The sequence below is a fragment of the Strigops habroptila genome, chromosome Z, assembly GCF_004027225.2.
Source record: "Strigops habroptila isolate Jane chromosome Z, bStrHab1.2.pri, whole genome shotgun sequence".
NCBI lineage: Eukaryota > Metazoa > Chordata > Aves > Psittaciformes > Psittacidae > Strigops > Strigops habroptila.
The window spans coordinates 20,035,730-20,293,076 of NC_044302.2; the positions used below are offsets into that span (position 1 = coordinate 20,035,730).

Consider the following 257,347-nt stretch of genomic DNA (forward strand, 5'->3'; position numbering starts at 1 on the left):
ATGAAACCTTACTAAGGAGGCTCCTGAAGAGGCCAAAGTCTGCTTTCTTGAAGTCCAGGGCAGTGAGCTTGCTGCACGCTCTTCTCACCGTCCTGAGGATCTCAAACTCAACCATCTCATGATCACTATAGCCAAGGCTGCCCTGGAGCGTCACATTTCCAACCAGTCCCTCCTGTTGGTGAGCACAAGGTCCAGCATGGCACCTCTCCTCGTCGGCTCCTCTACTGCTTGAAAGAGGAAGTTGTCTTCCACACAATCGAGGAACCTCCTGGATTGCTTGTGCCGGGCTGTACCGTCCCTCCAACAGATGTCAGGATGGTTGAAGTCCTCCATGAGGACCAGGGCCTGCGAGCATGAGGCTGCTCCTATCTGTCTGTAGAGCGCTTCATCCACAGAGTCCTCTTGATCAGGCGGCCTGTAACAGATCCCCACCGTAATGTCCCCCGTTGCTGTTTTCCCTTTGATCCTAACCCACAAACACTCTGTTACCTCATCACCCGTCCCCAGACAGAGTTCCATACTCTCTAGCCTATCACTGACATAGATAGCAACACCCCCTCCCCGTCTGCCTGGCCTGTCTTTTCTAAACAGCCTGTAACCTTCCATTCCAACATTCCAGTCATAGGAGCCATCCCACCATGTTTCTGTGATACCAATGACATCATATTCCCGCAGCCTTGCACACATGTCTAATTCCTCTTGCTTGTTCCCCATACTACGGGCGTATGAGAAAAAGGCATGTTTTATTTGCTTGACAGCACTTTTGGAGCTGACCAGCCAGGGATCCCTCCTGAACCATCCTCCTCTTGCTAGGAGAACAGTGCAGTTGGGATCTGGCCTCTGAGATATATGCTTCCAGTGTTAAGCTCATGCAGGTCAGGGCTGCCCTGGGACAGAGGAGATCCGTGGTTATCACATTAATCTCCAAGCCCTCTACAACCACTGATTATTATCAAGAAGAGTAAGTGGCTGCTAAGATCCTTAGTTGCTGCCTTAGAGAAAACACATTTTAATTCTACCTTGGCATCAACCTGTTGAAGGCAGTGGACTTGCATCCAGCCTGAATTTTTCCTCAGTATCTGCATCCAAACAACATCCAGCTTTGCACACAGAGGTTAAATCCTACAGAATTTATCTTCAGTATTTCAGTACTTAAAAAAGAGCTCTCAGTGACCAGTTTTGTTCCTCATATCAAGCAAAGCAAAGGAGAGAGAGTAGAAAGAAACATTATTCCTGTCTATATGCTAATGGATCATCTACCTTTCCCCAAAGGTGGGCTACTCAAAAATCAAGAAGCTACTAATATCTTACATCTACACAATGCTCTTCATCCCAAATCTGAATTCCAAACTACAGGATTATCTAAGTCTCATGTCACCTCCTGCTGAAAGAGGGCAGGTGTTTAATAATTCAATTTAATTGTCGCCAGTAAGAGGTCCCCTAGTGTAGAAGGTGAAGAAAAGAACACAACATTCCATGAAGAATTCAAGGAGACAGAAGGAGTCATCCAGCTTAATATTCATGTGAATGATAGATGCAGGATGCCAGGTATCTCACCCCAGCATCCAAAACTCCTGGACTCAATCCTGTTGGGAGATCAGGGGATTCATGCAGTATATTTGAAAAACACTGCTTCAGCCACACAATAAGCATTTTCAGCCAAACTTGGGACCTTTGATGCAGGCAGCAGTCAACTATATCTCAGATAAAGTGGACAGCTACAGAAATGTGGATTTCTCATGCTGTGATGATGCATTTTTCATCTTAATCATTAATGCAGAACTCTCTTGAGCTGGCCAGATGCTAAGTTTCTGACACCACTGAAATCAAGAGGAGTTTTGCTGCTGCCCAGAGAAGCCATGAGAAACAGCCAAGAGCATCCCTCTAGGGAAACACACTCCTTTTGGTAGGTTTAATGTATTTCCTGGCTGTGGTCATACTCAGTAGGAAAGTATGGCTACACCGTGCTGGACCAAGGGGCTGCTGAGCCCAACCTCCTCCCTTCTCACTGAGGCCACTGGAGGCTGCCGTAGGAGGGTACCTGAGCAAGGCATGTATGCAGCAGCCCTATGCTCTTGCACTTGCAGCTCCTGACAGCCTGTCACCTGGGGACATCTTTAGCCAGAGGGAGTAATTTTCTGTATTTAATAACCTTGGATGCATCTTTTCTCCGTGACTTTTTTCTTCCTGCTTTTTGAAGCTGGATCAGGTTTAGCATCCAGCCAATATCTGGATATTAACTGAGTGCAGTGGTACTCTGTCTACAGAGTTTGCTTCAGGTACTGTTTCATCCTTGCCTGAGATGTTGTTTCCCCCAGTATGACCTTCTCAGAATAACACTGCCTGTTTTGCATGTGCAGAATTTGTTCTTCCCCTCCCAGGGAAAGCAAGTCCTTGGCTTAGAGCATTGTGTGGGATGCTACCAAAGGTTCACTTCAGCCAAGGACAGCCAGTCTCTACAGACCCTCTTCAAAATCAAAGGTGAGAGATGATTCCCATTATTCATCCTCCGCTGGAGTGTCTCTTTTCCTACACTGATTATAGCCTCTGTCAGCTAACGCTAGCCTTCGTGAATCACATCAGTACTTACAATAAGGAAGCACTGCACAACACTGGAATAACACTTATTTTAAATATTTTAACACATATTTCTAACAAAAGAACAATGTGTAATTCCATACAAAAAAAAAACCCCAACCACCAAAAAACCCAAAAACCAAACAAACAAACAAACAAAAAAATCTAACCAAAAAACAAAAAACAAAACAAAAAGAAAAAAACCACCACCAAAAGGTTTTTATAGAGAAAAAGAGCAAGAGTGGTACGTAACTAGTGGTATATTTGTACTTGGAGTTAGCTTCTGAGAGCTGTGAAGGAAGTATACACTCATACTCACAGGGACTGAATTAGCATTCCTCAATAAGATCACTCATCAGGGCTACTTGTGCGAGCAAGAGCTGCAAGGTTTCTGGATAGCATTTATATAAAACCAGGAATGTGTCTGAAGTGCTGTAAACGGAGCTGCTTAAATTATCTATCCAAATCTTGCATCTGATGACAGTAGCTGAATGAAATAACACTTGTATGCAATCAGTTGCATGTTTGAGCTTGAATGCTTAATTCAGAAGGTTAAGTGTGGTTTCACCAAGACCAAGCAATGACTGATCTTCCTGCACAGAGGAATCAAGACTATGCCTCTAACCAGCATTTGTGGATTGTGGCAGGAATCGTTTCATTCCTACTAAATCATCGCCCTTGATACTGTGGAAACAAGAATGGCAAAGGGCTGATGGTGTCCTTGTCCTCCTAGCCAAGGTCAGCTACCCTGTCTCAGTTTTGGCATCATCCCACCCTCACCTGAAGGACATTGCACAGCTTCAGTTTTGTGGGGTTTCAAGGTTACTAGTGCACCTGCTGAATCATTCATGCTATTCTCTGTTTCTTACTGCAGAAAGTGGATAGAAGTAAGCCTCCTCCCCACTTCTAGTTCTGTTCCGTTTACGTTCTCGCATCACCACTGAAGTACGGATATCCACACTACCATAGAGGCAGAAATTGGATTGGGTGAAGGGACAAAAATAGTGCATCTTTATGCAAACCTGTCCTCAACAATGAAAATACAAGGGAATCTGTACCAGTTTCCTCTCTAAGATCAGCAGCAAAATAGTTAATAATTTAGCTTCTGACTTCTTTGTATCCCTTCAAGCTTCCCTCTTTACCTGCCATGTGTCCCTGAACCACTAGAAAATGGAAAACACTGATACTGAAAAGTCTCCTTAAGAGCTGAAGTCACTGCAGAAAAGGGAGAGAAGTTCACACCTCATTAAGAGTTATTGACAAGTTCTTTCTCACTTTGACAAACCATAACTTGTGTCTCTGCAGACTTAGATAATGTCCTATTTCAGGCCACACAATAAATTTCTTTTCACAATAAGTGTTAGAAATCTTGAATTTTATATATAAAAAAACTTTATTGTGGAGAAACTGATGTGAACCCTTGTAAAATCATTGGTGTGAACCACAGTAGTGAGCAGTGCTCTCCTTCAGCTGGTCTTCTGGGACTGCTAGACAGACCAGCTCCAAGAGGTCCTTGAGCCCTGGTACATGCAGTTCTCCTCGCTTTCCCAGCAGATCTTCTACTGGGCATTTGTTACTTTCCCCTGAAAACATCCCAGTTGCCCTCTGTCCCCCTCTCGGTGGCAGGAGTGACTTGAACAGAAAACTTCCTAAGGTTAGTTCTAAGCACTCTGAAGACAGGCTGTTTTATCTCTGTCATGCACTGCCACTCCAGATGCCCAACATTTCTAGCCCCATATGCCCTAGCCCAAAGTCTTCACCCAATTCTAAGACAGAAGCTCTCAGTGACTCCCAGGTCCTGCAGGTATCTTTGTCCACCCAGACAGGCATGAAAAACTAACAACAAAAGTAGGATTTTCAGCATTTCCCTAAACTTGGTCAGGCTGTCCAACTTCTTGACGCCAAGTATATTGCTGGTCATGTTCTTATCCACAGGTTAAGGTTTTTTGGGGTTTTTTTGTGGGTTTTTGTTGTGGGTTTTTTTTTTTAATATTGATAGCTCATTCTTGTTTTAATGCGAATTTTACATACAATAAACTCACCCCACACCTTCTCCTCCCTTAATACTGCCCTTTACTTCTCCAAGTGAATAGTCAAATTCTAAGGTGCTTCCTTTCTTGATTTGCTGGAGTAGAACATATTTATGGGGTATGTAGTAAGAATGAAGTAAGGATATTTGCAATTTGACCTGGTATCTGTGCATTTCATTAATCCTTCCTCCATCTACCACTTAACCTTTATGAGTGTTCTTACTGCCTCTCATTGTATTGATTTCTGTCCATTTCTTCACTTTAGTGAGATCATGCAGTATTTTAAACCTGTCTTCCACTGTATAACTAGGTTTAGCTGGGGGGTAATTGACATCAATTTAAAGAATGAAAAATTAGGCTGAATATCCAGGGAAAACTTCCTAATGGTGAGATCTGGTAGAAGGCACTGTTGTCTCTCCACGGGATTGGTGGCTCTTCCGTTACCATGTGCATTAAAACTGCACTAGAGGAGTATAAGATTATAGATTGGACAGAACAATCCTGAAGTAGGAGGGGAAAGACAAGCTGCAGAGCACTGCAGCTTGCCTCCTATGGTCATCTCAGCCTGAATAAGAGCAGGCCCCGTGGAGACCTTAGAGCAGTCTTCCAGTACCTAAAGGGACAAAAAGAAATCTGGAGAAGGACTTTTTACAAGGCCTGTAAGGGCAAGAGAGAGGGGAATGGCTTTAAACTAAAGGAAGGTAGATTTGGACTAGATGTAAGGAAGAAATGCTTTTTAATGAGCGTGGTGAAACACTGGACCAGGTTGCCCAGAGAGGCGGTAAATGCCCCATCCCTGGAAAAATTCAAGGTCAGGTTGGACAGGGTTCTGAGCAACCTGGTCTAGCTGAAGGTGTCCCAGCTCATGGTAGGGGGGTTGGAACTGGATGAGCTTTAAAGGTCCCTTCCAAACCCCAAACCATTCTATGATTACAGGAAGAAAGCCAGAGCACTCTACAAAGTCCCAACCTAGGTAGACAGAGCCTGGGACAGTGAGTATATGCTGGAGGGCGCATCTCTCCCCAGTCCCCAGAGATACCCATCACCTGCAAAAAGACAACACATCTGAGATCACAAAGTCATCATCTACTCCACAACATAACTTTGGGACAGTCTGTTTTAAAGGCATTGGTCAGTTCTGTTACCATCCTTCACTTCTTACAGAAATAACTATTTGATCAATTTTTCTAGCAGAATGGTTGAAAACTGATTGCAGAAAGAAGCCTGTTTGTGCTGAGGCACACATCAGAAACAGTAGAATAGGACTTTCGTTTAAAATACACTGCTGACTCTTAGGATTGTAGAGGTAACAGTCCCAACAGAAACAAGCATATTCTTTATGCACCTCGAGTGAAATGGTTTAATTGCAAGAATGGCCAGAAAAAAGTTTCTCCTCCCTACTTTTTATGGAGAGGTTCCATCACATTTAGGGGACAGGGGGAGGAAGAAGCCTATTTTCATCTGAAGTTGGTACTGCCAGCAACCGCTTTTTATTAAATAAGGACTTCTGTCAGCTCCTGGGAAATGGAAGCATCATTTTCAGCAACAAAACCCTACATATTTATCTCAAAAGCCAAGGAGGCTGGTACATATTTTGATCGTTTGGGGCAGGAGGCAGGCTTTTTTCTTTTCAGGTCCTTGAAATTTGTCTGCCATGAATAAGCAGATTTTTCAAAAACCGAAATTTTCCTCTAAGAAAATTTCAAAGGAAACATTTCCATCAGCTCCGCTGAATTAGCAGCAGCACAAAAATGACTCAAAAATGGCTCAACTTCACAGCTGCTCCCCTGAATCTTCCTGAGACCTGAGCAAGCAAGGAGAAGACTTCTCCATTTCTGATTTTCCCTTAAGAAAGAAATCAGCAGATATTCGTGTAGTGACAGGGATGTACACGGGACAAAGGGACGAGTATGAGCTCCGCATTGTTCAAGAAGAGAAATCATTTTCTCCATGGCAGAAGGTGCAGGCTACAAATTTGTCAGATAACGAGTAGCCAGAGGCTGATACAAAAGTCTAATTCTCTTAGTAAAACCCTTGGAGAGTATCCCAGTATGACTCTGAGGCTGGCAAACTGCTGGAGAAGATGGGAAATAAACGCAGCCATCTCACGGGGACACTGCCTCTGGATTTCTTGACTGTGCTTTCCCTATATGGCACTTTTCATAATGCCCTTTGGCTAGAACCATTGAAATGAAACTTATTGATTGAAATTCTGATCCTATTGATTTTACACAAGAGATTTGTGCGAATATGAAAGAGCAGAAACTGCTCTGTGACCGCTCCCATCCCCCTTTATTCTCTGCTGAACACATGCAGTAGGCTTGCATGTCCACCTCAGTCCCTTGAGTTTCCAGAAATAAATTACCCAAAATTCAAATATACAGTACCTATTAGCTCACAAATGTGTGGAAAATATTACTGGTCCCTGAATACAGTAACATTATTTATTAGTTCCTTTTTGCTTTTTTTTGTCTGCTTACTCTCTTTACCTCATTAACTGCACGCCATGTTTTTCCCCTTCATTTCAGAAGTGTGGAGGGAAAATGGGAAAAACATGTTCTGGGAGGAATGCAAGATGGGAAACAGGGCTGGGAGGAGACAATGTTTGCCTGGAAGGAAAATGCCAGGGAAGTCGTTCTTAAAATACTTGCGAAGTGCTATTAGAAATCGTGTATCTACCTCTAAAGGAAGGGTCCTGCATGTGGGAACTGCAGAACTCGGGACAGCAGGCCAGAAGATCTCAGAGGAGGCAATGAACAGAGGTCCTAAGTGAAAAACACATTGTGAACACACAGTCACCCACACTCAACACTACAAACAGCAACCCACTGCCTTCCCCAAGCCACTGCAAAGCAATCCCGGTGCAGCCTAGATCCAGCATTTCCTTCCCACAACACAGGGATGGTCCTGTCAAGCCTCCTGTAGATGTTTGCTTTTTGGCAGGGAGGTGGAGTGGGCTTTAGAGGCAAAATAAACTGTCTCGCCTCTCACAGCTACTTCCTAATAATGAAACCTCCCTTTCCAGACTTCTTGTTTGTTGAAGTGGCGGGTGTCCTTTCTGTACACCAGACAGTGGTCCTTGAATTTGCTCATTTCAGGTTGACGCTTTTTACCTTGCTGCACTCAACACTTCATTCTTTCTTGTCTAGATCTTTTTATAGTCAGACTGTCACATATCAATCAATGTTATGGATTAAGGTTGAATGTATCTTGACTTGTTTGGGCCAGTAGGAAAGCATTTTAAATGAAGTCTTATTTATTTCATTTTCCCTGTTGACATTTGTTTTCTTCTCTGTTTCCAACCTTGTGAAATGGCAAAACCTGCCAGGGAAATTGCAGGATTTTAACTTGCTAGAATCACTAAATAATTGTTGGATGTCATGGAATGGTTATGACAAGAGGGTCATCTGGTGAGATCTGTGATTGCACTGCAACAAAAAAAGCATCAGCCCCACGTTGATTAGACTGATGGAAAACATACTCGAAAATGGTGGTGAAGCACAATGCCCTGGCATCAAGCACATCATTTGCTTGTGTTGATCCAACAAGTGTTGATGGAACTGGTTTCAGCTGCATGAGGAGCAGCCCCGGGCCTCCGGGGAGCCCGAAGCCCGCACAAGCACACCGCGGCAGCCGGACCCTGCCACTCGCCCGGCTCCCCACCCCCAGGCGCTGAGGGGCTTGGCGCCGAGTGACCGCCAGGCAGCCGCCCGAGTCACGGCCTCTCCCGTGCGGGTGACAGCGGCAGCGGCCCGGGGGACGGCAAGGAGCTGGGGTCACGGCCTCCGTCCCCCCTGAGGCGAGGAGCCGGGCACCGAGGCCGCGGCCTCTCCCCGTGCCGGGGGTGCAGCCCGGCCCGCACTCCTCCCTGGGGTGTTCGCTCACACCGGGCCCTGGTGACCACCGACGGGGCCGGGGCTTGGGCCGAGGCCGGGAGCATGCGCGAGCCGCGCGCGTCATAGGAGCGGGCGAGGCCGGCGGGAGCGCGGAGCCGCGGCGCGCCTTCTCCCTCCCTCCTGTCACCGCCTCTCCCGCGCCTCCATTCGGCTCTGCCGAGCGCTGCCCGCGCCGCGCCGCCGCCGCCCGATAGAGCCCCGCCGCCCGTCAAGGAGAGGAGAGCACGGGAGAGGGAAGGACCCTCCCTTCGCCGCGAACTCTCTTCCTTCTCTTCCTCCTCCTCCGCCTCCTTCTCCTCCTCCTCCGCCTCCGCCTCCCGGCCGGGAAGAACTCGCCGTGCCCGCAGCAGCCCCGCTGGATGCACTGAGCGCTCGGGCGCGGGAAGAGGGGCAGCCGAGGGAGCCGGGAGCCCCGCCGCTGAGGCGCTGCGCTGCCCGGAGGCTCACGGCCATCTCCTTGAATTCTTTCCTTCGCCCCCCGCCCGCCGGTAGCTGGCTTCGCCCCTGCCTCCTCCTCCTCCTCTCCGCCCGCGGGAGCCGGCCGAGGCGGCGGCGGGGGCTGCATTCTCTCCCCCTTTTCCCCCCCCCCCTTTTTTTTTTTATTTTTAATTTAATTTTTTAAATTTTTCGCCGCCGCCATGGGATGTACCTTGAGCGCCGAGGAAAGAGCCGCCCTGGAGCGGAGCAAGGCCATCGAGAAGAACCTGAAGGAGGACGGGATCAGCGCCGCCAAAGATGTGAAACTCCTCCTGCTCGGTGAGAGCCCGGTCGCCCCTTCCCCTACCCTGCGTCCCCTCACCCGCCTCCTCCGCGGCGCTTATTCCCCCCTTCATCTCTTTCAACAGGGGCCGGAGAGTCGGGGAAAAGCACCATCGTGAAGCAAATGAAGTAAGTCCCGCGGTAGCGGGGAGGGAGAGGGGCCATAAAGGGGAGAAGTTAAACGGCCGTAATAGGAGGGAGAAGGGAGAGGGGGCTCGCTGAGGTGAGTGAGGGCCGCGGGCGCCATGTTTACCTGAGGGGACCGCGAGGGCGGGAAGGCGTAAGGCGGAGGAAGGCTCCGCACCGCGGCTCCCGCTGCTGTTCGGGGCCGATGTGGTGCTGAAGTATCGCCCGGCGGCCTCGCCCTGCGGCTCGGGGAGGGGAAGGTGCGCTGCAACCGCTCGCGAGGTCGCGCAGATCTCCCCGCGAAGCCAAGCGCTGTCAGTTCAGCTTAATGCCGGGGTGTTATCTGCCGCCTCTGCGGGTTCAAAGCAAGGCATCCCCATCACTTTTCCTGAGATTTCAGCCTCTCCTCTGAATTAGAGCATGGCCGCCCGTCACGCTCAACCCCTGCTCTGGTGCCCGAGGTGGCTTCCAGAGCTGCCCTGCACATGCTCTGCCTGTGTTTAATTAGTGCAATAAACAGCAGTGAAGAGCCCCCACCGCCCCATCTCTTTCAACACTGCATCCCGTAAGAAGGCAAGCGCAGGGGAAGGCTGATGATGAAGGGGTGGAGGTGCTTCCGCGGTACCGTTATGCTCCCCCTCCTTCTTTTTGATTAAAATACAATGAAACACCACGGCCTCGCACCGACACAGACATGACGGGCTGGGCCGAGGCGGGCGCCATCACGGGACAAGCCTCAGTGCTGGTTCAGGGTCTGGGCTTCAGCCGGGGAGAGGCGCGGAGCGGCGGATGCTTTGCGAGGCAGAGGGATCGGGGGCTGGGAGGGGCCCCGCGGGGTTGCTGAGTGAGGCGGGGGGAGGCAGCAGAGCTGGGTGTGGATGGGGTGCAGGGAGCGGGATGCAGGCGGCCCTCTGCAGTCCCGGCGGCCGGTGCCTGTGCGGGGGGCCGAGGCGGTCCCGACGCGGCGCGGCTGCGGCTTTCAGGCGGTTCGCGTGGTGGACAGCGCCCAGCAAGGACTCGAACTGCTGGCGACTCGGCCGCTTCGGCACCGCTCGGCTCCTCCCGGCGGGGGCCGAGCGCCGCGCTCGGCTGCCTTCGGAGTGCACTCGGAGGCGGTCGGGGAGAGGCCGAACGGGCTCGGAAATAGCCGAATGGGCTCGTCGCCGCTCGGCAATCTGTTGCCTTGCACACCCATAGCCGCCCTGGGTGTGCGTGTGTGTGAATGAGTGTGCGTGTGAGTGTGTGAATGAGTGTGCGTGTGAGTGTGTGAATGAGTGTGCGTGTGTGAGTGTGAGAGTATGAGTGTGAGTGTGAGTGTGCGTGCGCATGATGGATGCGGGCCTTCATCCCGGCTGCTCTCCAGCCAGAGTGGCTTAGCAGATGACCCGGATATTTCCGTCTTAATTCTGCGGCCGCCGTGTCTAGCCCTCAGGGGTGGACTGAGAGCTAAACCATCATCCCTGCCTGAGGCAGTGCTTTTCCCAAGGCACTGCGGGGCTGGGAGGTCTGGCAGTGAGGAGGCTCATCTCCAGTGCAGCTTTTCCCACCCACATCTGTGCACCCTACTTGTGTAAAGGCTTCGAGCTTTCCCTTTCACAATTTGAAAGGGGGCTGTCCACCCTGACAGTTTGATCTGGGGCTGGGGCAGGGTGGGTTTGGTTTGCACTTGTTTGTGTGGGAAAGGTGGATCAGAGGAGCTGTTACTGCAGATGAACACCAATAAATTATTTAATCTCTAGGAATTGCTTCTGCAGAAGCATGCTGGAATGGTGGCCGATGTGTTTTGGTGGACAGGAAGGGCTGTGGGTACCACAATAGCAGTGCAGACACACGGAGCCCATAGGTGGGAGGGCAGGTGGTGAGCATACTGGCTTACACAATTAGTGTGCAGTGACTTTTGTCTTCCAAAGAGCAGAGCTGTTGTTTTTTATCTTGATGCAAATTGCATCAAGATAATAACCTGTTTGCTGGACTAGATTGGTATATTGAAGACTGAAATATACCCAGATATATATAAAAAATATATATATGTAATATTTTCATATATATATCTCTATATATAAAAATATATATATGTTTTCCATGAAACAGTCTTTAAGTAACGCATGCTAGGCTTGCAGCTTTGTACCTGACTTGAAAATGCTGAGGAGGCTGCTATGGTGAAGAGGTGTAGTGTTGGCAACTGGGAGGCATCCGTCAGTGTGGAAACTCCAGTGAAGTGTGCGGAGGCTGGGGTGGGGACAGCGGTGTTGCTATGAGCATGGCAGCAGGCACCTGGAGAGAACGGCGCAGCCGCGGGCGCTGGAGAAAGGGATGTGCAGGGAACAACTCGGGGAAATTAACATTTCTGAAAATTAGTTTAAATGTAATGTAGGCATTAGCATTTCACCTGGTTAGGATCCACTAGACAGGCTTGCTGAGAACCTAATGAATTCTTAATAAAGATTAAATCACATGTTCATTAGATTTTGATGAAAGAGACTGCTATTTTATTTTTTAATACTGTGTTATTGGTGTGCTTCTACATAATAAATCTCATCCTCATGAATGGCTAAAGCAACTTCACACTTGGTGTTGCCTTCACAAGAAGCACAGGAATCTGTAGGCAGATGAGAAAATGCTAAGACAAAAGAACAGAGAGCAGACATTGTTAGGACTATGAAAAGGTTACGCACTGTCCGGTTAATCCTTGAAATATTAGGTAGTGGGAGGAGTGATAGGTAGAAATTACAATAACTTGAGAGTATATTTGAGCCAGGATGGGGATTAGGATTTGTAAAATTAATTAAAGATGTTTCAGTGAAATATTTGGATACCTTTCAGCTGGTGAGTGGGGCGTTATCCAGCAAAGAAAGAGGTACTGGTAAATAGCAGAGAGGTGGAACTGGAGGTTAGCGTTTACATCTCAGACAGTGGCAACACAGTACCTGGGCGGCAGGACTGGTTGTGAAAAAACAACAAGCAAACCTAATCAGCCAAGGTGAGTGTAGTCAAGGGCTAAGGATGTCAAAGTGACCTTGATGCTAAGCAAAATGCCATCCTTGGCTGATAAAGTTGCTTGTTGTTTTTTCACAACCAGTCCTGCCGCCCAGGTATTTCACCCATGCCTCAAAATGCAGTGTTAGGGCCAACCTAGTGAACGGAACAGTCCCAAATGGTGCGGTTGTGCCACGCAAGCCAGTGAGACTTCAGACTGTGCCACAGTGTTCACAGTCAGGCGGTGACCATATTCTGTTTTCACTCAGCTTAAACTAAAAAACAGCTTTAATGAAAGAAATGTGGGGCTTCCTTTGAAGAACCAAGCCAGAGGGTGAGAGATACCAGGTGAGAGAAGTTAGTCTTTCATTCCCACCACTGCATCTCAGCAAATTAACTTTGATGTAGGACCACAACGGATGTCAATATTTTTTAGATCTTATATCTTCAAATAAATGTTGAGCACATGCAGAATTTGGAGTATGACCAGAATTTGGAATGTGACCTTCTTTTCTGGAATGCCTGGCTTGTAGCATGGAGTTAAGACTGCTGTTTTTCTAGGATATTTTTGTGGGGATTTCAACTCTAGCGAACTTGTTTGTTCGTCAAAAGGCCCAAGCATATCTCCATCTGTTACTGCTCAGCAGAATACTTAAATACGTCCAGTGGTCCAGTTGTGAGGAGGGATGGACTCCTTGAGTGAGGACACCATCCATTGCCATCAGCATGAAGCTTCTAGGGAATTCAATGTTTAACCAGGTTAACACAGAGAGGCTGAATTAGCTGCCATGGCTTCAAAAACAAGATCCTGCTACCTATGCAGCAACAGCAGTTCGGGAGGGTGAGTCGCGGCAGTACTTCACCTTCCCAAACAAGGGGTTAGTGATGGTGGTGGTATTCAGGAGTAAACATGCCTTCAGTTGCCCACAGGAAAAATCTTGGGGTTTGGGGTTTAGTTTGGGATTTTGCCTCTGCAGAAGCAGCAGCTTCTGTCCCCTGCTGAGCTGAGAGCAGAGAGCTGGTCTGGCTCCCTTTCACAAGATGCCGGAGCTTCCAGCCCTGCATGTCCTCCGAAGTAGCCATGTCTCACTTCACCAGCAATGCAGGCGGTACATCAGTTGATACGCTTCTTTGCTGGGCCATTTTTTGGCAAAATGTTTTTATGTTATGTGTAAGAAAGATGGGAATATTCAATCAGGAGAAAAATACGCCAGTGTACGATGCCTATCTCTAAATATCTACTATCTGCTCCCCAAAAGCCATCAGTCCCATTAGCCATCTGATATATTGTTCTGACCTTTTTCAAACAGCCCCTCAAAACAGCCCCAGGCTCTGCTTGCTCTCTGTGTAACTGAATTACTTATAATCTAATGAACTTCTCCAGAGTGAGAAGCAGTCCCCGCCCACTGGTTTTACAGCCCATCTCAGCAATTTGATGGTAAATGCCATTGAAACCAAACTATGTGTTGTGCACACCCACTCGAGTGCTCTTTGATGCATGTCTTGTGTCTCAAAGCTGTAATGATTTCATATTTAGAGCCCCTTCCCCTGGGAATACCTCACCTCACAGGGGCTTATAGCGTGAGGCTGCTCCACAGTGAGTTCCTGGGAACAGAAATGCCAAATGTGTCTTCACGGCCTGTCCCACTCCTCAGAGTAGCTTTTCGGTGCCATTTGGCTCTTGCTCCTGTCCAAGAACTCTTTGACCACTGGCAGCCCAGAGGCACGAACCTCACTAGAGCATCAGGTCAGGTAAACCATCCCCATCCTTACTTGTCTCCTGCTCTGTTTTCCAGGATTCCTGTGACTTAAAGCCCAACGACAGGCAGATCCTGGCAGTGTTTGAACTGGATTTCAATAAGCAGGGGAAGGAGCTGCAGCCCTGGATGCTGTGGGTGCCATGTTCCACGCCCTGCAGTGTAACAGTGCAGGGTGGTTGCCTCTGAACCAGGAAGAATATGAGCTGTGAGGAGAGAACAGTGAGGCTGTGCGTTTTGGCTTGTAGTTGCAAAGGGAAATCATGTTTTCAGCACTTATTTCCTTCCTTTTGGATTATTAATTGTGCTTATAAGCCAAAACATTAACAACCATAGTTCATTCTTTTATACTTAAAGTTCTTATTACTAGACTGTGAGGGGTTTCAGGGAAAAGCAGTAACAATATTAGCAGGCAAGATGGAATACATTTTGGGTTCAGGTTTTTCTTTTTCCTTGACAGTTCTTAATTTGTTTCTTGTTTTAGGGACTCATAAAAGTAAAAATATCTTTCAGTGACAACAGTGAACTGCATAGCTTTTCTTTCAACCTAGTTTCAAAACCTTGAAAGAAATTTGCCTGTCATATTCTGACATGACACATCTAGTCCTGTTGGAAATGTTTTAGCAGCCTAATGAGATCAAAGCAGTTCTATTAATGAGCTCTGAGGAAAGAGACAAATCTGCTGCACAAATGTAAGTAGGTCTCTGTTTTGGTTTATGGCTTGGCTAACCCAGAAGTTGTAAGAGACATAAGGCTGAGACATAATGAATGATAAAAGGTGGTGGTTTTCTTCTTCCTTTTCCCATCTGTCTGGACTACAACTTCGTATCTGATGTGAGTTCTCCAGTATGCTTACCTGGGGAATATGGGGAAGATAATAAAAATGGGGAAGGGATGAAAAAGAGACAAATAATGGAGGTAGAGGCATTCTGTTGGCTCTGCTGCTTGGTCTGGTCAAGAGAAGGGGTGGAATGAAGAAATGCTTCACTGCTAGCCAAGGCAGGAGCAGGTTGCTGGTCACTTGGAGAGTAAGAGCCAGGCAATCAATAACAATGTCTTACAGACTCATAATTTGCTCTCTGTGGTAGAGTTAGTTTTCTCCAACCACTTTGCAGAGTTACAGCCTACCCCTGTAAGTGTCAAGCTCCATGGGTTTCTCCTGGATTTGCAAGATACAAAACACAAATGAGAGTTGAAGCTGGTGGATTTGCAGCCAGAAAGCCTGATGCAAGTGCAGGGTCTAAGAGCTCAATTTTGCACAGTTCTGGGCTCATTCACCTCCTGCTCAAGCTGGGAGGAAAATAAAAAGCTTTTCATACGAGCCAGCAGCAGTTCGCAGTGCACAGAAGGACCTATACTGTGAAGTCCATGGTCAAACCCTGAGTGCAGAAGACAGAATTTGGTTCTTTAGTCATTATGAGAGTGCGAAGACAAGCTCTGGCAGAAGAGAACTGGCAAAACCTTCTCAAATTCAGGTGGCCAGGCTATTTAGGAGTCTTGTCACTCTTCCTGGTGCAATTGCAAATCTCCTGAGATTTGTGGTTTCCTGCAGAGCCTGAAATTGCTTCTGTGGAGCCTGGACTCGCGTGATGACTGGGCAGGCTCTGTTCTCGGGGCTTCTTTGCTTAGTTCTTGGTTTTGTTTTCAAAAGAAAACTTCCAGCTCTCCTCACTTAAGAGAAAAAATGTCCTTTTTCTAGACTAAGGACTCAAGAATCAGGAGCAAAAAACAGCCCAAATGAAGACAAAGAAACCAAATGCATCTCAATTGCTTGGTTATTTTTGAAGCTTGGTTATTTTTTTCATTAGCAAGATTGAAACCAGCAACCTCACTTATTTCAAATCAATTTGAGTGCTATTGACCCAAAATCCTCTCCTTGTCCTCATCAGACTTTGGGCCAAGTTCTTCTCAAACTGAAGGTGATGACTCTTCAGTGTGTAGTTTTTATGAGATCTGATGAATTTCAAATGTCTGTGTGGTACTTGGTGCAATCCTGGAAATGGATGAGTTTCATTCACAAAAACAAAACCAGGAAACAAATAGGTCTGGAAATCCCATTTGAAAAAGTATTGGCATGTCAAACATAAGGCCATTTTTCTCGCCTCAAAAATTCTTTCATTTTCTTCTTAGAGGGAAATACTAAAGATTTTTTTTTTTTTTTTTTGGCCACGATTTTCCTGATGCTGAAGAAATGCTCTGCCTAATGTAAAAATCCCCCTAAACTATTAATTGAATCATTCTCATTTTATTTTTAAGACCATTTGTGCAAATGGCAGAATCAGGGTGGTTGGGGGATTACTGTCCTGATTGTAAGATGCTGTTAGGATTCTGCCTAAAATCAGAAAATGCAAAAGGCTGAAAAATGCTACTGGATGTCACAAAGCAAAGGAACTAATGGTTTTCTATTGCTCAGCAAAAGGGAGAAAAAAGTCCTTTAATCCAAAGCTTCATCATTGTGTGCTTATTGCGATAATAGAATAAAACTCTTGATGGACTCATTTCTTATCTTACCAATAAAAATGCTTACCCCCCCTAGCTTTCAAGTTAATTGAGAAACAACTGAGGAGTGCTCTCTCAGACGGGAGCCCAGGAAACTGTAGTAAGCTGACTCATGCCTGTTTGCAAATTGCTAATCAATAGTATTTTTGACATGGAAAGAGAAGGCTTGCCAGAGCTGAAATTGCTTTGGTTTTTTTTATTCTTGGGCAAGCCTTGCTCTGCTTGGTCACCAAAAATTATGTAATTTCATCAGAAGACCTTTCACTGGAGTATAAAACCAGAAGTATGTACAGTAGCTTCAGAGAATAAAGAGGTGTGGGTAATGTGGGGTCCCCCCACAACTTAATGAGTTTGGGCTCTGGCTGTTACTAACCTTCCTCTCCCCAACCAGGCCATCCTGTGGGATTTTGTGTCCTCCAGAGCCAAAGGCAATTTAGCATGTGTTCTATTTGATACAGGATAACTTGTGCAATCTTCCAACAGAAACTTTGTATAACAGTCTTCCAATACCTAAAGGGAGCCTACAAGAAATCTGGAGAGGGACTTTTTAAAAAGGCGTGTAGGGACAGGACAAGGGGGAATGGGTTAAAATTGACAGAGGTTAGATTAGACATGAGGAAGAAGTTCTTTCCTGTGGGGGTGTTGAGGCGCTGGCACAAGCTGCCCAGAGAAGCTGTTGGCTGCCCCATCCCTGGCAGTGTTCAAGGCCAGGTTGGACAGGGCTTGGAGCAACCCATCTAGTGGAAGGTGTCCCTGCCTATGGCAGGGGCTTGGAACTAGATAAGGTTTAAGGTCCCTTCCAACTCAAGCCATTCTATGAAATTCTGCTGGTTAATGTTGCAGGAGTTGCTTTGGGGAAAGGCTGTCAGATGCCGATGCTAGTAAGTGAATTGAGGTGCTAGTCTCTGTTCTCTGAGAAAGCCTAAAGGTGCTGGTGGACTCTGTGTAGGATTGTGGAGTTCAGGAAAAACTGGGAGCAGGTTTTGGCAGAGGCAGGATCCAACACTGGTAGGAAATACAGGGTTTAATAACTAGGAAAGGGATTTTCTTCTTTTTGCCTTGTGGCAGCATGCTTTGTGTAGAAATTCAGGGGTATGTGTTTCACGTCGGGAGGCCATGAAGGATGCCTCCAGGGCCTGCTTTAGTGAGCGGAGGGGAGTTCAGCAGGCTTTGACTGGTCCAGAAGAACTCCCTACTCCAGAAATACCCTACTCAGAGAATTCATCACCCCAGTGTTAGCACCTTGGCAGGAGGGCTGGGAATGGATGTTTCACCTCTCTGCACATCCCTCCTCCGAAACATAACCCCCCACTGCTTGAAACGGTGTGAAAGGCAGAGCAGTGACTCAACATACTTTGAGACTCTCCAGCAATTTCAGACTTGCATTAAATGCTCTTGTCTACAAGAGCATCATCAACAGCAACTTGTACACACCGTTAATAGTCTGTTACAAGACTTGGAGCATTTCTAGATCAGCTGGGAATTGCTACAGAAGAGGACAAGAAAAGAACAGGTCTGTATTGAGGAAAAGTATCACTTAAATAATGAAAGCATATGCTACCTCCTAGCAGAAGGTGGTGGTTTATCCTCTTGCTGTTAGAGGTGATTGGCGTTAGTAGCTCCAATTTTAAAGCATTAAACAAAAGTGCATAGGAAAGGCTGAGTGCACAAAATGGATGTTAGGCAGAATAATCGAGGTTACAAATGATAGGTTTTATGGCTAGGTTTCTGGAGCTGGGTATATGGTAGCTGACAGTGATGTAATGATGATTCCTCTCTGCTACTACAGTGCTCCTTATTCATTACAGCCCTATTCCTCACCACCTTGGTAGTGTGGGCATTGCTGTAATCCAGCTTCTGCCTTTACTGCAAAGGTGGTGGAGTTATGTTGTTTTGATAGCTCTCAATGTAATAACACCATGTCTGTATGAGTTTTTTGTGGAACTGGTGCAGGCCAGTTCTGAGTCTCTCCAGAGTTCATGATGAGATTTTCAAATCACTTCCAGGGCACCACAATGTGGATCTGCATGCCCTAATTTGAGACCTCAATAGCTAAGCCTATGTGAATTCGTCATCTTTTCTCGTGCTCCTCCGCGGCTGGCCATGACGGAGCACATGCTCCTCCACTTCATGGAGGTTTCTGCTTGGCTTCAGCTACGTACCATCTTTATAATGAGGAGAGACGTACCATCCTCATAATGAGTTTTAAATATAACAAAGTCAGGTTGGCTACTTCAGTAGTACAGAACTGAGTTTTTGCTTCACCATGTTTTGGGAATCTGTTCTTATTTACTCCCAACCTCTTCACATTTACAAGCAGTGCGAAAGAGTATTACAGGGGTGGTTATAGCTTCTTGCAGCTAAATCAGCTCTTTCCACTGGCCAAATAGAGCTCTTCCCACATAGCCCTTGTAAGGATGAGAAATAAGTCACTTGTTGGCCGGTGGGTGAAGTGCACAAGTTCTAAAATGGGCAGATATTTACCACCATAATGTGCGTATCCCCACTGCAGACATCTCAGAGCCTTGTCCATCACATTCTCAGTAACACAAGCACAAATCACTGGGAGGAAAGAAAACTGCTGTGATGAACATACACCTCAGAACATCATCATACTGTTCATTAACCAGCAGTCACCCTTCGGTGATTAATTATTTAGCCAAATTGGGCAAATTTTTCCACATGAATGAGAAGATGTTTAGTTAATAAAGCAGAAAGCTCCTAGTAGCATGACCTTGTTTTCCTCAATTCAGCTCTACGATAAATTTATGTTCTCCTGATTTACAGTTTGGCAAAACCCCCACAGTGCTCTATCAACTCTTACTTTCAAGGTGGATGCTGCCCAGCCAGTTCTTCAGCAGAAAACCTGATGATGCTCAGTGTGTACATTTCAGATGGTTAAGTTGAACAGTAGATAGGTGAGCTGATTGTCCATGTGATTTGTTACCTGCATACCTCTGCATGCTCTGAGCCCTCGTGAAACACTGGTAAGGAGGAACAGGAGAGCTCTATGCCAAATCCCAGCTCAAGGGTCAGCATTTCTCCAGCACTGACTGATGGCATCAGGGTCACCTTGGAAAAGAGGAAGGGATCCCAAGACCCCCATCCTGCCAGCAGCCTTGTGCTTGATAGGAATCTCACTGCAAGCATGTTGCTGGGACCGGGCAGGTCTTACCTCTGCAGTGAGGTGGGATATGCAGAAGAGGTGAAAGATAGCATTGGCACTGGGGGATCCTGGTACTGAGAGTGAATCTAAATCTTGGTATGTTCCATGGAGATACTGGTGTCGTTCACCATTGCTAATTATAAAAAGTAAGCAACAACAAAAAACAGGTGAAGAGGATAGAAATATCCAGAGAGAGTCGTTTAGTGATAAAGAATTAGAAATCAGTAATTTTCATATAGTTCACTAAATAGTTCAGAGTTTAGGTTTTCTTTATCTACTTTAGTATTTATGTACTTCTTTTTACCAACCCTTTCAAGAAATAAGCCTATTTTAATTCATATTTTAAAGTTTTTCCTACATGACAGAGCGTCAGCATTGAATTATTACACTGGAACTTTTAGTTCTCATCAGTGAGATCAAATTGTACTACTTTGCCCGTCTGTGATCACTCAAATAGCTGAGGCCTTCTGCCATAAATAGATATTCAGAGTTTTTTATGTTCTCCTGCATAGGACTTTGAAATAGGTTTGTAGAGTTTCCAGTAAAAAGTGGAAAAGACTTCTTACAAAGTGTCCATAAGAGTGATACAAACCCAGGCAAAGTGGTGCATTTAAATTCCACAGTAACTGGATAAATATGCTGAGATTTAAAAAATAACAAAGATCACAATGTTTTTATTGGCTCCCTCATTAACTGGGGCACAAGCCCATGCAGCGCAGAGTCTGTCTGAAGCTCCCCAACACACCCTGCTCTGTCTGTTCTCCAGGAGAACTCTCCTCCAGCAGAATGCTTTTCCTGGTCGTCCTGATGACCTGCTCTGTGCTTAGCTCCCCACTGTCAGTGTTCGGGAGTGCAGAGCCCTACAGCTGTCTGATTTCAAGACAGTAACAACTGTACAACCCAGAACTGCTGACAGCAGGGGCACAGGACTTGTAGTTCTGCCAAATTGGAGATGCTGCTAATCTGTATGTAGCTAAGTCCCAACTTAGCCATAGCTCATGTTTCATTCACGCTCAGATCCCAAACCCCAGAACAATTGAGTTTTCTAATAATGTGCACATCAACATTAATGGGATTGAGCAGAACTGGGTTATTGCACACAAATCGGTTTGCATACACCTAAGCTGTGTTGATCAGATCGCATCATCTCTGCTTGTGCTGATTGTCACTCAATTTTATTGTCACTCCGTGTATCCAAGCTTTGTCCAAATATTCATTCTGTTTCATACACCTCTTGAAAAATAGAGATCAGAAAAAAAAAAAAAGATTATTGTAGCCCTTTTCTTGCCAGCCTCATTTCCTTTTTGCCTCAGGTGCTCTCAGCTCTTAAATTTATTTCAAGTTACAGTTATTTTCCATGTTACTTGTATCAGGAGAAGAAAAAAATACTGTCTGGTTTTAGGAAGTGCAGGTTTAACTGTAGCATTTTATATATGTATTTAATGAATTCAAGAAATGAGGTGGTATGAAATCAGTTGGGACTAAATCTTGCCTGTTCCCCACTGCTTTGGTAGACACAAAGCTGCACCTGAAATGCAGTGTTGAGTTTTGGATCTCCTAAACCAAGGGGTAAATCCCTGGTAAACTGGGGCCACCACGGTGTTGGGGCTGGTGCACTGATTAACTGAAGGAAGGCTGAGAGAGCTGGAGAGGAGAAGCTGAGGGAGATCTCACTGCTGTGTTCCAACACCAAAAGAGGTAAGACGAAGCCAGACACTCCTTAGAGATGCATAGAGAGATTTTCAAAACCAATGCGACAAGAACCTGTGCAACCTGACCTACCTAAGACAGTAGCTCTGCTTAGGGCAGTGACCTCTAACCCAAGTTATCCAATGATTCGATGACAAGAAAAGCCAAATTAGTCTCCTTATTCAATGTTCCTAACATCTGTTTTAACTAAAGAACTATGCCTTTATTTGGAAACCTGGGGGACAATGCTGCACAGCATTGCCAGAGTTTTCCCTTAGAATGCATAAAGAGCGAAGCTTAGCTGTGAAAATTCGGTTACTGTTTTCAATTCCCCTTCACACCACTTTGGTTTGTTTCTTTGCTTCTGGGTGTAGTTTTCTTTGATTTATTCCATGCAGCATTTCACAGGCAACCTTCTAAAATCCTAAGCTGGGGTTTGATTAACATCTCTTTTTGTTGGTGCTGTGGGTTTAAGTCACCTCTGCCTGTCCCTGCTCAGCTGTGGTAGTAAGGTGACACTTGTGTGGGGATGTGAACCAGTGTAGTGAACCAGACTCTGGCACTGATCTGGGTTAACATAACCCAAGCCCCCACAAAAAAAACCCAGAAAGAAATGTCCAACAAGTGCTCCCATAAGGCAGCAATGTACTGAAGGTTGAGATGTGAGATTGTACTGAAAGATTCAATCACTCCTGGCTAGTTCTGTGTGTTGGAGCTTAATTTTTGAGGGTAAATCAGTCACATTCAAAGACTTCGAAAAGCAGTTTTCAAAAGTCTTTCTGTACCTTTACGCGTTTAAATGGCAGGTGGGTTTTTTTCCCAAACGAGCCTTATTTTATCCTATTAGTGCATGTAAAAGAAATGGAAATCTTTCACTGGCTTGAAATTTCTGTGTTCTTTTAAATAAATTTCTGTGATTGACAACGCAGTGAAAGGAAAGTGTAACCATTTGTTGCTGTTTCAGTGTATTTAGACAATCTTTCATGCTTGTAGAGGTCAAATCTATTTAATCTGGTTATGCATTTTCAATCACGTTTACATTTTTAATGCAAAGCTCAAGTTTGCTTCACACTAGAATGATCTCTCTGGTTTTGTAACAAGCTTAAGTTCTCCTGAGCTTTATAGACTTTTCTCTTTTAGTTCCCCTCAGCCTTAGACACAGTCTTTGTAATTTATAAGGTAACTTCCCTCCACTGGGTTGCCAAAATGCTGCAGAATCCTGAATACACAACTGGTGAACAGCATTTTCAGATTCCATTTTGAGAGCAGATTTTGAAGCCTGCATGAAAAGCCTGGTGGTGCTGTAGTTAGCGTAACAGTGGTGCCCGAGGTGGTTTGCATACATCTCTGCTGCCCTTTTAAAGGGAAGAGCACTGCGTACAGGATCACCATCTTCACCCCGTGCCCCATTCAGTCAATGAGCTATCCCAATTCCCTCCTTGCTTCACCAGGGCTCACCAGTTCACAGCCTTCACAGCCAGTAAGACACCTTTTGTGCTCTTACTGTAAGTAAACCAGATTAGAAAGTCTTTCCTGTGAAAGACACTTGTCACATTAGTAGCCTCACAAAAGCTCCAGAAGGAGCCTGCCTCATCTCCCTTTCCTCTGTAAGTGCTGTGTTTCTCCTTTTGCTTAAAAGAAGCTTTCACACAATGAGCTTTTTTCCCCAGAAGACGCTCTGTGTTAAGTAACTTAGGAAATAACAGAAAAACACACCAGAGTGTTTAGTGTTTTCTGAAGCCCTACTTGCTTCTGAATTTGAACAACCCACCTCTCCCATCACCTTTTGCGCCAGTGGCCTTCCAGCTTCAGATAAGTTCCTGCATTGTCTCCTGACGCAGTGGAAATTGAGGCCCCAAATACTCATTTTGTTGACTTGTAACATCCGTTATAAACAAGCAGAAATGGTCAGCCTGGCAGATGTTTGGCACCACTAGCCAAGACAAGAACTTAGTGCAGACAGTAAAATGCAGACAAGAGGCAGAGCTCAATCTTTAGAAGAAAGAGTCAAACGAGGAATCATGATCAAGTTCAGGCTCTGGATAACAAAACAAGGTTCTTTCCTAAGCAGTCCTCCAGAAGACTAACAACAGCTTGATACAACAGTGCGCGGACGGGACACTGACACCTTTATGTGAACCTTGCTCAAAGCAAGTGCCAAGAATCAGTGGATCAGAGCTGTGATGAAGGGCAAAGGCTGGCAGGAGAAATAGCAACACCTCACTTACAGTGTTAGGATGTGCATGGTAGTATGTGACAAAAAGAGAGTGCCAGCAGCAAGAGAGATCCTAGCAAGTCCCCTTTTCATGGTAAGTCTTGAAGACTCATTCCCTAAGTGGGGCTGCAGAAGCAGGACCTAAAACTCTGCAGCTAAAAGACAAAATGATACCATAAGCTTTTCCTTTCTTAAAATACATCCTTCCATAACTAACACTAAAGCACATAGGAAAGGGAGAGAAACTGTTGCAACTCAGCTTCAGTTACAGGCAAGCCTTCTCCAATCTCTGATCTGTTCTCTCCTAGAAGACCTCCTTAATATAAGTTATCATGAATAATGGACCTGACTGTAAGTGGAGAGACACTGGACCATTTGCCCAAAGTTTGTATCCAACAGCAGTGTGAGGAGTGTAAAAATAAATGTGAATGTACACAGGAAGAGGCAGATCTTATACCCAATAGCAAAGGCACTCTTAATTATTAATGACTGAAGCGCTGTAGTCTTCACTTAGTAGCAAAACATACTCAGAATGTCTCTCAGGTTGTGTCAGATTGACAGAGCATCACTTTCAAAGGCAATGTTAACTTTTCAGTGATGGATCAAGTGCCGTGTATGACAGCAAGAAAGGTGAATATTCAAATGAGAAATTTGGTTTCCTCTGATAAAAAGCCAGGAATTCCAGGTCCAAGGACTGATTAATGGAAGTTGCCCTTGTCATGGACAAAATGGTAAACAGCTTCAGAATAATGAATTAAAAGCAGAAATTGTACTAGTCAGTAATGGAGTAGACCATGGAAAGGTCATTTTGTCCAGCTCTGTCCTAATGCAGAACTCTTCTTGATCACATATTCCTCAATGTTCTATGTGATTTACTTGTGAATGACCTAAAGACATTGATATTTTCACAGTTTTACAGCACTCCTAAGTGCAAATAGATTTCACATTAAAGAACTTCCTCCGGTAGCCTGAAATTTTTGTCTTAAATTTCCTCTTGCTTCTCCTAATCACATGTCTGAACAGAAAAGCTCTTAAGAATATCAGTTGCTGGAGTAGAAATAAGAACTGGTGAATCTCTGTTCTAAACTGTATCTTTCCTGGCCTTTTAACCAAACTTTGGATGGAGAAGTCAGTGGGGCTTTTCTTTTCCCGTATTGAACATTTCCAGTGTGAGAGAGGCTGGAATCACAGTCAGGAGTTTTTGAGTCCCGACAATGGAAGGAAGTGGTTGGAGGAAGCCATACCAGTTCACAGCAGAAGGTTTCGTTGGTTGCGTCTCAGTGAATTTGTAATAGACCATGTCAAACAAAGCAAACTCAAAGCCGAAAGAAAGATTACACTCATGGCAAATGAATTTTTAGTAGAGAGCTTATGGCTAGGCTGCATTTTGAGTCCTGGCCAGCCAGGAGCTCAAGATAGCTTTTGGGCTGGCTTAGGCTGACCTAGCAAAACAGTGACTGCAGACCCACATGTGCCTCTTTGTCCTCTGCACTGACAAATGTATAGCTCTGCAGTCCTTCCTGTCTTACACGTGATCCAGAGAAAGCAGTAGAGTTAATAAAAAGACTGGTCTTTCTGAAAAGCTGTCTTCAAGCTTCACAGAGCAAGCATGGGTGTTATTTGGCCTCTTGGTGGTTTTCTAAAAGTAGAAGCAGCCCAAGAACTCGCTGTATCTGAAGCTGGTGCTTGCCAGAAATGCTTGTATGAACTACATGGATGAGTGGAGAAAAGGGGGGCAAGAGGGGAAAAGGCCTCTGAGCGGAAACAGCTGAGAAGATACAAATGAAAATTCAATTAAACAGAAGACAAGGAGAATTTGAACTAGCATTGACACCCTGCGCAAGGCTGCTAACAAGTCTGGATTTCATCTCTAAACCTAGCAAATGAAGAAGGCAACAGTGAATGACCACCCTGGAAGGAGCTAAATTGGATGATCGGGAAGATAAAACATTCAAATAAGGATCTTCTGTTATGATATGCCTAGGGCTTGTAGCATATTGAACCAGAACAATAGATCTTGGGCTTGTAACCATTCCAAAGCTTGTCCAATGTCCGAGATTTTTTTCCTAAAGGACTGAGTTTATTGGTCAGCTGGAAAACTTGACATGGACAATGAACATAATCCCTGTTGCTTTCCAACCTGAGTAGCCATCAGAACAATATTAATTGGCTGTATTAAAATCAGAATGGCAGCATTTTGCACTCATCTTACCTCTGCCCTCAGTTTACTGTGGTATGGGATATTGGAAGTGATCCGTTGTGGTTGTTCTGGTTGCTTCTCGTTTCCTGTTTTGTGGGAGAGGTGTGCAAATGCTCGGTGTCATAAGCTGTTGTAGCAGAGAACCTGAATGGTCTTTTCTCTCTCAAGATAAACTGTAATTCCTCCAGAAAGTGGTGATCATCAATTTATTTCAGCTTTATTTTGCTCTTTGCCAGCTGTACAAGTAGCATGTTCACTATAACAAGTTATTCCAATAGCTTAATTTCTCCCGTAAGTATTTTGCTTCTTTTGGGGTATCACCACAATCCCATTTAAAAGCCTGCTAAATAGTAATTGAAGGCCATTTTAAGCTTGCAAGTAGTATCAGGGTTTGAGCTGTGTTTTATTTCTGTAAAACGGAAATAATAGTTAGCTCTGGCAGATACTAGGAAGCTAAACAACAGCCAGGGCTGACATGCTTTTGGAAGCCTACATCACTAGAAGAAAATCATAGTGTTATCGGCTTGATTCAGAACATGAATGTGCATCTTCCCAAGGACTTCAGTGGACTTTCAATCAGGTTCTGAGCACGAAGTGGGATCAGCAGTGGCCAGAAAAAGGTTAGGCACAAGATAGTTAGGAACTTTGGCTTGCGAAGAGGATCCCTGGGTCTTCTGCCTGTGGTTAAGAGGGATGTTGTTGATCCTTCCACAGAAAGCAAAGGGGAACAGAGATGAAAGGGTGCCTGCTGGGTTGGACTGGCCCATGTTTAGACCAAGCGGTCTCCTAGATCACTTGGAAAAGGATACCGGCTTTGTTGGGAAGGAGGAGTCAGCTGATGCTATCTGTTTAATTCCTTGTTCTCAATTATTTTAGCTGATATCATCTATATGCTAAGTCGATCCCAGTGAATGGCATTTGAAACATCCAGACCAAAGTCATTACATTATCACATTCAGGCCAGACTTTAAGTGAAAGAGATTTGGCTTGTTCTTTACATTGCTTGGCCCCTGTCCTAAATGTACTGCCATTATAATGGAGGATTATCTGCACTGGAGGTTTTCTTCATTTCCATTAGGAGAAAAAAATTTCATTCAGCGCAACAAGGGCAGCCTGAGATGGCAGGAGGAGATTGGCTGCATGCTGATGCCTTTGTTAGCTGCCGAGCAGAGCCTGACATCCCCTGACACTGCCAGGGGCTTGGTGAGGGGCTGTTATTTATTTCTCTGTGTGGAACACATTGTTTTCCAAAAGGGAGGAGAATCAGCCCTTTATTGAACAGGAGTCACTGGGCAGCATAGTCACCAAGCTGCAGTAACTGGGGTTTGTTGATATAGTTGGCTTTTCAGCAAGCGTCTTTGTTGGGCTTGTCTTTTCTTTTAGTCTTCATCTCTTTGGTGTGTGTAAGGTGGACCCTAGGCTCTCCCTGTCTTTCCCAAACTCTGTGCCTTTTCTAACGTAAAAATCCAGGGATAGAACCAGAGGGACTCATATTTTTCAAGCTTAGGGATCTCCATAAAGCCCCTTCCCTGAGACGCATAACAAACTTCTCATATAGAGATACCATCTGCTACGGGTTGCTTTAGTTCAGTGGGTTTCTCCAGTCCATTTGCAGACCACAAATGGCCCCCGCTGCTCTGGTAGGCAGCATAAAGTGGTTTCAAGATTGCACTACACCCACTCAAAAAGGGCTGCTGCTTGCTGGCTTACACCAAAGCTGCAGCAAAACACTGTGGCCTCTTCTTCATAATGTAACCCTTTGTAACAACCCTGGTGACACATTTGCGCTGAAGTGGAAGCCAGCCTATGTAGTAGCCTCCTATCTTCCTAGAGCCTACACACTGCACACATGCTGCCCCCTGAGAGATACCATATGACACAGGACAAACTATGGGAGCACTTTGGAGCAGAGAACAGTATATAGTGAACTCACTTAAAAAGTGAGAAAAATCAGACTTCCGGTTTGGGCGTTAAGCACTGAACCAGCAGCAGTGTAGGTGTGGAAACCAGGAGGAGATTTTCTCTCTGGTGTCAGGGAAGTGTTAACCTAGCCTCAATTGACAGATTCGTCATATAATCATCCCAACTTGGCCCAAAGGGAGCATTTTTCAGGGGCTGGATTATCCCAGAAAAGTCTTCAGTTTGGAAATATAAACCCACAGGTGAATCAAGAGGCGCAAATCTCAGACTCTGCTCTAGACCAGTCTGCAGATCAGCCCTCAGGACCAAATGTGCTCTGCAAGCCTGCATGATGCTTCAGAGTAGGGTTTGGCACATGCGTTGTTTGTGCTCAAGACTAAATTCAGGTTGCTGTCTTGTTAGGGTAGCTGCTATGGTAAAGATTCAGAGGGCCAGGAGACTCACCAACCAGTTCACCAAGTGTTCTGAGTTCTTCAGCTAAAAGGTTCTGCTATAAATAATTTCTTGCATGGAGGGGAGAATACATAAGCATGCAAATTGCTCTTACTTATCTTTTTTTTTATCCTAGAAACATGTCAACAGGAAAGCAAAAGGGGCAGAATATTTAGTCATGTGGCCATAAAGAATAGCAGTAAAATGCTGTTTGCTGACCAGGAGGGAAGTGTGACTTCAAACTCGAAATAAGAGAACATATGATCTGTAGTTTTGTGCTGAGATAATTGGTCAGTGCTTGACATCCGTGGAAACCTAGTAGATAAGTATGCCATCTCACAGATACACAAACCAGTTTCATCTGATATTGAACTTTCCATTTCCAGTTGATTTCTTACGTTATGAATCTCTTAAGTACATCAGTCTGTGGGTGCTGCAGAACATGGTGGAGCATAGCTCTTATCACAGTTGGGGAAGGAGAATAACACGGTTTTTTAATGCCTGCCCAGAACAAACTGGATGCATCCTCAGCATGCCCAGCCTAGTTGAGGTGTGAGGGCTCCTTTGGTCACTCCAGGAATGGGCAGGGGAGTCTGTCCCAAGGGCTAGAAGTGTGCCAGTGTGCAGTCCTGCATGCAGGAGCCAGCTGCAGGCATGGAGATGCAGTCAGGCTCTGCAGGACAGAGCATATTCGACACTCCAGGAGAAGCCAGGTTGGAGTCCAGCCGCTCAGCAAATTAATGAAGCGCCAAGGAAGATTTTATCCAAAGGTGCTTTGCATTATTCATTGGCATTTCTCTGGACAAATTTGCTTTGTTGCCATAATAAACATGGTACATGTGGAACTTGGGGCCATGAGCCAGTATAAAGGGATAATACAATGGATGTTGCTTGAGTCTTTGTACTTAGAGCAGTTATTGGAAGGCACTAATCCCTCTCTGCTGATTATTGACTTTTGAATGAATCCTCATACACTTTCCAGCAGCCAAACTTGAGGGTTTTCAAGCTCAGTAAAGCTTAATAGAACCAAGACCTTGCAATTTATTTTCGCTGTTATTATGATTACTTCAAGGCAGTTTTCTGCTGCGAATTCCCCACTGTTTGATCACAAAAGCAAGCAAAGGAAATTGTTATTTTTCATTCTGAACCTTTTGTTCTTTTTATTTTCCTAATCCATGTGAGGTGACATTGCTGGTCATTAGCCGAGTTAGTAAAGCGAGCTCTCTTTGTTGGGCGATAGCAGGGAAACATCAAGTGTCTGGTTCCATGGTAGCAATTTGCTCTTGAAATAAAGCAAGCATTGATAAGTTACTACCCTCAGCTATATTTGTCCTAGCAAATAAACATCATCAGGACTGGAGCACAAATACACGTTGTTTTGCCCTGTTTAACTATTCTGAGATTGTGTCAGGCTAACAAAATTTCCTCTGAGCAGGTAGAGTTCTGCCGCACTCCTGTTCTGCAGATGTTGTGTGTTTCTGCACACCTAGCCAAGGATGTGTTGTTTTAAGCACTGATCAGCACAACAAATATATCACATTAATGCAAAACAGTGTGTGCTTTTTGATGCTTTTTAGAGGCCAAGGTTTCTATCAGTGGAATGATTTGCCTCTGTGCTGCCTTCAGACGGAGGGTTTGCTTACAGGGAACTGTGGTTTGCTAGCACAGGGCATAGTGGGGACATCACACCCTCAGTGCCCATACTGCCTAGCCAACTTGAGGACAGCAATCGATACATGCTGGCTTAAGCAGAGCAAAAAAAGCCCTGAAGATCTATCTTTGAGAGAACGATTCAATTTTCCAGGATACCCATAAAAAAAGGTCATTAACCATTTGGCAGTGGGCCGTTGAGCTTAAAAGTGAAATTCCTCATTTGAACCTCACAAAATCAGGATCATACTTCTTCCCTGACAGGCAGCAGGACTCAAAATAAAACAAAGCAGCAGCAGGAGACCAAGCGAAACACGACAGTGACATTTGTTCCACTTGGAGCAACAGAGCCACCACTAAATTGGGCTGGAAGATCTGAGCACATGGCAAGAGGTGGTTTGATGGGTTGAGATAAACATACCGGGTCAGCCCCAAGCTGCAGGTGCTGCATGCTCTGCACCGAGGCGAATCGCGGAAGAAATAGGCAAATTCCGCCCCTTCACCATCATTACATTTCCCATAGCCCTTCCTAGAAAATTCAAAGGAATTACACAGCTTCCAAACCGAATTCCAGCTTTTAATGGGGTTTCAGCTGTTTGACACACTGTAGGATTTGCAGTGTGCATCACTCTCCCCGCTCACTTCAACAAAATGATGTCTCTACTTGACAAGTTGGCTGCCCCGCGTGCTGTGCACCTGAGACAGAGAAAACATTCTTCTTCACACTTCTGACTAGCAGTAGTCAGATTATGGAAGTTCATAGTGATGGAGGAAGTCTGTCCTCCATGGAGAACCATGCAGTGGAAGTTAGTAAGGAAGCAAAACAGTTCTATTACAGTGATTATTAACTCAGGGTTCTGCTGGAGCACTTGCAAGCTGTAACCTGAGCAAGATGCCATCATGGTAGGAACTCTACATCCAGCGCAGAAAGAAGGTGCCTGCTGCAGAGAGGCATATGTTCTGAATGATTCTCCCCTCTCCTTTTTAACCTCCAGATCAATCAAATTATGCCTTGAGCAGTGGAAACGTTGCGTTCCAGCTTCAGGAAGTTTCATCTCAAGAGTGAGCACCAGTCTGGTTCCTCAGGGGTATGTGCCTGCCCCTGAAAGACAGAATGGGGAGGGTTTCTCTCCTCTACTCTGCCTTGTATTTTCATAACACTTCCAGAAGGTCGATGCCTTTGGGGCTTCCAGATTCAGCAAAATTGGCCAAGAAACTGATATCTAGAGAAGAGAAGCTGCATGGAGACCTCATAGCTGTCTTCCAGTATCTGAAGGGGGCCTACAAGGATGCTGGAGAGGGACTCTTCATCAGGAACTTTAGTGATAGGACAAGGGGGAATGGGTTCAAACTTACACAGGGAAGATTTAGGTTAGATATAAAGAAGAAATTCTTCCCTGTGAGGGTGGTGAGGCACTGACACAGGCTGCCCAAGGACATTGTGAATGCCCCATCCCTGGCAGTGTTCAAGGCCAGGTTGGACGGGGCTTGGAGCAACCCAGTCTAGTGGCAGGTGTCCCTGCCCGTCGCAGGGGGTTGGAACTGGATCATTTTAATGTCCTTTCCAACCCAAACTGTTCTCTGATTCTATGGCATGCACTAACCTGGGGACCTTGAAGAGCAGACTGAGAAACACATTAGGGGAACCTATCACCTGGGTTTTCAAAACCACTGGACAAATATTAAACCTAATTACTTGCAGGCAAGTAAATGGACTAAAGCCACTCTGAAAACATTATCCAGTGAAACCTTTTTTTGACAAGGAAAGCTAATTCTGGGCTTATTAGCCAGCTTCAATAAATACAATCACACTGATGAGCAGACACTGCTTAATTGCCTTCTATAGCATAGCTGAGGAACTAGGAAACAGGAGCTGAACCTCACAGCACCCTTCTTTGCACCTCCCCCTCCATTTTCCCTGAAAACCAAAAAAAAATATAAAATCTGCCTTCTGGCAGAGATCAATTACGTGCTGCTTTTTAGCAGAATTTCAGCATATTATTCTACAGTTCAGGCCAGATTCAGAAGTGAATCTGAAGATGGTTGAGATGTCAGAAGGAAATTGGTCAGAAAATGGGTGTCGGGTAGGCGAGAGCAGCGCGGCACAGTGTAACTCACAACACTCTGGCACTCAGTGGGAGAGCAAAATTGGTTTAAGTGAGAATAACTTACACGGGTTCAGGGCGGGGGTGGATGCAACTCTGAAACTCTGAAAATGGCCTCTTTCTTGGAAGAGAAGAAAAGGAGAGGCTGGGAAGGGATCTGTTTGTGATGAAAAGCGGGTACGAGCCTCCAGGAACAAAGGGCCCTGTTTGCAATACGAGGAAAATGCAGAAGCTTTCCAAGCTCCCTGAGCTCCCTCTTGCTCCTTGTGTCCTGAGCCACCATCCCTGCAGGCCCAGGCAGAGTGCAGAAGGTTTCATTCAGGGTTTGCTGATTAAAACAAAGCCACGGAAGAGCACTGCCAAAGCTGGAGGTGACTGGCTGCCCCCAGCCCATGCAATTTCATTTCCTAGTTTCCTAGGAATAATGTCCAGTGCTGGTTGCTCTGGGGTAAAGAAGAAAGACTGGCTGTATTAACAGCAAAATGAAGAGCCTAGGTTTTGCATAGATGGCTTATTAGGTCACAGCTGAAGTACACTTTGATTTGTATTGCTAGTGATTCTCCATGGGCACTAATTGGCCAAAGAAGCAAGGGATCTTTGTTGCTTTTGTAGTTTAATGAGGAAAATATTGTGTAATGTGATGATTATTTCCTAATCAAAAAGCAGAGGAACAGAATGGGAAAGAAAAGCTGTGAGTGAATAAAGACTCTAATTTTAATTAATATTTCCTTGCGCTAGCCAGTTTCTCTGGTCTATAAGCAGCTGTTAGCCCTAAATGCGTCCAAATGTTATATAAATATTATATAAATGAATATTTAGTTTATGCATAACATTGTAGAAATGTTTCCCTTACTATTTGCCTATGTATATGCTAAGTGTTTTGCCTTTGTGTACTTTTACTCACATGTATAGGCCCATTTAAGATGACAGGACTGCTCAGGGACTAAAATGAGGCTTTTTTGTCTGTGGGATTGCGGTCTTTTGTGTCCTGTGCAGGCACGTCGTTGCTTAAGTTTGTAAAAGCAAAATGTAGTGTCTCTATGGAAGAGCCCTGCAATCTGGAAGGCGAGGCAGAGACATTTGCTAAGCCAATTTGGAGCTGGATTCTGTCCTCATTTACATCCAGCTGTGCAATTCCCTGCAATCCAGTGAGATTACCCCACTACCCACTGGTTGGATATTTTGTTTAATGAGTGATTTGCTTTGATGTGGCAAGACTAGATGAATAGATGAGAGTAATACCTGTCCAGAGCATTTTTATTAGCGAATCTCAAAGCACTTCACCAAGTGAGACCAGTATCGTTCCTCCATTTTACAGGTGTGGACACAGTGGTGGGAAGAGGTTGAGGGACCACCCTGTGCATCTGGCAGCGTGTTGGCTAGGCCAGGGTCAAACCCTGAGGGTCTCCCATCCCCTCTCTCTTCCACATCCTAACCACTAATTCTGTCTTCCCAAAACATGTTCCCTTTCAGCAAGCTCGAGGTACATGCTCATGTCTTCATGTTCAGTGCCTCTTGGAGAAGGGCTTTGTAGCTCCCAGCAAGTGGCCTTTTTGTCCCACAAAAAAGCAGAGCTGTTTGCAACGTTGAGCCAAAGGAGAGAGATAGGATGCTCAACACACTACTGTATTTTAAACAAGGAAGTGTGCAGGATCAGAAGCAATAAAATGCCAGTGATCCTTGCAGTATTTGGAAGAACAGGTTGGTGCGTCCCTGGGTTGGAAGGCCTATTTGTCGTGGCCACTTCTGTTCTCAGGAAATATTCAGCATGACTCTGTGCTACCTTTGACTCTTGGAGGAAATGAAGCTGATTCACTGAGCTTGCACATTCTGTCCTGCTGTGGAGCTGCGGCTGGCCTGAAAGCCTCTTATCTGATTATCTGCTGGATTTTAAGTAAGAAAAAAATCCCAGTCCCTCTTTGGAGCGTAATTTAAGCAGCAGGGTTGGTCATCTTTAAAACAGGCATAAAGGATGATGCATTTCAGCTTGACAGTCAAAATCTTTGAGCAGTTAGTGAACTTAACTGCACCTTTACTTCAATATATAATTGAGTATAATAATAAATTTGGGCTTCATTATTAATTTCTTTAAAAAAAATCAATTGTGATATGAAGATACTGTGGCTCTACTTACATAGTTTCAGTGCTCGCTATGTCCAGAAGCCACTGCAGGGTTCCCATTCCTGCTCTTCCTGCAAGTCTCGTGACACCTCCTAGATTTTCCTTAAAAGCCCCGGAAGGCATGTAAATTTGAGAGAACTTAGGGGTGTTTTTTTCGGGGGAGGGGAATCTCTCCCTCTGTAGCAGCAGAGATGTTGAACCCATAAACCTTAAAAATCCAAATGGAAAGAAGCATGTGTGTTCGTTGTGCTTTAAGAGACTTCAGATGTTTTAGAGCAGCAATTTCATATCAATCATCTCTTTAAACACCTGAAAATCTGCAAAACACCTAACAGTCAAGGAATTTTTTTCCCTGACTTGTGTATACACACGGCTGCATGGTCATGACGTGCTTCATCCCTCCCTGAAATTCTTTGGCCTTGAAGCAGCGTATGTCCTGGGGAAAAGGGCTCTGGTAATCCTACTCAAGGCAGGAGATCCATCATTCTGGCTCTTCGCTCTCTTGGTCTGGAGGTTGCAAAATTTAATTTTTGGCTCTAAAAACCATGAGCCCGGAGTATGATTATTTCCCTGAAGCCTTCAAATCACTGAAGTGGGAGGAGTGCCTGCCAAAAAAAACTGTTTTAAAGAAGAACAAAGAGGAAGAGGAAGGAACATCACCTCTTTGCTGGCATTTCATGGAGGACATGTCCTCTTCAAGGCGAGCCAGGGCCAGGGCTGCTTCGCTGTCAGAATGGGGCCGGCTGCGCCCCACGTTCTTTGTGACAACATAGTGTTTTCCTCATGAAATTGCAGAAGTGTTCATTATCCAGATTCAGCAATAGCAATAGCTATTTATGGAGGCTTGCTGCTTTCCTGCACGAGCAGGGCCTGGATCCCCAGTGGAACCATTCATCACCAGGTTTGACAGTGCCAGTCTGCTGCAAGGCTTTCAGAGCACAACAAAGATTCCTTCAGCTATAGCACAGATCTGACAAAGGCAAAAGGAAAGAGAGTCACTCACTAACATACATTTCTTTCCCTCTACTTCTTAAAGCAATTCATACAAGATAGAAAAGTGTTGTTGCCTGCTTTTTACAGAGCGAAAACCGAGGCCCGTAAGGGGAAGGGGACGTGTACAAACCTTTTTGGCTGATGACTGTCAGAACAAGGAGCAGAAGCACTGGCCAAGTCCTAATTCCCTGGCAGACCCACGCATTCATGCAGCTGTACTGAAAGCTGCTCTATTTCTGTGCACTTGATCTGTGAGTTACAGACAGAAGAGGAAATACAGAGGGTAATGCAAAATTCTATACCCTTATTTCAGTAACTGCCAAGCCTCTACTTGCTTCCTCCTTCACTATATCATTTACTTTGGGGACAGGCTTCACACGTGCCAATACAGGGTACTTTGGGTGCCACGCTCCAGTTTCACTTCACAGAGGCTTTTCTCCAAGCAATTTTTGCCACTATTGTTTTTGTTGTTACAAAAAATTTTAATTAATCAGGAATTTTAATTAATTGTAATCTTGCTGAAAGTGCCAAGAGAAAAGCACAAATATAAGGAGAGAGTTGCTCATGTCAGAGCAGCCCACCTTCAGTTAGCTGTGCTCCCTCTGAGATCATACAGTGTGACTGCAGGCACAGGGAAAACACTGGATTCTGGACAACATTTTCATGTCACGGAGAAATACAGTGGTGTTTTATCAAGTCAGGAAGCCTGTTTGAGGCTCTGATGGTGACACTGGGCTGGCATACTGTTAACTGGAAAGCTGCATCCCAAAAGGGTTATCATGACTTTTTTCCTAGTTCTCCAACTAACAGTTGGCTTCACCAAAGTATTTAAAACGTTCTGCGTTTTTATGAAGCTATAAATTGGGTTTTTTCTGGGCTGATTTCACTTGCAATCAATGAATTAGCTTGGCTGCATATTTCCACCTTTGGCTGAGCCACTTCCCAGAGACTTCTTGTACCTTGGGATGTCAATGGCCGACAGACATCCTCTTCTTGTTCAACATGTCTAGAAAAGAAAATAGTCCTATTCGGGCCTTGTTATTTGTCATTTGGCCACAATGCCCAGGAAATTGTGACTCCTTTGGTAGGGAAGTAATTGAGATTCATTTGTCCATTGATAACAAAGGCCTGGACCAGCACTCAGCTCACAAGTGATTCACACTGGTTCAAGTTGCTGAGCCTAAAAGTAATTTTCTACCCTCTTAAAATGGTTTTGTGCCTTGGTGCACAGTCTGGACAACCCCAGCACACCATGAATAATAGATTCTGAAAACCTGTGAAAGCTTTATTTAAACACCTAAGTATTTAGAATTTGTTCATATCATTGTCATATTTACCCCACTTTCTCTGCATTAAAACGTCTCAAAAGGGTTTCCACCTTGTAAACCTGCTGTAAGCAGTATTTACAGCCTGTTGGCTGAGGTGCCTTTAAGGCCTTCAAGTGAAGCAAACAGGATTTCACCCTCATGAGCTGGCAGCCCTGCCTCTCTCTTTCTGAAAAGCTGGTTGGATGGGTTGCTGTTTTCATCAAAGAAACTCCTCTTTAGAAAGCTAATGAGAAGGCCACAAGGGTTTTCAGGGTCTTTGCTCACAAAACAACTTCATTCCCCAGTTTTCTTCCAAATGCTGCCGTGGGACTCGTGAACTAGTGCAGAGTGCGGAGGTCTGGGTTTGGCTCGTGCCTCTTCCACTAACAGTGCTGCTTTTTCTCACCACTTCCTCTCTGACCACAGCACGACCTGTGTCCTGCTGGAGAGCAAGCTCATCTGCACAGGGGAAGCCTCTCACTGCACGCTTGGGTTGTGCTGGCATAGGCTGTAGCTGGCTTTCCAGGCTCAGCTCAGACCTAGTGATAAGCAGTTTGGAGGCTTAGCAATAAGCAGGTGTGAGATTCCAGTGACTGGCTAAAGAGCAGAGGGACATGTGTAACCATGCCCCATCTAAGAGCTTTCCTCCTCTACAATCGCTGGTGTGTTCTTCTGAGCTGTGCCCTTGCTCGTGGGGCCCAGCTGGCCAGGTCAGCCTGACTACATCTGAGAGCTTTGAGATGAACTTTGACAGGAGCAGGACCATAACCATTTTCATGCACTGCGGCTATTTCTTCTCTTGCTGTCACTAATCTAAACCCACAAAGCTCCACAGACCTCGGCAGTACTGCTTTGGAGTGTGAAAGCCAGGACAGCCACATGCTGTAGCCTGGGGCTGGTGGTTTACTCAAATTGATGATCTCCTTGTGAAGATAGCTCTAAGTGACTCAGCTTTCAATCTGTTTAGACCAACTTCATGGATCGAGGTGGAAATTGAGCCTGAGTAAAGTTACTCCTCATCCCTCAGGTTATGCCTGGAAAGCAACAGTTTGCCTGCGCACATTTCATTGTCATGAGTGGTACCTTAATGGCAAAACCCCCAGCTCAAACTCACTCAATTAATCATTTCCATCATACGAAGGCATGGCTGTGCACTTCAGGGTTTTCCTCTACTGCTGCACTATTGCCCCAATTCTGCAGACCACAGTTACTGCCTTAGGCATCCTTAGCTGAGCTGATTCCTCCCAGCACACCCCATGTGAGAGGATCTACACCACCGGGGCTGTCCTGCCTCCAGCCACCAGTGAGGCAGCTCATCACTTTAGCCATGCATTACCGTGGGCACTGGCAGCAGATGAAGATGAGTTAGCTTCACCTTCTCCTCCACTGTGTGCCACAGATTCAGGCAGAGAGGGAGTTGAGTGTGTGCCAGCAATGGGATCCCTGGGAAAAGGTGTCTAACTGCAGGATTAGTCACAGCAGAGATTGCTGTGCTAAGCATTGAATATCACTTGGCTCTGCACATCTTTAACTCCTTGGTGTAGATAGATGTAGGGACGGCTGGAGCTGGTATTGTGACCAGGGAGCAAGCCATCAGGTGACTTGCCCTGAAAAAGAGGTGCAGGGAGCAACTCCCTATCAGGTTCCTGTGCCCCTTTCCAGCAGGTACAGTAAGATACAGTCATGTTTAACAGCAAAACACTTCCCATACATAGGGAGCACCAAAGGGAAATTCAAAGGATGTCTGGGAAAGCAATGGTGACACTAAAGCTCAGTTCTGAATAGCTGAGGGAGAGGAGACAAGATATTCTTGCTACAGGATCCTTTAGAGGTGCAGAGGAGGGAGACAAAAGGCTGGTTTAGGTAGCACAGATTGCAGAGGTTCCTGTACTGGCAGAAGAAGATAAGGAGAAGTACAAGCAGGAAACCAATTTCATTACAGCCCTTTTAGCTGGCCGAGGAGCAAGCTGTGTTAGAGAGCAGAGTGAAAGGGGTGATGCTCGAGCCACCCACCCAAGCCTGGATTTTTAGGGTGCCTAAGGCGCAGAGCTCTTCTTTTCTAGGGAAGGCACTTTACATGTTGAGGCACTCCTGGCTCTAAGGGCAGTCTCCATGCAGCACAGGTTCCACATCTGGGGCCTTTGCTTTTCTAGGTGTGACAAATATGGAATCCCTGGAACCCCCCAGCCACGAAGATGATCCTGGCTTCTGGCTCTCGGGCAGCCAGGCCTACCTGTCCTGGGTGGGATTCAGTGTGTGTGGCCAGCTGATGACCTGTGGATTCCTGCTGTGCAGACACAGGTCTTGCTCTACACCAGGAAAAGCTGAGCATTGTGTTTTCCTATGGTCACTTTTTTTCCCCCTTGTAATCTCCACACCTTTTCTCTTGTTATATTACTTTCTCAATCTTCATTTTTTCTGTAAACAATTTCTTTTGGGTTTCCGTATACTTGATTACTTTCTTCCTCTAAACCCTACCTTTTTTGTAGACATTCTGGGAGTTTTAATATTTTTCCTCCTTAACAGATTCTTTTCTTCCTTTCTTTCCTCCTTCCTGTTTGCTTTATCCGCAGGTTTTTTTCAGCTCTTGCAGCTCCATTATCTTCTCCCAACCTTCCCGGGAGGAGGTTGGACCATACATCCCACTTGCCTTCCAAATGTTCACAAGACTGTTTTGGAGGATGAGTGACTGACAGACAAACACCAGCCTCAAATACTCTGAATGCTCTGTTACTAATAGCTTTATTCTTGTCAACACAGCAAAATAACCCTTGGAAGGGATAGGCCGTATTTTTAGCCAACCTTAAATTTGGCTTATAAAAAGATAGCTTTATGCTCAGCTGTCTATCTCACTGCCTGTATTCATGTTCTCCAGGCAGGTATTTAGAGGACTGCTTTTCACTTTGACCTAGTAGGGGTGCATAATTAGACTCTTGGAAGGGTGGTTTCTTCAGACACCATGCAGTGCTGCTGTGAAGCTGACCCACAGTTGTATCCAAGCAGCAAGTAGGAGGCAGGAGATGCTCCTCTGTGACTTTACTGCATGTTTGGTCCCAGGAGTTGAACCAGCACAAAGCGACTAAACAGGGTGAAATTTTAAGCCCACCAAAAAGAATTAATTGATAACAGTGTCAGGGTTTCCCCACAAGTCACAGTGCCCACCAAATTCAAATAGTGATTATTTTGATGTATATGGAAGGAGTTAAAATCTAGAACAGCCTAGGGAAGGTAAATAAGGATGTTTCTGTGCTGGCCTCAGATGTGCATGACTTTGCCTTCCTCCTCTCCTTTTGGTCTTAGGACAAGCCAGATTAAAGTGATCTCTTCCAAACAGTCTTCAATTTGTTAAGCTTGTAAGCAACAGCAAGGTTGGAAACCATTGCAAGATGGACAAAGCTTAGAAATGCTGGCCAGGATTTCCCTGTGACACGCCTGTAAGGAATGTGTGCTAGTTAACAGGGCTAATTCTTTGTGCAATGCTTGTCTTCTGCTTCTCCATGCAGCTCCTCTTCCAGCCTGGTGGCTCAGGTCCCACATTACTCACCAAGGCCACCACAGACTTCAGAAAGCTTTCTCTCTGTGGCACATTACTGGGGACAAGGAGGGGACCTTACCCTGGGGCTCGGCCTCTGCAGTCCCAGCCCAGGTGGGAAGCACAGCAGTGTCTCTCCAGCCAGGAGCCCCACACTACCTGCCCTTGGGGCAACCCAGCTCCAAGCAGCACTCTTGACACCCAGACAAAACGCTTGAAGCAACAGGACAAGGGGTGATGGGTTCAAACTTAAACAGGCGAAGTTCAGGGTAGATATAAGGAAGAAGTTCTTTCCTGTGAGGGTGGTGAGGCACTGGAACAGGTTGCCCAAAGAAGTGGTGAATGCTCCATCCCTGGCAGTGTTCGAGGCCAGGCTGGACAGAGCCTTGGGCGACATGGTCTAGTGTCAGATGTCCCTGCCCATGGCAGGGGGTTGGAACTGGATGATATTAAGGTCCTTTCCAACCCAAACCATTCTATGATTCTATGATAACATTTCAGCTCTGCTTTAGTCTGTCTTCTTACAGCAGTTGGTGTCAACACCTCCTTTGCTTCAGCGGGGCAGGATCCTAGGCAGCATGCTCAGCAAGGGGTTTGCGCTCACTGCTCTTTTAGGCTGGAAAGAAGCCAGGGATCATCGGGGGGGCTGGTGTGTTGCTGGTCTGTGTGGGATTTTGTTCCCCTGCTCCCTCACTAGAGACACAAAGGAAAAGACTTTTGCGGTGGCAGCATTAGAGGCTGCTGCATTTAAAGTGCTCTCATTCTTTTGTAAGGGATGACTTGTTTATGGCAGAACAGCTCTGAAGCAATTATTACGAGCACATGGAGAGGTACACCTTTTTCTTTTATGGATTACCCCTGAAGCTCTCAGTACAGGGGGAAAAAGCAAAACCACTTGCTTAGGAAAGCAAAAAGGGATTACAGAAGTGAATGTTGCTGTACCTGAACTTAGTAATGAGGGATGCCATCAAAAATTAACAAGCAGCTGTATAAACAGCCTCATGTGAGACATGGTGCTGAGCACAGAGTGAGCGTGCAGTGGGCTGCTAAGTGCCCACATTATTTTCATTGGCTTTCAGACTGAGCGGATGTTTTTCCTGGCATGATCTGGTCCTGCTCCCAGTGTTGTTCAGTATTCCCCTTCGTGTTTAGGGTAGTAGTATAAGAAAACTACCTCTCAGAAGAAGATATGGCTCAAAAACAGTGGAGAAGAACTGCAAGGGCTGAGGAGGACACCATCAGAACCAGTGCTGCTGAATCAGCCCAGAAAAACAAAGACAAAACTCAGTAACAAAGAAGGTGCTGCATTTAAGGGGAAAAAGCTTAGATTGTCGCAGAGCTACAGATGTCCTGTATGTGCTTCACCCAGGTTAAGACAAGTTCTTAGGTAGGTACCCTTTGTACCAAGCAGGTACCCTGCAGGAAGAGCCCAGATCCAAGCAAATATAGCAAAGGAACCTTGCCCTTGCTGGCTACAGGAGCTGTAGCATTCCCTCTCTGTGAAATACCCTTTATCCACTGTTCTGCACAGGCATGGAACAGATCACATATCCTTCCCCAAGCACAGTCTGCTTTAGGAGGCCTCAGCTGCACATCCACTCAGGAGGAGGATGGAAACCATGTCAAATGGTTACAGGCAGAGTGCTGGGAAGGGCTTTTCTCTCCATATTACAAGGCATCTTTTCCACTAGCAGGGCTTTTTCTGTTCCTTTGGCAGTTCCAGCAGGATATGGAAAATCCAGCCCAGCTGCAGACTTAAATACATCATTTTAGGACAAGACCTGTCAGGAGGAATGAGGCATTTTGATGGCAAGTCGCTTACGCTGTGACTGTCACATGTGCATAGGAGAGGCTATGTTTGCCTTTGTGCCTGCTGTCCTTTCTGTATCTGGAAAAAGCAAGAGCCAGTGCAGTGATTTCCTTCGGACATTCAGCACTGTGTGTACCAATAATAGCACAGTCGTGTAGAGTTCAGGGGAAGGGACTATGTCTTCTTAACAAGGGACAAGGCCCTCCCACACCATGGACAATGCTGCTGCTCACATAATGAACAGAACATGACGGTCCTCAGCAAATTTCTCCAGTTGCCTTTGCTTTTGGCATAAAGCTTTGATACCCTTGGTACCTGTGATATGGGAATGTAAATGTGAAACGCAGGTCAGAATTCATATTGAAAAGCTTCCTCTAGATGAAGAGGAACGGTAAGAACAAGTTTCTGCAACCTTCAAGAGAGTAGTGGTGTGAGGAACAGCCAGGTTATCTGTTACTGGGTTTGGGGAGACCCTCAGCTCTAGCCCGTGGTAATAGGCGAGTGGGTCTAGCTGGAGCCAGCTCTGCAGGATAAAGAACTAAGAATTAAGACACTGCCTCCACTAAATCAAGCAGAGGTTTTGGAGGACAGGGCGAGATGCATCCAGACTTCACAGGTCAGATCAGTTCGTGATGGGATGTAATTGATTCCATTGCAGGGAGTGCCTTGGGAAGCCATATTGCTGTTGAATCTTGCAGTGAACAAGCCCCCAAGCCCCACAGCTTGGCCACAAAAATCCACATTTTCCTGTCTCATGGGACACCCATCCTGTTTGTAGCGCATGCATGAGGGCAGGACACGTTGTCCAGACCATTAAAGGAAGTTATAGAGGAGGATGATAGGGCCGAATTCTCTTCTAAAACTTGACCAACACCTATGCTGCAGACATCAGCCAAGTTATCTGCTGAAGGACTGGCAGGCTCAGCAAGATACGGGACCAGGTGTGTATGCAGGTGTGAGTAAGCTTGAGTCCCCAGAAGCCAGATGATGGAAGTTCACCCAGTCAGAGCCTTTTATCACTGTGTTTCCCCAGTGCATTTTTACTCACCACAGTTGTATTTTTTCATTTCTCTGACCACTCTCTGGTTTTCACCCCCATTTTCCATATATTTCCTGTCTTTTTCATCCCCCTGTTGTTTTCCCATGCATTTTCTAAGCCTGCAGCAAATACAGCAGCCCTCAAGTTCTTGTTGAACTTCTGAACCCACCCTATTCAAGTGGGTGCTAAATCAGGCAGGACAGGTCAAGCCAGTTCTAATTCTGATGATAACAATTGTGCTTTTGGAAAATAATTGACAAACATGCTGCATTTAGACAGAGCATGTCTAAGAGAGAATGATCATATTCTGCAACTCTGGTCTGCAGAGTGCCAGTGTTCAAGTAGGACATTTTAATAACATCCTTCATGGACAAGTGTTTTGCTTGGACCTCTTTTTCTCTCCCTCCTCTCAGGCAATTGTCAGCAAAGGGACTCTCAGGGAACAAAATGGAATTAAATCTATTCAGAAAATTAGAACAGTCTGCATTTCTTTCTTTCTGTGCTGGATTCATTACTAGTGGGGCTTTAATCTGCATTTTTTTGGCCTGATGCACTCTCCCACTCTACCTCTTCACAGTGATGCTGCTGTTCTCACAGATAAACAGGTCCTCCCTGAGTGGATTATAGCTCTCAGCCAAAGGCAGGCTGATGACAAGGGAAAAACAAACAAATGCATTCCCAGAGCCTGATCCAGCTCTTCAGGAAGAAAACAGAAACCCTCATGGATTTCAGTAGAGCTTTTACCCCACCCTTAACAGTCCCTTTGCTGATGGCTAATTGTACAGGGCCTGGGAAATCTGGGTTGTTAGGGCTTGGTGTGGAGTACATTATGTGTTTCCATGCAGCAGGTAGCTCGGGCTCGAGCTCACAGTTCCCTCCGCAGCCGTGCTGCCAACCGCTTTCATCTGCGCTCGGACACGTTTGCATTCCATGTGACGTTTGTATTCCATGTGACGTGATCCCTTCAGCTGCTGCTGCAGGTTTGCTGGGTTCTGTGGAGCTGGGAGTGCCTGGGTGGACAGACTGATGGAAGGAGGGATCGAAACTGACAAATGCAGTAACTGAAAGGAGCGACACTGGATGGGCCAAGACTGACATTAATATTCACACTCTGAGAAAAGGAGAATGAGTGAAATAGTGAAATAAGGGGCAATTGAAAGAAAAATAAGCCAGAAATACGTATGTTGAGATAGGCAGGTGCTAGGGAGGGGGCAAGAGCGGTGCGAATTGAATGATCAAGAAATCTTGGCTTTGAGGTGGAGACAATCCTCTGAGTTGAGGCTGATCCCCCTCAGCCCTGACTGTAGAGCCTACCTGCCTCCAGCTCACACCCATTGATCTGTGTCTCTTCTGCTGCTACCGGTGCATCTTTCCATCCTGGCTATTTAAACAGCTAGTTTCTTTCTCCCACTCAGTTCTTGTGTGCTTCTACAGCTGGGCACCAGTGCTTTCAATAGTAACGGCTTTGAATTAGGGGGACTTTTATCAGCCCACTGTTCCTGTAATTTACCGTGGTTTAGAGTGATAATGAGGATTTGGGCATGTAAAGAAACTCTAAAGTACACATGGAAATCAACACAAGGGAGTGCAACTCTGAGCCTTGGGCATTAGAGGCTGAATGGGTGAGTGCTTAGAACAGGAAACCAAGACAGGGGAGGCAAAAGCCACATGTAATCTTCCTGGGCTGGCAAATGCTGTTTATTTTATTTGTTTAAATGACTGGAGAACAGAAAGCTTTTCTTCCTTTTTGTTGCTCTGTAGCTGTGTTACAGTTTAGCCCTAGCTTTGCACAGTTGCTTGCATGATCTTGACAAGAGAGCCATCCTGGACTGGCCCAGAGGAGGACTGGGAGGTGGTCTGGAGAGTCTAGGAACAATGGGCATGAGGCTATCGCCCCACCACGGAAACCAAAAGAATCGAAGGACTCCTTTTGCTCTTGTTATGTCTGAAGAACCACAAATATAAAACAAGGGGAAGGGAAGTTCTTTAAAATTAATGTTGGTTTTGGGTAAAAAATATGAAATGCTTCCTTGCCAGGGATAGTTTCTAGCAACAAACATCAACTGTGGTCACAAATAATCCTGCCAGAGAATATGCACCTGCTTTGAGTGGACAGCAGCATAACTGCACGTGCAGGTGGGGTGGAAGCGCACTGCTTTGCTACCAGATTCCAACACAGTGCAAACTGTTTGTGGCATTCTTGGCACTCAGTGTTCCCATCTATAATTTCCAGAAGCCTCATTCTAAGGGTGGGGGGGACACATCAGGCCTGTTATTTCTGCTGGCAATGTTAGTACTAAAAATAACTGTGAATGACATTATGGAAGCTGTATTTGAGCTTGTCAATAGATAAATTTTGACTGGACAGCAGGAAGTATTTCTGATGATGGAATGTGTTATACTGTGGGTTATTATTTCTGGAGAAGAGGTGAAAGCCTTGTTGCCCTGAAGCTTTTAAAAGGATGATTTAGGAATGAAGAGGAGGGAACAATCTTGCATCATGCCCATATGTTCTGGAATTCTGGGGGGCCCTGCAGGAGGTATCAGTGAAGAACGACTGTAAAATTTCACTTCCATCAGCCAGATGAAGCAGCTCCATGGCCGGGTCTGGTTCCCGAGGTTAGCAGCTCCAGGGCACAGATCCCTTCTCAGAGAGCCAAATCCTGACACTCTCAGGTGCGCATGGGCTTTCTGCTGCCACATGTTTCGTGGCATGAGCTGCTGTGGCTGTGATACCCCCAGGCCAGCAGCTTGATTGGGCATGAGCTGCTGCAGAGACCAAACAGATAACTCGTCCTACCTGCGAGACATGCTCCTGGCTGGCCTGGAGGTGTCTGCACAGATAAGTCTGCCATCCTCACCCTGAAAGGGATGGCATCTCCATGCTGAGGTCCTGTGTGGCTGAGGTTCCAGGGTGGGAGGTGTGGGAGCATGACTCTATGGGACATCACAGCCTGCACCTTCTGGGCTTCCCTCGTGCTGTGTTTGGTCCCTGGAGGGCATGTTGGAGCAGTTTCAGCATGTGCCAACTTGTAGAAGTCCCCAAGGCCAGGACACTGAGGGAAGAGAGCAGCTGTGCCCCAGCCATACCCAGTCCTTGGAGATGTGTGCAGAACGTTTTTCCCAGGGGACCCCTGCTCAGTTCATCAGTCTCATTCCCATCATCCCCATTCCCTTGCCCCTTTCTCAGGCTCTTGTTTTGGCATTACTTGGGATAGATGTGACTTCTAATTCCCAAGCAGAGGCGGCTGTGGCAGTCCTGCAGGAGCAGGGATGGACTGGGACACCCAGCCTGCCTCCCAGCCTTGCTGCACGCTGCCAGGGCAGCCAAGCAGCATTTAGCATGAGTTACTCCATTTAACTTTGTCAGTTGGCTGGCTAATGAGCCACTGTTTGCCTGAGGTTACTCAGCACTATTGCCTCTGCTTATGGAGCAGGTGCTGCTTTTTATCACCCATTTCCCCATATCCTGTAGGTTGTAAATCTATTATATAGAAATCAGTAAGCTATAATCATCACCGTTTAAAGGGGGCACTGGCAGTGCTATTAAATGCTAAATCAGCACTCCCTTACCTGTGTTTCCCAAGTTCAGATCATCTTTGTATTTGCTTTCATCCCACCTCAGGGTCGCAAAGCTGTGGGCTGTTCCTATTCATGGGGCTGCAGGTGATGGGATGGAGGCCTGGCCAGAGACGAGAGGGAAGCCCTGTGCTGTTTGTAAAACTCAAAAGCTTTGAGAAACTACTGAGATGTCCAAACTTTCCTGGATACTTTCTGGAAAACTAGAAGCCCATCAAAACAGTGCATTGTCCAAATGCCAGTAGTGCACCCACTGTGTGGGTGGGAAGACAATCCAAGTAGTCTACACTAATTAAACCTCAGCCACTATGAATCCAATCAAGCGTCTCCAGAAGGCAGGAATGTTTTGCACGAGGGACAGTTAAATAATACTAGAGATAAGCTTAATCTCTGACGATCAGATGTGGAGCAAATTTATTAAGAAGCAGATTTACCAAATCTAGCTGGATGCTTTATAATGCAGTTCAGACAGTCACTTTGAACTGTGATGTGCCATCTTCTCGGATACTCTTGGGGAAGACTTATAGGCATTTGCAAATGAAATTAATAAGGAATTTCTCAACAGAAGATGAGGACATGGGGGATGATGAAGACTGATGAAAGCAGTAGAAGGAACATGCTCATTTTCGGAGATGTTTGTCACAGTGGTCCCTTCCCAGCATAATGTGTGGGCACATTTACACATCCATTTAAATGCAGCTCTGCTCTCAGTTATTGCATCTACCTAGGAAGCGGGTGGTGACTTGCTGAACCAGACCTAGTCCCTACACCCAGCGCCGGCTGTTGCACCATGGCATCTGCTGCTGGGGCCTAGTGGCCACCAGGCATTGCCTGCAAATGGGGAGCATAAAGGGAAGGGGAGGAGATGCCAGGAGTGCTCTCTGACGGGTTTCCCGAGGGGCTTGTTTCCCAGCACTGTCCGTGTTGTTTCTTGGTAGCGCAGCGCTCCTGGGGCTCCCATTAATGGAATATGGGCCTGGGAAGGAGAACCTAAGTGCCAGCCTGGCTCTAGGCCAGACTTTCAGATGAAAGAGAGCGTCTGTCCAGGGCACCCTAGACACTTGATTCTTGAACACTCCTTTCTCCACTGGCAGGAGCTGCAGTGCCAAAAGCTGTCACAAAGCTCTAGGGAAGCACAGGGATCCGTGCCTCACCCGGCGAGCGCGGGAGAGCTCCCTCTGGCCCTCAGTATTCCTGGGTGACAGAGGCCTGCTAAGGATCCTGTCAGGCTGGCTGAGTCACCCAGGGACATAGGGGAGCTCCTCAGCTTTCTGCCAGTGGCCGGCCCTTGGTCCGCTGATTTTATAGGAACATTAGTGGTTAGAGCCTCATCCTTCTCTCCTGCTGCCATGGAGAGGTCACAGGACTGTTCTCGGGTCTGGTTACAATGCTCCAGCTCACTCTGCAGAGCAAGGACAAGTAATTACTTGTGGTCTTTTGGCAGTGGGTGAATTCATTGTGGCATATCTTTATATTCTTCCAGTATGTGGGAATATTTGGCAGCACACTTCCGCCCAGTTCCACCCAGTGCCCCAGCAGCCTCACGGGGAGGCACTGACTGGCTGTCCCAGCTTGGAGAGGTGGGAGCACAGAGTGACACACAGAGGGACCCCAGAGCAGAGCCCTTGGTGTCCTCTGTGCCAGGAAATGCCACTAGGCACTGAGGATACCCGAGGTCTTCAAATCCTTTTCGAACAATATTGCTTTGGAATAGCTTGGCTGAAAAAGTTGGTGAAACGCTGGGAAAAAGTGTTCCTTCATCCTTCTCAGGGCAGTTGTAGGTGGGAGACTTGGAGCTGAGGCAGGGCCTTCCCTGACTGCCATGGGTAAGGTACCTCTCTCTGGATGTGTGTGCTGAGTTAGACCAGTGAGGATCTCGTTCCTCACTAGTATTTTCCCAACATCAGATGCACTTGAGAATCCCTGAAGGGTTAACGCTACTTGACTGAATCCTTGTGGCAGGTGTCAGGGGGAAGCTATGCCTTTGTCTTCCTTTCAGATAACCTGTTCTCTGAGTACAAGTGTAGAACTTATGATTTAAATACATCCAAACGCATGTAATTAATCACAAGTGCAACATACCTCCTTCCTGCTGCAAAACCTTATGAACAGTGTGGGCAGAATCCTAAAATACCGTATATGCCACGTTCCAGCTCAAACTCTTCAGCTTGGAAAGCCTCAGTGCAGCAAGCAGACCTGAGCAGCCAGGCTGCGGGAGGTCAGACCCATCACCTCGTGTTACCAAGGTCAAGGGCCCAGAGCAAACTTTCAGCACCTCCTGGTAGGAGAGGTGTCTACCTTTGCTCCATCCGAGCTGTGCTGCAGCTGTAGGCAGAGGCTTCCATGAGGATGCACTAAGTACAGACAGCAGAAACTTTGCGGCCCCACTGCAAGAAACAACACAGTGAGGCAAGCAAGGTTTGGTTTTATGCTGCCTGCAGGAACTGCTGTTCCTCTGCCAGGACTTTTATCACATGTACACCAAACATCCCCATTTTGATTGCAAAATTTTCCATCAGTGGAGGATCCATTGTGGTCTTTGGGGATTTTCTCCCATCAGCCAGTTACTGTCTCTCGGACTGTGATCTGTGGGGTGTGGTGCTGGATTATATGCTCCAACAGAACGGCAGCACGTTGCAGAACTGGGAGCACCATGACTCAAAGATCTCTGAGCTGAGATTAGTGGAGGCTAATGTCAGCTTGGCAGCACACCCAGGGGCTTGTGGCAAGCACGCTGCTCAGAGGTGGAGCCCCTGAGCTGTAATCATGCCAGGGAAGATAGACAGGATATGAAATGGCATAATCGCTCTTTCCAGAACTGATTCCTCCTCAGCTTAAAACATGTTAAAACATCAAAAGTACTGAAAAAAAACCCCTATCGGCTAGACCAGACCTAATCAAACACATCAATTATTGCTTCAGGAAGACAGTCACTGCTAGATCTGATATCCAAAAAAAGCAAAGCTGCTTTAAAGCATCTTTTTATTTTAGCTGAGTGTTTTCACGATTCCTAATGAGCGCTAGTACAGCTAGGACACACAGGAAAATATGTCAGCTGTGCAAAGATCAGCTCTAGACACAGGGAAAGAACTCTGAATCCCAATGGATTTCAGTAGAATGGAGGGCTTTGGAAGCTGGGTTTGTCACGTGATGGCTAGGAATCAGGTACATCCTACCAATGCCTTGCTTTAATACACTGAGAGAGTCGTGCACTTAGTATCTGCATAAAATACACAAGTTTGCTCTGTTCTTACTGTGGGATTTGGTGGTGGTACTTGATTGTGAGGATGAAATACGTGAGGCAATGAAGAGGCTGTGTATGTCCCTTGTCTCCTCTATTGTCCACAGAATATTTGGTTATGGAGAGCAACATCTGAAAAGGTTTTGAAAGGCAAAGTCACCTTCCAGCTATCAAAACACTTCAGATGAGGCAGATGGGAAACCAGAAATATTATTTAGGTTTGGGCAGTAAAACTGACTTTGAACCCATTTGCCTTGTTTTTCAGGCTTTGCAGATAGTTAATGACAGCTTACAGAAGTTGTAAGTGATCTAAAAAAGACATAAAAAGCTGCTTTGTGTCCTTGTTCAGGGGATGATTTTAACAAAGCCATTATGGGGCTTTAAAACACTGTTTTGACTTTCTAGAACCAGCTGTGGGATGATCCAGCTGCAGTTGGATCCCCCTTGCATCTAAGAGAACATTTAAGAGGATTAATCCCAATAATTTTAATTCAACAAAATGACCTTATGTAACATTACCAAGGAATTAATGAGAATTCTCTCATGTGGGTCATCACAGGCTGGTGGATTTTTTCCCCCCCAGGGGATCTCATTGATCTCAGGCATTGCATGGACAACTTGGATTGACTATGTAACACACTGCATGGGATCAGAAGACAAGTCACTTGGAGCAGGAACCCTTTTTCCTTCGCCGAATTATGATTTGGGAACGCACACAAAGAATGCAGCTGTCAGCCTCCACTGGTGCTATTTGAAACCCTTTTGGCTCCGAGGCTTTTTCCACAAAAAAATGCAATCTCATCTAATGCAAATGCTGCTGCAGGAATCTCTGTAGTCCAGCTGTCTTCTTTTAATTGAAAAAAATCCTGATTTAATTGTTTTTGACTGTGTTTCTTTGCTGTTCTTACCGAGCTGAGCAGGATGCATATTAAAACTAATTAGGTGCATGTAGGGTATTCAATATTTGATCTTAATATTAAAGGCCCCCAGGAGAAGGCACATTATCAAAGTTACACAACGGCAAATTTTAGTAAAACCAAACTATGCCAGTGGCCTGACATTGCATAAACCCCACGTCTGCACTGCTTCAACTTGGGGCGGGATGCGTGGGGCTGGCACAGCCTCTGCCCGTGTCCCTGTTCGCACCTTTTACAATCACAGAATCCCAGACTGGTTTGGGTAGGAAGGGACCTTAAAGCTCATCCAGTTCCAACCCCCTGCCACGGGCAGGGACACCTTCCACTAGACCAGGTTGCTCCAAGCCCCTGTGTCCAACCTGGCCTTTAGCATTGCCAGGGATGGGGCAGCCACAGCTTCTCTGGGCAACCTGTGCCAGCGCCTCAGCACCCTCACAGGGAAGAACTTCTGCCTAATGTCTAACCTGAATCTCCCCTGTTTAAGTTTGAACCCATCACCCTTTGTCCTATCGCTACAGTCCCTGATGAAGAGCCCCTCTCCAGCATCCTTGTAGGCTCCCTTCAGATACTGGGAGGCTGCTCTGAGGTCTCCACGCAGCCTCTCTTCTCCAGGCTGAACAGCCCCAGTTTTCTTAGCCTGTCAAGAAAATTGCTTCCCATCTGGACAGATTTGGCTTTGGGGAGCATAAGAAACTGATTTGGGGCAGCAAGAAATGGGAGCCTGTTAAAACCCATTAGACCTGTTAAGAAATGGGTCCTTCTGTACCAGCAAGAAGAAAAAGTGTGATGGCTTTTTTTAACCCTGACTGCACCCGTATAGCGCCATCCCCCATCATTAGGGTGACTTGGGTGGTTAAAACCACTGGTATGGTTGACTCCGTGCACGATTACGCTTGGTGTGGTGATACTTATTGTCATGGGTAAGCCATGGGATGCTTCGTTTTCCTGACTTTACATTTCAAAGGATTGCTACATCCCTATTGAGTTTGGGTGGAGTACTAGCACAGTAGCTGGATTTGCTCTGCCTGCTCTGCCTTGCCTTCTTTTGAAATATCAGAATCGGTTTCCTTCATTTATCATCAGTAATTAATTACTTGCAGGGTGAACTAGACTGTTTAGACTCTTAAACTTGTTTTATGCACACACTTCAAACCAGAGTATTTCACTCCGCTGCTTTCTGTTAGAAAATGTAAATGCTGAAATAGTTCTTGTGGGGCAAAGATGGAAAGGGTCGTTGGTGCATCCCAAATGCAGGGTACAAAAACCAACCCAAGACTCCAGGCTGATGAAGGACCCAGGGAACTGAGCATGCAGGCCAGGAAACCATATCTCCTTTCAACTGCAGCATGCAACCAAAGCAGGGAGCACCCCTCAAGACAGCCCAAAGACAAGCATATGCATTGATGTAGAACTCAATGAAAAAATAATACTAATTAAACAAAGTCTAAGAGCTGTTTTCAAAAAGCCACAGGATTGCCGGATCATGGCACCACAATGGGAGTTTTCTTTAGTGCACTTGTTTCTGGTTTGGGTCGGTATTAAACTGGAAATGAAGAGTATTCTGTGTATATTTTATACACTTGAAAACAAGCTGAAGTCAAAGGGTTTGGGGAAGACGCAGTGTCTAGCCCCTACGTGTCTAGAAGGTGATCACGGTTAGTTCAATAGCTGCTCATCTGCAGGCAAAAATAAGATGGTAACAGCATCCATTCTGAGTCGACATGAGAGCTTCTTGTCACATCCTTTTCCAGCTTTCTGGCAAGCAGTTAAGCTGCACATGTCTGGTTTTAACTAGACCTCATGAAGTCATCAGCATTACTTACAGATGTTGATGCTAGGCACAAATTTAGCTGCCTTAAGAGGGAAAGCTTCTGCCCTGTACAGGTCGATGAACCTTTTGAAACTTATCTGAATAAGCTTGACCATTTCCAGGGCTGTAGATTTTGGCGGCACTTCAATCACCCAATGGATTTGCTTCCTTTTTAACATGAACCAGCTGGTTACTTAGAATAATGCCTTTGCATGCACTTTGGTGGTAAGAATCCAGTTTTGAGTGACCCAAAGGTATTTCCTCCAGCTGGGAGTCTATCACAGGGCTCCATCAGTACTTCTTGGACTGGTGTTAAAAATCCAGGTTGAAAAATTACACTCTTTCAAATGAGCTCTGTTCGCAGTTTTTAGCTGACCCTGACTAAAGAAGCTGTTCTTTTCTTCAGAGAAGTGGGCATGAAAGCAAACAGTCATCTTAATCTCCATCTCGGAGAATTCCTTGTGGGAATAGGATGTACAATGTGTCATTCAAGCAGAGCCAGAAGGGAAGAAGAACGAGAGTCTGGAGAGATTTGCACCCTGTCACGGAGGTCCGGACTGTGCCTTTGCAGTCTTTGAAACACAAGGTCATGTGTGTCTGCGTTGCTTTAGTTTAACATAATCCAGGAGTTTTTAATCGCATTTCAGGCTATTAAATGAGTGAGAAGAGAATCACTAGAATTTAGCTTCATAACTCTGCTGTAAACAGATTTTAAACCTCATATCAAGGGAAAAATAAATTTAAAAGTAGCTGATTGATTACCTCTAGCAGAAGATTTTCCATCAACATTTGATCAACTCCTTCTCTTCCCTACGCATTAAAGTCAGATTTTTGCATGATTATTTTTCCCTATTTGGAAAAAAAATTTAGAGTTTTCTTCAAAATTAGGTGGCTTTTTGCTTTTGGTTCAAGCTCTGTGGCACTTCACCAGTATAACTTGCTTGATTCTGGTATGAAACAGAAATGATTGTTTTTGAAAGAAAAAGAGAAGAAGAAGGGGGGGAAAAAAAGTTTGCCGAGCAAAAATAGATTTGTATGTGCGTTTGATCCAAAAGCCTTCACATAAAATCCATCTTGGATCAGTCTGTGTCCTAAACATCCATGAATGAATGGGGCTGTCAAGAGCCCTAGCAAAAATGCGTTGGTGGGCAGATGATCAGTTGTCCCTTCCATGCATCTCCCTTCTGCCGTGGCGCAAGTGCTCTCCTGCAGTTCCAAGCAGCACTTACGCTCTGTAGCATCTCGCACCCTTTGCATTGGCTGGGGGGTTTTCCCTGCCCACGTTTTCCATGTGGACTTTGGGAGCTTCCCATACAGAGCAGTCAAGAGATCTGAGCTGTCGTGATGTGGAAGGAGGTGCTGCACAGGAGCACATGACCATCCAGGTGGAAGCAGGGTTCTGGGTGCTGTGCAGGGTACCCCTGCCACCAAACCCAGGGCAGCATCCTGGAGCCCTGAGTGCAATGATTTTGAAGTACCTTAGTTTGTCCAGATGAAGGCAAGAAGCTCTTATAGGAACTGGACCATTCATTTGCAAGGTATTTGCTTCTGCTACACTTCAAGTGTAATAATCCCACGGTGATTTCCTACCTGGATTTATTCGAGCAAATAGGTGTAATTTTAGGGATATGCATTGATACAGGAAAACTTCATTTAGCTGGAAACATCTTGCTGATTGAAAGTAAATCTACCTTAGGTAAAACAGGAACAGTATGGGATTTATTTCCCCTGGTAGGCCACTGAAGTCTCTATGTATGTTTTTTAAAGTGGTGGGGACAGTTTGAAGCCACATAAAGTTCCCTGAATTTAGCAGGAAACATTTCAGAGACATTGGCTCGAGGTTTAGAAGTGGTGACAAAGTACAGGAGACGAGGCAGGGCCATGTGAGTCAGGAAAGGAGAACCAGCATGCAAACGGATGGAAGATACTGAGAGCTGGGAGGAAGAGGGGGAAAAGGGGTGTCCACAACAGGCTCCAATGCTGAGCACTTCCATCTCTCTCCCTCTGGCACAAGAAGGGCAAGTTGTGTAAGATTAAATGTCTTCAGACCAGCCGTGTTTAAGGAACTTCTTACCACATACTTAGAGGCTCTGCTGGCGCCATCTCAGAAATACAAACACTTCTTGAGAGCTCTTGGAGGGCAGGTAAGGTACCAAAAGACAAGGAAAAAATGTAAACATCATGGTGTCTAAATATAGAGGGAGAAAAGAGCAGTAAGAATTATAGACCAGTCAACTTCTAGAAGCTTCAAGAGAATTGAACTATCAATCAAACAATCTGCAAGCACCTAGGAGATAAAAAGGGAGATGAGTGACATCCAGCATGGATTATACAAAAATGAGGCATGTTAAACTGATTTCATTTGGTTTCTCAGCAGATGTAGGAGAGGAATAGCTGGTGCTATATCTCAATTTTGGGAAGGATTTGACATGGTCTCACTTGACTTTCATAAAGTGACCTGGCAGAACAGTCTGGATAAAACTACTTCAGATCTTACACAAAAATGGATGAGTAGCCAGCTCATTCCCAAAGAATACAGCTACCAGGGGCTCGTGGTGAGAGCAAAGGACTGTGAGCCAGGACTCTGCAGGGCTCTGGGTTGATTTCCTTCAAAATTTTCGGCAGTGAAAAATGGATGAAAAGACATAATTGCATCTGGCAGTGTTGTGGAGCTGGGAGAAGTGCTTCAGCACATGGGAGGATGAGCTTTACAGCTTAAAATGGTCTTGTCAGGTTAGAGGAATGAGGACTGGGTCTAGTCTGGAGCACTGTGCCTCAAGAAGGAGGAGGACCCATTTGGAGAAGGTGTAGGGAAGAGTCATTGCATTTACTAAGCCTGGCTTGGGTTGGAAGGGCTGCAAGGCAAGCACCAGAATAGCTTGTCTGGGATTGGAGCAGGAAGGAAGGAAACTGTAGCCTCTGCTGCAGGAGGTTTTCAGGATAGATGGACAAGTATTCCCACCAGGAGTGACCTAGGCAAACTGGCTGCTTGCTTGGATCAGCCTCAGGCTGAGATCCAGCCCCACCATGCTGGAGCTGTTGTGTGCTTTGTTCAGAGCTGCCATTCCACCACCGCTGGGGCAGTGCTGGCAGCAGGGACATACGGCAACATTATCTTTGGCTTTGCCTTTTGAATATGTTCGTTTTGTAGTGAGAGGCTGAAGGCATGTAAGTGCTGTGTTGAATGGAAGCCAAAGCAAGCTGCTACGCAGAATGCACCCTGTGTTTCCATGTATTTCATTTATTTTGTAATTAAGCAATAATTGCTAAGGCACACTGGGCACTTCTTCAGGATTAGTGACTTGCTGGAGGACAGCAGAAGATCTGGTCTGCAGTGGAACCATTTTCCCCAGCAAATAGCTGTCCATTAATGCCATTCTAAAATAAGTATGACAACATAATGTGCAAACATATGGGGTTTGCTGTTAGCAGCTGAGGGATAGGGAGCAGGCATTCATAGGTGCATTAGACAATCAGGTTGCTTCAGTTGTCTCTCACTATTCCATTCAGAGCAGGGTGTTTCGTTAGGCACTTGGTGAATGAAATGGCTTTTTAATTGCTCAGAATCACTTTTTAAAATTACAGCGTTGTGTCCCCCCTCCACAGCCCCCGGGGATCCTCTTAAATACCTTTTCTTCTTTTGCCCTGGAGAGAACCAGCTCCAGTGTGGTAAAGAGGAACCTGCCTGCAGCAGTTCCCTTTGTATTTCAGAGTCAGGCAAAAATACAAGCCATTTAAAAACAGAGGATTCACATTTTTAGTGATGAAAAACCTCTGTTCCCAATAGCATGCAGGTTGCTTAAGGAGTAGCCCACCCTGCCTGAACCTTTAAAGACTTCCCAGTCTTGATGCACTGTCCACGTCTATTAGTTCCTATACCCTGTGCATTTTTAATGGCCACAGCTCTCTACAGTATCCAAACCCCATTGCTTCTGGTCTCATGCGGCACACAAGCTGGATCCAGCCATGACCCATAACAATATACCTCTCAAGAGTGTTGTTGGAGCTTTAGATGCCCTCAAGGCAGTAAAGCACAACAGCAGGCAAGAAGGTGTGTCCCAAATGGGTGAGCAGCAGCATGAGCATTTCCAAAGGACTATGGAAAAAGCTGCCATGGAAGCTCAGCCGTCAGATCGCCAAGGCAAGCAAGAAGAGAAACATTTGCTAGAAGCATATAGGACAATAAACCAGTTCACAGTGTCCTAGCAGGCTTTGGAACAGCACTAGTCAGTGGGGATTTGCTCGCTCACATATTAAGTAATGTGCTAACTACATGATTGATTAATCCGTAGGTACTTCCTACAGCAAAACTTCAATCCTGGCATCCGCAGTGCTGCTTCCAGTCGCTGTGGCTGCCTTCCCGGAGAGATTTCACGGAAGAACAATTGGGGTGGTTTTTCTCCATGCTCTTTTCTGCCCCTTGAAAAGTAATTCCTTTATGGCTGTGCTTTGAAGGATGTCAGCATGCTGCCCAGTCAGCAGTATGGCTGCTGAGGAATCACTGAGCCACTCTGCATCACTTAATTCTGCCCCTTCAGCACAAGGAGCCCTGTTACTTGATAGGGAGCTTACTGGCTGGGAGTGTTTAGAAACAGTGAGTGTTTAGAAGTGAAAATGTCAGGCAATAACTTTATGGCACAAGGCCAGAGATGATTTAGATTCTGAAGATGACCATTCAGTCCTCTTTTTGCCATATCAAGACCCCAGTTGATGCCTGTCAGTGAAAGAAACAAAGCCAGCCTGAGGTGCGGGCACCACTTCAATCTCCACTAGCATGGTCAATGGCTGGACCAAGCAGATCTCAACTGCATCCTCTTGTGGCCCTTACACTGCCCCTCACGCCTGTCCTCACCCCTTTCTTCACTGGCACAGGTTGCCTTGAGAAGTTGTGGCTGCCCTATCCCTGGCACTGTTCAAGGCCAGGTTGGATGGAGCTTGGAGCAACCTGGTCTAGTGGAAGGTGTCCCTGCCTATGGCAGGGGATTGGAACTGGGTGAGCTCTGAGGTCCCTTCAACCCAAACTAGGCTGTGGTTCTGTGATTCTTACCCCACTCTTACATTTCCTTCTCTTAGTTGACCCAGAAGCAACATTCAGTCTCCCTCGCCCCAAATCCCAACCCCAAGCCAACCAACCAGAAAGAATGAATTATTTCTGTCGATTCTTTTTCTAACCGCCTGCCTGCCTCCCACGGGACCCCTGCTCTGCTGAGCTCATTGCTGTCATGTTCAGAGCTGGGAGGAACCAGTACTGTACAGTCTCCCTTGAATGTGAACAGGATTGATGCAGATCCTTGTGCTATGTGCCAGCCATAACTTTTCAGGTTTGACTACAACTTTTGACAAAGAACACATTTCCCAGAAGTTCTGCAACTTGTCTGAGTAACAGTAAATGATCCATGAGATCCAGTGCTGACACACAGTTCTCTGGCTCCCCTCCTTCCCCTGTACTCAAATACTGCTATTCCAAACCTCACCACAAGCACTGGATAAAAGCTACAGAATACAAAGTCTGCTATTGCCCATAACTCCTCATCAAAATCAAAACCAGCTATCGAAGAAGTTTTGACAAATTTGCAAGTCTGGATTTACTACGTCACAAAGGTTTTTCCCCAGCCCTGCTCTTCTCAGCCTAGTTGAGACAAACCAGCAGCCCTTTGTGCTGTTCCTAGCACCGGTTCTCCTTCCTGGAGCTGGGGTACCTGAGCAGGGGACTCTGCCCAACTCCTAGGATTAGTAGCTTAAAATTTTCCTGGACACCAGTTAATTTGAACTACTGCCTGTCTTGGGCTGTCTTTACTTGTAGCCATATTTTTCCAGGACTCAAAGGGTGTTGGAGCAGCTCCTCCCAGGAGCTCAGTGTTCAGTGATGTGTGAGCAAAGGTTGTGATGTGGAGAGTAGAGAGTCAGCCACTTGTGTTAGAAAACCTTTCGTGAGCTGCACATCAGGGGAAGTAGATCTGTGCCTTTGTCAGCATGTTTCTATCAGCCTTGTTCTTCATGTAGTCATCTGTTAACAAGACGGGGCTGGCATCCAGCCCCGTTCTCCACCACCATCCCAGCACTGTATCTATTGCAAGCTCACTGTGATGCCTGCTAGTACTGCCTCTCCCTGGGGGGGTGCCAGCACCGGTCAGGATCTTGTTTGGTGTGCATCTGATTTATTAAAAAAAGGAAACAAAACCCCATGTTATCGACAGGATGAGAGGTTTTACCAATGACCAGATCTGTTACTGAAGGACTCTCTTGTGCAGTGAGATCTGAGGATGAGCAAGCATGGACTTCATTTTGGCTAAGCAGATCATCCTCCCTGCTGATATTTAAGAGACAGGATCATAACTTATGTCTTCACTGAGAAGAATTGTTGTCAAACACAATTAGCTCTGCAAATTTAAGCTGTCTTCTACACACACTAGGCTTAGTTCTGCTTAGTTTTTGAATTACTTAGAGTTGAAGAAATTATAGGGCCAATCTTCTGACCTGAGCAAAGGACTGCAAGAACTTGCTCCATCATTCTTTTTGCAGAGTTTAGTAGAGACTAACACACAGAGCTATCACTGCAGTGTGAGGAGCTGATAGGATGTGGGCCTCATTCCCACCAGGATGTGGGTCTCATTCTCACCTCACTTCGAGAAGGGATAACATAACATGCCTTGAGGCAGCAAAACTCCCAGCACAGTTCTTAAAGGAGAGGGAAGGAGGGAGGAGGCGTGAAGGGTTGTAAATACCTTTTAAGTGCTACACAGCTAAGTAACTTCTCATATCCATGCCTTCGTCCCCCATGCTTTCAAGGATATTTCAACTTTAGTTCCTTTTGTAAGGCACCCCAGGTGCCTTTCCATCACTTGTTTCTGTGGTTAAGATCTAATGGTCATTGTAAGCATTGAAAATATTTCCACGGACCTTGACAGGGAAGGTAATGTGGGAGCTGGCACCCCCATTCCATGTGAACATGAGGCTCGCTGGGCTATGGCGTTTGCAGTTTGGCTGGGAGGGAGGTACCATATGTACCAACCCTGCACAAAACCTCCTTGAGAGAGAGCAAAAAGGATGCTAATTCCAGGCACTGGGCTCAGACACATGACTGGCGAACAACCAGAAAGGTTTAAAAAGAAATGCTGACTGAATTAAGTGAATCGAGCTGGCAGATGTGCTCTTCAAAAGAGCACAGCTCTCTTTGAAATGCCTTCCCCATTGAAATGACATTCTCAAGAGGTTTTTGTCCTTTGCATTTTCTTCAGGATCATCCATGAGGATGGCTTCTCTGGAGAAGACGTGAAGCAGTACAAGCCAGTGGTCTACAGCAACACTATACAGTCACTGGCAGCGATTGTACGTGCCATGGACACCTTGGGCATTGAATACGGTGATAAGGAGCGACGGGTAAGTTAAAATCACCACTGCTTGGGTACAGAGACCTGAGCACCTGGAGACTCCAGAGCACAAACAGGAGGCATTTGCACAATCTGAATACCTTAGAGGGAAGAGGAGAGTGGGGGGAAGATCTACATCTCTGTTTTATGCCTATTGCACATGCAGGTTGTGCAACCAACAGAGGCACAGGAACAATCGCATATGACATGCCATTTGTACACCTATCCTAGGAAATGTAGCCCTGGGGACCAGTATGTCACAACAGCCACAATCTCTCATTCCCTGGCACTAGCCAAGCCAGTATAAAACAATTCTGTTACCTAGGGACAGCCTAGAGAGGGGTACTGGCAGATGAGGGGAAACAGGGAGAATGTGCTAGATCCACAGGCTGCAAGGAGAGGTGTCTCCGGGAGAAATCATGCTGCTGTTCAAATTCCCTCCACCAGCCTGCCCATGCAGGAAAGCTTTTGGGATTAACTTGACTTCTGTGAGGGCTGGACTGGCTCTTACATACCCTCAACAGCAATTTCACTTGCAAACAAGGGGATGTATTACTTCAGTGAGGTTTGTATGGGCAGCAGGCAGCAGCATTAGCATGTGTCTTATCAGAATAACTGTGCTGTCTGGCAGCCTCCTCAAGCCACACACCTAGGCCAGTCTGTCCTTTTACAGTTGCCACTCTGTTGTTACTTTAACCAGCATCCTATTTTTAAACAGTGGCTCCTCTGTGAGGTGCCCCTGCCAGCCTCTGCCTTTCCTTTTCATGTTTCTGGCCCAGACGAAGCCCACACAGAGAAAGTCAGAGCTGTAGAGAAGTCAAGACCACCCTTTTTGCATGCTGCCATCCCAGAGAAAGTAAAACTACTTGGTTTCACTGGAAATAAAATAATTTCAGATTGAAGACCTGGTAAAGGCAAAGTCCTATACGCCACTGAGTTAGTCATGACTATTTTTAGGTAGCTATCAAATGACAAATGTATGACATACCCCAAACTCCTTATCTAAGGGTTGATAATGAAAGCATTCACTAGAAAGGACGCCAAAATCCTGCTGTGGTGTTACTGTATGAAGAGGTACCTTATTTCTCCCAGTCACAAAGGGATATTTTGGTTTCCTTGCATGTAGGGATTTTTCCCACAGGAACTCTAAATCCTGGAGACGTTTCCATCTCAAACGTAGAGATGATACCATAATGGAGTTCTTGTGAGCTTGCCGAGAACTAATGGTGATGGCTTTCAAACGGAATACATTAATCTGTTGATTACTCGGTGACTCAGCTCTCAGCAAGGCAACGTACCTTGTCTCAGCTAAAAACCTATGCCCAGGAAAACAGAAACAAATCATTCTCCATGTCTGATAAACAGTCTGTGGCAGACAGCTTTAAAATGTAAAATTTCTTTTTTTTTTTTAAATAGCTGAAGTCCTAGTTTGAGCAGAAAAGCTCAGCACTGCTTTAGTGCCAGGCCTGGCAAAGTACAGGGTATGGAGGGGGAGAGCTGTTATCAGGACTGCCAGGAATGAGAGATGGAGCACTGGGCTACACAAAACGTTGTGTCTGTTCATATTGCTATGGACAAGGTGCCAAGTGTTCCTAGGATCATACGATAACTCAGGCTGGAAAGGAGCTTGGGAGGTGTCTCGCCCATCCTCCTGCTCAAGCAAGGTCAGCTCTGAGGTCAAACCAGGTTGCTCAGGGCTTTATCTCATCGGGTTTGAAATCCTCTGAGTCTGGGGGCTGCACAGCCTCTTTGGGCAGCCTGGTCCACTGCTTTGCTGTCCTCATGGTGAAAAGGTTTCTCTAGTGTGAAACATTCTTATTTCAGTTTATGCTTTTGGCAGTAGAATCCTGAATTACACCTTGCAAAGTATAAAGCAAATTAGATTAAGTTCTCCCCAACATAGTTTCTCTAAGATATGAAGTCCGAGAGGAATTACTCCTGTCTTACAATGGTGTCATGCTGACTGTGTACAGACAAGCCTGCAACAAAAAATTATAAACCAAACAACAGACTGGGAGGGCAAATTCAGAGTATCTTCTCCCTTCATAGATGGGAGTAGTATTCCTTTACCTAGCAGTAGATAAAGGCGAAAGAAACCAAATCTATGGTCTTCCACTTGCTCCTTTCTCTTGGTCAACCTCCACAGAAAGTTGCTGGTATTAATATGAAACAGTATTTATTTTAATCTTATGAAGAAGCACATGGCTTCTGCTCCCCCACTTTTGTTATTAATGCACAGCTGCTTTAAAGAGAGGCAGGCCATTACACAGGCGATTTGTTGAGTATTACGCTACATGGTTCATCCCTTTTCAAGCAAAGCTTTTCTATTTTAAAAGTCATTCCTCAGCCATGGGTTTCCAATGCAAATCTTTTAGCGGGGGATTTTCCCCTACTCATCACTTAAGCCCCCAAGAGAAGAGAGCTCAGGAAGGGGAGCCAGGGCTGCAGCTGCTCAGCCTGGTTCAGCAGCAGGGAAGGACAGGATTTCCTTAGGGACCACTCAGCTATTACAGCTTCCTCCACCCCTACTTCATGGGAGATGCGTCTGCCCCTGTATCCTTTCCAAATGGCACCCCGACATGATTCAGAGAAAAAAAAACAACCCTCCTCTACTTAATAAATGTGAATCAGATGATTTGTGCTTTTGTTATTGAGGTAAAATAACTAAATCCTCTCTCACTGTTCTCATTTTATTCCTGCCCATAATTATACCTCAAGTCTAATAGAAGCAAATGACCAGAAGAGTCCAGATTAACCCACCTTCCTTTTGTCAGTCAAAGTGAGATCAGTGTAGGAAATATGAGCTAATACGTCAAAGTAAATCACAAAAAGCATATGTTCCAGGTCTTACTGACCTCTTTGCTGATAAGAACCTGTCCCCAGGTTAAGAACAAAACAGTCTGCATGTAGGTTTTCACTTTTATATGTGTTCCTTGCTGCAGGGGAACAGGTTTTCTCACAGTTGTGCCTGGCTTAAGGTTCCTGGCCTGAGGGCAGCACGTAGGTCCCTGTTTTGTATCCTTCAGCACAGGGAGGCAGGAGCATATGGCACATCACCACCGTGCACAATGCAGAAGGTCAGTCTGGAGCTCCAGAAAAGCCGTAAAAGTGCTAAGTCACAAATCCTTTACATGTTGCAAGAGGGCAGGCAAAAAAGGAGCAGTCAGTGAGGAGACAGGAGCTGGCTACAGGAGGAGCAGCATCCGTGTGTGTTCCTCATCTCCAAGGCCATCACTGCTCAAGGGCTGGATCACCCACTAGCCAAGAGCAACGGGGAACATGGAGGAAGAGGGGCAGAGGCTTGGTCTTGCCTGGCTACACAAGACCCTCCAGCTGGCCTGTAGGCCACTGCTTAATCTTTACCTTTATAATCAGATTAACAGCAGGAGAGAGTCAGGCCATAACATATAGCCTCTGGATTAAACAGTTCTCTAAAGTGCAAATATATTAATAAAGCAAGCTGATTCCGTTTCACTGCACCGAGGTGAAGTAAATGGGAAATGGAGATTTAAAGCCAGGAATCCAGAAGTTGGCACAAGTGTTTGGATCTGATCAAGAAGGAAGGGCAGGGAAGTGATGGATTTTCATCTCTCCATTTGAAGAGCCAGTTTCATAGTCTGGCTTTTGAAATCCCACCCAGAAGAAGCATAAAGTCTCTTCCTTTGTGGGTCAATGCTGACCTCAGGAGCTGCTTGGAAATGCAGCACCTATGATCCCACTGCAGGCTGGTATGGAAACTGCTGTAGAGCCTGTTCATGTTAGCATAAACCAGACAGAAACAGGCTGAAATTGTTCAGAAATCACTCAGCAGAGAATCCCAGTTTCAGTCGTGTGGCTCAGATACAAGTGTCTGAGGTGGCAGGGTCACAGGTCCAGCGCTCGGGGGCTGGAGGTGGCAGGCAATGACCTTCACATTGAACTTTTTTCCCAGCAGGAGTCTGGAAATGTATCTGCTTTAGCTATGAAAGGGAAAGCTAAAAAGCTGCTAAAGCATTAAAAAAAATATGTAGGGAATTTTTGTCTTTCAGGCTTTGTAGCAAAATGTGTCTGTGGTGACCTTATGCTGTATATGGTGTGTAACTCCAGAACTGGGAGCTAAACAAATATGTACCTGGGACATTTTAAATACTGGCTAGCAATATTAAAAAATAAATCAGTTTAGTGTAATTGAACAGCCCCCTGAGGCAGCTGGCAAAAGGAGTCACGTGCACTGGAGCTGCATCTAACCTGCTTCTGAAGAGGAGGGTGCATGCAGAAATCCAGAGCTTCCAGCCCATCCCCTCTTCACATGCCAAAGGTGATTTTAGGAGCTGCCCTCTTCCTCTTGCTCCTGCTCAGTGGCGGCAGGACCAGGGACACAGCACTGTCACCTGCTGTCTTCCAGTCACTGGAAGGGAGCAATGTGTAGAAGCAGCTCTCTTTCAAAAGAGCTGCTCCTCTGTGACTGGCTTTCCCTACTTGTCAGATCAAGGTATTTGTGGATTTTACTTCATTTCAGGCAGAATCATAGAACTGTCTGGGTTGGAAGGGACCTTCAAAGCTCATCTAGTTCCAACCCCCAAGCAATGAGCAGGGACATCTTCAGCTTGATCAGGTTTCCCAGAACCACATCCAGCCTGGCCTTGAATGTCTCCAGGGATGGGGCATCCACCACCTCTCTGGGTAACCTGGGCCAGTGTCTTGCCACCTTCACTGTAAACAATTTCCTCCTCACATCCAGCCTGAATTTCCCTCTTCTAGTTTAAAACCATCACCCCTCATCCTGTCACAACAGGCCCTGCTAAAAAGTCTCTCTCCCTCTTTCTTATAGGCCCCTTTTAAGTACTGAAAGGCTGCAGTAAGATCTCCCCAGAGTCTTCTTTCTTCTGTCTGCATAGCCCAGCTGGCTCCTACTGCATTCTCTAACCCAAGCTCTCTGAGAAATGCCAAAAACTATATAACTTTGGGCAGGGCAGGTGAGGTTAATCAGGCACCACCGTGCTGGTAGGAAGTCCCAGCTCGCTGACTGGTAGCTAATGGGGTGGTCTGGGGGGTGGACGTGGGATTCTTGGGTTTGTGCTGCTGCAGTGAGGATACAGCCAACCCTTGCTTGTCTGCTGTGGTAAGCAATGAGACCATAGTGAAGCATAACTTAGGGCTGCTTTGTGGAGGAGCAGGATGGAGTGAGAGGAAATGGGAAATGGAATAAGGGGGCACTAACCACCCCAGTTTTGCCTGGTGTCAGCATTTGTCTGGATGTCCAGCTGCAGCTGAAGCCTGCATGTAACCATTCCTGCTCTACTGGGTCTGCTGCCTTCATCACTGTAACAGCACTGGACAAATATTTCAGCCTGCCCTTCACTAAGGTGTGAAGTTCTCTCAGTCTTTTTCCTTAAGACAAATGCCACCTTTCTTACTTACCTTTCTCTCTCTTTGTGCCCCCACAAGGTGCATTCCAGTTACCATCATTCATGGTTTTGGGCGATAGAGACAGATAAAAGGCACGGCATTTCATGAGAGGTGGGAAACATAAACCAGAAAGGAAAGTACTTGTTGTTTTCACAGCCTGCCTTGTTGCTGGGGAGATGCTTGGCTCATTCAAGAAAGGCTTGTTGTTGCTGCCTAAGATGGCCAATGTATTGGGAATCATTGCTGTAAAATGAGGGTGCGGGAGAAAGATGGAGACAGCAGAGAACAAGGGAAAGCCCAGAGTAAGCTCTGCCTGCAGTCATAGTGCATAACCTGCAAGCCCCACTTTGGCAATTCTGGGATCTCACTAACCAAAAGCTGTGCCTTCCACATCCCACAAATGTATTTTCCTCCTTTAGACATCCCTTGAGCCCCTGAAAATACAAAATCTTTCTCCAATAAATGATCGCAGTAAAGTAACAGCAGAGCATGAAGACGCTTTACGATAGCCCTTTGTGCCAACTAAAAAAGCCTGAAACCGTCTACTTCCATGCCTTTGCTCTTCTGCTTAGGGAGAGTCAAACTCACGCATCACCACCAGAGATCCCAGCCAAGTCAGCTGAGACCTGTGGCCAGACCCTGGAGACCTTGCTTTGCCACAGCAACAACAGCAGGCTTGGCTTTTCTCTCCTGCAAAGCTGAAGTCATAGTCATCAAGTCAATAACATGGGATGATCTACATAAAGCAAAAAAGATCACCATAGAACCAGTGTCTGGTTCACTGTATTCTTGCTACTAATAAGGATAGCATTTAGAAGGGAGACAAAATAAGCTTGTGTCATGACTATAAACAGAACATGGCTTGCTCTTGCAAACAGGATTTGGCCTAGAAGAGTCATCCAAGTAAATAAGCAGGTTGGAAGTTGCCAAGTGTTCATGTAGAGTTTTACTTAGACTAAGTTCGTCAATCTGCTTTCCAACCTGGGTAATTACAACAGAAAACTGGCGATTCATTGAAGCCTAAAATGTGATCTTAGCTCTGGCACCATAGCTATTTATAGGGCAGCAGTAGTAATGATGAACAACAGTCAGAATCCCAGCCTTCTGCAAGTGTGTCACAGTGCTTGTGAGCAGGCGGAAACCCTGAGTTCATGAGGGAGGGAGATCATACTGGGTCTGAGGAAAAGGGGAGGGATGGGAACTCCATATAGCCTAGAAAATGTAGTAGCAGGCAAGGGACTGAACTGCACGGACACAGCTGCACCCAGGAGCAGTATCAGCTCACCTTTCTTCCAGCAGACTGTCAATCACCGACAGAGCTCTAAAACCCCAAACTTCCCCAGGCTGGACCAATGTTATGCAGTTTTAGTTCATACTCGTAAAGAATGAAGAAAGGCCATGTGAAACGGAGCCGAAAAGACGCAGGGATTGTGGGCGGCAGGCACGTAGCAAGTTGGAAACATGTGTCGTGTGGAAGGCTGCTGCGAAGGTGCCACCTTGCCGAGCGGCTGATGTGCCAGCGTGATGTTTTTCACATTGGTCCTACTTCTTATCAGGATGATAGCTATGGTGTTGGCATGGCAACGCTTTAATCCTCACTCAAAATTAAACTCTGGGTCTGTCTGGTCTTTGGGTTCTCCCAAACAGCGTGGGCTGGTGGTGAATGTGCAGCAGTTGGGGACAGGGTGGGATTGTTCTCCTGGTCTTCCAGTCCGTCTGCACAATCAGAAACCTGTTTCTATGAAACACATTTCTAGGAAAAATGATGCACTGCAGCACCATTTCTAAGTGAGCCAGATGAGAATAAGTGATGCAATCACACCCTAAAATGCCACTAGGATCTGTTTGGTGAGCACTTGCCATTAACCAGGCACTGTAGATTGGTGACATCTGCCATCCATGTCGCTTTCCCAACTCTGAGATTAGCTCTGTAGCTAACTGTCCTATAAAACCACTGACCAGAACAGATGCCATCAATTAAAGTAAGCTTTTTAATTTTCTTTCAAAGAAAAACAGAGGAGGAAAAGAGATGTCTTAGGGGATCATTGATAAGAAAGAGACCATGGTCATCTTGCTTGAACTCCAGGCTCCAGGTTGAGTCTAATCACATCTTTCACCACCTAAAGAGGGCTTTAAAGAAGATGGTGCCTGAGTCTTCCCAGGGATGCACAGTAAGAGGACAAGGCAGCAGTCACTGGTGCCAGGAAGGGGAATTCCAGCCCCAAACTGGCTCGGGCTCTTAGAGCTTTCACTCTTATCTCCATGCCATCAGGAGAGATCAGGACAACCTGCTCTTGAAGGGCCACCCAGCCCTTTGGGCATTAGAAGCGTGGAGGGGTAAGAGAGGTCTGAGAACATTTGTGTATGATTTTCAATCAGTGAAAATAGGAAATACCCAAAAGGTGACTTTCAAATTAGAGGTATTGCCTTCCTCTTCAGCTGGTCTCCAGGAGAACAGCTCGTCAGATGAATCCTCCTAGCAGTGTTTGCTTCCTGCCTGGTTCAAAGCACAGCCTCTTCAGGTGCAGATCCCTCTTTAGAGCTGCTTTTTTTTTTTTTTCCTGCTTCCAGATGCCGTTTCAGGCTTGATTTCTCAGTAATGAACAACACTAGTCCTGCAAAGGATCCTTGAAAAGGATCCCCACCTCCCCCCAAACTGTCCAACATCCTTGCTCACCTGTGAAAATCCAGACCCTGTGCTGTAGGGACATTAAATCTTTCCTGCTCCTTCCTTGCAAGCTCTCTCTTTTCACTGAGAGAGGGGTGTATTTTTCCTCTGCGAGCTTTATGTGTTTGATACTGATTTTTTTTGAGTGATGCAGGGAGTATTTTTAGTTTGAAAAGAAGAAAAAAAACCCCCACCAACTCTGTTCCCTGGGAAGAAGGGCTGCCTGCCTTCCCCTCTGAGATTTGTTATTCAAATACAGCTGCAGTTAGGGCTGCCAGGGAGGTGGTGTGACAGGGAAACACTGGGCAAAGAGGGGAGAGCAAAGCAGCCATGGGATCGTGGCATTAGCGGTGAATTAATGAGAGTTGGAGTGCTGCTTTCATTCTCACAAGATACCAGTGGAAGGTGGCTGCTCTGGGAGCCCCTGGAAAGCATCAGAGCGGGACAGCACAAAAGACGAGGTGTTCAAAGATATTTGGCAGAAGAGCACAGCTGGAGCAGAGCCCCGAGAAGATGAAAACCTCCTTGTCACCCACAAATGGGCTTCCTGGCAGCTGCTGGATCCAGGATGGGATTCAGGTCAAGCGAGGGACAGCTCCACACCACCGTCTGCTCCTTCACAAAGGACGGCACAGCCTGACCAAGGCGAATTTCAGCCCATCTGATGGGGCCCAGCCCAGGCACTCCCTGCAGAGCAAATAGCAGTGGCAATGTCCTGGTGTTGGTGAACTCAGTCAGATACTGTTTGTCCTTCTCTAGAGCCTTTCTGTCCAGAAAGGGATTGAAGGGATTGAAGGAAGAACAAAAAATACGTCTAGTTATCAGATGTACTGTGCAACTGAGGCACTGACATTAAACACATGCCATGGCTGAGGCTTCACAGATGCTTATACGTGTTTCTGACCGTATGGGTGATCAGACACCAAAATCCTTCCAGAAGGTCACCACCACAGTTGATTCTGAAGTTCAGGTTTCATCTGGCTGCAGCCTGATGCAGGCAGGGTGCTGTCTTCAGGTATGATTGCAAGTCAGATCTCGCAGCAGCAATTGCAGGTAACTACAAGCTACTCAGCACATCTTAAATACATGTCAGTTATTAAGTGGATTTATTTCCATCTCTTCTGGGAGCTGTTGGGAAGTGCTGCTGAGTCATGCTGCTTAGTCCCGAGTTTTAGGAGTGCCATTTAAAATACTTGTTTTCCAAATGCTGTTGATGATGTCCGTATTATTTGCATGTCTCCAGATGTAAAATGAAAACATTTATACAGGGCATCCCTGGCCTTAAACACATCTCTGGTGTGTAACTCACAAAAAGGCATAAAACAAATGTCTTGGGATGGGACCACCTCCCTGGGTCTGTAATTTGATGTTTATTCAGGGATGATGGTGAGGGATAGCGCAGACTTTTCTCCCAAACGGCAAGAACACAGGCTTGGAACAGCTTGGGAGGGAGGCAGGGAGGAAGGAGAGCTGTGCCCGGGCACACGGGAGAGGAGGGATGGGGAACACGATCCTTGCTTACACCAGGTGCTAATAAACTTAGGACACAACATTCTCCTGCAGTGGTCTACTCTGGCCACAGACTCCAAAGCAATTCATCCCCCTGACATCAGGTGTCCTTGCAAAAGCACCCAGTCCAAGAGCAGGATGAACACAGGCGCTCCGGCTCTGCGCAGGGCTGGTTTCACTGCTGGCCCTGGCAGGAGGCATGCAGAGGCCTTGCTGACAGCGCGCTCCCTTCACACACTGACATTCACCCAGACAGGAAGAGAGGAGTCATTTCGTGGCCTGTGGCTTGAAGTCCCATCCTTCCAAGAGGAGAATTCTGCTGAGGTGGCGAGGCAAGGAGCCCTTCAGGAAATGAAAATGTGCTGAGACTGTGCCCAAGCCCCACACCACCCAGCTCCTCCTAAGGGGAATCCTGTCCCTGCAAAGCAAGCAACTGCTTCTTATAGTAGGTCAGCCAGAGAGGGAGCTCTTGCAGCCACTGTGGGGAGAGCTGCCTTCCCCTAGGCAGGGGCACAGCGGGATGGCAACACCTCTATGTCCCTCACACTGAATCAATCATGGGGATGGCAGAAAATCTGCCACATGTGAAGACTTTATTACCCGTATCCAGGTTTTACTGAGGCTATTAATCAGTATTGTGTACATTTGTAATAACTGATTAAAGATACCACATGGGAACTCATTTAACAACTACGAATACTGCTTCGACCTCAGCCTCACCAATGGAATGGGGCAGGAGGATGTCTAGCCATGCATCAGGGACCAGCTTCACCCAGAGCAGGAGGAGACCAATGATGCTGCTGACCCAGGTCAGGACTGCTGTGGTCGGAGGCCAGGCATTTCAGTCAAAGGAAGGAAAGAATCAAGCTCCAGATGAAGATTAGAAACACAGCCTCCAGAGGTGCTGTAAAACAGTATCATTTTGCACCATGGCAATGTTTTCGCCTTGCGGTCAGAGGCAGAGAGAGAAAACATGCAGGGAAAAAAGCACAGGACATGTGAATCAGCCTGGGTCTGGTTTAGGGGTTTTGATAGATAGTTGCTGGGGGCCCCAGGACACCTCATCCTTTCCCAGCTAAGACCCACATCCACAGCATGTCTCCCCAGAATCGCTCCAGGCAGCACAACGCATCCCTCCCAAGTGTCAAAACCCACTCAGAAGCCAAAGAAAACCTCACCCACAGACTTTGAACAAATTTACTCCTTCCTTTCTGCCGTGTGCTTCGTTTTCCAGGGCTGTAGGAGTTTCTGGTTTGCAGCATATTATATCTGTGTTGATGGCATGATTGTTGCTACATAGTTCCCCCTTGATAAGAAATAATTCCCCTAGGTTGGCTATTTGTAATTAAGTCCTCATTTTCCTATAGATTGGTTTAAGACTAGATTAACTCCATTAATTAGAGGGGAATTACTCTTGATTTACTCTTGATATACGCTGAAATCGTGAGAATGGAGAATCAAGTGACACACAGGAACAGTCCCACAGTGACATGCTCCAGTTAGCTATGTGGTTGTCATTTGCTTATGAACCCATCTTTCTGCATTTTGAAACTGTCCTGAGCAGATGTTTGCTCCTTTATGGGAAGGGGGTTTACTAATCCAATCTTATCTGCTGGATATACATTACAAATGATCACTCAGCTATCCAGGCTGTTGGGTCATGTGTTGAATACAACCAGTTACTTTTTAATGAGGCTGACAGCAAAACAGGAGCAAGACTGTCTTCCAGAGAAAAAGGAAGATTTTTCTGAGAAGAAAGAGATCCCAGTAGTGTAACCATCCAGTGAGTTTGAGTTCTGTAAAGTTATGAATTAGTTTCTTCCAAGTGAGAACCAGATCTCATCTCCATCCTCCCTTCTACATGTCATCACATTTGTGTACTTTCTTTTCTTTTATGCAGGGCTGGTTTGGCAACACAGCCTATCTGGAGGCGCACTGTGACATTTCTGTCGATGCCAAACACAGGGGAATTTTAGGCTAGATTTTCCTTACCACCTCACCAGCACCTTAGCCAAAGGTCCCGAAGCCATTTTTCTTCCAACTTTTATTCTCTTTAATTACCGTTATTGGTACTATAAGATTTCAAAAGCTTTTCTCTTGCCAAGTTCAGCTGCTATATTTATGAGGCATGCAAAGGTTTCGAACTGGTGATATTTGTGCTGTCCTTGCTCAAGTCCCTTACTTTAAACAGACTTCTCTACTACAGCTTCCCTCGATGCGCATTGCAGACAACCTCTCCCAAGCTGCACAACTTTTTGATAGCGAGTTCAAGTTCTGCTTCTCTTAGCATGTGTCCTCCCCTGCTTGCTTTGACTAGAGAGATCCTTCACCCAGGAAATGGCATGGGTTAGATCTGCTGTCTGTGGTTGGTGTGGACCTGCCACTATTGCAGGCTTGGTGGTTTAATTTACTCCAGAGGCAAAAGATGTACCAAGGCTGAAAAGACCATATTCAGCATTACAGTGGATCATGAGCCGAGTTCAGGATGGTCTTGTGATGAGTGAGTAGGCAAAAATCCTTATCATCTCCTCAACTTTCTCTCCAAGAACAAAACCTCAAGGAAGGCTCTAGGACGATGTGCAGCAGCACACAAGGCCCTGCAGGGCTGAGCCTTTGGCTCAGCTGCTCTTTATGTCATTGTGGACTAAGTGATGAGCATCTTTATTCGTTGTTGGTGATCCAAGCAAAAAATGCACATGCATAAAACAATCCCAACCCTAAATTGTGTACCAGGAGGAGGAAGCCTGTCCCCTGGCACGAAGACTGAGCAATTTCAGCATCAAGGCTCTCGGACCATGAGGTTTCAGAATCCAAGAGCAGCAGGACCCAAACTGCGTCTCTGCTTATTTCAGTCATGGGCTGTGCACACAGACATTTTGCCATACGGAATCAGCTTAAAAGCCACCACTTGAGCTGATACCCCTTTTCTGGCTCCCATCTTCCCATTCCTGAAGGAGGTGTAGGGTGCAAAGCCTGGCCCTGCTCAGGCAGTTGTTGCACTTGATGTCCCTCTGCAGCCTGCAGCCACAACCTAGCATGCAGACATCTCTAGTGGTCCTTTCCTGGGCACCAGTGCATGGCAAGGCTGAGGAGCAAGCCATGCCCACCACATTTTGAATCAGAAAGTATGATCAGCTCATACATTTGGCTGGAAAAAGAAGAAAGATGAGGAGAGAGCTGCTTTTAGTAACCCACACAGGCAGCTCTGAACTGCCTTTCCACCACGAATTGTCTGTCCCCTAAAATCCTGGACAGGTGAGATCCCAGTTCTGGGGTCATGCTGCATGTCAGCATGCATTTTCAGCTTCATTTCTCTGGGCTGATCCAAGAGCACAAAGGGTGGAGGTAGTCTACAGGCTATTGCGCCATGTCTCCTTCTCTTTTGCCATCAATTTCGCAAAGAAAGAATGGGCAGCAAATGAACAGCGAGGGCTGATGGGGAGGGGAAGCCTCTCAGTCCACACTATCACTATCTAACTTGCCTTGAAATCCTCCAAGAGGTCACCAGTGCTAGCAAGTCTTCCATGACCCTTGAGGAAGAGAACTGAGCTCGGGAGCCAAGTCCACCACAAAGCACCAACTTCCTGTGAATTAAATTCCAGATGTAAACAGATGTTCCTGCGGCACCCTCGCAAACCCTGTTACACACATTAGGCAGCACCCGCACACTGTGGCCATAAGTCCTTTTCCATAAGAAGCTGTAGGGTATTGCCTAGGATCAGGAAGAATTAGTCCAGCAAGTTTCTCGAGCCAGATAAAATCAGATTTCCTTTCATACTGGTTAAGCAGTTCCTAGTTCAGAGCAGGAGTTATTGATCAGATTGCTACACTCAACACTGCAAAGGAGGTTTAATAGTGCCAGGACAGTTTCCAGTGAATTGTTTGTCCCTATCCCACCCACCAGCACCGAATCTGCCTGTTCTAACAGAGGTGATCAACCACAGCCTAAAGAGTGGGATCTGCTCAGGTGCGCAGGGGCAATGCTGACTTAGAATCACAGAATCCCAGACTGGTTTGGGTTGGAAGGGACCTTAAAGCTCATCCAGTTCCAATCCCCTGCCACAGGCAGGGACATCTTCCACTAGACCAGCTTGCTCCAAGCCCCATCCAACCAGGCCTTGAACACTGCCAGTGATGGAGCATTCACAGCTTCCTTGGGCAGCCTGTGCCAGTGCCTCATAATAGACTTTCTTCCTCACTGAACCGGACAGATCCTCTCCATTGGGCCAGGAGCTAAGAAAAGTATTGGTGCTTCTTTCCAAGGCAAGGGGCATGATTTGGGTAAGCTTCACTCAAGCACTCTCTGCAGGAGGCACCCTGAGTTCAGGCACACCACAGGGAGACCCCAACTTCATATATGTTTCCTCTTAGTTGCCCTGGAAGGGGAGGCTGCTTATGAAAAGTGCCCATTAATGCTCATGGTAAAGGTGTTAGCTCTGAGAGATTAAATTCTTTCAAAGCCACAGAGACTCAGGCCTTGGCCTCTGATGTGGGTTACCATAACGATCGGTTTGAACCAGACATCAGGATGTTCTGTGAAGCAACTAGCTGAACTGCCAGCACCTTGGTGCACACACAAAACATACAGTCTATCTGAAGCATTGCCCGGCACATAAATCTGGGTGGATGTATACTAGGAGCAGTCAGAAATGAAGCACTTGATGTGCAAAAGAGATATCCAATTTCATGTGCAGGACCACCAGCAAAGCTTCTGATGGTTGTTTCCAGCTCTTACAGGAAAGAAAGATGCAGTAGGTTCTAGTTGAATGCCAAATAGGATAGCAAGTAGTGGGTGATAAAAGTAGCATCTCCGTAACTGTAAAAGGTTGTTCTAAAGGTCAGAACTGCATGTACTCTCCTAGCTCTGTGAATAGCTATTCAATTCATCCACAACTCGAGCCTTTGACTAGGACAGGATGAAATAAACAGGGCTAAAACTGTCCCATCCATTATCGCGGGGAATGGCTTGCCTCCAAGAGCAGGCTCTGCCTCTGCAGATACAACACATGTTAGAGAGCAACCCAAGAGGGCAGATGGCTCATGTGGACCATCCTGGCTACCAAGCCTTCATCTCCGGGCTTCAAAATGCCTCAGTGCCCCTCTGCGGAGAGACATTGATGTCCTTGTGCTCACTGCCAACACCCCTGAGCACACTCCCCTGGTCAACACCCCGTTGAAAGCATGGGCAGAAACCAGAAGCCCCTCGTTCTGTATACACTTCCCAAGACTATTTATCTGGAGTTAGGCTTCCTTTTCCACCCCCTAAGGTGAAATGTAGGGAAAGAGACCCTGGGAATCCTGCCTGTGTGTGTTCTCTCTCTCATACCAAGCCAACCCAGAAGGGCCCCATAGCCCTGGTGGCACTGACAGACAGACTGGCAGAGCCACTCTGCACAGACTGCCACCTGAGTTCCTGTGGTAACACAACCCTGCTCTTCCCATGCTGTTACTGCTGTCCTTCTGTTGCCATGGCAACAGGGCACTTTTAATTGGCAAGTAAGAAACAAAATTAAAACCAAAGCAGTTTATTAAATGTCAAACCATGTCGGTGTGTCTCCCGGTAATGCGATGGGAACACAATACCTCTCCGGGCATTCATTCAGGAGCAAATAGACAGCAGTGCCAGAGGGGAAGACGACAGCTCCTCTGTGTCTGCACGTTGCCATCATCTCCAAAGAAGCCATCCTGCCTTCTTCACGCACCAGTCCAAGGATGCCAGGCCCTGAGATAGCTGTCTTAGCAAAGCCATTCCTATGTCCATGCATGTCCTTTGTCCATGCCTATTTGCAGGTCTATTTGCAGGCTATGCTAAACCTCACTCCTGGTGCTACCATCTCCATGTGCCCCCGAGGGCAAGTCTCCAAGCTGGTGGAGGAGCCATGCCCATTATGAACAGAGCGTCTGGCCCAGGAACCCTCTGTACCAGCAACCCTGTCTGCTAGGTGTAGGTGATGTAGGCTGGGAGATGATTAAGTATTCTTCCAATACATAAAGCTCTTCTGGTGCCTAAAGGGGGCCTACAAGAAAGCTGAAGAGGGACTTTTTACAAGGGCATGTAGGGATAGGACAAGGGGGAATGGATTTAAACTGACAGAGGAACAATTTAAATTAGACATTAGGACCAAGTTCTTCCCTGTGAGGGTGCTGAGGTGCTGGCACAGGCTGCCCAAAGCAGCTGTGGCTGCCCCATCCCTGGCAGTGTTCAAGGCCAGGCTGGGTGTGGTTTGGAGCAACCTGGTCTAGTGGAAGGTGTCCCTGCCCATGGCAGGGGATTGGAACTGAATGAGCTTTAAGATACCTTCCAACCCAAACCAGTCTGTCATTCTGTGATCTCTCAGTGAAAGTAGCTCATCTTCAACCAAAAACTTTAAAAATGTTGTCAACCACTCCTTAGCCTATGCCCAGAAGGAAACATAAGATCAAAGACTTAATTCTTGCTTGTGGAAGTAGAGAAACAAATCTTTGCTGTCCTGGGAAACAGCCTTCTAGAGTTTGCAGCAGGAAGACTGTAAAGTGCTCTGGTTTCTGGTGGAAGAGCTGATCCTTTAATACTCTTTTGCATCACCAGATTCCAAGAAGCAACTTTCTGTTGGTCTGTCCAGCTGTTTATAACCAGCCTATATATTATAAAAAGTCTATAATTCACAGTGCTTCCTAATTAGATGTTGTAACTACAGTCCTATTTCACACTACTCTAATTTGCTCCATCACAGTATTTTAAAGTTTTGTGTTAACTATATCATGCAGGACAAACTCTTCAAGGGTTTGAAGCCAGCAGTTATGTGCCACTTTGATTTGTACATAAAGCTGGTGTGAGTTCACGTGGCAACATCCCATCATGATATCTGAAAACCCAGGATTAAAAGACACTGTTAAAGCTCTGTCCAAAGTCAGGCGTCACTTAGTCCAAAGGATGGCAACTCAGAGTAAGCTGGCCAGGCTAGTAAAGATTTTGCAATCCCAGTCACTTCTGACCTTTCTGAAAGGATTCCATTTTCAAGAGTCCATATTTGGTAGATCTCCAGAGCAATCTGCAGCTAAGTTTGTGGCTGACATTCAAATCTCTAAAAAAGGAAATGGGCCTTGGCCACTTGAACTTGAAGATTATTCATTATAGAGGGAAAGATCTCGGGAGCAACTAGGCTAATGTGGTTAAGCAAACGTGACTGGATTAGCAAAGGGCAGGATTAGACATTACCCATTAACACTGGCATGTGCGATAGCAGAAGAGGTGTGGGATGATTCTAGAAGTGATTATAAGTGTGTGCATACAACTGCTCACCTTGTTTGTGCAGATTAGATAACTGCTTTGACTCATTAGGAGACTCCTTAGGACATGTGAACACCAAGATTTGTTAAATGCACTGGCAAAATGAGCTGTAGAAAGCTCTCCCATGCAGGTTGGTTTTAACCTTGCACCTCTGGCATGCTCTTTTCAAGTGTTTATTAGGGTAAAAAAAGAGAACCAAACACATTTCCTTGGTATTCATAGAGTGCAAAAGCACAGTAAGACTGTAGAGTCTCTGTGATATTGCCAGGGGGCTGTCCTCAGCTATCTGTTAACTTAAGAGCTCCACTTTGGGGAAAACAACAGTTTCTAGAAGTGCTCTCTATCTGCCTTTGCCTCATTCTCTATCCTAAAGACCAAAACCTTTGAAATCCTGCAGCTGTGTGTTAACACAGAAGAATGGGTCTTTTCAAGCTTTTTTACATTCAAGAGAGCAGCAGCCATAGGTTAGGGCCTTGCTTAGCTGAGCTGTTGGAAGAAAACAATGAGAAGCCGCCAGTGGATGGTCTCTCACTCTTCTCCCGCCACACTGGGCACAATCATCTCCATGCCGAGGGCAGGTCCTCAGCCTGGGCACATCCAGCTCGGTTGAAGTCATTCTGGCCCCAAGGCTTGTTTTGCTATTTTTACAACAGAACAAATAGAGCAACATTTCACAACATCCTAATGAGGCACATTGAAGAATGCCCAGGAGACAGAGACAATATCAGTGTTTCTTGGCACAGAGGAAAAATCAAAGGCATTTGTTTGTTATCTGAAACGTTGATCTCTGTTCTCTTCAGTGGTGGGCAGACATTTTTATAGTGTAGATTCCTGGAAATACTCAGATGTCACCGTCAGTGCATTCTAAGAGTGGTATTTGTTTCAGATGTACTTACAAAAGCTGTACTTATGAAGCAAGGAGGTATTCAACACCATTATGGGATTATTAAGCTCTAAGTAGTAGTTTGCACTCTGATGTCCCCAAAAGACCTTACACTTGTGGACCCATTCATCTTGTCATTGAATGGGAATTACATCACTGCAGAAAAGGCAGTGGTACCTCTGTCATGAAGGCTGCTAAAGTCTCACCTACGATCCTGATGGTGTCTTTAGAGAACATGCTATTCATTCTGTCAAGCTTGATGCTTTTTTTAAAGTTTTGACACTTGTGAAACATCTTCTGCTTCTCCAGCCTTGGTAATCAGAAGACACAACCCAAAGGTAAAAATACCGGTATCAAAATACCTTTGGAGCCTGGCTTAGGCTCGTGTTGGAACAGGGACTACGACTAGTACCAAATGTGTTTGCTTTGAGGAGCTGACAGCAGGTGACCTCAGATGAATCACTGCAGGTTTGAGCTTGGAAGGCTCTTCAGATCTGCCCCTGAAGAAAGCAGCAGAGACAGACTGTGCTCCATCTCCGCACCCACGCTGGTGGCAATATAGCTGCAGTTACAGGTGATAACAGAGAGTTTGCTCCTGAGCAAGTCTCAAAGGAGACATGCTGCAGGATGTGCACGTCCAGGTAGGCTGATCAGAGGGAAGAGCCAAAGCCCAGGGAAGGTGAGCTGAGCTGACCTATTCTTCAGAACAACTGAAAACATACTCTTTAAACCCCTGAGCATTAAAGGCTGCTGTATTTTTAAGAAGCCAGGTAGTTGGAAGGTATTATCCCATTAAAGAAGTACATCTGCAAAAAGGGTTTCCTGAGGAAGCAATGCTGTTCTGCAAAGCTTGGCCTTGACAGAGATTTCTTCATTCTCAGTTGGATCCAGGAAGAAAGCATGTTAATAACCCACTGCCAGGCAATTCAATGTTATTCTTTATACTCTACTCACTCTGGACGCCCAGCTAAGCATAAGAGAACAAGGAATTTTTCTTGCTTAATACATTCTCTCTGAATGTCACTATGTTAAAAACCTAGCAGATGAAATACACCCCTCCCACTGCAAAGCCAAAATCATCTCAACTAGGTCAGCTATGTTCATTGTGGTTTCTCTAGTTAAAAAGCTATCATCCATCAAGATTGTAATCATTCATCCATCAGGACTGTATCAGCCATTCAGCTTGTAAAAACAAACACTCTTCTGTTATTTCTGAGGACACACAGGCTGTTCCACAAGATCGGCTCATGCCCACTATTTCAAAATGCCTCTGCAAGAGATTGAAAAAAGGAGAAGAGTGGTTAAAAAAAGCAATTCAGACATTAACAATGTCATGGCAACAGAAAATCAGAGCCTCAAAAGCAGAGCTCAGCTCAGTAAAGGTTTAGGGAGCCACTGCACCGCAGGACTGAATGAAACATTCAGAACGTAAAAGAGGTCCCCAAATGTTTTTTGTATTTATGATTATGATGCCAAGCCAACTGCTATTTATATATAATTTTGCCTAACTATGGATTTTTTTCTCCCTGCGAAAGATTTTATAATAGCATACTTGTCAGGTAAAAGTCAGTCTATTTTGATTCTTGGGGAACTTTGGCATTTGAAAGTGTAATCATAAACATCCGCTTTTGCCCTTATGGAAACTACTGTTGTAGCAAAAATTGATAGAAGGAGAAATCGAGCACTTTGGGAACAGTTACCCAGTGAGGGATTTTATATGTTGAGTAAGCTGATGTAACATGAGGTGACAGCCTGACCGATAACCAACAGTGAGGTATGAAGCCTCACATTCTGTGTTTTCACCTAATGCTGGCCCTGTGTATAGACGACAAACCTTTGCTGTTGGTTTCCCCTTGCCACGCTAGAGCTTCTCCGCTTGGTTTTTCAGGCTTTTTCTTCCTGATTAGGTCAATCTTAGAGTCGTCATAGAATCAAAGAATGGTTTGGGTTGGAAGGGACCTTAGAGATATCTTGTGCAACCTGCTGACCATACTACTTTTGATGCAGCCCAGCACACAGTTGGCTTTCTGGGCTGCAAGCATACACTGCCAGGTCATGTTGAGCTTCTCATCAACTAGCACCCCCCAGTCCTCCTCACATCTGCTCTCAATCCATTCTCCACTCAGCCGGTGTTTGTGCTTGGGATTGCCCTGACTCAGTGCAGGACCTTGCACATGGCCTTGTTGAACTTTGTTAGGTATGCATGGGTCCACGTCTCAAGTGTTTCCAGGTCCCTCTGGCCATCCCTTCCCTCCAGCGTGTCAACCGCACCACACAGCTCTGTGTCATTGGCAAACTTGCTGAGGGTGCTCGATCCCACTGTCCATGTCACCAACAAACATGTTGAATAGGGTCAGTCCCAACACCAACCCCTAAGGGACACCACTCGTCACCAGTCCTCTCTTGGACATTGAGCCATTGACCACAACCATCTGTGTACAATCATCCAGCCAATTCCTTATCCACTGAGTGGTCCATCCATCAAAACCATGTTGACTGTCACCAATCACCTCCTTATTGTCCATTTGCCTTAGCATCATTTCCAGGAGGGTCTGCTCCATACCAGGCACCGACCTGAGATTGACTGTCCTGTAGTTCCCTGGGTCTTCTTTTTTTCCTTTTTTAAAAATGGGGGTTGTATTTCCCCTTTTCCAGACAGCAGGAATTTCAACAGACTGCCACGACTTCTGAAATACAGTGGGTAATTTCTTGGCAACTACATACACCAGTTCCCTCAGGACCCACCAGTCCCATGGCCTTGTGCACCTTCAGGTTCCGTAGATGATCTCGAACCTGATCTTCTCCTACAGCGGGTGGTTCTTCATTCTCCCAGTCTCTGCCTTTGCCTTCTGTGACTTGGGCAGTGTGGCTGGAGCTCTTGCTGGTGAAGACTAAGGCAAAAAAGTCATTGACTGCCTCAGCCTTCTCCATGTCCCAGGTGACCAGGTCTCCCATTTCCTTCTGGAGAGGGCCACATTTTCCCTTATCTTCCTTTTACCCACGACATACCTATAGAATCATGTCAAGCTGTCCAAGTATCCAGTGGCCATTCCCACCTCTCTAAGCTTTGCTTGCCTGGTCTTTACTCCAAACTTCATTCTAGTGCTTAGTTTCTTGATAATATTAGCTACCCATGGTCGACATCAGTAATGGGATAGGATCAGGGGGAAAACTGCATTGCAGAAGGTAGCTTCTAGTTTCAATATGGGCTTATGCCAGGCTGGCGAGGAGAGAAAAACTCCAGCAGAATAGGTTCTGAGTCCTTTTTAGTGTACAGAAGTGAAGCAGTGCTCAATATTTATTTGTCTTGCTTTTGTATCCTTCTTCTTGCCTTTTGTCCTCCACACCTCTCAACCTCTTCTCTTTCCTTTGCCTTTGCTATACTAGCTTGGGAACTTGAACCAAGGTTTGGAACACCTTGGGACTTTCTGCCCATGTAGATGATCTCTCCTGGAGCACTCCATGCTGGTGCACTACAGGGTCACTGCTAACATTTCTGTACTGATACTGGATGGGAGAGTTCCTGAGCATCTGAGGCTGCTGCAATATTTGCCCATTCAGTTGCCACATCCTGAGATTCTCCCAGCTTTCAAGGTGCTGGGTGTCTTTTAGCTAAGTCTGTGCATCCCATTACTCCTCTAAACTTTTTAAAGTCATTTCTCACAATGCTGGAATCTTCTTCCAATGAGTTTGAACTTGACATTATAATGAAATTTTGTGTAGTGCTTACAGGTGCACCCCTTGAGTCATAGGGGTCAGGTCAGGTCAGTTTGGATCTGTGAACTTTCCCAGTGTGTTTCAGACCAAGTTCTGCCTCCCAGTGACTCAATACCAACAAGTCTTCAGGCATTAGAAAGAGAGCAATCTAGCAGACCTTAAAAGTTACAAGCTTTTATGTTTTGCCAGCCAGGAACTCCTGATACCTGGATCCAAATCCACTGTCCTCTGTACTGCTGGAGGGGCTGGGAAGCACTTAGGTTTTGAACCAGCCAGTATCAGAGCTGCCACTGAGTGAGGGTGGGAGCTTTTAGTGGTTTGTGCAATTAAGCTTGAGATAAAGAGGGCTTTAACACCATGTTAAGTTAGTGCAGGGCAGAGTTTGAAGTCTTCTGTTTCTTGCAGGCACCCTGTAGCACTTACCATTGGCACTCTTGGACGCCATGACAGGCTTGTCTCACGGAGGGGATTTTTGGCTGGATCTGGCCAGTGGGTTGCTGAACACCCTTAGGGTGGCAAGACAGCTTCTCTTTTCCAGAAGGTGAGCAGGAAGATTGCACATACACAAAGCAAAATCTGAATAATATAACTAAGAGCAAAAACTAGCTGCAGAGAGAAATAAGAAGTGTTCTGAAGTCAAGGTCAGAGGAGTTCCCAAGGGTCCAGCCTCCAGTTTACAGTACAGGGTTGGGTATTTTTAAGAACTTTAAAAAAAGCAATACCAGGGCTTCAATTTCACACTTCTTGGATTTCCCTCTCCTCCCCATCTGAGCTCCTGCCTGCTCTCAGTTACAGGAACCCTAAAACCAGAAGTACCTCCTACATTGCTGCAACGCCCAAGCAGTTGAGCCAGAGCCCAGAAAAGCCTTTGTGGTGAAGGTGACAGAACTTATTTCTCTCCCAAAGAAAAGTGTCTTAGTCTCTTAGTCTCAAAGGCATGACATGGGTCTCACTCTGCTTTGGGAGAGGACACAAAGCTGGCTGGAGAAGAGCAGTCAGGTTGCAGGCAGAACTGAATGGGGGCTGATAGCTTGAGTAACCCTTACAAAATGCATGTGATTTCCTCTCTGGGTTTAGAGAGGTGACTATTTTGGAGGGCCTATTGCACGCAGATAGAATCTAGAAGGCTTAGAAGAGAAGGATGGTAGTGAAAGGAAAGAGAAAAGACATCAGCTGTATCCTTCCAACTTTTACCTTGGTTGCCTATCAACAGCTCCATCTTAAGGAGTGTAACTCTGCCGTCAGAAGCTTCAGAGCATTCTGTACTCTGCTCGTCTCCTGATGCTGCTTGTCAGAAGCACCTTAAAGCAGAGTATGGATTTTCTAACAGAAGCCCTAATTGCTGCACTGGAACATGACTTAGTCTGTCGAGTACATAGAGCCCTTGATTTATCTGAGACAGCAAGAGAGAGGTGTCCCCTGAGCTTTTCCCTGCATCTGCTCAGCTCTCCAACATCCTGCATACCTCAGTCCCCCAGAGCAAAGCCCTTCTGATGCACCGGTTTCCCCATTTATGTGGTTCTGCTGACCATCGTTAGCAGATGAGTAGTACTGGCTGTGTAGGTACCTCATGAAGGTAAGGCTGGACCCAGAATGTTCGACAGAGCATCTTTAGGCTGAGATGAGCTGTAGCTGTTCCTGGTGGTGAGCACAGGGGCTGCTCCCATACCACCTGACTGATATGCACTCGCCCACAGGCACGATTCCCAAATCCCACACCTCTCTGCCCAACTTGCTTGTGCTGGCACAGGAAGTATCTGTTGGTTTTGTTAACCCTTAATCATCTGCCTTTCCTATTGCTATTCCAATAAACCTTCACGGTTCTGGAGAGTGGGTTTGTTGCTCTGGTTTTATGTGAGGTGCGTAATTTGTATGAGGCTCAGGCAGCCTTTGCTTCTGGGTGTGTGTGCCCCATGAACATGTTCCTCTGTGTTACGTGCTACTCAGTAACTTAGGAGAGTTTATCTTTACCAGGGTCCCTAGGAATGTATGAGGAATGAATGCAACTCAGGCCATTGCAGCGGCATCTTCCCCTGACATTTTCTTGGAAAGCCATGGCTGCTGTGTGAACTGCATGGGGGAAGAGCTGGCTCTGGGTACAGATACATCCCCGGTGCTGCCCAGGGTGCGATATTACGCATAGCACTTTGGAAAGGAATGTGCTGTTGGGAGCACCCTTTCCCTCCACCACTTCTTCATCATCGCCTCCAAACCACCTACTTCTCCATAGCTTTCGCCTACCTTTGGAGACTTGCTCTTAGGCTAGATTCCATCAGCGCTTTCAAGAAAAAGGGGCTGACAACTTTGCTGTCACCCCATGTATGTCTCAGAGCTACACAACAACCCCTTTCCTCCAACCACACCTTGTACCAGCAGTCATCAGGGGACCTGAGCAGCCCGAGAGCTCTCCTGGTCCTACACCTTGGTTCTCACACTTTGGGCATGCTGTGGGCTGTTAAACCACTACAGAGCCGCTTCACTTTGCCCATCTCACAAATCATAGAGAAAGCATGAGGAAAGGGGAACATGTTTTCTTCCCAGTGATGTGCTAGGTAGGATCACCAATGAAATGCTGAAGGATGAAGCTGGGGATTGCTTCTTATCCCTATAGCAAAACCACACAGGTGCTACACTGGGCTCTTCACCATCAGAGCAAGAGTGCCTGGGATACTTGTCGCAGCTAAATGCATGCTATCAATAAAAGCTGCCTCATGGATCAATTAGCACGGAATTTCTGGTCTTTTTAGCAGAAGGAGCTATTACCTACAGATTTATGGGTCTGCAGATGAGTGTGTCCGCAACTCTGTAGCCCTTTAAACCTGTTGTGGGGTTGTGTGGGGTGGAAATGACCACCAAGGCCAGCAGAGGCAAGTGGCACTTGCAGCTGAAGGTAGCTGGTCTCTTGGTCTTCTGTCACTGTTCAAGGATAAACTTCCTTTCATCTTGCTGTCTGACACAGACACGCTCTGAATGATGGACAGGAGACTGATATTTTTGGACATTTTAATCAACAGAACAAATCAGAGCCATTTTTTCCTGCACATCCAAGTGACTGAATTTGAAAACAGCCCCCATTCCCCTAGATGGAAGGAGCTAAGCTGATGCCTCCACATGCACTATATCCAATTTTATTTATTTCCCTGGGAGTAATTTTTCTGTCTAAAAATGCAGCTTTCTCAAAATTCCACCATTTTCAGGGAAAGTGGTTCTGCTGGAATTTGTGACAGTGAAAAGCTGTACAGAATGGTTTGAATATCTTAGTTTTTGCTACATAGCAATAGCAATACTTAGGTGACAACTGGAAGTGAGAGGAAAATTAACGTTAAAGGAAAAAATTAAAAGAGGGTATTTTGTCATTACTCTAAACATGTAATACTGCGTAAATGAGAGAACTTAATACTCTCTAAATGTTGCATGGAGAGAACCATCTGCCAAAATCTGTTGGCACATTTGCTTTGCAAAAACCAGTGTAACTTCTTGTCATGGCACAGAGGAGAAATCCCAGCATCCAGCTGGCTCTGATGGACACGGGATTGGCAAAGCCAAATAGACATCTAGTGTCAAAAAAAGATAAAAAAGAAGCCTGGATTAGCATGAACATCATCTCTCCCTTGCACCCAAATTGATGAGTGATCACCTTCTTTGCAAGTGTTGACTATAGTTGCTTGAAGAGGCTGGTGGCACCTTAGCCAGGCACCCACGTAGGCAGTGTGAAAACAGCCCCTGCTCCCCTCCTCTGCAGGGGAGAGTCCTGGATGCGGGATGTGGTTGGCACTGCGTGTTTCTCCCAGGAGAGCAGATCCTCCATCTGGCACCTGAGCCTCTCTGAGCAGGCTGCAGGCATGCTTCCTACCAAGCATCTGTCTCCTAGTCCTCCAAATGGGCACACTCTCCTTATTGCCTTGACTTGATGGAAGAAAGTATCACACAGACACAGGAGCAGCCTCATGGTCTCTGCTTCTTCTCTCTTGTATTTGAATGTGAACAGGAGCAATTTCACCAAAGCCACTGGAGGTGCAAACTATGAGAGAGGGGAAACAGGACCTCTCCACCTGTATACTTTTCAGGGTTGGAGATGTTCACCTTCAACCAGAGAGGTGGGGAACAAGAGGAGAAAGCAAAAAGTGCTAGTGAAGAGACTGGAAAGAGAGAATAATTAAACAGGGATTGAAAGCAGGCATTTATTGTACTTCTGGAAATGCTTCTGAGCTTGAAAGCATCTGAAATAGGGGGAAAACTGAGTGTTGCTGACGCAGTCCCAGGAGAGAGGGGCACAGTTCTTAAAGTATGTGAACTTCAGAGGATGCAGTCATGTCTTATGGCTATGAGGGCTCTATTTTATTTTAGTTTTAATTAAAAGGATGTTTTGAGGTTTTCCCACTAGCTGTTTCATTTCATTCTCTGTTCTAGTCAGAAATCAACTTCTAAGGACTGGACCTGGAGAATAATTCAGTGGGGAAACACTACTGAATCTCTGTCAGAGACGGGATAAATACAGCACACAGGGACTTCAGTGCCATGGAGACACACCTGCTGGGGCACAAGGCATCTCTGCAATGGGCAGTTTACCCCCCACTTCCTACTTGGGTACTTGGAAGATACTCTGAGTGTGTCTTCCAGGAGAGAAAAACCTGGCATTTCTCTTCTGCCTGAAATGCCATCTGGGAGCAGCATGCCTATACTGAGACATCAGTAGCTTTCCACTTCAGCTCCATGAACACAATTCCTGTTCATAACTGTCTGAGCATCTTTACTCTTTGAAGATCTCTGTGACTTCAATCGCTTCCTTTGACGATATAAATAATGTGATCTATTCTTAGCTCCACAGCACTATATTCAAATCTTTATCTAAATTCTGCAGAATTTTCCATTTCAGATGTTTGGGCTTCTAGAGGCAGACTGCTGCTTATCCCATGCATGGCATTATTCCTTTGATACATCATCTGAAAATTTAATTATCAGACCAATTGCTAATTTTTCTGAAATTTACAGAGAAAACATTAAAGTTTGATTAAGTGAGAATTCCCACTGGACTGATCAGCAATGAGACCGAAATTAAATTGTGTTTTTAATAGCTTTGCCATGTTGCAACCCATGAGGAGTATCTGAATGTGAAAGCCTGTTGCCAAAAATCAAAACTCTGAACACTGAGCAGTGAAATATGTATTTCACTTATTGGAAAAATGAATACATGTGATGCTCTGGTGTCAGAGCAGGGCCAGACCAGGGGGTGTCAAAAGTGGCAGCACTGGGAGGAAGCATTTCACATTAATTCTACATGCAGCTGAGCTTCAGTGGCAACAAGCTGGGGTCCTAACCTTCAGTGTTACAAGGTGCTGAACAGCATCATGTGGAGCAGCAAAGCAACAGGATATAACCATTTCTTATCTGGAGCTGGATTGACAGCAAAATGATACAGCATTGTCACCCCGTGGTAACCCAAGAGATGCCAGCTGCTCCAGGCATCATTCTTAGATGCCTTGTACCAGAATGAGGAGAACAATGTCCATTGAGGGCGTCTCTGAAACTCACATCAGGGTTACTGGTCGCAAGGCACATGCACCTAAAAGACACTTTTACAGGGTGTAAAGGTTTATCCTGTATAGCTAACTGGAGTATGAACCCAACTCATTATGGACAGATAAACATGTGCCTAATTACGCCCTCCCAAAGATTGGACTGACATCTCAAAACACAGCACTTGCACAGGCAGTTCATTTGCTCCTGAAATTTGCAGGTGTAAAATAAAGCAAATTAATTTTAAATGTTTGGTTGGGGAACAGATGAATCAGTAAAGAGGACAGAGATGTAGATATATACAGTTGTGGCATCAATTACATGACTGTAAACAGCTTAGAAACCCAGGCAGCTGCTGGTTCACAAGTTTAGTAAGAAGGTGCAGTGCCAGCGCAAGGTCTCTCTTTGGGCCTTGTGCCTTCTCTGAGTCCTTGCAGTACCCAGAACTACCTTTCTTAACAGGGTTGGAGAGGAGGATATGGGTACTTCTGTATACTGATGACACAAAGGTGTTTAGAGAAGGTACTAAAGGAGGGTTGAGATGTTTGAATTTGGTAAGAGATATTCATGTCAGGGGAACACAACTCCTTCAGCAACTGTGAAGCTTCTTCCATTTGCACAGCACAGTCAGTGCCTGGGCACAGAAGCTATCATTTCCTCAATTTTTCCCACCCCCACAACATCACTCCATCTTCCAGCATGACACTGAGAAGTAAAGAAAAGCACAGAAATGCCTTTTAACCTTCAGCCTCCATCAAATCAGAATTTTCTTATGCAGTGCACTAATGCATAATGCAGAAGCACTTAGCATGCTCCCACCTCTTCCTCACATGGAGGGGTTAATGAGTGAAACAAATTGTGTGGTGGCAGGGCTGGATTCCTTCGGAAAGCTCCTCTCCCCTTCCAGAGCCTCTGGATTCATCTTTCTTAAATAAACACACTTCAGAAATCTTGTGGACTGTAAATAAGTCTGGGCAGCAGCAAGAAAGCAATTGCCAGTGAATAATTTGTAGAGCTGCTTGCAGCTGGCCCGTCCTCCTGGGGCCAGACCTGCTGGTTGGCAGTGCCCTGTTTATACTGATGATCTGGGCACATAAGCGCCTTCACTTAAAGAGGTTTCCATGATCCCCATCCCTCATTTTTTCCCTCATAGTTTTTGAGCTGTAATAGGCAAGACACTGTTGACTGCGAGTACTTCAAACAATAACTTTCTGAATGATTTAGCAACGCCGCTTCTTCAATAACAGCTTCCTCTTGGATGAAATACATTCATATTTATGTAGGACAGAGGTTTTGGAATGCTATTAAATTTACATGGCGAGCTGGCAGAGCAGCCATCTTCATCTGATATGGAGAAAGGTTAAAAACAGCCTCTTCACAGCGGCAGGGAAATATTTATGAACACAGAAAAATCCTACCACTGTTAATTACCCCAGCTGGGGGACAAGGACAGCTCACGTTAAAATGGAAAAGCTGCTTAAATTGCAAGTCCATCAGGCTGGACTATTGGGGTAGGATGGAGAGTTTGGTGGTGTAGGTTATGCGTGGGGGGTTTTTTTCACTTGACAAGCCCCTAATGCTGGAGAGGGTTTTGTACAGCTTCTCACAGAAATGAAGAAAGAAGAAGAGGAAAAAAAGCTTGCTGAGGTGCAGTGAGAGTGGGTAGAGATATCACATCACACAAACTCTGGTTTGAGAATGGAGTTTCATGGGCAGGTGAAAGCAGCATGACTAAGGGTGAGAAGAGAATTAACACACCCACAGAGGAAGCAAAGCTTGGTCGAGCACACAAAGATTGGGCAAAGAAGGGGACCATCACCTGACACCTCAGCCAGAAGCGTGCTTGTTGCAGAAGTTTGTTATCTTAAGAGGTGCCTTAAGAGTTTGTTATCACTGACCCAGCAATGTGCAAAGCTTGCAGATGGATTTTGAAGGCAAGACTCATCAGACCCATCACAATAAACAGAAATCGAGTTGACACAACATTGCCCGCTGTAAAACCATGACCTGTTCAGCTGAGACTCTAGAGGAAGGAGGCAGACTCATCTCTTGGGGCTTCAGAAAAGCATTAGCTACAGATGCAGCCAGATGATTCCTAGTCCAGCCAGAGAGCAGAAGAGCCGTGTGCAGAGCTGAAGAATGAGCCAAAACACAGGCCAAGCTGGGATCAGTGCATGCAAGGGCAGATTCCTCAGGGATCTTCCAGGGAGGAAGGAGCACATTGCAGAAGGGATGCAGGGCCGTCAAGCACACAGCATCCTTCCTTAGCTCAGGCCTGGCTTACTTTTCCCTTCAGTCTGAGGGGCCCCGTGCTGGCTGGAGAGATGCAATCCTGTGCAGCCAAGCATCCATGACCTTTGAAGAGCCTGTAGCACTTCTTTGTGAGAGCAGAGAGGCATTTACAGCGGCACCATGGCTGACCTCCAATGTGTGCAGATTACTTTTTGCCTCCTTAAATATTCTTTGCAGTGTCCATGAACTCTAGAAATGCCAAAAGTGCTGGAGCAGCTCCAGTTGAAACACATAACTTGCTATTATTCATTTGGAGAAGCAAGATTTTCACCTCCCATCCTAAACTGTTGCATGTGCTAACTGTGCACAGAAGCTATCATTCCCTCAATAGCCCCTGCATTTAACCACAGTGGCAGCTGCCTCCCAGTCCTTGGCACAGTGATGGCTCCAGGGTAAATAAGCAGTTTGCACCAAGTTAGAAGCACCACAGAAACCTCCCATCTCTTTATCAAACTCACTGGGCTGTAGGTGGCAAATAACTTCAGCAATTCCCAAATGGCCTCTAAATGTAGCGGCTGCAAAGAGGCAAATTAGTCATTTTATGCTCTAAATACTTAATGTCAGTGCTAAAAATGAAGAGATGGAAGAATGTCCTGGAGAAGTGGATCTGGAGGCAGCTGAAAACAAACCCCATCCTCATCTGGTATAAATCGGTGCAGAGCAGCAACGCAGTAATGCTGGTTTACACCCGCTGTATCGCTCACTGAGGAGCGTTACAGAAGAATGACCCATACAAGGCTTGAAATATTTATACTGAAAACCAACAGTCATTTCTGACCAAGCAGAGTTTGAAATGGAGGCAAAAAAGATGACTTCAAACGTGCTGCCCGCTGACAGGCCGAAGGAGGTGAAAGGCACAGCGTGAGGCTTTTCTCCTTGGTGGGAAATAAGGAGGGGAGAGATAGGAAGCTGGCATTGCAGAAAGGAATTGGAACAACAAATCAAGACCTAACAAGCACAGGCCATGGTGTGGCTTGAAAGGGACCAGTGCGGCAGCTTTGTGACATGGGCTAACTGAGGCAGCAGTAATGTGGACCGGGAACAGTGGAGCCCACGGCTCTCACCCTGGGGTGGGCACAGGAGCCGCTCAGAGCTGACCGGTCCTAGTATTGTATCCACAGGCTTTGAGCTGGAAATGGAGCCTGGCACCCCATGTCTTTCACTTGTTTGATTAGCTCCTTTTCCTTTGGCAGCTGAAAGGCCTCTTGGCAGCACCGAGGCTTCACATCTTGTTGAGCTGAATAAGAGGGAGCAGGGTTTTGGCAGGGACAAAAGAACATACCACTGCTCCATCAATGGCCTCATTATGGAATGCTGTGGCTTGCAAGGAGTGGCAAAGAGCGATGCAGATCTTCTTCTGGTGGGAAAACACGGGTTGGAAATGCATTTCCAGCTTGACCTATTACTCTGAAGATATCAGCTTAAAGGATGGTTGAAAGCTTGACAGTTTTTGTCTGTGGAGGAGATGTGAGTGCATATTGTCTATCCCTGGGCTGAGGGTCTGGAAGCCAGCCTTTTTGTGTTTGTCTGTGTCTGTAAAGAGTGAGCAGATCGAGCTAAGCCATGTGAAGCAGGAAGGTGGCACAGAAAATTAAGGGGCAGGCAGGTTTTTAGGAAGTAGTTGGAGTTCCCCAGCCTGCTCAACAGGTGCTCAAGCACCTCATCATGTTAGGACCAAGGACCATGTAACAGCTGTATTGTCTCCTGTTCATGGCTCTTGAAAAGCTAAAACGATATGAGAAATCAGCCAGAAAGTACTCTGAAGAGGTAGCTGGTCACCCAGGAGGCTGTGTTTTAGAGCTCTAATTCATTCTATAAATTTATTATAATATAAATTAATACTGTTTATTCATTCAGACACAGTAACAAGACTGTTCATGCAGATGCCATTTAATGACCTGAGCAGATACATTTTTAAAGACATCTAGGTGAGAATTCTTAACAAGCCCATAATAATGTGTCCTGCAAAGTCTGTTTCCTCTATTGTCATGTCCAAGCGAGGGGATTTTCAGGAGCATTCATTGTTCCCAGTTGATAACAATGTACCGCTGAGCCCAGAGTCAATCAGGTTAGGTCAATACCAAGTCATCTGGAAAAGCCCAACCCCTGTATTAATGCTATGAATTATTTTGAGAGCCAGTTGTACAAAGGGTGGCACAAACCACACAGTGACACTTCAACATGTCATGTTGAAGTGAGGCTGAGTGCTTTGAAGGCAGTCCAAGCATATCTGCAAGTGAAAACTTGATGTGGTCTGCGGGAATCATTTGACGTAGAAGTGAAGCTCAACCATGTAAGGTAGGGGAGTGCAAGGTGATCCAGGAACACTGCAGAGGAGTTTAGAGCTGAAAATTATCAAGTGTAAAATATGCTTGGTGGGTACTTGTAAGAAGGAAGAACTGGGTCAGGAGGATAAAACGGCTGCAGTGGTTTTGATACAAATGTCCCAAGTCCTGTGCTCTCCTGATCCTTAAAACCAAGTCTTGTCCATGCTGGTCCCTCCCCAAGCTCCAGTTGTCCAGGCTTGCGCCCACTAAATGTCCTCTTGAAACAGTGGGAGCAGAGTGACACGTCAGCCTCGTCATTCCCAGCTTTTCCAACAGCCGTGCCTCCCTGCCCTGGGCTCTGCAGCCGGTGCCCATGGGCAGGCTGCCTGTTCACCCTGGCAGCATCATTCCACGAGGCCAGGAAGGGTGGCAAGCTGGCACTGCCTGTCACATGCCCAGTTGGAACTGGGCTGTGGGCAGGAAGATGTGGTGGCAGCAGAGAGGGCTGCTGTACTTCCCTGCCGGCAGCCCTCCACCTCTGGGCAGGATGATGGTGGCCAAATCCCAGCCTTGCTCCACCAGGAAATTTCTCAGGAATTCTCTGGGGTTAAGCTAAATTAAAACCATTTCAAAGTGGGGGGGGGGAGTGAGAAGCAACCTCAACATCTTCAAACTTGCTCAGATAGAGCTCTGCTTGACATACCAATATAAATAATAAATAGCAGTCGTTCATCCACAGGGACAGATTTGCACTGCCCACAGCAGAGGGTGCAAAGAAAAGGTGTTCGAGGAGCATTTCCCAGCAGCTCTCCCTTTGCAAAGCTCTTGCTCACATGATATTGACTGAGAGAAGGTAAAAAGGAAAGACATTAGTCAAATAAAATGCTTTAACATCAGGGACATCAATGGCCGAGTTGCTCATAATCCCAGAGAGTCTCTAAGGAAAAGGAGAGGAAGAGCACAAGCCCGAGGCTGGCTCCAGCCAAGGGCAGAGACCAGCACCAGCACACACCAATGCCCTCTGTCCCTCCTGACCACTCCAGGGAAATTCCTGGGCTTCTTCCTCCTTCCCTCCCATGTTGAGAGCCCACTCCCGGTGTGGTGGGGCTCCAAGTCAATTGTGGTGTTGAGGAGATGGGAGCCAGCTCCACTGGAACTCCTGACTCAATATCTGTCATGTTCCCAGGGCATCCATGCCACGTCCTGGGACATGGAGGAAAAGCTCCGGCAGCTCACTTAGCATCATGATCCTAAGCTTTTAGGCATTCCCATGAGACAGGAGGAAGAGAAAAGGCAAGAGCAGGGCATCTGCAGGCAAGCATCTCTGCTGGTGCTGGGGAGCTTCTACCCTCCCAGGCAGATATCAATCCCATCAATTATCCTAGGGGCATTTTACTGCAGCAGTCACTTATGCAAGGGCAGCATGCACGTTAAATAGCACCACAGTGCAGCCACAGACCTGCCCTTTTCGAGGCTGGTGCTGTCAAACAGGGCCACGGGTGCCACCGATGGGTCATGCAGGGCAGAAGAGGGGTCTGTGCTCTCCCCATGCCTGAAGCCTAATCCACTAATCTGGGAAAGGAACAGCTCAAAAGGCTGTAAGAGCAAATCTGCTCTTGCAGCCATAGTGATTCTGAAGCTTGGATTGCACACATATCCATGTACTGCATAGCTCTGGAAACCTTAAAAATGGGTGAAAACATGTTTCTTCCCTAATGGGAAGAGCCGGAGGGATGCTCCAGTACTCTGGCACCTCCTGTCTCACTGCTCTGGGCTGTGGAGGGGAGGAGGCAGCTCCAGCAGTGGGAACCTGGGTGGTTAAGATCGGCCCTGGCTGAACAGCTCCTGGGACCCAGGAAGGCTCTGCCTTGGACAATGGATTATTTTTAACTAGCTGGAATCTTCAAACATGTGAAAAAAAGGGGAAAGAAAAGAATAGCCAATTTGTGCAAGCTCCCCTGCTCCCATTAAGTCAGTGGAGGTGGTGCTATGCATTTCAATGGGGCAGAACTGTGCTTCTCATGAGATAAATTGCACCCTGTCCTTTTGCATGCTATGTGCAGCTAGTCCTGGCTTGCTCAGTTTTGCTCTTTCCTGGCCCCCCTATGAACACTCCTCCCTCCCTGATATGCTCCCTAGCAGATTTTTTTGTTGTTGTTGTCACTGAGCTATTCATTTTCCATAGGCTGCCTTCATTCCCCTGGCCTTTTGCAGCTAGGAGACAAGATGTTGCCTTGGAAACAAAGCCCCTTAGATGTTTGGAGTCTCTGGGATTGCTCTGTCTGCTCCCCGAGTACTTTTAGGTTATTTTTATTAACCACACAAAGATGCAGCAAGCCCATGGCCAAGGCAGAAAGTAGCCCTGGGAGGTGGAGGCAAGGTGAGGGTCTTACTGGCGTTGTTCGCTCCACCGGGGATGTGGGTTTTGCAATACGCCATGGGCTGAATGCCTGTGAGAGAAACGGCATCTCCAGAGAGTGCTGCGCACGCAGGAATGGGGCTGGCTGCAGGCAGAGCTGCAGGAGCACAGGGAGAGAAAGCAAAAGGAAGAGAGAAGGGAAAAAAAAGAGGAACTAAGAATGGCAAGCATGTGGGGTTGTTGGAGTTTCTGACTTTCCAACCAACCAACAGTGCCACGGAAGGACCACCACACCGCTGTTGAGGTGTACATGGTGGCTATAGGCCTGGTCTGCTTATTTAAAGAAAACCTGATTTCCAAACCCGTTAGACAACTGTAAAAGTTTCTGCTTCAAGTTTTAGTGACCTGGACAGTTCTCTGTGCTGCAGGGTGAGTCAGTGGCAGCAGAAACAGAGCCCAGCTTGAGCTTTGCTCCCGGCCAGGCTGCTGGTGCATAGCGGCTCCTACCCCAAATCTGTCTGCAGGAGAGATCAGACACCTTCTACAAGGGCACTTTGGGGGACAGTGAGAGGCTGCACTGTTCCCATTTCCCCTTATCCAGAGGCATCACTGCCAACATGGCACTGCCAAATCCCAATCACTCTGTGGAGAACATTTTGGAGTAGGTTTTTACTCCTTCTTCTGCAAAGATGTAAAAAAAGAAACAAAACAAAAGCTGATTAAAAGAAGCTCCCTAATCCCCTGCTGGTACTTGAATTATTTACAAGCCAGCAAAAGCATTCCAGAAAGAAATGAATATATATTATTTTCCAAAAAAATAATCAGAACAGTATTAAGTGTAAGTATTATGTCTCGTGTCAACACAGTCTTCTGCTCTGCACAACCATGAGGAAGGCCTTCCAGCTGCAGCGCTGCATGACTTGCAAAGCCAGGGAGGCACAAAGAGAGGGGGAGCAGGGAGGGGAAGGAAGGAGAGCACTGCAGTAGGATGGGCCTGGGAGACAGCGGGTGAGGACTGTCAGCATCACCCACAGAGGTGAACACCACCAGCTCGCAGCCATGGAGAGGTTTGACCATGGTGCTTGAGATGTTTCAGTGCTGATGCCATCCCCACAGGTCTGTGGGGCTCCAGGAGCTCTGCAATGGCAGCAAAATGTTTTCAGGGTGGACCCATTCTATATTGCCCATATGTATCATGTAGGATTACACCAAGTGAGCAATTTCACTGTTTCATGGCATTTTCCATCATAGCTGAGCCTCACAGATGCCCAGGCTAGCAAGATGCTCACAGATTTTCTTCTCCCTTCTGGTGCATTCTCACGGGAGCTAGGAAGTCTGCCTCATCCTCAAAAGTGTCGTAAATGCTGGATGCTTTTTTCCCATTGTTTCTGGTTTTCCTTGTCAATGCTATGTGATGTCATGGTTACAGAGATACAGGACTAATCCAGCTACAGCAGGTTATGGGCTTTTTGGTTTTGACATTCTTTGATGCTATATTTGTGCCAGAAAAATAAATAGTACATACACACAACAGCATCAAAGATTTCTTCCAGGCCCTAAGCCTATTTCTGCCTATACTTGTTAAGCCATTATAAAGATATTTTTCTGCAAGCCACTTATTTTATAGACTATCATGTCATCTAAGGCTGCACCTGAGGTCCCATTTATCCATTCTCTCTGAAAAGAGCAGTTAATAAAAGAAAGTTTCTGTTAATAGCCCCAATAACAGCTTCCTCTGGAATGGCAGTGCCCACACCGAACCCACAAGATTCCAGTCCTTCTCCTTCCTCTTCTCTCACTTTACATCTTCTTCCTCCTCCCAACCTCTCCCTACCAAAGGGTTGGGGAACTTTCTTGACACTCTTGTAAGGAAAATATAGGGCAACTTTTCCTCGCAGGAACCTGAATTAATGCATAAGCAAATCTGTTACTGTGTGAAGTGCCTCAGCTCCATTAAGGAAGAATTTGATGGCGGTTAGTCTCTCTGATCCCCACTGATCAAAGGAAGAGCTCCTCCGAGCCTGTTACAAGCACCCACATCTCAGTTTTGCTGGAGATACAGCAGCACAGGAGAGATCTAGCTATAAACTTGCCTTTCATCTACTCTAAACTCTGGAGCTCCTTGTAGGCAGCCACAGACACCTCGACCAGACACTTCTCAACCTCAGCCCCATCAGATGCAGCTTCTACTTGCAGCAGGACCACAGCCAAATGCTCTTCCACCCCCACATCATCATAATCCTGGTCCTCACTGCAGAGGAGGACTCACAGGCAGCTGGAAATTAAGAGGGAGGGAAGCTAAACCAGGGTTGTAGTAGTAAGAAGTCATGGGCAAGATTTTGCTAACCAGCCACTCAATGAATCATGTCTCGTTTCAGCTCATCCCCTTCATGGTGTTAATATGATGCCTCTTGAGAGCTGGTTGTGTGCAGCCAGACACCAAAACCCAAGAAGTTCTCAAACAGTGCAGGCAAAGGCAGTAAGCATATGGGTTACTCGGGCAGCTTTCTTGGGTGTCTGCATTGGGAACTGCTGCCCGTGACAATCCTGAAATGACCACAGTTTTGCACACTTCCATTTGCACACTTTCGTCGTCTCTTTTCATAGAGGTTCCCCAGAAAATAGTGGTGTGCAATAGAGAAAGCTGGATAAAATAAAGTACTTGCATCTTTTCTGAGGACCTTCTTCCCAGAGCACTTCTTCTTTAAACAAATAAAGGAAACTTGCTTAAGTTTGCAGAAGAAACTCGGTTACCAAAGTGCCCTTGCTGCCTGGCACGATGCCACATCAGTTAATATATAGCCAATTGCTGGGACAGCTCTTAAACCACAGTGCCAGCATGGCCTCTTGCCCTAAGGACCTGTATCCTGGCCATGTAGGTGTCAGAATTACGTACCTTGTTTTGCTCCCACAAAGTCCAAATCAAACCTAAGGAAAACCTCTTTGTCTGCACTCAGCAGTGGTCAGTCTTGTAACACATAGGGTGAAAGAGTGCAAGACTGAAAACCAGAACACTTGAGGTGGCGAGAATCCAAATTAAAACAGAAAATAAGCAGTTGATCATAAAATCACAGACTGGTTTGGATTGGAAGGGACCTCAAAGCTCATCCAGGTCCAACCCCCTGCCACGGGCACAGACACCTTCCACTAGACCAGGTTGCTCCAAGCCCCATCCAGCCTGGCCTTGAACACTGCCAGGGATGGGGCAGCCACAGCTCCTCTGGGCACCCTGTGCCAGGGCCTCACCACCCTCACAGGGAAGAACTTCTTCCTTATATCTAACCTAAATCTCCCCTCTGTCAGGTTAAAGCCATTCCTCCTTGTCCTGTCCCTACAGGCCCTTGTCAAAAGCCCCTCTCCAGATTTGTTATTGACCCCTTTAGGCACTGAAAGCTGCTATAAGGTCTCCTCACAGCCTTCTCTTCTCCAGGCTGAAGGGCTCCTGATAATAAAGTTCTTGTACTTATTACTAGACCTAGGCAGAAATATTTGATGAATTTGCTAAAAAACAGAGCCTAAAAGAAACCAAAACCATTTGTAAAATCCAGTCAAATGTGCAGGTAGTCATGACCAGGAGGAAATTATGGGAAAATTTGGAGAATTTTTCTAAATGATTTTGCATTCCTGAAAGGCCAAAGTGTTTTTGTTTTGTTCATTTTTTCTAAATTTTCATTTGGAAACCAAATTTTTGTTTGAAAATTGACCTACATGTAAAATAATAATTCTGAGCCCCCAGATAACTTGAAAGAAACAAAAATAATTTGTCAGGGCTCAAGGCCAGTGCTTTGGCTGGATGTAAAACGAAATTTTGTGGAAGATTTGGGGTCCGCAGAAGAATACAGGGGAACAGGTTGGATCTAAGCTGATTTTTCGCCCACCTGATTTTTCTGTTCTGCCACCAAGGGGAAAATCCAGGATTATTTGGCTGTGGTGATACCTGCTCTCACACCAGCAATGCAAGAAGTAATTTGGAGACACCCAGTCAGGCAGAAGGCTTGGGTACAAACACCAAACCCACCAACTGCTGTAGCTGTTTCAGTGGAGAGCAGTAAGAAATCCCTACCCAGATATCCCAGTCATGGGCTACAAAGAAAGGAAGATGCAACAGAGAACCGAAATGTAGCAGGATTAGGCTGAGCTGGGGAGATTTTCCTTCTTTACCTTGTGCTTTAAGTATTTATCTTCAACACAGATCACCAATAAAATAGAAGCATAAAATGAAACAGGGCTCTTTCTGATTGAAACATTGTCGCTTCCCTCAGGGACAAATGACTGTAACCCAGAGACTTAGTCCTTCGTCGTAGGAATCATAAATCTGCTAAATTAGTTCTAGAGTGGAGATTAGCACCCACCGTTCTGCATCACGCTCTGAGTATTAAACTAATTACTGGGTTCCAGCACTGCACAGCTTCCCAATGTGAAATCATCATACACTAGTGGCATTTAGCCAGAGATGTAAAATAATCCAACTTTGTCCTGGGAATACTCCCACCACAGGGGCTGGTTTCCCTTTCTGTTCCAAAGACAAAGCCTGTTTTCCCCTTTGTGATGGGAAAGCTTGGCACGAAACCGTGTCCCATCTGCCTGCCACCTTTACACACTGGCTCAGAGGGATGTCGATGTGGAATATCTTAAAGACATTTGATGAGTGGAAGATGTGCAGTCTAGAGCTGTCAGGAATTCCCAAACTCAGAGCAGGTTCACAGAGAATTGCCATCATTCCCACTCAGCTCATCCTCAGCCATCGCTTTGTGATGAATAAAAGCCGTTTGTTTTAGAGGCCCAGCACTGATGCAGCTTCTCTACCTGCGTTCCCACTGTGCAATATTGGGCAATTCCCTGTCATTTGCTGCCATGCAAACACTCCAGTGCCACTACATTTTATGGACTTTTATGCAGTGGAGAGGATCATACAGAGAAGAGAAGGGCAGGAAGCTGCAAGGATTTTGTTCTTTCATCTTTTTGTGTTCCCAGCTCCTCCTCAGCACTGCGGCAGAGCACTTCCCTGCAGAGCATGAAACCATGCGGCTAACGTCCCCCATCTGTGACTCTCTCCCTCATCCCCTCCCTGGTGGGCAGCACTCTCTGTGCCTGCACAGCCTGAAAGTTGCCAGGAAGGGATGATATTTGGGCTTGCAGATCTCATACCCAGTTACAACCACCTCTTCCTTGGTGCTTGTAGGACAGAGGATCCATCAAAGCATCCTGCCTTCGGAGAGACGGTGGTGGAGTTTGCTCTTGGTCTCTCAGGGATGCCATCTTCTTAAATCAAAACTGACTGGGACAAACAGTGCCGTTTTCTCACCTCCCATTGCAGTTAGGGGGTCAGGACCAATTTTGAGGCCATTTAACACATGCTTTCTGGCTTTCCCATCCTTGCTTGGAAAAATCAGGTCAGCTATCCACTGTGTTTGTCTCTGAGCTCCTCAGGAACAGGGGAGGACCCTGCAATTTCCTAGAACAAAGCAAATTTGGGAAATGACGTGTCCTTCAGTGGCATCCCTCTTGCAGATTCTGTGCTGATGGAGAGTGGGGTTTGCCACCTCTCTGCTGAATGCAGCGCTATTTCCTACAGGACATAGGGCTGTAGGAACTCTTACAATGGTGGTAGCCATCTGGCAGCCCAGGAGCTTAGTCTAGTCTATGTATTATCGAGTCCCTGGAATGCCAGATAGTCAGTAGTCCAAGCAAACAGAGAATATTATTGTACATGTGTTGCAGGAGGGAAAATAGTGTATACCCATATAAGAGCCAGCAAATTTTATTTGATCAACTGCAGTGACATACAGAATGAGTGGTAATAAAAGTAGTACCAAACACATAGTCATTGGCTTGCTTTTAAAGCCATAATAATCTTTAATATCAGTCCTGCTCTATGTCTCCCCAAATGGAAATCAGCAGACAGAAAAAAACAGCTGTAACAAGGTTTCAGGATAGAGCTCCTAGGCTGAGTACCAGACACACAACCAGAAGTTGTTTGGCCAAGGCAGTCAGCGGTGGTGGTGCCATCTTGGCTCCAGAAGGCCATTGAAAACCAGGGCTTTACTAATCGCTAGCCAGACAGCACAACCTCTGCACATCACCATGGCTGTTGGGTTATGTTTATCATTCAAAATAGACTGTCTGCTGACAGACAGACAGACAGCAGCCTTTTGGCATGGTACCCAAGTACGTTTCTGTGAGCTGGACAGAAGATTGCTAGTGTGATGCTGGGGAAAACCAGCCATCTGTAACTGAATTAGTTAGGCTTAGCTTTGCTGTGAGATGCAAATTGCTAGAGTGCTATGCTGAGCTTCGAGTCAGCATAAACCCGTCTTTCCCAGACCACTGGGATCTGTGTTGGGAGCTTTCCAGTTCCACTTCTGACTAACGAGAGTGCAGAGGGAATGTAGTTTGGGTGCCCAACTCAAGGTATTCTCTAAAGGGATAGATTTGAATTAACCACTGGATAGTTTTTTACTCAGCACCTCCCAGGGTCTCTCAACAAACCAAATGCCAAGCAGAGGTGGGAGGCCTTGATTAAATGTTCTGAAGGTAGATGGAAGAATGGAGGAGGAAGGGAGAAGGTTGTCCCTCCTGCAATTCACAGCAGCTGCTTCATGCCAGACAGATGTCCACAGATTGAGAGGTCAGCTCTGAAACACAGATGTGTGAGAAAGAGTGAGAGTGAGGAGGAGAGCCATACGTGCAGCTATTTATTCAGCATCTACAAAACTCCTATGGGCTTGGAGCTGGGCCATGGATGTCTCTGGAAGAGGCATGTTCACCAGCCCTGCTTTGTTTCTAGAATTCATTCAGGCTGCAAATGCTGTGAAAATAACTGACTTTAGCTGTGGTGCAGCGACACTTCAGCTGAGAAGCAGAGCCCACATTTCTGAGGTGCTCTGTAAGGAGGAGGAGTTTTTGGTTAATGAGCCACATTCTTCTCCCAAGTTACGGGACCTCGTTTCTCACTGAAGTAGCAGAGGCCATACTGCTGTGCCCTGAGGTCAGGATCTGGGCCTGCCCCCCTCCAGGGACATCCTTTGTAGATGCTGGATGCTTTCAAGCCATCAGTTTGATTTCCCTCAGGTTCCTGACTGGCAATGGCCACTACTTTTTTCATGAGATTGCTTGCTGATAACTAGGACCATGCCTCTTATTTGTCCTGCACCACCAGCAAAATACAGTGCTCATCTCTCCCCCCATGCATGGGTTTTCTGAAATGTTCTGAGATGCAGCTTTCAAGTACAACCAGCCACCAAAGGAAATTGTCCCAGTGTTAACCTTTGAGATAGGCTGAGTGACAAGTATGATTAATCAGAGTAAATAAGAGAAAAAAATGATATTTACTGGGATTTAGTTCACCAAAACGAAAGGACAGTACAATATGACACAGGTCAATGCTTCTGTGGGTGTGAGTCAGTGCAGCTCTATAGGGCTTAGCAGATTTGTAGCACATAGCTTCAAATAAGGCTTTGCTTTTCTCTTAAATTCTCCCCTTCTGGAAAACTATTCCTTAGGCAACTTCAAAGGATCAGAGCAGGATTTACCCTGGGATGTCAGAGAGGTGCGTACCTGAGTCCCACTCCACTGCAACTCTGTGGCAGCCAGGGCAGGAGCAGCTCTGTGGGTATCTTTGTGGGCACAGATCATGGCTAGTGGTGAGAGGCAAATAATTAGGGGTGGTTGATATTAGCATGAGGACAAAGAACTTGCTTGCAGAGACAAACGTGACTGCTGGTAATGTCAGGCTGCTGGGAAGAGCCCCTCTCCCTTCTAGCAAGGTAACTAATTGGGCGGTGTGGCTGCTGCAAGCGAAGTCACAAGTTTGCTTGCTGAGCACAGCCTGTGTGCTTGGTGACAGTGACATATGGGAGACAATTAAATAACTGCGGTTATGTCCAGGTTAGTGAGGAAACAGATCCCCTTATGAACTGGATTTATACCATGTGTCTGGTGCAAAGGTAGATGCAGAGCCCCAGGTTGGAAAGGAGCCACGTTGACTTCCCACTAAGTTTACAAGTTCACATCTACCTTTGGATTTCATTGTCTTACAACCCCCCACCCTGCCCTGGCCCTACAGAGCCCTCCCCACTCCCTGTCTGGCATGGAGGTTGTTCTTTAACACAGGGTTATTTGGAGTTTAGCTTGATGGCTAAAACCTGGATGTATAATTTACCATCCCAGGGTTTCCAAGCTCAGCTCTTTCCCCAAGCCAAGCCCAACCCAGCACAGCCAGCTCCAATTCTCCCACTGTAGGTGGACACATTCAGCATTCAGAAATGACACTGAGCTAAATAAATCCCACTTCTGCTAGCAAGCAACCCAAAGGCAATCAATTCTGGGCTGCATCCCCAGCAGCATGACCAGCAAGTTGAGGGAGGTGATTCTGCCCCTCTACTCTGCTCTCATGAGACCACACTTGGAGTACTGTGTACAGTTCTGGTGTCCTCAACATAAAAAGGACATGGAGCTGCTGGAGCAAGTCCAAAGGAGGGCCATGAGGATGATCAGGGGACTGGAACACCTCCCATATGAAGACAGGCTGAGAAAGTTGGGGCTGTTCAGCCTGGAGAAGAGAAGCTGCGTGGAGACCTCAGAGCAGCCTTCCAGTATCTGAAGGGGGCCTGCAAGGATGCCGGAGAGGGGCTCTTCATCAGAGACTGTAGTGATAGGAGAAGGGGGAATGGGTTTAAACTGAAACAGAGGAAGTTCAGGTTACATGTAAGGAAGAAGTTCTTCCCTGTGAGGGTGCTGAGGCCCTGGCACAGGCTGCCCAGAGAAGCTGTGGCTGCCCCATCCCTGGCAGTGTTCAAGGCCAGGTTGGACACAAGGGCTTGGAGCAACCTGGTCTAGTGGAAGGTGTCCCTGCCTGTGGCAGGGGGTGGGAACTGGATGAGCTTTAAGATCCCTTCCAACACAAACCAGTCTGTGATTCTATGAATCAGCTCGGGGTTAGGGTTTGTCCTGCTATGGAAAATGCAAGCCATTGGGAAGTGGCAGCGGGACGCATGGGATTGCTGTGGGGATGGGCTCGGATGTGCCTACCAGGTAAGAACCAGCCTGAAGGAGACAAGATATCCCCTTGTCCACAAGACCCCCTTGTCCTCCTCCCAGCCAGCTTGTGCCGAGGGCACGGGAGACAGAGCGGCTGGGAAAAGGCAGAGGCAGCAATGGAGGAAGCAGCCTTGCACCATTCCATAGCTCCTTCCAGCAATCCCGGGGGCAGAGCACTGCCTATTTTTATCTCCCGAGGTAGCTGAAATACCACTGTGATATTCATTAATGATAGCCCTGCCGGATGGGAGCTGCAAGGCGGGGTTGGGGGGCTGCATGGTCTGATTTGTTTTGCTTTATTTAATTGCTGGCTTGAGTACAGAGGCAGAGCGTGGCAGGAGGCTCAGGTCCTCTCACCTCGAGAAAAGCAGGAGCACCAGACTCAGGGGAGGTGGGAAGGGAAAAGTCAATCAGGCAGTATTTAAAAATCTACCTGCTGAGCCCAGGGGGGGCTGGAGATTTTAATGTCATTCCCAGCTTGAGATGCAGCCTGGAGAGTGAGAAAAGAAAGGGGGATCTTCTCTTCTTGGATCCTTAATTGCTTGTTAAATCATCTAACAAATGCCTGAACTCCTGGATGGCCCCATGCTCCTTGACAGAGGGGCTTCATCCTTGGCGGGGGGGGGGGGTGCATTCAAAAATACTCACCTCTCCTGGTTTTCCTGGGTCTGTAAAACTGAGAGTTCAATGGTTCACTCTGCAAAATATTTCTAGAAATATTCACTCTGGAATATTTCTATTGCCATTCAGCAGGAGCAATAAACTTCCCTGTAAGCCATTCCCTTGCTCCAGCCTGCCCTGCAGACAGCTGCCTGCAGTGCAGGAGGCCAACTCTCCCATCCCCAGAAGGGATCTCCAGTGACTGCAGAGGAGCATGTACCAAAATAACCCCCTGCCCTTCAAGCTCAGCCCCACTTCTGGCCCAAGCTGACTTTGTAACCGCGCCAGAGGTGCCTGTCCCTGGTCTCTCCTATTCTGCCCTGTCACTGCTATTCATCCATGCCTTCTGCTCAAACCCTCTTGCTTTGGATTTTAAATCACTGGACTGCCACAAGTCTCAGTAGTGGAAAAGGTGAGGCAGCTCTTTCCCAGCACAGAAATGAGATGGCCGTGCCGTTCCCTCTGATGCTTCACAGAAAGCAACCTCCAGTTAAATCTGCAAAGCTCAGAAAAAGCCCACGCCCTGCCCATAAGTGCTGGAGAGCTTCAAATGTGCTTTGCCGTCACAGACAGGTGGACAGATCCGTGACTTACACATATAATCCTCCCCAGCAGTCAAGATAACATAAGAAAGACCTCCTCCCTACCTAACTGAAGGCATGGATGCTTTTCGTGCACCACCCATGCACAAGTAATGGGGCCATGCCAGAGCACAGTCCCGAGCAGACTGGCCATCAGGTCGTCTGTTATGTAGAGTCTGTGTAAAGAGCAGAGTACCAGCTCCAGCAGAGCAGGAAAACTGTACTGATGATTTATGAATATTCACTGAGCTCACGTAGCACTCCGGGGCAGAAAACAAGCTTTTGAAATTAACTGAACTCCTCAAGGTTCTTCTTTTGTCTTGACTTTGAGGTGTGAGTCATCAACACTATTTCTCCAGAACAAGCAGAGTCTGTACAGAGGGCTGAGAGGAATCTTGGGCATCAAAAGTTAAGTGTTCTGCAAGAAAGACTTTGTAAACATAAAGTCTTCAAAGCATAGAGACTCCACCCCATTAAGTTGAATAGGATGGTGTCTCCATACAGTACAGACTTCTTCAGCCCATAAAGATATTTAGGCGACTTGAGGCTGTTTTTCTGAGCATTGAAATCTCCACCAGCTTCAGTCTCCAGTGCTAGCAATTTGGTGCCCTGTAACTTTTCAACAATTCCAATATTCAATAAAGAAAGGTTGCAGAGGAGTTTCGCTCCTGTCCATGCAGGCCATGCCATACACCTTATTGTTCCTACCCATGCAATTAGATTAATATGGTGCTCTCCAACACTGGTGCTCCTCTACTTCTAATTGCACCCATGACCTAAGAAATAATCTGCTTGCTTTGCCCCAAAACCTGTAACACCTTGTCCCCAGTGCTCAGGCAGTACCCAGGGAGAGCAACGTGTTCAGCAGGTGGGTTGTTCCCATCATAGCTGCTAACTCTGAGCAATAGCCAGGAGAAGCAGCAGCATCTGGTAGGGCAGAGGAACAGGACAGAGCCTGTTGCAGCCAGGAGGGATGTAGGAGCTGGTGCCTAGCAGGCAATGCACAGGCTCCCCGGGAGCTGCACACTCAGCTGTGGGTGTCTTTTGCTGTCATGAAGAGGGGTTATTTGTCCATGGGACAGCGGCAACAAAGCATGGGCACTGCCCACTCTCCCCTTTGTGAGAAGACTCACACCTGTATTTGTCCAACAATGGGTTCAATCTCAGGCAAGAGAAAAGGTAGTAAAACAAGGAGGTTGGCTTCACTGCTTTGCTGTAAGCACACGTAAGGAATCGTAGAATGGTTTGGGTTGCAAGGGATCTTAAAGCTCATCCAGTTCCAACCGCCTGCCATCAGCAGGGACACCTTCCACTAGACCAGGCTGCTCCAAGCCCCTGTGTCCAACCTGGCCTAGAACACTACCAGGGATGGGGCAGCCACAGCTTCTCTGGGCAACCTGTGCCAGGGCCTCACCATCCTCGCAGGGAAGAACTTCTGCCTAAGGTTTCATCTCAATCTCCTCTCTGACGGTTTTAAACCATTTCTCCTTGTGCTGTCTCTACAGTCCCTTGTAAAAAGTCCCTCTGCAGACTTCTAGTAAGCCCCCTTTAGGTATTGTAAGGCTGCTCTAAGGTCTCCCCTGAGCCTTCTCTTCTCTAGGCTGAACAAATCAGAACAAATAAGAGCTCCTCTTTTTCCATTAATTACAGCAGTAACAATCGGGTTCGTTTCATCTGGTAGAAATATGAGACTACTCCAAAATTTCCAAAGTAATGAAAAAAAAACTCTGCAGATTAGTCAACATCCCTAGGGCTCCTAGAGCCTGGGGGGATGTGGGGTGTGAGACATCCACTTACTGCAAAGCAAGCAGAGGGGGGCTTGAATTTGGGTGTCCTGCTTTGCAAACAAGGGAAGCGTCAGCCACTGGGGACTATTACAGTAGGGCTGAACTCAATGTTTCGAGGCTGTCTAGACGTTCCCATCCTAAATCTGAGACATCTTCCAGACCTGAGTTGTGTCAGGAAAAGTTGCTGTTCCAGCAAATCACATTTTTCTACCCAGAAAGATTCCATCTGCAAGTGGCCAGCTGGCCCAACCCTCACTGCCATACTCCTTAACCATGGGAGATTCCTCTCCCTCTGAGTCACAAAGGAAGACAGCCAGCCGAGGAGTTCAGTATTACTATGAATTAGCCCCTGTGGCAGGGGCTTAGAGCAAAGAACAAGAAATCAGGAAAAGCAATAAACTGGCATCTGAAAAAATTGTTTCTGGAGCCTGCCTTTGTGATACAAATGGCCTCTACTTCAGCAAAGTTAAACCAGGCAGCACTGCACAATATATGTCCCTTTGCTAACAATTTAAAATATCCTTGTACATAGATGACTTCCTTTCTGTTCCCAAGAAGCTCCACACATCCACGCTGCCAACTGGTTTGGCTGCTGAATAGAAGTGTTTGTTGATGTGAGGTGGATTGCACAAATAATCTCTTTCCTTGTGGCTTTCTTATTCCATCCTCCTTTTGCCCCTTCTGCTGGATCATACGGTGTGGTTCTTAAAGGCTGCAAAATGCAGCCTCTTTACTCCTGATGGTTTCATGAACTGTTTCTGAAATCTCTGGCTTTGGCTCCTTACGCATCTATGTGACCTCTCTTTTCCTTTCTCTGCAGGCTGATGCCAAGATGGTCTGTGATGTTGTAAGTCGCATGGAGGACACAGAGCCCTTCTCTCCAGAGCTGCTGTCGGCTATGATGAGACTCTGGGCAGACTCTGGGATCCAAGAATGCTTCAACCGGTCCCGAGAATATCAACTTAATGACTCGGCCCAATAGTGAGTATCCTTGTCCATAGTCTTTGGCGTTAGAGTTGTGACTAAAGTTAACGACCTCATAGCAGTGGATCTGAACACAGTTCTGCTTACAGACTGGGATGTGTGTTGTGTCACAGGCTGCTGCAAGGCAGAAAGGATCAGGCAGGACATTCATATCCCCTGTGGCCAGTCTGGGGTCAGGTCCATGACCCCAAGACCAGCTTCCCAAACTACTCCCAAACAGCTCAAGGTAAGTTTCTACAAACGTGGATCTAGTGAGCAGAGGCAGACCAACTTGAGGACATGACTGGTGGCTTCTTCATTTGTTTGATAGGTAACAGAAGGGTATGATCACCTGCTGTGTACAGCAGTACATCTCTTGGGTTTGTTTTTCTAATAGTCGTACACTGTACTGGTAGGCAGCTGGATTACCACCAGAGGTAAGAGATGTCTTTGCTTTTACAGTGTCATCATGTTATTCTCATAATATAGTCAGTGGCATCTCTACCATTAGATATTTTCTAATGGTGATTGTCTGAGTCCATGGCTTTGGTTCATCCCATCATAAGGATAGGACATCTACTCATAAACGGCTGCTCTGGTTCTGAAGAAATGTCAAGTGCCTCCCCAGTTTCAGTTCAAAACCACTTCTAATAGTAATTCATCCAGTCTGTTTGCCTCCACCTAGGCAAGGAGGCTAAAGCCTTTCTTCCCATAATTTCAGCTGCAGCAGCTGTAGTAGTCAGGCAAAACATCCCAAGGCCCTGTACTGTGTCTTGGCAATAGTCACTAACATGGTTAAGTATGAGCATAAGGAACAAGCACGCACAGAGAGATCTTTTCCTCAGTTATACCTTGGACATTTTGGCAGTCAGGGAAATCGAGGCTTCCCCAGATGGTGACAGGGGAGTGCTACATCCGTGCTTTTGGCTTTCACATTACCCCGTGTCAACAAGTTCACCAGCTGACTCATGCACTTTGGGAGTTGTTGTTGTGTGTTTCGATTGTCTGGCATCACTGTGCAGGGTTTTCCTGGATATCTATCAAAACGTGAACCCAAACACCGGCGTGGCTGATGGTTTTGTTCTGTGTGATGGGCCTGATCATCCCCAGCCTGCACAAGCTTCTCCCGTCGAAGCTGGCAGGGCAGTTGGGGAGTGCAGGATTGTTTCTGCTCTTGTGGTGCTGCAGCAGAAGGAGGATGATGACACATCTCTTGGCATTGACCAAAAACCAAATGGGAAACCTGCAGATGTGTGGTTGGTGTCACAGCATCCCACCCAACCATTTCTCACCACAAGCAACTACATCTCAGTGCTGATCCTGACATTATGCTGCCTTTTAATCACTACTAGGTGGACGTTCATGTTTCATCTATATTTCATTGCCTGTAATAGCAAACTCAGCCTTCTCTTGCCAGCAATTTTTTTTTTCCCACAGAAGAAGGGTTTGATGACATAAACATACCTTTAGAGATATAAATTATATAAAATGCCAGTCCTAATTGCATTACAACCTTGTGGAAAGTTCTTCAATTGTTTTAGAGCCAATTACCTTCAGGAAAGTGTTTTGATTTTCCTTCCATGTGAGATAGCAGTTGAAAATAATAAGCAGAGCCCTTCCAGTGTGACCAGCTGCTGGGCAATTCATCAGCAAGAGCTCTGAAACCACAAGCAGTTTCTAGACATCAACCGAGGAGACCCTATGCTACGGTATTCACAGCAATATCAGTGTGTGGTTGCAGCCCAGCAAAAGGAATTCTGGTGTCTTTTAATAAAATCTCCTGCATCTGGGAGGATGTGGGATCCTCCTTGCCAGGGGAGGGCTGTACTGCCTCTCCTTCGCTATGCTCTGAGTTGTGCTGTAGCTAGACACCTCTTTTCTCCGTGCTAGATCAGATGGTGAAGCTGAAGATAACAAATTCCTTCACATTTAGGGACCTGCTGCCATTTAGGAGCTTCTGGTGGTTCCGTGACCAGGATCAGAGATGCTGTCCCAGGGCAGGGCAGTGTAACGTGTCCTGCTGCACCTCAAGGCGCTGGTGCCATCACACCAGATGGTGATGCAAGTGAGAGCTCAGTTGGCATTTATTCACACCCAGTGGACTCCAGTGAAAAGAGGCATATTTTTCATTTAATCCTTCAATGCTTTGGGGTTGTTTTTCTTCTGCATGAGTGAAAGATTTGGGACATTTTTCTATGTTCCCCCGCCCCCCCCTCGCCACCTCTCCCCTCGGAAAGGGCTTATCTTTATTGACACTGATATGTGATTTAAAACACTAGCAACTACAAAATGTATCTTCAGCTGGGGCTGAGAAAACTAAATTCCAGACAAGAACTGAATCTGAATTTCCCCAAAGTTTGAAAAACTGGACTAGCATCACTCTTACTTCAGGCTTCTCTTGGTGTTAAGCCATAGGGTCTGGTGTTTTGCTGGCAGGAGGGAAGCCTGCTGCAGGAGCCAGAGATAGCACTCCACAGCTGCTCAGTATATGTTACAAAGCCCAGAGGCACCAAGTGACCAAGTCCTGTTATGGCCAGCATAGGTGGGACCTTCAGGAGTGGTCCAGGCACTTCCCTTCACCCCAGAAACCACGCACTGACTGCTTTTCAGAACCCACTCCACTGCCTGGCTATTTTTAAGGAACCACCACGTGGGCTTCTCCGAGTTAGAACTGCTGTTGTCCCACATTGCTCTTCCAGTGCTTTACCTTGAGGTTTTATTAATGGATCAAACAACAGGCCTGTTACAGCCCCTGGGAGACCAAGTCACAGGCTAATCCACAGCCTGCCAGAGCTACCAGCACGGCTCATACTAATATAGCACTAATTTCACTGACAATAGATGTAATATTTTGTGTTAGTCTAAACAAGAAGTGAGTACTGGCCCTTCTATCAAAGATGGGCAGGAGTGCATTGCTTTCTACTCTCCCGTGCACACCTGCCTACTGGTGTGGGCTTCCCTGCAAAGCTTTGCTTCTTTTAGGCTTTAAAGTCAGCCTGTCCTTAGCAAGGATTTCATAGCTACTGCAAAGGAACAGCAGAAAACAGCACTTTTGCAAAGAAAAAACATGGCTGAGGAAGAGGGGAGATTCTGTAATGGGCCTCCTGTGTCTTGGACTGCAAGTAGTAAAACCATAAGGACAGCAAGAGAAGGGAACAGAGTAAGACGGAGCAGTTGGTTTCATCTTTTTTCATTACTGCATTTTTAAATCATTCCCTAAGGCAAATTTATGGGTGGGTTGAGTTCCACATTCCTAATCTCTTGATTATGTTTTTATTCCTACTTCATCTCCTCTTTCTTTCTTGTCTCCATGCCTAGGAGCTAAATCTACCTCTGATCATCAAAGACTCTGGGCACTGCTAATGTCTTTTTCTTCTTTAGCCAGTTTCTGTCTGTGGAAGCACATCTGTGACCCACATTTTGCTTTCAAAATGAGCAAAATAGAGGTTTCCAGCTGGTTTCCTTAATCTCCTACTTTTGTTCAGATTTTAAAATTGTCTTGTGCTTCCTAGCCTTGAGCTCCTAACTAGCCTGCTCAGTGGAGCACAGTGCATAGGGCAAGTTTGAGCTTAACCACACAGGGTTGGGGACCTGCTTTGAGCAGCCTCCAAACTTCAGGAAGGGGGGGAGTAGAGCAGACACAGCATCATCACAACTGTTGGTTTTCCATGTGCATATCTGAACAGGCACAGGCCCTGTAAGATATGTAGGCAGAGATAGTTTGCAAGTACACAGACACAAAAAAGCCAGACTCCATCTCAAGTTATTCTCCTGTTTCCAAGTACACTGAAAGATCATTTGATAATACCAGGGCTGTGAAACTACCGTGAAAATGTAAAATATTTTTAGGCCTGCATTCAACCCATCCATCTTCACACATATCAGAGGTGTCAGGGCTAGGAAGCTTGTTGCCTTTGGCTCCTTAGGGAGTGAAGGGAGGGAGAGATGCCTCTGGAGAGGGATACAAACCTCACTGCTGAAGAAAGAGAGATGCGATTGCATCTGCTGTTTTCCCATAGCTAACTGCAGCCCTGACGTCTCAAGTCTGTGCCAAATACCAAGCCCAAACTGGACAACACTTTGGCCACTCCATCTTCCAAAACAGTTCTGGCAGTGCCTTATAGAAAAGCAGCACCAAACTCAGAATAAAATACCACAGTGCTTTCCTTCTCGCCCTGTCTTGTGTAGGACTGTTTTCAGATCTCTTTTCCTTGCAGAAGAATTGTCTTTGCATGATGGTATCACTTCCCTACTGTTACTTGTTGCATCCCACATGCCAACAACACACTTTGCATCAAGAAAACAGTTAAGAAAGTAGAGCCAGATGCTGTTGTGATGTGGCGAGTGGCTTCCAGAGTGAGCCCTAACAAGGCAGCATTGGAACATGATGCCCAGAGAGGCTGTAAAATCTCTGTCCTTGGAAATACTCCACACTGAGCTACCTGAACTAACTTACAAACTGAATTTAACTTTGAAGCTGGCCCTGCTTTGAACAGGGGGTTGGTCCAGATGAACTCCAGAGATCCAATCCAAACAGTCACTTTTGAGTTTGTCTTGGTTGGTTTTCCTCTCGCTTTCTCTCATGACACTGGGTTTATAGGAGAGAAGAGGTCTTCAGGGCTGGCTGCAGTCCCTTTTCCTAGCCATGCAGGACTATGCAGCTCTGTGATAATAGACCACAAGACTTGCAGGACGTGGGCATTGTGCGTGACTGGCAGGACATGGTCCGTTTTAATGAGCTGCAATTGTTGCTAGCTCTCTCAGACTGAAGAAAGAAAAACAATAGGTCAAGGTTTTGCATTAATATTCCTGTCAGGTACATAGATTCCATTTTCTTATCACAGCTTCTGCATTAGAATATGGTTTTCTGCGTGCCTGTCTTGCTTGTGCCTGTCACTTGCACTCCCTTGCGTTTAATTGGAGGGAGTAGCAGCATAAATGGAACAATCCAATTAATTGGCATGACTTGCGTTGTACTGTTTATTGAACAGCCCACCTTTGTGTTTTGGAGCCCAAGTGCCAATAAAGCAGGAAGGGAAAATGCATCAATAGATACATTTGTAGATACATCTGTCTGAATTTATGGTTTAATTTACCCCTGTAAGTAAATATGCCTACCAGCTTTGAATAATTAAGTTCATCCTATGATAACCAAAACAAAAAGACTCATAAAGGCCGGAGCTGGTTGACTGGAATCACCAGCCTTGCTCAGTTCCCACAAATGAGATGCAAACAGATCTCCAGGGACGAGCAGCTGGGCAATGTCTGCTGGTGCCAGGTCTGGAGTAAGGCTGCTTCTGGTAAGTACGAGGTGGGGGAGACAGGAGCAGACACCAGCTTGTTACTGTCTAGCAAGGGTTGGGCTTGGTACAGGTCTCAGTCTTTCTTATTATCCTCATAAATTAAGGAATCGCTTTTGTTATATGGCTACACCTAAGGCAGTGTGTGAGCTGGAGGAAGCGCGCAACAGGAAAGATGTTGTCTTTGAAGTTAGCTGGATGTTTTCCAGCATCTTGCCCTCTGTATTCATCCGCCTGGAGACCCCATTTCACCAAAACTGGGTGCCAGCTCTCCAGGAGCTGCCTCTGTTAGCCCAAAGCAGGGCAGAGACCACATAACAGTATCTTGAAGGTGGGTGTTAAGCAATGCTCACCTTCCCATCCCACCAAACACTGCCAGGAGATCTTGAGAGCTCAGCTTCCTCATGAGAAAACTCACAAGCAGGAGGAGCAGAGGTCTGCAGGACTCTGCATAACACAGCTCCATCAAAAGACATTGCCACCTGTTATAATGCCCATCTCACTTGGTCCTTCTCACACACTAGCACAGAGGAGAATACCACTAGACCTGCTCTCTCCTGGGAAAGGTTAGTCCCAGAGGCAGGCTCTTCCCTTTACCATTCCAAGCCACACATGCAAGTCATCGAGGAAAGGGGGAGCTGTCTCAGAAACACATTTCCTGTCTGGAGCTCATGCAAGCTCTACAGAAAATGAAGAAGGAAAAACAGGAGGTCCTGTCCCTTGTGAACACCTGGTTTCTGAAGGGAAAGGACTATACCCCCTCTTGGTCTGTGTGAAGGTATCTGAGATGCCATTACCCCCCCACCTAACTTCTGCCATGAAAAGCTGTAAGTCAGAGCTTTAAGGGAGAGCTTGTGGCAGCACCCAACAATATGGGAACATCCAGGAAAGCAGGAAAGCATTCACCAGCTGGACCAGAGCTTCAACTGCTCACTGCTTTTCCATTTGAAATAGCAAATTCTGCATCCAGCTCCACTAAAAACTCAGCAGTTTAGATATGGATCTTGCAGGCAAAACTGGTGGTATGATGTTGTCGCTTTCCCCCTCCTAATCCTCTTTTATTCCCCAAAAGTCTAGGATCAGTCTGAAGAGACCCAAGAGATACAGACTGCACTGCAAGGAGAAGCAGAGAAGTTATGAAGGAGTTCAGTCCTTGCACACAAAGACATAGCAGTACCTGCTGCGTCTCTGCCATTCTTGATTGCTGTGTCATATCATAACGATGTTGTCTTTGGCCTGGCAATCACTGAAATCTTGACATCTTGACTAAATAATTTGCTATTTAATGACCCATGATACCAGCCAGGGCTGTACCATTTTTGGCAAAGCTCCCATTTGAAAGGGCAGGAGCCAGGCAGTAGTTCACAGTGCCTGGAGAAGGGGACACTGCCAGAATTTGGGAACAGTCTCTTTTCTTTTCCCATGTTGTTTAGATGTGAACAGCAGCCAGCACCACCGATAAACACAACACAGGGCATTCACCCCCAAGGAAACCTGCTGAACCACAGTCTTGGACCCTGTATAATCTGTTTTCATTGCCGACTGACAGATTCCTGCCTTGCAAAGAGCTGTGAATGACAGATTCGGTGCAGAAAGATTTGACTTTTTTTGGCTATTTGTGTATTTTTAGGTTGAAATGTCCTTATGAAACCAGCTGGAGCTGGCAAGCTGCCACCAAGGCTTGGGGCTGGGGTTGTTTTGTTCCATTCAGTTTGTTTTCCCACTGCTTACACCTACTGCTGCCCACAGCCCCCCTCTCCCATCAGCTCTGCCCTTCAGCAGGCTGCACTCATGTCCTGCAGCTCGCCCATCACTGTGGTCTCCCACCTTTCAGCCCAGCCTCCTTCCTGCAGCTCGCCCATCACTGTGGTCTCCCACCTTTCAGCCCAGCCTCCTTCCCACACTGAGGATGGCAGTGCAGGGATGTGGCTCCACAGCCAGCAAGTCCAGGATCTCCTGGGAAGCTGCAGCTCCTGCTCCTCCTCTCCTGCAGAGCCAAGGAGCCCAAGTGTCCCTCTCCCTTCGTGAGCCTTGCAGTCTGATGTACCACGTGTCTCCAGCTCCACTGTCACAGCCTGCCCTGAAGGGCATCACTCATATCGGGAGAGGGCAGGAGTTGGGCTGTCTCCTACCAGTGAGGCTCTCAGGGCGTCCTATTGCTGTTTCAAACTCCTTAGGGAATCAGGTAGCTCTATCAAGGCAGATGTCCCTCTGCGTGGGTAATTCCTGCTTTATGCCAGCTAGCCTGCATCCAGCTCATCTCTCATGAGGGGCTGTGAGCCCTGTCCCCCTGCAGCACATGTGGCTGCTATCAGCCTCATGATTCCACAGTGTGTCTGCAGGCAAAGCTCTCGGAAGACCACCATGCCATGGCTCTTCACACACCTGGCATCAGGTCTGGCACCATCTGTGATGCTGGGAGGCGAGCGTGGTGGTGGCACGTGGTTTTCTGACGTATTTGCTGTCTGTTTGAAATACTTAAATGGCAAAGAATGGCATGAACATGGGAATTTATAGGATCACAGACTCATAGAATGGTTTGGTTTGGAAAGGACCTTAAGATCATCTAGTTCCAAGCGCCTCACACTAGACCATGTCGCCCAAAGCTCTGTCCAACCTGGCCTTGGACACTGCCAGGGATGGAGCATTTACCACTTCTTTGGGCAACCTGTTCCAGTGCCTCATCCCCCTCACAGTAAAGAACTTACAGAATCAAAGAACAATTTATAGATTTCTTACATAATTTCTTTGTAGTTGGGGTCCAGGATGGAGTAAGCCAAATTCCACATGGGTCTCCTGGCACTAGTGGCCATGGTGCAATAGGAAGATGCTGTCCATCTGTCATCTGCCCCCTCCCCTTCCTCTTCCTGGGTCCTATACCAGAAATCACCCCAGTTCAAAAGGAAAAGTTGCAAAGGACTTTGCTGCAGTCCAGGGTGCACACAGCATTGGGCAGAGCTGCATGCCACCAGCCGTAGGATGCACAGCTTAGAAGGAGCCACTCCAGCTCAGGAAAAGCGCTGTCAGGCAGGGCAGATAACCCCCGTTCACTCAAGATGTAGTTATATCTCCCTTTCCCCTCCTTCCCATTCTCACAGCTGCCAGCCTTTCCCTGCCCTGGGTTTTTCAGTGCAACACTCTCCTCCCTGACCCCAGGAGCTACAATTCCATCAGCCACTCTGCCCCCTGTTCTGTGCCTGCTCAGGGGATGCGCTGTGCCATGCCCCAGGGCACAAGAGAGCCCAAAAAGCATGTGAGTGACTGCTGGAGTTGTGGAGCCACTGCGATGCCCCACTCCCCTCCCTTGGGGTGCAGCCCATGCTGAAGAGGGGGAGCAGTGCAGCATCCCCACACTCAGGTGTTTAAGGTTAGGAGTTAAACCCAAAACCAATCATGAGCTTAGCTAAAAAGCCCCTGTTTTTCAATATATATGAAGACAACTATTGGAAAATTGCTTTTATCTGCTGCTTCCTAAGCCCTCCAGCTTATATTTTAAAGCCTTTTGTCTGTGAACAGGAGAGCTGAAAAGTCCTTTTTTATTTCCTTAAGCGAATAGTCCATCTATTATCCAGCCTTGGGGGGCTGAGGCTTTAACAAAAAGAAAATCTAGCAAACATTGTGACACTTGCCATAAAATCACAGGAGTTGGCAGTGATGGGGATAAAGCACCCTGAGCTGTGCCCACGAATGGAAGCCCGTGGTGCCTGTTGGTCATTGTCTTGGTTCCCCAATGGGGACAATAAACACGCTCCTATTTGTGAGACACTGATGTCCACGGTGGCAAGAGCAGCAAAGGCAGGAGTGGAGCGAGGCAGGAACCTGCAGGGTTGGGCAGATGGGCAGAGCATGATGGTGGGGTCTGGGTGAGCCTCACAGGAGCAGAGTCCCAGCACTCATCCAGGATTGACCTAGGGGAGCCCTGGGCATGGATCATTTCACAGACTAATTGATTGAATAGATCTAATTAACCCCGTTGCAAACACCACTTTGTTTCTCACTTATCCAGGCCAAGTGCTGAGCCAATATTCAACCTCCAGCCCTTGATTTCCTACTGCTTTTTAGGTAGGAAAGGGGGAAATATGGGGTTTCTTTCTTTATGTAGAAGACGTGGCCGGAGCTCAGCAGCACAGGCACGTGTTTGGGCATGGCTGGTGCAGTGCGTGCAGTGCATACAGTGCGTACCCAGGACGTCTTGGAAGAGGTTGTGGCTGCCCCATCCCTGGCATTGTTCAAGGCCAGGTTGGATAGGGCTTGGAGCAACCTGCTCTAGTGGAAGGTGTCCCTGCCCGTGGCAGGGGGTTGGAACTGGGTGAGCTTTAAGGTGCCTTCCAACCCAAACCATTCTAGGGTTGTATGGAACCCAGCACCACAGGTGTCTGGCCGCAGGCAGTGCTCTGGGCAGGCAGGAAGGGCTGTGCTTTCCTTTGGGGTTTCGTCAGCCCTGCAGAGAGCGGCAGGCACGGCTGCTCCCCAGCCCAGCACCTCTGGCTTTGCAGTGAGCAGGACGAGGAGGGGAACATGTTGCCTGGCTGTTTCCCAGTCCAGTGCTGGGTCAGTGCCAGGGATGCCCTTCCTGCTTCCTCCCTTTCTTGGAGACCTGACAAGGGGTTCATACCTGGTTTTTCAAAGCACATGCTGATGAGATCATCATCGATTCAGGCAGGAGAACCGAAGGCAGCCAGACGTGACGGTGCCGCGTTACTGCCTCGTGTGCCACTCTCCCATACAAGCTGAGCATGAGCCCAGCCACCAAGTGGGCCTGATGGTACGCTTTGGGCAGATTTTTGACTTCTCATATTATTACCTTTTTTCTTTCCCTTCTTTTTTTCCCCTGCAACACACACACCTAGTGCTAGGTCCGTGTCAGTCCATTCACCCATACCTTTTACATACTAGAGTAAAAACAACACTAAGACTGTCTACAGACTATTATTTCACCTTCTGCAGTTATGTTCCTTGCCTTCAGACTACCAACATAACAGATCCAAACCCTCAACTCCTCTGTTTTGCAGCCCCCACCAGAAACCCCTGTAAACTCCCCCTGAGCCCCAGCAGCCCCTGCTCAGGCTCTCAGAGTAATTCTGCATGGGCTGTTGTGGATGGGCACACACTCACTCCATTCTGCAGGCACTGGCTCCATGCAGGGCTGCTTAGTTTGGTCATAACAGCACAGTTCAGAGCAGAAGGAGGCTGGAGTGCAGCAGAGCAAACATCCATCCATGTGCCAAAATGAGCTTACATTACATTACATTACAAAATGTGCTTTGCGCTTACACCTTTCCCACCTCCAATATGTTGAATGCATTTAAATGAATGCTTGAGTGCCTGGAGAAGGCATCACCTCAGAGGTTCCTGGGGTTTCTTCTGGGGATGAATTTATTGGGAAAAAGAGGAGAAATGATGACTGGAAGAAGGGTAATATAACCCCCATTTTCAAGAAGGGGAAGGTGGAAGACCCGGGGAACTACAGACCAGTCAGTCTCACCTCTGTGCCTGGCAAAATCTTGGAACAGTTTCTCCTGGAAAACATGCTAAGGCACATGAAAAACAACGAGGTGGTTGGTGACAGCCACCATGGCTTCACTAAGGGGAAATCCTGCCTGACCAATTTGGTGGCCTTCTATGATGGAGCCACGGAACTGATGGACAGCGGCAGAGCAGTTGATGTCATCTACCTGGACTTGTGCAAAGCGTTCAACACTGTCCCACATGACATCCTTGTCTCTAAATTGGAGAGACATCAATTTGATAGATGGACCACTCGGTGGATAAAAAACTGGCTCGATGGCCGCACGCAAAGAGTTGTGGTAAATGGCTCGATGTCCAGTTGGAAACCTGTAACGAGTGGTGTCCCTCAGGGATCGGTGTTGGGACCGGTCCTGTTCAACATCTTTGTCGGCGACAGGGACAGTGGGATTGAGTGCGCCCTCAGCAAGTTTGCCGACGACACCAAGCTGTGTGGTTCGGTTGATACGCTGGAGGGAAGGGATGCCATCCAGAGGGACCTTGACACGCTTGTGAGGTGGGCCGATGCCAACCTTATGAAGTTTAACCAAGCCAAGTGCAAGGTCCTACACCTGGGTCAGGGCAACCCCAGGCACTGCTACAGGCTGGGCAGAGAAGAGATTCAGAGCAGCCCTGCAGAGAAGGACTTGGGGGTGTTGGTTGACGAAAAGCTTAACATGAGCCGGCAGTGTGCGCTTGCAGCCCAGAAAGCCAACCGCATCCTGGGCTGCATCAAAAGAAGCGTGACCAGCGGGCCAAAGGAGGTGATCCTGCCCTTCTACTCTGCTCTTGTGAGACCTCACCTGGAGTACTGCGTACAGTTCTGGTGTCCTCAACATAAAAAGGACATGGAGCTGTTGGAGCGAGTCCAGAGGAGGGCCACGAGGATGATAAGGGGGCTGGAGCACCTCCCATATGAAGACAGGCTGAGAAAGTTGGGGCTGTTCAGCCTGGAGAAGAGAAGGCTGCGTGGAGACCTCATAGCAGCCTTCCAGTATCTGAAGGGGGTCTACAAGGATGCTGGGGAGGGACTCTTCCTTAGGGACTGTAGTGGTAGGACAAGGGGTAATGGGTTCAAACTTAAACAGAGGAAGTTTAGATTAGATATAAGGAAGAAGTTCTTTACAGTGAGGGTGGTGAAGCACTGGAATGGGTTGCCCAGGGAGGTTGTGGATGCTCCATCCCTGGCGGTGTTCAAGGCCAGGTTGGACAGAGCCTTGAGCCATGTGGTTTAGGGCAAGGTGTCCCTGCCCATGGCAGGGGGGTTGGAACTAGATGATCTTAAGGTCCTTTCCAACCCTTACGATTCTATGATTCTATGAGTCTATGAAATGGTGCTGAGCCTAGATTTTAGGCAGCACCTTCTCCATACTGCTGGGAGGGGAAGGAAGAGATACAGGGGAGAAAGAAACCAGGCACACACTGCACCGTGGAGCCACGCCAAGGAAGTGTCAGCCCAGGTTTTGGCAGTTAGTCCAGTTTATGATGCACTTTGCCTCACTGTAACCCATTCCCTGCTGAACTACATTGCCACCCCAGTGCTGAGCAGCAGGTTTCCTGGGAGCACCAACACTGAAAAAAAATTCAGAGGTCTAAAATCACAGTCCAAGGCCATGAAACAGCCCCTTGAGCAGTCACTGTAGCTGCGAGGCTCTGACAGTACTTGTAATGGCATAAATCAGCATTTCCCAGTCCCTCAGTATTGCTCTTGGTACGTAAGGTTTGATGACAGCATAAGAACTGTTTCCAAAGCCTCATTCAGGAAAATACCAGCCAGTACATCCTACTGAGCAGCATTAATGTCAGTTTAAACATTTTCAGTTAAACAGCTCCACAATCTTGCAATCCCTAACATGAGAAATACTGCACCAGGGAGTTTGCTGAACAGTGAGGCCAAACCTGCAACAGGCAGGAATAGGAGAAAGAAAGAAAGGAGGCTGACAGTAGCGAGCAGCTGTTGAGAGCTGGGAATTGGGAACAGAGTCCAGGCAAGAATCTGCGCAAATTAAATGAATGCTGGAAGCAGCAACTTTGCATGAAGGAATCCTCGGAGGAGTATCTCATTGCACAGAAATACGTAAACAGAGAAATGGCACAAATACAGAAGTTACAAATAAACTCTGGAGATAAAGCTACACATTTCTAGCCAGCAGCTCAACTGCCTGTATCCTGCCCAGGGGACCACCCTTAAGGATGAAGAGCCTCTTCCCTACTCAGGATAAAGAGCTGCATGTCATGATCCAGTCTCGAGCAGGTCCCACCTACATGCGGTCTTGAAGGTAACAGAGGGGAGCTTTCAGTGCAGGACACCCCAGCCACAGCTCTGAGCAACCTCTTCCTACCTATGGCTGCTCTCTGGGCAGGCCTAGAGGTGTTTCCTACTTGCCTGTGCTTCCCAACATGAGTGGAGCATCCTTTGAAGTGGAGCACATAGGCAGGGCTCAGTCCTGCTATGTTTGTTCAGACAACCACAATCACTAGGGGAGGCTTAAGAGCATTGTCTTTAAAAAGTTGGTAGTAAATAGAAAATGTGCTAAAAGCAGAGAGGTCACCCATATGGCATGTTTATCTTACCAAGGATTTCTCTGACTTCTGTGCAGGCACCCATGTGAATGTCTGAAAGAGTTGCCTCCACCTAGGTCGGTCCATTCATCCCACTCCTTATCTTCCCTTACCTCAGAACATGGGAGAGCTATAGGTTTGTCTTTGACTTGATGCACTGCTGCTTTCCACCAGCTTGATGAGAAATCTACATGTAGGATTAGCACTGATACATTGCTTGAAGTCCCAGCAAGGAGCATTCCAGAGTGGGACTCTCTGACTCCACAGGGTATCTCGCGGTGACAGTAGGGAGCAAGCAGCTTTGCTCCAGAGGAGGGGAGAGCTCCTATATGGATATACAGCCACATCAACAGGGAAAACCTGGAGAAATATTAGACAAAATCCACTATCTGCCTTTAAACATGCTACCTTGCATCTCCTGGCACGTGTCCCCATAACAACAGAGCCACATTCCACACCTCCGTGGTTTGGAGGCTCCCTCCGCACCGCAGCATAGCACGTCACACTGGTGCCTGCCTGTGCAGGTCTGGGTGCCTGGGGAATGACAGCTACCTGCTCCCTGGCCCCTTCCTCCACACTGCTCATCCTCCTCTTTACTTGCTTACGCCTCAAATCTCATCAGTCCAATCCTCAGCCCCAGTGTGTCATACAATGAGTGCATAAAGAAGACCCCCACATGAAGAACATATATGGGTGTACAAAGGCAAGTCCTGGTGTGAGCACCAGTGCATCTATGACCCAGTCCCATTCTGCAGCCTTCAATGTATGGACATAAGGGGGCACTCCTGGGATTCAGGGGTTATTTTTGTTTTCACTTTGCAGTGTGAGCCAAAAAGCTCTTTCTTTTGAGAAGCTTCAAATATTGATTGAATATGGCTGATCCTTCCATCAGCTAGTACAGTGCTGCCAGATGAATAAATCTTGCATGCATCTGTAATTACTGCTTAGCTTGTGTTTAAATGAAGCACCATTGATCTGCAGAACTCATCAAAATCCATACAGGAATGCATGAAATCATATTGGATGGAGCAGAAAAGTACGTGACAACATCCATTTTCAGCCTTCTTTGTTCACAAGAGAAAAAAAGAAAGCATTTCTTTCTTTATCTCTATTCAAATTCTTGGTTTAACTTATGATTTAATCATCAGTTGTAACACCATTTCAAAGGCTGCTCTTTATGCAGGGAATAGATTTCTTTCTTATAATAGGCTAGCAAATATTTACCACCCTTGCTTGATCTGTCCTTACTAAAATCCCTATTAAAAGCATGCAATAATATTGCTTAAGTGTTATAAAACTCAGTATGGAAAGGTCTGATGGTTAAAGCTCCTGGCTGCGATTTAGGGAACTCAGAGTGACTTCCAAGTGCCACCACAGACTTCCCATCATGTCCTCAGGCAAGTGATCTATCCCCCTAATACTTCTATTCCTCCTAAAGCAAATGTGATTAATAGCATTTCCCCACTCCGTTGGGAGGCTGGGAGGACACATCAATCACGCTCAGCAAGAGCTGAGGTGCTCCAGCAGCAGAGAGTGCAGAAATGTGGGCTGGGCAAGGGCGATGCTTGTCTAACCAGCCATCTGCTCAAGATGCTCTCCTCCCCTTCTGCAGCCAGGAGGAAGCTCAGCAAAAGCAGTTACTGGCAACAAAGTCAATGCTGTCTGGAAGAACTCCTGATATTTTTCAGACCTAACACTGCTTTGGGCCAGCTCCATGCTCCCACTGGAAGTGCTCCTGAGTCGGTCCAGACTTCTCCCACCAAGCAGACTGGGACTCTTGGTTTGCCCACCTGACTTCCTGCTGCACCTTGGCCCGCAGATCACTCCCAAGAGACATGGTCACTGGCAGGTCCATCAGCAGACAGCAGAGGCTGCTTCTGGCAGGAACATGTCCCCAGGGCACAGGAAGAGGTCTCTGCACAACCGCAAGTGCATGGCACAGTAGCTGTCCGCAGCCCTGGTAGAGAATATGCATTGGGGGTGGTGTCCTCAGCTCACCTCCTGCAGACCCACACCAGCTCTGTGGCCAGGCTGTTCTGTAGGGAGTACCCCAAACTGATTTTATCATGCATATATCCCTGATGCATCTTCAGCTGAACATGGGGATCAGCCCACTCCTGCAGAGACCTGGGAGCAATCCAAACCCCTGTCTGGTGGGCTGCGGGAGCCTAACCCTCCAGGGGTGGTTGTGTGGTGACAGGGACTAAATTGCAGACCTCTCTGAGGTTGCTCATGCCCATAGAAGAGGGAGAGAGGAAAAGTGGATGGTCAGCAGGATGTCTTGCCAGCACAGCCTGACCCAGGTGGCAGCATTCTTTGGTGGGAATGATCCAGCTGAGTTGATATATGACAAACAGATCTCCGCCTAATAATGATTCAGCTGAATGTTTTCTAAAGGGATGAGAAACTTCGTGAATTTTCCCTTACATGTCTTCTGCTTCTGTATCCAGCCTGGACTGAAACCAGACTGCTGCAGTACCACAAGCAAAGCTGTTCTCAGAGAAGCCTCAGCCTGACAGCTGCTGAGAAGGACCAGAAAGCCCATTTGCATAGCACAAGTTCCACACGCCCAAGACATCCACCTATAGGATGTCTAGGATAACTAAGACATTTCTAGCATATAGCCACAGGTAAAACTTCACAGGTTTGCTTTTGCTATCTGTGGGTCATATCTGTCCACAACAGAGCACTGGCTGATTTTGGTACCCATGATTTCTGGCAGGAATGCTTAAATGGGATTTGAAATCAGAGCTCCCCATAGCTTGCTAATAGGTCAGGAAAATGAACAGATGAGGAGATCCAGAAACATGATTCCCACTCCAGCACCAGCAATCCATCTTCCTCAGCACAGAGAGTGGATAAATGGGGCCTCGAATTGAAGTCAGCTCCCGACAGACCCACCCCACTCATTGTAATTGTGCTGTCATCCAGCTATGGGGATCCTCTAGCGACTTGATATGAGAGCACAGATCTCATTAACTAACACTTTCCTTCACAGCATTTTAGATCTGAATCCCTTCCTACTGCTATCCCTGCTGCAGACAGACACCTAGCACTACAAAAACTGTATTGCCGCAGCTCTCTTTTTTCTTTCCAGCTTAGAAATGGAGATGTTAAAATGTTAATGCTACTTTTCCTTCTGCCACAAGTGTGTAAATAGATGTCCTGGGCCTTCATGCACACCCTAATGAATCTCTCTGGCCAGTAGCTGATCAAAAGGTTAAAGTCTGTGTGGCTGGTTTCATCTGTGATGTCTGCTTTCCAGGGTTGGAGTAATTCTGAGTAATTAGCTCACGAGATGGGCTTGGGGCTGAACTGAACTGGCTGCTGTGGGATGTGAGGAGCACTGGGGTGGGCCAGCTCAGTGTGCTCACTGCGGGGACATGGTGAGCTGGAGCTTTTGATATCTCTCCCGTTTGGGCTGAGCGGAGGCTGCATCCTCTGCTCAGGGCTCCTTCCCAGAACAAGCCCTTCATTATCCCAAACTCCCCACAGCTTATTTTTAGCCCCTCCTTTTCTTTCCTTTCTTCTTTTTTTCTTTTACAATATAGAAAGCCGTCAGCTCCACTGTCAGCAGGTTTATAACAGCAGTCCTAAAGATAAAAAATACATCAAACCCACTTACTCTGTTGCGTAAAGGTTTAGGCATAGATCCAGCTCGCTTCCACGGTGGTGCTGAGTCCCACCAGGCCTCATCCCTGCTCCAGCTCAGCTACTATCCTTCAGGGCTGGTCGTTGGAAGGAAGCAGAGGTTTACATAAAGCAAAAGCTAGGCTGGAGCTTTTGAGATTTCCTCGGCTTCAGCCCCTCTGCCTGCGCTGTCGTGCAGAGGACACCTGCGTCCAGGGCCACGAGGAGAGAAGACCTTGCACAGCCTGAGCCATGTGTCAACCCAGCAGGCTTGGATTCCCGTAGTGCTGCTGGAAAGATTCAGCCAGCACCTGTAAAAATCTTTTGCTTATAAAACAAAAAGATGAGGGTGCCCTGTGGTCAGCGGCTCTGCACTAAACAGTGCTTGAAGTCACAGCAGCTTTATATAAACAGTGGTATTGCAGATGAGGACACTTCTAGAAGGGATGACACCACTGCTGACAAACCACCAGATCTGCCCATGCCACAGCTCCGAGGGGGCTGGTGTTAAACTGTCCAGTTCTCGAAGTATCATTTTATTAAGTGTCTGTAAAGCAGATGTTATGTATAGAACAAGGCAGTTGTATCTCCCTCCTTTCCACACCCAGGGGAATGGATCTGCATCCAGGAGATCCCATATCTCCTGGTTAGGATCCAGGAGATGAGGAAGACCCCTTCCTGGTGTGATGAAAGGCTCTGAAGAGCTCCCATGCAGAAATGTCTCAAGAGCAGAGCAGACATGCTCCGCAGGGGATGTGCAGTGGTCTACAGAGAGGTCTACAGAGGAACAAGTGGGGAATAGGGAGGAGGGGGAGCAGAGCTGTTCCATAGAGCGATTAACAAAGTTAACTCTGATGTGGCAGTTTAAAAGCCGCAAAGAGGCAGTTTTTCACAGGCAGGGTAGCGGAGCTGGGAAATTCGCTGTTGCAGATGTGGCTGTTAGAAGTTTACATTGCTTCAGAAAGCAACTAGACAGATTTCTGCAACAAAAATCGTTGATGGATAATAAATATAAAACTATCAACGTTCTCTTTGAAACTCTGCTATCCATTGAAGTACTGGAGGCTGGGAAGACTGAGTACTGCATATTTGCCCTGAACTTGTACTCCTCTCAACATCTGTTCTTGGACGTTAGTTAAGCTAGGTGGGTCATTGATCTGATCCAGACACATTGTTTTTCTCTTCTGTAAGGGCTCCAATATGTTGAAAAAAAGAATAAATCTTCATCATCCCCTCTTGCATCCCATCCAGTTTTCAAACTTCAAACAAATGCAAAAAGATGAGCCCACATCTGCTTTCCCAGGAAAACTGCAAGTCTAACTAGGGCAGCTAAACTCCAACCTGCTTTTGTTCGTTCCTCCTGCCTATCATTAGTATTAATATCAACTTGTCAAGTTGATCTTGATGTACAAGCCCTGCACAGCCCTGCTTCAGTGCAGGAGAGAAAAAAAAAAAAACCTTAGGCAACGTAGCATCCCTTCTGTCAAGTTTTGGCACTTTTAGATTTTAATTAAGTAAGATTTGGTCCATTAATAGGAGGGACATTCCTCCTCATTTCCCAAGGGAAAATAATGAAAACCCAGGGCATCCAGCAGAGTTCATTGAGGAAAATAAACCCGGTAACCTCTGAGCCTGGTGACTATCACTTTGGCTGTTAGCAGCCTGCAAGAAGCAGGCACCAGAAGTGGCTTGTGGCTGGTTGGATTTAGGGGAGGGAGTGGCCATGCTCCTATCTCATCTGGTTGGACATGAGATGAGATTTGTCAGGAGCAGCAGCAGGACAGAATTGACTGCTGTGTAATTCATACGATTCCCATTGCAGTAGGACTGGCTGAGAGGGGTACACAGCCAAAAACACAAAATGCATTGCCCAAAGTCCAGGAGTGAATTCCCCAGACCTTCCTCTTCTCTGGGCTGGGCTCAGAAAACACCAGAAGATACTCTTGGCCTCTTAGCTGAATTCCTTATCCTCTAAGGTCTCTTCTGCCTGCCATAACCTACCTGAAAGTGCCTGAGGAGCAGTATGTGACACCGTCTGGCTTTGATGAGGAAAATGGGAGGGCCTTGCACACACGAGCACACCATGCACCTCACCCTCAGGGAGGATTGATTTCTGAAGGGACATGATGTCTCTGCTTGGCTGCATTTCCAGCCTTTCATAACTGGTGATTATTTAAGACATGTTGCATCACCACTGTGTGTGCTGGATGAGTGCTGGCTTCTGAGAGTGGGCTGTGATTTATTTCTCCCTTTCCCCTAAAATAATACAGCAGATATAGCTGGGCATGGCATCTGCAGGAAAACGCTGTGGTGCCTTGTCCTCTGGGTGTTTGCTCAGCGTGGGGTGCCCTCATAGCCATACCAAGTTGTAGCACACCTTTGAGAAGCAGTGCCTATATGGTTTCTCTCTTCTGGTAGAAGATACTATGAGAGTTTACTATGCTGTTGTGGAGTCACTACTGCCACTCCCTAAGTTCATGCTTATCCTCTGAATGCTTACTCTACAGTCACTAAATAGTAAATGGTTTTAATGCTAAATATACATTGAGCTGTGTGATCATTGGTGAAAGGAAGAAAGAAGCTAAAGTACAAGCTAAGCTCGGATGCAGATAGCCTTCCATCCATGAGCTAGGAAGGAGACATATTTACATAAACATCTGGAGTTAGATGAGGTGATCCTGCTCATGACAATCTTGATTAAAAACTAATCATTTGCCAGGACGCTATGTTGGAGCTGACCCTTGAGAACCTCTTATATGAATTAAAAAATAACCCAGCGGTGACTCAACTGCATTTGTTGGTGAATGTGGATCTGCTCTTTCAATCGAATGCAACCAAGGCAACAGAACGAGGCTGGAGTATCCCACGCATGGCCTTTCTTTCGCAGAGGAGACGTGGACAGAGGGCAGGACTGGAAGGATAGAGGGGCAGCTGGGAAGATGCTGCTGTCTCCAGGGTTGCTCTCCTGAAGTTCCCACTCAGCTGCCTGCCTCAGACCAAGTCCCAGGCTGTGGCTGCTGCTGCACCGCAGCTTGTGGAGCTCTGAGGATGTGAGCACCTCAGGCTTGTGCAGTGCAAGCTGGATTCTGCCTGCAAAAACACTGACAAGGTGTCACCTCTGAGGCAAGAAAAAACCCAACCGTTATTTAACCATTTGATTGCCATTAACCTCAACAGACGTGAATGTGCATCTGTGAGAATTTTGCCACAGGTATCCAGCTTTGATGACAGCCTGTAGCCTCAGCTACCATTCTTCATCCAAGAAAGCAGCCAGCAGAGCCTTTGGCATTGGCAGTACAATCCTGGGAGAAGGTTCCCGTGGTAGCAGAGTGCCTGGGAAGAGGTCCCCCCCCACGCACTGCACGTAGGCTGCTGCTGCCAGTCTGTTCCCATGGGGTAACTCAGACAGCAGCCCTTTCTCCATGCAGTGTCTCTGGCATCAACAGTGCTGCTACCATATTCTGCTGGAAACAGCAAATGAAGGCATAAGAAACTACATTTACTCCCTATTTTCGATATTGCTGTGTGAAGATTCTCGGTACCAGCTAGTCTTTACAGAGCATCTCCCTTTCATGGCCTCAGTTTGATGGGATCCTCTCCCTGGTTTTAGGAAATACCATTTCTCGTGCATTTTTGCTTTTAGCAGCATAATGTAGTTGAGCTGCACCTCCCTGAGCCTGATAAACTGAGTGACTCAGAAACTTGCAATCTGCTTCAACACAAAGCATGTAAGATAAAAGACATAAGCAGTAAAGGAGCTGCTGGCTCAGGAGTATAAATGCTAGAGGGTTACTCATGTACTCAAAAACCTCTTCTAGCCTTTCTTCTTAACCCCTGCAAGTCCTGAGCAAGGCAGGCTGTAAATAAGAGCTGATGTGTCGTTTCAGATATGCCTCCATTCCAGTGGGCAAACCCTGGAGCTGGGAAGTGGAAGGAGCTCTGATGCCAGCACTGTGCAATGAAGATGATATGTCAGGGGCAGAGCTGAGTGCTTGCTCCATGTCCTCCAAAGTGCTCTTATTTCTGCTGGTTAAACACATGCCACTTTCTGAGGGGATTATGTGTTGCGGAGCCTGTTGGCTGCGACAGCTAATTATCTCCAGCAACAATTTGGCCATGAGATTTGTGGTTCAGAGGGAATGCTGTCATCCAGTGCCACATGTAGCAATTGGCCCACGCTTGGGTTTCCTTGTTCCCAAAGAGGGAGCACCCGATCCTCCACCAGCTCAAGTTTACACCCAGCAGACCAGTGGGTCCGTCCAAGCAGCATGGACAGGGAGCATCAGCGCTCTGATGAGGCCTATGAGATACCTCCAGCAGGAACCTAGTAGAATAAGCAGCTAAAATCAGCTTAGCATCCAAACAGCAGCCTGACAGAGCTTCTCATTCCCTCAGCTGGATGTTAGCGTGGCAGCCATGCCATCGCACACTCCTCCAGTTGAACTTCATGGGGTGCATGCACTGATGGGGTCCCACTCAGCACAGCGAACTCCAGGAGATAAAAATATCTGCTGCAGTCCCAGATAGTAGAAATTCCAGGGAGAGGAGCCAGAGGAGTAAAGTAAAGTAAACAGTTTTGGAATGCAGCCTCAAAACCAGCACTGAAAATGTAGTATACCTTCACAGAAATGGATGGTTGACCCTCATCGAGACCACCATGAACAGGCAAAAAGCAGACCCAGGCAACTGAAAGAATCTAAGTCATTGAGAAACACATGGAGAACGATGGAGAAGACTAGACATCAGGAAAGAGATAAAAAAGGGAGTTAACAGAAAAGGTATTGGAGCTCGGCTGGATGCGTTGGCACGGGAGTGACTCTGAGGCATCGGACTTGCAGAGCTCAGGTCACCTGAAGCCCAGACAGGCTGAGTATTGGGGATATGAGTACTCCTCTGTCCCTAAGCACTGGGAAGTAGTGCCTTTATCCAGACAGATGTTAGAGGCCTCCTAGCCAAGGTTTCTATGGAGATATCCCAACTGAGACTGGAAGCTGGGTGCTGTCAGGGAGGAGAGGGTGGATGGGATGGATGCTGTTCAGCCATCCTCCCTCTATTGCTATCATCCTTGTCCCCTCGAGAGGCTGGCAGGCTGCATCATCTTCCCCAAACCTCCAATCCCCCAGAGTAAATCAGGTGGACCCAGGCACCTGCAGTAGCATCACCTCCCTGGGCAAGGATGTGAAGGGAGGTGAGGCTTTCCAAACCTCAGAGCCAGGTTGTATGCAGCTAATCTGGAGCTAATTTGTTGTTAGGCAGCCCAGAGGAGCACCACGTGGAAGAGATATAGGCTGTGCATGCCATGAGAGTGAGAACCCCCTGACATCCCAGTACCATCCCTTGAACCCCAGGATTTGGAGTTCAAAGGATGTTGCTGTTCAGAAGCAAATCATCACTGGTTGAAGGCAGCAATTCCAGTAGGGAGCTCCCCCATCACTATGCTGCTGTGGTGCCAAATCCTTTGGCCAGTTTGCAGTTGATTTTTTCATTTGCTGCACTCCCAGCATTAAAGGTGGATCTCAAAGGCAAGGATAATTGATAGGGAACTTTAAATTGAAGAGAGCTGAATGATGGAAAATTACAGAAAATGAAGATGGAGAAAGTGATAAAGGTCTTCAGGGTACTGCCAAGAACTCCAAGAGGAAAAGAAAATCCCTCCCTCTCTTACACCTCCACTTTTTACCATCACCTTGAAGTACTTTGTTCCTGAGGACAGAGGAGAGCCTGGGTCACTGAATAACAGCACTGCGGAGCTGCCTTGGTCTGCAGGGACATGTGAAGAAATGCAGCTGTCTCTTAAATAACAAGAGTTGACATCAGTTGTGAATAGATGAGTGATCATGGCTTCAGCCGTCACTGCAGAGGATCTGATTTCAAATGAAGCCCCATTCATCCATCCAGGACCCATCATAAGGCTATTAAGGGAGCATCTGTCACAAAACCGCAATAGCTTTAACTGCTTGAAACAAAAATAAGCCTGTTTAGCTTAAATATTTTTCTCTGGGTGATGTGATTCTTGCAATTCTTTAGCAATAATGAATGATAAATATGATGGGTAGCTAAAATACGTGATGGGAGCAGGGCGAGGTATGTTTTTCGCGTTAGCATGGACTTTGGTTGGGTAGGCCTGAAAGCCAGTGGCAGTGAGTTTTCTCGGGTAGCAGAGTGCACAGCCCCAGCATACCAGGCATCCAGCTCCAGAGCCGTGGCTCAGAGCGCTCCCTCCAGGACACAAATGGGAAGTTTTTTCCTGCTTTCTGATGCACCAGGGAAAGCATCTCCAGCGGAAGGACAGGGCATCACCTTCAGGCCAAGCTTTGGCAAGACACAGGGCAAAGTGTGCTCATGACCATGTCAGAGTGATTGGGTAGCTCAACAGGACTAGATGAGTTGTTAACACAGAGTGTTAAAAGCCTTGGCATGTCACCTCCTGTCCTGCTATCCCTTTTGAGAACATTCACACTGCCAGGAGCACAGAGATCAACGGGCAAGACAACTGCTCATGCACAGACCTGCTTTATTATGTTCACAGTATATTGAAAGCATCTCATGTGCATTAGATTGATGCTCCTGGAGCTAGAGGTAGGCATTTAAGCCCTATAATGCACATCAAACCCCCTCTAAGAGGAACTGGAGTGTCTGCATGCAGCTTGATGGTGGCAAGAAAGACTTTATTGTGTGATGCAGTTTTATTTTTTATTTGTGTTTATAATTCATATTAAACTGTAATCCAAATTCCTCTTTTCTTTATAAATTATATTTAGTTGGGCTGAGTTGTTTTGAAAAATTGTCTTGAATGGGTATGAAAAAATGGATTGCGGTCGTATGTGCACAGCTGTGGGCTCCTCTACAAAAGCATTTCATGCCGAAAGACAGGACTTCTTAACCAAAGTTTCAGCCTATGGTGGCATTGCTGGTGCTCATAGATTTTAAGCCTAGAGTAGAATAAGGGTAAATGTTTTAAAAATATCCAAGTGTTTTAGAAAGCTAAATCTCCCCTCTTGCCCCCCAAAAACCCTGATTTATACTCCCAGACTATTGCCATCTAATCGGGCTCTTAGGTTTTGTCCAAGTGCTGCATCTCCCGCAGTCCCAGCCCTATGCTGGTTTCAGACTGAAGCAGTGACTCACTCAGGCAGAGATTCATCTCCGTCATCTGAGCTGACTGAAAGCAAGGCATCTCCTTGGCATAAGTCACCAAGCCTCCCTCCCTTTCTAGCAGAGAGACAGGCATCTCCCAAAGGTGACTCAACCTGTCCTGGGAGCAAGACCTATATGCTCCAACCTCTTATCTGAATAAACCCTTGCAGAAAAGCATGTGTGTGTACAGAATCCAGCACAATGGACAGATTGGGAACTTCGTCCCTTAGCGAATAAAAATAGCAAGCAATATTAAAGCTGTGTATTTTGCCAGATTGCAATCAGGGCTCACAACACATGCACACTTAATTTCCTGCTTTCAGTTCACTATCAGATTTTATGCGTAGGTTAGTGGGGTTTGTTTTTCGCCAGAATAGGATTTATTACAATACATTCAGCCATGAAAAATGAGATTGAAAAAGATTAATAGGAAGCAGAAGGATTCATCTGAGATTGACAAAGATTAATGTGTGCTTTATTCTTATCTGTTTTCTTTTTCTTTTCACTTTTTCTCTTAGTTACCTAGACAGCTTAGATCGAATTGGAGCTGCAGACTACCAGCCCACGGAGCAGGATATCCTCCGAACCAGGGTCAAAACAACTGGCATCGTAGAAACCCACTTCACATTCAAAAACCTCCACTTCAGGTTAGTCTAAGTGCACAGTAAATTTTCGGTACATCTATTTGTCACAGAGTTTCCCCATAGTTCCCAAAGGACAAGTTGTTAAATTCTGGTTAATGCACGGATGACTCCCACTGCAGAAGGCACAGTGTTTTGGAGGGTCAACAATATGATCCTGTCTTGAAAATCACTGTCTTTAAGATGGGAGCTCATGGTAGCTTCTTCTAACCCAAATGGTACCTCTTTGCTGGGAGGTGTAATATAAGATTGACCCCCAGTCAAGCCTGATCAAGCTTCATAAATGTAAAAATATTTGGCCAAATCTTTTCCCTAAAGTGGGTCAGTCACATATGCTTAACGCTGCGTATTGACCTTCATGATGCCAGCCAGTAGAGAAAAGGACATGAAGACAGAAAAGTCACGCACAAACAGTATTTAGAGCATATAAAGCTCAAGAGCAAGCAGTCTCCCCATCTGCAGACAATATGGGACACAGCACACTTCTGAGGTTCTCCCACAGATCCTCACATCCCTTGCTGTAACTGCTTCTCCTGGTCCTCCTCAGATCTAGGCTCGGAGGAAGAAAACCAAGCCAGTGGTAAAAGACTTATTGCTTTGTGTTTGAAGCCTTCCGGGGACAGTATGCTCCATCCCTGACAGTGTTCAAGGCCAGGTTGGACGTGGTCTAGGGGAAGGTGTCCCTGTCCATGGCAGGGAGTTGGAACTGGATAATCTTAATATCCTTTCCAGCCCAAACCATTCTATGAAATTCCAAGAATGCTGAAGTTTCCTTGTAACTAGGAAGGAGCAGGCACTGATGGTCCTCTCCTGTGCCATAGGCTCTTCGATGTTGGGGGCCAGCGGTCAGAACGCAAGAAGTGGATTCACTGCTTTGAGGATGTTACAGCGATCATTTTCTGTGTTGCGCTGAGTGGCTACGACCAGGTGCTCCATGAAGATGAAACCACGGTGAGTCTAATCGGGTCCTGGAGGCCCCCACACTTCTTTATGGAATACTGCATAGCCAGCAACTACTCAGAGATTACCGAATGCTTACTGGGCTGCTACAGTAATGTGCTTTTGTCAGTCACTCCCCCTTGACTCTGAAATCCTGGGGAGATGTGTCCTCCTCCACACTCTTCAAAATCAAGTCTGCATGCCCAGGTAATGCTTCCTTGCACTGGTAAAGTCGCAGTGTTTTATGTCTCCTTTCTAACTGGCCTGTGTGTTTTCAAAGCGTGTTAACAGGACCCTGTATCCAGAAAGAGGAGATACAGGTGGGCTCTTAGAACAAATGTTAAAGAAGCAGTTGTACTGTGGTGCAGAGGTGCAGGACGGCCATGCACGCCCAAGGCAGGCTCAGACTAGGAATATAACCTATTTCTTCAGGCTACAGAAATTCATTTTCCTGAGTGAGACTGGAACTGTTTGATTCCTCAGGTAATTTGCTCTAGGAGAGCTTTTATGACTTCCCACTGTGACATTAGGCTCAAAATGCCATCTGGAAATAAAGCTAGCAAGGACCTGTGTGCTTCCTGGTATTAGAGTGCAATTAATACAGGTGAATTAAATACACAGAAAGGATGCAAGAAGACTCATTAGTGTATTTTGGCCATTCAGTCAGTGTAATGGGGATGCCTGCTTTTGGGACTAATGATGCCTGAAGAAAGCACCTAGTTGCATTTGTCTAACAAAAAGGAATTGGAGGCCATACTCAGACTTGGTAATGATTTTATCTGTGTCCAGTCTGCAGCAGCATGGAGGGCCCAATCCTGCCTACTGTGTCTCTCTGAGGCTCTTTAGTCTCCTGCTGCTGAAGATGTCAGGCTTGCAGAAAGCTGTTGATGACGAAGGAATTGAGGGAAAGATTGCTGTTAGGTATCAGTTGGCTTGTCCCAAGAAGACTGGGAGGGGGCTGTGTTTTCTAAACTCTTTGAGCCAGGTTTATGAGCTGTAGAAAACTGATGAAGTCACCTGGTTGTTTGGGTCGTATCAATGCCAGAATTCAGGCTGATATTGACATCATGACATCCCTCCAGTCTGACTGAGGTACCCTACACCTTCTTAGGTCCATTTATTTATAACCCTCAGTTGTCACCACCCTCTGACCCTGGCCCTAATATGCTCGAGGATATGCTCAATATGCTCAGTCCTGTAGGATTTACTGGGAAGGAACCGAAATCTCCAGACATGATTTGAAAAACCCAGCCATTAATTCAATGGCTAGAGCTCTGCGGCTGAGCAGGGGGAACACACCCAGGAGATAAAGAAGAATACATAGGGAGAAGGCAGACCCAGGAGGCAGGGAGCCAAGCTGTGATCTCAGCAGGGAGCAAGGTGATCTGTAGGTATAACTTGGGCTGTAACACCCAATTGGTGAAGCCAAATGCAGCCTTTAATACAGGTCACCTTTGGGTGCCAGAGCTGTGATTCAAAGCCACAGAACACAAGATGGAAGAACCTGAATGCCAGTGCCATTTTTAAATGTCAACCTTAACTCAGCTCCTCTGAGATGGAGGTTACAGCATCTCTCCTGGGATGCTGAGCTCTGCCAGTGACTGTCCATCACCCAGCACCACCCTGGTGACAAGCAGGGTGCCAGCTCGGCCTCCCCCCTGCAGTGCCCTGCTGCGGAAAACTGGGATTTATACGTCTCCAACTTTCCTTTTGCACCAGGAAAGCAGGCTTGCACTGCTCTGGCACAGCGCTGACATCTGCTTGCTATTTCAATCCCTTTTCACAAAGCCTTTCTAGTGATGCCGAGCAGCAGGAGGGCAGAGGTAGCTGCTGCTCACTTACACACTCCCCCTTGAACGGGGAAAGGATTCAGTACTGGCACCACTGCGCCTGCAGGACACCCCTGCCTAACCCAGATAAACAACCCTGAGCAAGGCCAATCCAAACAGGAAAAAAGATGGGGTTGGATCTTATCTGCCCTATTATATGCCCAGCACAGGTGGAATACCCACAGGCTCTGGCCTTCTCTCAGCTGAACCCCCAAGGATTCCGCTTCCTCCCTGCTAACATGGTTCTTCTCCAAAAAACCAGCAGTAAAAGCAGCATCTCTTCAGTCGGCTGATTTGCCGTCTGTCTGCATCCGTCACATCTGCTGGCTTTCATGACATAAATCAGCTTTTATTGCTTCTCACTTAGAAAACACAAAGAGGAGGCAGCTGAGACAGTGAGCTGGGTGCTGCTCCTCCATCTTAATTTTCTATAGAGATGCTTACTACGATCTGGGCACTTCCAGCTGTATTAATCTACTAAAGGGTTGGTGCTGCACAGATGTCTCTGTTGAGTATGAAGAGACTTGTAGGGCTTTCATTGCTGGCATGGAGCCATGAAGAGGGAAAGAGCATCTCAGGCACCCAAAAAAAACACTTGCAAAGCATAGGGAGAACAGCTTTTCCTTGTTGACAGTAACCACAGGATTTCACAGGGGCTTTTTGTGCTTTTGTAAGTCAAACTTCACTTTGGGCAGGTGAAACTGCAGCTCAGATCAAGTCAGCCTAATATGGGGCTAGGGCTTGCTTTGGGAAGCTCAGTCACAAGGACATTGGGAATAGCCTAGTTGTAGTGTCAGCCTGTTTCACTGAAAGAAGCTCATGAACAACAGCTTCACTGTGAACCCTTTCCAACAAGACTGAACAAAGAGATGGTTAAATAAGGCTGGGTGAAACGCCCCCTGACCTGTTCCTGCCCTTAAAATTAAAGCACAGCTCCACACTTGTAGGTTTCTCGTGGTTTACTGTGCTCTTTGTTTTAAAAGGCTGAGCACCCATCCTCCTGCAACAGCTAAAAAAGGGCTATTGTGCACAAAGCCATCACACCCTAGGGCCAAGTAGTCTTTTATAAGGGATGTATTTTCTCTCCAATTCCCTGCCACAAAGAGCAACATGGTGGGAGTTGAGAAAGCAAGTACTTCTCCATGTCCAGATCAGAATAAAGTAAAAAAAACTTTCTGCATCTGTGACGACCCATAAAGAGCATGCTTTGCACAGAAACCCCTGGTGCTGTTGAATCCAGCCTCTCCCATTGCCCAAACACATACTTGCACTGTTGTTGGCAGATATAAACTGCTTCCCTGCATGCCTGTCTCACAGGACAGAGGAGCAAGCCTGCAGGGAAATTCAAGCAATACCTTCATCAGTCCCATTGCTGCCAGCCACAGCCAACAGTTACAGCTCACAAGGCAAAATTATACCCTCTGCCCAGCGCATCCAATGCACAAGGCACTGTCTTCAGGGTTTTACATGTGCCTCTTCATCTGGCTTTACCAAGCCCGCCACAAGGAGCTTCAGGACTCTCTGCTGCATTTGTACACAGTGGGAACATCCTGCTTTAACTGACTGAACAACTCCATGGATTATGTCTTTGCATAACAAAGCTATTTTGCCTCATTTGTTACTTATCTTTATGTTTTGTAAACTGAGCTTACAGGAGGAAAAACCTCAGACCTGTAATCTGGGAGGAGAGAGGGACAGCAGTCATATTAATGGGTAAAACTGGAGAAGACAATTAACAAAGGTAGATTTTCATTGTTCCTTCTAACTGGAATTCCTAATGGAATTTTAAAAATTGCATAATTGCATAGGACCTATCACTGAAACCAAGACTATCCTCTTTGGTTTTTTCCTTGCAAATTCAAAGGAGTCATGGCAAGAGAGGGAGATGTTCATGCTGCACGTTGATGCCTCTGAATCCAAACTATTTAGGTCATCTAGCCAAGACATGCAAGTATTGTTCATGTCCCCATTGCTGAGCGTGGGATGGGTTGAAGGTGCTGTGCTAGTGACCCTTGTTCTGTTGGTTCACATTTCATTGCATGACCTGGTTAGCGTACTCTCTCTGCTGTCATTGGGCAAGGAAAATTGAATTGCAGTGCTTAGAAATTGCCTTAGGAGTGACAAAACCAGTAAAAGCGTATTGAGCATGTTAGGCAATACAAGCAGGAGGGAGAATATGGAGTTTCTGTGCTTAGGATAACCATCAGCACCCTTATAGTTCGCGTGCCAGTTAGTTAGCATTTAATCACCAAGAAGAACAAAAAAAACTGAATCAACTGTGTGTGGCAGAAATAACCAAGTCTCCTCCCGTGCTCTGGTGAAAAACATGGAGTTTATGAGTGTGTTTCTGCCTGAGCAGAGTCTTGACCGCAGCATCCTTTCTCCTTCATGCTTAGCAGAAAGCTGTCTGACCTTCACATCAGTGATGGGAACATGATTGTGCAGTGACATCTGAACTCAGAGATAAGCAAGGAAAAGTTTCTTGTCCTGCACAGGAAAAATTAACTGGGCTTTTAATTTGTATGGGCGAGTGGTTAGTCCTCTGTAGCATAGCTGGTGGGGCTGCTTTCATTTGGGGATATAAAGTATTTGCAGGCCTAAGGACTTAAAATACTGATTTTGAAGTAGGAAGTGACATTAAGAAGCCAGTATTTCAAGAGCCCTTTCCTTAATGACAGACCCAATATAAAGTAGGAAAAAGCAGCATAATGGGTCTAAAAGCAAGTGAAGTAATTTACATTACTTAATATAAAACTATGGGAAGTGTAATCTTCAATGCCTCCTAGCAGAGCAGGCATGTCTGCCCCATCACAGCAGCATGGGTGCTCCTGAGAGGGGCCGGGGGAAGCTTTAAGTGACTAAAATGGTCTCTCACTCTGGATTTACTGGTAGAAGGGGGATTATTTGACGGCTTTAACTCCTCACTCCTCCTTTAGCGGCGGTCTGTCCTTTTATATGTGGTACGTAGAGACTGCCTCCCCATCCTTGCATCTCAGCCAGGGTCTGCTTGAGTTGTTGGAGGTCTCCTACAAACACCTATAGAAGGAATCAAATGTGACCCATGATGCTTCCCAGCAGTTAGGAAGTGGTCTGCGCAGCCTGGTGCAGGGCTTGTGGGGTGCAGCGTGGTAAGTACGGTGACCTCCAGGCTGATGGCTGCTGCACATGAGCTGTGGTTTAACCCACGAGCAGTGTTCATGTGTTCCTCCATGCTTCAATTTTAAATCAGAAAGGGTGATAAAAATGTGATTAAGAACATTCTGTGAGGGACCCTGGTTAAAAAAATGGTTAATTGTATTTGCCATCTGTTCCCCTGACTGCCCTCCACTTTCTTCTCTCCTCCCAAAGGCTTTGGGTAGCCAGAAAACTGTACAAAACTTTTGCAGGTTCCTACATGGTTGCAATTCTGACACCACAAGTGAAAAAGAGCAGCATTGCTCTGGGGGTCCCACACCAGCCAGTACAAAATGAGTTAGCAAAAACCAGCACACAGACATGGGGTGATCCAGATAAGCAACATCTTGCAACTGAGATCCAATAAGTTACTGCATTTTTCCATTTGTACATGATCACATCTTCCCTGTGTGTCGGTGGGGAGATGCTCAGCCATTTCAAGCCTGGTAGCAAAGCGTGTGGTGTACGGTACAGCAAATAGTGCACATCATGTTTCACTCTGGGTCAGATCAGATGTTTCCTTCATCCATGGAGCCACATTTATCTAACTAAAACATTCAGCAGCAGCTAAAGTATATCAATGAAAAGGAAAGTGTTAATCAATACAGTACTGGGCTCAATCACACTGCCAGCATGGGCATGAAACGAAGCAGGAGAGGGGTGAAAGCCACCAGCTGTCTCCTGCAGCATCCCGAATTTCTAAATCTGGGAAGGGGGAACACGCTCCATCCGCCCCCAAAAACCCTCCAGCAATGGGACCGTGCCTCCCTGTCCTCTTCAGCATCTCTCTGGCGGTTGCTGTAACCAGTCTCGTATGTGCACTAGTGGGTTTGGGGAGTGCTATCCCAAGGAGATCCCACTGGGAAAAGCCGAGGAGCTGGTCTGGTCTGTACCATGCTTGCTTTTGATAACCCCCTGACTCTCGGGTGTGCTTCGTCCTCACCGTGCCTGCTCTCTCCGCTCCCCGGCTCCCGGCTGAGAGACGGCCACGCGACCGGCGTGTGCGCTCCGGCGTCGGCCTCGCGCGCCCAACATCGCCAGCCTCAGCACCTTCACAGCCTTTCCTCGGCCGTCTGACCTTATCTAGCCAAACAAAGGCCAAAAAATGAGCATTTGAGAGACCAACCAAATTGGCAGGTATGAAGCTTCTCTTGAACTGAGAAAAACCAACAAAAATAAAAGAAAAACAGAGAGTTGAAAGCAACAGGGAACATGACAGTTGGTTGACTTTGCCGTGAGCTCTTTCCACCACCATAAAACCATGTGGCGGACTTTGCAACTCTCTAACTGGTCTGTTTTGTTCATTCTTCTTATCTCTCTCTCGTTTCCTGTGTCTTTTTTTGCATGACCTATAACCAAAAAGCTGATTTCTCGCTCTGCGTGCATTTGAATGTGTGGCTCTTCTGCTGGCGAGTAGCTGATATTCTTGTAGAGGCATGAGTTAACATCCATAGTAGCTGCCTGACTTCTAGTCTGGTTGTTCTTAGATGCCCTTTGTTACGTTTTTCCCTTTTATACTATTTCTTCTTCCTTTTTCACTTTTTTGCTCTCGGTGAGACACTTTCTGTTGAGCCATCTTCCAAGACAACTGAAAAAATGGGAAAAAATAAAAAGCCCAGCAACACTAAACAAAATAACAAAACATGGCAAAGGTCACGGCAAGGTCATTTCCAAAATTATGTCACCTTGGTGTCTGCTTCCAACTCCAGATTAATTCAAGGATCTACCAGTCCTTGGTTAATGTATCCAACCAGTTGTGTGACCCACACACTCGAGACAGTGAAAAAAGAAGTTTAAGAAGTTAATGAAAATGTTGTAGAAAATCTGCATGAGCTACACCAACACATAAATCTGACCAAAGGGCAAAAATAACTCCCCATCCATGCATGGTGCATGATGATTTCTATGAGCTGGGATCCTGTAAATTATATGCTATGCAAAATCAGAACAGCTCTGTATAGTTAAATGCCCTTAAGTTACTAACTGTATGTCAAATGTTATAGGGATTGCATCTATGTATGTATATGTTGAGCTGTATGTATACATCAAGTTATTATGTATATTGTAGCTTTTCTGGTTTTTTTTCTCCTTAATTTAGTTGTTTTAGATTTCCCTACATGTTGAGCGTCCCTGAGTCGCTATCTTTGGCCTGATGTGATCTCTCCTTTCTATTGCAGAACCGCATGCATGAATCAATGAAGCTTTTTGACAGCATCTGCAACAACAAATGGTTCACAGACACATCTATCATCCTCTTTCTAAACAAGAAGGACATATTTGAGGAGAAAATTAAGAAATCTCCACTGTCTCTCTGCTTTCCTGAGTATACAGGTAATGAGAAAGGTGGCTGTACAGGACTGCATAGCAAAGAGATCATTTCCCATCCAGGCTGACACTGTCATGTATCACAGCCTAAAGATGCATAGCTAGAGCTCCCATTTCCCTCACCGCAAGTGTTATTTCAATACATGCCATAGGATCACTCCCACCATATTTAGTGGTCCACTGAAAGCTTGAGGATGACTTAAACCCAGGTTCTTTGCTGCCAAAAGGCCACTGTCACTAAGTAGTGTGTTTGATCTCTGGATCTCTCTGTGGTTCCTGGCCACTGGAACCTACTGCCAGGCACCAAGGAGCTGCAGGATCAGCCTTCCAACATGCAGACAGCAGGTTTCACCACTTGGCTGCTTCAGCTCAAGCTGTACATTTTTATCAGGTTAGTTTAGGAGGTCCACAGTTTTACTCTCAGGCTCGCTGACATCAAGCATCTGGACACAGAAACGCTTCCAATTAAATGCAGATAGAAAACAAGACACTTGATTCTCTTGTGCACTGGCCACCAATGCCTCTGCCCATAGAGCAGGCAGTGAAGAGCCACAGCAGGCCATGCCTCAATCTTGGCTGGAGGGAAGGAGGCCTCAGAGATACTTGGAGATCAGAACAGAGGCTCTGCAACACAGCAGCGTGCAAGAAGCCCTTGCTTCTGTTGGGTGCCTGGCATCTGACCTGCTAACGATGGAAATACATCACCCATGCAAAGGCTGCAGCTGCATCTCGCCAGCTTCCACCAACGCTCATTACCATTCTGAGACAGCATAAAAATAAACTTTTATCGTCATGAATTATTTAAGCTCATCGGAGACATCCAGATGAATCAAGCTGACAGACAGGGAAGCAGATCTCTTTGTCAGGAAATGGAGTTGTGAACCGGGAGCACCAAATGTGTCACACTTCTGGGCAGGCCAACAAATTATTAACCAGAGCTTCCTACCTCTGAGCATTTGATTTTTCATTGTGAATAGGCAAAAGCGATCCATCACTGCTCCTTTGGGCTGAATGGTCTATGGCCATGGAGCTGAACGACTCCATCTGAATTCAGAAGAACATCTACAGGCTTCCTCTCTGGAGAAGGTTTGGATGTTTGTCACTACCACCACATTTCAGCCATCTACTCACCTGCTTGGTCTAGACAGAACAAACATAGTCCTGATATGTTTGTCGAAAAAGATCTAGTAATGGAAATTTCACAGTCTTTAGAGTGGAAAGGTCACAATAACGCCAAACTCAAGTTTTTCTGGTTGCAAATTAGGTTGCTGCTTGCCATCTTTTAGATGGCTTGTAGAGCAGCTCATCACCATCTTCTTTGTAGCAGCGCTTCTGTATACCAGAAGATTATTATCATGCCATCTTCCTTTTTCCCTTTTCTCCATGAAGCAAACCTGCACCTTTCACTCCTTCCTGATCACATTTTGTGAACCTGGTTTTGTGGATCTTCACTGAAGTCTCCCAGTAACCCCACTCTGAAATAATGTTCTTACATATCTCTGATGGCAGAGAGACTAGAACAAGAAGAAATGTTGGTTTAGATGTAACTTTTCCTTCCCAAGCTATCCCAGCCCAAGAGAGGAGTTCAGTGGGGGAGAGAGACCCTCATACACATGTAGCTAAGCTCTCAGCTGACTACACAAAGGAAAACAAATATAGCTTGTTTCTGGAGCACTTCAGCTTCAAGTGAACTAAACCAGTCCTCCCAAATCTCAGAGTATCCCAAAGATGCTCTAAATTCCTTCAAGGTGCTGCTCTGGAAGCTGGGAGTTATCACAATGCCAGGGACTCTGCACAGACCTCTTGTCTCTCTCCAGAGAGGTCTGGAAGTCTGAAGGCTGCAAGTCTATCCAAATGATCCAACAGGGATCTGAACCAGAGGTGAAGAATATCTCACCCCGGGTGTTCAGCAATGCAGTTAAGCCCAGACTTTAGACCCAAGCACACACTTAAGCTTACTCATCCCTGCTTTGCTGGCCACAGCTTGAGGGTGAAGCCCTTGTGGCCTTGTGAAAAAGCGTTATTCGAAAGTTGCCCTGGAGTTAAAAAGAATTATTTGATGAAAGCCTATAAATCAAATGAGTGGACCTTCTACATTACAAGTAGGTTCCACAAAATGCTTTTAATAAAATGAGGTTTCTGATGTCCATTAGTTCTGCTGACAGAATTATTAGAAGACTGCATCCACAAATTCGCTTGCTGTATGCTGGAGCACGGACTGTTTCCATCCCGTTAATTCACTCATGTGTTTAACATGCGTTAACCCACAATACTTAGGGAAGCAGCAGCAGAACCCAGGCCGTGTTTTAAACCAATCTGGCACTAGTGATTCCCTGTTCTCCCAGAAGGAATCCAGCACCTAAATCCTTACACCTTTGAACAACCAACTTCCCTTTGATCAAATACCCTCCTGGCTGTGCACAGCACGTGGAACTGTTCCCAAATTCTTTACACAGGTCTTCATGCAATAACCTCCTCTCAGAAAACATTTTGCTTCTCTTACTTCAAGCATATTTTCAAGTCTTATGGACTTCATAAGCTTGTGTCTTCAATTAGCAGTGCATATACATTTAAGTGCAAGTGATTTCCCACTTGCAGCCTTCAACCATAGCAAATCTCAAGCCCAAGTAAGCTTCTCTCTAGCAGATAACCACATTTCCCATCAGTAAAGCATCACAGAGGGCAAGGGATCCGTGAGCGTTAGCAGTGGAGCCTTCCAGGGCTGCACTCCAGGCCAGCCCGAGAAACTGAGTTTATCAGACCAAAGCAGGTACCCGAGCGGAGCTCTGTGTGTGGCCAATGTCAAGGCTGGACAGATGAGAAAGGATCTGCTCTTTTGCATGACTGCTCTTGAGCTTTTTTAACACAACCTGATGGTTAAGAAGGTTGGCACAGACATTGCTATACATCAAAACAAAAAGCTCCTCATGGTGTGGTTTTAGGCACAGCTCTAGCAGACTGTACTGGGATCCTAATTCCTCAAAAAGAGGTACATTTTATATTGTGTGTCACTGTGTGTCATTTTCTTTGAGAAAACCCCACCTTGCGCTGTAACAGAGGCTGGATCTGTTCATGTCCTTTTCTCTTAGTGCTTCAGGGAAAGGAGGGCACAGTTACCAACACTGCCCTCAATTCATGGACATTCTAGCTCTTCTTTTCCATCAAAAGCTGAAAATATAATAACGAAGTCTAAAAATGAAACAAAAGCTGAGCCTTTTCTCCAGGTTAAGCACTTGCTGCATTCCTGGCAGGTTTCTTCTCTTTTTTGTCATTACGATGTGGAATTTCTGCTGGTTTTCCCATCACAGCCTGTCTAACACTCAGTTCCCTCATCCATTTAATCTCTGTAGACTATAAACAGCAACCCAGCATAAAAATACAGCTGAGCTGGTAGTCAGAGAGCATTTCCTCCCTTGCAGCAATCCTGGCTGGATCCCTGAGATGGAGATGGGGTGGCTGGGTTGCATCAGCCCCGTATGAGCCCACCATATCCCTACAATAGGGTGCTTGCAGGCACCCTACAGATTTAGGGTTATGGGATTGCTTTAACCAGCTCTTTTTCCTTGGCTCTCTTATAGGCCCAAACTTATTCACGGAGGCGGTGGCTTACATCCAGGCTCAATACGAGAGCAAGAACAAGTCCACCAACAAGGAGATCTACACGCACATCACCTGCGCCACTGACACCAACAACATCCAGTTCGTCTTCGACGCCGTCACAGATGTCATCATCGCCAACAACCTGCGGGGCTGCGGACTCTACTAAAACACCCTCCTCCTTCCCTCCTCCCCTCGCACCCGCCAGGAGCATCCTCCGGTCCTGCGGACAGGTCCTCTCTCTTTCTTCTTTTTCCTCCTCAGAGGATGATGAGGAAGAAATCCATAAATCACTCCTTCTGTCCCAGAAAACTTTGCAGCAAGTTCTACTTTCCCCAGCCCCAGTTTACTTTGGTTTGGTTTATTTTTCGTTCGCTCCCTTGCTGCCTCTCTCTACTCCTCCGTCCCAATTCACAATGCTGTAGAGGGAGCTAACGCATTGCCCACAAAGTGCATTTCAACCGCCAAATGCCAAAAATACTTCAGTTTAAAAAAAAAAAAAAAAGAAAGAAACAAAGCCTTAAAATACTGGTCAGCAACAGTCTAGTTTGGAACCGAAACTTCTTTTTTCCTTGAAATTAGGGGATATTTTTGATTCTGGTTATTTATATACTTTTTTTTTTAACACTATTTCTTTGGGAAGTGCTAGACGCAATATGATCATTTTGAGGGTAGCTTATGGCTCCAGTTCCTATCCAAAAGCCAGAGGGGTTGGTGTTGAATGCAGCCACCACAGCTTGGATTTGTATATTCTCCTTTTTTCCAGACAGCTATTTGAACAAGTGAAACAGCCATATTGAGTTCTGCTGGTGTCTGAGTAAGAGGGACACAGTAACAAAACTTACTAAGCCTTGTCCAAAAGCATTCATTGTCGATAACAGTTTTACCTCAAGTTTTTCTAAATTAATGTTAAAATATGTCTAGTGGTTTCAGTAACCCATTTCTGAGGAGCTTTGGTGGATGCCACAGAGCTGCTGGACAGTGGCAGCTGGTCTTGGACCCCTGGAGCATAGGCAGCAAGGATGCTCTATAGATTGCATCCTGATGGGGACCCCATGCACAGGGATGCCAGCTGGAGACCCAGGACCTTTCCCAAAGCACCTCCCAGCCTAAGTGATTCCAGCACAACCAATGCTCCTGCAGACACGCAGCATCTCTTTCCAAACTTCAGCCCTGAAACGCTGGGGTGCACCAAAAATATTTAGCCCTGGCTTCTTGTAGGCAGAGTTTGACCTTCAAGTAGCTGAAATGCAGAGAGGTGCTTTCGGAAACCTCACCATGCTTAGGTGACAGCAAGGCGTGCTTTTTATCACAAGCCTTGCAGCTTTTTATCACATCTAAATACCCTTGAGAAGCCTGACCTTGCACTCTGATCCTTCCTGGCTGAGCAGAATCAGGTAGCTTGCCTGTGTCATCTCCTGCCTGGGCATCCAAGAGAGACAGCTCCAGGTTTGGTGCCTCCAGTCAGGGCATCCCTTCATCAATATCTAAAGTGAGAGGGATGGTTTATGCTGGCCATGTAGTAACAAGGGAGGACTCAGGGAGCTGATCTGAGCCAAGTGGTGGAGCAGGAAGGAAAAGTGCAAGAAAGAGAGGGAAGGGAGGAAGAAAGGGCTAGGGGAGAGGTGTGGAAATGGCAAGGGTAGTGCCCAGCACAGCCAAATGTGGGGATATAAGGACAAACATGGCTGGGCTGAGGTACGTGTGGCCATCTGCCTGCCATCACCAAGAGCTTTGGTACTGTTGGGGTGAAGGTGGAGGGAAGTGTGAGAGGTGGGGTGTCACCTCTGGGAGCATGGAGGGACCCTTAGAAGTCCACCATGAGAGCTTGTTTGGTGTCTGGGTGGGACAGCCACCTCCAAGGTCCCACTCAGAGCCTACCTGCACATGGAGGCAGATAGGCAATGTTGATCCCTGCCTCTTCTTTGCCTCTCTTACACTCCATGATCCTGGAAAACGTGAGTCTTTCCAGGCCAGCTGCAAGTTCATCTGTCTTCTCTTGGGAGCTTGAGTTAGGGGTATCCTTCAGGTCTCAGGAGGTCTGAGTTTTCTTCAGTGCCTAAGAGGGACAATATCTCTTTTCTCGCTGTGCCCCTCTAGGAGAGATGGTGTGAGAGCAGCCCAAAGCAGCACAGCCCAAAGGCAAGGGGCCAGATGAGCGTCAGTGTGTGGGAGGCAGGGAAAGGCGCAGGTATGGTGGCACTGGATGGAGAGGACCAGCATGAGAAGTTGGGATGGGGGATGGTTTTGGAGAGAAGTTGCAGAAGGGAGATGAGGCAGGTTGAGGCATCAGGAGAGCAGGAAGAGAAGGGAGCCAGAGGAGAGTCGCTGTCAGATTGGACTCTGCCAGGACGCTGCTCGTGGGATATCTTGACAAAACCCCAGCGAAGAAGGTGAGGGGGAGCACCCTGGGGCTCAGGGGTGGCCTGCAGAGGAAAACAAGGTGGCTTTCACCCTGTAACCATCTCACAGCCAGCATAGTTGGCAGCTGTGTCAGTAACCTCCTAAATAGCATGAAGTGACAAAACTCTCTTCAGTGTTATACAGTGAGGGCCCACTGCTGCTCTGCTGGACACTAACGGCAATAACACCAGGTCTCTGCCTCCCCTGCTCGGCACAACTGAGTACAGCCTTTCTCTTCACCATCTCAGCCTTAAGATACCTCCAGTGGCATTAGCTCCCACAGAGAACTGTCCAGCCAGCAAAGCTAGGAGTCCCTCTGCTCCTCACGCCACATCCTGCCTGCACGTCTTGTTTTCCCAGGTCCCAGCCCCTCTCCCAGCTCCATTTAGTGCCAGCATACTGCTGTACCACCATAAACCATAAACCAAAGGAACACTGAACACAAGGCCTGCACGTGTCATTGTATTTGGTTTAGCTCAGGAAGTGTCAGTGGTAAGGTTTTCCAAAGAAAGGATTCCCAATAGGAAGCACCTGCCCAGTTGCCTGGTTCCTTGGAAGGGACCAGCCAACGGCAATGGGGTAGAGCTTCTGCCACAGGAGAGGCAGGGAGTTAGCTGCAGAGGGATGGGGATGCTCCTGGAGCTTGTCCCATGTTGGTGGCCGGGTCCCACCAGTCACGCCTAGCATCCCAATGTGCTCTGGGTGTCAAAATGAGGGCTGAAAAGCTGCATATTGGTTACATTTGGTACTGTCCTGGGTTTGGCTGTCCTTCCTAGTAGCTGGTGCAGTGCTGTGTTTTGGCTTTAGGCTGAGAACAATGCTGATAACACACCAATGTTTAGTTGTGGCTCAGTAGCGCTTACCCCAATCAAGGACTTTTCACTCTCTCATGCTCTGCCAGTGAGGAGGGGCACAAGAAACCAGGAGGAAGCAGAGATAGGACACCTGATCCAAACTAGCCAAAGGGGTATTCCATACCACAGCGCGTCGTGGCCAGTAGAGAAACTGAGGGAAGTTACCCGTAAGGGACCAATCGCTGTTGGGTTCAGGCTGGGTATCAGTCAGCGTGGTGGTGAGCAATTGTATTGTGCATCACTAGGGTTTATTGGGTTTTTTCCTTTCACTTTTTAGTTTATATTCTCTTCCCTTGTTATTTCCCTTATCATTATTATTATTACTGGTGGTAGTGCTAGTAGTTTTGTATTATACTTTAGTTATTGGACTGTTCTGATCTCAACCCGTGGGATTTACATTCTTTTGATTCTCCTCCCCATCCTGCTGGGAGTGGGGGGAAATGGGGAGTGAGCGAGCAGCTGTGTGGTGCTGAGTTACCGGCTGGGCTTAGACCACGACAGTCCTTTTCGGAAGTTCCCTGCCCCAGCCAGGGAGGGTCCCACATTGAGCACCAAAAGCACAAGTGACACACGATCAGTAAGTGCTACGTAACAACTAAACCATTAGTGTGTTATCAGCATTGTTGTCAGACTAAAGCCAAAACACAGCACTGCACCAGCTACTAGGAAAAATAACTGTCACAGCTGAACCCAGGACAGGTACATAAAGTGTATGTAACTGCTAGACCCAGAGTGCAGTGCTTGTGCTGGCAGTGAGGCAGGTATTATGTTAAGCTCTGTCAGAAGAGTTCGATCATTAGCACTGGAATTTTGGAGATTTCCTGTTCCCACCCCTTGCTGTGGCTGACATTTTATCCAAGCAAATAAGTAACAGAAGCTGTTCCCAGCGCAGGCAGCACCAAGCCAAGGCTTCAGGACTTCCCAGCATAGAGCACACAGGAATATTTTGGTAAAGATAATTTAAATTAACTCAACCCCAAACTCTGCCAGATGCTACCATGTCACCAGTGCCAGCTCGGAGTGCCGGTGCTGTGCTCCAGGCTGGATTCAGGTAATCCATGCCTGGCCGTTCTGGCTGAGAGGTCCAACCCTCTCCAGAGAAAAGGGAGAAAAAGAGGAGAACATGTTGCCACACAAAGCTTTTTCTGTCATTTTCTTTGGCATATTGTGTGCCTAAAGCTTAATTTCAGCTGCTGCTGCTGACATTCCCTCCCTCACACAAGTGTCATGAGGATTCACTGACATAGGCTGGAAGCAACATTTGGAAGATGAAATGCTTCCAGTGTTAAACACTACTATTTCTCCCACTTGATGGTCGTGTACAGATTTTTGTCTTCAGAATGCCTGCCAAAGCATTACTCACTGCTGGCTTTCTGCATGCTCCTAAGCCTTCTCTGACAGATGTGCCTTCTGCAGGCAATCTTTTGCCCTGTGCTTTTCCTAAGTACCAGCAACAATCCTTGCAGCAGTTGCCTAGAAAGAAGACCTTGGAATACATTGCCTGCTTTCAAAAGCCCTTTTCTTAATGGCCCCTTATGCTTTGCAATCAGGATTCTCTGAATCCAGACCCTCAGAGGCCCTGAGTTGTATTTAATTTGCAGTCTCCATGTAGCAGGGATGTTGCAACCGGCACAGCTGCATCAGAAATCATACCAGGGCATAGGGAATGTGTTTTAAAAGCACAGAATTTAAATAGCTGTATATACACCCTGCTGCCCTTCAAAGCTAATGTGGGAAATTGCAAAAGATGCCCTTTTTGGAATGCAGAAGGTTTTTAATGACTTGGTTTTTAATGACTTTAATGCATTTAAGAAAAAAAAAACCCCACCAACTATTCCTTTATTTGAACAACTATTCAATTTAAATCATAGAGAAACCTGTAGAAGGAAAGCCTGGAAACAAGCCCATAGATGAGGCTTCAGGGTTGAGCTGTAGAGCACTGCTCCTTGGGAGGATGCAGAAGCTGGCTTGTCTGGAGAACTAGCAATAAAAAGCACACATTAAAATAGAGTCACACACTTCAAAGGCCAGATCTTGCTCAGCAAACAGAGCTCACAGCCTGGTTCTCACCCGGGGCTGAGGGGCCCGGCAGAGCGGCAGGGCAGTGGGAACACTCGGCCAGGCCACCTGGCCCCTCCGTCTGCTCGCACCGTGCTGTCCCCGCTGCCCCTGCCCTCCCGCAGGGCCCATTGGCTTCCCACCACCACCCTCCCAGAAACACCGCCAGCTAAATCTCTCTAAGGAGTTTTGTATCAGAATTAGCTCCTTGCCTTCAGCTTTCCTAGCCGGCCAGCCACCCTGTCCCTCCACACTGGGGGGAGCAGCCTTGGGAGGAGGCTGCCGTGTTTCCTCGGTAGGTGTGATTTAGTTTTACAGGACACTAAAAGTATTAATGACAGCAGTCATACTGTAATGTACATTGAAATGTATCTGGTGGTTTTAATCTATTGTGGCATAGGCCCAGTGCTTGCCTGCAAGGGAACAGGCTTTGTTCTTGGGCCAGGAATGCAATCCCAGGAGGTTAGGATGGAACACAGGTGTCCTTTTGCCAAAACATCCCCTTGTGCCCAGTCGCTGCTTGACAAGGCGCAGGGTTCAGCTGCGGGTGGCAGACATCACCCACAGGGCATTTTGCAGTTGATGCTGTAAAAGGGACCAGCCCTGCACTAGTAGCCTGTGTAGCGGGTCTGAGCAATTTGTGGCCAAAAAAGCTCCTGGAGCTAGGGAGAGTTGCTGAGTTCCTGGGAACAAGGCTGACTGTTTGTCAAGTCGATTAGAGAAGCTTAGTACTAGTGTATTTGTGTCTTTGTCATGGGCCAGGTTTGTCTTCAGGCTTACAACCAAAAACTCCACCACCATTTCCAAGGAGACTAAAACACTCGTTACAGTCTGATGCCAGATGCACCAAGGTCAATGGAGATGATGCTACTAAGCATCATCCTGGACCACCCACACCTGGGGATACACACTTGTATCCCCAACGCACACACAAGAGAGCAGAGATGTTGTCCAGGTGGCACAAAAGAGCAGACCACAGTCTTGCCTCCACCATTCTGGAGGAGAGACCAGACAGAAACACTCTCCCCAAGCACCCCGAGACTTGAGTGTCCATTATAATCTCTGAGCTCCTGCAATGACACAGGTAACTGATGCTGGCAGATACAGGTACGTGACCTATATCAGATGTTATGCTGAGAACGTGACTATGGAAAGGGACTTCTCACAGGACCACTCACATCCAAATCAGCAGCCTGTGAGACCTTTATTTGTGCTGCAAAAGCTAGCTGGCAAACACAAGCGTGAGCCTTAAGCACTGATGTGTTAATAAGAGGAGGAGGACCAAAGCCTCCCAGATAGCACCGTGCAGGCAGAGGGAGAGGGGAGGGAGCTGGAGATAGGGCAAAACCATCTCCCAGAGAGGACAGCCCAGTTCTCCTTGGGCAAATCCTGATTGTCCCGTAGTGCACGCAAGTGATTCCAGGACTAAACCCCCTGTTCCAGGTGGGGAGAGGAGATCATAGTGAGTAACAACATGATTTTCAGCATTGCCTGAGTCTCACCAGCTTTGCCAGTGCAGAAGCAACCCTGTGGCGCTCAAATAGGGTTGTTTAAAGACCAACCATTGCCACATTAAATAGCCCAGTCCCTAATTTAACATCCTCACCCCTACTTCCCCACCTCCCTTTCCCCCTTTTCAGCTCGACAAGTGACTATCACCCTGCCTCCCCATCACATTTCTTCCCAAAGGATCGCCGGAGGCTGCCACCATTTTCCTTTTGCTGGTTTCCCGCTGAACCATTTCTCCTGCATGTTTGATGGCCCAAACTATTAACTGTAATTTTGTACGAAGAGTGACTGTCCATGGGTTTAATAGAGCATTAGTTACTGTAATAATTTATTGGCTGTCCGTAATGTATTTATTAGTTACAAAACCTTAATAAAGTGCCAGCTCTTTTCTAGTGTGAGAGTGGCTTTATTGTGTCTCCCTTGAGTGTGTCCAGCTTCTCGAGCTTGTTATTTACCCTACATCTGCTCCGTGCACATACACACACGTCAGTTATCTGCCGCAGCCTCATTCACCTGAAATCAAGAATTTGAAAAGGTTATGACCAAAAGGTGTTTAATTTTATGTAAGTATTTGGTGGAATTTTCTGTCCCCCTTTGTTTTTAAGTAGAACAACTTTATCGTGGTTTATCTTTGTTCCTTGGCTTCTTGAAATTACCCTTCCCCTCCTGCAGTCCCTTGCCCCACCCACAATCTTCCATTATTTGAGACATGAAGTAGAAGCAAAGAACTTGAAGAAACCAAGAGAAAAATTTCCATAAACCTCAGCAAAGGAAAATTAACCATGATTCCTGTTGGCTTCACCGATTTCCAGTGATGTAACTTCAGCTGGACCCATCCTCAGGCACGTATTCCCACACATCCCATCCTGCAGATCCAAATGAAAGGCCAGCCCTGAGAAAAATTGATGGCCAAGAGGAAAAGGATTGCTCTTTGCATATTCATATAGGGGTATTTTACAGATTGCCTCCAGGATGCTGTCCTGCCCAGACCTTTGACACTGGTAACTTCCTGTTCAGGTCATCAGGGTTATTTTCCCTGCACTGGGGATTTTCATTTCCCTAGGCACATGCTTTATTTCAGCTGGTCCTCCAACACCACCAGTTCCTTATTTAAATATAATACATATATGGGACAACATGGGATGAACAAGCTAAAAACCACCAAACACCAGGATCCTTTCCATGAAAGCCTCAAGACCCAGCATTTTTGCAGCAGCCACAGGTCAAGATGACCCACATTGTTCTGTGGCAGTTTGTTTTCTCCATGAACAAGGTTTTTATTTCTTTGTTTTTAAAAGATAAGGATAAAACAAAGTCCTGAAGCTTTTGAAAGTGCAGTGAGGGATGCCATCCCTCACTGCTCTTTGTCAAGGAACCACGGGTGTAATCGCAAAGCCTTTCAAGACAAAATCAGACATCTGCTAAATTTTGCATGCAAAAGCTACAGTTGAAGTGTAGCTAATAAAGTGACTCACTAATAAAACATTCATGGAAAACTCCAAGATGTGTAATTGGGTCATCATTTAATTAGGAAACACGTGTGTTCTCCTGAATCTTTGACAAATCCAAAGCCCCACCACCACCACCCTCGGTGCACCTCCAAAAAGGGGCTCTCTCTGAGGGGTGTTTGCTGCAGGTGGGTTTCCCAGTGGCTGCTGAGCATCCTTGTTGCCCTCTGCTCCATGTGAAGGTTTTCCAGATAAACCCCATGTGAGCAGCTGGCCACTGAGCCAGGACCCCAGGAGGGGGTTGTGGACAGGGGCACAGTGGGTCCAGCGCCTTCAGGCTGCACTAAGCCCTGGTTCAGCACCAGAAGCTTTGCACATTCAAGTAGTGAACTAGGTGTGTACGTGCAACAGAAGCAGCACACAGACTGCCTGAAATGGCTCCCAGCGTTCTCCCTGGAGCACAAGGGAATGGCTTCCTGTTTGTTCTAAGTTAATGATGCAGAAAACTTGAGAGCTTCTGAAGAGCTGTACCTGTCCTGTCCAGCAGCACCTCCACAAAGCGATGGGTTCATGTGCCTGCAGAGCCCCCCGCAGCAGGTTGAGTGAAGCATGAGAGTACTTGGTGGGGCTCTGCAACAGCTGATTCAATGCAGGACAACCTCTCCTTCCTCTCCTGTCATGTCCATTCTCCACCCCTCTCTGTTAACAACTTCTGTAGCACAGGGAGAAATGGCTTTACATGGCTTTTATCCACATGTGAAAGGCCAATCCTAAAATGACAGGTTTTAGACATTTACCTCTACCTGTGCTCCTACTAAAACCCTTCTGTGCTGACCGTGCCCCTGGAGCAGCCCGCAGCCTGGTTTCTTAGCAGCTGCCTGGCCACCACTGGGTACTTTCAATGAGAGGCTGAAGATGTCTCCAGGGGCAGAAGGGCCCAGCTGGGTCAGGACCTGTCCCATCCTCTGGGCAACCCCTTGGCACCAGTCTCACCACATGGCACTGCCCAGCACAAGTTCCCTTCCAGGCAGGTCCACAGGATCACCTCAGGTGGCCAGAACTCCCTCCATCCCAGTCCCCATCCTGACTGTCCATCCTTGCTTTAAGGCTCTGCAAGCAATGCTTCAGGGGTGCCCAGCCCCTGCAGAGACACAGGCCTCTTCCATACTCCTCAGGTGGGGCCTGTGATGAGCTAATGACTTTTTCTGCTTTTCCTTGAAGCTTCAGGTGTGAGCTCTGCTGGAGCAGCCCCACAGTGATCTGCCCCAACCTCCACAGTGCCTTGTCCTCCAGCCCAGAAGAGCAGTGCTCCATTTCCTCCACCTTTGTAACTATCTCACAATTACCACTGTCTTATTTCAGAGATTTTTTTGCTTTCTAACCATTTCGGTTCAGGAAGATGTTCTCCTCTCCTCTAACTCTCTCTTTCTCTCTGCCTTTCTGTTTCCCCTCTCCTCCCTCCATGCTCCCCATTGCAGAACCGCATGCACGAATCTCTCATGCTCTTCGACTCCATCTGTAACAACAAATTCTTCATCGATACCTCCATCATTCTCTTCCTCAACAAGAAAGACCTATTTGCTGAGAAGATCAAGAAATCACCTCTGACCATCTGCTTCCCTGAATACACAGGTACGTGCCGGGACTAGCACAGCCCAGCGTGAGCCCACCACCACAGCATTGGGGATGTGGGCTGCGACTCAACCCAAAGGGGGCAGAGGGGACAGGGCACCGTTAGGGGCGCAAAAGCACTGCCCACCTTCAAGAGCTGCAGTGGGGCTCCAGCACACCACTAACGGGGAGGGGTTGTGTCCTGCATGCACTCAATTCTTGTGGCAAAGGTGCACGGTCAAGAGGTGATGATCAAAGTCAAGAGATGATGGTCAAAGTCAAGGTGAGCTTTAAGGAGCCTGGCCACAGGAAGCTGTGGAAAGCTGAAGCCTTGCCGGGAGCTGACTGCTTCCCACTTGAGCCATGGTGTTGCTGGTAGTTCCTGAGAAGTTCCTGCTAAAGGACCCAAGACATGTGCTCCTCCAAGCTGCATCCTCCCAGGAGCGCCTTTGTGCAGGGCACAGCTGGGGAAGGAAAGTGCCTCTTTACAGCAGAAGTCTGAAACCACAAGAGAATCAGACGTCTTTGAGCAAGTCTCCAAGACTCCGGCTTGTCTTGGAGAAAAGAATAAAACCCAAGAACATGGGGTAAGAACAGATCTCTCTTCTGAATTCTCCCAGGAGAAGGAACTATCAGCTCAGATTCAGAGGCTCCAGAGCACACCCTCTGCGTGGACGCAATACCTTGGGGACACGGGGGTCCTCAGCACGACAGTCCCCTTTGCCTTATGGCAGAAGCGCACCAGCGTTTCCACCGGAGGTTCTGCGGTTTCTCCATCATGGAAGCAGCAGCACTTTTACCCCCAGCCACCTGGCAGGACGTCCCAAGCTATCCCACATGAAGCCGTACAGCACATCCTGGCTATTCCATTCACACCAGGCCATCTCCCCCTGTCCTTCAGGAAGGAGGGTGGAAGTGGCAAGCTGGAAGAGCAAGATAAATCCCCATATAAGAGCAGTTCTTCCAGGGGTGTCATTCAGGCTTTGCAGCTTCCCGCAAGGGGCTGGGTGCTGCCCTAAGCAGCTTAATACAGTAATGCCCATTTTCCAGCTCCAACATCTGCCGCTCTCCAGCCCTACAGAAACAGGCAACAACAGCACATCCCAAGGCAGCTCCTGCCACGCTGCCCCGATCACCCATTCCAATACAGGGGTGGGACCCCAGCCCCACAGCTCCCAGAGGGGCTCAGCCCCACGAAGGGTGCCCAGGTACCACCCATGGTTGACATTGGAGTGGCCACCAACCCTCTCCCTACCTCACACTCTCACACTCCCCACACTCCATTGGGATGTGCCGTGGGGACTCACCCGCGGTGCCGGGGCAGCAGCGATGCCAGAGGAGTGTCCCTGGGCACTGCTGGGAGCTGCTGCCTTTCCCCAAGGAGAAAAAGGGGAGCAGGCAGAGAGGGCAAAGCAGGCAGAGGTGGGGAGGGAGGAGTCCCAGTGGAGCCCAGATGCTCTGTGATTCAGAGGAAAAGAGGAGGAAAATGGGGCCAGATGGGGTGGAAAAGAGTAACTGGGGGTGGGAAGAGAGAGACGGGGCAGGAAAACGAGTAAATGGGCCCTGCTGGGGGTGAAAAAATGAAAATAACAAGAGTTTGCCTGTTTTTGTTAGAAATAAATCACAAGCGGCGAGGGGCAGGGCGCGTGGCCAGAGGGTGGTGATCCCGGCCCTGACCCGCCCTGCTCTGTCCCCCCGCCTTTGCCTGCAGGTCCCAACACCTACGAGGACGCAGCCGCCTACATCCAAGCACAGTTTGAAAGCAAAAACCGCTCCCCCAACAAGGAGATTTACTGCCACATGACGTGCGCCACAGACACGAACAACATCCAGGTGGTATTTGACGCCGTCACCGACATCATCATTGCCAACAACCTGCGGGGCTGCGGCTTGTACTGACCCCCCCCCGGCGCAAAGCGACTTGTGGGGTGGCGGCGGCCGCGGTGCCAGGAGAGAAAAGAAACACGAAAATAAAGGATAATAATAATAATAATAATAATAATAATAATAACCCAACGCAACCACACACAGACACACACACACACACGCGTGCGGGAAAAACAAGTGAAACAAACTGAAAACAAAACAGATCGAGAGAAAAACAAACCGTGATCGTGCGAGTTGGTAAATAAAAAGGCATAAGGAAAAATTATATATATACATCTATAGAGATATAAAATCCACATCCACCTCCTTAGTTCATCTAAGATCCCCCTGCCCCTGGCTGAATCCTGGGGGCAGCCCTGGGGCTGGGGGGCTCTGCCCAGCCCCACTCCCAGAGCTGTGGGGCAAAGGGGCAGCGCTGGGATCACCCCATAGCAAAAGCAGGGCCGTGCCAGGGCTCATGTGCGGGGGGGGGCTTCTCCTCCCAGCCCCCATTTGACCGTGCGGGTTTATTTTTTTATTACTATTATTATTACTATAATTAATTCTTGTAGGTTGGCTTTTTTATTTCATTATTATGATTAATTATTCCTCTTCCCAGCGCAGGGAGGCTCCCGCCTGCCCTGAGCCCCACCGGCACCCCCAGCCTCCAGAACCCAAAACATACATTTTTGTCTTTAAAAAAGGGGGAAAACATAAAACCCGCCCCTTGGCCAAATACCGAAGGGAAACAACAACAGCAACGAGGCCTGTTCCCGTTCCTCCCATCCCGGCTGCTTCAGGAGGCAGGCTGCGGTGGGAGCATCCTCCGGCTGCTCCCTTGCTGGGGTTTGGGGTTTTAGGGCAGATGTTTTGGGCTGCCCACCCCGCTTCAGGGCAAAGCCCGCACCAGCCAGGGGCTGGCGGGGGTTTCCCCCTGTTTTCCCTCCCTCCTGGTTTAACAACTCCCCGCTGGCTCTGCAGGTTGGTCCCCAAAAGCACAGCTCAGCTGGATCAGCCCCAGAGGAGCATCGGGGGGGTCACACAGACATTGAGTTCATCTGAGCTTTTATTTTGTTCGGGTCTTTTTCATTTAGGGTATATATATAATTTTTTTGGTTGATTTTTATTAATTTTAACTTTCCAGTGGATGCTCTTTTGTGCTGCCTTTTCCCCCCCCCCCAACACCCCTGTCCTCTCTCCCTCTTAGTGGATGGTGTTTTTTCTCTCTCATGTGGGGATGTTTGTGCTGCATAAAAATAAAAAAGCTTAAAAAAAAAAAGAAAAAACTTTAAAAAACAAACTTTAAAGAAAGCAAGAATGAAAATGATTTAAAAATTTAAAAAAACCACACACAAAACCACAAAAAATCATTAAAAAAAAAAAAAAAAACAAAAACCGAATGTAGTGTTTACATTGAAGCCACCGTTTTCATGACCAACCCTTCGTCATTTCTACTTTGATTAGTAACCAGACATCTTCATGGCTCCACTTTTACAAGTTACCTTTGCTGAAGAAGAGCAGCCTCAGCTCTTCAGAAGAAAACAAATCCATAAAGAAGAAACTAAAAATAAAAGAATATTATATATATATATATATATATAAAGCGCCAGGTCTTTCTAAGCCTTTCTATTACCAATCAGTGAGGTTTCTGTGATATATTACACACTGCCAATCTCTTTCTCTGACTAATGGAAAACTTCATGTGTAGCTCAATAAAGAGAATGTTTGTCTGTACCCCGGGCTCTCCCCCCGCGCCTCTGCCTGCTTCTTTCCTCCCCTTTCCCAAGGGAAAAGGAAGAAAAAGGTCTAAACCTTGCAGTTTTGGGTGTGTTTGTGGCTGGTAGGGCAGGCAGGAGGGGCTGAGCTGAGCTGGGTGGAAGGGGGAGCATGGAAGCTCTTCCAGATGGCTCAGGTTGCTGCAGAACAGCACCAGGAGCAAAAATCCCCCCAAAGAAACTCCCAATGCAAGAAAATACTTTGTTTCCTTTGGGAGTGCAGAGGTAGCCACCAGGGAAGGCCTCTGGTATGTGGCAACATCAGACCCCCCCCCCAGCACTTGAGTTTTTCTCCTTAGGATATAGAGGAAGGCTCTCCAAAAGAGTTGAGATTTTCAGTCCCTGCTGCAGGAGCAATTTGGGATTGGTTTGGAGGATTTTTACCCGCACAATTTGGGTTTTTCTCGCAGCATGGGTTGGGTTTTCTTTCCACATTCCCCTCCATCGTGGGTCCCGCAGCTCCTGCACACACCACATCAGGCTCATGACTTGAGCCCAGCTGCCCCTTGGCCTAGCCTGGCACTCACCATCCCCTCCGGCACTTCCCAGTCCCGCAGTGAAGAGCTATAGGGAAGGTTACCCAGCAGCCAGGACCCCCCAGCCCAGCTTTACGCCGCGTCCCCAGCAAACATCACCACCTGCCTGCAGAAGGGGAGGCTGGTTGGAAAAGATGCTCCATCACGGAGCAGCACCTCCTGCCCAGCCGGGTTTCTGGCTGTTCCTGCTGTTCACAGGAACAAGGTTCCTGCTGTTCACAGCAATCCAAAGGCAGCTCATGTTGGCACCAGGGAAGTCAGTCAGGCCCCTCCTTGCATGACCTCCCTTTCCAGGGAAGCAGAGCCAGCCAGGAGGCCACCACTGGTCCATGGGCTGCTCTGCACAAACCAGCCTCTTACCCCTGGCGTCAGTTGTGTTGTGCAGTGCCGCAGGCAACGATGTGTCCAGCGGTGGCCAGGGGGAGCAAAGGGAAGAGCTGCCAGGAAAAGGTCAGGAATTCAACAAGAGGAGAAGTCTGGAAAGAATTACAGAATCCCAGACTGGTTTGGGTTGAAGGGACCTCAAAGTTCATCCAGTTCCAACCCCCTGCCACGGGCAGGGACACCTTCGCTACAGCAGGTTGCTCCAAGCCCCTGTGTCCAAGCTGGCCTTGAACACTGCCAGGGATGGGGCAGCCACAGCTTCTCTGGGCACCCTGTGCCAGCGCCTCAGCACCCTCACAGGGAAGAACCTCTGCCTAAGATCCCATCTCAGTCTCCCCTCTGTCAGGTTAAAGCCATTCTCCCTTGTCCTGTCCCTACAGGCCCTTGTCCAAAGCCCCTCTCCAGGTTTCTTGTCAGCTTCTTTAGGTACTGGAAGGCTGCTGCCAGAAGTTCAAAGCCCTGCTTTACTTTTACAGTCGCTGAAGATGCTGTTTCTCTTCCACTTCCACGTTCACAACTCGACTGAATTCCAGCTCTGCAGCCCCAGGCTTGGGAAAGTGGTCCCAATCCAGCCTTGGGCAGCTGTGCTCCCTTCCATGCCATAGAAAGGGGGAAGCAAAGGGGACCAAAGGGCAGGCACTGCACTTATAACCCAAATACACAACAGGAACAGGACACGTCACACTCCAGAAATTTCCAAACAGTTTCCAACACTGACCAAGATTTTATTTGTGTGGGGTTTTTTGGTTGTTTTCTGGATCTTTTTATTAACAATAAAGCCAAAACAGCAGTGCTCTGAGCAAAACCAAAGATCTCAAAAAACCTAACAGCATCGCAAGGTAAGGCCTCCCACAGAGTTTTATTGAAATAAATTACTGTCACCTAAACACCGATGCAACTCTTTGCATTAAATTCACCTGCAAATGTCCTCCAAAACCAACAGTAAAAAAAGTTACCAACACTTCTAGGTAATACTGGGATCCTTCTAAAGGATGGTGATATCAGAACTCACGCTTCAGAAGCTGAAAACTCATCTGTGCAAAGCTAGCATCAGCGGCTCCACATGGATCTTGGGGCAAAGTCCTTAAGGACAAGCAGAGGCTGGCAGTTGGGCTGCAGCCAGCCCCAGTCCCTCCAGGCTTTCGGAATAAACTCACAGAGCTGTGGGGTTGAAACAGAAATCAAAAGCAAGATATCGGAGCTGTCTCCACGGAGTCCCATCCGTGTGGTGCAGAGCAGGCAAGCTGTTCTACTCCCTTGCTGGATGCTAACATTGAACCGCAGGGGCTGTTAACCTCACTTCACACCCTCTCTTCACTCCATGCCCTCAGTGTCTGGGTAGTTTTGGGCATGGGCAGAGGATAACAGCTCAGCCCTGCGCAGTGACAGAGCCAGACACAGAGGAGCTCAGCAACAGTCAACAACTTACTGCTGGTGAATCACTGCTCCACTGCACCACTCATGAACTCTGTTTTCCCTGTATTCTGTAGGAACACAACATCCACCCAGCCTAAGAACTGACTTTCCAGCAACGTGGACTACCTAACACCCCTCTCTGATTGCAGAGCCGGCACCTGCTCACCTAACACAGGGTTTGCTCCAGGTTTCTAAAGCTTTCTTCCCTTTTGGAGTAACTCTTCCTGATTCCAACCTGTGCCCACAGCTGCTAATCCAGAACACTCTTTCCACAGCCTCTGCGGTGCAGCCAGCGTAATGCCTCGTGCCAGCTGCAGAAATCCCACCCATGGTTTAGAAACTGCCTTTTGTTCTTGGAGGGGATCAACGTCACGTAGAAAATATTACAAAAAAGAGGTTAATGAGTCAGCTGTCCAAACATTATCAGACCACATGCTTTACATGGCGGAGAGGCGGCTCCGCCAGCTGAACTCTGAAGAGACACATCCCGTTGGTACAGAAAGCGCAGGGAGGTTGGGAGGTGTGTTTAATTCTTTATTCGACATTGCTGACGAGGTGGAGGGAGGAGGGTGACAGCGCTACGAGTTGTGCTGCATCTGAAGCCTCCGCTCGGCGGCAGCAGCCAGTGTCCTGCGGCGCAGGGTCACAGCATCAGCTGAGGCTCCTTTGGGACAGGGCTTCCCTGTGGTCCGCTCCTCCTCCAAGGTCTTGTTGAAGTATCGCCTGCACGAGCAGAAAGGGAAAAGATGGGTGAGCATAGCCTGCCTCATTCTGGCTCTGGACAATACTTTGCTGGTACATCTATGAAGGGAGGGTTGCAAGGCACACTGAAAGCAGGAAAATACCTGGATAAAAGCACAGGCACCATGTACTCAAAAAGATAAAAGCCCATATAACCTATGGTAGATGTTGCAGAGCTGGCTTAAGCTCTTAGTTTTTGTGCAAGACTCTCACGCCTCTGGAAAGGAGCCACTGCCTCAGTGCAGTGGGCTGCATCCAGAGGAGTGTGGCCAGCAGGTCAAGGGAGGTAATTCTGCCCCTCTACTCTGCAGATTAATAATTATTATTATAATAATTATACTACTAATAATAATCTATACTAATAATAATAGACTCCCACCTGGAGTCTATGTCCAGCTCTGGAGTTGTCAGTACAGGAAGAAGATGGACCTGTTGGCGAGGGTCCAGAGGAGGGACACGAAAAACAATCAGAGGGCTGAGCACCTCTCCTATGAGGAAAGGTTGAGAGAGTTGGGGTTCAGCCTGGAGAATGCTCTGGGGAGACCTGATTGTGGCCTTTCAGATCTTAAAAGAGGCCTGTAAAAAGATGGGGAGAGACTTTTTAGCAGCGCCTGTTGTGACAGGATGAAGGGTGATGGTTTTAAACTAAAGAAGGAGATTCAGGCTGGACATGAGGAGGAAATTTTGTACAATGAGAGCAGTAAAACACTGGCCCAGGTTGCCCAGAGAGGTGGTGGATGCACCATCCCTGGAGACATTCAAGGCCAGGCTGGATGTGGCTCTGGGAAACCTGATATAGTTGAAGATGTCCCTGCTCATTGCAGGGGGTTGGACTAGATGAGCTTTGAAGATCCCTCCCAACCCAAACTATTCTATGACTCTACCACGAGAAGTCACTCCCTGATGACAAGTAAGCCTATGACAGAAGGGGTACTAGGGCTGTGAAGCGTAAGGTAAGGCAAAAATACAAGGAAGCAGCTGCCAAAGTTACCATCCCAAGGAGTTCTTACACTTGGTGACAAAATATAGCAGTTCACAATTCCACAGCTCTTCAGTGCAGGAAGGGAACCAGTAAACCAGTAAACCAACAGCACTTTATCTCCCTAAATGACATTATTCAAAGATCAAGGAAAACTTATTCTTAGAGCAAGCCTATTTGCAGACAAACTGTAAAAGGTGTCATAGCCTCGGTTATTTATCTAAAGGCATTTCAGTGTGGGGAAAAAACCCAACAAGCAAAGGTAGCCTGCTAACACAAAGGACACATCATGTAGTTTTTGTAGCCCCTTTCAGAGTCTCCCTGCAATGCAAAGGAAGGGACAACACTGATTACAAATGCTAAAAAGTTTTCTCTACGTGACTGAAGTGCTTTTCCTATTCTTTTTAATCAGCAACTGGATGCTAGTAAAGTTCATCAATATGAACGGAACACATGTAAAGAAAGTTTCATTCTACCTATAACACCTATTACTAGTTGGTCAGGTGTTGACTTGCTGGTCATGAGCTCCGCTGGTGGGCTTTAGGAAGTGGCTACTCCTTGCTGCTTTGTGCTTAAGACACTTGCTCTGTATTTGGAGAGTGGTGCCTGACAGTGATTTCAGCTGGAACAGCACAGGCAGTGAGGGCTGACACTTATGCCAGGAGACAAGCTAAAGATTACTAGAGGACTCAGCACAAGTAATGCATTCTCTCTTACCACAGACTCAGACTAAAGCCCATCCAAGCTGGAGAAATCATCCTCTGATTTCGAAGAGCTTTGGATCAACCACTAAGGAAGCTGTGTACATGTTGGGACACATGACACTGCTTCAGAGTTCGGTTTATCAGCAACAGTCATCTTAAACAGTACCCTGATCCTGCTGTAGCAGATGCATTCACTGTTACTACTTCCTGCAACAACCCAGGCTCTCAGTGGTCATAATCCAATTGAGCTCCATTCTGGGGGGGCTATAACTGAGTGGCCAGGCTGGAGTTTTAGCAAGGAACATACTTTCGAGCTTGCTGCAACAAGTCCTCCTTCCGCTGAACCAGCATACGCTGCCTTTCATCAGCTGACTTTGAGAAGCGACTTCCCCTGGCCTCAAAATCTTCTGCTTCACTAGACTCTGCTTCCATTTCATTGAATTCCACCATTTCTTCCAGTCTGGAGCTGAGTTCCAATGGCACTATCTCAGACTAAGAGAAAAGGAAAAAGGTCTTTGCAAAATTTGCTAACAAAATTTGCATCAAATCAACAAGCTACACTGAACTGTAATTTTCTGAGGCACTGGAAGGAACCAGACTCTCACCTGCTGTACCCAGTTCCCTTGGGCTCCTTTGAAAACCCCAGCCAAAATACAGAACAAAGCTATTTCAAAACATGTTCAAAGAGCCTGCATTCTATAACACTGTATCTTTTATGCCATGTTTGAAAGTAATCTCAAAGACAAACATTAATTACTCATAATTAATGCTCTCTGAAAATGGGCCATTTAAAATAGGTTCTGCAGCTGACTTGACAAGCAATGCAACAGTAAAGAGCTGAAAAGGCAGAAGAAATCCATATACTAAAGGAAGAATTACAAATGTATTTGCAAAGAAGATGTGTGCTTGAGAAGGGATTTATGAGGCTTTGTTTCACTGAGTTCTGCAGCACCCAAATTACCAGGAATCTGGACTGCTGCAGCAAGGCTGGCCACTGTCCCAGGCACAGTGTCAATACAAGGAGCTGGCAGCCCTGCACACAGCACCTCCTCACCCCTGACAGCTGACCAACATGAAAACTGAGCTGCTGAACGATGACGCTGGTGAACTAGCAGAGGTGAAACAGCATATCCTGATCACATTCTGTCATACACAATCACATCAGCTCTGCGGTGGAACAGCAAGATGTTACTAAGCGTGGTAGCGTCAAGAAACAAATCACCGTGATGAAGGGCTTAAGGGTTTAGCCAGCATCTGGTATCCCAGAGTATTACTCAAAGAAGTAGGATGCATCCGAGAGGAGGAAGCAAGAGCTCCACACAGTGATCCCATGGATTGTACTTGGGGTGAAGACAACCTTGGCAGACCCAGAGGAACAGACATGGAGAAACGTGAGCGCTGTTTCTGATTACCACACAGGTGGACGTGGAAAAGAGAAGCTCTGCTGGGTAAAGCAGTGAGGAGGCACTCGTTATGGATGACGTTCAGACATAATTGCGTTTTTTTCCCCCTGGACCATTTGTATCAGAAGAAGCCAGCTAGCTCACCTAAGGTTTTGGGGTTTTTTGTAATGTTACAAAGATGCAAAAATCAATACCCAGAACCCATTCCTCTATCTGAGCACAAGAGTGGTGAGTGAGGAGGCTTTAGAGACAAAAATACGAAAACTAATGGCAGTAAAGGTCATGAGAAGCCTCAGTATGACAGCAGATCACAGAAGCAGAAACCTGTACACTACAGAAACTACTCCTTCAGGCTCAGAGAGTTTCATGAAAGCCATGGGATGCCTCAGAAACGTCTCTAGAGTCACCAAGTGCTTCAGCAATGACAATAAAATGGATTCCCAAGGGGAAGGGAGGGAACACAACACAAGAGCTGCACCAGGCAAGCTGCAGCTTTGTAACAACAGTTTACAAGCTAGGCCTAAGCAGTCTGACCCATTTCCACCCCAGATTACAGAAACAGTTAAATAAATGCACCACAAAATTTGAAGGATAATCTCCCAAACCTTTAACACAATTAATACCATGATGGTGCTTAGAGATGTCTCTCAACTACCCTTACATTATGTCAGCACTGACACCCCAAAACCATAACCTACATTTGGCGGGGGAAATAAAAATCAGTCACTATCTCTATCTTAAGACTTCTGAGTTCTAGATATAACTGTCATAATATGATATATGACACAGAGGAAAACCAATGCTACTCGTGAAGAAGGCTGCTTTTGTTTGAGTGCATTAGTTCCCCTAAGAAGTGTTATGTCCAGCAAGCAGAACTCCAGTGGAGTTGCTGTTGTAGATCAACAAAGATCTTCAACTTGCTGTTGGAGGTCTACAAAGGTTCCCAGTGGGTATGTTGGTTTGAAATAAATGAAGGAAAGGGATGGAAAGCTTGTATAACTTACTACAAGGCTGCAGCACAAAGCAACTAGAGTTGCCATAGTCTCTCTCAGGGACTGTGTCATAAGGTGTGAAGTTACATCTACCCACTATATGGAAATTCAAGTCTCACCCAGAGGAGATGATGATGGCTTATGTCCCTTCCCACCTGCATTTCAGATAACTTCTTAAAAATCAAGTGCAACCTGCTGAAGTAGTTTGTCTGCTGCTAGAGCTCTCCACACAGACAAGAGTTTGACTGATTACACCAAGATATTATTCTGGCAAGAAGAAAGAGAACATCTACAGTATGCCAGGTAATCAGTTAAAAATGGAAATCAGAATCAAAGAGACACAAAAGTGATGCAAGTTTCCTAGAGGAAGGATGCCCCTGGGCTCCCAAGTTGTCTCTCCACAACAGAAATACCAGCCATAGCAAGGAGGTAAGCAAGCTTGACTCCTAGGTAGATCTCAGTGGTTATCCACAAAGCATTTATGAGGCAGGAGAGGACAACAGCAACTGGAGCTTCCATGACTCTTCCCAGTGGCAATTTTTCTCTCAGTGCACGCAGTCTCGGTCTCTCACTTCAGCCTTTGCGTATGAATCCCATTAGGCACAGGAAATATCCACCTAGGAGAAACTGTGTGGAGGCCACCAGTTCATCCCCTCCCCAGCCACCAGCAGCCCCACTCAGCTGCAGGAAAGTCAGGACTGTTCATGGACCTCCAGGCTACCACTCTGCTGTTCTACAAAACAAAAATACATTCTCCACTCAAACTGCCATTCGCTCCAACCAGAACACGTTGCCTGAGCGAAGTGCTTAGCTGTGATTCAAAACAAGAAGATGCTACTATTGGAAAGCACATGCTCAATGACACAACGACACCACTCTTGGGTTTTTCAAGTTCTGCAGAAGGAAGGACAAAGACACAGGTAGTGCCAGGCAGGCAGGAAGAAAGGTGAGCAGCAACACAATCGTTCACCATCATGGCTAGAGTTATTAAAGGCCACAGAGGCAGAAAGTCACACACCTCACAAATTCACTCTCTACGCCAGCGGAAAGGGAGGTTTATAAAACAGAAACCCTCACCACGTTGCTATTACAGTCAGGCAAAACGAAAGTAGACTGAGACCTTATTCTGCTGACAGGCTAATTTTTTTCTCCCTGCCTCATTTTAGCTAAGCATGTCCTGCTTAGTAAAGCCCTTGGTGAAGAACAGCAAAACCCATGATTGTGCTTTATGCGTAAAAAGGCTATTATCTCTTTGTCCTGTTTGTATACCACTCCATTCACACCAAAGCTCCCCACGTCTCCAAGTGCATCCTGCTGAATACAAAAGAATTCTTATACCCAGAAGAGACATACTACTCATTTTAAGAATCTGGAGACGTATGGAATGGGAATGGGTAGAGGAAGGGGAAGAGCAATGCATCCTGCTCTTCATATTCACAGATGGGGCTGACCAGATGTGAACACAGACATGATCTCCTTCTGTTCTTTCTATACCTTGAGAGCACTTTTCTTCCAAAGAAGAAAAGGAAAAGTCCACAGATAATTCTTTACAGGAGCTACATGTTGAAGTCTTACTTCAGTTGCCTGACAGTGTTAATTCTGGTGTGAAAAGCACAGAAGGGCTGCCGCCAACCTGATCTGATACAGAACTAAATGCACTTACCTCTCCATGCAGCATCTAATTGTGCTTTTTGCCCATTTTTATGCCAAATTACCTGGGTGACAGTTTCAGTATCCTCCTGATCAGTAATATGCCGTTCCACAGAACTGTTCAATGCAGGTCTAATGCTATCTGCACGCTGAAATGCAAACATCATGGGTTTAATACACTGTGTGAAATGGCAAAACAAAAACAAGTTCTTTGAACACATTCAAACTCTGCCCTCTGCAACATCATGTGTTATGTTCAATTTAGAAATAGGTAAGTTAGCAATAAACAGAATGCACTGTACTGAAAGAGAATTCTCTCAGCTCCCCTACACACAGGCTCCAAATAACAGTACTATCTGATGTACACAGAACTAGAATTCAATATTGTTATTAAGAGAAATATTATCCCCAGACTGCTTTACCGAAATCTGCTGTCACTAATTAAAAACAAGGCATCATTTTGCCGACTACTTTCTTTGCAGAAAACCCTCCTAAGTGGTACAATTCAATTATCTGTCAGCAAAGAAATCAATTGGAAATGTTCTAAAGGCTCTGCACAAAGAGCCACCAAGAAAAGCTGATTTAACTGAGCAAATATTTGTCTCTGGTCTAGCTAGGACATTTTCAATATATTTTTGGTACATGACTGAATATATTGCATTTTCAGAGATTAAAATAAAGAAAAAAAAATCCAAATTCTAGTAAAAAAGGGTTTTTTTACTAGAATTTGGCACTATATAAGGTGTTTTGAGACTGCATAGGGAAGCATTTCATGCATCCTGCAGTCCAATCTCATCAGTCAGGGGCAAGCTACAGGACGTGGGTGATAGACTCCAACTTTCCTTCATAAAGAAAATATCCTGTTGTAGTTTAACACCAGCTGGCAATTAAACCCCTCACAGCCCCTCACCCAGTCTCCCCCAGTGGGATGTGGGAGAGAACTGGAAGAATAAAAGTAAGAAAACTCATGGGTTGAGATAAAGACAGTTTAATAATTGAAATAGAATATAACAACGATAATGAATCATAATGAAAACAACAGAAAGAGAGAAATAACACCCAAGAAAACCAAGCAATGCGAATAAAAAACAACCGCTCCTCACCCGCAGACTGATGCCCAGCCAGACCCTGCGCAGCAGACCCCCTACTTTATACACTGAGCATGAACTCATATGGCATGGAATATCCCTTGTGTCAGCTGGGATCAGCTGTCCCAACTGTGTCCCCTCCCAGCTTCTTGTGGGGCCCCCGTCCCCCACCTCCAGCCTCCTCACTGTCAGGGCAACAAGCAGCTGAAAAGTACTTGACTGAGTGTAAGCACTAAGCAATAACTGAAATATCAGTGTGCTACCAACATTATTCTCACGCTAAATCCAAAACACAGCACTCTACCAGCTACTAGATAAAAATTAACTCTACCCCAACTGAAACCAAGACAATATCCACCCATTATTCTATACTATCTTTGTCATGCTCAGGTCCCACACCTTCCAATGCATCCCAATTAATCACTACCTCTCCTGTCTTTTGATACATACACACAGATAATCACGCCCTCAATCTATAGGCCATCCCTCTAAAATGTCCATTGAGTTAATTTAATCCACAACTTGGGGCTCCATCTGTCGTAACAGTCCTTCAGGGCAGGAGGATGGTGTGTGCTGTTGGATTCTTGCATGCTGAAGGCAGTTCTGATCCATCAAAATTCATTCTTCACTAATCTGGGTGATTCTTACTGTAATACTGTCGATATGGCATACAGCAACCACAGCAGTGATGGCATACAGTATTATATAGCAACTAACATCATACAAGTCAAAACATTGGTTATTCTCACCCAAAATTAAACCCCCTTGAGGTACACACCAGACTTCCCCATCCTCCCATATTACCCACCCAGGTCCTTGAGCAAAAGCAATCCCACGAGTGGGTTTGCCTTTGCCTGAGGCAGGAATAACCCAGACTGTCTTCCCCTGTATATTTTTTATGTGCACTACAGGGGCTACAGCATATAAAAGTTCTGATTTTGCTGGGCCAGCCCTGTTGGCAGATCCCCTAGTGTTGACTAACCAGGTGGCTTTTGCTAAGTGTGTATCCCAATGCTTGAAGGTCCCACCACCCATTGTTCTCAGTGTAGTTTTTAACAGCCCATTGTACTGTTCAATTTTTCCAGTGGCTGGTGCATGACAGGGGATGTGATATACCCACTCAATGCCACGCCTGACTCAATTCTTTCTTGTCCATGGTCAAGCTGACACTCGGGTCAAAAATCCGTCTGTATGTTCCATCACTTTCTTGATGGCCTGAGGTGTCATGGGCCACCAGACTAAAACTAATTCGCCCTTATGCTGCCAATCTAAATCCACCTGAGCCACCTCAATCTTAGCAGCTTTATCCACCTGCTGGTTGTTCTGGTGTCCCTCAGTGGCCCAACTCCTGGGTACATGAGCATCTACGTGGCGTACCTTCACCACCAGGTTCTGCACCCGAGCAGCGATATCTTGCCACAGTGCAGCAGCCCAGATGGGTTTACTTCTGCGTTGCCAGTTGCTCTGCTTCCATTGCTGCAACCACCCCCACAGGGCATTTGCCACCATCCATGAGTCAGTAGAGAGATAAAGTACTGGCCATTTTTCTCGTTCAGCAATGTCCAAGGCCAGCTGGATGGCTTTCACCTCTGCAAACTGACTCGATTCACCCTCTCTTCAGCAGTTTCTGCAACTTGTCGCAGGGGACTCCACACAGCTGCCTTCCATCTCCGATGCTTTCCCACAGTACAGCAGGACCCATCAGTAAACAAAGCGTATTGCTTCTCACTTTCTGACAGTTTATCATACAGTGAGGGCTTTTCAGCACATGCTACCACTTCCTCTGGTGATATTCCAAAATCTTTGCCTTCTGGCCAGTCCATGATGAGTTCCAGGATTCCTGGACCGGGATTTCCTATTCAAGCTCATTGTGTGCCTAGTACGACTCACTTACATAGGTAGCATCAGTTGCATGATGTGGAGAGGAGACCTTCCCTCTGAACATCCAGCCCAGCACAGGCAACCGGGGTGCCAGGAGAAGCTGTGCTTCAGTTCCAACCACTTCTGAGGCAGCTCGAACCCCTTCATAGGCTGCCAGTATCTCTTTTTCAGTTGAAGTATAGCCTCGGATCCTCTGTACCCCCCACTCCAAAAGCCAAGAGGCCAACCTTGAGTCTCCCCTGGAGCTTTCTGCCTGAGGCTCCAGGTAGGACCATTCTCCCCAGCTGCGGTATAGAGCACGTTTTTCACATCTTGCCCAGCCCGGACTGGTCCAAGGGCTACTGCATGAACTGTGTCTTGTTCAATCTGTTCAAAGGCTTGTTGTTCCTCAGGGCCCCATTTGAAATTGTTCTTCTTGTAGATCACTTGCTAGAGAGGGCTTACAATCAGACTGTAATTTGGGATGTGCATTCTCTAAAACCCCAAAAGGCCTAAGAAAGCCTGTGTTTCCTTTTTACTAGCTGGTGGAGACATGGCTGTTATTTTGTTGATCACATCCCTTGGGATTAAGAAAAATGCAGTAGCAGTATCAATAGTAGCATACCACTTGGCTGAGTAATCCCACAGCTGAAGGGTCCTTCAAGAGACTGGGCAAGGTGGACAGTGGCTTAAGTTCCTCCATCTTCAAGGCAGCTATAACAAAAGCCCACTGCTATCCTTCTGGGTCCTTGAAGTACCCTCTCCTGAGACAGTCTATGCCAAGGATGCACGTAGCCTCTGGGCCAGTCACAATGGGGTGCTTTTCCTACTCATTCTCACTTCAACCTACAGTACAGTCAGCTGTTGGGATTCGCCTGTCACTCCAGAAATATAGATGGGTTCTGCCCCTTGACAGCTTGATGGCATTAGGATACACTGTGCAATTACACCTACTACAGCCTTACACTCACTCCTGTGGCAGATGTGCCAGGCCATCTGATCCACACAGTCCAATATACCCAGTTGTCCCCTTCCTCCACCTGGCTGGACGTAGGGCGCCCCTAGTACTGGTAATAGTATTCGTTACTCCCTTCTTGTAAATACAAATCAGAAGACACTTTATTAAGATCAGCCCTTCTCTGTCTGGGGAACTGCCCACTGGAAACTGGAGAAGCAATTTTCCTGAAAGAACCCCCTTTTGCAACTGGTTTTTCTTGCAACTCACGTACCCGTGCCTCTAGGGTCGTGGTAGGTTTTCCATCCCACTTCCTCATATCCTCTCCAATGGTCACGCAGGTAAAACCACAGGGCACCCCGTGGTGTGTACCCACTATATCCTCTCTCTTGAGCAGAGGAACCCTTATTCCTAGTAGCCAAGATACTGGGCCGTACAGGTGGGGAATACAATATATCCTCTCTGAATCGCTGGAACTCACAGGACAGTTTCTCCAAAGCCAAGACAAGGGAGGAAGAGAGACATGCTTCATAACGCCGGAGCCGGCCAGCCAATTCATCCACTGTTTGTCCCTCTCCATCCCTCCACCTCATTACTGCCAACAAGTTGGCATACAATGATGGTACACTCTTTACAAAGTTTCTCCACATGTGTTGCGTGCACCTGACTTCATCTGGATCTTTGGATAACTTCTCATTGTCATCATAAATCACCTCCAGCACAGCTAATTCCCTCAGGTACTGGATACCTCTTTCCGCAGTGGTCCACCTGCGTGGGTGACACACAACATCCTCCTTGAATGGATATCGTTCCTTCACGCTTGACAGGAGTCGTTTCCAGAGGCTGAAGACTTGTGCTCCTTTTCCAATAGATTTGTCAATGTCTTCTTTCCTACAAAGGGATCCCAGCCGCTTGGCTTCCCTACCCTCCAATTTCACACTACTGGCCCCATTATCCCAGCATCGGAGCAGCCAGGTGAGAATGTGCTCACCTGGATGACGACTGAAATCTTTTCGCATATCTCGCAAGTCACTCAGGGATAGGGATTGGGTGGTTACTGCCTTGTTCATGATTTCTATCTCTTCCTCCTTCTCCTCCTTTCTCCTCCTCCTCTTCTTCTTCTTCTGGTGATGGCTCTGCTTCAGAGGATTCTGTCTCACCCACTTCCCCCCCTACTAGATGAGCTGACTTTTGCTCCCAATATTTCTTCTCGTGTATAGGGACAACTGATACTGGCACAGTTTGGTTCCCTGGTTCAGCTGCACTGCCTGGACTGGGGGTTGAAGGAACTACAGTGTCTGTTGCAGGGGCTGGAGTAGCCTGGACGAGAAGGAGAAGGTGAAGGAGCGAGGGAAAGTGCGTACCCTTCTCTCCCCCCCAGATTGGCTCTCCAAGGCAATCATTAATAGTTCCTGAGAGATAGCTCTCAAAGTACAGAGATGACAGCAATGGTGAGTACAAAGACCAGATTAGCCTCACACCTAGTAATTTTATCATACTATAAGCCAGTGTTACCTAGTAAATCAACATGATAGCCTTAACGCAGACCCCAGAGATGATAAACAGCATAAAAGGAACAAATACAGCAAGTAAAGGCCTATAGAACTCTGAGGACAAGCACATGAGTCCTATGTTAGGGACCAAAAAGGACTGTCATGGTTTAACACGAGCCAACAACTAGGCCCCACACAGCCACTCGCTCACTCTCCCCAAGTAGGCTACAGAATTGTATCCTGCAGGGGACAGAATTGGAAGGGTAAAAGTAAGAAAACTTGTGGGTTGAGATGAGAACAGTTTAGTAATTGAACTACACCAGTTCAATAATTGAAATAAAACAGTTTAATAATTGAAATAAAAGATAATAATAACAATAACAACAGTAATACATTGTATTAAATTGTTATTTAACAAAAAGAGAGAAATAACACCCAAGAAAACCAAGCAATGTGAATGAAAAACAACTGCTCGTCACCTGCTGACCGATGCCCAGCCAGTTCCTGAGCAGCGACCCCCGGCCAGCTTTCCCCCTACTTTATACACTGAGCATGAACTCATATGGCATGGAATATCCCTTGTGTCAGCTGGGATCAGCTGTCCCAACTGTGTCCCCTCCCAGCTTCTTGTGGGGCCGCCCCCCCCAGCCTCCTCACTGGCAGGGCAGCGCAAGAAGCTGAACGGTCCTTGACTGAGCGTAAGCTCTAAGCAGTAACTAAAACATCGATGTATTACCAACATTATTCTCATCCTAAATCCAAAACACAGCACTCTACCAACTACCAGGAAAAAAATTAACTCTGCCCCATCCTAATCCTAACCTGAGACCCATCCTAATACATCAAAAGACCTTCTTCTAACGGCCACAACAAGGAACAGATGTATATACCTCAATCACACACCACTGTGAGATTCCAACTGAGTCAGACGTTGCAAACATAGATAGAACATACACTAGACTGCCAAAACTAGTTTGGTGCTTCTGACTGCAACATCTTCCTAGAGATAAAATCTGAATAGTAATACTTCATTAAGCTAAGCTGGATTCACCAGTGCTCATTCCCCTCACTCATTATTAGCAAGCTTAGTCCTGTGGTAACGAAGGAAGTTATTTTAGGTGCAAGGTCTTACAACTTACCTGTGTGGGGAAAGGTACCTGGATGCGCCCTTCTAGGATGTTGTCAGTGGTGATCTCTACTGAACGAGTTAGCTGCAGATCCTGTAGAATTACATGATACGGAACCTGAGGGAACATCTCCTGAATCTGATGGGCCTGGAGAAAGCAAGGTTTATACAGTCAGGATCAGCAGTAAACAAAAGTTCGCTGGTAAGTATCTCAACAGAAAGATAGCCAAAAAAAGAACAGCTCAAGAGATGCTGTTTATGATATGATAACCCACACAAGAGAAAGAAAACCCATGCTGATATTGACTTACAGGGCAATAATAACTCTAATGAAGCCAATAGCAAAACTGCAAATACATAGAGACACCACATGATCCTGAAAATTTAGATTCCTGAACAGCGCTTGTAGATATACAAAGGTTTCAAAAGCTTCCTAACCCTCTATTTATGACAGCCTTTTTAAGATCTATACAAAATTCACATGAGTGACTGCAAGTTAAACCAAAAAAAAAAAAAAAAGAAGTCTTTTTCTTTGTTCCAGATGGATTCCAAAATGGTACTGGTAAGGACAAGTGCAATATGTTTTAAAAACCTATTCTGCCTACAAACTAGTTTAACAGGATCTGAAAGCTCAAGTAAATTCAACTGAGTTGTCAGGGAACTGTTATTATTGAATTTCAAGTTACTTAAATAATACCCAAATTAAATAGATAAAAGTAAGGGGGGGAGAGATATGTAAACTGTAAGGGTGGAAGTAGTTTTCAGAGCAAAGCAAAAATAATGCATCAGCCGACAGTGAGTTCAAACACAAGCAACCACAGCAAACCTAACTCTCCATTGTACCAACTTCTCACCAAAACAACTGATTTAGCATTTCAGCCTCCGGTTTTTCCCTCCAAATACTTCCCTAGGTTTTTATTCAGTAACACACCAGAGAGTTTCACTTATTTTCTATTAAAAATGTGCAACATTTTAATAGTTTGCTGACCTGGGCCTTTCCATTAAAAAGGGCATTTTAATATAAGTTGCTACTCTTCTTTTAATAATACACAATGCTAATAAATCATTACTCATCTCTAACAAAAACCCATTTGTGTCACCGTGTCCAGTAAAAGGAAAACTAAACTGACCTTAGATGGAGAGCTCCTGCATATTTACCTAGTAAATCATCTGCCAACATCTTACTGCTTCTTGCCCACCCTGCCTCAAACCCCCTACGAATTGTGGCCTTATCCTCTTGAGATTTGAACAGTGATAAAGGCTACAGGAAAGATATCACATTCAGAGATTTCCTGAAATACTTCACTGAACATTTACTAACATGCTGTAGCACACATTAGTTTTAAGAACTCAAAGAACACAGCACTTCTCAAACTAAATGAACCAAGCGTGTTTCATGAGGCCATAATCTTCTCTTTTTGTACTACATTAGAGTATGAAGTGAACAAACATGGGATTTGATGCTCAACACTCTTGTCATCATCATGAATCAGCAAGAGCTGGAGCTACAGAGAGCCCCATCTCACACTGACAAGACATTCAAACAGAAACAGCTATCTTGGAGCTTAGTGCTATTAAAAATAAATACAAAAACCATCAAAAGCTACAGAATAGATTTGCTTAGTTACCACTTGACTAACAGCTAAATCCTGTTGTTACAGACTCACACCCTTTGCTACTGCAAGTTGTGAGTGAAGTACTGAAAAAAAAGCTAAAGTTGCACTAGGCAAGCTGAGGAAAAAGAGTCTACCTACCTACTCAGAAAGTATACGTGATTTTTCTCCCTCATTTACCTACCTCCAGATCTGTTCTTTTATATTTGCACATTTGACCCAAAATATAGCCCTAATCTCGCTAAAATAAAGCTGCTCTCACTCAAAACCTCCCAGCTTTCATGTAGTATCTAAACACTGTTCTGACTTCTCTCTCCTTATGTTCTCCATCTACATATACCTCTTCCCTCCCCAACACAAATAGGAAGGCTGAGGTGCAAACTAATGAAGCAGTCTTACCATAGCATTAAGCTGAGAGTTGCCGGTTTGTGTGATACCGAGGATGTTTGTTGTGTGCATCACTTCTACTGAAAAACTGGGCAGCCAGCTGGCAATTCGAGAGCCTAAGAACAAGAAATCACCAAGAAAGTCAAGCAAGAATCTGAGGTTCTCAGCAGGCAAAGTACTTCTACATGTACGTAACGTAAGTCTTCATATTTCCACTGGTAGATAAGGGAAGTTCTGCAGTGCAATCCATCCCTAATGTCTCCCAAACATAGAGATGGCTGCAGTAAATCAGTAACTGCCAGTGCTCTCTTCAAACACATGTCATAGTGGCTTACCAATCTGAGGGACAGAAGAGGATCAAGGAAACAACACACCCTTCTTTTCTTGTTTTAATGTTCCCATTAAAGGGAAAATCAAATAAGCCAGAGCCAAATTCAGTTCTGGAATACATGAATAGCTCCAGCAATTTTACTAAAAAAAGGCCAGTTTCTAACAGGCTGAATCTGGTCCCAAAATGGGCCAGCTACACATGGCTGGTGTCACTGACAAAATATCACTACAAAGGGACACAGTAACTGAACAAGAAGTGACTGCTGCAATTGTGCGCTTAGGCTCAACAGAGCAGGACATGGGGCTGGCTTCCTTCTGCTTCTGCATTTCCATTTAAGTAAACACAGGGTTTGCTCTGTGCCCCTTCTCCTTCTATCTCCACAGTAATTTTGGAGGTCTCCAAGCCGCAGGAAAGCACTGGGGAGGACAGCTATCAAAAAAGAGAGTGATAGCCTAAATCTAAATGTCCTTTGGAGACCTAAAGCACCCCAGAAGTGGGAGCCATGCAAGAAGCTATCTGCCAGTCTCAGCACACCTAGAAACGTCTGTCCCTTCTCTGCCTGTTACTGTCCTCCCACAATCTTCAAAGATGGCAAAATCAGCAGAGATGAAGAAGGGGTTGCTCTGTAAGTCTGCAGCACCCCAGCAACATAGAATCATAGAATCTTAGAATGGTTTGGGTTGGAAGGGACTTCAAAGCTCATCCAGTTCCAACGCCCTGCCACAGGCAGGGACAGCAGGGGGTGTCTCCCCAGAGCACAACAGAGAGGGAGAATCCCCTCCCTCGACCTGCTGCTCATGGCGGGTTTCTGGACTGCAAGTGCACACATGGGGAGCTTCTCATCAGCCAACACCCCAAAGTCCTTCTCCTCAGATTTGCTCTCAATCCAGTCTCCACTCAGCCTGTGTTTGTGCTTGGGACTGCCCCAACCCATGTATAGGACCTTGCACTTGGCCTTGTTGAACTTCACGAAGTTTGCTTTGCGAGTCCTTACAACACAACACTGAAAAAAAACCCTGTTCTAGTTACTTGATTCCTTGTAAGAATAAGCTTCTGCACCTAACCAAGCATGTTAAGTTTCTTGTAAATTGAGTGGAAAATGGACTTTTGACAACCTCCCATTTAGCTAGGGGATAGGGGAAAGATCAACTTTAAGACTGCGCCACAGAGGTTTTTTCCCTGTTTGACTGCCACTGATTAACTGCCACCTGGTAACAAGATAAGACACATAAATTTCCCATGCTGCTCATCAACGTGACAGGCAATGAATAAATGCCAGTATTAAAGCTGCTAACCATAATAAATCAAGCAAAAGAGAGCATTTGTACAAAATCTTTCAACAAATCTTTGTAGCTCTGGACAACCTCAGAGACACATATCTGAGCTCTTGCAAAAGAACTGTAAGAAACATACACATATCTGACAAATGCAAGCAGAAGCATGGTTTGAGTTTCAATTGAAGCATGGACAGAATGACCTTCTACAGAAGGCTGTTCCCTTCACTTATTTGCAGAACCACATGTCAAATCTGCTTAGCTCACCATCGAAGTGGAAGAAGTGATTGTGCTGGTTCAAGCGTGATCTGCCTTCTGCTACTGCCACAGGGCCCAGGTTCTCATCCATATTTTCCCTTTGGTGATCCTCCCTTGCATGATGGCTGTCAGTGATATGAAGAGACATTCTGCAGGTGGGGCAAGATGTATCTTGTTCCAGCCAGGACCGCAGGCACGAGCTGACAGGAAAACAGTAATAATGTGATGAGCTTGCAGCGTTTTTCCAAGACACCAGTATCACAAGTACATCAAGCAGCTGTAGCAGATTCTGTACAGAACATCAGCGCAGAGACTGCTCAGAGATAATTTGTGAGGTACACCTGATGAGCTCCTGATGGCTCTGGCACAGGTTTCTTGTTTCTTTCAGCTGAAAACACTCAAGTGTTCACTTTTTATAAACAAGCATGCAGATTTATTACAAACTTAAAACACTCTCTGAGTTTGTTGACCCTATAGCTCAGAACACGCAAGTTTTGCCTGGAAAGGGAAACAAAGCTTTTCTCTCACCGTCTCCAACTGAAAAAGGACAAAATCCAACTAGACAAATACTTAAGATACACTAACACATTCTCATAGCAGTTCTGATGGTGTGATGTGGCAATGGCATCCCCAAAGTTTTTCTAATATCTTTTCAACACTATCAATACCCGAACTACCACCAAAGTAAGTACCACCCTGGGAACTCTCAGCTTTATTAATACTAATGAGTGCTGTGCTATTACAATGCTTACTTAACTCTGAACATTTGCTGTCTTGCAGAAAGTGAGAAGCATTTGAAATGCAGGTTTAAACACTCAGAGCTGTGCCTACTTTTTGATTCACACTGATATGACAAAATTGTGGTATTTGTTGGCAGTTAAACCTGATTTTCAGTATGGAAGTACTGAATTTCACAGAACTGAACACATCTCACTATTATAACACATACTTTACACTTGCAGGGTGGGTTTTGTTCCAGCAGAAGCTCTCCAAACAGTTTAGAAAGGTTTAGAAAGCTTAGAAAGAATCCCACGCTGGTTTAGGTTGGAAGGGACCTTAAAGCTCATCCAGTTCCAATCCCCTGCCACGGGCAGGGACACTTCCACTAGACCAGGTTGCTCCAAGCCCCGTCCAACCTGGCCTTGAACACTGCCAGGGATGGGGCAGCCACAACTTCTCTGGGCACCCTGTGCCAGCGCCTCAGCACCCTCACAGGGAAGAACTTCTGCCTAATGTCTAATCTAAATCTTCCCTCTTTCACTTTAGAACCATTCCCCCTTTTCCTGTCACTACATGCCCTTTTAAAAATTCCCTCTCCAGACATCTTTTAGAATCACAGGCTACTTTGGGTTGGAAGGGACCTTCAAAGCTTATCTAGTCCAACCCCCCTGCAATGAGCAGGGACATCTTGAACTAGATCAAGTTGCCCAGAACTACATCCAGCCTGGCCATGAAGATATGCAACAAGGTCAAATCAACTTGTTTCCCAAATTGTGTATTTGCAAATAAAGGCACGGATCACAGGTTTAGGCTGACAGAACAAGGAAAAAGTCCTAATTGAAGGACTATTGCAAAGTCAAGGATATAAACACTCCACACAGTTCCTGAAGCTGTAGCCTATAAACACACTGCCAAAGTGTTCTCCATATTTACATGGAGGGATATGCGGTGTTCAGAAATTACAAATTCTGGGTTCCCAGAATCAAAGCACTACGGAAAAAATCTACGGTCTTGGTCATCAGCACAGCCAGCATGTTAGCACTGCCGATGCTGTCCAACTTCATCTCCATCACCACAGCAAAACCACCCTGCACGCAGCAAACTCAAACCTCTGCTTGAGTTGTACTCAAAAGGTCACCTGTGAAACATGCAGGGTGACACAAGATACCACCAGGCGGGTGCTCCTCTACAGCTCAACCACCGAGATGCTGGAAGGGGCACTGGCCCCTATCAGACTGTATGAGCACCAAGCCCTAAAGGCTTGCAGTAAGCCAGCCATGGTTATACCCATTTTGTGCCACACAGGCAGAAGGGCTTGGTTGCCTGAAGTCTCTCAGTAGAAGGATGACTAATAACAGGTCGAGGATGGCAACACTTCAGAGTAACAACTCTTTTGAAACTGATTGCTTCCTAAAAGATAAAGGAAAGAGTTTTAACAGAGCCCAAAATATTCAGACGCTTACTCCCATTAAAATTCCTTAATACTAAGGCACAGAATTGATCGCAACAATGTGAATTTTCCCTGCCATCTTCTCTTCTACTCCAACTAAATGGCCATGAAAAAGCATGGCATGTAATTGAGAATTAACACAATGTTTAGCCCGTTGGCAAAATCACCAGGTTTTTACGAGCAGAGAAACCATTCTTAGGTTGTAAATAAGGTTGTTAATTACATCTGGTTTTATATGCACATGTAAGTCATCCACTCTAACAGGTTACGCCCCTAAATGTACAAGGGAGGTTAAGTGTAACTTAGCTTCAGAAAAAAATACAGAAGGATCCGTTTAGATACAGAGAAAACAATTCTGAAGAGAAGACCTTGGGCTTCTCAAGTGCTCAGTAGGTGATAAGATATTCATATGATTCAGTAGCATTGGAATAGGAGTGTGCTACAGAGGCACATTATCTCATTAGAGACTTCTTGGAACACAGATAAATATTTATGGCAAGGGTTGTCACAAATGACAACAAATTAGCACACAGATTACAACCTCTGGTTTGACAGTTACCACAAAAAGTAAAAAGCTATTTGCAGAAAGTAACTTGCTTATATGGTGGAACAGGAACAATCTAACGGACTATACATGTTAATCATATGGAACTTTAGAAATTCCTGATTCAACCCCTATATCTCCTTTCATTTTTAACTACAAGTATGAAAATGTAAGCACTGCTACAGAAGATGTAAGAAAAGAACATCTAGCACAGCACCCTGTCTCCACAAGCAACTGCTACTATTCACTACCTACTGAGTGTAAGACACAGTATACAAAGAGATCCTTTGGCCAAAAGCCTCTCACTTCCAACTACCAGCTGCTTAGGGGCCTCTTCAGCTAATTTGGTCACCCTCTTTTACAGCTCAGATGGATTCATCAGCCCATGAAATCATTTAATCAGACCTGGCCCCCACAACTGTCCTTGGGGCCTCATCAACATGCAAGCACCACACTATAAAAAAAATATTCCCTGTTCTCTTTTTAAAGCTGGTATCTGAAAGTTACTTAAGGATCTAACTCCACTTTTCCTTCCTCACCCAAAAATCAACACACCTTAATGGAATATGATGAGTAGGATAAAGTAAGGGGAAAAAGAATGTGCTTTATCCAGCAGTTACACAGCAAGGCAGGATACAGACTTGTAACTGACATACCATAACTCAACACTACCTCCCACTAGTTGACAAGATGCATACTCTTAGTTTGGGGTAGGGGAAAGAATTCACCAGGTGAAACTCCTCAAACATGGAAACAACTGATGTGAACACGACTTTGTGCTTTGTTATTAGAAGCAGAACAAGATGACCCAGGCAGCAAGAGTGCACAGCTTTGCTGATGGTTCACTACTTGTCATCCTGCTGTAACTTTCAGACACGCCCATAGCTCCCTTCCTTTCTACAGTCAGGTGCACCCTGTCCAGCCCCAGAAACATACTTGTGGAAGAAGTGCCCGCAAGGCAGTTTGCGTGCAGACTGCATGGAGTCCCAGCAAATGGCACAGTCATCATTATTGGCTGCTAACTCCTCCGGTGTTGCAACTGCAAACCTACAAAGAAAAAGGAAGAGAAAGAAGTCACGACTACACCAGCTCAGCATGGCCTCCTGTCTGGAGGCTCCCACACTGAGAAAGCCTTATCCTCCATGTTAACTTTTCTGACAGACATATTTTTTTTGCACAGCCTATACATCCCAAGTGCAAAAAGCTTTGACTTAGTATCTTCCAAGACATACGATGAGTTTGAGAACCGTAAGTTATAATCTGTCTAGATTTGGCTTATGTCATTTTTCTAAATGAGTTTTACTAGCTGGACCCATTAAGATGTCTTCTTGGGATCATAAGCATTTATGGTCTGACCAATTTTGGTCTCAAATTTTGCCAACCCCCATTTCTCTTTAATGTTTTATTTTTTTTTTAAACCACAGCACCATGCAAGCAGCTACTACGCAGCACCCAAACACAGACAATATAGAGATGAACCGAATAACAACAGTTCACAGTACTGCTGATGTGGAATATTCCTGAAGAACAACTACAGAAAAGCAGGGATCTTGCTGCCATTGGCAGGTTCAAGAGGAAGCTAGAACGTGGCTCTTCCAGAAAAATCAGAATGACAGAAACACATCAAGTCACTCAGACAAGAAGTCTGAGGCACCTGCAACTCAAACAGCTTTGTGAGCAGCTTAAAGGGGCTTAGTGGCTGCATCTTACTGAAAAGAGACAAAGCATTGTGGATGAACTTTATTATGCAGCTCTTAACCTGATACTACAGCCATTAAATGACTCCTCAAAAAAAAAAAAAAAAAAAAAAAAAACACCAAACAAAAAAAACCACAACAACCAAAACAAACCCAACTTGTGAATTTCTAGAGGAGTCAGACTTCTTTCTCCATTTGGACTACAGCAGAAGGCATGAGAGCTAGTCAAACCTATGGAAGTCCACAAGGAAAATGGTACAGCTATGCACAGAAAGAGCAAAATTCCCTGCTGCTCTTAAAAGTCATTAAGGTCACGGCTGAGTTACAAAAACATGGGAGCAGAGATGCAGTCGTATCTGGCACAATACTAGGTTTTAGCAGGCCTCCCAATTCCTCTATATTGCCTCACTAGAGGGGTATGGACTAAAGTAATCTCAAAGTGCTCTCAGCTTCCCTACAAGTACAGAGTCTTTTAGAGCTGGCTTCAGGTTTAATAAATATATACCTAAAGCCAAAAGCAGATTGTAATTAATATTTTTATTTCAGTACCTGAATAGTATGGCCTAATAAAATTAAAAGCATTTATTTCTATCACAGCCAAAACCAATATCTGATAACTAAAACAGGCAGAGTTCTGTAGAGCTTATGTCACCCCACCAGGGTCGTATACAAGAGAATGTAGGAGAGAAAAACCGATCTGGGGAGTTTACATGTTCCCAGTAATAGTTTATCAGTAATACTGCCATTATAAAAGTCAATCCTACATATCTGCTAAAACCAGAAAGCATGTCCCCAGTAACAAATAAAATGGGTAAAAACACACTCTAAGTGTAAAGGCTTAAGAGCTGGACTTGCAAGATTGCATCTCTCCAGCTTGCATCACATACGAAAGGAACCTAAAGGAACCCAAAGGAATCCCAACTTCTTCATCAGACTCCTCTCTCCAAGATCCCAGGGCAAATAAGAGGCTCACCTAGCTTCCATATTTCCAACCACACGGAGGTAGTTCTTATGCCGCCGAATTCTTCGTTGAACCTCATGAAATAGGTAGCGTAGCTGCATGAAAATCACGAGGCTCGCCATTGACAACCAGATATTACCAAACAGCTTCAGGAAAAAACAGAAGGGTGATTATAAACTACCACAAGGAATTGCACCAGGTCTTACGAGGAAAAGAAATTGAGAAACCAGCACTGAAGAATTTTTCTTTCACTAAGACATTTGGACTAACCACACATAGTCAGGTTGGACAGGGCTTGGAGCAACCTGGTCTAGTGGAAGATGTCCCTGCCTGTGGCAGGGAGTTGGAATTGGATGAGCTTTAAGCTATGTTCCAACCCAAAACAGGTTATGGTTCTACGTTCACAGGTATTAGCACTCATTCCATCTTCAGATACAACTTTAGCAGCAAAGCATTTATAATAAGAATAAACTGTATTCGGTCCTCTCCAACTCAATGTCCCCTCCTGCCAATGAAAATAAGTCAGGCTGGTATTACTCAATAGCAAAGCTAATTAAACACCTATAAAACAGGTTATTACACAGTATTTAATACTCCATAAGAAAGTTATTTGTGAGGACTCCAATTACACAAGAGGAAAGAATGCCAGAAACCACCCCCCATACATTTTCCTCTTTATTTAAATAACTTTAATATTTGGTTCCTAAAATAAGCAAAGCAAAAAAATATAAAAAATACATATACCCAGTACCCTTTATTTCAAGGCCAGTCTATTTGTTCAACCTTACATCCACTACTTCATACCAGCATATGAATGTGATGCATCAAGTCCAGTGAAAGCAAGGTGAGCTCCATGACAAAATCGGTGTAGTAGACGTAAGTGCCTTTGCCCTCCCACATTCCTTCATGGCTGAGATCCCAGAGGTGAATTACGTATCTGTAAGAGCAGAGAAATTAACATTATTCTGTCTTTTTGTTAAATCTCTAGCATTCAAACTATCTTATCCATTTTACAAAGTTTTTGGATTTGTATTCTTTGCCTCTCCTAAGCCCAGTGCCCACACTCTGTATGTTCCTGAGGGACTTTTCTTTAATGTTACTGGTTTCAAACAGCAACATTTTAAAAAGACAAAAAGCAGCCAATCAACGCTCAACCCACACTGCTTTACAGATACCACCAGCTGACAAAGATGTAGCATTTGCTAAAAATTTCTGTATGTACCAAAAAAGGGATTATAGTAACTACAGACCCACACTTTTCAGGACATGAGGTGTTTCCCGGGTGAGGCATTACAGGTTGGTGACAGACCCAAAATGCCAGCACTGGTCGGACCAAGAGGTTCTGCTCTACATGTCACATCCTACATCTGCACACACACATGCATTACAGATACACAGGCATGCTACTCTTCCAAAGCAGAAGCGGTAGAGATTACCCAGTATGATGACATTAAGCAACACGTATCAACCCTCATACAGCAGCAGCAATCCATTTTCATCCATGCCTCAAGCTATTAGCACCCACTAAAGCTATCCATGCATTGCAGAATTCATGCTTAAAAATAGCACACGCCAAAGTTAACCACCTTTGCCCATTGCCAAATGTGCTTTTGCAATTTAACAAGATAATTACATACACCTCTTAAATCAACATGCTATAGCCACTACCTTCTTCAACAACCATCCTGCAAAACATGAGCTACTCACCGTAAAATCACATGAGTGGTTCTAACTGTCACAAGCAGAGACTGGAAAACAGGAAAAAAAGGAAATAAAAGATACATTAACATTCCAGCAGGGACAGTGGTCCAGAGGCAGGAGCTAAAGGGCTAAAATGCATTTATTGCAGCGTATTAACAAGTTCCAATGGTCACTACAGACAACTGTGTGCGCAATACACCTGTGACAAACATGAAGCTTATAAATAAATATGCAACAAATGGCTCTCCAGCACACAATGCTCTCAGAGGACTAACATCACTGCTGTTAAGTCTCTTTTTTTTTTTTCCACGAGATAGAATGTATTACCTTTTTCAGTCCTTACCACTCAGTGAGTGTCAAGACCAGAATCCCACCAGCTACCTCTCCTCATCCCACTGCTCAAGAAAAATCTGAAGAACCAAATAGTCACAGGAACTTGAGGAAGAACCATGGAAGTACTTTCAGATTATTTCCCCCCTTGGCTGAGATGTGAAGGCTGCAAAAGTAACTTCTGCCTTTAATCATGCTTACCTCTCTAGGCTAAGTACAGAGAAAAAAGTCTGAGTACATCAGAACTGTTTCCAGAATACCTAACCACATTTCCATGGCTTTTATCACCTCAGAAACACGGTCCCATCACCTCCCTCCAACTCATCAGGCCCACAGGGCCCCGTCCCCTCACTGTATCCTCCCAGTGAAAGAATACGGGACAGGACAAACCCTTTAGAGCCTGCCCTGTAGTTAGCAGGGGCCAACTGACACCAAGATGCAGGGGATTTTGAATGAGCAACTGAAACCATTTCTGTAAAACTGGTGCGATGGCATGCTTTCAGCATAAGTATTAAAAACAAGTACGGAAGAACTATCAAAACCACAAACTTCCCAATATAGCAATAAAGCAGTTGGTTTGGATGCTTTTTTTTCACTTGTAAAAAGCATTCTTAAAACATTTCTACATGTATTTAACCCTTAGTAATATCCAACATACCTGCCAAATGTTTACTAATTGGCTTTAAAGCAAGCGTTCCTACGACTATTTACTAGTGCAATTTTTTATCCATAGAAGGGCTTCGGGATAAGATGCTCACATCACCCAACAGAAGGTAAGAGCAAGTGACCTAGCATGCTGTGTTCTCATTACAAACATCTTCCATAAAAAAGTTAAATTAGTTCACTAGCTGCTCCTGCAAGGCACATTACAAGACCCTATTCTGCCTCCTGTTCCCCTGCACATGGGTACAAGACTACACCTTATTCAAACAAGGTCTGTGGCTATGGGGAAACATTGGACAAACCACACAGGACAAGTAAACACATCTAAATTCTGAACATGCAAGTGGTGAAACAGAACGATTACCTGAGCTGCTGGATGGATATGCCACTGAGCATAAATCTGTGCCAAACCAGTACCCGTGGCATAAGGTCTCCAACACGGCAGACATCAGGCAGAAATCTGAAGAGTCTCATCTTTGCAACTATTAAGAAGTTAGTATTTCCAAGACATGATTTATGCTGGTTAGTGCTGAGGCAGCAGGAGCATCAAAATTAAAAGGACAAGCTAGTGCAGACTGCGTCAAGGCCCTGGTCTTTGGTTCCTCCATTGTTTCCAGAAATGCGTTTCAGCGTTGACATGAGAAATGCTTTGCACAAAGTAGAACACTGCCTCACAAGTTACACAACTCCACAATCTGAGGTTCTAAATGTACAGGAGGCCGTTTTCAGTACTGACACCTCAAGAGCTCTTGCTCTGCTCAAAACAAACCGCTTATCCCCCATGGACTCCACGAATACTGGCAGATACTAGTCACGTAGATTAGCACACGACTAGAAGGCACTCAAACCCTGGGATAATGGATGTGGCAAGAAAAGCCTTGCAGGAAAATATCTGTATGGTACAATTCTAAGATCTGAATATCACTATCATCATACTGCCTTAACTGAGATGTATGAAACAGGATCAGAGGACGGCTGCTATAGGAATGGAGTAAATCCTTCTTACAATAAAAAAGATTCATAGACAGACAGACTGGACATTACTTGCTATACTATAATTCTCAAATACCACACAGCAAGACACAAAAGCTCAATGTTTAGTCAGAAAGACTGTCCTTATTCAACCTTCCCTGGCCATTTGCACATTTCACATCCATCCTCCGCAGGAAAGAAAATGCTGACAAACAATCCAGAACAAGGGAAGCCTAACTAAAACCCAAGAAAAACATCTATATTGCTTTATTGAAAACACCGAGGCATCAAGCTAAATCAATGTCTATAGAGTGAGGAGAGAGATGAATAGCTTAATATAACTTAATGTAATTAAATACACACTAATGGAACACACTTGGCAGGGCCCCTCTTGAACAGCATCACACAAGCCACCACCAGGAAAACATTTTAGTCTGCAAGATTTAATGCTTTTTGCTGAGAGCTTGAGGACCGCTGTGAGGTGTCACTGCTAGTACCTCTACAGAGAGAAGCCTAAATGTTTTATTCCACTTACATCACTGCTGGGTATTAAAATCAAGGAAACTATTCACGGTTGCCCAATCCATATAAGGCATATTTAAAATGTGCATGAAAAGGCAAGATGAAATGAGGAAAGATTAAACAGACTTCAGAGTTCTTTAGCTTGGAAGGAAAGTCAGAAGGGGAACAGGAGAAAGGTCTATAAAATCACAAACGGTATGAAGAAGAGTACAGGGAATGATTCTTTGCAGTTTTTCATCATAAACGTATTAGGTGACAGCCAAGGACATTATCAGACAGAAGATTCAGAATAACTAAAAGAGCTCTTTTTTGTACACAAAGCTGAGTTAAATGTGGAATTTGTTGCCTTTGGATATTGTAGAGGCCAAAGTATAAATGAGTTCAATAAACAATCAGACAACTTTCCAGAGTCCACTGAGGCTATCAAACCCAACAGACTTGCGCAACCCTCAGCTCAGCAGCATTTTCAAATGCCAGTAGCTGCAAGCAAGGGTAGGAGACCCTTTCCTACCCCGTCCCCACAAACCTCTTCTGCTGTCCACCAGTACAGCAAGATGTGTGGATCCATGGCTTAGCTGAGCACCACATGCTTCTGCTGACTGAGCCACTACTTTGTTCATGAGCAGACAGAACAGCTCTCACTGAAATGAATAGCTGGGCCACATCCTGCAACCCAAAACACATACACCACCACAGCACCAGCGAGGCAACCCTTGGGTGCTGCAACATTCCCTGATAAACCTACACCACACTAACACACACCCAATGCATCCTTCTGCCACACCAAGATAAGACACACACCACCACCACGACCCTACCTATTAGAGACACAAATCTTCAATACCCTTTCACTGTGTAGTTACAAATCTGGTCTTGCATATTCTCTTATTTTGGGAAAAGTAAGCTGACATATGAAATAACCGAACTATGGTGTGACCAGCACCATATTATCCTATTATCAGCTGACTAACTCCAAGTATGAATTCAAGACAGGATAAGAAAACCAAACCGTACATACTACTTCTTATCTGTACTAAGATGTGCTAACATGACTGACATGCCAATTACACTGGTTACCTCCCCGCTGCTGAAGATCATCACTTCCTCAGGCAGAGCGCAATAACCCACCGTAACAGTAAAAACATATTGATATTCACTCCACAGACATATTGTTTACTCCATGTTGCCAAGAGTTCAGGAATGCACAAACACATGTTGCTCATCTCAGGTGAGACACTACTCTTGGCACAAACATCATCTCATTCTTTTTGGGGAGAAATTAAATAGGAAATACAACCTCAGAGGAACAGGCTGAGATGCACATTTGCACATTACACTTTTATACACCCTCTCTCCCTCTCTAGTAGCCATTTCAACTAACCCTTCTTGCAATGCTCCTGAAGCAAAACCTTTCCTTTTTCACAGGCTGCCATTTGGTTCCAGCATTATCTTACGGATTTATCCTCTCATTCTCTCCTTCAGACACAGATTTTTTTGAAGGCTTAAACTCTGAAGAGAGAAAGCATGCAGATCTGGCAACCACCCCAAATCAGGAAAGTGCATCTTCAGAGTTTCTTCCTTGTGAGAAAGAAAACCCACTGCATGCCAAGATACCCCCACATAAGGGGTGAAAAGCAAAGCAGAAACCACAATGCATGTGAAGGAAGTCTCACCTCTGCTGCCATGAAAGCCAGCGTGTGCATGCCATGAGTGTAGCCGATAACACCACAGATGAGGGCTAATCCACAGCAGGAGAGGAGCATGGCTATGAGCAGGGTCAGGACTCTGATGTGGCTGCTCATGGGCGTGGTAGGAGAAAAGGAAAGCTGCAACACAAATACATAAACACAGAGCAGGTTTAAAGTACTACATTCACCCTGCCTTCCACAGTCACCTCATCAAACAAGTCCTCGTCCAGGAAAATCTTTTGCTTTCTAGAATAAAACCATTTCATGACCTCAACCACACAATGTAGTAATAGATGACACAGGATAAAGATAAAACCACACACCATCCCAAAGCCTCATTCATTTTGCTGTCATTTACAGTCACCAGGCTTTTAAAGCCAGAAGGGATCATTACAATTATCTGATGCAAAGTCTAGATTACCTGTGCAAGAAAACCACGGACACTTTCTCACACAGTAGTTTCTGCATCAAATCTACTGCATCTCCTTAGGATAAACATGCATTTTAGAAAGACACCCGACCTTAATATACAACCTCTAGTTCTTCCAAAGCTATCTTCTTCTGGAAGAAGGAGACATCTCCCCCAAAAAATTCAACCTGCAGCTAGAGACTGTTGGAGAGAATCTGCTGAAAACAGTTGTCTCACATCTCCCCCAAAAAATTCAACCTGCAGCTAGAGACTGTTGGAGAGAATCTGCTGAAAACAGTTGTCTCATTCAATAGCATGCATAGTGTATTAATTCTCTAAACTACCTTAACAGTAGGCTACACCTAGGTTGTCGAAATCAAAGACAACCCAAGAGGCAAAGTATTTAGGTGGTCCTGTCCTTTATTTTCAGGGCAGGAAAGGGAAGAATAGGACAAGGAAAGAAGCAGTTGCCCAACACTTCCCTCTGGTCCAATTGATGAAATTGACTCATATGCTTTGTTTTCAAATTGCTTATCTTCCTCCTTCATATCTGGTTCAGCTCCACATCCCCCTGAGTCTGCGAGTCAGATCACACAAGTACTGTTTGTCCAAGTAATGAATTACGATACATGCTTTGAATGCAGAAGGAAAATAATAAGGATTTTTTCCCACGTGAGCTTTGTTCTTTCACAGCTTTCCGAACAACACTAAAAAACCAGATGACTGCCTTGTTTGCTTCTGACTCCATTTTCCTAACCTCAACCAATCTAGTTTCAAGCTTAGTGGTTACCCTCTTGTGAAGTAACAGCCCGTACTGGATATTAATTAAAACAATAAAATAAAATAAAATAAAATGCAAAGCACAGCTACCGAAAGGAAATTCACAGATTCAATTTAGTTCAAACTTTTATTGCAGGACAGAGAAACTGAGGAAAACGCATGTCCATTATAGATGTTTAAAGATGTTACTGTTAACATTTCAGTTCCTTCTTCCTTGCCTAGTCTTCAATTTCTACATCTCTACTGAATTTATTCTTGATATTAACAGAAACTGGGATGTAGCTTATGCAGAAAGTTGCACTGTATAAAGACAATGTTTGGTAGATGTAAACGAGCTTGAAACCTGAGCGCAGAATCCACAGAAACAGGCTTCATGGACCAATCCTAGAGGGCACCAACCTAAGGGATGTTCTGCTGCCAAGATTCTTTCACTAAGGAGAACTATGAAGACATCTCAGAGAGTTATGTAATTACAGGGCACATAGAAGGAGCAATTTATCAAAGGAAATAAGTATCTTCAGCTCCATTTGTCTCATGGGAAAACTGAAGCAGTACGATTGACGTGCACTTTAAAGCTACTGGGAGATGCACATGTTCAGCACTGCAGGGTGCGGAAAAGGTCTAAATGATCTGTTTGTAACTGATCAAGAAGCAGTGCCCAAACCAGAAACTGAATTTGCATGTCCCAGAAAACATCCCACAATCAAAACTCACATATTCAAAGCGATCCTTGCAGAGCTGAACCATAAGATGAAGAAACACGAGCCCAGAGAACCAAAGGCACCACATCACTACTTCTTCCACTGTCTGAACATTCAGCACACCAAAAATGAAGATGAACTTGTAGAAAATGAAATTCCAGAATTTATCCTTGAGATGCTGTAAAGGAAAGACATTTGGTTACTGCAGCAAAAGTACTGACAACCCACATGCTGCACCAGGGGAGGTTTAGACTGGATATCAGGAGAAATTTCTCCACAGAGAGGGTGATCAAGCACTGCAGCAGGTTTTCCAGGGAAGTGGTGGAACCACCATCCCTGGAAGTGTTCAAAAAATATGCAGACAAGACACTTGGTGACATGGTTTAGTAGTGGACTTGGCAGTCCTGGGTAAAGGTTGGACTTGATGATCTTAAAAGGTCTTTTCTAACACAGCTGATTCTATGATTGTAATGGATGGGAACCTAGCTGAGAGTCGATTCCCTCTCATGACTGAGAGACATAAAGTATGGTTTTTGTCAGTATATTCGGTACAGTATATATGTTTATGTTCATTTTGACTGTTTGTCTGAAGGAGGCAGGAAAACATAGGTGTGCAGCTGTTCTATGACCTTCATACTTGGCCGCACCGGGGCGTCTGGCCAATGCTCTCAGCGTGGACAACAGTGAGATCATGAGAAACTGCACAGCCCCACGAGTAAACAATTACAGATCTGGCATAAAGCTGGTTATTTTCCTAAGGGTATAAAAGCAGGACCCTCTTATAGCCAAAACCAAAGCTTCACTTACGGGTGGACACACAGTGTAGGAAAAAAAACAAGATGAAAGTAGAAATGCAACAATATGTTAGCAAAAGCCTGCTGCACGCACAACTTGAATATCATTTGTTACCCTTAGCTTAGCACAAACCAAGTTTGATCTCAGTTAGATATAAGGAAAAAGTTCTTCCCTGTGAGGGTAGTGAGGCACTGGAACAGGTAGCCCAAGGAAGTGGTAAATCTCTCAGGCGCCCCAGAAACCAGCTCCCTAAGTGCGAACATCCAGACCCTGATGCTAAGCCTAATGTGTTACAACAGAAACCAGAATCTGGGCATGTCCTACACACGATGCCCTTGGGAATAGTGCCACCAGGATGGACATCCTCACTTACTTACCCACCTAAAACTCCATCTGCGTAAAGCCTCACTGGGCAGCACTCTCCAGCGACCAAGAAAACAGCTAAGTGCAAACGTCCACAACCCGATGCCAGGTGCCAGGACAAACCAAGTTTGATCTCAGTTAGATATAAGGAAGAAGTTTTCCTCTGTGAGGGTAGTGAGGCACTGGAACAGGTTGCCCCAAGAATCCCTGGCACTGTTCAAGGTCAGGGTGGACAAAGCCTTGGGCGACAGGGCCTAGTGCGAGGCGTCCCTGCCCACGGCAGGGGGTTGGAATTAGATGATCTTAAGGTCCTTTCCAATCCAAACCATTCTATGATTCTCCATGCCTAAGCAACACAGCTACCAGGCTATGAACACAAAGTCCTCTCTGCTAGGAGAACTGCCACGGTTAGTTATACAAAATGCCCAAATAGCCTAGCACCTTGCTTCCAAGGACCTGTCAAAAGCACAGATGATTAACAGAAGATGACAAAGTCTGTTCTTAAAAAGCACAATGCCTGCAGTGGAGAATGAGACGAATAAGCAACGAGAAAAACCCTATTCCCACGGACACGCAGTACGAAAGAAACAATATGATGGTCTCAAGCAGCAGATAGCAAGCCAGCTAGTTGGGGATAAAAATGTTAATGAAATGCTTTGTTAAAGCATTTTGTTAAAGACCATGATGAAATCGCGAGGAGTTCAGTTAAGACAGGCCCAGAATTCCTTCACGATGCGTCTGGTTTTGACTTGCCAATATTAATAACCAGCTTTCCTTTACATGGAACAGAAGCATACTCCCACTGCCCAAACACAAATGGATCCACACTGTTCCGGCTTTTCCCTTCAATTTTTAAGACGGTAAAGAACATCCTTGAAATTATCACTGTTTAAAATTCCACATCCTTGTAGTGAACAGAGTCTGGAAAGTAAATCTGGCCCAATGCAGTTTGATAGTGCCTTGTTTCAAGGAGACTTCACTCTGAGGCTCTATTTGTAAATAACAAATAAAACAGGCTTTGAGAGACCCATGGTTATTAGTGAAACTTTATGTGCCCCAGTTCTGCATGTCAAAAACCATCATCGCTTGATTTCTCCTGAAGTACTACATTTACACGATTTTTGTTTAAAATTAAAATATGCGAACACACTTCAAACCACTGTTACTGCATTTACACAGAGCAACTTATGCCTTTGACTTTCCTTTAAAAAAAAAACACAGATCCTATTCAAACTGCTGCTGCTACTTTCATCTTTTGCAGGATCCTATTTTTAAAAAGCTTGTGTTTTAATGCTGAATTTTTAAAAACATTCTCATCTAGCCCAAAAGCAAGCCAAAAAACCATCTGAGTTTTCAGCCCTGCTTAACTCCTTTCTCTGGGCATATGCCTGCTTACTTCCTCTTAAACATAGACTCATAGAATCATAGAACAGTAAGGGTTGGAAAGGACCTTAAGATCATCTAGTTCCAACCCCCCTGCCATGGGCAGGTACACCTTGCCCTAAACCACATGGCTCAAGGCTCTGTCCAACCTGGCCTTGAACACCGCCAGGGATGGAGCATCCACAACCTCCCTGGGCAACCCATTCCAGTGCTTCACCACCCTCACTGTAAAGAACTTCTTTCTTATATCTAGTCTAAACTTCCCCTGTTTAAGTTTGAACCCATTACTCCTTGTCCTACCACTACAGTCCCTAAGGAAGAGTCCCTCCCCAGCATCCTTATAGACTCCCTTCAGATACTGGAAGGCTGCTATGAGGTCTCCACGCAGCCTTCTCTTCTCCAGGCTGAACAGCCCCAACTTTCTCAGCCTGTCTTCATATGGGAGGTGCTCCAGCCCCCTTATCATCCTCGTGGCCCTCCTCTGGACTCGCTCCAACAGCTCCATGTCCTTTTTATGTTGAGGACACCAGAACTGTACACAGTACTCCAAGTGAGGTCTCACAAGAGCAGAGTAGAGGGGCAGGATCACCCACTTCAACCCGCTGGTCACGCTTCTTTTGATGCAGCCCAGGATACGGTTGGCTTTCTGGGCTGGAAGCGCACACTGCCGGCTCATGTTAAGCTTCTCGTCAACCAACACCCCCAAGTCCTTCTCTGCAGGGCTGCTCTGAATCTCTTCTCTGCCCAACCTGTAGCAGTGCCTGGGATTGCCCTGACCCAGGTGTAGGACCTTACACTTGGCTTGGTTAAACTTCATAAGGTTGGCATCGGCCCACCTCACAAGCGTGTCAAGGTCCCTCTGGATGGCATCCCTTCCCTCCAGCGTATCAACCGAACCACACAGCTTGGTGTCGTCGGCAAACTTGCTGAGGGCGCACTCAATCCCACTGTCCATGTCGCCAACAAAGACGTTGAACAGGACCGGTCCCAACACCGATCCCTGAGGGACACCACTCGTTACAGGTTTCCAACTGGACATCGAGCCATTTACCACAACTCTTTGCGTGCGGCCATCGAGCCAGTTTTTTATCCACCGAGTGGTCCATTTATCAAATTGATGTCTCTCCAATTTAGAGACAAGGATGTCGTGCGGGACAGTGTCGAACGCTTTGCACAAGACCAGGTAGATGACGTCAACTGCTCTGCCGCTGTCCATCAGTTCCGTGGCTCCATCATAGAAGGCCACCAAATTGGTCAGGCAGGATTTCCCCTTACTGAAGCCATGTTGGCTGTCACCAACCACCTCATTGTTTTTCATGTGCCTTAGCATGTTTTCCAGGAGAAACTGTTCCAAGATTTTGCCAGGCACAGAGGTGAGACTGACTGGTCTGTAGTTCCCCGGGTCTTCCACCTTCCCCTTCTTGAAAATGGGGGTTATATTACCCTTCTTCCAGTCATTGGGAACTTCACCTGACTGCGTGGATTTTTCAAACATGATGGACAGTGGCTTAGCAACTTCATTCGCCAGCTCCTTCAGGACCCGTGGATGGATTTCATCAGGTCCCATGGACTTGTGCACGTTCAGGTTCTTAAGATGGTCTCGAACCTGATCCTCTCCTACAGTGGGACTAAGGTCTTCATTTTCACAATCCCTGCATTTGCTTTCCAAGACTTTCATGGTGTGGTCAGAGCATTTGCTGGTGAAGATGGAGGCAAAGAAGTCATTAAGAACCTCAGCCTTCTCCAAATCCATGGCAGCCAGTTCTCCTGATAGCTTCCGGAGAGGGCTCACATTGTCCCTAGTCTGTCTTTTATTTGCTACGTATCTATAGAATCCTTTCCTGTTATCTTTTACATCCCTTGCCAAACTTAATTCTAGCTGGGCCTTAGCTTTCCTAACCTGGTCCCTAGCTTCCCGGGCAATGCTCCTATATTCTTCCCAGGCCGCCTGTCCTCGCTTCCACCTTCTATAAGCTGCTTTTTTCCCTCTAAGTTTCCTCAGCAGCTCCTTGTCCATCCATGGAGGTCTCCTGGCCCTCCTGCTGCACTTCTAGTCGGGATGCAACACTCTTGAGCACGTAGCAGGTGATCCTTGAATATCGACCAGCAGTCTTGGGCCCCCCTGCCCTCTAGGACTGTATCCCATGAAACCTTACTAAGGAGGTTCCTGAAGAGGCCAAAGTCTGCTTTCTTGAAGTCCAGGGCAGTGAGCTTGCTGCATGCTCTTCTCACTGTCCTGAGGATCTCAAACTCAACCATCTCAACCTCAACATGAGGGCATATAAACCATCCACTTGGCATATGAGGACATAAAGCACTTTTCCAGCATCACGGCACAAAAAAAGATACAAGAGGGAACTCGGAATGCCAGTGCTGATAAATGGGTATGAAACGCAGTGGAGAAATGCTGCCAAGCACAAACCAAATAGAGCAGAACCCATGTTATAAGTACTCTGAAATATCGCACTTGTAAGAAATCCGACAAAGTTCATTTAGGATTTTCAAGTTGAGCGTGGGCTTATAAAATACTATAGGAACAGTGAAAAAGTTCCCTTCAGAAATGAACTGGAAGCTTGTGCCTAGCTAACCAGATAGTGAGATTTGACTTTATGTGGGCCTAAAATTTACTCTTCCTGTGTACTTTCAGCAATTCCATACAGAAATGCACAGACACCAGTCACACACCAAGAAATCATGAAACACAACATCCAAGGCAACACGTTGCTGTCTTACCTGCCTCTCGCTGACACGGAGAGGACCGAACACCATACACTGGATGAACTTAGCCACCAGCATCAGGAAACAGCAGGCAGTGTTCACTAGTACCTGGAAAGAAAGCAAGTAGTCAGCGACAAATACTTTTGCCCTATTTAGAAGGAGAGGGAGAGAAGGGGAATGAACGAGTCTAACAAAACCTGCCATTGTTCACAGAACAGTATTGGCTGTCTGCTTTTTGAGGGGGTGAAATTTAAGCCTGGCCAATTCCAAGACACATAGAGTAGCTGATAAGTCACTTAACTTTCTCTTCCAGAAATACTAACATGGTCAGTTTGAGACACTGGTATAGCCAACAAACCAGCCTACCTCTTCACAATAAATTGTTTTGTATAGATTAGCACATTTTGGCACCAAGGAACACAGAGACAAAACTCTCAGATCCCCAAGATGCTCATTTTGTTTAACACAGGGCAGATAAGAAAACTCCAGTTTGAATCTGTTGCTACAGGAACAAGATTCAGATATTGTCTGGAAGCATTAGAAGCATTACCCCTCCTGTAACAAATTTGCTTCAGTCCTGCTTGGGAAACTGCTTTAAAGTAAAGGAGCAAGGAGCAGAATACTCAGGCCTGGGAAAACTGCTTCTGACATCTGACAAAAACACCTGTAATTAACTTTTGACCTACAAAGAATACTGAAGGGGGGAGGGGGAGACAATGAAGTAGCCTCACCCTGTCATTTCTAAAGGACGCACAATAAACTTTTCCAGGGCTCTTAATTTAAAGTCCTGAGATGAAGTTTCAACAGGCTGAATGTGTTCGGTATATTCAAAACCCAATGCCTCCGTCAAGCAAGCAGGTTGCAAAGATGTCCAACTAACACCACCTTTGACTGAGGCAAAGCTCACCAGCAGCAACTCAGCTGGGTTTTTGGTATCTCCCTGATGAGCTTTTATTTAAACTATGGAAATCAGTGAGCCAAGAAGCACAGACTATTACCAGGTCTGGGTTTAAAGACCCACACAATATTATTTGCTTTTCTTTTCTTAAATGGTGACAACGCTTCCTCTTCACCAGCATGGCTTTAAACGTTGTTTTAAAATCCAACACCCGGTGGTCTCCTCCACAGACCTCCTGATGAGGGGACACACAGTGCCCGGGGCAGCACCCCCCGGGCACCCACAGCCGAGAGCTTCACCCCAAACCCGCCCATGCCGAGGGGGAGGGGGCACCAGCACCGGGCTGGACCTTCGGGGCGCTCGGCTCTAACGCAGCCCCATCATCCAGCCACGGGAGAGAGGACGGGAAGCGGCAGCGGCCCGGGGAGGGCAGGGGTGCATCCCCCGCCCCGAGCGGGCAGCCGGTCCGGCGGCACCCCCTCCGCGCCCCGCCTCCCTCACCCCGAGCGCAACTTCCCAACAATAACGAGACGCGCCGCTCCGGATCCCGCCCGCCGCGCTGAGGAGCCCGCAGAGGCCTCTCCGCAGGCCGCGGCGCCCGCCCGGCCGGGCTGAGCCGCCAACCGCCCGGCCGGGCCCGCAGGCCCCGCCGCCGCCCGCCCGCCCCGGGCTCACCCAGACACACAGGCTGTCCGACAGCAGGAAGAAGGCTACGTCCAGGGCCCGCGGCCCGCCGCGGCGCTGGTGCTCGGGTGGCTTGGAGCCCGCAGCCCCGGCGGGGGCCTGGCTGAGGGCGCGGTAGGCGCTGAGGCTAGTGCCCAGCAGGGCCAGGGTGCTGAGCGCCGTGTAGGTGCGGAGGCTGGGCCAGGGTAAGCGCTCCAGGAACAACAGCGGCATCGCGGACCTCTCGCCGCCGCCCGGCCGCTCCGGCTCTACCCCACCGTGCTGCCCCGGCTCCTACGGCCTAACACCCGCCCCGCCGCCGCCCCTCCCCTGCCCGCGGCCGGGGGAGGGAACGGGCCCGAACCCCCCGCCCCGGCCGCCCCGTCACAGACAGCTCCCGGCGCGCTGAGTCACGGCCAGGGCGGCGCTTCCCCGGGACCCCCCCGCCCCGTCCGGCCCGGCCCGGCCCCTCGGGCGGCCTCCGCACGACCAGCCGGGGCGGGGAACGTGGGGCCGGGGAGAGCACAGGTCTCTCTCGGTATCCATAAAACCTGGAGGCAGGGAGAGGGCAGGGAGCAGAGGCTGCGCCTGCAGCGCTCCCGCAGAGGCGGCGTGGAACCAACCGTGCAGCAAGGGAAGATGGCGAGGGGGAGGTGTCAAACGCTAGGCCTCGAAAGCGGTGCTGCTTGTTCTCACAGCATCCGACTTCCAAACCGCCACCTTCCCTTCCTCACTTCCCTAAGCAAAACCTGTTGTTCTACACTCCCCCGCTAGCTTTATTTTCCCCATGTGGCAGCAGCGTAAGAAACCCTACATTCTGCTAACCATACATCTAGGTTGCATGTTCCTCCCAAAGACTGAAGTGAACAGTCCCACCACTACGTTTTCCAGGGTTTTTTTCCAGATCAATCCTGTAGTGTACAGCTTCGGTCTGACTGAAGCACCAAGCTCTTGCCACTGTTCTGTATATGGCTCATCAGCACAGCTGGCAACAGAACCAGGCCCTGCAGCAAGTTTCAATTCTCCTGGCAGCACGTGCTCTCCAACAATGCCTCCGCAAAAGAGGACAGCGCACAAGCAACAGTGCATCTTCTGATCCGAGGCAGAATTTGAGAACAAGTCTTTAAAAGAGTTACTAAGCAAAACTGTCCAAAGCCGAAGGCATTAGGAAACGACACATCCAACTGGAACTGATGTTTAGACAAGCATGGGAAATAAGCAAAACTATAAAGGTTGGTATTTGCAACCTGCAAGAGAGTGAAATGTTGAACAGAAAGAGAGATCGGGGCATATCTTCCAGGATGACACAGCACACTAGTCTGACAGCTCGGCATAATGTGGAGCCACTTGCATATGGTATCAGCAAAACATTTCAACATCACCCAAATTCCGTATGTAACTATAGAAAAATAGACAAAATTCATTTTACTCCCAGTATTTTAACTGGATCTCAGGCCAATCCAAAATTTGTTGGGTTGTTATTTTCTTAAGGAGGCACAGTGGGAGAAGATACATGTTTCATCTCCTCCAAGCCCTGTACAAGCTGTAATGCTTCCAGATCTGTTCTGTCAGGCTTTGAACAAAGGCTATACCTGCCATTAAATACTCATACTCCCTCAAAACAGCAATTCTGTTCTCCAAGTTAAAACTTACTAAATTATATTGCACCTACATTTACTGTTTAATTTCTCCCTCAGACTAAGTTCCTGCTCAGGGATGCAGATCAGCACATCCAAATGGTCCCTGAATGGTTTAGGTCCTCCACTTGTTTCCAAGATCTTCTGCACTCCTGAAGTAATAAAGCTTAAAATCTGTACCTAGAAGTACAGAGGAGACAACTAAAGCTAAATAAAAAACAAGAAAGAAACCACAAACTGAAGGCAAACAGAATATTAACCATTTTGTTTAATGTTGTAGAAAAAAAAAAGGTATTACAATGAAAAGTGATGAACACACCAATAGCACATTGTCATCCCACTACCTAAACAGCTGTGAATCACTTCTCTATTCATACTGTGGAAAGTTTAGTAGCCTTCAGGAAAAGCATGACATAAAAAAAAATAAAAAATAGAAAAACCAACTGTCACACGTGTTCTTTTCTCTACATTTTAAAGCTGTGCTCACAGAGACGGCTTCTGCTCTCAGACTCTTCAGGTGTACAGGACCTCAGTTGTAAATAAAGTTGAACCTAAAATTAAAAGGATGTGAAAAATTTAATTAAAAGGATGTGAAAATTCCTCACCAAGTGACATTTTGGAATGAATAAGCAAACATTTCATTTCTGTGCTTGGTAAGCCTCCATCTGACAGAACAAAGGTGTATTTTTTAGTAAGACAGCTTTATGGTAGAGCAGGAAGCATCATTTTTAACAGCCAATCCTACATTAGCATTGCACAGCAGTCTCTTAGGAGAGCTTCATAGCTATGAAAATACCAGCGAGAGTTACATTCCCCCATCATCAGCAACTATTTTGCTGCATTTCAGCTATCGGGGCCAACCTTCTATACTCCAAGGGTGACATATGGACATACTCAACAGCAGAGCTAATTCTTCTCAGCTAAGTTCCCCAATGATGAGCATTCCCACCATGAAAGCAAGCATCTCTCTCAGCTTCCAGATGCCCATCCCTTGCATCGGTCTGGTACCACACCGGTATGTGGCTGCAGAATAGCCCCCATAGCCACAACTGCCAAAATTGGGGCTATATAGAGAAAAGCCCCATTCTGGTAACAGACTTTTTTTTCATTCTAGTAGGTGGATAGCAGAACTGCTTTCCTGAGTAACAGCTGGCAGGCTGTGGGACACCTGGAGCTCCTGAACATTTGCTGAAGTAACAGAAACTGGTGAGACTAGTGAGCTCTGGAGACCCGAGGGGCAAGCCATGTTGAGGTAAGAAAGCCAGAGAGTGTGTACTTTGGGAAAAGGAAGAAAAAAAATACAGCTGTCTGTACAGATACTTGTGACAAACATGCTACATGTTATAAACTCTACTACAGCGTCTAGAAAATCCCACCATATTTAACCATCATGAAGCTGTGGGAACACGCACACCTAAGGGCTTCAAACACACACCTTTGCTTTTACGCTCATGCTATCCCTAACGTTTACAAAGAGCTGCTCCTTAGCCTGTGCACAGCTTCAACCTCACCTTCTTTCACTTCTTCCTTTGCTATAATCTGCTAGATAAGACTCTGGTGCGAGCAAGTTGTGACCAGTGCCTCTAAATTGTCCATTACACCCTGTCAGAGGTACAGGGTGTAATGGACATTCTAAGTGCTCTTTGGGACAGCTGCAACCTTTTTCAAGTTGGTTTCTGTGATGTCACACAGCAAATGCGTTCCCAAGAACCAAAATACAAACAAATCATAATATACCTGCTCAAAAGTTGAGGAAGGCTGGAAATAATGGGTCCATATCCTGGTGCATTGTCATAGAGCTCAAACAATGGTGCGGCGACCAGCTTGTAATTTTTGGGGACTGCAAACAGAGCTAAAACCAAATACAAGTTGATTAATGAGAAAAGCCACCACACATTCAGCCAAGAGATCACCACTCCCTTCCCTCCTCACCTCTAAACAAGGTCACTACCTATAACACTACAGCAGGTTTATTCCTTTTTAATCAAATATGGGGTTCATAGGCTGTACCTACAGCAGGAATGAGAATTTACTAGGAACTCACGATCTAAGGATCACCCACTTTCAAAACTGATACCAGCATTGAGCTATTTTAGCAATCACCTATGAACAACTACAACATACAAACACAAACTTGCCACTGCATTTCCTTGTGTGACATGCAGGCATTTAGACATTGTTAAAAATACAATCCTTTTCTGCAAACACTCACCCTTTTCTTGAAGCTGGACCAAGAAAAGCTTTTTGTGCTCTTTTGGTTTTGTTATATGAGCTGGGATATAGGGATACTGGAAGAAAACCAACAAAAATTGGTTGTACAGAGCTTTGAAAATACTGTGCAATATTAAGTGCTACTTTATAAATTACCAAGCACTGTGCAAGCTTTCAGCATCTCATACATTGTTCTTTCATGCCATCAAATAACAAAAACCAATTTCATAAGATAAGTAATTGGAAGGAAATGTTGCTGTCACAATTATTGACAGGATCTAAAGAGGCACCACTACTCACGAGCAGTTAAAAGAAACAGCAAGACAGAAACGTCTAACAGCAAACTGAGCAAAAGTATTGCCAGTATTAAAGCATCCAGAAACAGTGCAGCGAGACAAATTTATTCACAGGGTGTCTGTTCCATATGCAGCATTGTGGCTACAATGGGAATTTAAATGGCCTGCCTGGCTCAGCATAGGACTGGAAGCTATCACTGGAAGCTATCGTATCCAGTGGTTTCACATCCATCAGGAGACTTGAGGAGGGAGATGGGAGTTTCAAAAAAAGAAAAAAAAAAAAAAACCCACAGAAGGAGATGAAATAGATAAAAACCAGAAAAACTAATTGCTCCTTCAACAGGTACTCAAAAAGCCCAACTAGTAGGTGAAGGCTTTCGGAAGCACAATTAATATCAGGCTGAAGATGATGAAAGTCAACGTGAGTACTCACCTGTGGAGGTTCAAAGTTCGGTCTCCACCAGTTACCAATGCAGTCATCGATCACCCAGTCTTGCTGAACACCATCCTGACGACCGAGTATCTACCAAAAGTCCAGTTACAGTCAAAATTCTTAACTACCCCAAGTCAGGTTTTACTTAGAAAAAACATACTGGAAGCATGAAGACTTGCTGGAATAAGGATCTAATGTAGCTCAGAACTGCTCTGAACAGCTTTTAACATAATTTTAGAGTATTTTTGTAAAAAGGGACTTCTTTTTTTTTTTTTTTTAAGCAAAAGCCTCATCTAACAACGACACTTTAGAGAGCATTACAAATTCCATTCACCATGTCCTGGGCTTCATCCCCAGCAGCATGAGCAGCAGGTCAAAGGAGGTGCTCCTGCCCCTCTACTCTGCTCTCGTGAGACCCCACTTGGAGCACTGTGTACAGTTCTGGTGTCCTCAACATAAGAAAGACATGGAGCTGCTGGAGCAAGTCCTGAGGAGGCCACGAGGATTATCAGGAGCACCTCCTGTACGAAGACAGGCTGAGAAAATTGGAGCTGTTCAGCCTGGAGAAGAGAAGCTGCGTGGAGACCTCAGAGCAGCCTTCCAGTATCTGAAGGGAACCTACAGGGATGCTGGAGAGGGACTCTTCATCAGGGACTGTAGCAACAGGACAAGGGGTGATGGGTTTAAACTGAAACAGGGGAAGTTCAGGTTAGATCTAAGGAAGAAGTTCTTCTCTGTGAGGGTGCTGAGGCCCTGGCACAGGTTGCCCAGAGAAGCTGTGGCTGCCCCATCCCTGGCAGTGTTCAAGGCCAGGTTGGACACAGGGGCTTGGAGCAACCTGGTCTAGTGAAAGGTGTCCCTGCCTGTGTGAGGGGGCTGGAACTGGATGGGCTTAAGTTTCCTTCCAACCTAAACCATTCTACAATTCAGCTGAACAGAGTCCCATCAGGACAGTAAGAAGAACGAAATGCATGAATGACAGACTTAGGCTACTTTGAGAGCACAGAAAATTAATTGGTGCTTGGGAAAACTATCTCAAAGACAAGTCCTCATCATCTGTGCTCTGCAACATATTTTACTGCCCATCTAGCTTGCCTGAAGCCAGCCAAAAAGCAAAGCTGCAAACGAACACAGTACTTGAGCTGTAGGTGGGGGTTCAGCCACCAAACCACTCCATCACACTCAATATGGAGACACATGCAAACTTACCGCTTTGTTAACTACCTGCAAACATCAAAAAAGCAGCAAAGTAACAAAAGCGATAAGGAGACTACTATAATGCTCTGTAGTCAAAGATAATTCAACATTCTGGAATAGCAACATAAGGAAAGAAACAGACCTCTGTCATTAAGCGTTTGAGCCCTTCTACCTCATCTTCTCCTGGATTGAGTTCACCACCAGGGCTGTCAAAATAAACAATGATGAAAGCTAAAGTTACGTTTTTTCACATTTACCAAGTTCACAGGTAACGCTGGTTGTGCTTCCAGGCAGGGAGTTACAAATTCATGCAAGGCCTCTACGTCAGAAGTTCCAAATCTAACTTTGCTGAATTTGAAGACAGTAGGATAGCTTTCACCAAAAGCGTGACTCTAATGGCTACTGTATGGCCCCTAAAAAATAACTATCATATAAAATGCTTTAACTTCTTCAGCCAGACAGAGTGTAACAACATACATGACAACTGTGACGCATAAAGTTTTAACAATAACATATAAGCACCAGAACTTGAAGAAAGAGTTGTAAATACCGACTGTATTTGTTCTTATCTCAGAAACAGCACTCCCTGACAGACACAGGAAACAGAAAATAAAACTCCCATTGGGAACCAGCCTGCATTTGATGCAAGGTTAACAAAAAAAGAAAAAAAAAAAAAAAAAAAAACAAACCCAAAAACCACCAAACCAAAAAAAACCCCAAAAAACAAAAAAAACACCAAAACCCTAAAAACATATTTTCATCATTACAGTTTTGCAAAACTTTTAGAGTATATTTTGTCCACAAACATCCCTCAAATCAAGATGTGAGGAAAGAATCCAGATATAAAATGAGATGTCACACACACAAAATTGAGAACAAGCAACACAAATGTTAAAACATCAAAGCAAGAGCACAAGCAGGAAAACAGAGACAAGTCAAACCCATGCAGTTTAAAAAGAAAACAAGCACCACCACTATGACTATATGACCCAAACACTAACATTTCACTCTGGCAGCAATAACTGAGGTGAACTGAAGCCATTTGCTCACATTTAGACACCAAGCTTTCTTCTTGTCCCCAGCTCCCCCCGTAGTTTGTAAATAGGTATCATTCTGCATTTACTGGGGTTTATTCCTTCAGCCCCACATTACCATTTTTGCAGCCACAGCATAAGCATATTTAAGCATAACAGCTTTCACAATGTCAGTACAACATGCTAACTACTGATCACGAATTTTAAACAGGATCTTAGCATACTGACACACCATAACTAAGATTTCTAGTTGGTTCCAAACGAAGTCACCCCACTCATGAGCAGAGTCAGATAAACACACTTTAAATGAAAACCCCGTTGTTAAAAAAGACTTTTTCCAGAATGTCTTTTCAAGACATGAATCACATTTAAAACACCTATGAGCCAGATACACTTTAACCTCTAGCCCACACATTTAGTGGTCTGTGAAGTAAAGTTAAAACTAAAAGTTATGTTCAAGAAACAGACACTTACAGCTTGAAAAAAGTTGTCCCCAGCTGCAGTAACAGCACATGGGGCAGCCTGTGCTCATGGACAATCAGAACACCTTCCACTGTCCGCCTCATGCCAATCTTGTCAAATTCTTCTCTCATGCGCTGAAACCGAGCCGCAACAGAGCTGTCCTTCTCATACAGGGGTTCCTTTGTACCAAATGTGTAATTTGTCAACGGATACCTGCAAGGGGAAAAACAAAAATAATTGTGTAACAAGAAATCCGTATTTAAATCCTTGTGACGCAGCATCTCCCCTGAGGCATAACCACCTGTGCTTGATGGAACAAACAATGCTGGGCAAGAAGTTCTTGTTTGTGATTTATGGGGCCGCTACCACGGGAAAATCTGCACCATGATACATGCAAGTGCAGAACATCCTGCTGATGGACACGCTAGCATGGTTCTGATTCAGAAGGAGGAAAGAAGCCCAGGAAAACCAGCAGCAACTGTTAGTCAACAGCCACCCTCTTTGATCTCCACACCACAAAGGCAGCTGAGGCTGTGAGAGGAGCTGGGAAAGGGACAGGAGAGAAAAGCTCTGCTGGGAAGGAAGCAAGCTGCACAGGACAGCAGGGTTTTTTTTCTGCAGAAGTAATGAAGAGCCTGCGGACTACACTGTTAGAAGTGGGTTTGTTTTGAAGTGGGAAATTGGACATCTGGATCACAAAAGAGGACAAATGCTGAGTGTTTATGTGCAGGGCTGGGGATAAGATCAAGAGTTTGAGCAGATCACTCTGCTGGGCTAGGTGCTTGACCTCTGCCTTCTCTCCTGGCTGCACAGTGGAAAGTTGAGATATTTCTCCAGGAAAGAGGGACTGAAAAGAGCCAGTAAACAAAGGAAAGGTTAGGCAAGAGATAAGTCAGTCCTAGAGAGCACAGAGGGCAATAGGAGAATGTTACTGTACAACAAAAATCCAGGTAACAGATCTGGCAGCATGAGGCCTGGAGGGAAGAGAGGATCATCCAGCAAAGTCAGAAAGGAAGAGGAAAATGGATTCAGAGCAGAGCAGTAAGGAGTTATCACCATGGTTTTATCAACTTGTGGCATACAGCAACTGAATTAACAGAGTAAGTGACCAATTCTATGGGGAATGTTTTCCTTGAAATACACCTTGTAGCATATTCTTTCTCCAATAATCATGTTAAATTCAAGTAGCATACACTTCCCCCCTCCAAATTTCCATGTTTTAGTGGCAAAATCACAAGCCAGATGCAGCTGTTAGAGCCCTCTACTCATACACACAACTGGTTTCCTAACTACAGTCATTCATTAGCAAGCTCCCCCACTTTCACTTATAGCTTAGAACCATCTGCATTTCTTTTTCCATTTATTTCCAAATAGATACACAAATAGCTTTATTAATACAAAATCTACTACACTAGCCCATGCTACACCAAATTAGGTACATTAGCCTGTATAGCAAAACCTTTAGCCTATACTTAAGAATAAATGACAGCGATAACACAGGTTTTGACAAGTCTTTTGTTTAGAAACACTATAAAAACATTCCAGTCTCTGACATCCATATTTGAACTTCAAGACTCTAACTGTGAACAAAGTCAGCTATACAAACTATACATACATACACACACAAGTCTGCAATTAATAGCTAAAAGCGAATGGGGACTGTTACAGTTAGCATTTACATATTCTGCAACGGGACAGATGTAGTTCACAAAGAACACATCTATCAGAACTTACAGAGGAAGATAAAACGTGTGGCTTCTCAAATCATGCAGTTGTTTCTTAGCAAACAGCCTGTCTCTAGGACAGTTTCATGTGGTAGGAACCGCTCTGACTTTAAATCAAACGCCAGCCGCAGCCACTGGGCAGGCACCAGCCGTGCCCAGCCCCGTCCCACCGCCCGCACGGGGCCAGCCCAAACCCCGCCGGGCCGAGCCCCGCGGCCGGTTGGTGCTCGAGTTCCCCGCGCCGCAACGCTACGGGCTGCGGTGCTCGGGGTCCGCGCTGCCCGGGGCAGGCCTGTTTCTGTCATTAATCGCTCCGCACTCCCCGGTCGCTGCCCGCTCCAGCATTAGCCGCAGGCGCCGCGTCCCCGTCAGCACCCGGAGGAACCAGGGTCCCCCGAGCGACGCTCGCACAGCGGGCGCTGGGCGGAAACCTCTCGGCGGGACGGGGAGGCCTGAGCGGCACTCACAGGTTAATGGTCCTCTCCAGCGTGAGCGGCTTCGTCTGCTGGATGTACTTGTTCCCGAACTGGTTCACCCCACGGGGCCAGCCGGTCTGCGAGCGGTTGGGCGGCACCACAGACATGGCAGCGGAGCAGACGGTGCTCAACAGCGATCGCGGTCAGCCTCCGGCCAGGCCGCGCTCCCTTTCAGCGCCGCCGCACCGGAACCGCAGCCGCGCTTCCGCCGCGACCGCGGGGAGGAGCTGCCCCGCCCTCGCGCGGCGCGGCCGGGCCGGCGGGAAGCGCGGGGTTGCCGGGAGCCGCGATGCGCGCCAAGCGGCGCGGGGCCGCCACGCCGGCCACGGCGGGAAAAAAGCGCGGGAAGCGGGAGGCGCCCGCCGAGCTCGGCTGCATCCTCCGGGACACGGCGCTGCGGGAGCGGGCGGCGGAGGCCTGGGCCCGCGGGGAGCCGCTCCGACACGGTACGGCGCGACACGACTCGACCCGCCCCGGGCCTCTTCCCCTCACCCCCTCACCGGCGGCGTTTCTCCTGCAGAGGCGGCGGCGGTGGAGCCGGCCCCGTTCCGGCACGGCCTCATCCCCGGCTTCCTGGCGGGCGCGGCCTTCGCGGAGGCGCTGCGCGACGAGCTGTTAGGCCTCGGCTTCCGCAGGCGGCGCAACGACCTCCTCTCACTGCGGCAGGTGGGCCCCGGGACGGGTCGAGCCGGGACGGGCCGAGCCGGGCAGCGCTAACCCCCGTCCCTTCTTCTCTTCCATGGGCCGCCGCAGTCCGAGGAGCTGGGGGGAAGGTCGGAGCCACACGTCGCGGCGCTGAGGTAAAGCGTTGGTTCTGGGCCCTGCCGGCTCCGGGTGGGGAGTCACAGAATCCCAGACTGGTTTGGTTTGGAAGGGACCTTAAAGCTCATCCAGTTCCAACCCCTGCCACGGGCAGGGACACCTTCCACTAGACCAGGTTGCTCCAAGCCCCGTCCAACCTGGCCTTGAACACTGCCAGGGATGGGGCAGCCACAGCTTCTCTGGGCACCCTGTGCCAGGGCCTCACCACCCTCACCGGGAAGAACTTCTTCATAAGATCTCACCTCAATCTCTCTCTGTCAGGTTAAAGCCATTCCCCCTTGTCCTGTCCCTACAGGCCCTTGTCCAAAGCCCCTCTCCAGGTTTCTTGTAGCCCCTTTAGGCACTGGAAGCTGCTCTAAGGTCTCCCCGAAGCCTTCTCTTCTCCAGGCTGAACCAGCCCAGCTCTCTCAGCCTGTCTCCAAGCAGAGCTGCTCCAGCCCTCACAGCATCCCAGTGGCCTCCTCTGGACTTGTTCCAACAGCTCCACGTCCCTCTTGTGCTGTTGCCCCAGAGATGGATGCAGGACTGCAGGGGGAGTCTCTCAGAGAGAAGGGGGAGAGTCCCCTCCCTTGACCTGCTGCTCCTGCTCTGGGAATGCAGCCCAGCATACTAGGGGGGTTCTGGGCTGCAAGCGGGTCTTGGGGAGCTTCTCATTAATCAACACCCTCAAGTTCTTCTGCTCAGGGCTGCTGCATCCAGTCTCTGCCCACTCTGTAGTTGTGCTTGGGATTGCCCCAACCTAGGTGCTGGCTTCATGGGGAATTCTGGGGCCACAGGTGGGCCAGGCACCATGGTCAGGCCAGGAACTGTCCCTGCAGAGCTGAATCCTGGCACTGAAGTCAGTTAACTGTTGTCCTCTGTGTAGTGCAGCTGATTCAGCCCTCGTGTATCTGTTGCTGTCAAAATGCTTGCTGGTTCCCCTTCCAATCAACAGCAATGCTGTGAACACAGGGCTGTTTTCCTGACCAGCTCCTGTGTAGTTTGATAGGAACACAGTCACTGGCAGCAACAGCACCTTTAACTGCTTAAATAGGTAGAATGGACATGATAAATTAACTTAGGCTATGCTGATATGGTTTGTAACACCTTGTGCTTGTCATCTCAGGCATGCTCTGTGTGAAGAATTCCGACCGTGGCTTTCTGCCGTGACCCAGATAGAGCTGGAGCCAACTATTGACATCTCCTGTGCTAAATATGAATATACTGGTCAGTCTATAAGCAGTCCTTTACCTAAAGCTTGGAGGGGTGAGGTATAGGAAAAGAAACGTCTATAGAATACTAATTTCATGGCCCACCCCACACTCTTTCTAGTCGCAGAGGGTCCTATCAGCAGCAAATCAAAGTCTTAGAAAATGGAAGTACAAATCATGGAAAAACTGCTGGCATAGTTCTACTGCTGATGGCTTTAACTGGGCCCAGTGCCAGTGCAAGTTCCCACCGTAGCAGAGCTGCTCAGCCCATGCTTGCAGGCCTGCTACCATGCAAAAGGGTGATGTGTTCAGCTTTCAAACAGAGTTTGCGAAGTCTGATGCTAAAACACCACCCTCGTGAGTCCAGGTTACAACTATGCCTACACTTTTAGTCATGAAAAATCCCTGGAGGAAGGAGAAAATTGTTAGTGCTGTCAGCTCTACTTTTGAAGAGTCTTCTGCACAACCAATTGTTGGCCCAGGTATTTTGTTCCCAGGGTTCCCTTTCCCTCTAGTCCAGCCACAAACCTCCTCAAAGTGCAGTTCAGTATTTAGGAGTCAGAGGTTGGATCACTGCTTAAGTGAGGAATCTCTGTCCACTGTGCCGAAGGACAGCCAGGGAGGGGCAGGGGATGAGTTATAACTGCCTCTACCTCCAGGGTGGGCTATCTGCCAGTTGCAGTGCGGTCCCAGAGAAGTTAATCTTGCAAATCTTAGGCTGTTGATGCTGACAAGTGAAAATGCAGTTCTTGGAACAGGCGTGTTTTTTCTTGTTGTATCCTTGCGGGACAAAGCTGGGAAGCAGTCATTAGAATGAATCATGTGTGTACTAGAAAGATGCTGCAGCAGCAAAACTTGTGTAATTGCAGATGTCTTGCTGTGCCATGACGATGAGTTGGAAGGTCGGAGAATTGCTTTCATCCTGTACCTCGTCCCACCCTGGGAGAAAAGGGACGGTGGAATGCTGGACTTGTACAGCACAGATGGTAAGAGCCCTGAGCTCTGCTGCACGTTGCTGAAAAAGATGAAGCTTGTGCACCCCTTGCAGCAACTCTCCTCAAAGAGGAGAAGGGAGAGAGTTTCTCCTTTGTCCAGAGAAGCTGATGTGTAGGTCAAATTTGCACCTTAGGAATGGGCTGTATCGTAGAATGGTTTGGGTTGGAAAGGACCTTAGGATCATCTAGTTACAACCCCCTGCCATGGGCAGGGACGCTTCACACTAGACCCAAGGCTCTGTCCAACCTGGCCTTGAACACTGCCAGGGATGGAGCATTTACCACTTCCTTGCGCAACCTGTTCCAGTGCCTCACCACCCTCACAGTAAAGAATTTCTTCCTTATATCTAACCTGAACTTCCCCTGTTTAAACCCATTACCCCAGCAGACAAAGAAATGTCCTTTTTACCATTGGCAAGAGCCAAGAGCAGAGGCAGGATGGAAGCAGTGCCAATAACTATGCTTGGAATGCTAAACTGGTGGTGATAACTTCCCTTTCCAGCACCAGGAGCCCACTGATTCTTCACCAAGCCCTTGCTCTCAGCTCCATCCCTTAAACCCAGGTGTCTCACCAGTGACAATGTCATGAAGTCAGAGAGAAACAGCAGTTTCTAGCGAGTCCCTGTTCATATCTTAACCAGAGTGTGTTTTCTGCCTCCTCAGAACACTTTCAACCCCAGCAAATTGTCAAGTCATTGGTACCTTCATGGAACACGCTGGTTTTCTTTGAAGTGTCTCCAGTCTCTTTCCACCAGGCAAGGAGTTGTCTCTTGTTCATTTTCTTATTCTCATTGTTGTGGTTATTCACTGTTTGTTATGACAGTCCTGATGGGGAGGGAGAAGGCAAAGGTAGAATAAGTGTGAGGTAGAGCGGATACGCATGCAAAGTGCTCTATGTTAAAGGCAGGGCTTCTTAGGAGGGACTTTAAGGAGGACAAGAACTGACAAAGCCAACTTTAAACCATCACTCTAGCTTCATCAGCCCAGGGAAAGAAAAGTTCCCATTTCTGTTTAGTGTTGCTCTCCTGGCAAGCTACTGCCATGGATCTGGCTGTGGTGATGAGATTCTTGTTTGTCTGGTTGTTTTAAACTAGTTCACCTTTTTCATGCGACTGCCTTGACTTTGTTCCAGAAGAGCAACTCAGCACATCACCTTGGTTGTAGGGCACTATGCAGATACGGCTTTAGCCCCTCAGTAACGCTGACATAGTGCCATACCCTGCACTAGAAATGCTGATATACTTAAATGGCACTTTGTGGCACATCAGGAAGATGCCTGGGAACAGGAAGAATAGTCTACGGAACTGTATGATACAAACACCTGACTGAAATCTGGAACTCTGAGAACACCGTGGACTGTAACAGGCAGAGCAGAAGGTTGGAGATGAGGAAGATCAGTGATCTAGGTTGGGCACATCCTCACCTAGTCTGCTTAGGGGTTTATTTTGTCGTTTACATCTTACAGTTAATTAACAGAAGCATCTACTTGGTCACTGCCATAATTGTTTTCAGGTAGTGATTTAATCTTGTTATAAAAATCCATGTTCCACTTAACCTTGAGACTGCTAACCTAAAGTTAGTCCCACACATTGACACTCTGGTCCTGTGTACTGTCTCTGATACTTTTAGCCCAAGCAGTAAACTCAGCTTAAATAATTATAATCTTATTTTTTAAATAAGCATTAAGCTTAACTGGGGGTGCTATGAATCACAGCCTCCTAGATGTGGGCCTCACTGTCCAGAGTATTTGCTGAACCACCACATCATTTCCTCGACCCTTTCGTCAGTAAAGTGTAGAGCCTGCAAATTATCCTTGAGGACTGTGTAAGGTTCAGACTGGTAGGAAGTCTTCACAGCACACACCAGCCTTAAATCCTTCTCAGACATCAGGCAAAGAGCATTTAGTCAGTACTTCCTAATAGATCTTCAGCTTCTATTGTGTACATTTCTCCCAGAGATAGCAAGTAAAGCTGTGGGTGTTCGCTGGACGGAGCGGGTACATGAGCTTCTCGTGCCAGGCATTTTTCTGGTTTCCATTTCCCAAGTGATTTATGATTCAGTAGCCACTCCAAATAACCTAGAACACCTCTAAGTCATGCAAGGAAAAGGTCAGTACAGCTCTGTAACAATCTGTAAGGGCCAAAGCCTTTCAGAACAGACTGTTTGTTCCTCCTGTTTCATCAGACTGTTCTAAAAAACAAAACAACAAACCCCAGTGCAAAGTCTTCATGTGCTATTAAAAAATCTACAGCAGTTTGTGGCTTGCAACCAGTCATGAGGGCATGGTGCTCTCTCCACGTTACCGTTAGGGTGTAGCACCCTAGGACGTGAAATTGTTCACTTTAGCCCAATTTAATGAAATCAAGATTTAACGGTGGACATCACTATGTGAAAATGAAGTGTTTCCACAGGCCCGGGTAGAGGGGCTGCTTGTAGTCTGATACATAGAAGTACAAACAGCCAGAGGTATCAGGCAAATACCCTTCATGATGGCTTGTATGACAGCACTTTCTAAAAAGGAAAAGACAAGTAGACCAGTATAGCCTGCTGCAGCCCATCAGTGTTTTATGAGTTTTCAGATTAAGTTGTGACAGCTGGTTTTTGCAGCCTACGATAGCTGGTTCTTCAACAGAATCAATGATAGAAAAATAAAATACAGTTACTTTTAAAAACAGAGAAAGGGAATGGATTCTGTTGTAAACTTGGAGAAAAAGCTTGGACTGGGAGTCTGAAAACCTACAGTGGACTTGAGCATCAAAATTTGCTTTAGCCCTTTCTCTGTGAGCCAAGGATAATCCAGCCTGGTCTGTCCTTTGTCTGACACTTGTGTGTGTGCAGTAGGCTCTCTGGAGTCCATCTCCTGTGATGACCAGCCTGTTACAGCTGGTTCTTAGATGTTGTGTGGTCTAAGCAGTAACACGCTGCTCAACGTTGTTGCAGGTGTCCGAAGTTCTGTCGGAGGAGAAGTGCCGCTTGTCGGTGAGCGGCTGGTTTCACGGCCCATCAACAGTCAGACCTGCACGCTACATTGAAGCTCCCTTGCCCAGGAGCCCACACATCCCTTACGACGTGAGTAACAAGCCTACATCTGCTTACCTGTGTTTCTCTTTGTCATGTCCCTGGAATACCTGTTATGGGGGAGTTGGGCAATCCTTTTCACTTTTGCAAATTCAGCATTCAAATCCATTTTCCTTCCAGCATGAAATCTTGTATGAGTGGATCAATCTAGTTTATTTGGACATGGACTCCCAAGCTCAAATCCAGGAGGAATTTGAGGAGCGATCAGAAATTCTCCTAAAAGATTTTCTTAAGGTGAGCCCAGTGGTTCAATTTGATGGGGGCTGCCAGAACAGGTCAGAGGGCTGGCAGGTACCATATATCGTGCAGGCTGGAAAACTGACTGCTCATAATGGCCATCAACTAAAACACCTCCTAGTTCCATTCCCTCAAGAGGAACGACCAGATGACCTCCAGCAGTGCCTTCCAACCTCCACCATGCTGTGATCCTGTCATGGATCCCCTCTGGCTCCCTGTATACTGCTGCATGGAGACTCATCCAGCATCAAACACTTTGCTTCAACATTCTTGTTTCCTGCAAGAAGCAAAGCAGAAGGATGGAAAGACATGTCATCCTTCCTGCTTTCTAGCCTTGTGTGGCCAGAGTGTCCGTCCTTGTCTTGCAGCTTAGCACTTAGGGAACTTGACCAGTGTGTGAAACAAGTGACCCATAATGCTTTTGTCTTGCTTGAAAGGCTTTGCTTCACAAGGCTGATTGACTTCTAGTTTACGGTGCGTCTGTATCTCACTGAAATTGTGTTCTCACCCAGCAGACAATCAAGTAGTATTTGATATCCCTTGGTCATTGGCATCGAAGAGAGATGATGCCCACCCAGGCTATGTGCTTCAGTTCAGCATTCCTTAGGAGCCTCAAACCAGTTAGAGTGCCTTATCTGAGAGCAGACAGTGGTGGCCTGTAGCACAGAAAGGGAGACCTGGGAGCTAAATGTTAAAGTTTCTGCACTACCTTTCTCTCCTAGAAAGAGAAATACCAACTACTGTGTGAAGCTTTGGAGAATAAAGGCATCCAGTGGAGTAGTCGGGGGCCTGCCAATAAAAGGTGGGAAAGACAGCGCCCTGCACCTATTGACTATGCCAAGCAGGAACTGCCATGAGGCTGCACTGGTTGATGCTGCCTCCATGGACATGGTCCTTGCTGGTTCTCCAACAAGGCTACACATCTGCTGATACCTCTGCTGTCTTTTAGACTCTATGAGACAGCAGAGGAAGACAGCCTCCCTGACATCCTGGATAAATTCCTGCAGTTCTTACGCTCCGAGGCCTTGTTTTTACTGCTTTCCAACTTCACTGGCCTAAAGCTGCACTTCCTGGCTCCCTCTGATGAGGATGAAGATGCTGGGGAAGGAAAAGCCACAGACACCACTGGGCACAGCAGTCCCAAACCTGAGCAGGAAGAGGCTGGCCACCACGCTGATAGCAAACCCCATCAACCAGACCAGCCTGATAGTGTCCCCGAAGCAGAAGACAGCAAGACACAGAACGGTAAGTGGAGTGGTAGCAGTGTGACGGGATTTGAGCAAAATCCTGATGTTGAGGGTGTCTGCAGCAGAATTCCTAATGATTTTCGTGGAACTAGCATTTCGCCTTGCACTGCAGCCAAGGCACAAGGCACTAGCATGTCAGATTGGGTATCTAAAAATCAGTGACCATCACAAAAGAATTTGGACTAAATTAATTACTAACTTGGAACAGACCTAAGTCTTCAAGGTGAGACTTATGTAGGAGTCAAGGCATGGGGCACAGGTGTGTTAATTAACTGCCCAATAATATTTTGCCAACAGTTACGTGGTTTTTACATCTGCATACTCCTGCTTCACGTAAAGCAGATTCTTGTATGAGATGCCAAATGGAAAGGAAAAACGTCAACAGATCAGAATTAAAGATAATTTCAGAATTAGAAAACTGACACCCAAAACTAGGATTCAACCTTTCAGAAAATATTAACAGCCCAAATAACCACTTGGTTGTCAGCAGTAAGATATCATTGCTATCAAAGATTACATTAATTTTTGATTTATAGCTTGGTGTGGCTTATTTAAAAGAGTGGCTTTGAAGTTTATGGGTAGAATTTTTGAAAATGCTCATCTGGCACCAAGTCAGGCAAGTTAGTGGACACTGGAATAAAAGGTAATAAAAAAGCCAAGTCCCACCAGAACACTTACCTCGAGCAAAGGTTTTGGTTTTGTGATTTCCACGGCTTGTCATTTTGCCTCTTCTATCTGCCAAGTCCCCGCTGTGTGATCGTAAATTCACATATGAGGAGAGCATAGTTTGGGGCTGCATGAATTGAAAACTGAGCCAGACCCATAAGAAAAGCTTCCCCCAATTCAAACATACCTCCTGGGATTCCTGAAGAGTGAGTTCAGAGCAATATCCTTCTTCTGAGGCTTCTGGTGTTTTCAGTGCACTTCCAGAGCAGGTAGGTTCCTGGCTCTTGAGGTTCAGAGCTCTACTGTAAATCCAGGGGGAGGACAAAACAAAAAAGGGAAGAACTGGTTAAATGAAAGCACATCACAGAATCAAAGAGTCAGTCTTGGCCCAACTCCTCCATGTTGTACATAACTTAGATCCACCCCGAGAAAAGAAGTTAACATGAGATCTATGGTTTCACTTTAGGTGGCAGCTATTGTTCCACATCATTGTTTTCTCTGGCTTGTTTGTTCCCTCTCCTAGGCTCCAGTACCCCTGTGTGTGCGGGAGAGCTGAGGCACTGGACCCACAGACACTATACTCTAGTCCATGACACTCAAGCGACAGAGTTTGCTCTTGACCTCCTCTTCTTCTGTGGCTGTGAGGGTAAGAGGACAAAAGAGATGTCAGCCTGTCCTTACACGGTTTGCGTAAAGGAAGGGCTTCTGAATTCCCTGCTTTTTCTGACATAGAAGGGCTCTGTAGACTTTATCCTAGTCCTCGCTTCTGCATAAAGCGTGGTTTCAGTAGTCCTTACACAAAGATTTTGGGTTACAGCCTTGGGATCAGCTTTGACTCTTCCTGCTGGAGCCAGGAGGTGGCGCTTGGGCAGAGGGAATGGCTACATCTCCCTGGCCTTTCCTCTCACTGGGCAGTGGCTATGGGCACGGTGAAGGGTCAGGTGGGCAGAATACCCACTGGAAGTGTTCAGTTTTGCCCGTTTCTCATCAAAATTATCACCTCCAATTCACAAAGCCCAGGTTTTTCGAAAGCCACTCTAGGCATGTCTAGGCATTTCAGGTTGATTGCTAGTTAGATAGTGGTAAAAACAAAAATCTAAACATGAGCATTTTGGACCAGCTGAGCCCAGAATGCACCAACTAAAACCACCTGGCACATGCTGATAATGATACTGAAACTCTTTGCATATCTGCTAAGCAAAAACTGTTCCACAGGTGAGGAACAGAGAGCCAAGCAACCTTAAATGGCCCATCTGTGGTAAAAGGCAAATCCAGTACATTTGATTGAAGTTGTTTCTGAACAGAAGAAAAAAACCAGAGTGGCAAGGGGTAAAGTGGGGAGTATCCTGTACCCAGTAACTGTGGGGAGTGGGGTGGAAAAACAGCATCTCCAGAAGGTGACATGGAGCCTGGACAGCATTCAACTGCCCAACAGTCTGTCTTTTCTGTTTTAAGACTGGGATCCAGAATACGGTGGCTTTACTTCCTACATTGCTAAAGGTGAAGATGAAGAGGTAAGGACCTCAAATTAGGTGAAATTGTTTAGGGTAGAGAGACATAATTACACTTTGTTATAGCACTAACATAACCTTGAGGGTGTGCTCAGTATCGTGCTGCAGCCTTCCTGCCTGAGTCACCTCTGGATTCAGCCTCAAGAGGCTTCACCATAAAGCTGAAGCCTTGGGCCTAGTGGCATTTGGGAAGGCTGTGATGGGCACAAGGCTGTAGCAGAGATAATGCTTTTCCACGAATTGCTGTTCTCTAGGGTCACATTCAGTACTGGCACCAGTGACAGTGCTGAGGAGTCATACTAAGTTACTGTATAATGAATGCTTCAGGTTGAGGGGTATTCAGATGAAAATAGTGACACGGTTCATTTACTAACACCAGACCTTTGTTCTGACTAGCTTTTGAAATGGTTTTGTTTGTTTCTTCCTCGGAATGATATCAAAGCTCATTTCCTCCCTTGCTTTCATGTCTCCTAGCTGTTGACAGTGAATCCAGAGGACAACTGCTTGGCTTTGGTTTATAGAGACAAAGAAACTATGAAGTTTGTGAAGTACATCAATCACCGTAGCTTGGCACGCCTGAACAAGCACCCAAACAGAACAGGATTTTGGGATTTTTCCTTTGTCTATTATGAGTAATGGTGCAGAGCATGACCAGAGAACACAGTGCGGGGGGGGGGGGGGGGGGGGGGAGGGCAGGTTTCCATCCAGGTATTCAGCTGAGACCTCTCTAAGCCCAGACAGACTTTGCTGATGCCAGCTTCACCAGGCTGTACACAAGCTGTAGCCTACCACGTAGAGTGCAGGTGACTTCAGCTGTACAAGTGGAAACCTGGCCTTCTAACAACACCCAACTGATTTTAATGCTGCGTGGAGGGGATCGGTGTCACGCAACTGTCAGCTTTCCAGCTGTTCTCTCACGGAAACAGCACGGTAGTGTGCATCTAACCTGAAAATTACAACTGTACATTGCCACAGGCTGATGACTGATTTATTAAAAAAAAAGAAATGGGTCAGTTAAATGCTTCAAACACTGGTTGGGCAGGTTTTGTTACAAAAGGCCCAAGATGTTTTCTGGGGTTTAGCTGTGTTCAGTTTGTAGAGGCAGAAACAAAGGAGCTGCCATGGGAAATACAAGGTTTTTCCAGCTGCGCAGCTCTGTGAAGCTAGGAAGAAAGACAGTGAGGCTGTGAAGCTGCTGTACTGCAAAGGACCTGGCACTGTAATAAGCAGCAGGACTTTACTATGCTAAATGCTGTGCAGACAGACCCAGATGCAGCCCTTTCTCCAAAGAATTTACAAGCTAAATAGACAAAAGATGAGAGCTGCTCCTGCTTACTCTGGTTGTGTGGGTGCCTGGATGGTGCAGTGCTCCAGGTGTGAAGGGTTGTGGTTCCAGCCTCAGAGCAAGCCTGGGGGCTGGCAGCAGGAAGGTAGTCACTCACCTCTTCCTGCCTTGTCATCCATGGGCAGTATGAGGGTCACCAACAGCACGGCCTTGCATTGTCTTAGTTCTGTCACAGGGTTTGCTGGTCTCCAACGTGGCTTTTCTCACTGGGGATCAGCTGAGATCTTCCCAGGTAGCAAATGCCCAGGTCCTGTAGTTAAACAGCACAAGAAAGGCTGTTTAACACAAGTGGTCTTGGTGCAGTACCTCCCCCATGCACATGCTTTCAGTGTTCTCACCCATCCCTCATTCACTGCCCACAGAACCGTATCGGACTCGCTGCAGAGGTGCCCAGCCCATCAGGGATGCTGTTGTAGAGCTGTGCTGGTTGCTGCAGGAGGCAGCAGACTGCAGAACACGCTGCTGGGGGCTTGGCTCAGCCTGCATGGGCTTGCCTGTAACTTTCTTTGGCAGTGAAGAGCCACAGGTGTACTTTCAGCTCACCCAAGCCACGCAGTGCAGGCTACAGGTTTGCAGCAAGCACTTCTCACTTCTCCTGCCTCTCCTGGGTTGGGAGAGGGTAGCTGTGGAATAGAGTCTGCTGCTCCTCCTGTCCCAGGCCTGTTGTTGAAGACCACTGCAGCAGTGTAAGACCACAGCTGGCAACAGAGGAGCAGTAAGGGCAGGAGGCTGTGCTGTCCCGGAGCACTCTGCACCCTCCAGAGAGCAGGACATCCTTTGGGCATGCCTTTATGAAGATAAAAGAGGAACAACCTTCAGCTATGAAGTATTGGTTTCTGAGGCACTCTGCTACCTACCAGGGCAGCAGCTCTTCTTGGGGAGAAAGTAGTTCTTTGTGTGAGCTGCTCCAGTGGAAGGAGACAAGTACTGGAGAATTCAAAGAGGAAAAAAGGAGAATTTCGGGGTAGTTTTGGATGAAGGTGACAGATACCACAGCTATTCACAGCATAGCTGGCCAGGCAAAGGCAGGAGTAAATTAATGAAATGAAGTTACATAACCTGCTGCATTGTGAGCCTGAGAGTGTGCTTGGTAGGTCTTGGAATGGCCTCCCAGAAGACTGGGAAGAAGCTGGGCTTTCTGAGGTTTGGTGGTTTTTAATAATAAAAACCACACTAGAGGGCATACTAGCCTCTACTTGAGCAAGCCTGGATCTATCTGATCACACGAGGAACCACCCTTCTGCCTCCGGTGACTGAGATGAAGCCAAATCTGCAGTTAGCAGTCAAAGGTTTTAAAAGAATCACCACATCTCTGCTCTCCCACCCTTCCTGTCAGGTCCAAAAGCCAAAGGCAGCCCCACACGTGGCTGGTGCTGCAGGTACAGGGGAAATATTCCATTCACTGGAATTTCAAATGACACTTGCTGCTGTGGGAAGATGGGCCTTCATTTAGAAGGCCTAACAGTGGGAGCCCTCTCTACAGATGCTCTTGCTGGATACAAATCTCTATTTACGATAAGGAGTAGCTGCTTGCAGAGTACTCTGATCACCGTGGAAAGGAGTGTGAATACGAAATATATCCATTCCCACACAATGATTAAGCAGGACAACATAGAAAAACAGGATGGAGAACAGCAGGTGAACAGTTATGAAGCATGAGCAACAGAGAACAGAAACTTATTATCAGGCAAGATGGCCTCATGCAGACATCCGTCATATGAGGATGCACATTTCTGACCAGCTGACTGCACCTCCAAAGCCTGGCATTTCATGAAGGGTACCAGCAGCTTTCAGTTACTGAAGTGCCAAGTTGTTCAAGTACTTCCCAACAAGTATTTAGGGATTTGGTTGTCAGTTTGCCAAGAAGCTGAAGACCAGAACAGTTCAGTATGGAGGGAGATAAGACAGCGTAGTTGTAGACCAGACTGAAGGAATGGTTTCTGCATTCATAAACATACAGTAAAGAAGTGCTTGATGTCAGGGATTCAGTGACATCGGGTATTAGTAGTAATTAAGATGAGCAGCAGTCCATGAGACTTGGAGAAACAAGGAATAAAAATCAGATAGCCTGTTGTCAAGTGTCAGTTCCAATTGTTTTGGTTTTATAAACTCCAAACTGGAACTTGAATTAGGACACTGAAAACCACTGTTCCACAGATCCCCCTCCATCATGCACTGCTCCAGGTACTCCTGCAGCACCCTTCCCCGGCAGCAAAGGGGCCATATGAAGAAGACTCCAGCCCAGACTGAAGTTTCAGGCAGGCACTGAAGTGCCTCAGCAGGGCAGGGCAGTGCAGTGGTCTAGACCTGATCCCCAGCACATATACCAAGGTGTGGTGCCATCTAACCAGCTTTGCCCATGAATTTTTAGAACATGCAGCTCTATTAGTGTGGTTTCAGTGGTTATTCTGTACTTGATGAGCAGCTTAACCTGCTGTGGTGAGTTCCACCTCAGAACAGGATGACTAGGCATTAGTTTTGGGGTGAATCCTACCAGTGGGGACTGTTTGCCATTGCTCTCCTGCTGCAGGTTCATCTCATCACAAAACCATGGAGTGGTTTGGGCTGGAAGGGTCTTTAAAGCTCATCCAGTTCCAAGCCCCTGCCATGGGCAGGGACACTTTCCAGTTGACCAGGTTGCTCAAAGCCCTGTCCAACCTTGGCCTTATGTCAGTTGGCTGCTGCATGCCACCCAAGGGCTGCTTTATTTCAATACGAACTGCAAAGCTGGCAGGACTTCAGCTTTTGGGATGTGGATTTCACATCTGGCGCTGATAAAAGTTGGTTTTACGGTAAAATATATTTGTTGTCAAACTTACCCATGGGGAAATCAGTCTTATCAGAGGTCTGGACTGTGACCAAAGGACTGACCTCACTGCCAGGAGCAAAACAGAGCTGGGACTGGAAGTGCCTGGTGCATCGCCCTGAAAATTTGTCTGATGGGAAAGCTGCTGTAAGATCAGAGCCACTCTCTTATCATCGAACGGACTACATAAATGTAAGTAAGCAAGCGTTAGGATTTTGAACATAAAGAACAAGGGGTTGAAACAGTGGGAACAGGTACAGCAGGTGGCAGAAAGCCCAGCACTTTTGCCAGGAGACTGTTCCATAATCAAGTCTTTAAGCTCACTTGCTTAGAACAGCCTGGGTGGCTCACCACGCTTTTACCAAAGAGCTGGATTTGACTAACCACCAGGTTCTTAAAAGGATTCAAATGCGCTCCCGCTGCAGATCTGAAGTGACAAAGGTCTGTGCTTTTGGTAGCCCAGCTCTCCATACTGAAGGGGCTGAAGCAGTGGCAAGAGCCCACTTGGGGGATTAGAACACCCTGCAAGATCTGCACTCCCCATCCAACTGGTTGCATGCTCACAGGTGGCTCTGTAACAAATGGTGGGCTGCTGGCTTGAATTTGGTAGTGGCAAGTAAGAGAGAAGACCAGCTACAGGATGCACATACTTCTTACAGCCCCAAGAAGCTACCCCAGAATTTCACAGAGGAGGACTGCCTCCTCCCTGCCCACACCGCAAACACTGATCCATACAGCAACAGATGTGATGAATGGTGCAGGAACGAGGAGCACTGGGGCACAACCTCCATCCAGTGCAAGATATTTTTAGCTTCTAGAAGAAGTTTACTTTGGCAAAGGTTCTAAAATATCTTTAAATCTAAGCGCCTTACTGTAATGATGTAATCCAATCCTAAGAGATCCCACAAGTAATAAACAGGTTTGGGCCAGGAGCCAAGACATTTTTCAATACCTTAAGTACTGCCAGCTCTTCGGATGTATGCACCAAGCTTGGGTGTGTAGCTTGGTTCTGCTGTTCCTGAAATGCACCCTTGCCCACCTCAGTATATGCAGGGTGTTTTTTTCTAACAGTAGCACAGGAACAGTAGCTGGAAGTAAAACTTCCTGCAATCCAGGTGCAAGGAGAGTGTCAGATTTGAGACTACTTCTTACCTGTGTGGAACCAGATGGCTTCCAAAGACCTGGCTTAAAAGCCAGCAAGGAGATTTTACTCTTTGGTGCTTCTAGTGCACTGCATTGCAGTTTACCCAGAAAGCAGCACATCCCTGCAACGACACCCAGGATTCTCCAGCACAGAAAGTTTAAGTGTTAGCGTGCAGAGACTATGCAGCAAAACCAGAAATGCTTGGGTTTTTCCAGCAAATAAACTTAACCACATGCATCTTTCCCAACTAAATCAGAACAAAAGAGGTCAAACCAGTATATGTTTTAATGGAAAAGGACAATGCCTTAACTACAAAATATATTAAAATACATAAATAAGTTACTGTCAGAAAAACAAGTGTTCTGAAGTTACACCTCTGTCTTGTGTAAATACCACATCTACACTTAAACTAATGCTTCCTTCATGAAGCTTTGACCTATGTAATAACATCTCACCTGACAGCTTAACTACAATGCTACCTTTGCAATGACTTCACGCTAGAGAGAGTAGGGGACTGAATTAACTGCTTGTTGTTCCTGGTCCATTATCTGCCTGCAAACGCTGCCTCTGTGCAACTGCTGCTCCTCTCCTCATGAAGAGGCTGCTCCCAAACGCATTATCCTGAACAGCGTATGAAAGTTGTTGCTTCTTATTGCATCCCGACAAGCACTGATCACTTGTGTTTTAGGTTTGCCAACTGTAAAGAGGGGAAAAAAAAAAAAAGTAAGTAAAAGAAAAAAGCTTCAGTTAGTAAGAAACTGGTAAAAACACTTGCTTGATCAAGTCTCAAAATTTAGGAGATTCTTTCAAATATTTTTTAAACACACACCTTGTTTCTAGTGCATAAATAAAATTCTTTCTTTAAAGAATTGTCTGTAGCTCTATTTTAGGAGAGTTTAAAGGACTTGTTGAAAAGGGAATGACAAAAACATACCTCCTTCCCCAAAGACCTATAGAGCTAGACAAACAGCCCTGCTTGATAGTTGTTTTTATTAAACAACATTATAAATTAGGAACTTAAACACTACTTTAAAAAGTGCTTTTAAAATTGTGTTCAACAAAACTAGCAATTTCTATACCATCCAGAAAGCTGGAAATCACTTTGCACTGTTCTAAAATCATGATCCCAGATGATACTGCACACTCACGGTTGACTGTCACAGGCAATTGGCTAGGACTGAAAAAATGAAAGATTACTTCTACTAATTTATTTTCAGGCTAACAAGCCTGAAGCCACTTCACTAACCCAGGTAGCCAAATCCATCTTCTCTGCCTCACCGTGGTCACAGAGTCCATGTTCCCTTCAAACAAACACACACTTACCACGCAACTGCCCAGCTCTCTGGATTGCCTGGTTCACAGCTTTCAGGTTATTCAACAGCTCCGTGTGATTGTTGCAACGTATTTTGTATTGACTTATTAAATCTCTGTTAAGATCATACAGCTCGATGTACTGTGTCTTCATGTTTTTCCTGGAGGGGAAACAATCGGTACAATTATTTGCATTTCTGGATACAAGAAAGTCATTCCTAGTTTGTCAATATATAAAAGGTGTAGCAATACATGGTTGCAATGGCTGCCATGGTTACCCGCATGTTGGCCAGCTAAAAGTCAACAGGCTTGTCTACACATGCTGGTTGTACTTATTTTTATTCTTAGTTTTCCAGTTACTTTATAAGGCAACACAAAGAGGAGATGCCACTTTCCCCAGTGAAAGTAACACTGCCCTGCAGTAGCTCAGACCTCTCTTGACAGTAAATATAGGACATCTGCATAACACAGCAAATGAGTGAAAAGACTTGACACCTAAAATTTCTTTCTCAAAAGTTCTCGTAAGTTCACGCACCACAGACAGCTTTTATTGCCTTCTTCCCTCAGTGTATCTTTCTAATATATCTCACCATCCCAAGGTTGACTGACCCCACAGGCTCTATGCTAAGCCCCTATCCTTGCCCTTTTGCCTTCCCCAGACTGGTTTTCCACCTGAAGAACAAGACAAGGCTCAAGGAGAGCTCATGTGGAACCAGCAAAGGAACCAATTTTGCATAGAGTTGTAACTAGGCAACCCTTGTCTTACACAAATGGGGTTTTGAGCTCGTTTCTGCAAGATTGGCTGTTCTAAACCCAAAACAAAGCAGCAATTGCTCACATGTCCCCCTGGCATCGTGCGTCTTCCGCCTGAAGCAGCAAGCTGCAGATGAGTCTGGAGTGTTCAGCCATGTCGGCAGTGAGCCTCTGATTCACAGCGTGGTGTTCATCCACCTGTCCAATTCAAACAGTCAGGAGAAAGGGCCCCCGGCACTCTGGGTGTACGGGTAATTGTTCAAGCTAAACCTTGGCCCAGTGTCTTAGGAAATAACACCCCAACTTAACCTACCAGCATCCCTGGGACCATTCTCCCTGCCCTAACACTCCTGCCTGCCAGAGCAATACCATGGGGTGATCAGGCTGAGATATACACACCTTATGCCCTTACTCAAATTCACAACCCAAACATTTTACATTATTCTAAGCGATCAACTGGTGGTGACCAAGGGCCTGAATAAACAGAGAGCAGAGGCTGCCCCATTGTCCTTGGCACAGAATATACACCAAACCATAGCTGGCTGATTTACATGAAGTCAGAGCAGTTTAGAGATCCTCTCAAAGTGACTGCTTAGCTGCCAATTTAGAAATGCCTGATATCTCCTCACCTTGACCAATACTTTTCGCAGCTCCTCAAAGTATGCAGGGAAATCTGCTTCCACCTGCAGATCTTCAATGGCCAGAAAGGAGGCCATGGACTGGATAATGTCACCAGCTAGATCAATATCATCAGTATTAATGGAAATCTGTCAGAAAGGAAAGAAAGCACTTCAGCACTCTTCCATGCCGAAGTATTCCCCAGAACTGCCCAGCAGGACTGCCTCTCAAACCCAGGCTCAAAGCAGTTCACTCTATCAAGAGGCAAAACTGCTGCATGAGAAAGCTCAAGGGCTTTCAGTAGACAAGGAGACACTGAATTGAAAGGAGCTTTTATCCAAGCCTGGGGCAAAGAGGCATCCATGCATACAAGACCAGTGCAAAAGTTACAAGCAGCCTTTGTGCCTCAAATTATGGCTCCCTGAAACCACTCTGTGTGGGAACAAATACCCTCCTACAGATGTGTAGGCTAAGCAGTTTTCTTCATTAACAAGCCCTGGAATTTTACCAACTAAAAGTAAATAGACCCAAAAGTTTCCAAAAACATCCCTAAATCATTAGTACTTTCTCCGCCTGTTCAGTCGTCCTTCATTTTTACTGCCTCATACCAGCACCACCCTTAAGTTTCACCTGAGGATAATTAAATGGGTGTTCCCCTTGTTCGTGAAAGTACTCACCTCTCCACCAGGCTTGATTTTGATGCAGAGCTGGCCTGCATTACGAAGGGAAGTGAAGCAAACCTGAAAGGGAACACTCTGAAATTCCACATCCGCTGGTAGCAAGAAGCTCTGATTCAGCCACATAACAATCTTCCAAAAACATAATGAAAAGCATCAGCCATTATCTGTGTGGAAAGCCTGGAGAACCGTGTGCTATCCCTGTACACGAGGGCACTCTGTTCAGGGTACCTTAGAAACTTAATTTACTAAATTTCATCTCCTAAATCTATTTTTAGAATGAGAACAGTTGAATCCTTGCTCCAAAGCTGACTATTCCTAAGAAAATCAAATCCAACAACCAGAGACCACAGCCCAAGGTCAAAACATGAGCCCACGGCTGGAGACTGGAGAAAGCTGGAAAGCAAGGCTTGGTTCTACTGCAAGAAATTGAAGAGAAGTTTCATCTTGTTTTTGCTTTGGGCATTTAATGCAGTAAAGGTCATGTAAAGATGGCAGAGCCCTACAGTTATGAGGGAAATGACCAGCTCTAATTACTGCCATCCTGCAATTCAGATCCTTTAGAACCAAAGCTACAGAACTGTTGCTCATCTGTTGTGAAACTGAGGCATTATCCAGGCACTGTACTGCCTTTTTCTGTCTCTCTGCTCACCCACAGAATTCCTCGCTCACTACAGCGCTCCTGCTACTGGCATTCCATCAGCTGTCACACGGCAAACAAGATTAGTATCTGAAATGCCTCATGGTCTCAGGCCATTAGTTCCTGTAGGAATTCCTGAAGCAGGGAATGCCCCAATTGAGGTATCTTTTAAAGAAGGAAGAAAAAGCACTGAGACAAATTGTAATACACAAACTCCAAAGGCCAGCAGTGCAGTTCACTGCACAATCTTTTCCTTTGCTATTGGAAATCTCAAGCTAATGGCAAACCCTCCACCTCCTCAGGATTTAAAAATAGGAAACAGAGCAGAAACTCACTCTTTGTGGCCTCTCATTCATCGTACAGTTAACATAGCTCAGGGGCTCTGCGGCTGAGTCCGGGCTGCTCAGGGCATACATTGAGAAGCGGGGAAGCTGTCTTGTCAACTCAAATACATGGTACTGTGTGCTGGAAGCAATCCAAAGGGAAAACAGAGACAGTTACTGACATACCAGGGATTCGCCTATTGCAACAGTTCCTGATTCCTTTTAGATGGCTACTGACATCAGCAGCTTTCAGCTACATAATCAGCTGCCTACCATTTCCCAGGAAAAAAAACACTGGAACTTGGAAATTCCAGGCTTATCACATCATGAGGCTGAACGCATCCCCATTGCTTACACTTTCCATAATCCTTCCAATGAAATATACTCTCTAGGCTAACATATTTATGATTTTACAATGTGACTGGATATTTTCTTTACAGGTTCAGTGAAGTCTTTTACTAAAGGAAATAATAAAGACAGATAGAGAAAATAAAAAAAGAACTCAGCCCCATGTGTTCTTTCTGCAGTGGTTGGCTAGCTCTCAGAGTATGCTTCCCTGTTCAGAGAAAGGATGCTGCTTCCTAAGGCACTGCCAGGTCTGGCAAATGTGAGCAGGGCCAAGTTGTTTTCAAGTACCTATGAAGAGTCATTTTATTTCTACAGAAAACTGGCAAAGTGTTGGCTTGAAACCAAGCATATGGTACTTCCCTTTTGCTCTGAAAACAAATGGGTTCAGGGTTACTTTGTAGCTTGAAAGACACCACTGTGTCTCCAGGCTTGCTCAAGTACATCCCCCAGAGGAGCCACCACTTGGGTGAGAGAGGCACTGAAAGCAGGCAGCCTGGATATAGCCTCTGCCTCTCCTGACTCCCTCCAGAGACCCACAACAAGGCATCCCCCCCAACAACTGCTCGCTGTTCCCCTAAAGGCAGGGCCAGAGCACAGCAGGTCCCAGTGACTCCAGAGCATTTAGACTTATTCTGGAGAAGAGCTCAGCATCAGAGGTGCAACGGTGTTTTTAAGAAAGCATTCCAGCTCTCCTTCCAGTAACACAGAGAAGTGAGGCACCAGGCAATTAAAGGTGCACTTCCCACAGGACAAGCACGAAGCCATATCATTGATGTTTTGTGGTCACACGCTTGGCTCTGGACCAGCGGAGATCACAAAACAAAACTCACCTGTTCCTGTAACCCACAAAGGCTTTGATGTGCAAATCCACAGGAACATCCTTGGCTGGAGTAAGGGGAACACGAATACAGCCTGAGAGATTCTGGGGACCGGGGTGTACCACATGGCTCTCTCCTTCAAATATGCCCTCAGCAAAGATCAGCACAGCACGGATGACTGTGTCTTAGCAATGGAAAGAAAAAGCAGTTCCTAAATTAAAAGCTGTCCTCTAGCAACAAACCACCACTGTTCTCAGAATTAAGCATGGTCAACTCTTTACACCCCTCCTCTGAATAACCCAAGTGACCAGCATTATCACATCTGGACCTGACTGCATTCTCAGCACACATGGTGCTACATGAATTTCGTATATTGGGGTAGTTCCAGTTTTGCATGTAAAGGCAGCTGAGGTCCAGCTGCACTCGTGCAATACCCTCACTAACACAGGGTTAATGTTTAGAGTCAACACAAGGAATATTGCAGGGATCAACTTTCATCCAAGTTAAATGGTAACTGCCTTGGAAAATAACACATAACAAGAAACAAATTCCACCAAACTCCTCTCCCCTTAGACCCATCAAAAGAACACAGCTTGACTCAAAACTGTGAAAGAAAAGCAGCCACAAAGGAGATACTACAGACAATAAAGAGGAGACAGGCAAATCATCAGCTAAATATAACTAAATGTTTGCATGAATTTACATGAAATTAATGTCAATGGTTGCAGGTTACCACTCACCATTTGTGGTGGAAATACACAGCTCTACATGGGCAGACCGGCTGTCAGAGCCCAGATTAACCAAGAGGGCTGTCTGGAGTTGGGTATTTGCTGGAATCACGCCTCTCTGCCCATCTATTTTCTTAGTGTTCAGTTCAGCCTGTTGCAAAACATACACTCTTCAGTATCAGAATGTCAAGATTTTCATTCAAGCAACCTAGAAAACATTCACATAAGTCAGTCCTCTTTTCTTGCAGGAGAAGGTTGTGTCACAGCAATTCCTAGATTTCACATAGCTATGCAGAGTAGCTGGATTAGGCATGGAGCTGTGGACACTTGTGCTACAATCTGTTCCAAGTGTTTTACTGTCGATGGAGCTCAGGGTCTGTACCCAAACTTTTATTCAGAAAGCACTTAACATCTGTGCATTTTTAAGTGCAAGGTTAACTCCATGCTGTTGCTGTGGTGGTCTTTTGCTATTCAAATATGTTTCTGCTTTTCACAGACTGTTTTTTGAAGCTCTTTATTTCTGTGCCTTCACCATCCAGCCACAAGTGTGCTTCCCACACTCTAGCAGTGCTGCCAGCTATCATGCAATTACCTGATCCTCTCACACAAGTCCCTCTGACCCCTGAGTTGGCTTATGCATTTAAAAATACCATTTTCAGTCATAAGCCAAAGCATAGCGCTGGACAGAATCCAGCTCCAAACACAACTGCTCTGGCAGGATGAAGGAGCAAGGAAAATGTTACTTATTACAAAGCAAAAAACAAGTTCTGAACTTGCACAAGGAGCAAGCCAAATAGAGAAGAAGGAAGCCCCAGTAGACAATCTTGCTGCATCCCAACAGGTTACAGCTCTGATTTGTTTGGACTGCCCCATGATCACTTCCCAGATTACTGATTTACTAGCAACAGGAAGATGTGTTTTAGCCCTGCACCTTAAGTAGTACCTTTGCACTTTCCTCATAATTTCTTAATTCCAGCAGCAGATTTTGTTTCTTTTGACTAAGTTCTCGGATCAGATCCTGCTCAGCACTTGTATCCATTAGGTTTCCTTTCATCTCCTCACCTGGCAGATAGCCTCGGACTGTACAGAAACAAAAGAGCCCATTTCAGCAAAGCTTTTCACAGCCTCCCCAGATCTTTCATTTCTGTAACAAGACCTCCCTGTACCACCTCAGCAGCAGACACTAGTTCTGGTCTTCAGCTGAAAACCTGAGCGTTGATTTACACCCACAGAGGCTCTGACTTTCCAGATGGTCAGGACAAGAGAACTGTGCGTTCAAAAAAAAGCTGAATTTCCAACCTGCCTTTAAGCTGTCTTCACCTGACCAGACAAGTGCAGAGCCCAGTCCTTTTGCCACAGGATTCCCACTGCAATCATTTGTTCAGGTGCTTAGACAAGTTTGCAATTATGCTAAATTAGTAAAATGTTTACCTAGATTTCTAGACCTGGTCAGAGGAGATGCTGCTGTCTGGAAGTGACTTCAAGTCACTGTCAGTCAGCCGGTGGTGTCAGCCATGCTATTTTTTCCCCAAATTTTTTCCCCAAATACTTCAAGGGGTAACGCCTTGAAGTATCCCACTGGATCAGAGTTATGGAAATATTTCCAACTGCCTCTGGAGACAGAAGAACTGAGCAGATGAGACAAAAAAGCTTGCTATAAACTTCCATTTTGCTCTAGGGTTGTGTGATCTGATTGCAGCTGACAATGAAAGCGAGGGACAAGTGCCTTATACCTGCAAAGAGTATGCTGCCTGATTGCATATGACTGCTGCTGCCCCATAAAAAGTTGTAGAGAACTTGAAAAGCATTCAGCACACACACTGTCCTCCAATGAAAGTACCTACTTTATTATTTGAGTGAATCATTCATTTAAAACAAGAGCAAGACAAAAACACAAAAGAACACCTCATGGGGAAGGATGCTGGCCCCAAACAGAACTCTAACGACAAGGACTATGAGAATGCATAGCCCAACAACTATTTACTACTATTTTACTATTCAGTAGCACCTAAACGCTCCAGCCTAAAGGGATCCACAATGTGCCAAGGTTTGTTTATGACAGACTCATCAGAAAAGGATGATCATGTTCAGTGATGTTAACCTACACAGCTCTGCTAGGACAAGGTATCTTCACAGCTGTACAATATTCCCCTTCTGTAAGCCTGGGAATAAGGTTTATATGCTGAAGCCCAAGCGCAGCAAATCCCCACAGCCTGTGACTAAGATAGGCAGCAAAACACTCTGCTATTTAACAAGGACGGGCTTTTGTTCCAAATGGGCTGTGCCAGACCCACTTGTCTCAGGCCACAGATCCCAAGCAGTCAGATAATCACACCAGTATCTTTCCTGAAGCCATCCCTGTAAATTCAGGCTGAGCTTATTCAAATAATCTGTGATCATATTTGTTCCCACTCACAGTAACCAGGTTTGACTTCTTGAATGCATGGTGGGATAAACCCACCAGTTCTCCAGTTTCAGGACAGCATTTTCCAGGGAGCAAAGCACTGTTAACATCTAACATTTCTCATAGAAGAACTATTCATCTTTAGAAGAAAAACAACACACACAACTCCTTAGCTCTCTAAACACCTTTAACCATTGTAAAGTAACCAAAGAATTATCACATATAGGCAAAAAGATACTCTATACATTCACCTATAACAGTCTTGCCTGAAGAATCACAGTCTGTACTGACTGCAGTTATCTCTGCATTATTAGGATGGGACTTCTTGCATCAGGCAAATGAATTCTGATGCTTCTTAAATCATAATGAAACTCACACTGATTATCACAGGGAAGGCAATATTCAAAATCCTGTTTGCAGACAGCATAACTCAGAATTCCCTTAACTTCACATAAAGCAAAAGGAACCTGGCATACAAAAATGCCTGTGGAACAGAAACAACATTTAGCTAATCTGAGATAATGTGATGTGCCTGATATTATTGTGTATTAAATTAATAACCTGAACAGTGTTCTTACTTTCACCATCAACTGAACAGCAGATTAACTGGTTGCTCCCATCCATTCTGTAATCCCCCTCCACCACTCCTGCAATTGAGGAAGCAAAGTTGTCCTTAAAGATGACCTCCCCAGTTCGGTCATTGCGTGCATCAATCTGGAACAAAAAAAGAGTTCCAAGACACATCAGGAACAGAAAACTCAACTTCAAAATAGATGCCATTTTGGCATATGGCAGAGATGCCATACTCTGAGCTGTTAACCAAAAGCCAGCTCTGCTCACAGAACAGCAGGTGAATTTGCAGCTCTACTGATGAGAACACCACATGTGAAACAAATACCATCAAGAAATGACCTCTAGACAGACTCAGCTAGAAGGAACTGCTCTTCAGAGATGCTTCGCTATGTTACAAACAAGAGGAAGCAAAGAAGAGGACTGCAAGTCTGCACTGGCAAGGTTATGCACAGATGAATGCAGCAATGATGGGACTAAACCAGAAATAACCTTAAAGCAGTATTTACAACCTCTCCTCTCAGCTGCAGCCCTTGTGTGGTGAATTATTTTTATACAAAAATACCACAACCTTCAATTATCTTTCACTGAAGAAGAAAGAGGGGGGCGCAGTTCTGTGTTGTCTGTCTTCTCCCAAAGCCCAGGACCCAGCATTACTCCTTCAAGGAGCTACGGACTGTTTCAGTCCAACAAGCAGGACAGAGCCTGCCAGTGGAAAAGAACAGAAAAAGGAGTAAAGGAAGGAGAGGTTCTCTAACAATGTTATACACCTAGTCCAGCATAAGTTACAAAATATCTGGGCTCTACACTGCCAGCTTGATATGAAGTTAATTAAACTCCTCCAGGCTAATAAGAGTAATGAGAGGTGTGAAGGAAAAAAAGCATAGCTTTACAAAAAAAAAAAAAAAAAATCCTGGCAAGCTGTGTCCAGGAAAGATTTGGCAGCTAGAACAGTCATTTCTGGAAAAGCTAAATACTAAGCAACAGGCTTAAGAGACTAAGACCGAGCTCCATAGAATGCCTTCACATAAAATTAAATAATGCTTGATTAATCTGCACAGTCAAGACTGATGCTGCTCTCCTGTTACATAACTGCTTTGTCTTCCCTGTGTTTGAGAACATTGACGAAACACCCCAGAGGATTATTAGCATGTCCTCAAGACACAGCTGAAGAGACACTCAGGAGCTCTCGGATGTGGTGTATGATCTTTGCTCCCATAGAAACAACTTACCACACCTTAGCAATTGACTCTGAGCTAAGCAGAGGAAGCAGCTTTTCTCTGATCTTGCACTTGGCACAGGATCCACCAGCCAACCTAGGTTTACTGCAATAGCTCTTCAGTGCTGTTTACAGCAGTCTTTTTAATTTTGTGGCTGTTCTCCTTCAGGTAATTTCACAGCCTTGTTCAAACACAGCTTCCAGATTTACAGCTCTTCATTTCACCCCTGTATAAACTCACCTTCCCATTGGACCAGCCAGTGATCAACTCAGATACACCATCAGAGTTCAGGTCAAACGCATGTATGCTAATTGCTTGGTTTTTAGACTAAGGAGAAAACACAAAGAACACATTAATCCCAGACTGGTTTGGGTCGGAAGGGACCTGAAAGATCACCCAGTTCCAACCCCCAGCCACAGGCAGGGACACCTTCCATTAGACCAGGTTGCTTTAAGCCCTGTCCAAGCTGGCCTTGAACACTGCCAGGGATGGGGCAGCCACAGCTTCTCTGGCAATCTGGTTTAGCGGAAGGTGTCCCTGCCTGTTTAAGCCATCACCAGCAGTCCCAAAAGCACTGAAGAAACTGACACAGTATTAATTTTGCATGTATCTATAAATATAGTTAGATTTGGTATGACCAAAATTACATTAAGTTCTATGCTCAGCAGAAGATTTAAAATTCATCTAAAGGAGTCAGGATAACATCAGAACAACTCGAGACAAGGTACCAATCTCCCAGCAGCCTTCAAGCTTTCAGTGATGCTATTTCAACACCAGACTAACCTTAATCCTCCAGTAACGGGCTGTCTTCTCGTAAACTCCGACTGTCCCATTAGAAAGAGCATAGCCGAACCGACTGCCACACATGGGGCTAAGCACAGTAACAGTCTGCAGGGGGAAAGGAGGGAGAATGGGAATACAGGAGTGAAAATTTCTACAACTTAAGTAACAGAGAACAGACCATACAATCTCTCCATCATAGGAAAACAATACTTAAATGGAAAGTAAGTCTGTTGTAGGAAGCATTGAGTACTGACACAACTGATTTTACAAATCAGTTTGAAATCACCAAAGGCCTGTAGGATTTCCTCACACAAGCTGAATTACTACTGTTAACATACACTTCAGCAAAGATTTGCAGAACTGTCCTCAAACTATGTACTTTGACCAAGTACTTCCTACAACAAGCAGCAACACAACTGCTCATAGGATTCCTGTGGCCATCAGTACTAACACATTATCCCTGAAAACCTACTCCAAACACACAACACTCCTTAAGCTTCAGGAGCTGAGGATGCTAAAGAGTTTAACTTTACACGGGATGGGAAAGCCCTAGAGACACAGCATCATAGAATCATAGAACAGTAAGGGTTGGAAAGGACCTTAAGATCACCTAGTTCCAACCCCCCTGCCATGGGCAGGGACACCTCGCACTAAACCAATGTGGCCCAAGGCTCTGTCCAACCTGGCCTTGAACACCGCCAGGGATGGAGCATCCACAACCTCCCTGGGCAACCCATTCCAGTGCTTCACCACGCGCACTGTGAAGAACTTCTTCCTTATATCTAATCTAAACTTCCTCTGTTTAAGTTTGAACCCATTACCCCTTGTCCTACCACTACAGTCCCTAAGGAAGAGCCCCTCTCTGGCATCCCTGTAGGCCCCCTACATCATTGGTAGAAAATCTTTGCCCAAGATTAGCGAGATGGAAGTGCACAGATGGACTTCCCCAGAATACAATTAGAAGACCAGGCTAAGTATTACCTAAGTAACAGCTCCAGGGAAAGACCTGAGAGTCATAACTCGGTCTGTGTCTTGCAGGCTGAGTTAAGATCCCATTCACCTTACAATTCTTCATTGAGCTAAGGCTCTCAGTGCTTGTAAATGCAGGTTCTTCCATGCACTAAGACTAGAGATTTTAATGTAAGGAGGAACAATTGCAACCATCTGTCAGGTCTTTTGTACAACATAGTACAGAACACTTCTTTAAATTAAATCTTTCACTAACTTCTTAATTAAACTCAACTGACTATGCTCCTTAATTTTCTTACTATAAAATATGGTTTCCAAACCTTTACCTTCCCTCTCACCATCTTCTCCAAAGCCTTTCCCAAGTGTCATAACCCTCGAAATTTTCAGCACCCAGTAAGGACAGAAGACCTCAGCAAGAGTCAGAAACTCACAATACTCCCTTTATATCTGACCGTCCATTTATAAATTCAATAATCACAACAGTCTATGGCTTCAGTTTCACCAGAGTAAGTTATTAAAACAAAGAAAATGCGAACTATTCAAGCCTTCCAAAACAAGCACAGTGTATAAAGCCACTGTTCCCTGAATTTACCTTCCTAAAAGGAAAGGTTTAGGTGCAGCTGTGTCCTTTTAAATGAGGTCAGTAGGAATCTGACAGCCCTCCTAAGACTCTAGAGGTGTGAATTTAAAACCATTCTACTGTGGATCTAGAAATAAATCACACATGACAGGGATGGACCTTTAGCTTCCCTTTAACTAGAAATCACACCATGGCTCTACAGACAGCAGAATGTACTACAGGACCAATGTGTTTTACAATGTATTACTCATTTCAACCATAGCAACAGCTTCCTTTCCTAGAACACTGCACAGATTTGTCTTTTACAGCTGTTCATAAGTGGTTTAATAGATAACTAAGCCTTTTAGTCCGAACTTCAGCAAGAGGGAGACCTCAGATCTTTAAGGACAAAGGTCTGTAACATGTGTTTACTCTACCCTGAGCCCAGAAGGGTCAAAAGAAGACTAAACAAACTCCTAAAGGCAATGATAATGGTACTTTTCTCCCTTCCAAGCAACCAAAATTTAACAGTGAGGATTTTCTCTCAGTTATTAAGCCAACAAGCAACTCCCACACCTTTTACTAATCCCTCTGTAAACCCATACTTTCTGCCCCATACTCTCCTTTAGGAACTGCAGCCCTGTTTGCCTGGACACCCCCTTCTACCCTGCCATGCACTATCTGGATACACATAGGGGCAAGTTACTTCATTGTGAATGTGTCAATGCATTTGAGGAAACCTGCAGAAGACATTCTTTTGCTCAGAAGGCACTAAGAGCTTCAATCACAACCCAGTAACCTTAATCACCTTTCCACAAGACCTTGACTTCTAGTCAAGCTGCAGTTACTTTTCTCAACCTAGTGAAAGGTTTGTAAATAAACAAAGCAAAAAACAAAAAAAACCCAAACCCATGCATAATGAAAGACATTATCAAACTCTAAACTTCTGCAGTTCTAGCAGAATAGATACTGTGCCAAATAGTTAAATAACTTCACAATAAATTTGAGCCAGAGAAGCTTTACCATACACAACAGTTTCACCTCCACCAGCAATTATAACAAACATTAGTGAGAAGTAATTTACCTCTGTCTCCGACATTTCTGCCACAATCTCATCTTCTTTGAAAACCCGGATATCGAAATCTTCAGAGCCCACAAGAAGCTACAAAAAAATAGTCTACCTTAAAAACAGTTATTCCAGGTAAGGAAATCAAAAGGACTTACGTGCTCAAGGGGGAAATAAACATCCCAAGTCCAGCAAAAGAGAGGTTTTAACAGCTGTATGAAAAGTTGCCAGTGGAACAAAAGGTACTATCTATCAAGACTCCATTTCAGAAGCCTCCCACTGATCGAGTAGTAGTTATTCCTTGTTTCGTCAAGCTAGACTCTGTAAAAGCACAGTGAAATATCTGGGGTAGGAATGAGAAAATATACTTAGGAACACCAGGGCTATGCTCTTGTCTTACTGTAAAAGACTGAGTGTTCCAATTCCTAACTGCAGCCGTACACACCAAAAATACCATGTTGCCTGTTGGAGCAGAAGACCGGCAGCTCAATTCTGACTTGTACTATACCGTTTCAGAGAAACAGCAACTCGCAGTTACTAGCCTATGAGCAAATAGCTGGGGAAAAAAATAACAAAATCATTGTTTAGCACTGAACATACCTCATTTAAAAAAAAACCTCAAAACTTATGAATCCAAGTATCAAACCACTGATGCTCCTCCAACCAAAACAGTGGCTGCACTACTGAAATCGTGGGTAAAATGGGCTTTAACTCAGTGTGAATGAGTATACAAACAGGACATCGACACTAAGTTGGGTCTTCCATATTCTCATTCCTTATTGTTTCTTACATCTTTGTTCTTTTCCTGTCTCCTAGTTAAGCAGATAGAAGATGTTAACTGAAAAGGAGCTCCATGGAAGAGCTCTTTCTAAAGATGGTGACAAGTCACGGCTTCTATTTTGCAAACTGAGAAACCAAAGAACAGATCTGCTTAGTGCCTTGCCTATAAAGTCAGCCATCAAATCAATGACAAACAACTATAAATCAAAGTTTATAAATCAAAGTTTTATAAATAAAAACCTGGAAGTACCTTGACCCACTGGAACCGATGCGTCTTAAATCTTTACTTGGCAGAATAGACACAAATCCATACCAAACTGATTTTTTTAAAAGATTAAAGGCTTCTTTTTCTTCTCCTTCCAAACTAAAGATGCTTCCAATTATGACAAACTAAATTATACCAAGCTGAGGTTACTGTAGCTGTTGAAGTAATTTACAACAAATAACGTATGTAAGAGGTACAGATTTCTTGACAAGTCGCAACCACCAGCAAAAAATGACCACCTGAAAGCATGGAATCCTGAAACAGTTACTGGTGATCCTGCATTTCCCAGAGGAGCCTAGAAGATGGGGGTTTTATTTAGTTTGATTCAATTCATCCACCTCAGTGCCTTTGATTCCACTAGACTGGAATTTGAAAAAGCAGGGAAAAAGTTCTTCCCCAAAAAGTCTTTGGCAAGATGAGAGGAATTAACCTGTATCAATCTAACGTCCTGAGGAAGAAAGTGACTACAACAAATTGGTTTTGTTCGCTACTAAATGACGGAAGTATATTCATGCAGTTTTAAAATCAGTCAATTTTAAATGTAGACGTGTTTTACTTGGGTGGGAAGAACAGAAATTAAGCTAACCCATTTATCAGACAACACAAAGTGATAAACAATTTAATAAGATGTTTCAGTGCATTTTCATAGAATTTCAATTTTAAACCAGACGCAGTTTCACAAAAGCCACAAATAAAATAAACTTAACAAAAAAAGAATCACCTAGATAATTAAGATTAAAAAGAATCCTAAAAAAATATCAGCAAATGCATGCTTTGCTAACTGGCAGGGTAAGTTAGCTTGATAACACATCTAACTCTGCTTAGCTCAAAGCAGCATCACATTACACCACTCACTGAGAATGAACCTTTCTCCAGGAGAAAAAAAATAGCAAAGTATCAAAAAAAACCAAAACTTTGAAGCACAAGTGAAAAACATCTACAATTAGTGCTACAGATCAGTTTCCTGGTTTCTGAATCATTATACACTATCTCCACTTTCTATAACTACCTCTCAGCACATAGGAAAAAAATACAACCTAAGAGAGACTGTGCAGGAATAGACTGGAAAACCTGAATTTTTTTTCCACTTCCTGAAGACCCCAATCAAGCGAAGGGTCTGTTTTAGTAACGCACAAGAGACGTAGAGGCCCTTTACAAAACACTATAAATACCACAGTCCAAGTAAACATTCAAAATTAGGATTTTGGGGGAACTAAACAGAAAAGCATAAGTAATTATGATTAAAATTGAAAGACAGGTAACAAGTATTTTAGTATTTTTAGTATGGTGATTTTACATCATATTTTACTTGTATCTGACATATATACCAGGAAGCCATCAATTTCCTTGAAGATTCATATTTATAAGCATGATTCTTCGATTCACTCAGGATGAAAGAACATTTACAACAGAGAATGCCATATAAATTCACAACTTCATCCATCATCCCTTGCAGCCTATGTGATCAGAATAGCAGCTGTTTCCTACTTATCAGGAAGATGCTTGTTACACATTATTTTCATTTTAAATCAGAAAAGCAAAGATATTTCATTTCCCCATGCCACTATGAAGAAAAGGAAGAACAGGATGTGAAGATGGATTTCTTGATTTTACCAATCATAAGGAAGCTCTTAGCAGCACAGATTTTTAAGAGCTCATTTTTACACATAAGATGCTTGCAAGTTCTTTATCTGAAACTTGAAAAAGGATTTAGAACCATATTCAAGAAATACCACTGAAAACAGATGCCTTGCAATTGATGATCACGGGCATTTCAGTGTATTTCCCCTGGCATAGTTAAGGAAAATGAGAGAAGTTTTCCATTACGGCTAGCAATCGATTCACCAAAGCAAGGAAGTAACGCTGTAAAGACCCCAGCTATGCCTAGTTTTACACACCCTGAATAGAGCCAGAGACCACTGCTGCTCCCTAGACATGGGCTAAGCATTTGTCTTCACGGGACCAGAGGCCGAAAAAAGCATAACTTCCACGCAGGGATCATTTCAACTGATAATATAAGCCAGTCATATTTGATAACCCATGGGTTTTTATTATTATTTCACTACAAGACCATTTAAAAAGCTGAGAACACATGTAAATGGCTACAAACCTCAGTTTTGCCATCACCATCAAAGTCACACAGTGCTAATGAACGAACGTTGTCTCCAGTAACCTATAATGAGAAAGACGGTCCTTGATACCGACGATCACTGTCAGTAGCTAAACTAATTTCATGATCTCAAAAACAACAGAACTGACAAAGCCAACATTCAAGCAACACCTGAGTGCACTGAATATATGACTAAAACACAGTTTAAGGTCTGAGATAAATTAAGAAAGATGAACAGCCAAATTAATATTTATCATAATAAAAAATTCAAGAGGAATTAGTGCCATTGAAAGAATCTTGTAATAGTATCCAAAGCATTATTTGTAGCCTTACTGTCCAAAAAAGGTCATTTCCTTCATAATCAAAGCCCTGCAGAGCACAGTTTCCACCAATAATAGCAAGTGGAGAGGAAATATCTCCCAGATTCCCAAGAACTATTGCATTGGCTCCATCTGAAACCTACGGAGATACAGCAAAGGAAAAAGAAACAGCAGACAATGAGATGTCAGAGTACACAAATCAAAACAAGAGCTTCCAACATTACCACTATCAGTTTAGCTGAGCTCTGAATGCCTATTAAATTTTCTGAATTTTGTCTTGCTAGGTGATGTGTGACACATTATGAAAGCATGCTCTTGCATGTACATACACAGACATACATCACATTCATACTTTTTAAATATTCCGGGTATTCTAAAGCCAAAGTGTTCTGAATTGCAGACTGGTTTGGGCTGGAAGGGACTTCAAAGTTCATCTAGTTCCAACCCCTCTACCATGAGCAGAGACACCTTCCACTAGGGCAGGTATCTAACTAATGCAAAGAACAGAAGCATAATTAGAATCACGCAATGGTTTGGGTTGGAAAGGACCTTAAGATCACCCAGTTTCAACCCCCTGCCATGGGCAGGGACACCTCACACTAGACCGCATCGCCCAAGGCTCTGTCCAACCTGGCCTTGAACACTGCCAGGGATGGAGCATTTGAGCAACAAATAATTCATTGACAAAGTAATGTAAAAACTGTCATTTTTAGAATGGAAAGAAAAAAACAGACATTCAAATTAACTCGCCTCTCTATAAAACAAATCTGAGTTGTTATATACATCATAAGCCAACAAATTAGTCTGTGTTCCAACCAGAAGACAATCATAACCAAGCTGAGGGTTCAGGACTCCTGAAGTAAGACAACTGATCCCTTGATTAATGTTGAGAAGGGAGATGTCCGAGTCTTGATTAATTTGCACCATTCGGTTTGTGCTTGTTCTCTGCCCATGGGCATGAGGATTATGAATAAAAACCTGTAGTAACAAAGATATAAAGATACTATCATAAAGCATGTATGTGTTTGTGTACAAACACTAAAGACTACTGTTTGGGTAATAACTGTGATGGGGAAGGGGGACATTCACTCAACCAAAGCGAGGACAAAAGACTCGGGGGGTTGCTGACAATACTGACAGTTATGCTTCAGTTATAAACTACACCAAAAAAAGGGAAATGGCAAGAAAAACGCTGCTCTGGCCAGCGGGGTTGTGCCACCACCCTTGTGCTTCTGAAAATGGCCACTGAGAACTCTTCAGAGGAAGGCAAAACAAGCAAACTAAAAGGAGCAACAATAAACTAAGCAAATTATAGCCAGCTGGTAACACAGTTCCCAAAAAACCTCAAACATTTAGGACAAATTACCTGGTATCTCTAACCTCCATCTGTTGGTGAAGATGGTTAATTTAAAGAGGGGCCTGTGATAAGTAAGTTTTTGTTCTCACTGACCCATATTCAGTCACTGTAATTGTTTGGAGCAGACTCAGAGGACTGCAGCATATGCTTAACAGCCTTTGCTTTGTGGCTGTACAGTCCATCTCTCAAACAAGCCCTTGTTTACACCATTCCCAAAGGCTCCAAAACAAAATTACTAACAATGCCAGGAAGCATCCCAGATGACCTATGTTGGTATTTACAGCAACCTACACCCCACTGTGGATTTATGCTCTAACCTATGTTTGGTGTTAGGTGGTCTGCATTTGTGGATTTATGCGCTAACCTATGTTTGGTGTTAGGTGGTCTGCATTAAGCCGAACCCCCTGTTGTTTGTATTTCACACCCAAACGGGGTGCACACCGCGTTTCCTGCTCCCGCAAGGCACCGCCTACAGAACCTTCGCACCCTGCCTTAAACCCACGGCTCCAAAACACTCCCCGGCAGCCCGGGTTACCGTTGGGAGCTGCTGCCACCGCCCCGCTGCCTGCGGGCAGCCCCAGCCCGGCGGAGGGAAGCGGGACACCGCGGGCCCGGCTCCACACGAGAGGCTGCAGGCCTCAACGCGGGTCTCTGCCGCGGCCAACACCGCGGCCGCCGCGCCCCGCAGGCCCGCTCCGCGCGGAGGGACCCCGCGGCCCAGCAGCCCCCAAGAAGGGCCGGTCCCCCTCAGCGCGGCGGGGCTGCGGAGCCCCCGGCCGGGGAGGCCGCGCCGTTACCTTGCCCGCTTGCGTGGCGGCCGCCAGGCAGGGGTGCGTCCCGTCGTACCGGCCCAGCGCCACCATGCGGGGCAGGATCTTGTGGCTGAGCTTCAGCGTGAACACGGGCACCAGCATGGCGGGGCCCGGCGAGCTGTGCGGAGGGACGCCGGGCCTGAGCGGGCCTCACTGGGCCCGGCCGCCTGACGCGGGCTGCTCCGGGGCCGCGCACCGCACGCGCGCGCACGCCGCCGCTGCGTCAGGGCGGGGCGGGGCGTGCGGTGGCAGGCAGGGCGGCCGCGGGGGGGCGCTGTGGGGCGGGGGGTGTGGGCGGTTGGGGTAAATGGTGGGAGGTTAAATGGGGTATATGGGGGGAGCTGGGGATGTTGGGGTGGCACTGGGGGGGGTGTTAGGAGTGCAGGGGGCAGATGGGGGGGAGATGGAGGTGCTGGAGGTCAGTTGGAGATGTAAAACTGCGGGGGCAATTGCAGAGGTCAGGGGAGTGGGGGGGCATCTGGGGGGCAGTGGGGGACCTGGGGGCAGGAGGGCAGAGGCAATTGTCCCCTGGGCCGCCACAGGAGCCTCACCACCAGCACCACCATCCTGCGGGGTCAGCACCCAGCTGGAGCCATGGGGTGCCCCCTCCCTGTCCCCAGCCCCCCGCCCAGCCCTCGCTGCCCCCCGGCTGCCACGCTGCCCATTGCTCACATTACCTCCATTAGTAGCCCAGCACTTGGTTCCTCCCGGAATCGAGGAGCAGCAAGCCAGTACAATGTCCCCATCCCAGCATGGATTTCAGTACCCACACCCTTTAAGGGTCTCCAGGGCCCCCTCTCCCTGCCCACAGGGCTGGATAGTGAAGTCCTCTCTCAAGGTCATGACTTTCAAAATTCTTAAATTATTTTGGGTTTAAGAAACAATTTTAACCCAATAACCTCACAAGTGCCATAAATTCGCTGCAATCTCTGACAAATCACCAAACCCAACACTTGTCATTCGCTGGCACGTTATCACCCCCATCTCAACAAGAGGCAGGTTTGGAGAAGATTGGGCTGGGACAACAGCCCTTCCCTGCAGAGGCCACCAGCTTGAGGCAAGGATTCGTTTGTTTCTAGGAAAGCTGGCAGGCACATCTCAGTTGGCTTTTACTTGTGCATCAGTCAAGCCCTGGCCAGCAGCAGTGTCCCTGCCCTGCATATGAAGGAAGGCTCTCACAGACAGCGCTTGCGTGGAGATCATGCGACTCCAAATGTGACAACCGCCTTTTTCTTCTTCTTTTTTATTGTTTTTACCAAGTTTTCCTGGCAGCTTTATCAATGTGCCTTTATACTCGTGGATAACGAGGCAGCAATCGCGTGTGGCATATTAAAGAGGAGGGTTTTTTCCCTCTTTGTGGATCTGTTTTGGGCGAGTGCAGGCCTCAGTGCAGCCTCGCAATGGGTCTCCCCTTCTGGGTCCCAGTTTGGGAACTGGACTACAATGGCAAAGCACCAGCGTGAACTCAGGCACACAACGGGGTGTTGCTCAAGCCTAGCAAATGCTTCTGCCCTCCTAGGGAATATCTCCAGCTGGGTTGCGATCCCAACCGAGCATTACGGGGAAAAAACTGAGCTCAGAGACATTTACAGGCTGGTAAAATAGTAACTGGATGAAAATTCCAGCTTCTCACTAAATATGTATGGTCTGGGCTGTAAATATTATTTTGCATCTCTAATTATGGTATTGGGTTTGGTGCGTCTGCAACATGGTCAAATTATGCTGCCTGTTACAGCTGCCACTTTGAATTTGCTGGCTCTGAAACACTGAAAACTGAAATCCAGAAAATGATGACTTCTAATATTCACTCCCCTTCATTTGAAAGTCTGTCATCTATTTTACATGTACAGCATCCAATCTGGACTTCAGCGACCACCCTGTAGCCATCCAGCAGTGCTCAGGACAGGAGTCCTTCCCTTTCCCCACTTTTATAGGGGCTGAAATCCCATAGAATCTTCACTGAGCCTCTGAGAACCACTGCTGCGCAGCCAGAGTCAGTGTGGCTGTAATTGAGAGGTTATTCAGCTTCATTACAGAGCAAAGGTCTTAATATCCAGCACAAGGTGATCACCGTCCTCCTTCCTGCATGGTCCCAAGGTGATGCCCTATGATGAGTGTTTGCTCTTTTCTAGCTTCTGGGCGAATATAGCTTTCTATATATTATATCATTTAATATAATAAAATATGATATAAGAAATTATATCTATATAATCAAACATGCCTGGTAATGGTTGCTGGATCTCTAGGCAAGTTGCACGGAGACTCTGGCTATGACAGCACAACGGCCAGGAGCTGAAAGACTTCCAATCTAACCAAAAATTTGCTGTGCCTCTATCTGCCTGGCAGGGGAGCGCTGAGGAACACTCAGATACTGAGCTTGGGAAAATGTTGGCAAAAATAATCACCACCAGCCCCCCAGGAGGGGATAATATGGCTGGAAGGAGCAGGGAGGGATGACAGATTGCATGTGCACACCTAAATACTTCTGAAAATGAAGACTGAGCCCATCTGAGCAGCAGCAAACCAGCTTTGCTATCTGCAGGGGCTTTTCTCTTTTCCCACCCCAAGTTTGCTGCCTGAGCCAGAGCAGCATTTCTCCCCTCATCCCATGAGCATCCCGGGGATGGAAGATGCCTTCCAATGGGGATGGGAAGAGCCGCTGCATGAATCATTCCCTGGATAGACAACCACAATCTCTGGATCTCAGGAGCAAGGCTATGAAGACATTAAGGAAAATATCACATCCTTTTATTTCATGCCTTTATACTAAGGGGTTGGTGTTTTCTTTGCAAGCTCGGGCAAGTGTCTGCTCAACATCCCAGGGGATTACTCATCCCCTCTACTCTTGGCTTCTAATTAACAACTAAAGGGGAATAAAATAATTAAATATGCCCAAGGTAACGATACTTGGAAACTTCAGGTCACGTTTCAGCCGGGGGAGGCGGCAGGTAGTTGGAGCAGGTGAGTTTGAAGTCTGTGGGAACCTGAAAGACGCAAAAGGGAAGGGAAGATGGGGGGGGGGAGGGAAGAAAAACAAAGAAAGAGAAGAAAATCCAAATTGTAGACTGGGAAAGCCTTAGATTTGTGAGTTAAAATGATGCCTAGAATTAACTTGATGCTTAAAGCCTGTCTGTGCTGGTGCCAGCAGTGCTGGGCAAGGTGGGGGACACCCGAGGACCCCCTTTCCCCAGGTGGGTCTGCAGGGATGCTGGGCAGCCCCCGGTCACCAGTGCTCTGCTCTCACAGGTGGGGGACAAGGTAAATTGAAGCCCTTTTATTTCCCAGAGAAAGCTTGGTTGGTCCTCACTCCCTTCCTCCCCTTGGGGGCTGCAATTCTGCCCTCGTTAGACCTTGAAGTAATTCCCATTAACATTTATGAGAATTTCATGATTAAAAGAGGAATCAGCCCTTTCATCTTCCAGACATGCCTGAACACACATTGCCCAGCCCCAAAAGCCTGTACCACCAAGCAGGAGCTCCTGCCTTGTGCTGGGGTCCCTTGGGATGCACACCCCAAAACTAGGGGAAGCATGTGGGGTCAGGCTTACCATTCTGGACTCAATTGCAGAGCATTGGGTCAGCATTTCTTCCTTTCCCTTCCCCCTAAGAATAAATAACTAGCAAATCACCACCCTCTCCATGCTGTTTTTTCACAGGGAAGGTGCTATTGACAGCTTATTTCCAGATAAGAAATAGATATGAAGCCTTTGCCTGGAGCCACAGGTTGAGCTGGTGGCTGAGCCCAGCTTAGAAGCCTGGATTTGTGAGTCCAAGCCCTAGTGCAGCCGGCTGGATTGCAAGGTGGCTCCCAAACAGCCCACATCAAAGCATGCTGCAGGGTTGTGAAAGCGTTGCAGGATTGCACACAGTGCAACTCCTGCTTAATGAAAATCTGCTCATCCCCTTCCTGCTGCCAGCGAGCCCTGGCTGCGGGTGTGTTTCTGTTGCTACAGATGTGATGGTGGGGCACCAAAGCCCACCAAGGAGGGCATTCACCCAGATTAATGGAGACACACCATGTCTTTGCTGATGGCTGAGCATCTGGAGAAGCACCAGCTGGGATGTATTTCCCAATGCTGCGATGGAGGTGCAGGCAGGGGTTTGGCAGAAAAGCAGGCAGCAGGGAAGGAGCGAGGAGGGAAAGCAGACGATGGGCTTAGCTCATGTCTGCCACTGAGACCAGAACAAGTCCCTGCTCACTGTTTTCTGGGAAAAAAAGAAAGAAGCCTCCACAGCGTGAGGTCACCCCACCAATCCAGTTTCACTCTCAAATGGGTTACAAGGCTTTGCCTGTGTACATGGGGAGCATTTTCGAATGGCTTCCCAGGGCAGGCGAGGGGTGATTCACCCTCTTCCTCCTCTGCCAAAGGGCCGGCAAGCACTGGAAAAACAAAATGACGTCAGCACCTATTTCCCGTGTTTTAAACACTTGTTTATCATCAGCAAATAACAACCTGAGACACCCATCAAGTCGAAGCCAAGCTGCTTTCTAAGCAGTGATTGCTCCCATGGCTTCCTGCTGGCTTTCAGTATTTGGGGTGTGCTGGGTGTTTGCTGGGTGCTAGAGGCACCAGTACCCTGCCCAGCAAGCAGCAGGCAACATGAGGGGCAGTGTACCCCCAGGGACTGTTCCCTGGGGTCTCCATGCTGTGCCCACCCTTGTTTCATAGCTCCCTGGCATCCCTGCCCATGGTCCAGATCCACTGGAGCCATGATGTGTTGCCACACGGCTGCAGGGGATGTTGTATCCAGGCACAGGACAGGTCACCAAACCCAGCACTGCTCGGGAGGGGATGATGAGCAAGGAGCAAGTGCTTTGGGGAGACATGTGCCCTTAGAGAGGGGAAAGCAGGATCTGTAGTCATCTGCAGGTTCCCCTGAAGGCAATGTGCTGCAGTGGCTGCAGAAAATCATGGGCAAACAGAGGCAGACACAGGTTCATCACATGCCACTGCATGACTATGGGTCACTGGAGCCGCACATCCTTCAGCAGGAGCCAGGGCAGACCTGTGCCAGGTCACCTCCTCAAGAGCCTTCCTCCTCACCTGCCTGGCACCAGCCTTGCGTCACTGCCAGCCACCGGCACCAGCCCCAGCACCATCCTGTGGCTTTCAGCTATTGGATCTAGGCTCCCCGGGTGTCGCAGGCGCCTGTCGTAGGGATACGTACCTCCAATGAGCCTTTCTGAAGGTTACCAGCCTCCTTCACTCCTTTCTGGGGAGCCCTGTCCCTGCTATGCCCTGCAGAGCCATCACCCTGGCTCAGCCATCACCATCCCACCAACAAGCGTCATCTCCGGCTCTGCCTGGAGCACCGGAGCATCTTGCTGACTCACCCCGCTTAATTAACCTGGCAGTCATGGGGTGATTGCCATCAATGTGCCAGGGGACAGAGCCAGGAATCCCACACAGGGGAACACAGCAGCCAAGGGATGCTTGGCACAGCAAGGGCTGGCAGATAACTGCTGCACAGGGCACCTGCTTGTGGGGAGCAATATCAAGCTTATTTAAATCATAGAATCATAGAATCACAGAACGGTTTGGGTTGGAAGGGACCTTAAAGCTCATCCAGTTCCACCCCCTGCCCCAGGCAGGGACACCTTCCACTAGACCAGGTTGCTCCAAGCGCCTGTGTCCAACCTGGCCTTGAACACTGCCAGGGATGGGGCAGTCACGGCTTCCCTGGGCAACCTGTGCCAGCGCCTCACCATTCTCATATATGAATAGTGAATGTACGTGAATAGTAACTGGTGAGAAACCCCCACGCTCTCCCAGCAAATGGAGGGCAGGGGTCAGAAGGTGCATTCGGGCTTGCAGGGTCTTGTAACTGGGGGTATTTAAGCAGCAGGAAGGTCTCCCCGAGGTCCCAGCTCTGCAGCACATCACCCCAATTACCAGCTGCTCCTGGAGGTGGCCCAGCTGATGTGTGTCCAATTGACAACCTACTGCTCCAGCCCTATCCCAAAATAATTATGGAATGGACCAGGAGCAGTACAAGACCTCCCAGAGCCCTGACCCCAAGTCCCGCATTATCGGGAAGATAATGTGCAAAGGAAGGAAGAAAAGAAGGGTAAAGGGGGCCTGAGCTGAGAACAGATGCTGGAGAGAGCTTTTCTTCCACCTCATCCTTTCATGGCAGAGATTGCTCAGTGCAGCCGATGTTGTTCTGGAGGAGAAAGACCACTGTGAAGGTGCCGCCTGCCCCTGCACCCCTGGACCACCACCAGCTGGGGACAGGGGCAGTCGGCCAGCACCGTGGCTTTGCCTGTGTGGCCAAGGGTGCCAGGCAGTGCGGGAGGACACAGTAGACACTGCAGTGGCATTGCTGTTCCCCTTGCATCCACCACAACTCAGCCAGAAGCATTTCCACACTGTGGGAGTGCTCAGGTGGCTGTTTCAGGACCAGAGCACGTGCAGGACCCCAAGGAAATGTCCCACCTCTGCTGTGACCCCCGCAGTGCAGGGGGCCGTAGCTGGGGCTGGTAGGTGGCCACTTGCACGTGTTCCCTGGCACGCTTGTGTTTCCCTGCTCCCGCAAGAGCGACTGACACCCTTGGCACTCACCTGATCCCTGGCACCATCCCCTGCCGTCACACCCTGATGCATCAGCAGCAGCATGACGGCAGGGCTGGCATGCCGGGGCACTGAGGAGCCGCTGCCGGGGTGGAGGAGGCAAACGAAGGGGCCCATCAGCTCTGCCTTCCTCAGGCTTTTACACACCAGTTTCCCACCCTGGCCTGGCAGGGCTGGAAGAGATGCTGAGTCGGGGCGCTGGCACCGCTCCCCACCAGGTCACCCAACAAGCTCCCGACATGCCCAGACAGCTGGGTGGTAAAAATACTCCCTGGCCCTCTGTTTCTGCTGGATTAGCATCGCCTCCAACAAACCGCTTTAGCCAAGCACTGTGGGCAACAACCCAGCCGAGATAAAACCCCAAAACCAAAGGAGTTTCAGAGCATGGGACAGCCAGGATGAGGTACCACCAACACACAAAAACCCCAGGGGTGAGGAGGAAGGATGCTCCAGGCAGGGCTGGCGGTGCTCCTGGCCATGGGGCAGACCCTCCTTGCACCCAGAATCTCAGAAAGCATTCTTTTTTTGTGCCTTCCACACCAAAGCCTCACTACTCTTTCGAGTAGGTGGGTAAACCCGCTGGAGGAGTTGACCAGGGTGATGGCAGCTCGCCCACCACCCTCCTCCCTGCACACCCGGCTAATGGAGCGCAGAAATTACCCCAGACGAGTGGGACGGAGCACTGCAGCCAGGAAGGAGACAGGGCCCCGAGGTGCCATGCACGGCGCCGAGGGGACGTGGGTGCTGCCATCCCGGGGCGCTGGGAGGGCACGGAGGCTCTGGCTGAGCCAGTCCAGCTTGTTGCTGCTTCCACTCCCGGGAAGGGTGTCAGAGCCATGGGATGGGGTCTGAGGCAGGGACCACCCCACTGTGCCAGCTCCCCATCGCTCCACTGTGAGGAAGGGGCTGAGAGCAGTGCTGACCACCCCATGATCAGTGCACCCCACCGAGACATGTGGGGGCTTGGCAGACTGGTTTAGGCAAAAGGGCTGGGCTGGATGCTCTCCTTGAGTGAACCCCCCCAGCCCGTGGGAGCAGAGCAGCGCTCCCGAGGTGGGTGCCATCCATGTGGTGAGAGCTGGCCGTTCTCTGCACATACATACATATACACACCCCCACCAAAAATCTCGGTGGTCCCAGACATCCCTTCCTGCTGTCCCCAGCGCGCCGGGGAGCAGACACATTGGAGCCGCAGGCGCTGCCCGGGGAGTGAATCAGCAGCGCCCGAGGCAGGCGCGGGTGAGCCGTGTGCAGGCTGCGAGGGGCGGAGGTTTTGCACTCGCTCTCATCGGCCACGGATAAATAGGAGGCGGCGGCGAGTCCTGCCAAAGCTGTTCTTCCCGTTGCCCTGCGCTTCCGATAGCCGGCATCCAGCCCAGCCCAGGCGGACATGGACTCCCAGGACTGCCCTTGCGCCACCGGTAAGCTAGCGCTTCTCTCCGCAGGGGGCTGCCGGAGCATCCCGGTGGGACCGCTGATGCTCCAGCCTCCTCCTCCATCCTCAACGCTCTCGTCCTGGCCGGGCTGGCTGCTAAAATCCTCTCCCAGCGCTGCAGTGTTACACCTGAGCATCCCACTGGGAACGCTGTGGCCTCTCGAGAGAGACACCAATGCTCTCCCTGCATCCCTGCTGAGCCTCGGGGATGTGGGGATCCCTTCCCACCACAGCATCTTAACCCTTTTCCTCTTTTTCTCTGTGTTTTAGGTGGCACCTGCACCTGCGGTGACAACTGCAAATGTAAAAACTGCAAATGCACATCCTGCAAAAAAGGTAAGGGGGATCCCTGAGCCACACAGAGGGGGCAGAAATACTCGGGGTGGGGGTTCACTACACATCCCAGTACACGCTGAATCAAATCAGGCTCAGCATTGCCACGGTGGAGTTTACTCCTCCTGGACTTTTTTGCCCCCAAAGGAGTACAGAGTGAAATCCACCCACTACCAGGCAATACCAGCTACCCAGTATAACCCAAAAGTTGGTATACCTCTCGCTGGCACCTGAGGCTCAGCACAAGGGGATGCCCCGTGAGAAAACCAGCACTGGGATTTCTTCCGGCTGCTCCTGATGCTGTCCCTCCCCGGCAGAGCCATGTGTGGAGAGTTTGCTTGGAGAGGGGCTGGGGGGCCCTAGTGAGCCCTTGGGCATCCTGCACCCTCCTGGTGCAAAACCACTCCAGGATATGCTGCCAGGATGGGGATGCTGCTAAAAGGGGAGTGCCCAAGGGTTGGTGGGAGGTCTCCAGAACAGCCATCCTCCACGGGACCCCCCCAAACCTCACCCTGAGACCACCCCTGACTCATTCTTCTCCCCCTCCACAGGCTGCTGCTCCTGCTGCCCAGCGGGATGCGCCAAGTGTGCGCAGGGCTGCGTGTGCAAGGGGCCTCCCTCTGCCAAGTGCAGCTGCTGCAAATGAGGACTCCCAGCTGCACATCTGGGAGTGCTGCACATCTGAGGGGATGAAAAAGAATAACCTTATTGTGTATGTTGGGGTTTTTTTATATATGTGTTCAGATATCTTTAGTGTTTGTCACTGTGATGTGTAATAAGCTACCTAAATAAAGTGATATGTACATAAAAGTCTATAAGGAAGCTGGCACTTCTGTTGGATGGGGGCTTTCCCTGAGGAGCAGGAGGGCACTGCTTTTGGGGGGTCATGGCAAAGAGCCCATGTGTTCTTTTTGCTTGCTTCTAATCTTGGCTCTGCCCTCCCTACCAGCAGCTCTGACACTTTCCTTGCACAACAAGGTAATTTATAGTTTGGGTTTTTTTTTCCCCCACCCTGTTGTTGCCCAGAGGCGAATCCCATGCTCTCTCCTCCACCAGACATCCTCAGGGCTAATGAGCAGTTCGTTAGTACAAGCCTTCACCACCGACGGTGTAATAACTGCTGCAGCCCTGCCCGTTTCCAGGGTTAACGTTTCCACGGCAGGTGGCATGGTGGGGAAACTGGTTTAGCTTTTCCTTCTGGCAGTTCAGTTGAACTGGCTGGGAAGAACCACCTTGCTCATCCCTCTGCCAGCCTGGCAGGGTGCTGCTGCTGGGAGCTGTGCATGGCCTGGATGCCCACGATGGGCTGTGATGCCCACAATGTGGTGCAATGCCTGCAAGAGGATGCTGTGCCCATGATGGGGGGCAATACCTGCCAGGAGTTATGATGCCCATGCTGGGGTGTGATGTCCACGATGGGATGGGATGCCCGCACCAGGGTGCAATGTCTGTGATGGATTGCAATGCCCATGCCAGCGTGCAATGTCCACAGTGAGTTGAGATGCCCATGTTGGGGTGTGATGTTTGCCCTGCCCACACCAGGACACTGCGCCTCAGGAGCCATGTGGTACCATGCTGCTTCCTAGGATACACGAGGAGTCCTGCCTGTCCTCACACTCCCCAAACACAGCCTTTCATAGCCTGTTTATAGCTGTAAAACCTTTCTTGACCCATCCAGCCACTGCTGCCAGGACTCAGCTGGGGTTTGGCACAGCTAAGGGCACCTCTGCCCACTCGGTGCTTGCAGTGCCAATCCTTGGGGATACTCCTTTGCTCCAGAAGGGCTTTTCCCCCAGGGTGTCCCTTGAGATGTCACCATCACCCCATGCTTCCAATGGCTGTGAAGCATGTTGCTAGCTAGGGCAGGGCAGGCATGTCACAGGCAGGGTGCAGCACCAGCTCTGGAGCTTCAAACTAAACTCCATTCTGCAAATAGCAAGGTTCTCTTTATTCCTTCCTACCCAGAGAGATTTAAGTGCCAACCATGCAAAAACATAGTTGGTGAGCCCACAGCAAGCCTGAAGGAGAGGTGGCTAATGGGTTTATCCCCAAACATGTGGTTTAACCAGTGGGGCTGACAGCATCCTTCCAGCCTCACTGTCCTGGATGAGTTTGCATCGGTCCTGCCCCACAGCAGCGTGATGGAGAACACCTATTAGATGCTGTCCAAGCCCTGAGACTCGTGCTGGGCAGCTTGTGTTCCTCTGCTCACTTTACAACTGCTATTAAATCAGTGTGGGACCTTGTACCCCTCTTTCCTGGGCACAGCCTCGGGATTAACTACTACTCCCTGCCAGCCCTGGGAAATGGGAGCGCTAGCAGCAATGCGAGGGGACCCCAAGGTCTTCTCTCCCCACTGGTGTCTAGCATTTGCCCTGCAACCCAGCATTCCAGCAAGCCCATGGCTCATCCCTCGCTGTCCTGCTGCAAAGTGACCTCATTATTTAGTGGAAATGCCATGATTGGGAAACAGGGCATTTTCCAGCCTCTTTTCCTGTCCCAGCTCCACATACACTGTCCTGTGGTGACCTTGCAAGGATGAGAGCACAGCCCCTCCATGGGTGACGTGTGGGATTCCCAGAAATCTGGGAATTCTCCTGCCTTCCTGCAGCGTTGTCCCTGCACAATCACTCCCCGCTTTCTGTACATCCCCATGTCAGAGTGCACATCCCCATTTTGGGTGCTGTGGGGCTCTCATTTCTTTAAGCAGGGGTGCAGCAGAGACTGTCCTCGCTGGAGGGGGGGCTGGGGGGGAAAGACTGGGGGCAGCACTGTGCTGGGAGGGAGTCCGGGAAGCGATTTCACAACCCCTGTTTATGTGCAGCAACACCACACGTGCCGTGATCTCACCTCTCCTCCTTTCCCGCTCAGCCAGTGGCGAGCGCAGTGCCTGCTGGCTTAGCCCCGTATTTACACTCCCCGCGGAGCACTGCCAGGAAAAAACAGCCTGTGGTTCTGCCAACGAGCACGAGACGTTCCCTGGCACGACCCACCAGGGCCACCGACCCCCTCCTGGTCTCGGGGCCTGCTGCCCTGAGCTCCACCAGCATGGAGCCCATCCACAGCGCCAGCTCGGAGCCCAGGCTTGCCCTGTTTGCCACACCACCATCAGGCACAGGGACAGCATGTCCCTGGCCGAGCCACTGATTTCCATCCCCAGTGTGAAGCCGGCTGATGGTGAAAGCCAGTTGGCACATAAACACTGGGACAAGGGGGGAAAACCCATGGGCGCTGCTGCTGCAGGAAAGCCATAATTCCCAACAGCCCCCATCAGCCCTTGCCATGCTCCAGCTCTGCATCCTGGTGTTGCAGCCCCATGCACACCTCTCCTGGAGGCCTGCCAAGTACCCCAAGTTCTACCCTTGAGCCATCCCACTCTCCAGCAGGATGCCGAGGCTGTCCCACCCCACGGCCTCCCCACGGGTGGGGTGCCCAGCGCACCCCAGCACTGGCACATGGGGGTGCCCCAGATGTGCAGCAGTGGGGGTCAGTGCCATGCAAGCGCTGCCATCCTCCTCGGCATCTTCCAGCATCTTGGTCCTCAGGGATGCAGCACCCTGCGGGGAGTGGGGCACAATAGAGTACGGGTGAGACCCCCTGGATGGAAGCGGGGAGCTGGGGGAGGAGGAGGGCAGGGCCGTGACCCGCATGAGCACGGCCCCTGTTGAGCACGGCACAGGGTGAGCACGGCCCCGCGGCACCGCCCCCGATGTGCACGGCCCGGCTCGGCCCGGCCCCACAGTGAGCACGGCCCTACTGTGAGCACGGCCCCACGGTGAGCACGGCCCGGCGCTGCACTGCACGGCCCCGATGAGCGTCCCGCCCCGCCGTGCGCAGCTCCGCGCACCGCCCCATGCTTTCACCCCATAAATACCGGTCGCCGGCGGGCGATCTGTACTGCTGCGAGTCCAGCCGAGCTGAACTGAGTCAAGCCGATCCGATCAAACCCAGCCAAGCCAAGCCATGGATCCCCAGGACTGCACGTGTGCCGCCGGTAAGTGTCCCGGTCCCGGTCCCGTGCCCGGCGGGTCCCCGTCGCGGTCCCGGTCCCGTCCCAGCTGACGGCCGCTCTCCCGCCCCAGGTGACTCCTGCTCCTGCGCCGGGTCCTGCAAGTGCAAGAACTGCCGCTGTGCCAGCTGCCGCAAGAGTGAGTGTGGGGCTCAGCCGGGGGAAATGGGGGGACACACAGAGCTTCTCCCTAGGCGTCTGCCCGTGCCTTGCTGGGCCCCCATGGATCCCTCCAAGAGCACCTCCCAGGGCGCCCGTGAATCCGAGGGGTTCTTGCCCTGTAGAGAATCCCCCCTTTGCACTGTAGGACTCCCTATGGAGACCCCACCGCTCTGCCATGGGGTTACCCCTGTCCTATGGGACCGTCACGAGGATCCTTCCCTCTTCCAGAGACCCGCCGCCTGGTGCCCTTTGGGGGTGCCTCTTCCCTGTTAGGACCCCACCCACTGTGCCATTGGGATAATGTGTATAGGGGGTGTTTTGTCCCTTTTCCATCATGTGCCTCTGCCCCATGGAAACTCAGTTCCTTTCCAGGACCCCCCTAACACACATGTCTCCCCCCAGGCTGCTGCTCCTGCTGCCCCGCAAGCTGCAGCAACTGTGCCAAGGGCTGCGTGTGCAAGGAGCCGGCCAGCAGCAAGTGCAGCTGCTGCCACTGAGCCACTCGCCTGTGCCTGTAAATAGCCAGCATGCTTCGGGGATGAGGGGTGCGGGGAGGGGGCACAAAAGAGCCTATTTTCCATGTTTTGTATTTTCTGTACCAGTGGTGTGTAACTGGATGGAAATAAAGGAATAAAGGTGTTTGGCTGGAGGTGTGAGTGCTGCTGCTGGGCTGGAGGCTGAGCCTTGTTGCTGCTGGGGACTCCTGTGTGGGAGTTGTCACCTTGAGGTGGTAGTGGGCTGCTTGCAAACATCCCAGTGGCCTTCTCTGAGTAGAGGCCAGGGAAGCTCTCTGGGAGAGAAAAGCAGCTTCCCAGGGTGTGGGATGGATCTCATCCTGCACGTGGGGTGGCTTTGGGCATCTTGAAAGTGCTGATCCCCTGCTGAGGGCAGGGGTGACAGGCTTAGAAGGGCTCCAGCCTCCTCCTTTCCTCTGGCTTTGTGGTAGGTAGCCTCTGCACTGCCCTGGGGCTTCCTGTGGGTGAAAGAGCTTGTGGGAACAAGCGTGGTGGCTGAGAGGGTGGTGTGGGCTGCCAGTTTGTCCCATCCTGAGCTGCTGTGGCAAGGCACTAGGCTGAGCCGCAGTGGGGACAAACCCACCCCAAGATCTCATGCTTAGCAAACCTCAATCCATTTGCAGAGCAGCTCCATCACCAAAGGGATGCTTTCCCTGCAGCCTCCCTGTGTCAGGTACCTCCAGCTATGGTGCCCGGCTGCTCCTGCCCCAGGCATGACCTCCAAGCACTTTTAAAGCTCAGTTTTGGGGAGTGCTTTGCTTGGAGCTGCAGTGACCTCCAGGCCAGGAGGGCGGGCAGTCATAGCTGTGAATAAGCCCTGTGCAGGTTAAAGGCAGTGCTCAGAGGCCCTGATGGTGGGAGGCTGCAGGATGATGGGTGCTGGGAGCGTGGTGGGGCGATGGGAAGGTGCGTGGGACGTGTTTTGCTTCCGAAACTCTCTGCCAAGTGAGAGTTGCTTTTTATGGCTTTTTATGCACAGGAGCCTCTGCCTGCCTGTACTTGTCCCTGGGTGTGTCCTGCCACCAAGGCAGGTTCCCAGCCCTTGTTCCAGGGCTGGCACCCCACTGCTGTCACTCCTTCCCTGCCCTTCCACACAGGGGGCAGCTCAGCTTGGCATGGGTGTCCCTGCCAGCCCTTCGTGGCCAGGCAGCAGGGACAGGACAAGTTTAAAAAGCAAGATGCTGCGGAAGCCCTGAAATGGAAGCCCTTGAGTAGTCCTTTCTGCCAGGCTGGGTGGCACAAGGTGGGTTGTTTAAGTGGGAACATGGCAATATCAGCACACAGGGGTGCTCCAGGCACCCCCTGAAGAGGTCCTCACCCCTTCCTCAAAGCTTTGCCCAGCTTCAGCATATGGCTCTGTGGTGAGTGCCCAGCCTGCCCAGCACCCAGCCTTGCTGGGGAGAAAAGCAACACCCAGGTCAGCACCGATTTGCTTTTTAAATGCGTTGCCTTACTGCATGAGTGTCTTTTGCCTAAGCAGCCTCCAAGAGGCTGTTGCAACAGAGGCTTAGGGCTGGGACAGGGTTTAAGGGCCTGCCTTGCCCTAAACGCATTTAAACCCCAATAAATGCCATGGGAAGATGCTTTGCTGGAAGACAAGCCTGACAGGTGGCTGACACGGCCCCGGCGCAGCAGGAGCCTGGCCACTGCAGCGGAGGGGCTGTGCTCACATCCTGCACCAGCAGCAAAGCCGGGGCTCAGTTGGGGTTTCCCCTCTCAGGAAGCGCCCCAGGCATCAACCGCTCCGCATTCCCAGCGGTGTGCCAGGGTGGAAGGTGGGCACGCACCCCACAGCCTGTGCTGCCAGATCCTGGCTCTGACTGCAATCTGTCTGGCAGCAGCAGTGCCTGAGACCGTGGACCCCCAGCCCCAGCCCCCTTTCCCATGTGGGATTTGGGGGGAGAAAAGCCAAGGGACATCCATCCCAAGACCAGTGGGATGGGTGCAGGCACCCATGGAAGGTGTTGGCCTGGGAGGTAGCTCTGCTGTAGATGCTCCCACAAGGTGAATGGCAGCTTTCTGGAGTATTTCCTATGAAAAAAACCCTACTTTTTAATGAAGCAGGAGCTGCTCTCAGCCTGTATATCCAGCACGGTATAGCAGAAGGGTGATGGGAATAAACACGGTGCAAGAGGAGGCTGATGTGCATAAAGCCCCTTAAAGAAAAAGCACAGCTCAGTCCGCAGAGGTGGTTTGAGGGACCATGTGTCTCCCATGGGCACCCTGGGGAGCCAGGGCAGAGGTGTCCTGGGTGCACCCCCAGCGGGGTGCAGCATCCCGGGGGCTGTGCTCAGCACCACTCTGCCTCTGCACGAGACAGGCTGGCCTGTCCCCATGGCGCTGGGTGGTGCTGGCCTGTGAGAGAACATGGAGCCTGTACAGAGGGGAAATGCACTGCGTGCAGAGGGGACATGCACCCTGTGCAAAGAGTAAATAACACCCGTGCAGTGGGGATATGCACCGTGTGCAGCAGGGAGATAACACCATGTCCTCAGGGGACAGGCACCCATTGCACTCAGTGCAGAGGAAACAGGCATGGAGTGCAGAGGGGAAATATATCGTGTGCAGAGGGGACAGCACCCAGTGCAGAGGGGACAGCACTCAGTGCAGAGGAGATGTACCCAGTGCAGAGGGGACAGCACTCAGTGCAGAGGGGACAGCACTCAGTGCAGAGGGGATGCACCCAGTGCAGAGAGGACAGCACTCAGTGCAGAGGGGACAGCACTCGGTGCAGAGGGGATGCACGCAGTGCAGGGAGGACAGCAATCAGTGCAGAGGGGATGCACCCAGTGCAGAGGGGACAGCACCCAGCGTGGAGGGGACCTCCCCCCCGCCTGCAGGATCGGGCTCCCCGGGCGTGCAGCCGCCGGCTCGATGCATCCCAGAGCTTCCCGAAGGATCTGCTGCCACCTGCCTGTCCCAGCGTGCCCGCTATTCCGGTGTATCCGGCTGCCCCAGTGTACCCCGCTGACCCAATGTACGCGCTGTCCTGGTGTTCCTGGTTGTCCCAGTCCGGATGATCCCGTGTGTCCAGTCCCCGGGGCACCAGCACTGGTCTCTGGGCAGCTCGGGACCCTCCTTCCCGCTGGAAAACTGCCCCTGGAGCACAGTCAGGCTCAGGGAGAGCTGGGGTGGCACGGACACACCACCAGGACACCTTTCTTGTCAGGATGCCCATCCCACTAGGACATCTATTCCACCAGGACACCCATCCTGCCAGGTTATCCATCCCACCAGGTTATCCAAACCACCAGGGCACCCATCCCACCAGGGCACCCATCCCACCTAGACACCCATCCCACCAGGACATCTATTCCACCAGGACACCCATTCCACCAGGGCATCCATCACGCCAGGACACCGATCCCACCAGGTTATCTATCCCACCAGGTCATCCATTCCACTAGGACACCCATCCCACCAGGTTATCCACCCCACCAAGGTATCCATCCTACCAGGTTATCCATTCTACCAGGACACCCATCCTGCCAGATTATCCATCCCACCACGATACCGATCCCACCAGAACATCCATCCCACCTAGACATCCATCCCACTAAGACACCCATCCTGCCAGGACATTCATCCCACCAGGGCATCCTGCTGGGGACCAGTGCACCCCTCAGTGTCCCTGCCCCAAACTCTGCAGTGCCGCAAGTGCTCTCCCTCTGCTGATTTTGGGGATGAAGCTCCATGGAGGGTGTAACTGTGCACGCTGGGCCAAGCCCAAATGCAGCACACCCCGAGGCATGGATCAGCCCGTGGCACAGGGAAAACATGCTTTCTGTGTGCCAGGTCTTGGCATACAGCCCTAAATACATCAGAGAGAGTTAAACTACAGATTTAGAAAGATCACAGGCTCCAGGAGCCAGGCAGGCACACAGCACTGGGAAAAATTAGGGTTTTTTGGTGACATTAGCCACCTGCTCAACAACCAGCGAATGTCATAGCACAGGGAGAGCAATCTAACCACCATGGAGGGGGCACACTGTGGCTTTGCATGGGTTTTTTTGCTGAGGAAGGTGGCTGAGCTGGAATCTGTGAATCACCTTTGCCTCCTTGGAGACCTGAAGCAGAGTTGGTGGATCAGGCTGAGAGAGCTGGGCTTGTTCAGCCTGGAGAAGAGAAGGCTTCAGGAGACCTTAGAGCAGTTTCCACTGCCTAAAGGGGCTACAAGAAACCTGGAGAGGAGCTTTGGGCAAGGGCCTGTAGGGACAGGACAAGGGGGAATGGCTTTAACTGGACAGGGAGAGATTGAGGTGAGCTTTTAGGCAGAAGTTCTTCCCTGTGAGGGTGGTGAGGCGCTGGCACAGGTTGCCCAGAGAAGCTGTGGCTGCCCCATCCCTGGCAGTGTTCAAGGCCAGGTTGGACACAGGGGCTTGGAGCAACCTGCTCTAGTGGAAGGTGCCCCTGCCCAGGGCAGGGGGTTGGAACTGGATGAGCTTAAGGTCC

General features: G+C 46.9%; 6 protein-coding genes across 17 annotated transcripts; 3 read left to right on the plus strand and 3 right to left on the minus strand.

The window, feature by feature from the left end:
- The first annotated feature begins 8,154 nt into the window (after positions 1-8,154).
- Positions 8,155-156,738, plus strand: GNAO1 (G protein subunit alpha o1). 2 transcript variants are annotated; one of them, XM_030512213.1, is made up of 8 exons: positions 8,155-9,259; positions 9,349-9,391; positions 59,585-59,726; positions 106,474-106,634; positions 131,269-131,397; positions 132,213-132,342; positions 153,006-153,159; positions 154,850-156,738. In XM_030512213.1, exons 1-8 carry the CDS (start codon positions 9,142-9,144, stop codon positions 155,035-155,037), a joined length of 1,065 nt encoding a protein of 354 aa, XP_030368073.1. In that variant the 5' UTR covers positions 8,155-9,141; the 3' UTR covers positions 155,038-156,738. The 2 variants fall into 2 exon arrangements, with proteins under 2 accessions (XP_030368073.1, XP_030368074.1); XM_030512214.1 differs by lacking the exons at positions 153,006-153,159; positions 154,850-156,738 and adding exons at positions 139,511-139,664; positions 143,237-150,477 and having other exon boundaries at positions 8,600-9,259.
- Positions 156,739-158,392: 1,654 nt separating this feature from the next.
- AMFR (autocrine motility factor receptor) lies at positions 158,393-196,786 on the minus strand. 4 transcript variants are annotated; one of them, XM_030512777.1, is made up of 14 exons: positions 195,940-196,786; positions 194,382-194,474; positions 189,121-189,285; positions 187,203-187,355; positions 183,049-183,089; positions 182,146-182,278; positions 181,354-181,487; positions 179,620-179,730; positions 175,979-176,169; positions 174,119-174,222; positions 172,120-172,254; positions 165,650-165,733; positions 161,847-162,031; positions 158,393-159,838 (listed from the first exon to the last, which is right to left on the minus strand). In XM_030512777.1, the coding sequence occupies exons 1-14, from the start codon at positions 196,159-196,161 to the stop codon at positions 159,694-159,696; spliced, it is 1,896 nt and encodes a 631-aa protein (XP_030368637.1). In that variant the 5' UTR covers positions 196,162-196,786; the 3' UTR covers positions 158,393-159,693. The 4 variants fall into 4 exon arrangements, with proteins under 4 accessions (XP_030368637.1, XP_030368640.1, XP_030368639.1 ...); XM_030512780.1 differs by lacking the exon at positions 161,847-162,031 and having other exon boundaries at positions 195,940-196,481; XM_030512779.1 differs by lacking the exon at positions 187,203-187,355 and having other exon boundaries at positions 158,631-159,838; positions 195,940-196,257.
- Positions 196,787-197,814: 1,028 nt separating this feature from the next.
- Positions 197,815-205,645, minus strand: NUDT21 (nudix hydrolase 21). The gene is made up of 7 exons (XM_030512783.1): positions 205,389-205,645; positions 203,210-203,410; positions 201,844-201,907; positions 200,505-200,594; positions 199,777-199,852; positions 199,302-199,416; positions 197,815-198,115 (listed from the first exon to the last, which is right to left on the minus strand). Exons 1-7 carry the CDS (start codon positions 205,502-205,504, stop codon positions 198,094-198,096), a joined length of 684 nt encoding a protein of 227 aa, XP_030368643.1. The 5' UTR covers positions 205,505-205,645; the 3' UTR covers positions 197,815-198,093.
- On the plus strand, positions 205,605-216,171 carry OGFOD1 (2-oxoglutarate and iron dependent oxygenase domain containing 1). 2 transcript variants are annotated; one of them, XM_030512781.1, is made up of 13 exons: positions 205,605-205,843; positions 205,918-206,063; positions 206,151-206,197; positions 207,325-207,425; positions 208,279-208,395; positions 209,068-209,159; positions 211,345-211,473; positions 211,603-211,716; positions 212,442-212,521; positions 212,669-212,964; positions 214,156-214,278; positions 215,088-215,146; positions 215,618-216,171. In XM_030512781.1, the coding sequence occupies exons 1-13, from the start codon at positions 205,687-205,689 to the stop codon at positions 215,777-215,779; spliced, it is 1,623 nt and encodes a 540-aa protein (XP_030368641.1). In that variant the 5' UTR covers positions 205,605-205,686; the 3' UTR covers positions 215,780-216,171. The 2 variants fall into 2 exon arrangements, with proteins under 2 accessions (XP_030368641.1, XP_030368642.1); XM_030512782.2 differs by lacking the exon at positions 215,088-215,146 and having other exon boundaries at positions 205,609-205,843.
- Positions 216,172-220,705: 4,534 nt separating this feature from the next.
- On the minus strand, positions 220,706-240,567 carry BBS2 (Bardet-Biedl syndrome 2). Of its 7 annotated transcripts, none has more exons than XM_030512771.1 (17): positions 240,547-240,567; positions 238,451-238,678; positions 237,714-237,839; positions 237,381-237,443; positions 234,244-234,321; positions 231,632-231,736; positions 231,089-231,175; positions 229,637-229,772; positions 227,598-227,734; positions 226,667-226,805; positions 225,939-226,110; positions 224,773-224,902; positions 223,798-223,929; positions 223,132-223,269; positions 222,588-222,700; positions 221,762-221,910; positions 220,706-221,135 (listed from the first exon to the last, which is right to left on the minus strand). In XM_030512771.1, exons 1-17 carry the CDS (start codon positions 240,550-240,552, stop codon positions 221,029-221,031), a joined length of 2,046 nt encoding a protein of 681 aa, XP_030368631.1. In that variant the 5' UTR covers positions 240,553-240,567; the 3' UTR covers positions 220,706-221,028. The 7 variants fall into 7 exon arrangements, with proteins under 7 accessions (XP_030368631.1, XP_030368632.1, XP_030368630.1 ...); XM_030512772.1 differs by lacking the exon at positions 240,547-240,567 and adding an exon at positions 239,855-240,094 and having other exon boundaries at positions 223,798-223,860; XM_030512770.1 differs by lacking the exon at positions 240,547-240,567 and adding an exon at positions 239,855-240,094.
- A 6,946-nt stretch (positions 240,568-247,513) lies between these two features.
- LOC115619865 (metallothionein-1) lies at positions 247,514-249,024 on the plus strand. The gene is made up of 3 exons (XM_030512785.1): positions 247,514-247,862; positions 248,147-248,212; positions 248,761-249,024. The coding sequence occupies exons 1-3, from the start codon at positions 247,832-247,834 to the stop codon at positions 248,853-248,855; spliced, it is 192 nt and encodes a 63-aa protein (XP_030368645.1). The 5' UTR covers positions 247,514-247,831; the 3' UTR covers positions 248,856-249,024.
- The last annotated feature ends 8,323 nt before the right edge of the window (positions 249,025-257,347 follow it).

Bases quoted from the DNA above. Each gene is read 5' to 3' on its own strand.
- GNAO1 (XM_030512213.1), top strand. From the start codon at position 9,142: ATGGGATGTACCTTGAGCGCCGAGGAAAGAGCCGCCCTGGAGCGGAGC. The intron at 9,260-9,348 runs GTGAGAGCCCGG...CTCTTTCAACAG, and splicing joins TGTGAAACTCCTCCTGCTCG to GGGCCGGAGAGTCGGGGAAA. The intron at 132,343-153,005 runs GTGAGTCTAATC...TCCCCATTGCAG, and splicing joins TCCATGAAGATGAAACCACG to AACCGCATGCACGAATCTCT.
- AMFR (XM_030512777.1), bottom strand. From the start codon at position 196,161: ATGCCGCTGTTGTTCCTGGAGCGCTTACCCTGGCCCAGCCTCCGCACC. The intron at 182,279-183,048 runs GTGAGTAGCTCA...CTGCTCTTACAG, and splicing joins ACCACTCATGTGATTTTACG to ATACGTAATTCACCTCTGGG. The intron at 181,488-182,145 runs GTATGAAGTAGT...TTTTTCCTGAAG, and splicing joins TGCATCACATTCATATGCTG to CTGTTTGGTAATATCTGGTT.
- NUDT21 (XM_030512783.1), bottom strand. From the start codon at position 205,504: ATGTCTGTGGTGCCGCCCAACCGCTCGCAGACCGGCTGGCCCCGTGGG. The intron at 200,595-201,843 runs GTCTGTTTCTTT...GACTTTTGGTAG, and splicing joins TCAAACGCTTAATGACAGAG to ATACTCGGTCGTCAGGATGG. The intron at 198,116-199,301 runs GTATATTATGAT...TTTTAATTTTAG, and splicing joins CTTCCTCAACTTTTGAGCAG to GTTCAACTTTATTTACAACT.
- OGFOD1 (XM_030512781.1), top strand. From the start codon at position 205,687: ATGCGCGCCAAGCGGCGCGGGGCCGCCACGCCGGCCACGGCGGGAAAA. The intron at 211,474-211,602 runs GTGAGTAACAAG...TTTTCCTTCCAG, and splicing joins GCCCACACATCCCTTACGAC to CATGAAATCTTGTATGAGTG. The intron at 212,522-212,668 runs GTGGGAAAGACA...GCTGTCTTTTAG, and splicing joins CGGGGGCCTGCCAATAAAAG to ACTCTATGAGACAGCAGAGG.
- BBS2 (XM_030512770.1), bottom strand. From the start codon at position 239,971: ATGCTGGTGCCCGTGTTCACGCTGAAGCTCAGCCACAAGATCCTGCCC. The intron at 223,270-223,797 runs GTGAGTACTTTC...CCTTTCTGACAG, and splicing joins AAATCAAGCCTGGTGGAGAG to ATTTCCATTAATACTGATGA. The intron at 221,136-221,761 runs GTAAGTGTGTGT...CCCTCTTTACAG, and splicing joins GAGAGCTGGGCAGTTGCGTG to TTGGCAAACCTAAAACACAA.
- LOC115619865 (XM_030512785.1), top strand. From the start codon at position 247,832: ATGGACTCCCAGGACTGCCCTTGCGCCACCG. The intron at 247,863-248,146 runs GTAAGCTAGCGC...TCTGTGTTTTAG, and splicing joins GGACTGCCCTTGCGCCACCG to GTGGCACCTGCACCTGCGGT. The intron at 248,213-248,760 runs GTAAGGGGGATC...CCCCCTCCACAG, and splicing joins ATGCACATCCTGCAAAAAAG to GCTGCTGCTCCTGCTGCCCA.